The sequence below is a fragment of the Tubulanus polymorphus genome, chromosome 3, assembly GCF_964204645.1.
Source record: "Tubulanus polymorphus chromosome 3, tnTubPoly1.2, whole genome shotgun sequence".
NCBI lineage: Eukaryota > Metazoa > Nemertea > Palaeonemertea > Tubulaniformes > Tubulanidae > Tubulanus > Tubulanus polymorphus.
This window is the reverse complement of record NC_134027.1, coordinates 20,032,704-20,311,814: the sequence shown is the minus strand read 5'-3', so window position 1 is coordinate 20,311,814 and position 279,111 is coordinate 20,032,704. Positions and strand designations below refer to the sequence as shown.

The following is a 279,111-nucleotide window of genomic DNA, read 5'->3' as shown; positions in this document are numbered from 1 at the left end:
TCAAATTGACAAAATGGTTGCAAGGGGGATTTTAATTCACTAATTCAATGTACACATTGACAAAAGCAGAAATAAGGAGTATATCCAGGTTGCCTGATCAATCATGATAGTTCCAACAATAAGAACATATAATATACTTCTTGATTTATGCTTCGATTTATTTTGAGCTACATCTCTGTAGAGATATTTTGTTGTGAATTAGAATTTTCTTGAATTCGGATTCATTGCTCCACAATAGCTCCAATCGCTAAGAACACAAAAACCAGATTACAAAATATTTGATGGATGGAAATACATGTAAATGGATGGAATGAACATCTAATGTTGATTATGACTATAAAGATAATTTTTTCTTTTATCAAAATAAAAGATAAAAGAACTGATACCGTTACTTATATAGATTAGATGTGCTCTGAGAAATTGGTATAAAATAAATAGACAACCGAGGATTGATAGAGGCACTACTTGTCAGGGGCGGATCTAGGATTTTATTGTTAGAAAAGAAACATTTAGACAATTTTGAAAAATCTTCGGGAAAATGGTGCAATTTGACAGCATTTGTGCGATGGTTTCGGTGAAAATTATGACATCCTGCTGAGCCGTAGCCAGGATGAGGTGTTGATAATTTCAATGAGATAATTGGGGGAAGCAGATCATTTCTCAAGCATTTGTCATCATAATGGCGGAATGGCTGGAGATACACTAACTTACGAGCACGAAAAATCCCCTTATAAAGATTTTTTTGGAAGGCATTTGAGGATCCGCCCCTGCTATTGTCTGACTTCTGGCGCAATGGATGTAAAGAAAGCAGCTGACGTACATCATCAGGCGTGTATATGGGATTGGGGCAATTTTCTGGACAGTTTGAAGCTATGGACAGGGAGACAATGGGTGTGGCCCAGCAGCAGACTCCTGGGCAGTTTGAAGCGGTGACTAGCGAGGCAGATTCTGCAGCAGGCTCCTATGGGGAGCTAGGATTTCATATGTGAGCGTTATCTAAATCAAATGCAAAGGTTACATGTGTTTTGGACTTCACCCAGGACATTTCTTTGCACTCAGTTGTAGATTGATACAATGTACATAATCTAAAAATGTCGGCAAGTTCATACGAATTTACATATCTACATGCCTACGTACTTCACGCTCCATAATCTAAAGCTAATGTGCAAATTCTTGTATGATTCCTATCTAAACAATGAAATATTATTCGTACGCCGGTTTACTTGACTTACGATTGCTCGAATTTTTGTTTAAGCTCACATGAGCAATTTGGCATACACAGGCTGAAGCAGTTGTAAGGAAAATATCCAAGTTATATTCTGCCGAAGTACATGTATATTAATAGTGTAAACTAAGCCAGCCAGAGAGAGAGAGAGAGGCATCACGGTTCCCCAGACAACGAATTACTATGAATTATACTCGTGCGAGCTTAGACCACTGTTACAAAATCCTATGTATCCTGTTGTAAACATGAGAAATTCGAGATTTAAGATCATAAAAGCGCTTAAATCCATGAGGAAAACCAGCTTATATGCTAGGCGCGCATAGATTATATACGCCACACATAATGAAATGAAATAACCAACCGTTATAGAAAGGAGGGATAGCCCAGTACAGTTATACCAGCATATCCGAGAGCTGAATAAAGCAGCGAATGCCCCACCATGTTTGGTTTTTCTACACCAGACACAAGATAAACACATCCAGGGAACCTCCTATATATAATAAGAGATTCCCTGGAATTTACTTCAATTTCGTTAAAAACATAGTATAGAAAAAAAAACGTCATTCAGTGAATTATTGCCGCAGCTTTTTGAAAAGAGAATTATGGTAGCGCGGAAGGAGTTATGAGAATATCTTCCGTATGCGGTACGCCTATCTATTTTCATGTCATTGAAAATAAGAGGATTCTTTTAGGTGGCAACTAATAATATATAATATATATATATATATATATATATATATATATATATATATATATATATATATATATATATATATATATATATATATATATATATAACAAAATCAATGACCTATAACAAAATCAAATCGCTTACAAAAATTCGACCTTTTCACAGCTGCGATCACACGGGGGAGACTTGGCCCGTGATTATTAGAGAGCTATTTTCTTTTAGGATTGTAAAGATTGCATATACAGACAATTTACGATATGATAAGGGAACTCTGAGGCTGTTATCATTCCTTGAACTTGACAATTCTTGCCGTTTCGACATAATAGAACGAATGAATATTGTCAACGAAAATATTTTGTTGACGATGTCAACGTTACACCGAGTTCGTCCCTAATTAAAGGTGTGATTAGCACGGGCGGTCTGATGATGTTTATAAATAAGTCTATTACATAGAATAGACCAGAGCGCGTACGGCGATAGTATATAGATGAGTATTCTCCTCCAAGTTGATCCTTAAATAGCACCCAGCTTGTAAACCACCGGTATACTGCTACCTAACAGTTCTCTTTACTTATAAACCAAGCATACCACACGAACACAGAGCGGCAAGAAAAACATGCCAAGATTCAAAGCGTCATAATGGTACGTATACAGCTTCATTAAAAAGAATCCCGTTTTTCAGATTAGTTCAGCCATTCAGTTCAGGGTTGTCGACAGAAGTTAGGTAGACGTAGCTGGCGCTACAGCTCTGGTAAATTGTCGGTGGTGGTATCGAACGCGTTGATGGGATAATAAAAATGATGGGTCAAGGTAAACTAAGTAAATCGGTGCAGACTGATTTGAATGTATACTTCATCAGTCGAACCAATAACTTCGCAGTATCTTTTTAAGTTGAAACCAGTAGGCATTATTCATGATTCGAGCTTGACTAGGCATACCTGCACATGTATAGCTCTTGCTTCTCACGGTAGAATTTGGAATATAAAAGCAAATCACTCTTCAATATCAAATGTTTCGAAAGATCGTTCGTTGTTGGTTGTTGACATTCCATTTTCATCGCCATGATGACAATTTTCGTGCCAATTTTCGAAATTAGAAAATTGATTCAAATTATACGGAACATCAAATCGTGGGAATCTTTATCAAATGCGTTCATTCTTGTCACAACATGGTCATAAGTCGTGTCGTTCTTGAACAGGATTATCAAATGAAATAAAAATCGTCGATATCGTAGTTGATCTACGTACGATGATCGGTTTTTCTATTTGGAATTAGCAACATGAGATATGAAGAAAGCGTTGATGGGTGTAATTTAAACAAACCTTATATGGACTAACACGAAACGAAAACCCACAACTTATACGTTGCATTGAAAATAAAAAATATAGAATTTGATCGATGCCACATACCTAATGGACCTCCTGAGGTGGTAAGGTGCTACAACCAAAACTTTGTGGGATAAAAAAATTTCATAATGTTCAAATTTCAATCGCGCTATCATGTGCTATTCACGGATTATTACGTGCAAATAACTCGCACTCATATTGGTAAATGTTTTTCCTACGTCAATTGATGGAACGATTATTTTCCTTTCCAGTCGGGTTCGTTCGGGAACGATATGGACGATTTCGAAGTGGATTTGTTCTCAGGAGGTGAAAGTTTATTCGACGAAATTCAAAAATTATGTGATACGACAATTCTTGCAATCGATAATTTACGCGACAACCAAACACCACCATGCGATAGTTTCGAATCATCATTCGTCGAAAAACCATGCGGCGAATTCAGAGAAATTAAGGTCAAGGTCGGCGATTCTTCGGCAGATGATGTCACCACTTCGAGGTCAAATGTTAACGTCGTTTCGGATTCGGATTATTCTACTGGGCATAGAAAGGTTCCCGTTACTGTTCTTACGGATCATCCAACGTCGTCTATGGCAACAGCGGTACCCGTTGTTGTTGTAAAACCGGAAGTTATTACACCTTCTTCCGAATTTTTAACGAATGTCAGGGTCACAAAAACGCCTGTAGTTAATTTTACGGGTGTTACCAACTTACAACGAGTGAGACCTGATTCTAATTACGTCTCAAGTGAGGAGGTTGCAATCGTGAGTAACCCCGAATCTAACGTAAACGATAATTCAGCGCGTATATCGCCTTTAAAAACAAAGGATTATAGTTCAGAGACTGATAATAACACAGGTTCGTCGGCACGATTTATCGATTCTAACTCGGAACTGAAAGCTGACAACAAAATGTCTCACGATAAACCACAGAAATTCCAGGCACCGAAAATCAGGTTTTCGGCAATCAAATACCGGCCGGTCGAGTCGGCGATAACGACGGATAAAAGCGATGAGAACGTGTCGGTTTCGTCGGCCGCCAAACCACGCGCTTATGAAAAGAAAAAGCCAATTTGTATCGGTAGCGCTCAGCCTTCGGATTCGACGTCGAAACCGCAAGCTCAACTTGTGCTCAGCGATCAAGTTATCAAAACGGAGAAGACGTCGCATAAAAAGGGTTTCTTAGATATATTCAGGAAGGATAAAACGAAGTCGAAATCAGAGGCAAGCGGTGGCGACGATAGCAAATCTTCAAAACAAACCGAAAATAAACTGGAAGCCAACCCTAAGAAAATATCAGCCTGTGCAGTACTTGAAAGTTCACCAAAACCCTCGATAATTGGGGTCAATTCTGAGGTGCAAAATAATTCAGCCCAGGTTTTTGAAGCCAAGCGACCGGTTGAGATCGTCAAAACGGATAGTGCAGATCAACTTCCAACGAGGCTTGTTTGTAACCACAATCCAGTCACTGTGTTAAATTCCACTGCTGTTATTGACAGTGATATAAATGAAAGCGAAAATAGGTCACCAAAACCGCGCCCAAAACAACGAGCTTACGGCAAGAAAAAACCGGTACAGTTCGAAACTGGCAAATCCGAGAATTATAGTCCACAAACGAAGTCTGAATGTGTAATGGATACACCAGAGTCGCTTTCATCAACACGGGAAAAGGGTCCTGTCCATGAAGTGGAGAGTCCTAACGAACAATTTCAATTAGACCCGGGCACATCATCTTCAAGTGCTAAAACGTCGATCAAGGATACAACTCACGTGTCAAAGGAAAGGCCTTCCATTTTTGTGGATGAATCCAAAAAAATAAATGACGCAAAACAGGAAGATTGTGGAAAGACAAAGTCAATTCCAATCGACACTGACAAGTCACCTTCGACAGGGAGAAAATCCCCTCCTACAGAAACGAAAGAGCTACAAGCTAAAGAAGAAGCGTATGTTTCGGTAGACGAGACCCTTAGAACAAATAGTACAACACCGAAAGATAATGAAAAGAAAACGCCAATTCAGTTAGACCCAAAAAAGTCACCCTCATTATCTAGTAAACCGATGAAAGACATATCAAGTGACCCTGTGAGGGAAAAGGCCCTCGTTTTAGTAGACGAGACTGGTGTAAACCCTATAGCTTATGAAAAGAAAACACCAATTCAACTTGACACGGACAAGTCACCTTCAGCGGTGAGGATATCATCTCCTAAAAAGTTGACAGAGTCGATTGAAGTTAGCGAAAATACTCAAGAGGTTTTCAACTCTGCTGGATATACTGAGGCTAAGCCTAAGGATTACAGAAATGAAAAACCAATTGAGTTGGACACAAATGAAATCTCTCTCAAAATAGCCGAGAAAACAGCACTCGTAGAAAACAGTGCTGAAAAGTCGGAATTAAGTGACGGAAATCAGTCAAAAGACTTAATGATTGGGAAGGTTATAAATCCATACGTTTCGAATGATAATGCGGTCACAAACGAATGTGCTATCAAAGAAAGCACAAAAAAAGACAAAAGTAACGACGATGACCACTCAACGAGTGATACCGTTCAACCTAACGTCGAAGCTAAAAATGTTGGTGACAAATGTTCGTATCATACCGAAAATTTGCAATTATGCCAGATGAAGGAGATACATCAACTTGAAGGCACTACGGAAGATGCACACATCAGTTTATCCGGCAGTAAGACAACGGACTCGTCTAATAGTACAAGTAATGATTTAGCCAAGAATGTAAGTAAAATTCCAGAAGTGATTAACGCTAAGGAACCCTTAGCAGCAGCGGCCGCTACTGGTGGCGGGGTCATTTCGAGTACAACATGGGATAACGACGACCAGGTTGAAAGCACAACTTGTGCCGGTGCATCTGTTGAAAATAAATCCTACATTTATCATCAAGGCTTCCTGGCCGATCGGAAAAACGTGAAATGGGCAGAAGATCAACTAGGCTTCAATAGCGTCGAAATAAAAGGTAAATATAATAATACTAGATAACTTTTTACATTTTAGAAGTGGAAACGTTTTCACTTTCAAGACCCAAGCTTTCATCTTGCACGTAAGGGTAAAAGAAGAACGATAAGCATTTCGATGCTTACTTCTTCGTGAGCAAGTTTATCACAAGATAAGAGAGCGTTTATCTTTTACCACGTATTTCATTCTATTCTCACAAGACACTATGCGTTGTTAAACTATAACTGTTCCCAGACGGAAGTTTTCTGATAAACGCATCAGGAGCTGAATAAGTTGAAGAAAAACGCACCATTACGAAGAAAAACTAAGTGTGTAGTTGATGTTTCGACTTAATCCTATGGGCAGCCACCTGTCTATGGAAATCAGATGGGGTAGTTCCGAATGCAAAACCTACGGAACAGCAGGTCTCAAGTGAACTCACAGCCTAACCTGATTCCACAAGAGTGGGGACGGGTCCCTTTTTGAAAACAATTTAAAATTGAGTTGAACACTCAAATCATTTATATCTTTTACACCACTATAGTCTCAATTGGGCCAGTTGTTGAATAGAGATTTAGCCGCGTGATGCTGTTACAGATTTATTGAGCAGCCCCATCGTACTGCCTGGCCATGCAAGGTTTACGTACAGTAAAGACAATGATTCTAGAATATCGTAATGTTTCACGAATGGATTTGGATTTTTCAGTCTATTGTAAATGAAAACCCAGTTCCACGATTGTTAGATTAGTATATACAGTAATTCAATTTAGTTCAACTCCTCAAATATTCAAATCTCGAAGAATAAGAACCCGAAACTGGCTTAAGCTTTATTAACTACGCTTGATCGAAGGTCAGGGTGAGCCATCGTCATCTCTCTGTTTTACTTTTACTTCAATTGTTACTAATCTTCGGACCATTACTGAAATCGGTGCGTATTAATATGCTATGGGGTAGGAACTACAACAAACTACAACAATAAAGGACAACTTTTGGATGCATTTCTTATCGGATCGATATTAAACTTGAGACCAATGACCTGTCGGCCAAAACCTAAAACAATATAGAGCTGTTTTGGTATTACAATAGGGCCCATATTTCTATAAATGGCTACAAGTCCTACGGTTTCTATCGGATCACTATAAAACTTGGGACCAATGATCTGTTGGATAGATATCTTCGGAAATTCGCTCTTGATGTTCTATCTGGGTGAATGGCTACAACGACAGTTTTAGGATTCGACCCCCCAAACTCTTTCTATGAATTGTTACTAATTCGGTGTACCATGCAGAACTGAGATAGATAAAGAATGATGAAGTACGTAAAAAACACAGCGGGGCTATATCAACCAAAAGGCTGCTTGTTAGATAATGGCTCAGGAGTTTAATAATGGGATTATTCTTTAGTTCGAAGAAGATTCGAGATTCCGGATATGTAGGACACTGATGAACACGTTGCCCATGTTGAGCAATGATAAATTGTATGAAATCTTACACTATGAAAAGAAAGAGGTCCCAGAATGTTTCCTCGAGCTATTTCTAATCATTATCCTATAAGTCATCTTGAGGAATACTGTTGAAATCGTTCTTCTATTTTCAAAACACTCCGAAAGTTTTCTAGCCACCCAGGTACGCTACTGTATTTTCAGTAGATGTTTGGTTTTATGCGAACAAGTGTTATACATAAATTGTATTGTAAGGTTGTATTACAGAATTCCTGGATGCGTTCAGCGTGTTTGATAAAAACAGCGATGGGGTAATAACTCTGGAAGAGCTGGGAGCAGTGATGACGTCACTAGGGCAGTCGCCAACTCGGTCTGAATTGCAGGGTTATATCGAAGATATAGATACAGATAGTAAGTTCATTTTAATCACTTGGCACTGCAAGCCTCTGTCTATATGGTATATATTGCCCTAATGGGATGTTTCGTGTCTTATGTTTTTCTCACGGATACGCTTTTTCGTCTGATCGGTTACAAATTATACGGGTGGTGAAGTTGCCAATGTTTGCATTTTTCCAACCATTCTTCCCCACACCCTAGATGTATCAGATAGATTTTGTAGAAAATTCTTTCGAGGAGGGTTGATTTCTCTCTTAGTACAGACGGTAAAAAACGGAGGATAGCAAGCTAGCATAATAAACAAATGTGCAGCTGATCCAGGGTCTCGATGTATATCTTGTACGGTTCGTTGCAACTAGTTCTCCGTCTAATCCTTTACACAGGGAAGGGAAGCGGGTTAATTGATTCAATTATGTTGCTCCAAGAAATCAGAATATGTCGCACGCTCTCAGGAGTCATAGGATCGCATAGATACACCAGAAATTTCAGATTTCCAGGTGAAAAACCACATAGCAACATCGGGTGCTGTATTGAGCCACTGTTAGCTCTTTATTTTATGGAGAACGAATCCACCGTCCTTGAGTCTCGGCAAATTATTATCCTCCTCTATTTCATCATGTCTTCATCATAATTTTTCAATAAAAGAAGTAAACGCATTTTTTGTTCATATTTCTGACTTAATTTGCGATCTCATCATTTGATTTTCAAAGGTTGGTGATGGGGCTACTTTGTACTTGAACTCAAATCAAATCCATTTTACTTTTTTTCCTACCTATTTCAGATCCTTTCGAAATTAGTCATTAAGAGCAAATTCTTTCCACTCGTTACGTAATCTAAATCTAATGCAGGATTTCCTTGGACTTCTGCTTTTCAAATTATTTTTGCAGTCCTCCCAAGATTTTATGTAAAGAATACTCGAACATTGAAAGAAGTTCATTTTCATTTTTTTCCTGTTCCCTTCTATGACGCTTTCAATAACTGTTATTGGTTTGATATCGCTGCCAGATTCTGTTTCTAGGTTCCATGAGGTTTTAAATTCGACTCTAGACCAGTGTACCAGGTGTGAGTTTTTGCCAAATAATTCTTGACCCACAAAAATGCCAACTATTCTTTTTTACAGTTCCCCGGTCATTCAGTTAACTGGTATTCGTGTGAACCGGTATGCCATTCACTGGAAAAAATTGCTACGGAAAACAATTACATACCTAATATCGAATAACTATTATGACAGATGTTTAGAAAATAGTAAACACTGCTATATAGTAATAATTATTAGGATCCATACAGCTGTTTCCGGTAACCGCCACCTGGTTTTCTATGCAGACGATAATCTCGTTACAATCGTTACAACAATATTTACTATCGCAGCGCTCGGTAAACCCACCTTATATTTCACCCTTACCCACAAATATATTTCCTATGAAATCATTTTCTATAATTGTAAATGTTCTTGAAAAGCAACTAATTGTGTAAATCGAAAGTCTACTCAACCTTGTAAACGGCGACACTTAAAACAAAACGGGCCTGTTGCATTTAATTGATGACGCCTCGTTTAGCAACGAGTCGGAATTCATCTAAGCAAAATAATAAACGACGAAGTTTAAACACAAATCGTCGGTGGTCTGAGCAATGGTTAATTTTCGGAAAACATAAGTGATTCTTGGCCGTTTAAACCAGGATCAAGTGTTAGAATCCTGATAGTATATCCTAGGCTGCCATTACCTACGTTTTCGATGAACATCAACGATTCGCAAATGAAGTGTATGGTGGTTAAATCAAGCGACATTCGTAAATTTAGTCAGTCACATTTATAAACGACTGGCAGCGCTCTAATTCAACTTCTTTCCACTTAATTATTGGATTATGATTAGACTGGTATATAATATTTGTATATAAGATTTAAATCAATGAACACGGAGGTACAACCACCCTGGATATTGTGCTTTTTCACATAGTCGAATATGTCTCCCATCTGTATAGAATGGAATTTTCATGAAAAGCAAGAGAAACGCGAACCCCATCGAAGTAACCCCCTGGATCCCCATTGATGCAAGCGATTGATCGAAGTAATTTCTGTTGCGGTACCGGAAACACGAATGTGTAAAATCTCCTCTTTCGTTGGCTCAATCAAGAAAGGGGGAATAATCGTTTCCACAGAACCTCTAACTTAATCAAAGACCACGCCGAGATTTACCTAACGTCTTCTTTCTTTTATTTCCACGCCAAAAGAGAAAAAAAGAATTCCCACACAATACGGGGTCACTAGAATACGGATTTGGACTCGGTAAAAGCCGGATACCGGACTTTACCGGTCCATCACACCACCCCCCCCCCCTTAATTTTGTCGGTTGTATACGACAACACAGCTGTTTAACCGCGGGTTGTATCTGCAAAAATATCCGAACCAGTAGGATGGACCGCAAAACCATTCACACGCGAGTATGACAGCCAGTGGGACGTCTATGTGGTAATCGACAGCCAGTGTGGTATCCAGGTCCAGTTTCGTTGCTAGTGTGGCATCTAGGTTGCATACATATGACCTGAAAAACAAGAAGAGACAGAAACGGAGAGTACTCTGATTTGAGTAAACAACAACTTTTAGTTGTTATGTCGCTTTGCAGTGGGTGGGGGGTAGTGAACCATTGATAGGTACTAGTCCCGAACCATGATTCAGGATCAACCGCGGGTTAGCACAGGATGTGCCTCATGATCAACTCCGGAACCTGACCCTTATAATGGATACCATTAAAATTGGTAGGTTTCAGCTCCGGGTGTTGTATCTCAATGAAGCCAACCTCTTTCGCTTTGCGGTTTATTCGGGCGATGCGCCGCACAGCACCTGCATTCCCTTCGAGGCAGGGAGGGACAGGGACTTCCAGGTGATACAGCGGAGCTTTGGGGTACCTCTTCCGCAACAGACTACGGAGCTCCTGGAGATCCATAGTAGTGTGTCTCCCAAACTCACGCGCGTGGTTCATACCGTGGTTGAATACGACGGCTGAACAGTTCACCTGGACTCCCTTGAGATAGTCCAGTAGACCACTGACTCGCTCCCCTGGATGGCTGATCGGAGTCACTAGGGAGTCGGCTCTCAGATTCTTAAACATGGAGTCCGACAACAGTAGCACGGGCGGACGTGTTCGGATTGCTCGAGACTCAATCTTTTGTAGTTTCCCGTTTAAGTCCTCCGGATCACCACCGACTTTGTGTACCAAGGATTTCAACTTTGTGGCCACCATGTCGAATCTGGGCCGCGAAGCCTTGGCAGGGACCTAGGTAGGGCAGTCTTTATACCCATCACCACGGCTCCTGTTACCAATGAAGCGGGATTCAAAAGTTCATCTTCTGCGGCTTCCACAAACTCATGACCGTCTGGTGGTGGTGCGGTGTCAGGGCGTCGCAGAAAATCACATACGGCTCGACTGAATGCTCGCTTCTTCCCGATTACAGCAGAACTACATTTTACTCGGTCTAATTCGACAGCTTCCATTTTGCTTTCTCAAGGGTTCACTATTATGAAGAAACAACAAATAATTCGTTTAATAAAATGTGTGGGTTATCGACTAAAAACATCTTGAGTATATACATATGGCTATATACAGATTTGATCCACCAGTCTTCAAGTATGTGATCAGTTTCCCTAGTGGGCAAGTGCCAACTATCACAGTTGAACTATGTGGCACCTCGACAACCATTTGAGGGTACTCGAGAAACCAGTTGAGCAACTTTCCGCACAGGGGAAATCCCAAACCCAAGCCAACATTACTAAACCACTTAGGGTTAGCATTGTTTGCCTATTTGACTGGCGACCGATTCATTTTCAGGGCCCTCGAGATCTCTATACCCTTCTTCAGCCAGAATGGCTTTTGTTTCCGGATCCGGTCCCAAGTTTCCATCCAGACATCTTGGTTACTGGGAGCCACTGAGCACACAAAGTCCATCTGCCATGTAGGAGCCTTTATTGCAGCTCGCGGTCGGAGCCGTCCCCTGGCAGGTTGTCCCTCATCTACCGATTCTCCGTCGGATTCACCTTGTTCTGAGCCAGCGGAAGTCGGTGGCTCAGCTCCAGCAGGTGTTTCGGCTCGAATCCTTCCATTCTGAGGGTGCGGGTCCACCGGAATCAGCTGGTCCTCTTCCTCCTCCTCCGAGCTTGAAGGACTATGTCCTCGTGCGACCGGGTCATGCTTCATGGTGCCGTGCCTAGTGGAGGGAGGTTTGTTCTGGGGAACCTGGGGGTTTTCATCACCATCAAAACTATGGCTGGTTTCATGTCGTTGAAGTGGACAACTTTGGTCTTGGTCTTTCCTGACAGAGTCTCCACGCGATAATTTACCTCAGTCAGGCGCTGCGTGACTACAAACGGGCCATACCACTTCTTATGGAATTTCGGGGCTTCCCCGGGCTTGACATAGTGACTGTATAGCCAGACTCTGTCACCCACTTGATAGCCACCACGTGATGTGAATCTGTCATAATACTGTCGCTGGCGCCGTTGGGCAACGGTTAATCTCTCCCTGACTCCATCGTAGGCAGATTCAAGTCGGGCCCCGACACACCGGGCGTATTCTGTTGTGGACTGATCCAGCTCCGGGCTAGCCACCATCAGATCAATCGGGAGGCTAATTTCACGTCCAAATGTCAAAAAGGATGGGGTCTTCTGTGTTGATGACTGAACACTCGATCGGAATGCCATTAAGCATCCCGGGAGATGGTCATCCCAGTCTTTCCCATTCTCGTCAACTGTCACCGTCAGCATCGCTTTGATCGATTTGTTGAAATTTTCAACTTGTCCGTTCCCTTGAGGGTGGAAAGCGGTGGTTAAAGTTCGATGGATGCCGAGTAGCTGATTGATCTCCTTGAACACCCTCGACGTAAAATTGGAGCCCTTATCTGAATGGAGGCTCTCCGGGCAACCATATCTGCAGATCCACTCATTGATGAGTAACCGTGCCACTGTTTTCACTTTCTGGTTCCGCATCGGCCAGGCTTCCGGCCACTTAGTGAAAGCGTCCTGCACAACTAGTATATACTGGTTGCCTCTTCGTGTCCTAGGGTTTATCGGCCCTATCACGTCGATATGCAGACGCTGGTTTGCACGGCCATTAGGTGTCGAGATGAGTGGGGCCCTGGCCTTTCTAGGTGGGTTTTTGCTGGTTTGGCAGGCCTTACAGCTCTGGACATATCTCCGCACCATACCTTTCAGGCCGGGGCACCAAAAACGTTCTTTGACTTTCCGGTCAGTTTTCTTTTCACCTAGGTGTTTCCCTGCAAAACCATCGTGTAACTCCCTCAGGACGGTCTCATTTAACTTACTCGGAAGTACAATCCGGTTCCTGGTGTACCGAGTCCCTGTTATGGGTGTAACACACAGCACATTGTCCACAACTAACAACCGCTCATAAATAGCCAACAGACTCCTACTTATACGACCGAACTGTCGCATCTCATTTGTAGTAGGTTTTGGCTGATTACTCAGCACCATTGTACGGACGAGGTCTATTTGTGGGTCTGCTTTCTGTGCACTCTCAATTTCTCGCATGTTCAAATCGTGCTTAACAGTTCCTGTCAGTTCCTGTATTCGTCGTATCGGTTTCGGTTCAGTCGGTCCACAACTGGGGCAATTGCCATGACGTCTGACCTTTTTTGGGAAACGAGACATGGCATCTGCATTCCCATGTTGCCTTCCGGGCCGATGCTGAATATCGAACTGGTACTCTTCAAGGCGCTCGTTCCAGCGCGCAATCTGACCCTCCTGCTCCTTAAAATTTCTTAACCACTTGAGGGCCGCGTGGTCCGTCCTTACCAGGAACCTTTTGCCGAGCAGATAATGTCTGAAATGATGGATCATGTCTACTAAAGCAAGCATCTCTCGACGTGTCGTGCAGTAATTTTCTTCACCTCCTTTCAATGTTCGTCCACTGTAGGCAATAACTCTCTCAACCCCCTGGCTATCCTCTTGTGAAAGGACACCGCCGATAGCCAAGTTGCTGGCATCAGTGTCGAGAATGAAGGCTTTTGACGACGTACTGAAATCAGGGAATCCGAGAATTGGTGGTTTTGCAAGGGCCATTTTCAATCGCTGAAATGCAGACTCCTGTGCCTCTCCCCAATGAAACGGCGTTCCTTTCTTGGTAAGAATGTAGAGCGGGTGAGCAATCGATGCATAATCTTCAATGAAGCGAGAGTAATATGCGACGAGGCCAATGAAACTCCTAAGTTCAGTTAAGTTGGAGGGGGCCGGCCAATCAACCACTCGCTGTACTTTCTCCGGATCGGTCTGGATTCCAGCCCCACTAACTATATGACCTAGGAATTTCAGCATCCTCCGAAACAAGTGGCACTTCTTGGGTTTCAGCTTCAAGTTAGCTGCTCGGAAACAGGCAAAAACTTCGACAAGTCGATTAAGATTACTTCCCAAGTCAGGGCTGAAAACAATAACATCGTCCAGATACACTAAACATGTTTTCCATGCTACGGGATCCAAAACCAGAGCCATCAGCCGTGAAAACGACGCAGGTACATTGGTTAGCCCGAATGGCATGACGTTCCATTCGAATAAGCCCCTTTCTGTAGCGAAGGCTGTTTTCGCTTTATCTGCCTCACTCACGGGCATCTGCCAGTATCCACTTGCAAGATCGAGTGACGAAAACCACGTTGATCCCGCGAGAGTCTCAAGCGTCGAGTCAACCCTCGGTAATGGATGGGCGTCTTTGACCGTGGCCTCATTAAGTTTACGGTAGTCCACACAGAATCTAAGTGAGCCATCTGCTTTCTTTGCGAGAACTATCGGGCTTGACCAAGCTCCATGTGACTCACGTATCAAACCCTGTTCTAGAAGTTGATCAGTCGTGTCCGACACAAATTTCTGTCGATGAGGTGGTATTCGACGAGGGTTTTGCTTAATCGGACGAGTATCCTGAGTGTCAATTTCGTGTTTTAATAGGCTGGTGCGCCCCAGATCGAAATCACCTGTTGAGAACACATCAATGTTGCTCCGGATTACTCTGGTCAATTCCTTTTTGGTCTCCTCAGGAATCCCCATATCCGCAATCTGCAAGTCATCTAGCACGGACTGGACCTTTTCTTCAGGGATCGGTCCCTGTGAGACTAAACGGTCATGGTGACTCTTTTCGCCCTCATTAATCCGGGACAAGGTCAGGGACTCAATTTGACTAAACCAGGCGATGGGTTGGCCCCTTTTTATCCACTGTGGTGAATCGGTGAAATTTGCTAGTCGCACCGGTGTGCGACTCTTCGATGGGGTTGCTACTACTTTGGCAGCCATCAGACCTGATGACTTTAAGTTTTCAATGGTACCTGAAGTCGAGTTATTACCCACGAATTTACGTCGCATTATACCACTAGTGACTATCTCTGTTCCCGCCGGGATACACAAGGTCTTACTGGCGAAAATCCTGCAGCATCTGGCCTTACTCTCTTGATTTTGAAGTGGAATGCTAGCCGTGCCAAAAATAAGCTCCTTTAATTCAAAATCAATCTTGCAGTTGAAGGACTCAAAGAAATCACTACCAAGTAGACAATCTTGAGTAATATCATCTACAATAACCATGGAGATATCAAAGTCACGACCCCCTAATGTAAGCCGCGCCATCTCTATCCCTCTGAGGTGAAGATCCTGTCCATTAGCTGTACTTAGGCATCCCTCGGCTTTTTGCAGCTCGCTTACCGACTTTGTTGGGTTACTTGCTGCCCAGACTGAGGTCTTTAGGACAGTGACTGCAGCGCCCGTATCGAGAAGGATACAGACCTCATCTTGGCTATTTATTTGGCCAGTACAATAAAGTCCTGAGTCATGAACGATTACATCGCCCACGGTGTAAACACCTGAGCGCCCCCCGCTGGTTGTAGAAAGAGGTAACCCTCCCCGGCCATTGTTGGTGGTGTGGCTATCTCGGTTTCAATTTCTGATTCGTAGGTATGGGGGAGTGGTTCCAGTTCAGGTGATACCATTATACCAGCCATCTGGGTTAGGTTCCAGTCACCTGCAGGCACATCACCCAAAATCTGTTGCCTCATACGTCTTTGCGGTATTTGATATTTTCTTGACGCATCATGGGGCTGCCCAGGGTAGAGTAGTCTTACTGGGTCGGGGTTCTCCTGCCCCTCTGAGAGCCCCTCCTGTCGTTTCCCGATGATGATGGTTCTGTGACTTGGCATTGACTGGAATAATGTCCTCGTTGACCGCAGTTGTAACACTGGACCTGGGGGCACTGACTGCCAGGATGATCAGGCTCGCGACAGCGCCAGCATATGTCGTCGCTCCGTTGTGACGGTTGGTTCATCCTCAGCTCCATCTTATCCATTCGTGTGGCTAAGGACTCAACCATTTGAAGGAGTTTAGTCATGTCATTTTGGGGGACACTGACTGCTGCAATCTGGCCCTCGGTACCACAGAAACTTTCTTTTTGCGGCTTTCTGCCGAACTGGAGAGGGTTTCCGTCAGTTTTTTCGCAGTGAGCCTACTCCTGGCATGTCGTACAGCGTCCGAAATTGAGGGCGGGTCCTCTATCATCAGCGACTCCCTGGCGGTATCCGGTAGGTTCACCCCCGCCAGGAACTGGTCCCTAGCCAGTTCGTCCTGCACTTCCCTTGAAGTGGTAGGATATGCGCTCTGGGCCAGTTCTTGTAATTCATCTGCGTAATGTTCAAGGGACTCCCCTCCACGCTGAACCCGTGCTTTCAGCAACATTTTATAGTCTCTCACAGTACGAGACTGTTTAAAACGGTCATGCAGCCGGTCGCAGAAATCCATATATGACATATCAACTGGGAGCTGTAAATTCGACACTGCTTGATAAGCCTCATGATCGAGCCGCATTTAAGGTTTTTCTTCCGGGACGAACCCCCATCCCTGATGGCGCTTATCCCGACCTCATCTGCATAGTCATTAAACCGTTCCAACCAAATTCTAAAATTTTGCCCAATATTATAGGGTTTTGGTGGCGGAATGCTTGACCGGCTATCACTTGATAGACGACTCTCCTGATCTTTTAACGACTTTTGGATGAGTTTATTGAGGTTGTCTAAAAACAAATTCTCGCCCGATGTGCTTGGTTCATCGTCACTGAGGTAAGCCTCAGCTCCATGATCTACGTTATGCGGTACCGACATTATTATTGGATACGAAAAGTGAAAAATAAAAATCTACAATATCCAAATTTAGGCCTACACTGATAATTGCTGGCTGTAAGGTGGGTAAGGGTCAGCAATCTGAGGTAAAAACACTGGAGGTTAACTCAACAGACTGTGGCAAACTAATAACCGACACCAGATTAATCTCAGTGGCCGTGAATAAACCGATAGCTTTCCGTCTCTCCGTGAGAGAATTAACACAGACTATATGTTCGCTTCGATTCAACTCAATATTTCCACAGTTTTAAGGTTCTAAAAATCCCAGTACGCTGGCACCATTTGTAAAATCTCCTCTTTCGTTGGCTCAATCAAGAAAGGGGGAATAATCGTTTCCACAGAAACTCTAAATTAATCAAAGACCACGCCGAGATTTACCTAACGTCTTCTTTCTTTTATTTCCACGCCAAAAGAGAACAAAAGAATTCCCACACAATTCGGGGTCACTAGAATACAGATTTGGACTCGGTAAAAGCCGGATACCGGACTTTACCGGTCCATCACAAATGGATAAAAGCAGAAACCCTTAGAATAGAAATAAGAAAAAAAAATCACCACCTTTCGAGTCCGGGAAAAGTATCATAACAAGTCTTTCTAATCTAACTAAAACGACACACAGGTTTCGAATTTGTTGAAGCATGGACCTCAAACAACCTGTATAAACACATATATCACAGCTGTAAAACCAGTTATCCACATAGAATAGAACTTTACCTAGTGAGCGCGTAGAGATTACACGGTATTCGAAAAACGCCTAATGAAAAACACCGAATCGGAAAACGCATAACATATATGATAATAAAAGACATCATATTTTTATATGGAACATATAGTTTATTATCTTTTGTTCAAGGAAGTTCAGGGGCTGGACATTATTTAGTCTCTCATTGGTTCGGTAGGTTCACATTAGCGTGGTTGTGAACAGTTTTGGAGGATAATTTTGAGAAAGGCTATTTTATCAGTCTTTGTGTGCGTTGTACCTACGAGCGTAGGTTGTACCATATTTATGCATTCCGGTTTCAAAATTCAAGAAAGCCGGTTTATAACCGCGGCGTTTGTTTTCGTGTTATCATAGAAGTGTTTAGCAACGGACTTTTTGCGCGTTGCCAATTTTACAAAAACTGAAAATTCAAACGATTGAATTTATGTGTTAATACCAGTTTATTTTACGTCTTAATCAGTTGGATAGCAGGCACAGAGTGTTATGATAATTAGTTACAGTATACACAGAATAGAATCGAATATTATACTACTTGATTACTCATACTTCATCAGATCGTAACTGAGATTGTCCTACAATGACTTTTCTTTAACTACATACTTAATACAAAGGCCTATTTCTACAAACAAATAATCATTAGCCGTCATTTTAGATTAAATACCTAATCTATAAAAATTGACTCTCAGTACCAAATGTACGTGTTACATAAAGGTCTGATTTCTCAGCCAAGCCTAGGTACACATTTATGCCAAAACATATATAAGATTTAACTATGAAAAATGGATGTAACTCACCTGAAAATTCAAACGATTGAATTTATGTGTTAATACCAGTTTATTTTACGTCTTAATCAGTTGGATAGCAGGCACAGAGTGATCAAATCTGTGCTGCCAAAAACCAAGTTGATTCAGACACTCCCATCAAGAAATTAGTGACCAAAACTTCTAGCGATTGGTTCATCCAAATCTTAATGACATATTAAGACACTAATTACCTGATGAGAGCTAAACTAGTTGCGAGGGCAGGTGAGTTGAGAGTTGTTTATATTGCTATTACATCACTTATTCGAAAATAGTGCCAGTTCGCTAGGTAGACAAAATACTCAATAAACAAGACGGTAACCGGGTAAAAGTGACAAAGACTAAGGGTTAGATCCATTAATGGACATAGGAAAAATCTACAAATATGTTTTCTTAGCTACAAATGACCTGGCAAAATATTGATTACAATATTTAAGCATAAAAACACAATCCGCAGTTCCAGATAAAAATACTCCTTGCTAAACTCTCCCACACTATATTCAAGCTTTTGTCCACAAAAGCAGAAAATTAACACACAAGCCTAGGGAGGTAAAAATATAAAGTCATCTCATTCAACATAAGTCCTGCAATATATCTCTAAAAACTTACATTCCTATTCCATTGCATAATTCTTATAATACTAAAAGGGTAAATACATGGCAAAACATCAGCAACAATCAACATAATCACCTAACAATAGACAGTGACTCATCGATATTGTTATATTAGAAAAATTAACCCGAATCCAGGTGTAGTAACATTAATAATCCTTATCATATAAAAATATGAAATACTCATCAAATCATAGATATAGTAAAAAAAAAAATTCACAGATACAGAAAAATCACCGCCACCATTTAGCTGCAACATCGGCGCATTAAAAAATACTATAAAACATAGGATATACATTTTTTCTTTCTTTCATAATATAACTATGTACCATGATCTGTACCATGAAAGTAATACAAGTTCCATGACATGGGTAAATAGTACGCCAGATCCATATTATACTCGAAAACTTGACATGTAGTATTTTAACTGAAGGTAACCCTTGACGGAATATAATTAATCAATAACCCAACAAAATTTAGACAACCACAGATTCATTCTCTTTGAAGACGCATTGCACAAAATTCAAGATAACCTGTCACGACGATTCAAGTTGACCGGTGTGGGGTGGCAACTAACGGACCGCGTAAGTTGCACCCGATCCAGGCGGACACGAGAGAAACATCCCGCACGAGATAAGTCAGAGCTCGCCGAGGGAAGAGACTAATCACGAAAAATCCTTCAACAAATTCCAGTATTCGAAAATTTGTTCCACCTAATAAAAAGAAATTCAACCTAGGAGTATGACACCTGCTATTTCAAGCAAGAGACGCGAAAGGAGAGTTGTGCGCACAACTCATAGCACATATTAGTTGTCTCTTTCGTGCCAAACTCCTAAAAAAAAAAAATACTCCAATCACAGGTGAAACAGCAAAATCGAGTTATGATCTCTTGAAACAGGACCTTCGTTTTCGCGTTTTACCCTGTCTCGTGTGGGTACGGAAGAACTCGTCCTTGGCCGCCTGGGTAAGATTATCAGAGGGTTGCCAAGAATTTGGAGATTTACTGGACCATTTTACGTAGAATTCTATAATGCCAGATCTAGTACGCATCTTTAAAATCTTATCAATTGGAAAGAAAGTCTTATCAGTGGTCGGCTCTTGCAGGGACTGTCTTGTAGCATCAAATGCTGTGTCTGTTTCATTGTCCTGAATGTCAGGTGTAACTGATCTTTGAGGGTGCATGACTTGAGAATCCGTTACCGAGTCGTCATGTGTACTCTCATTCTCGAGCTGAGGTAGTAGATGCGGGTAATCAGCCCGGTCTACAAAAGTACTGAGGCGGGAAGCATTCACCGCTGAAGGCAGGTCTTTGTTTGTTCGACAACATCTGAGAAAGTAGGTAAAATTTTTACCTAACGCTATAATTTTATATGGGCCTGTAAATTTGGGCATGAATTTCTTAGACTTTCCTTTCTTAGTGTGCTTACGCAACAACCAAACTTTTTGACCGACTTGGTAATCTGGTGTCGAGGCATGCTTATCATGGAGTTCTTTGTTGCGTAACTGGTGCTTTTCAGTTTGCTGAGTAGCGATTTCTTTGACTACTTTCAAATGCCTTTGCTTGCGTGCAATGTGTTCCTGCACAGTTTTAGCCAAATTCTCTTTCGGAATTAGAGTAGTGTCAATAGGTAGTGACATATCCGTTCCGAATAAGACATGAAATGGAGAAAAGCCAGTCGTGTGAGACGATGGGGAAGCACGTAGAGCCATGAGAACACTAGATAGTATATCGGGCCATTCAGTCTGGTCCTCGCTTATATAGGAACGAAAAATCTGAGCAATTGACCTATTAGTGCGCTCACAGGATGCATTTGTTTGGGGTGGTAAGCAGATGTGTGATATCTTTTAACTTGAAACATTTCGCAGATAGATAAAACTAGTTTAGCGAGAAAACATTTTCCACGATCTGAAACAAGTGACCTCGGAGCACCGTATCGGGCAAAAATTTCATTATATAAAACCTTTGCCACTTCTGATGCCTCTTGTGATTTTAATGCAAATGCTTCGGGCCAGCGCGAAAAGCTATCAGCTACGAGCAAAATATGTTTCTCGCCATTTTTTCCCTCAGGAAGTGGCCCCAGGAAGTCGATATGCCAACGCCCGAATGTGTCCTCAATGGGCAGATTTGTCAGATGAGGGGGTTTTGCGTGTGGATTAACCTTTGATTGCTGACAAGACACGCAAGACTGCACATATTGGACCACATCCCGATACATATTTCGCCAAAAATATTTGGTTTTGATAGCGTCATATGTTTTTTGGATACCTGCGTGGCCACCCCCAGCACAACAATCATGATAAGCTACCAAGATATGCAACTGAAGGTCTTCCGGGACGACGATTTGAGCGACGACACTGGCCAACTTTTCCTTTTTGCTTCGAAAATCACGATACAAAATACCGTCATACATATGAAATAGGTGTTCTGCAGCTGTTATCCATTTAGCCAGTTTTGGATCTGAGGGTAAGGTACCATTCTCAAGGAAAGCAATCATGGGTCCATAAGTTGGAGAGCTGCATTGTTTTGACCGGAAATCTACATCTTGAAGGGACGAAACTGCAGGGGGTAAATCCTGTTCATACATTAGTTCCGTCTCCAACCAGGTTCTTATCGAATCATCATTTGGAGTAACATTCGGAGTAACATTAGGGTGGCTGGATAGGCCTTCACCTATGCGACTAGCAGAGACTGAAACGTCTGACCGAGTTGACGGTAGAATGGCCCCAAGTGGGGCGGGAAAATCGTCATGATCGCTGTCATCTTCAATGGGAGGGTAATCTCGTCGGGACACCCCATCGGCATTGGAATTCTGCTTACCCGGTCGATGGACAATGGTGAATTGATAAGCTTGTAACTTTGTCGCCCACCTGGTAACACGTTGTGATGTATCCTTAGCCTTAAGAAGTTGGGTCAAGGACATATGATCGGTGAAAATGGTAAACTCCCTGTCCGATAGATATTCACGATACGAATCTATACCGAGAACAATGGCTAGACCCTCTTTGTCTCGGGTAGGCCAATTTCTTTGGGGAGTAGACAGAGAGCGACCCCCATAGGCGATGACCCTCTCTCGGCCTTCTTCATCGAACTGACCCAATATATAACCTACAGCAGTGTCTGACGCATCGGTTGACAAGAAATAATGACGGTTATTATCAGGATAGACCAGGATAGGGGGTGATATCAGATTGGATTTTAATTGGTTAAAGGCTTGTCGATGTTCGTCAGTCCAGATAAATTTGGCATCCTTTTTCAAAAGAGGAGTCAATTTTGTAGATACATGAGAGAAATCCTTAACAAAACGCCGATAGAAATTGCATAAACCTAAGAAAGCCCGGAGGTCCTTTCGACACTTAGGTTCAGGGAAAGAATTTATGGCCTCACATTTGCTTGGATCAGCCTTCACTCCCTCTTTGGTGAAGATGAAACCTAGATAAGTGGCTGAGCTGACTGCAAACTTACACTTCTCAGGTTGCAGGGTTAGCTTGACTTCTCTCAATCTATCAAAAATAAGTTGTAAATGTTCCAAGTGTTCTTCAAATGAGCTGCTATAAATGAGAATGTCGTCAATGTATACAAGAGCAAATTTCCAATGAAAGCCCCTAAGAACTTCGTTCATAGTCATCTGAAATGTCATGGGTGAGTTTTTCAAACCAAACGGGAGGCGTTTGAACATATACGCCCCATTCTGTGTTACAAAAGTTGTCTTATGGGCTGTAGTAGGATCTAGTTTGATCTGCCAGAAGCCACTTTTTAAGTCAAGCGTGGTAAAAAGCTTTGCCTGAGATTCTCCCACAGAGTCAATCACATCTGCGATTCTGGGCAATGGGTAAGCCATGGGCTTCGTTATTTCATTTAACTAGCGATAGTCGACAGCAAATCGGTATTCCCCATTTTTCTTCTTGACCATGACTACCGGGGATTGGAATGGAGAGTTAGATGGAGTGATAATGTCAGTTTTAAGCATTTCGCCGATTTGTCTATTCTGTTCATTTCGCACGGTGGCGTTTTGGCGGTACGGGCGAGAATTCACAGGCGGGTGATCACCTGTATCAATTCGATGTTGTTGAATATTCGAGAATCCTAGTTCATGTAAGTTAGTGGAGAACCTGTCCCTGTTCTGATGTAAGAAATTTTGTAAGACCTGCTTTTGCTCTTCAGAAATGTCTGACTGAGATAAATCAAACTCAATCTTCTCCTGCGGAGGGGGCGGCGCTTTTGTATGAAATTTCAACGTATCTGCCGTGTCGTGTGTATATTCAGAGGGTAAGCTCATGTTGTTGACCGAGTTATAATTGACCGGAGATGGGTCGGAGTCTTTTTCATCAAGTGACGAAATCGGTACTGAATTATCCAGTTCAGAGACAGAGGCGAGAGGTTGGTTATTCCTGATGGAGATGGATTTATTGGTTGGGTTTATGAGCCGCATTGTAGCGTTACCATTTCGAATGTGAACCAGGCATTTTGCGCCGGAAAAATTCTTGAAAGCAAGCTCATCTAGAGGTGATAGTAGAACGAGCTCGTTACCTACGCGTTTAGGAATCCTAACGGGAATATTTAATTCTGACCTGGGGGGTAATTTCGTTTTAACAGATGACCTAGCTATAACCGAGTGAACTTCCAGAAGTAATGGTTTTTGAGGAGCACATTCCTTCATAGTAAAACATTGATCAGAATAGAAAATATCGACCTTTTTCTGATCCATAAAGTCGATGCCCAGAATTAGCTGTTGATGGAGTTTCTCAAAGACATGAAAAGTATGTATGACCGGAGTAGCGACATCGGGAAAAGTCAAGGGCAGTTCTATGGTCCCTAAGACAGGAATCAGATGCCCACCCACACCGACAACTTCTTTGATATCGGACTTATGTAACCTACTATGTGCAAACTTAGTCCTATTTAGGCATTGTTTGGATATACACGAAATGTGTGCTCCGGTATCTAGCAAACCTTTGACACGATGACCACCTATAAAAATGGTAGTCAAATTGCGTTCCAAGGTAGCCTTAAGTTGAACCTGTGGGTGCCCGTCCTGAGTACTTTGAACCGGGACAGGCGCGCACCCCTATCTTCTATCGGGGCATGCACGCACGACATGACCTATTCTATGGCAGTTACGACATTCTAATGATTTGGCATAACAAGAATCTTCTGATTCACAATCTGGCTTAAAACACCTTATACACTTACTTGAACCGAAATTTCGGTTCTGGGTCTGTGACGAATTTCTGTAACTGCCTCTTGGTTGGCCTCTCCCGCGACTAAATCTTGGTTGGCGACGGTGGTCAGGAGCCCAATGTCGTGGGCGGTATTGTTCGCGGTCGAACGACGGACGGTCTTGGTGACGTATGTGTCGAGTATCAATGGCGCATACCTCCGATCTGAGGGTTTCCATCGCATCATCAAATCGGTTCGATAACATAGCAGAGGTGTCTTTCAAATTCTGTTGAAACTGCTCGGCGATGACGGTTGTAAGAGCCTGCAATTTCTCCACAGCAGCATCCGTTGAAGTTGAAGCAGCGGCTACAACAGGTGTAGATAACGGCACGAAATTGCTTGAGTTTTCGACGGTCAGGGCGATTTTTCGCAGTTTCGGCATGCTATCGGGCAAATGGCCAGCTACAGTCGCCGCAATTCGTGGCTGTAACCCTTGTATTGCCCGCGAAACGATTTGTTGCGGGGTCAGTGACGATTGTGACGCGAGAATATCGATACGGTTAAGATAATCGTTCACCGACTCGTTTTGCGCTTGCATAATATTGGTCGTAAGCAACTGGTCCTCCAACGGCTGAAAGCGCTCTTTCAGTGCCGTCTTTAACTTATTGATATCAAGTTGGTCGGCCACCGGAAGGCTGTTCTTGATATTGGCCGCATGGTGCCCTAAATGATACAAAAACACATCGACGTGTTTCTCCGCTGGTACGTTGTTCAGCCTGAGATATTGGTCGAAACGATCCAACCAGGCTGGTACATTGGTACCATACCCGACGCCAAAATAATCCAAACTAACTTTCGGCATATTGCTTTGTTCGCCCCGTACTAACGCGTGCGCTTCCTGATTGTCCGTGCTGTGCACACGTATATCGACGGGCTGCAGACGTACCGGAGAGCTCGGTACAGCCAAATTCCAGAGAGGATCGTTCCTCGAAGTCGTCGATCTTGTTATCCTGCCGTTGTTTTGTGCTACCGAGCGAGGATTCATTTGCGAGAGGTTTCGGAAATCGTTAAAGGGTTCTCACCATTTTAGCAACGGGTTCTCCACCATTTTAGCAACGGACTTTTTGCGCGTTGCCAATTTTACAAAAACTGAAAATTCAAACGATTGAATTTATGTGTTAATACCAGTTTATTTTACGTCTTAATCAGTTGGATAGCAGGCACAGAGTGTTATGATAATTAGTTACAGTATACACAGAATAGAATCGAATATTATACTACTTGATTACTCATACTTCATCAGATCGTAACTGAGATTGTCCTACAATGACTTTTCTTTAACTACATACTTAATACAAAGGCCTATTTCTACAAACAAATAATCATTAGCCGTCATTTTAGATTAAATACCTAATCTATAAAAATTGACTCTCAGTACCAAATGTACGTGTTACATAAAGGTCTGATTTCTCAGCCAAGCCTAGGTACACATTTATGCCAAAACATATATAAGATTTAACTATGAAAAATGGATGTAACTCACCTGAAAATTCAAACGATTGAATTTATGTGTTAATACCAGTTTATTTTACGTCTTAATCAGTTGGATAGCAGGCACAGAGTGATCAAATCTGTGCTGCCAAAAACCAAGTTGATTCAGACACTCCCATCAAGAAATTAGTGACCAAAACTTCTAGCGATTGGTTCATCCAAATCTTAATGACATATTAAGACACTAATTACCTGATGAGAGCTAAACTAGTTGCGAGGGCAGGTGAGTTGAGAGTTGTTTATATTGCTATTACATCACTTATTCGAAAATAGTGCCAGTTCGCTAGGTAGACAAAATACTCAATAAACAAGACGGTAACCGGGTAAAAGTGACAAAGACTAAGGGTTAGATCCATTAATGGACATAGGAAAAATCTACAAATATGTTTTCTTAGCTACAAATGACCTGGCAAAATATTGATTACAATATTTAAGCATAAAAACACAATCCGCAGTTCCAGATAAAAATACTCCTTGCTAAACTCTCCCACACTATATTCAAGCTTTTGTCCACAAAAGCAGAAAATTAACACACAAGCCTAGGGAGGTAAAAATATAAAGTCATCTCATTCAACATAAGTCCTGCAATATATCTCTAAAAACTTACATTCCTATTCCATTGCATAATTCTTATAATACTAAAAGGGTAAATACATGGCAAAACATCAGCAACAATCAACATAATCACCTAACAATAGACAGTGACTCATCGATATTGTTATATTAGAAAAATTAACCCGAATCCAGGTGTAGTAACATTAATAATCCTTATCATATAAAAATATGAAATACTCATCAAATCATAGATATAGTAAAAAAAAAAATTCACAGATACAGAAAAATCACCGCCACCATTTAGCTGCAACATCGGCGCATTAAAAAATACTATAAAACATAGGATATACATTTTTTCTTTCTTTCATAATATAACTATGTACCATGATCTGTACCATGAAAGTAATACAAGTTCCATGACATGGGTAAATAGTACGCCAGATCCATATTATACTCGAAAACTTGACATGTAGTATTTTAACTGAAGGTAACCCTTGACGGAATATAATTAATCAATAACCCAACAAAATTTAGACAACCACAGATTCATTCTCTTTGAAGACGCATTGCACAAAATTCAAGATAACCTGTCACGACGATTCAAGTTGACCGGTGTGGGGTGGCAACTAACGGACCGCGTAAGTTGCACCCGATCCAGGCGGACACGAGAGAAACATCCCGCACGAGATAAGTCAGAGCTCGCCGAGGGAAGAGACTAATCACGAAAAATCCTTCAACAAATTCCAGTATTCGAAAATTTGTTCCACCTAATAAAAAGAAATTCAACCTAGGAGTATGACACCTGCTATTTCAAGCAAGAGACGCGAAAGGAGAGTTGTGCGCACAACTCATAGCACATATTAGTTGTCTCTTTCGTGCCAAACTCCTAAAAAAAAAAAATACTCCAATCACAGGTGAAACAGCAAAATCGAGTTATGATCTCTTGAAACAGGACCTTCGTTTTCGCGTTTTACCCTGTCTCGTGTGGGTACGGAAGAACTCGTCCTTGGCCGCCTGGGTAAGATTATCAGAGGGTTGCCAAGAATTTGGAGATTTACTGGACCATTTTACGTAGAATTCTATAATGCCAGATCTAGTACGCATCTTTAAAATCTTATCAATTGGAAAGAAAGTCTTATCAGTGGTCGGCTCTTGCAGGGACTGTCTTGTAGCATCAAATGCTGTGTCTGTTTCATTGTCCTGAATGTCAGGTGTAACTGATCTTTGAGGGTGCATGACTTGAGAATCCGTTACCGAGTCGTCATGTGTACTCTCATTCTCGAGCTGAGGTAGTAGATGCGGGTAATCAGCCCGGTCTACAAAAGTACTGAGGCGGGAAGCATTCACCGCTGAAGGCAGGTCTTTGTTTGTTCGACAACATCTGAGAAAGTAGGTAAAATTTTTACCTAACGCTATAATTTTATATGGGCCTGTAAATTTGGGCATGAATTTCTTAGACTTTCCTTTCTTAGTGTGCTTACGCAACAACCAAACTTTTTGACCGACTTGGTAATCTGGTGTCGAGGCATGCTTATCATGGAGTTCTTTGTTGCGTAACTGGTGCTTTTCAGTTTGCTGAGTAGCGATTTCTTTGACTACTTTCAAATGCCTTTGCTTGCGTGCAATGTGTTCCTGCACAGTTTTAGCCAAATTCTCTTTCGGAATTAGAGTAGTGTCAATAGGTAGTGACATATCCGTTCCGAATAAGACATGAAATGGAGAAAAGCCAGTCGTGTGAGACGATGGGGAAGCACGTAGAGCCATGAGAACACTAGATAGTATATCGGGCCATTCAGTCTGGTCCTCGCTTATATAGGAACGAAAAATCTGAGCAATTGACCTATTAGTGCGCTCACAGGATGCATTTGTTTGGGGTGGTAAGCAGATGTGTGATATCTTTTAACTTGAAACATTTCGCAGATAGATAAAACTAGTTTAGCGAGAAAACATTTTCCACGATCTGAAACAAGTGACCTCGGAGCACCGTATCGGGCAAAAATTTCATTATATAAAACCTTTGCCACTTCTGATGCCTCTTGTGATTTTAATGCAAATGCTTCGGGCCAGCGCGAAAAGCTATCAGCTACGAGCAAAATATGTTTCTCGCCATTTTTTCCCTCAGGAAGTGGCCCCAGGAAGTCGATATGCCAACGCCCGAATGTGTCCTCAATGGGCAGATTTGTCAGATGAGGGGGTTTTGCGTGTGGATTAACCTTTGATTGCTGACAAGACACGCAAGACTGCACATATTGGACCACATCCCGATACATATTTCGCCAAAAATATTTGGTTTTGATAGCGTCATATGTTTTTTGGATACCTGCGTGGCCACCCCCAGCACAACAATCATGATAAGCTACCAAGATATGCAACTGAAGGTCTTCCGGGACGACGATTTGAGCGACGACACTGGCCAACTTTTCCTTTTTGCTTCGAAAATCACGATACAAAATACCGTCATACATATGAAATAGGTGTTCTGCAGCTGTTATCCATTTAGCCAGTTTTGGATCTGAGGGTAAGGTACCATTCTCAAGGAAAGCAATCATGGGTCCATAAGTTGGAGAGCTGCATTGTTTTGACCGGAAATCTACATCTTGAAGGGACGAAACTGCAGGGGGTAAATCCTGTTCATACATTAGTTCCGTCTCCAACCAGGTTCTTATCGAATCATCATTTGGAGTAACATTCGGAGTAACATTAGGGTGGCTGGATAGGCCTTCACCTATGCGACTAGCAGAGACTGAAACGTCTGACCGAGTTGACGGTAGAATGGCCCCAAGTGGGGCGGGAAAATCGTCATGATCGCTGTCATCTTCAATGGGAGGGTAATCTCGTCGGGACACCCCATCGGCATTGGAATTCTGCTTACCCGGTCGATGGACAATGGTGAATTGATAAGCTTGTAACTTTGTCGCCCACCTGGTAACACGTTGTGATGTATCCTTAGCCTTAAGAAGTTGGGTCAAGGACATATGATCGGTGAAAATGGTAAACTCCCTGTCCGATAGATATTCACGATACGAATCTATACCGAGAACAATGGCTAGACCCTCTTTGTCTCGGGTAGGCCAATTTCTTTGGGGAGTAGACAGAGAGCGACCCCCATAGGCGATGACCCTCTCTCGGCCTTCTTCATCGAACTGACCCAATATATAACCTACAGCAGTGTCTGACGCATCGGTTGACAAGAAATAATGACGGTTATTATCAGGATAGACCAGGATAGGGGGTGATATCAGATTGGATTTTAATTGGTTAAAGGCTTGTCGATGTTCGTCAGTCCAGATAAATTTGGCATCCTTTTTCAAAAGAGGAGTCAATTTTGTAGATACATGAGAGAAATCCTTAACAAAACGCCGATAGAAATTGCATAAACCTAAGAAAGCCCGGAGGTCCTTTCGACACTTAGGTTCAGGGAAAGAATTTATGGCCTCACATTTGCTTGGATCAGCCTTCACTCCCTCTTTGGTGAAGATGAAACCTAGATAAGTGGCTGAGCTGACTGCAAACTTACACTTCTCAGGTTGCAGGGTTAGCTTGACTTCTCTCAATCTATCAAAAATAAGTTGTAAATGTTCCAAGTGTTCTTCAAATGAGCTGCTATAAATGAGAATGTCGTCAATGTATACAAGAGCAAATTTCCAATGAAAGCCCCTAAGAACTTCGTTCATAGTCATCTGAAATGTCATGGGTGAGTTTTTCAAACCAAACGGGAGGCGTTTGAACATATACGCCCCATTCTGTGTTACAAAAGTTGTCTTATGGGCTGTAGTAGGATCTAGTTTGATCTGCCAGAAGCCACTTTTTAAGTCAAGCGTGGTAAAAAGCTTTGCCTGAGATTCTCCCACAGAGTCAATCACATCTGCGATTCTGGGCAATGGGTAAGCCATGGGCTTCGTTATTTCATTTAACTAGCGATAGTCGACAGCAAATCGGTATTCCCCATTTTTCTTCTTGACCATGACTACCGGGGATTGGAATGGAGAGTTAGATGGAGTGATAATGTCAGTTTTAAGCATTTCGCCGATTTGTCTATTCTGTTCATTTCGCACGGTGGCGTTTTGGCGGTACGGGCGAGAATTCACAGGCGGGTGATCACCTGTATCAATTCGATGTTGTTGAATATTCGAGAATCCTAGTTCATGTAAGTTAGTGGAGAACCTGTCCCTGTTCTGATGTAAGAAATTTTGTAAGACCTGCTTTTGCTCTTCAGAAATGTCTGACTGAGATAAATCAAACTCAATCTTCTCCTGCGGAGGGGGCGGCGCTTTTGTATGAAATTTCAACGTATCTGCCGTGTCGTGTGTATATTCAGAGGGTAAGCTCATGTTGTTGACCGAGTTATAATTGACCGGAGATGGGTCGGAGTCTTTTTCATCAAGTGACGAAATCGGTACTGAATTATCCAGTTCAGAGACAGAGGCGAGAGGTTGGTTATTCCTGATGGAGATGGATTTATTGGTTGGGTTTATGAGCCGCATTGTAGCGTTACCATTTCGAATGTGAACCAGGCATTTTGCGCCGGAAAAATTCTTGAAAGCAAGCTCATCTAGAGGTGATAGTAGAACGAGCTCGTTACCTACGCGTTTAGGAATCCTAACGGGAATATTTAATTCTGACCTGGGGGGTAATTTCGTTTTAACAGATGACCTAGCTATAACCGAGTGAACTTCCAGAAGTAATGGTTTTTGAGGAGCACATTCCTTCATAGTAAAACATTGATCAGAATAGAAAATATCGACCTTTTTCTGATCCATAAAGTCGATGCCCAGAATTAGCTGTTGATGGAGTTTCTCAAAGACATGAAAAGTATGTATGACCGGAGTAGCGACATCGGGAAAAGTCAAGGGCAGTTCTATGGTCCCTAAGACAGGAATCAGATGCCCACCCACACCGACAACTTCTTTGATATCGGACTTATGTAACCTACTATGTGCAAACTTAGTCCTATTTAGGCATTGTTTGGATATACACGAAATGTGTGCTCCGGTATCTAGCAAACCTTTGACACGATGACCACCTATAAAAATGGTAGTCAAATTGCGTTCCAAGGTAGCCTTAAGTTGAACCTGTGGGTGCCCGTCCTGAGTACTTTGAACCGGGACAGGCGCGCACCCCTATCTTCTATCGGGGCATGCACGCACGACATGACCTATTCTATGGCAGTTACGACATTCTAATGATTTGGCATAACAAGAATCTTCTGATTCACAATCTGGCTTAAAACACCTTATACACTTACTTGAACCGAAATTTCGGTTCTGGGTCTGTGACGAATTTCTGTAACTGCCTCTTGGTTGGCCTCTCCCGCGACTAAATCTTGGTTGGCGACGGTGGTCAGGAGCCCAATGTCGTGGGCGGTATTGTTCGCGGTCGAACGACGGACGGTCTTGGTGACGTATGTGTCGAGTATCAATGGCGCATACCTCCGATCTGAGGGTTTCCATCGCATCATCAAATCGGTTCGATAACATAGCAGAGGTGTCTTTCAAATTCTGTTGAAACTGCTCGGCGATGACGGTTGTAAGAGCCTGCAATTTCTCCACAGCAGCATCCGTTGAAGTTGAAGCAGCGGCTACAACAGGTGTAGATAACGGCACGAAATTGCTTGAGTTTTCGACGGTCAGGGCGATTTTTCGCAGTTTCGGCATGCTATCGGGCAAATGGCCAGCTACAGTCGCCGCAATTCGTGGCTGTAACCCTTGTATTGCCCGCGAAACGATTTGTTGCGGGGTCAGTGACGATTGTGACGCGAGAATATCGATACGGTTAAGATAATCGTTCACCGACTCGTTTTGCGCTTGCATAATATTGGTCGTAAGCAACTGGTCCTCCAACGGCTGAAAGCGCTCTTTCAGTGCCGTCTTTAACTTATTGATATCAAGTTGGTCGGCCACCGGAAGGCTGTTCTTGATATTGGCCGCATGGTGCCCTAAATGATACAAAAACACATCGACGTGTTTCTCCGCTGGTACGTTGTTCAGCCTGAGATATTGGTCGAAACGATCCAACCAGGCTGGTACATTGGTACCATACCCGACGCCAAAATAATCCAAACTAACTTTCGGCATATTGCTTTGTTCGCCCCGTACTAACGCGTGCGCTTCCTGATTGTCCGTGCTGTGCACACGTATATCGACGGGCTGCAGACGTACCGGAGAGCTCGGTACAGCCAAATTCCAGAGAGGATCGTTCCTCGAAGTCGTCGATCTTGTTATCCTGCCGTTGTTTTGTGCTACCGAGCGAGGATTCATTTGCGAGAGGTTTCGGAAATCGTTAAAGGGTTCTCACCATTTTAGCAACGGGTTCTCCACCATTTTAGCAACGGACTTTTTGCGCGTTGCCAATTTTACAAAAACTGAAAATTCAAACGATTGAATTTATGTGTTAATACCAGTTTATTTTACGTCTTAATCAGTTGGATAGCAGGCACAGAGTGTTATGATAATTAGTTACAGTATACACAGAATAGAATCGAATATTATACTACTTGATTACTCATACTTCATCAGATCGTAACTGAGATTGTCCTACAATGACTTTTCTTTAACTACATACTTAATACAAAGGCCTATTTCTACAAACAAATAATCATTAGCCGTCATTTTAGATTAAATACCTAATCTATAAAAATTGACTCTCAGTACCAAATGTACGTGTTACATAAAGGTCTGATTTCTCAGCCAAGCCTAGGTACACATTTATGCCAAAACATATATAAGATTTAACTATGAAAAATGGATGTAACTCACCTGAAAATTCAAACGATTGAATTTATGTGTTAATACCAGTTTATTTTACGTCTTAATCAGTTGGATAGCAGGCACAGAGTGATCAAATCTGTGCTGCCAAAAACCAAGTTGATTCAGACACTCCCATCAAGAAATTAGTGACCAAAACTTCTAGCGATTGGTTCATCCAAATCTTAATGACATATTAAGACACTAATTACCTGATGAGAGCTAAACTAGTTGCGAGGGCAGGTGAGTTGAGAGTTGTTTATATTGCTATTACATCACTTATTCGAAAATAGTGCCAGTTCGCTAGGTAGACAAAATACTCAATAAACAAGACGGTAACCGGGTAAAAGTGACAAAGACTAAGGGTTAGATCCATTAATGGACATAGGAAAAATCTACAAATATGTTTTCTTAGCTACAAATGACCTGGCAAAATATTGATTACAATATTTAAGCATAAAAACACAATCCGCAGTTCCAGATAAAAATACTCCTTGCTAAAAGTGTAAACTGCTTCAGTTTACACTTCTATGGCGTTATGTAATTAATCGCTTGCACTGCGGACATTCTATCATCATCCTATAATGAAGTTTATAAGAGTACTAGTCTTGTTTCGTGAAGCGTAAAACACATGTATTTTCAAACTGTTCCGTTGATGAGTTGGATTGTGAGTCTCAGTAGATGGTGCAATTACGAAATTAGGTCATTTTCTAGGAATTAGGCGTTATGCGTTTTCCGATTCGGTGTATTTCATTAGGCGTTTTTCGAGTACCGGAGATTACATAATGAAAACACTACCGTAAGATATCAAAAATAGATGAAACTTTGATCAAATAATAGACTTCGTTTTTCATCTCCTCTTCATCTTGTGCAGCTTCTTCAACATGACAATTGTCAAAATTGCTAATGCCATATCGTGAGTCCATAACTGAAAAAATACATACGAACACTAAACTTCAATTTGTTTATGAAAGCTAATATCATACCATGACCTCTATGTATAACATGTTAATACCCCTCTAAGATACACACAGATCCAGTTTCACAGTTGTTTATATTTGCCTTTACTAAGAGTAAGCCACTATATTAGAGGCTGAGAACGATTTATGTGATGTAAACGAATGCACTAAGTTGATAGGGCTGCTGATGATAACGTCTGACACAGCAATCCTGGTTCAGTCGCTTGATCTTGGAATAACCAGTCAGGAGAGTGCTCAAGATCCTAGCAAACCGCTCCTCGTTTGACAAAACGTGTAGGCCTACCGGTTTGAGCGAATCCGACTGAACCTAATCGGTTGACTCTAAACAAATATGCCCCTGATTGTGAGCTAAGTTCAAGTTGTGATAGAAAATGTAAGGGAGAATAAACGATAAACACCGTAACAAACAATTCGCGTTATTGGTTTTTGACATTATGAGAAACCAGATTAGAACACAGTCAACGGCTCTAAAGTTTCGGACAAGCCTTTCATTTTTTTCAATTTCATAAGAAAGCATGCCATAAGAATATTTACAAACAGAACAAAAAATAAAATTGCCTTTGTATTAAATTGAAAATTGCCTGATAACCTTTGAAATCAAATCTATCAGCCTTCTCGTTGCATTTTCTCTAATAAAGCTACCATCAATAGTTTATACAATATTGAATATAACGCAACACTCGCTGCACCCGCTTAAATATATCCAGGTATATCAATGAAGTTGGTTAGCGCGTGTATGTATCATCACAGTAATAATTTCTATCATTTCAGACAGCGGTACTATAGACTTCAACGAATTCTTGGTAATGATGAATAAGAAGATGCATACGGACCAGGAAGCCGAGATGTACAACGTGTTCAGAGTGTTTGATAAGAATAAAGATGGAAAAATATCGGTTGATGAACTTTACGGTGTTCTCGTTAAACTTGGAGAGAATATAACATATGTACGTCTGCCTGGAGATTGTTGTTTCTGTTTGTCTTGGGTGGTGGGTACCGGGTAGTTCAGCATACGATTATCCGATTTATGATAACTAAACCATTCTAGATATTATAGAACATTATGCGGTTGGTCAGTTTTTAACACCTGAAACAAACGTTGCTGGGTGGGTCATGCATCAGTTTGGGATGTATATATATGGGAAATGTGTGCGTCATCTTTGTCTAAATTTGCATATCATCCATTTGTGGAAAGCTTTTTGTTCATGGAACCTGGAAGTTTTTTGCCTACCACCCATCCAATTAATTCGTTTGTGCAGAGCAAATTATCAAAAATATCACAACTAACACAGACATTGAACCATCTTTTTTGCTGGAAGATAAGTCAAAAAGTTCCTTTTTGAGATTTTCTGTATATATGGGTGAAAAAGTGCGCGTTCCCTTATTTCTAGGGTTGTATGTGAGTACCCTATGTGAGTATAATAGTATACTAGAAGTATAGTAATATGTGGCCAAAATCAATAGGGAAAAGGTTTGGCTGAAACGTATTTCAATATTTTGCAATAATGATTATGAAGTATCTTTTCGATGTTTCTTTTAGGACGAGGCGAAAGAAATGATCGACGAAGCCGACACCGATCGGGACGGATTCGTAAACTACACCGGTCAGTGCACGCCCATTCCCTACAGTCCCAGTCCCCATGGGAATCTCCATAAGCCGTGTTCATATCTGAAAGGAATCGGGGTTAGTCGGCTATAAAACATATCTAAATGTATCATTTTGTTTGACACATGTTTTTCTAATTTCAGAATTCAAAGCTATTCTGTGTGCTCAATGAAAAGAGAGAGAGGAACTTACGATGGATGAAAATCGATCGATTCATTTATCACACCGAAAATGGAACTCAAGCTCTGTCGATATTTAATTTTCTGGTACTGACCTGGGCCCAGTTGCACAGTCGTGAATCTAACAAGACCATAATTTTTTTTAGATTTTTGAGACAACTGTTTGGACTTTAAGGGTACACGTCATCTAAATAGTACTTTCCATGATTACCTGTAGCACACTATCAGCTGGATTAAAAGTTCTCTACTCTTTTCTTAGCTGATAGCTGCAGTGTGATAGGCTTTATAGATAAGGGAAATTGAATACCGTTGTCTTCATCGTTCAATATTATCGATCATTGCAATTAATCTGTACATAGAATGTATCATAAAAGTGTATATGAAAAGAGTCTTCTAATACTGACAGCTGCTGAATCCCTGTGAATTGCAATATCTCGATGATGCAGTGCTAAAACGTTTAAGTCCCACTACTAAAAGGTTTATTGGACATATAGAAACATTTAAGACGAAGAGGTAGTATCACTATACCATTATTTTTATCAACTTTTTAGACAATATGATTGTGGGACCTTTACATTTTATCAACGGCTCCCATTTGATTCCAACCAACGCCTGGTGTTACCCCAATGTATAACTAAAAATGTATGTATATTCTTGAAAGTGCAATCGATTTAATTTGCCTATCGATAGTTTTCGACCGTTTTCTCTCTATATTTATATACGCTAAATATCATATGTCTACAAAATTCGAGTTGTTTATGATTCATAGAAGTTTATTATACAAAGTATCTTATTCATTAATGTTTACGTCATGCACGCTTAAACACTAGTCCTCAATACTACCATAATGACCCCTGCACTTTGCCTCTTTAAACCTTCCCTGTTACGGATGAGACTTGTAAAATATATATTTGAATTTTTTTAAACGTCATCCTTCGTTTGTCTTGCTTTTCTTTTGAACTCGCGAAATGTCTAAAAATGTTCCTTATTTCAGTTCGAAATTTCCTAAAGCTGAAGAAATAGACAATGCAGTTAATTGCATTGTTTCAAGTGTCGACGATGTCAAGGTTATGAGTTGACGCATGTGGGGTTGACGTGGCCATGTCAAAATTGACGGATCCGTATTCAGTGCATTGACCAAATTGTTAGGCATCGAGAGAATTACGCTATCGTCATCAGATTTCTTAAGCAAGTTTTATCTTGTTTTGAAATGGTATTCTGTGAATTTGTCGAAGAAGCTGTCCAGGTCTTATACCAGTCTTATAGCTATAAAAACAATACACGAGAAGTTCATAAGATATGGAACGGTGTAGAGCGTCGCTGTTATGTACATCATAATAAATATCGCAAAATGGCATCCTCTTCAGTTTTTACAAAAAGAAGTATGTAGTTCTTCTGCTGTCCATTCGTGACACGAATGCCAAATAAATTGGACATGGCACCCTCTACCGCTATGACGATGATCCATTGAGATACAATCAAAGTGCGACGCCGTGGTTTGGTAAGAGATATAGCTGCCCTTAAGGGCATCCAAACGGCAAACGTTCTCTCTAGACTTCAAATACACGAAATATTTGCCGTAACGAGTAGAAACTTACAAATTAATTCAGAAGTGTAAAAGACGTAGATACCAAAGCCCGTTCCCGAAGCCAAGCTAATCCTTTTCAGTGACGTTGTATTCAAATATATGAGATCGGACGCAGCCAATGACAACGAGGTCTAATTCATGGTGCAATAGACTGAGTAAAACTAACGTAAATATATTGCCCATTCTACCGAAAATCCATAAGGGATAAACTATGAAATTGAACATATACTCGACAGTCGATTGCCAACACTCCCGATGGCAATTGCAGTGATGTTAGATTCATAATTCTACCACCAAAAAATATTCCAATTCGAAAGATTTCGATCTAAGTTAAAACGCACGTATGCCAGAAACATAATGACGCAGTAATTGATATACGAACTCCGGTTCAATTTAAGGAAAATGCAGAGGTTCTCTCGAGTAATGAAAAATAACTTTATCAAACGATGCAGTTATGAATCTAATGCTAGATTTTGGAATCCTCGACTATTTACTTGATTTGAATGAAATCGTCCTCGAAATATCCATTTTCATTTTGATCATTCTATTATAAACAACACTTGCGAATGATATAAATAAAATCCGCAATTATCAAATGAATATCTATTTCGTCAGGAGTTTCTATCAATCTCAATTTCGGGGGAATGAAATATACAGACTCGTAAAGCTGATGTACGCTGATGCCGATCAACTATACAAAGTGATCAGTCATGATCCTGTTCTTAATAAAGAATGGTTGCAGGTTTTGAAACTGAGTTTATGCTTCTTGCGTCAGTAAGGAAAAATTAATTTGAGAATTAACTTCAAATCTCAATGATTAGGTTTTTCACCATATTAAGCAAGCAAAAAAATCTTGGCGTTGTCTTGGTGATTCATTGAGCTTAAAACCTTGGCCTGGTCACGTGGGAGTGACGATGAAAACCTAGAAATGTGGGCAATGTCACCTCAGGCGTGACTGAGTTACTGACTTAATTGTCCGCTAGATAACGGGCTAGTCCAAGGTGGCTGCTCTAACTGCACTACTGGCATGCAGTAGAGCTGTCTTACAATCGTTGAGATGCCCGAACACTGAAAAGTGGCAGGACTTTTGAAAAAATTCCCCGAAATCTCGAGAAATTTATCATTTTATTCGCCACCGGTCAAATGAGCAGGTTAATGGTGTGGGTTTTTATACCAAAGGTATCAAAATATTCAAATGGTTAAATAATTCATAATTTCTGCTATTGATTCATCTATAGAAAAATATGATTTTTTTCTCGATAAACAAATGATAACATAGCTATATATTTCACTATTTTGATGTTTTTATTTTTCCCGACTTCAACCTCTGATATGAAAGCCCACCTTTACTAATACGTATAATTGTAATTTGTGTATGTAGAATAATTTTGAATTTAACAAAGATTTAGTAATTAAATGGTAGGAAATAAAGACAACAAACAATCGCATAACCAAAATAGCTTTCTTCAGAGAATAAACGATACAACTGCTGCTAGAATTACAGAAAATAAGTATAAGAAATCAAATGAACTAACATATATATTTATCAAAAATATGTTTGATGGTTTAAAGAAGAAAATTAAACTTATTTACTAAATAGAAATTTAAACTTATTTACTAAATAGCTTCAATAAATTATTAAAAGATGTTGAAGATTTATGTTCAGGTGAGTTTTATTCAACATACTTAGGTAAAGATAAAAACGGATATCATATTATAGATTTGAATAAAAATAAGATTTGATAAATTCAATTTTAGTGCATTAGATTATAGGACCTAAAATAAGATTTAAATAATTAATTTTGAATGTAGTAAGGAGTAAGACTGAAAATAAGATTCGATGATTATATTTTGTTGAATCAACTAGCAGGACTGAAAATAAGATTTAATGAATTCATTCCTAATGAACTAAATATGAATAAAAACAAAAAATAAACACAAATTTAATAAGATATTTGTATAATAAATAGAAATAATTGTATCATCTAATTACAAAATAAAAGACTACATTACATAATACATTCAGAATATCAACAGTCTGAAATTATATTCGTTTCAAATAAATTAATTGATAAAACATTTAACACGATTAATTGTGTTAGAAAACTAATAATATAATATTTAATTGCGCGTCAGATATGATATAAATATGCATTTTATAATTTAAACCTCCTTTTTTCTTTTTCATAAATAATTGTATTTCATCTTTTGTATTTTGCAATTTTTTTCCCAGAACCATGTATAATTTATCCTCTTTCGTCCTAAAATCTAACCATACTGTATATTTATTGCCGGTATTGTAATCAATTTGATTAATATTACAATCTTCAGATGATTTTATTTTTCCATTCATAAAATATTTTTTAATTTAACCCATTGATCAATCATTCTCATTCCCTGACAAAATATTTTATTTGCTATTCCTTCGATAGTTATTTATTTCTACTTTTGATATTTCAGGATTATAATAATTATCAACTTTAATTGCACCATTAGAATATGTTGCAATGGTAAAAAGTATTAATATACCTTTAATAGATCTTCTTGGGAAGTTAATATTCTCATCAATTATTTCATCATTTGCATTAATCGTTACAGTTTTAAATTTATCAATATAATCATAGAATAATGAAAATCCTTGATTGTATTTAGTTTGAATTGTGTTAGCAATATTTTCATTAGTTACTGTGTCATATTCTAAACATTTATTTGATAATTTATAATCCATATCTTTATCAACGCTATATAATACAATTTCATTAACAGGAGCAATTGTTATTTCGAATATAATATCTTCTTGAATAGCATATTTATATAAAGGCGCATTACTATTTATCAATTCGAAGTCTAATGGAATTTTATATTTGCTTCCATAAATCGTTTTAATCAATTATTAGCTTCTGGTCTTAATTTATTTTGTTTTTCTGATTGGATGCCTTGAAATATCATATTATTTCTATTTTCTTTTGTTAACCATAAATCATTACAATGCGTAAATAAATTATAATCATCTAATGAAAAAAACTGTTTCTGGTCCAATCTTTATAATTAATTTTCTAATTAAATATCTTCCAACATTATCTACGACATAATTATGATTATTACCAGTTACTTTTATATCAGCTGATAAATAAATACTATTTAAAACATAAAAAGTATTTTATGTTAATCGAGGAATTCTAACATATAAAGTTTCATCGGGATTAATATTAGAAGGATTATGAGTAATCATATGATGAGATCTCTCTGCTTAAATTGCATTAGATATTCTACAATTCTTAGAAGGATTTATATAACTCCCACCCATTTATTTAAGAAAAATAATTATTACTTGTTTATCTTTTATCATGTTTACTAGTCCAAAATAGTAGCACTAACAGCTGTTATTAGAAATAAAATTATATGTTCTGCGGCAAAACTAATAATATTTCCAGCAGATTTTAAAACAAAACCAACAATTGATGCTATAAATCCAGGTCAAGCTGCGGCAGATTCTTTAGATAGTTCCCATAGATATTTTGCTAATTCTTTTAAACCATCCTTAACTTTATCTTGTATAGATTATTATCATTTGGTGGTTTATCTGGTTTATTAGGATTTGGTGTAGCTTTTAATGAATTTGATATAGCTAAACCTATTGTTGTAAATATCATTAGTTACAGCTGTTAGAATTGAAAGAATTGTGATACATTCTAATTTAGATAATAATTTTATTCATTCTTTCAATGATACTTTAGAATTTGGTTTTATCATTAAATCTTTAATAATAACTTTTAATCTATTAATACAATAATCATATATGATTTTAATAATAGTTTTTTTTTCTTCTTTCTGTAATTCTAAATTATATTTTAAATCATCAATTTCTTTTTCTAAACATAATTCTTTTTGTCTATATTCAATTTAATCAATTAATTGATGATCTAAATGAGATTTTAAATGTTTAATTCTTCATTTGATTCAGATAATTCTTTTTTTTAAAGTTTTAATCTTAAAATCTCTTATACTTTTATCGTGCGCAATTTAATCAGCTGATTTTTGCACACCTTTAATTTCTCATCGTGTTTGTTCAGGAAATATTTTTAATTCTTCTTCAGTTAAATCAAGAAATCCTTCCAATTCAAGTTGCATTTGATTTGTTCCGGTTACAGTATCAGATGTATCTAAAGTACCATTTATCTGTTCTTCTGAATTATTTGGTCTTTCAATTTGTTTTTTCTAATACTACTTCTAATTGACTTGAATCATTACTAATTGGTTGAGTGTCTCTTCTCGATGTTTCTGGTGTTGAAGTTCATAATTTATCTAATCGATCTCCATACTCTTTCATTTCTGGATCAACATTAAAAGGATTTGAATTTGGATTTTTAAATGGTGAATATTTGTTAATATAAATATTCTCAATTGGTTCTTCTTCATTTACTCTTTCGAGTGCATTCCATATAATTCTGATAAATTTTGAACCACCTTTTGATTTTTCAATTGAAGATCTTGCTAACATTCCAGGATGGAACAGATCTTCTTGCCCCATTTTAGATAATTTTATTCATACAAGTTTATCATTTAATTCAAGGTTATAAACTATGAATCATTTTTAAACTATAAATTAGACATGAAAAATTGATCACCTTTTCTAATTTGTTCTGAAATATCGTCTGGTTCAATGTTATATGTTACATCTTTTGGTAATATTTCATCAATAACTGTATTTGTTACACTATGTTTTATGATTAATAAATATTTTTTCAATATAGGATTATCTGTTTTTTTAAATCTATTAATTAAATGTTTTCTTTCTTTTTTAGTTTTAATTACTTTCCTATCGGGAGCTTTAAAATTATCTATTAATTTTTCATTTGTTTCAATATCATCTTTATATTCTTCATAATCACTATATCCACTAAAATCATCATCATATCCATCATCATTATTTAGATTAGAATTATATGCTGTTTCATTATCATTATCAGTATTAGTTTAATTAAAATCAGGTTGTTGTTCATCGGTAATAGCGGGTTCATCAAAAGTATCCATTGGAATATCTTATCCACCTTCTACATCCATTTATATCTTATAAAAATCAAAATTTGAAATATAATATTCCTCCTTTATCATACCTATACAAGTTATAGCTAATTTAGTATTTTCAGTTTTTATATTTTCTGATGTATTGTAATATTTATTCTAAAATCATTTTTCGATTTAATATTCTTTGTTTTAGTTTCAGTTGATTGAATATTTTTTTAAATGTTTTCACCTTCCATTAGTTTTGGAGCAGTCATAATTTTTATATATATATATATCATTTAATCCAAATGAATTATTTATTGTTGCAGTTTTAATCAAATTATTATAACCAATTATATTTCCCATTTTTAATATTAAATCATCAGAAATAATTAATAAATTAGGACCTATACAATAATTTAATCTTACATGAGATTTATCTAAATAATTTTGATATCTTACAATGATTTCTGGAATCGATCTGTTTTTATCATTATGAATATAATCTTCAAATAATACTGTGAATTGTTTTTGTGTATCAAATGATGTATTTAAATTTCCAATTATTGGGGATCTTGTTTCAACCTATGATCCTAATATACAAATCAACTATATTCTTATAGATTGATTTATTCTTTGTATACCTGATTTTGTAAAACCTTCACTATTTTCTAAAATGAAATAAACCCAACCATTATTGTTTTCTTGTTTTAAATTGTCATAAAATTTCGGTAATTTATTGGAATTTAATGTTTTTAAATCCATATTTTCTATTTTACCATAACCTAATTTATTATTATAGATATAATAAAAACTATTAGATGGTATGAAAAGTGTGCAATATTGTAAAATATTTTCAGGACAAGGAAGTGATCTTATTGTTCCAATTTTTGTTCGAAAATCAGAATTATTCATATTTATATTATATTCATTACAAACTTTATAAAACCTTGACAAATTAATATTGTTATCTAATTCTTTAAAATATCTAGACACTCTAATTTATTTAATATTAATCTTATTTGAAAGTATGTATGAAATCTAAATAAACTTTGGATTTATAATATTTTGATTTATTTAAATGATCATTCCAACTAATTCCACATCCTGTTGTTGCACAATAAACTGCATAATGTAATTGGTTCTGCCAATACTTCATTACTTCATATTAGATTTTAATAACCATCGTTTTTCATCTTTCAATTTTTTAAAAATAATTAAGTATACATGAAAAATATTTTCCATCTTTACATTGAAATTATTAGTTTCAGAAACATAAATATCTAAATTAATTAATGAATTTAAAACTTTATTTTTGTATGTAAATATTTTTATTAAAATCTATTGCTGGAATGTTATATTTAATTAATCTATTATATTGGAAAGCTTTTGGAAAACTATCTACCATTTATATAATAAAAAAATTAATAATTTATTCATTCTTTTAATAATTTATCTTGTTCTTCAGTTGTAATATTTCCATTCAAACTAATTATATAATCTAATCTATTTTTTAATTTATTAATTTCTTTTATATTAGATTTTATTTTTCTTTATTACTTTTTATATTCAATTTTGAGCTTATACCAGTTAAAACACTTGAAATTAAACCTAGCACGCCAATTGATATAGCTAAAGGTGTTTATGGACTGAATATTGCTAAAAATGTTATTACAGAACTAATTGTAACTGAACCACTTATAATAAATAATATATAGTTCTAGATTTTCAATATATTTTCTTTTTTATCTTTAAGTCATTTTCAAATTCTAATATTTGTTTTTCTAGATATAATTTTAATTTAGTTTTATTTATATCCTGAGGAATAATATCAATATTATCAACTTTATCATCCATTTATTTAACAAAAAAATAATATATAATTAATTTGTAAATTTATATGCTACAAATATAACAATAACAGTTAAATCCAAATTATTTCATATTTTTGTTGTTCATTACTTGGGGAATAATTATCTGATATTGTAGGTTTATATAGATGTAATTTTTCTTTATTTGTTACTGCGTTATATAAACTCATAGCATCATCGACTGATTGAAAATCTCTATGTGAAATTTTCTGATTGTATAATTCTTTGTTTATATAATCCATATAATTTTGTCTGATAATGAACCATTTTATCAATATGCTTAAATAAATAACCACCACCTGTAAATGCTAAATCGTTAACAATTGCCGATCCTATAATAGTTATGCAGAAGCCATTTATTTAACAAAAATTATGCGTTCATAGGAGGAATATTTTTGTTTTTCCAAATAATCAATTGTTAAATAAGATAAAGTTACTGCTAATGTTAATTTTAGAATATCATTGATATCAAATCTATCAACATTAATATTTCCCATTTTGAATACTTTCTTCAATAACATTGTATAACCAACCGTTCCCACTGATAGTAATGCTCCATTATATAAACCAGTTATTATCTACTTATTATCACTCATTTATTTATTAAAAAAATTTGGTGGAATTCCTAACAGTTTAGCTATAGGTTTTTTTAAGATAAATTTATATGTTTTTCACTATGGGATAACCTTATCTTTATTTTATCAGAACTATCACTTTTAATAATCTAATGGTTAAACCCGGAATGACTACCTAATTTGTGCCAGGCTTTTCTATTAATTTCTTGTGATAATGTTTCTAAATTATATAACCTTAGTTTTAAATTTGTATAGAACCATTCATTTTCATTTTTATTAAAAATTAAAAAGGCTCCATGTTCAATAGTTTTATTCGATATATTGTAAAATGAGTTACATAAGCTAATATCTACTAATTTTAAATCAACACAACTTCTAAATTCTCTATCTAGTTGTATCAATAAATTATGAGATATATAATATGTAAGTCTTCTTGAATCAACAAATATACTATATTCTTTTAATTTATCTTGCATTTATTTTATGTATTTTTTTATTCGAAATCTATATCATGACATCCTTTTTCATTCTTACCTTTACATATGAAATAGAAATCACCAGAACACACTTTTTCTTTATCGTCACTAGATAATCTATGAAATCTATCTGGTAAATATGTTCTAAATTTATATTCATTTCCTTTTAATCCTTCATATTCTAAGTGAATAACTGATTTATTACCATATCTATTAGTAATTGTTTCAATATTTGTAATTAAATATTTCTTATGTAATGTTAATTCTGTTAACTTTTTGAATCTATAATCTACAGATTTGACATTTGTAGTATCTTTGATTCTATCTAAGAATTCACCGTGTGTTTGTTTACTTTCCATTTATTATACATATTTTTTTAATTAAAATTGATTTCATTAATATGATATTCATTTATATAATGTTCATATATATGAATATTATTAGAGTAATAGGGTAAGTGTTGTTTCATATCAGAGGTTGAAAGGTTGAGTGAGTGAAAAATAAAAATAAATTCGAGCGTGTGAGAATTTATTTTTAATTTTTTAAGCCAAGAAAACTTTGGTGTCAGACCACTGAAATAAACTTTGCATGATTTACTTCATATAGATGTATTTTAGTTCTAGAAAAGCTCTTGTTTGAAGAGTAAGATAATAGGATTATCAACGAACATCACTGTATGGTCAGGGCGTTAAGTAACACCAGATGGTTTAAGGTTATCGTCTTATCGAGTATGCAGTTGCATATGGCTATCGAGGAACGTTTCGAGATCGTTTGAAAATAAAGAACAATGTATGTGAAAGAAGGGAAAAAATCCAGACTTGTACACATTTTGACATTGTCATACACATATTTCATGGTATATTCTACTGTTTTAAGTAAAAACTCCAAAGAACAGATGAAATTGTTGTTGCACTCGATGAACATATTTGATGATTACTCGTTTTTCGTGCGTCCAAGGTCATCGGCGAAATGATTAATCTAATATATTAGATTCATTTCGGCGATGACCTCGGATTTTGTAAAATACGAAGAAAATATTTCGTATTCCAGGTGACTTCGATCAAATAATGTTATATGAACTTGTGAATTTGCCTCACTGGAAGCACTGCTGTCTAATGTATGTTATTCAACGATACAGTGTTTCAACTATGTAATTTTCTTGCTACGCAAAAATATTCCAGAATCGAAGGTGTGGTCTTCTGATGCGATTCGACTTGTGCGCAGCGTCAACCGATACTTCTTTACCATCACACACTTTGTATGCAGTATGTTAAACGCCACGGTTGTGAAGAAATGCCTCCCTCACGATCGCGTAGTTTGGAATTTTGTTGCAGCGACTGTGATAGGACCGATCGGATGGTTTGGCCTCATAACAAACTCAGTTACTATGATTGTACTTTATCGACTACATAAAATGAATAATTCCGCGACTTCACATTTCATCTTATTGTTATTAGCTGTTTTTGATATTGTCTGTTGCATCGCTATAATCATTTATAACCATTTAGTTTGGATTTTGAAACTTATTCGCTATGGAAAAACAGGATTTTATTTAGACGGAGATTTGGGAGCTCCTGGGCTTTATATTGCGGGAAATATCATCTCAAAATGGGGTTCATACATTCGCAACAGTCTTACATTATTAGTAGCGTTCGATCGAGCATTTCACATTTGTTTTCCGCTTAAAGCTAAAAGACACTGGAATCTGAAACATTGTTATGCATTTTCAGCCGTTTGTATTCTGATATGGTGTGGAGTATCTTCATATCGCGCGCAAGACAGGATTGTTGCGCATGTGAAAAAGACATGTTCATACGGCCTCTCTGTCCTCGGTGCCAAAACAGTTCAAAATCCTCACAAATACTCGTATTTGTTAGAAAGTATTTTCTCGACATATTTGCCATTTGCTCTTGTGCCACTTTTGAATTTGATCATGATAATCAAATTACACATTCACGCTAAAAATAGGAACCAACTGACGAGTACAGACACTAAACAAAATAAACAAGATGGAACGGCGCATAGAATGGTATTTATCGCATCCTCTTTATTCATGGTGTCAGTTTCCCCTGATATGTTATACAATATTCTGAGACTTTATTATCCTTGGTCTGTGACTTGGACGATATTGCTCTTGAATGATATCTCTCAAGCCCTGAATTCAGCTGTAAACGGTATATTTTATTATGTATACAGTAAGAACTTCAAAGAACAAATGAAATTGTTGTTACGCTCTGGAAGAACATAATGATCGGTTGTTGATTTAAATCAGACGCATTGTTTTAAACCAATTTTTACGGATCCACGTTAAGCTACCCATACGAAAACTCAAAGAGTCAAGAGTTTGGGAATGATTTGATTTCTAGGACTATAATTGAATTCCAACTGTATTTTTGGCACTGAACCGTTCGATCCGTTTTTCCTCGACATAACCTGTGCAGATTGTGTACGCGTGGGGGTTCTTCGATTAACTTGTATGGGTGGATTCTATTATGGAATCAAACAAAGTGTAGCTAACTACAATCTATTATCCTCGCGAGAAAAATGTTCGATAACTTAGATTACATTATAAGCAAAACTTGATGATGCATGATTGTTCGTCAGTAATTCGAGTGTAAAGTTATATTGCAGCTATATCATTTTCAATGATAGTTGCGTTTCTATATGAATAAATAAAAATTTATGACACAAATCATCATCATAATCGATATTTATGGAAATACGTTATTGCGCAATTCATAATACCAACAACATAAAAAGTACACAATCGTGTCTTCCTAATTTCATCTTCACTTGTTAATTTACTGACTTTACCCATGAATTTTCATACAAGATGCAGTATTTCTGAAGATGGCTATTAGAAACATCAAATAAAACAGCTCAATGAAACTTTTTCGGACTTCATATTATTTTTTCGTTATGATTGTGGGATTCTCTACACATTTCACATACGTGAATCCTACGATTTACAATGACAAGATGATACGTAAGAAACTGCAGATTTTGAGTTGAGGAAAATATCTCACTGGCCTGGTGGCTTTCGGCCTATTATTTGTCGTTTGAGTGACACTCGATGTCTCTCGCAGTGAGATACTATACGCATAGCTTCTCTGGTACTCTGCGACAAAATAAAACTGATGAAAGAACACTGACACGCACTGTGAATAAGTCTGAAAGTGGTTGTCTTGGAATAAATCCAACAATATTCCGAACGATATGGTTCGTCGCCACGCTCGCAGCACGTGCACGCTTGAAAGCAACTCACATATTTCTATAAATGACTGCGCGCTTGGCATGTTTTATGGCTGATTCGGGTCATAGTAAAAAAAAATTCTTTACGGCTAGAGCAACGATAAAAAGATTTTCACATTGGCCCGTTTTTTTGGTTTCCTCGCGCGAGAATTCAAAACATTTTCAACTATGGCCTGGAACTATATGGGGGTCATTCTTCACGAGTAGCAGCTATTCATGTCCCGGACAGAGATTTATCACGAATTCAGAATTTTTCACGACCTTTGACCAAAATTTATTAGTTCAATAAACTAATTGTTTGAATAGAATTTCAAGAAATTTTCCGCATTTAATGGTGAATTTTAATCCATTGAAAATTATTGAGTACGCCACATCGTCATGTCGTCCCCGATACACAGTCCATGTTTCTTTCTCATGATATGACACCCAAGTTTTAAGATGCCAAATTTGTGCCTATCTGATAATATATATTGCATATAAATTCTGAGTTAGTAGAAATATCTTCTATTCTTAGGATATTAATAAATCCATTTCAATTCATTTGGGCAGGCGCGGATCCACACTGTCGCACATGAAGGACGTGCGGTAGTCGCAGTTTTCAAATGCCCTTGAAAAATTTATGTTTCGGGAAAAAAGTAAATAAAGGGGCACACAATTTACGTGCGTCATAAAAAAATAATTGCCTTTCTGTACAAGGCCTAAAGCGAAATGTGAATGAAATAAATTGCCCAAAATCATAAAAGGTAATCTAAGGCATTTTTTACTCAAAAGGGCACTATTCTAAAAAAGAAATTATTGTCGCTTTATAAATTTAATCGAGAAAAGGCAAATTTTGACCAAATATCTAAACAAAGGCTAAAAGCGAACTGAATGTGAAGACAAATTTAGTGGCATGATACCAATGATTGCACTCAAACTCAAACTCGCTCGCTGGGCATTAATACTGGCCCTTTTCAAAGTTGGTGCCCTTTTTCACTGTGCTGTAGTCACTGTATGGCCCTGGATCCGCGCCTGTTGGGGGAGGGCGTCCCCAAATATTTTTCCTCTCCGTCACGGCCGACGTAAAACCATCTCAACCAGTTTACATTTGAACTATCTATGACGAATTATCGCGCCCCTGTCATTTGGCGCAATCTTTAAACGCTTGAATGCATAACGCTCATCTCTGCACATTTGAAGGGAAAAAACAACTGCATCTAAACAAGTGATGAGTGAGTGCATATGTTTATTCTCATTCATCTCCGAACGGTCTGTAGAGTTGGAATACTATACATTGTATCAATAAAAAATACATTTATTGATTGAGGACATTTTACCGCGCTTAACATCAACCTTCAAACAATTTGCTCAAAAAATCAATAAAAGATGTAACCCCTCATGCTCATCTAGTCATTCATCTCCGTCACGTTAATCTCTGTCACATTTTGGCATTCCGGTTTCGTGACGGAGATGAATTAAATCAAAATATATTTGTATTAAATATTCACAAATCTAATCATGTGATAGGCTCTGTTAACGCAATTTATTTTAAGTAATCTCCTAATAGTAAAATATTATAAAAACATTCATTATCTTTTAACCCTCGTGGTATTTGAAAAAAAAATCATCTCCGTCACGATTCCATTGGTGCACATTCATCTCCATCACAAAAATTCATCTCCATCACGGAAAATAGAGCTCAAAACTAAAAATTTGATCCTTTATGATAATAAGTAGTTTAATCTAATAATGCATTCCCTTTAAATGTAGTTAACCTGTGTTCTCTCGACAAATATTTTCTAAACTTGATATTTGTATATTTCTCATAAAAATCCTTCACATTATCTTATGATTTTGCATACAATTTTTTTACACAAACTTGAAAGTAATTAAATGAAAAAATATACATGTATTTTACAACTACTTATACAACTATATTGGCCATTTTGAAAAATTTGTTTCTCTTTAAAACTCTATGCGTTACGGGGATTTTTCAGCAAATTCTTGACGTGACGGAGATGATTTTTTCCTGTGACGTCACAGTTTCATGACGTCATAGTGGCCATCTTGATATGTCTTCGTCACTGCTGAACATAGATTAATAAGGTCCTGACCATAAACGTTCATGCATTAATTTTTTTGAAGGAAATTATTGAAAAATTATTTATCAGTATGTATCTGCTTAGAAAAGCAGCTACTCGCGAAGAATCCCATGGCCCGAATCAGCCACCATATAAAGTCGTCCTAATTTCATTTCGAAATTTCCTAAAGCTGAGACGATGAAGTTCATTGCATTGTTTGATGTTTCAATAATCAACGTTGTCAAGCTTATGAGTTGTCGCATGGGTTGACGGGTCATTTCAAACTTGATCGATCATTAATCAGTAATGCAGGCATCGAAAGGATTATATATAAAGACGTTATCACAACCAAATTTTTTATAGGTCTTGTCTTGTGTTGGAAGAGTATTCCGTGAATTCGTCGAAAAGAGGCTTTGGTCGGTCTGGCTGCTACTAGTTCTATAGCTATCACAACTACATACGATAAGTTTATGAAGTACGGAGCGATGTAGAGCGTGGCTATATACGTACTGGATAGATATCACAAAAATGGCATTTTCCCCTAGTCATTACAGTAAATTGTATGCAATTGATAAAATCAAAGTGCGTAGTTTGGTAAAAATTGTTACAGTTTTTAAGAGCATCCAAACGGCAAACGTTCTCCCGAGACTGAAAATACACGTGTCCATGTAGAGAGTTTTAACGATATTTGCCGTAACGAGTAGAGACTTACACATGAATTCAGAAGTCGTGTAACAGACGTACGTAGATACCAAAGCCCGTTCCCGAAGCCAAGCTGATCCTTCCCAGCAATTTCATTGACATTATATTCAAATATATAAGATCGGACGCAGTTAATGAGGGCAGGTATTGCGTGTTAGTGAGGGCAAACTAAATAATACGTAAATATGTTGCAAATACTACCGAAAATCCACACAAGATGAAATATGAAATTGGTCGAACGCTGTGTACCAGTCGATTGCAAACGGTCTGATCGCAAATCAAGTAATGTTACATTCATAATTCCACCACGAAAAACAAATATTCAATCGCGGGTGAGATTTCGGTTAAAGTTAGAACGCACGTGTGGCAGAAATATATCAATTATATCAATTGAAACACGATCTCCGCTCTAAGTAACCACAAGCCTACAGTACGCAGACGCCGTCTCTAGAGTAATAGAAAATGACTTTACGATGCAGTTACGAATGCGCTCATGCTGGGAATACCCGACTATTAACTTGAAATCTCCATGTTCTCGTTATGCACACTTTCAATTTGCATCATAAACAAGTCCTTCGGAATAAAAGAAATAAAACCCACAATTATCGATTAAATATCTATTTGATCAGGGGTTTCTAAAAGACTTTCAGGGAGATGAAATACACAGACACATGGCGTATGAATCTTCTGCCGATACTGGATTCGTCCAAAAACACCCACAATACTTCATCTCGTAAAAGACAGATTTCCTAACGAACGAAAATAGCAGACGAAACTTCCTGTTTTGTTCAGGGTTCATTGTCCACAAATTGTGGAAAACAGGCAGAACATATTGATTAAAGAGATTATAGAGCCTTGTACCGGTGCACAACTATCAGTCAGTCGATTCGACATTGCAGAATGGAAATAAAACTTCTTATTTTCGCACTGGGCTATGGTGTAATATCGGATTCCGTTTGTTACTTCACGTACGTACTATCATGATTCGTTTCGTCTAGACTCGGCGCTATGGCGCTAATATCCTAGCGGTAATTATTTGTAGTCTTGAAAAGGCTCCCTGGGTAACGACTTATTCTTAATCACCAGTGACCAAAATCGACCATTATAATCGAATCCCGAATATTCGTGAAACACTAATGACTTGAAACCGACTTTGAATGTGAATAAGTTTGTTATCTTATGAATTAAGTTGTACTAAAAGATTCGTGAAACATTTCGTAAAATCATTACGCTCTAATAATCGCTATGAATCTGATGGACTCCGGTGTCCCTAGACTCTAGTGCGAACCAGCTGCCACTTCTCGAGAACATTTCGCGCCAAAGTTTGTGACAGCTGGGAGAGTGGCGTGTTGGTAAAATGTAAACAAAAGACGGCTTTAAAGAAAGAAAGAAGTCGAATAGATTAATCGAGGTTCAAGACGTCGAAGAATCTTCGATCTGAGTTTTAATTTGAAGGTAAGAAGACCGTGTCTCATCAGTCAATTGAATCGAAATCAATAATCAAAGGCTTGCCTCGGAAAATTAAACTCACTCAATCGACAATCCACAGATGCCCATGCCCATGCCATGATTGAATAACTACTACTAGGTGAATTAAGAAGGCTAGCTAATGTCTAGGCCCCTACCGTACTACACTACACAAAACACAACACTCCTACACTGGCGATGGGCTAAATTAAAGTAGGCCTAAAAGCTGCATGCATCCTGACTGATCCAAGCCAGTGGTTCATGCCATGATGACAATCTGGCGATGTTCGATCCCTGCTTAAAAATGTCCATGTCACCACATTGTCTGCCAGTGCCATCCTGTCTGTGACTGTGGTTTTAGGTCGCGATCGGATATTTTTCATTATCACCACAAGTTGATATAAGCCCAGCGGCATGCCATTATAAAAGCTTATCACCAATAGACCATAACTAATCCACTCATTTTTTCGCTGGATCGCCTCTGTCCCGGCGCTATGGATCGTTAAATTTTCGTTTCCCGGCCCCCGTAGGGTGGAAACTTTCATTGACTAAAAGTGCATAACTATGAAGATCATAAAAACTTACAGATCTTTAGGCTGTGATGTAATCTGATTATATCACTGCATCGTTAACTTATACATGCGATCACGGACCGGATACAGTAACAGATCTGTAGCTGTAGATGTCGAGTCTCATTTCGACAATCCCGATTTTTACTCCGTACAATTAATGATAATTATCATAACCTTAAATTTCAGAGTCGATAGAATAAGTATGGATCTTTTCGACCCTGACGTTTTTCCGACGTCAACTGACGAATGGGACTCGACATTCAACTTCAGCATGGAGGATAGTTTCCTGTCGATCGGCGATGAGTCCGGTGACCACGCGACGATGTCGTCGTCGAGTTTCAACTTGAGCGATTCTTTCGATGAAAACTGGCCGCTGACATCTCCTACTGCGGCGTCTTCTTTGGAAGCGCGAGGTTTCGAATTTAATCGACAGTCGAGCGAGGCATCGTCGTTCGACAGCGGGTACATGTCGCCGCACGATTTGTCGTCGTTAAATTTTTCGTTCGATGAAATCAATCCGTTTCTCACGTTGAACGACAATGTGAAACGAGAACCGACGATCGATGAAGTCGACGGAGACTTCGCCTACGCGATATCGTCACCGAAAAAGCGTCCGCGAACGTCGCCGATGAATTGCACGATTTCCGTGTTCAAGAAAGATATTTCGGGATTCGGAAATTTTTCGACCTCGCGCGAGTTATCGCGGATCGATCGACTTGATGCCGAATTATCGAAATCAGTTTTGACTCCTCGGATAAATACGACACGACTCCTATACAGTCGGACTCTCGGAGTCTCATCATCGTCAGAGTCGTTCCCCGCATTGAATCAGTCGTTGAACGCTTGTGCCAAATCGTCGTTATTAGATACGCCTCGAAAGCGTTCAGCTAGTCCGCAGTTGCTGCAAGCCCGGGGAAAACTGACTGCTGCCCTCGAGAAGGCCAACATCAACAACGGTCGCGGAATGTTACCGCTTGGCGAGAAAAAATTGTGTGTTTCGACGAAAAACAAATTTCGTCGAGATGCTGAAAACGTCCCCCGTAAAAAGTTAGCATCGAATCCGGTAAAAACGATTCCTGTTAAAGTGACGCCGCTTTCGTTAACCACGGCGAGTCAGTTCGAAGCGGCAAACCAGTTTCGAGCTGAGCAACAGCGACGAGACCTCTTCGCGGATTCAAAGAAAAGTGTCGTCACCCTTGTGAAAGGAAAGAGGGTCACTTTACAGAACAAACGTCTCTTGAAAAGATCATAAGCGATAAATATTAGTAAGGAAAAAATATTCAGAATATCAGTCAGTGAATTAGATATTGAAGAGCTGCTTTTGTTCTACAGTAGTGGATGAAAACCTGACACACATGTTTAGCCCGATTATGAACTCTAATGCGCCTAATGGGTTATCACATGGCTTAGGACTAAAACCTTTAAATTTTCCCACTGAAATTCATGTGATAACCACCATGCTCTCGGGAGTCTAGTGTTATTTTAACTGGATGGCGAACTGAGAAACTGAGTTCCTCCTAGAATCTGGACCGGTTATCACATTTTTTAGCAAATTACTTATGAGAAAGCCTCTAGATGATATTTTTGAAACTTCAAAAAGCAGTGTGGGTAGAGGTTGGATGGACTATATTTGTCTCATATATTTATAAAAGATTTGAGGTACCAATTGTTTCGTCAACTCTTTAAATGCCTTTTTATGATATTTGTATTGGGGAAGAAAGGTGTGTTTTATAACAGGTTTGTCACTTCTGAATCTACCATCTTCAGATTGCTATTTGCTGCAGGAAGTCTGTCGATGATCACCTTTTTGAAAGTGTACTCAGAGTCGTCGGAAGGAATTTTTCAGTGGCGAGGCTTATTTCTGAAGGGGGGTCTTGGCCCCCTAGAAAAATTTTTTGAAATTCAATCGCCGGAGATGCGTTTTGGGGCCAGTTCACGGTCTCATTCACAGAAGCATGAGAAGTCGTGAGCCAACCACCTAGTACAGAGAACGACGAGCTGCTACGCGATACAGCGTGCTTTTGAAAAATTTTTGTTAAGCAAAAAAGTGGGGCGGCTTTGTCCGCCCCTGTTCCGATGGCCCTGGTACTGTAGATCTGGAATGCAGTCACTTTGTTACAAGTTGCAAGATTGTGTAGGTTTTGCAAATTTGAAGTCTGAATGATATTTAAAATATGTCTACATTTGCTCGTTGAACCTGAGTTTGATGTAAGCGGTTTCGACGTCAACCCTGGTTCGTAGTGAAAAGCGTTGTGGGTAGTATTAATCCATATCCTCAATTCAAGGTCAAGTTCATGGTCAATTTTGAACACTGGTGTCCTGTCAACACTTGCTAGAAAAAAATGTAGAATCAGATACGAATGTAGGTTTAAGGTTTAATGCGGGGTAAACTTCTTTGAACAGCATTGAACCATTCTTTCTAGCGTTATGTAGATGCATAACCCGGGTATGAGGAAGCAAGTGTAGACATAGCTTTAGTGAAGTAAGCCACTAGTTCATAGCTACCAACTACTCGCTGCTTTTCAGGATACTATTCTATGATGAGAAATACTGATTTGATTTGTTTGACGCATACAGAAATATTAAAGGTGTTACTGAGACTGTTGATTACTGATTAATTTGAACATTTTCTTTCATGTTTCAAATGAAAATGTCACTAGAAAAAATTTGATTTGTAACTGATAGTACTTTTCAGAGGTTAGCAGCATTGCTGACTACTCATTGTGTTGTTAAAGCTAAGTTTATGTACACTGAACTTGTTTTAAGCCCAGGGCATTGAGGGAAACGCGGAAACAAGGAACTTTTTGGGTTTTCATGTTTCTGCGATGACAAACACAAATGATGCATCCCAGATGATGCATAGGACGGACACATTTTCTGTCTTGGTTAACAATGAATTATCATTTATATCATACATATACATAACTATATGTTTCTGTTTCTCTTGTTACCCTGCACGTTGAACTTTGGTCATAAATGCGCATGACCAAGTGAAATGTTTGGAAACAATTTCTCGTATTTCCCTGGTGTGCCATATGCATTGGACTGACCCAATACAGGAGTTAGCCAGGTGGTGAACTGATAGCAAAATAACAGGGAATTTCCTGATAATACCAAAACTTCCCGAAAACAAAGAGCAAATTCGGTGGTAAATATACGATTGTAAAAACCATGTATTTTGTTGTCGTTTTCATTGTAACGCTTCATAAATGATATATCGTACATTTCAAATACCAGAATATTTAATATATTATACGTATATATCCCAAAAACAAAGAGCAAATTCGGTAGTAACTATACGATTGTAAAAACCATGTATTTTGTTGCTGTTTTGTTTGTAATGCTTCAAAAATGATATATCGTACATTTCAAATACCAGAATATTTAATATATATATATATATATGTGAATTATTTGTGTATTTCAATCAAATGAATTTTTAGGGACTGATATTAATCTCAGGACCTGAACCACATCTGAAGTTCAGATCAGACAAGAAGAATGTATTTTTTCTGGCTGAAGTTGAAAAGTTCTTTTAGCTCACTTCCCCAGAGAGTTCACTATTCGTAAGTTCATTTCCTAGAGTTTGATTTTGAGTTATGAATTTTCAATAGGCTTGACTTATTCTCTTCATATTTAGTTTATACAATATGTATCTCTTCCCTAGACTTACAACCCGAAAATTGAAGGGTCACGAGGGAGATCATAATACATGGAAAGTTCAACTTATCAAACAGGTTTTTTGATCAGCCAATTTTCATTTTAATGCAGCCAGTGGCCATCTTTCAACAGTTCTCCCTCCATATCTTGAAATGGTTTTTTGAGGAAAATATCAATATGTTTCAATGTATAGTCTTGGAAGGCCTATTCGATAATTGTGAGCACTGTGGTAGGGCCAATCTTTCCAGTGTATTGTTCTCACCTTGGGGGAGTTGAATATTAAAATTTATCAGGTATTTCAATTTAGGACCATGTAATTAGTACGTAATGCACATTAGAGGGAGGGGTCTCTGAAAATGCATACAGGGGATCTGTGTACGGTACGGCGTCTAATAATCATTTTTGCACGCAATTGAGCGTTCATTCCGCATTCAAATTAAAAATGAAGTGATATTTAAGGATTTTATGTTCTCTATAGCATTTTTCTAACTTCGTAATAATGACTGCGACATCGACGATGATTTTATTTGCACAAATTAGAATTAATTCCTGGTACCATAGATGCCGCCTTTCCACAGAAAACAAAACTAAAACGTTTTATAATGATAAAAACTTCAAATTCTTGTTACAAACATCGCTCTTGCATATGTATTGGGGGGGGGGGTAGGTGGCAAAGTGAAATGGGTAGCGATTTCTTACATGGCATCCCGAAATTTGGTAGCTATTACTGTCGCTTGGAAAGGCAGCACTAAAACAAGGCGCAATGTACTATCAGTACAGTTTTTTATTTAATTTATCCGATTTTCCATTACTGTTTATCAGAGACTATATGATAAATGTTAATTGAGCTTGTTCGAATATTGTTTTAGGGTCTTAGGATTCGGCATAGCGAATGCTTGCTGATATTCTTGTCTTGTAGTTTCTTTATTCTTTCTGAATAATTTATATTGGTCCACAAGACAGAACCCTAATTGTTCCAGGTTTTTGAATTTTTGCTGGATCTCATCAGTAGTGAGTTTCCGTATTGACCTTGGCCCACTAGATTTTACCCTAACCCTTAACTCTAATCATAATCCTGACCCTTTGCCCTTATGTGGTTGGAGTCACCTCCAATAACCGATCCGCGATTCTCCACTGTGCATGCACAATTTCGCTGTACTTCTAAATTTCTAAGTAATTTTTGCGAAATTCGGAAATTGAACACGTGAGTGCTAGCCCATACCGATCTAGCCGAAACAAAGGTGTCGATTTTTATTTAGTACTTATATCTTTATCTATTATTATGCGATACCTTACCCTAACCCTGCCCTCTAAACCCTAAAATTAAACCTTTGGACCTATAGACCCCTTACTTTTTAGACTGGTAGATATGAGATCTATTTTCTATGGTTGAAGAAGCTGCCATATATATATATATATATATATATATATATATATATATATATATATATATATATATATATATATATATATATATATATATATATTATATGTTGTTGAAACCACAGTAATAGCTACCAAATTTTGGGACGTCACGTATGAAATCGCATACCGTGAAATGTGCAGCTGCGTACAAGGGGGTGGGGTCATAAATCGCCAAATTGTTGCGTCGGTACTAAATGGAAATACCAATGGTATTTCTATTTATATAATGTGTAACCATATTAAATTGCAAGGTTGTAGCTTATGATTGTAGTTATTTTGTAGGTCATTGGTTTAATTGTAACTTCACCAGGGGTCATTGAACTTTTAAATTTTTTGATTGTCAAGCATTTCAGACCACTTTCCAAGTGGGCGTGTTGTTCCTGGACCCGTAGTTTCATAAACCTGTCTATGCTGTACTATATCAGTTTGTTAAAATGTATTATAAACATTACGTGTATATTCTTTTCGTCTAGTCAGACTATAATGTAGTTCTAATTCTTTACACAAAAACATTGTATCAGTTGTTTTATTTTATGCCCAGGAATTTCTGCGATAATTATTCTCAAAGCTTATGTCTATCAATCGACCTGCTGCCTGGAAATCTTCCTCGTCCTCGATTTTTTGCTATTTTGTTCTACATATAGTTCTTTATCAATTAAAAATGTCCAACATGAAATACTGTGCGATGATTAGACGATTGCAGGATGATTACTTTTTGAAATTGTAGTGATACAGATCTAATGCCTGATGTTAATAATTATTTCCATTTAGAAATGTTTCAGGTCTAGTGTCTTAAACTGGTCTGGATGATTGCTTTTATAAAAAATTGGAAGATCGGTGATCAAATATTGTGGAGGGTTGTTCCGGTCAGCATTATTAAAAATTGAAATGATGTTAAATCAGTGATTGTTTTATGCAGTTGAACTCGCTTAACTCTTCATCAGAAAAGTTGTCAAATTTCTGGGTCAGTGGCGGATTTAGGGTACCTCGCATGCCTTGAGTGAGGCACCCACTTCGGAAAGACAGAAAAATTGGAAATCAATTTGAATACTTTTCAAATGTCTCATCAAGCAAAATTCAGTAAGGGTTTGCCTCAACAGTGGCGTTGGAAGTGCGGCGATCCCGAATGACGTTTTTTTTTCTTTGAATACCACGTTTTTGAAGAAATTAAGTCAATTCGTCGTGACATAATTAAGAATCTGTCCAAAATCGGCATTTGGCAGCAGCAATACAACATTGTTTCCAACAGCTGTTTCCTTGGGATCCTGAATGCTGTTTTGGATATCCAATTGTATGCATTGAGCATTTTCTGGAAAGTTTTCTGAAAAAATTGCCCTTTTTTCTTTGGTGAGGCAGTAAAAATTGGACCCTGGATCCGCCACTGTGGGTACTGGTACTTAAGTCGTCACTCATTTTTAGTCCCAATTTGTATTCAAAAACAAAGTATTAGTCATCATTTAGATAGTCAACATCATGATAACTTGGCCAAGTTCGACTGCATCTTTTGAGATTGATGCACATAAGTACAAGTTATTTGAATATTTCGAGAAAAGGTTAATAAGAGGAAAATATCTTATACTTTTAGACTCGGCTGGGTGTAGACCCAATCATATTTCCTGTTACCGGATATACATATAGTCAACTCACTAGAACAGAGTTTAACAATATTACATCTTCTGAAATGGCTAATGCAGGCATCAAAATAATATGCTAAAACCACTATAGGTTGAGATACATATATCCATTATATAAAATAAGTTGGTGCACATGTATCGGGGTATTACTAAATTGAGGTGCGTTTCTTGTTTGTCAAGAGCTTGAAAATCCAAAACTTTTTGAAAGTTGCGAAGAATCGTCCAGTCACAAAGTATCTAACTGATACCTTTACAAGATTGAGAATGGCGGATAACCAAGGTTTATCTGTATCATGATCTGATGCAATTGAAAGAGCTGTACACTTGGTCAACTTGATTTGTAGGGTACCATGTCAGTCATGTGAAGCCATAGGGTTGAAATCCCTGTCTAGTTAAGTAGAAGAATGAGTTTATTTGATTGTAGTAAAATATTGTTTTTGTTGTAATTATATATTTCCGGTAGAATTTATACCAGTAATTAATATTGATAATTAAATAATATAATTTAACGAGATTGGATTGTATTCATTATGTATATTATTTCATGTAAACCATAGTCAGATACATGTGTGAATAAATAGATGAATTTTATCTCTAGCTGAAAATCTGAATTTAGTCTTCATAGTTGTAGTATTCTGAAATTCCACAATTGTTTGTCAGTTGCATTCAAGTCTAGATGAAAGGGATCACTCATTCGTTACTTACTCTTCTCTTCAAGGAACCCCTTCCCAAGATGCAATCATACTTTTTACAGTTCTACCCTCGGTAAATACTGGATTTCAGACCCAAATTGACCACCACCCCCATCAAATGACCGGGTTGGACTGTCTACATTTTGTTTAGGAACTAGTGAAATGAACCCTAAATCCTAAATCACTGATGTTGATGCTATATCGGAGTTGCCTTACAACTAGGGGTCCAGGGACACAAGCCCACTTGGTAGGTGGTTTGAAATGCTCAACAAACAGAGAATTTCAAAATTCAACGCCCAAGCAATGACCTTAAACTCACCAGCCAATCACACCTGGGTAACCCCAATTCCACGTGAGGAGATGAAAACTATGACAGTGATATTACTTATCAAATATCAAGACTGAAATTGAAAACCTATTTATATTTTACTCAAAACACCTTTTTCTATCTACAAATTAGGACTAATGACATCAAGTTGGCTGCTGATTGCGTCACGCTTAACCGATCAAAGAATCTGGTTGATATATATGAGCCCTCAAAGCATAAGCATCATGAATTTCAATGAAAAATGGCAAACATTCGGAAGCTTTAGGTCTCAGAATTCAGGGCAAAAATGGCCTTTTTGGGCACAAAATAGGTCACACGATGACCATCTTGTGTCCGATCAACCCAATTTCACTTATGCTGGTGTACCATAGGGAGATACAAACATAATATGTGAAAAATCAAAATAATTGATCAAAGCGTTTTCAATATTTCCCATGAAAACTATAAAAATGTATAATAAAAAGTGCTGATTTTGGCGAACAACAATGGCTGCCAGTCGGCCATCTTGATTCTGATCAGACCAGTTTTTTGGCAGAAGATTTATCTAGGGTAGATACATGTATAAACCAAAGATCAAGACTTCCCAAAATAACTACCAGTATATTCCGTCTACGGACGAACAGACGAAAAGTGAACGCAATAGCCCGCTGGGATTGAAGTCCCAAATCGGATAAAAACATACCAAGCAACATATATATTGCTGCTGTTTGACATTTCATCCAGCGCCTCTTTCTGGCTACTAATCGTGTGAAAACCTTTCAAAACTGAGTTACAGTGTAACTGTTTGCGGAAGGAGATTGGAACAATGAGAACCGTATTCACGAAGTTAATCACAATCTAATCACATTGTCTCTTAGTTACTGCTCCTGCCCTTCAATGGTATCTACCAAGTATATGTTTGAAATATATAATTATTTTCGAATAACATTGAAGTCAGTAAATGGGTTGCCATAAGCTACTAATAATTTTGCTATGAGAAACTGGCTTCGTTATTAAATATGGTACATGGGAACATACAATAACCTTTTTAACCTCCCTTCCCATACAGGTATGTACGCATCCCCATTTGTTTGAATACGTAACAAATAATTGACCCCAAGTTGAACTATCTGAAGGAATACTGCATCAAAAGAACCGTTAGGACCCTTTCATGAATCATTAGGAGGCAGCCATTATCATTGATAATGGCTGTCTCCTAATTACCATATGACATCAAATTGACCTACAATGTAGCAAGTGATTGGATATACTGTCAAACTTGAAATCAGTTCAAATACTATTTGGGCCCGATTCATAGCTGATGTCAGGAGGTGTTTTGATCACTTGCATCATAATGTCTGTCACATGGCTGTCAATAAAAAATTGTGAATTTTTCAAACTTCAGTTCCACAGTTCAGTTTGACAGACATTATAACACACTGTGACATAACGTGAATAATGTCTATATGGTCAAACTCAATGAAATTTCAATTTCAGTTGGAACCATTACCATGTCGACAACTTCCTCTTACACTGGGTATCATAATCCATCAGGAATCTGTCATATGGGAGGAGGCAGTTTAAGCCCGAAAAATTATCAAACAGCTTTGAACAGCCTCCCATATTGCATATCATAGGTACGAGCCAGGAATCTATGCATATGTACTTCATCGATGAAAACATGTTCAAAATGGCAGATAATCTAATCATTGTTTTTCCTAAAAAGCTGAGTAACCCCAAATCCATGTAAGAGGATGTGTCCTATGACAATGCTGACACTGACCAGACATCAAAGCATCTTCAAAATTTCTCTCGTAAACATCCAGAATGTATAGAAGTACTGATTTCTGCAAACAATAATGGCCACCAATTATCGAGCTTAAATCTGGGCTAAAAATCAGTATGACAATAGAACAAATAGATGAAAGTATGATCGACAAAAGCGTAGGTTTATTAACAATACTAGGGGCTAACAAAGTTCTAGATTATTAGAACCATTTTTCAAAACTTAATACAGGAATCATTCAATCTGCTGCCAGAACCAGCCCCCAGGGATTCGATACCAGTACTTTATCATTGGCATTATTCCAATTCAAGATCATCTGACCTTTAAATGTGTTCAGGACGTCACCCGAGGCATTCCGAATCGAAAATGAACTATACGAAGACTACTTCAAAAACTACGCCATGTTTGACTGGAACAGTATTATATTGGGCATGAAAATGAACAGCCAATTAATGAACTACAAACGCTTGATCATTTTATCAACACACTTAAAAAAACGTCATCAAGACTTTACCCTACAATGTTGAATGTCTGAAAGGGTGGTTCCAAGCTTCAGATTGATGAATGCATAAATAAAGAAACTACCCTGATAAGAAATACCAAGTAATGAATCACTCTTTATCATCTTTTTTATCATTTCTATCATTTTGTGAGTTTTTAAACATTTCCTCGTGCATCCTCTGTCCTTTTCCAGTGTGACTTGCGATTCGTGATTTCGTTTTCGCAAGACTGCCTTTCAACGACTTGTAGCCCAACTCAGCCGTTTCCTCGAAGTTAGCGTAACCAGGAATGTCAGAGAAATTCTGCAATCGTTTCGGCAACACGGTGAAATCGCTGATATTGTCGAGCAGCTGGCGATCTAGTGCCGATTGCAAGTCGACGCTGTCGTCATGATAACGGTCGACGTACGACGGCGGTATCAAAGCTGCCGCAACGAATCGTCCTTCAGAATTCAAAAAGTTAAACGTCGAACACGCTTGATCCTGAAAAAAAAAAAAATGAAACGGTTCTTCAGCATAAAGCCGTTTTATGCCTATAATTCAACGAGTAGTCGACATCCAGGGGTATCGATGAATGTATTTTCCAAAGCTAGAATCAACAGACAATGGGCCGTTCTGCTGGACTGAATCTGATTTTAGGAAGAACTTGAACAAGACTAAAACTTGCTTCGTTATCTACTGTAGATCATTAATCTTGGTAGCAACTACAGCCACACATTCCTTCATAATATTAAAGTATTTATTTTAACTTGTAGAACAGTGCCTTGTTGGTTACATCCTTCTAGTAAGAACTTTAACACAGAACTGCCTTTAATGATGCATTGATGGATGAAAAGTTCAATCAATAGCCTGCTGGGACTTAATACCTCAGTGGGCTAGTGAGCTTACAAATTAATCATGAAACCAGGCGATTGAAATTGCATCAGCACACTTTCAAGAGATTTTGCATTTACACAGGGGTAGTTCTAGCCTAGGTTTTTGAGTACTGCTCAGCTGTGGAAGGGCACCTATGTCATAGAATATCTTGAATTTTTAGGGTTCAGACATGTATATCTGAGTCAATTTAGGGCATCAAGTCCTTCTCTGTATGCACAAAATATGACATTTTCACATGTCAAAGAAATATCATTCATTGAAAATAAGAAGTTGACCCATTGTCGATTATTCAAATTGGCTGTTTTAAATCACTTCTACCAGAACTTGGAAAATAGAAGGGTGTTTCTACAATCGTGAGTACCGCTGAAGCGGTAGTAGCGGTAGGCTGGATCCCCCACTGTTTACACAAGTTCTGTTAGCCATGACATCAAAATTGAACACAAATATGTAGTCCTTAGACTTTATCAATGACCAGACTGTCAAAATGGAAAGGTTAACCAGATTTCACGTACTAACATTTCTTGAAGGGGGTCTGAACGCACGAATTTGAACCTGATAACATTGATGAGATTCCGGCATAATCCTCCATCAAAAGGCAAACGTCCAGACTTCACACAATAAAACATGATGTGTGAATGTCACGAAGAGGGTAGATTTAGGCTGCAGATTTGATACCTGCACCAACAAAAACTTGATAATTTCCCCCTTCTTACCGTTGATAAGATTTCCACGTTAATCTTATGTGACAATAACGTACGCAGGATAGTATTATCAATGGCTGCTTCTCTTTCCCCTTTACCAATAATCAAAATATCTGTAATTCAAAAAAATAAGACTAAAATTTCTATGATTTACATGTTATGACAATATGAACACTTGTTCGGCGAGACACCTAGAATTACGTACCGAGTTTAGGCTCAATCACAGTAAATAAACTCAAAGAATCTTTATTGATATCGTGTGACCCTGATACCTAGAAAACAAACAACATTTTAGGAGAAAATAAGGCAAACCTAAAGATTTCAACTAAGAATCAAGACCAGCTTCCATAGGTCTGAGTTGACGTAAACTAAGACTCGTGGAATACAGCATTTGAAAGTGAACTTTCGATTCTGAGTTACAACTTATTGATAACTCGTTATTCCCATAGTTATATATGAATTCAAAATACACAAGTTTTTTCCAAGTATTTCAAGGGTGATTTAAAAATTTTCCCAAATGGAGCCTTCGTAGAGGTCGTCACAGTAGACTATGTTCAAGTCGGGTCCAATCAACTCAGAGGTTTGTTGAAATATTTTTTGTAACATAATTCATAAAATCCAACTCGGATCTTAATTGAACACATTTCTACGGCCCCAAAATGTCTGTCTACTGTATTTTCAAACAGTCATTTTTCATTTTTGATTGAGTGACAAGCTCGCATTTCCATTCCTATAAGGAACTTGCTCTATCGTTTTTCAGTTAAATTGGACCAGAGGCACCCCCAAAAATCACTTCACTAAATGCCCTCCTTCTTCAAGCCAGATTTGAATTGGCCCAGGGATCACTTTTTTACATCCTTACAAGAGTGGCTTCTTCATATCTTTTCAGAACAAAATACCAGGACTTTTCACATTGACGAGGTACACATAAGTGGTTACCGATCACAATCTAGACTGATATGTTTTGACAGACTGACACTTTTCTTGAATTGCTCCCACATTTTCCCCAATTCATTCAGCAGACATCCGTCTTTCACATCAATTTGAGCCCACCTCCTATACGCGACGAGCCCCTTGTATCTTAAACATGTAATCATGGTACATAATCAACTTACGTTCCATTGAAGAATTGAGTTTGGGAATATTACACAAGGCCCGATAACTCTCATTCCATTGTTCAATCTGAATCCCATCTGACTGTAAGAGTTAATCAATATTGATTCCTGATCTTGATTCAGTATCGAGATCGTCGATGTTTTCAATGAACCGCCGACTGCCTCATTTTCCGAACATCCCGTATACTCGCCGATTGAATAATTTCTAAAGCAACTGAAAAAAAACCACAAATTTACATAAGACGTTAACAATTTATGAAATGAACGTGATCGTCATTACTTTGGGATGCCACCTCAGGTTTGCAGTTCCTTACGGAACTCAGCAGTTCAGTCATGACCAGGTGACCTGGCTCTATGGCACGGTCTTATCTATTCAAACAATGGAGAACCTGCAACCCTACTCTGGCAATTGAGGATCTAAATTACAGCAAGAAAGGATATACAGCCAACCCTCATTACGAGATCGTCTACAAAGAAATATTAGTTTCAACGAATGAATTTCTGTGTCCAAGCCAAAAAAGTCGTTATTTCCTTTAATTCCGCGACATATGAAATATAGACAGATCTAAAGGTGAGTGTAGGTCAGCCTCACTGCCAGCGACAATCGCGTCGCAAAAACTCACGACCTACGCTACCTTGCGAATCCCAGTGATGGGTTGCGACTACCAGGGTTCTTTGTCGCAACCGACCTACGAGCTCTTGTGACTGGGAGTGACGCGATTCGAACCCAGTCCACAATATGGGATTCGAACCCACAATCGTTGTGACTTGCGACGCAACAAGAGGAGATTAAATTCTCGATAAGACATTTCTCGAATCCTTAAAAAAAATTATTTCAAAACGCATCTCATTACCATGACCCAGTTCCACAGTTTTGAGTTAGGCCTAACTCTGAGTAAAGATTAGTTCATTTTCGATGAGTTAACTTTGAGTCGAATCTTAACACAATACTGTGGAATTGGGTCCATAATGGTAATGAGATAATTTTTTTGAAGATATTCGAAAAATGTCTTTTATCGAGAATTTAATCTCTGTATTCATGCTGTTAAGCCCATAAATTCCAGTATTTTAGCTTTAAGTCAAGACTATTATGAAAGCCTACCGATTATGAAATGGAACCGGTCGATGGTGATAGAAAATGCAACAAGTAAGTTGTTATGTTCGATCTGAGGGTTAGAAAGCTACCTTTCCCTTGTAATAACCAGGAATTTAAACTCTCTATCTTTGTGTTGTTTGGTGCCATTCTTAGTAACTAAGTGTCAACCAGAATTGCGGATTGCGTTGCTTCGACCAACGCGCTCTTGTGACTGGCACTAACTAGTCGCACGGTCACAGACAATCGCACCGCAACCGACTCACTTGCAACGCAACAATCGCATTGGGTATACACAACGGGAGAGAGTGATAGATAAACTAAAATGTTAAGCCCCCACACAGTAGCGGCTGCGACGCTGGCGTCAAAATCACCTAGTGTGCGCGTGAAATTGTTAGGCGTTTTTACCACTTGTGGCTTTGATGCCAACATCTAAAAAATTTTATATCAGGCAAGTACGCCTGAGTGTGCGCCTAAGTTTGCAGCAGTGCTCCAGGATTTAGTTTCAATGCACACGCGTTGAGATCACATTATTGGCCACTTGACCTACAAAAGTGGCAGAGGCAGCACCCGAAGCTGCGTCATTGTTGCTAGTGTGCAGGAAAAGTTTTCGATGTTGCTGATAAATTGCCGCGGCATACTTGTTGCAACGGCTTTGACGCTAGTGTGCGGCCCGCTTAAGGCAATGGTCTGCTGTGTAGCGCAGAGGGCGACTATGAATCCCTCTTCTATGGAGTCGGTTGTTGAAGTTGTGATTTGTAATTAAATGTGGCTTTAGGGCTTGCTGGATCGGATGATCGAATCAATGCTGTTCACTCGGTTCATCGCGGTATGACGGTGCATGCATCTCGGTAAAAAGAAGGATCCTAATAAATTTCAAGCGAAAACCGAAGAGTACACGAACTCTTTCTTCTCAAAGACAGTTAACAATTGGAACAGATGTAGGCTACACAGGCCGATATCTACCACATCCGTTCCAGCGTGAACCCGCAGAGCGTCAACTATAAAGAACGCACACCTCCCTGCGCCAATGATACATGCTATCGTGGCCGACGCAGTACAAATTAAAGAAATTAAGAAAGGACAACCGGTGAACACAACGAAGAGGAACACTTTCCAAAAACGGCTTATTCTGCCAATTTCGGCGTTTTCCGCCAATAACGGCAGAATCAGCCGTTTATGGATCACTCAGTTTTAAACTGCTTCTGCCAATTTAGCCGAAATCAGCGTTTTCTGCCATTTAGGCTTGTTCTTAAAAAACGCCATTTCCGCCGTTTTCAGCTATTACAGTTTATAAAACTACATCGCTAGTTACGGCGTTTTTAGCGTAGATAGTTTTACAGGTGCTATTTATAGTGCTTAGATCCATGGGAGTCCCTATTATGACATCATCGCTTTTCTGCTGGCATACATTTGTATATTTTCGCTGAAAAATTTATCTCATTGATCCATTCCAGACTTCAAGAAAGAATTAAACATAAATGTACAGAATTTCTGATAGCAACAGTAGTTTAATTCTGTTCTTCCTGTATGCCTGTATTCTATGTAATAAATATATACGTACATGTTTCCCAAATTGTTTCAAAAATGTTTGTTGTATTTTGGAATGAGTCCAAATACGGCTGTATTGATTTTGAGTGTTGTACCGTCATGGGCCACCAATTCATTCAATCACTATCCATCACAAGTCCAATTAGCTGGGAGGCATTGAAGATCTTAATTACCTTCAATTAACCAACATCATTTGCAGTCCAATATATCCCTCAACCATTCTATGCTTTATAAGGCAAGATAAGACCATGGGCAACACTTATAAACTAGATTTTTGATACACTAGTTTCTACGTCCACGATTGATTTGTCTTATGAGAATGATAATGATAATAATTTTATTTTTATTTTTATTTTTAACATATAATATTTACACACACGTTCACCTCAGCAAATTAATTATTTTAAAAATTCCTAAAAAAAGTACCGCGTAGACACTAGGGAAAACGTCTAAGTGGAATCCTCATGTATAACAAGTGGAATGCCAATAATGCAGGCTTAATAGTTTATGGTTATAAAACTAACTACGCCAAAAACGGCTGAATACGCCAGAAATGGCGAATGTTTTTATGTGTACCCATGGCAACGTTTACTTGAAAACTTTATAATAGTTTTTAAAACTTGTTCCCACATTTATTTGTAACAAAAATCATGATTAATAAACTTGTTTCATGCTGTAGTAGTTTTGAGAGTTTTCCAGGAGTTTTTGGGCTTCATATGACGTAATCATTTAGAAAAACGTAAATTTAACCATTTTACCTAGCTCAAAAATTTCCATCCTAGCGTCATATGAAAGCTTATCGTCTGCTTGAGATTATGACTTAATCGGCAACGTGCGCTAATTGGACCGGAAGTGCGCAAAAAACTTTAAAGCAAAACTCGAAACTTAGTGAGCTGAAACTGGCTGATTAAGCCATAAACGACTGTGAAAGTTTCAAAACTGAGTGATCCATAAACGGCTGATTCTGCCGTAATTGGCGGAAAACGCCGAAATTGGCAGAATAAGGCAATAATATTAAGCCGTTTTTGGAAAGTGTTCCTGACTGCTTACTAAAAAATCCAACAAGTTACTTACGCCGGTTTGTTTCGAGGTCCAACTGCAAGCATTACTCGTATTGCACATCCCTGAACTCTGCTCAATAATCTAGAAACCAGCATTTTTCTTAGTAATAATCAACTGAGTCTACAAAATTAAAAAATCTCAATATTTCGTTTTTTCCCAAAATATTCGCTCGACGACCTTGAGCTTGGTCGGCGTCGGTTACGAAAGACTGATCGTACAGTGGCGCCAGCTGTCAATCGGGAATGTAAACACCAATCCCGATGCTGGCGCCAACACCATGGCCGATGATGGCCTAGTAGATCGGACGCTTTCGGAACTTAGTATATGCGATCTCAGTAGGAAAATGAAGGTGTTAGCCAGTCATCTGAAAGCCGCTAAAGACGAACAATCGACTCGTCACCATTGCGTCAAATTTCAACAGGTGCAAGTCGAAATTAAACTGCCGAAAACGATGTTTAAATCTGCAAAAATTCCCAAATCGGAAGCTGTTGCGACGATTATTTAGCCGATTATTTGTGGTGGCCTACGTGACACAAAACACTGTTTTTGAATACGATTTATTCGGATCGTTAGAATTTCAGATATGACCCAAATTTCATGGATCAGTAAAGAAAATTATAATACACTTTTGCCCAATAGATATGATTTATTTGCAAAAAAAGTTTGCGCTCGTCGAAAATAGAAAAAACATGCTGTTGTTAATTTACCCGTACCGTCGTCGAGACTGTTGTACGCCTAAGGCGATTACCACACACACACTACAGCCTAGCCGTATGTGAGCATGTCCTGTCCTGTGGCATTGTGGATAAGGCAGGTGTTTGACTCACAACCTCGACTCACAACCGAGAGGTTATCTGTTTGAATCCTAGTGAAACCTTTGCCTTGGGTAAAAGTGCAGATCCGCACCTCTCGTGACTGACGCAATCTACTGAATTACAAATCACTGTTCTAACTTCAGAATGTCTCACAGAATCCAATGCAGGCAGTGATTTATCTTATGATATCTCTACTAGAAAGCAGATTTTTGGCCCGGTCTTTATCTCAGAATTGTGACGATCTTTCGATAGGACGCCATGTTGGATTGGGAAATCTAAAGTGAAGATTTGTCTGAAGTAATTACTGAAACGATGTGAGGGTAATCAGTGCATAAACTAATCAAATTTTTGTCAACTGTCACTAAGGTTATTAATGCTAACCAAATTGTCAGATATCATTGTTGAAATTGACAAGAAATTTATATTTTTCATCCTCAAATTGAGTTGGTCATGAAACATCGTTTCAGCAAATATTCTAAGCAAATCTTCACTTTAGATTTTCCCATCCAATATGGCGTCTGGTTCAAAAATCGTGACGATCTCAAGACAAAATCCAGGCTAAAAATCTACTTTCTAGTGAAGATACTATAAAATAAACCAGTGTAATGAATTGCTGATGACATTTTGAGTCTCAATCAGTGATATTTAATGTAATTGATTGAACCATTTACGAGAGGTGCTGATCTGCACTTTTACCTTGTTATAGGTAGTAAGACCCATATCAGTGCCGGTCGACTCACTGATTTCAGGCGCGGATGCAGGGCCATACAGTAACTACAGCACAGTGAAAAAAGGGTACCAACTTTGAAAAGGGCCAGTATTAATGCCCAACGAGCGAGTTTGAGTTTGAGTGCCATTCATTTGTATCATGCCACTAAATTTGCCTTCACATTCAATTTGCTTGTGGCTTTTTTTAGATTTTTGGCGAAATTTGCCCTTTTTCGATTAAATTTATAGAGCAAAAATTATGTTTCTTTTAGAATAGTGCCCTCTGGAGTAAAAAAAATGCCTTAGATTGCGTTTAATGGTTTTGGGCAATTTATTTCATTCACATTTTGCTTTTGGCCTAGTACTGAAAGACGATTATTTTTTATGGCGCACAAATTATGTGCCCTTTAATTTACTTTAATCCCGAAACAAATTTTTCGAGGGCTAAACTGCGACTACCGCACATGCTGCATGGTTTACGAAAGTTAATTTACATATAGCCTCACCTAACCTCTTTCACGCATGTGCGTGGGTAGATAATTGATGCATGCGCAGAGAGAACTCACGTGCGGCTAATCTGTGGAGGTTGTCGTATGGTCACGTACGCGTAATAACTTTGAAAAAAAAATAAAAACGCTGTAACTCAGTACCAAGTGATCCTGGTGAATTATCATTGACTCTCCCTCTGTAACCTAGCTGGTATCCCATTGCCTGATCAATGCAGGCAGGATCATTCATGGCCCTTTGTCTATTCAAGTATTCAATTCTAAAAACGGCATCATGAGACTCGGCCATATCCCGTCCTTACAGGAATTCTAATCTAAAGACAGCAAGACTGCCACATTCTTCCGTTGCAAAGATTTGAACATGATGGCCTTGCGATATACGTCACAGTCCTGCCTCACATAGGCTGCTGGAATGTGAACCTGGTGACATCGTTAAAGTGCCACATTTCTGCCTCGCAGGGATTTGAACCTCATAACATGCAATGAGTGCAGTGTAAAACCACCCCTGCTCTCTAGCTGCTAGCGTTTTATATACGTAGCCTACATATAAAATTGTAACATCTCAAGATTTGCAATGTAGGTTAATAGATTTATTGTCAGCAAAACCGATTGTTAGGTTGGACATTTTTGTTTCTAGATTATGGGTCAGTTTCTCGATGGTACAAGACATGATTTCAGCGATCAAGTGTCCGGGTTGCATCTCGCTTTGGAACAATTTCGCCAAAACAAACGATTTCTGAAAGCAATTCCCGAAGTTAATGACCTGCAGCATTGGCTGTTCTTGTAAGTATCGGATATGTGTATAATTTATTTCTTGACACAAAACTCTAGAAGCTCTGTAGCTCCAGAATGATACAGTTGTAAAATCTTCTACTGTCTGTCACACGTGGCCTTCGTGCAACATTTTGATCCAGGTTTGCATTCAATCAGTTGTTGATCATACATCCTGTCTGCAACTATGAATTCTCATTAACGTAGGTCAAGGATAAGGGAAATTCAGGGAATTTTGGATTTCCTGATCTGTAAGAACCCTGTCCTTCATATGACTCCACTACGTAGATCATGGTGTCATCCAATATGGCTGACTGATTGCCATCTTGGTTTCTGAAAATGCATGTTTTGGCTATCAACTGATATATGATATTCCATGTAGAGCTTTCATTTTTCATATGAGATAGTGAAATGAAATGGTCAATGGAATATGACAAAACTAGGTAAAGATATCCAATATGGCCGACTGGTGGCCATCTTTAATTCTAAAATTATACATACTGTACCTTAATTTAGCAGCTGACTGAATGTGCTTAGATGCATTCGAGTTGAGCTCTCTACATCACAGTCACTATAGGTTCGCCATAAGGTTCGGGTTAAATTGAGCCGATCAAATTTCATGTAATATGCATTATGACTGTTCTGCAAATACCTTGATTTGGTCAATTGTTCAAGTACCTGAAATCAATTATCAAAAACATTCCATGAGAATTGAGATATGCATAGTTTAGTTTATGTTACCGATACATTATTTTAGTAATTTTTGTCCTCTATGTCCTCTACTGCAAATCATGTCCTCTAAGAACCTAAGAACTATCCTCTAGGTTTTTAAAGGGCACTGTGAGGCCTGTGTATTGAAAAACCGCTTCCACGGACCTAATGTGGTCTGCCTAAGTGTAATGCAAATGAATAAAGTGATCACATACCAGGTAGCTATGTTTCTGCGGGGTGATCAAGTTTTAGCACAGTAGTGTAGCCTAACACAGCAGGGTGACCTGCCCTGCTAGTAGAACCTGTTGAGAGCATCACAAGTGGGATGCACATTTTCACTCAATTTCTGTTCATTGGGGACTAAAAGAAATTGATCATGTACTTTTTGTGGTTCTGTCCGTTCGACAATTTTTTCATCGTTGCTACTTCGATATTGAGTGGATGTCAAGTTCATCGAATAACAATTGAGTCTATGAGCTGGGGGGTTAGTCCAATTGATTGATGGGTGCATAGATTAATCGCTGATAGAAAAAACAAATTCACGACAAATAATTGTTTATTTCGAATGCAATTAATCTGAACAAACTGATGCATAGTAATAGACCATAAAGTGAGACCATGTTTCATAGACAGTATGGTTCATTCTAAGTTTATTTTGATATAGGCCTAGACTTGATTTATTTAATTCTGTTTATTTTAACTGATTTAGATGCATACAAACCTTAACCATCAATAAAAAACTTTTGTTGATTATTTTTTCAAATTTTTAGATGTCAAGGTCCTAAAGAAAATCAATTTTGAATGTATCCAGTCTAAAGATTTCAAGTTTTGAAGCCTTGTCTGGCAAGGAATATCCCCTAATCACCAGGGCCTACACAACAATTCGTGCCCATCTTAGTTCCGTAGCAAATCGAACAACTTAGGACCGGGCTTAAACCCCAGGTTTAAGTTAAAATATCTGTCCATAAAACCAACATTAGGTGGGTAACTGAAGTGACAATGGGAGGGGAACCTTGAATACTCCTGTGGCAATCAAGGATTCTGTTTATGGCGAGGATCCTTCAGGTTCGCTAGGAGTCCGTGTTTCTTCTACTTTTCTCCTAAATTCGAATGAATATTTCTCTAGAAAAATATATGAATTAATTGAAAAGTAAAATGAATTTGACATATATTTGGTGGATCCGGTGATAGCTTAATGTATAGATTCAGAAGCCTAGAAATTCAGTTCAATGTTGATTAATGATTAATTCGTATTTTGATAACTTAAAGGGCAAATGCCATCAAAATTGTACTTTCCGTGATTTCTTAGCCAGAAGAAACTTTAGTATACATATAGCGACCTGAGATGTGACTTATTGAAAAAAGGAGCACGAATTAGCCGTAATAGTTAGCGGAATAGTTATCTATTTATCCTTCACTCCGTGCGTATAGTTCATATTCAACCAGGGGGTGGCGCTATTTATGATGTTAACTATGACAATCAACACAAGCACATGTGCGCGTTAGTACATGAAGCCTGTGTATAATCGCTAAAATAAACAGCATTTGTTCACCATATATACTGACCTACAGTGCTACTCACTTTATACGGTTATCATGGCGTATACAACGGTAGCAACACTTACAATGGCAAGAGTTTATTTATTCAAATCACTCCTAAAACGATAAAATACCGCATGAAATGTCTAGTGAAATGACTGGAAGCGGCGAGTGTTTGTCAGAGATGACGTCAGAAATATGCACCTGCTAACATAAACAATAACAGCGAGCACGTGCTGAAATTGCTGATTTAAAAGTGATATTTCTCAGTAATGGCTGAACTGAAATTCAAACCAGTTCCATATTTGATATTTGTGAATACATCACATTTGAAAATGAATTTTACACAATATTCTATTTTGATGGCATTTGCTCTTAAAGACTGAATGAACGCTCGTCCCTTAGGCGGGATAGCTGGTGTTACATTCCCGATTGGCTTAGAACCAGATTAAGATTAAAACCAGTCTATATAAAACTGGCTCCTGATGTCGAAGTTGGCTCGGTGAGGTTTGTGTTGAATTCATTGTCAATTCTGTAAATTATTTCCGTTATTTTGATTTTCGCAGACAATCGGCTAAGCTGGTTCTTAGCAACGAATGGCAGAAAATCAACGACGATGATGAAAATAAGAAACTATTGAATGACGAATTGAATGAATCGTTCGTTAAGCCATCCGACGGCGAACACGCGATCATGAAAGACATTCTAGACCAGCCGTGGTCAAATCCGGTTCTAGTTCGAATATTATCGGCGGATGAGTCTCTAGCCGACGAAGAAGGTGAGAAAGATGGGAGAAATCGGGTGAAAGTAAGACTAGAGAAGGTATGGGAATAAATTTCCCAAAAAAGTGGTAGGCAGCAGATTTTTAGGATCAACTGTATTGATCCCTTTAGAATGGTTCTGAGAGTAACTTCCTGTTAGCTCTTCCTTGGTGGCACAAATGGCACCTACCATGTTTATTGATATTATTACCTTCATGACGTAGTCATGAAGGTTATAAGATGGTAGTGAGTCGATGACGTCATTTTCGTGTCGCCGCCTATAACTTGTTGGTGGGAGTTCAGAGGAAGATTTGTCAAACGAATAAATACTTTAATCTTATTAGTATAGAATGTGGAATTTCGCTTTTCTTAAATATTTCCCTAAATTATAAGAAAATGCCAATAGTAAGACCATGTGAAAGTTTTCATTGTTGAATGGGCGAATCACGGCGGCAGAGTGCACCTGTTATAAGGCGGAAATAGTTCCATGTGAAGGCAAAGCTTTTAAACAGTTAGACAGTCGGAGGTGGTTTATCAACATTTTTCAACTGTAGTGCTGCTATTTTCCCAATCAAATTGCTAGATTTCGATCGTTTCTCGTAAGTCAACACTTGTAACTTAAGTGTGATTTTGATGTGTGTAGAGGTACATCGTGACTAGCATATTGAATGGCTGCACCATGTTTTAGCTGCGAGTCGATCATTTGAATAGTGTAATTATAGGGCGGAATTGTCTTGATTATATCCATACGAAGTTAATTAAAGGTTTGTATCAACAAATGGTCCATTACAGTCCCTCTAATTTATGTGGAGAGACGCTCTTAACCGGCAAAATTGTGGTCTATTTCGTGTTATTGTTGGCCTACCTGACTGACCTTGCTTGAGCGTTTGCTGCCGGCGCGCCGCTTCAAAGTTATGAATAAAGTATTATATAACTGATTGTTAATGACATTAAACAAATGAACCTTTGAAGAAAGGTACCTAGTGTCTGACATTTTACTGAAAAATTCTGGATTGATCCACCGCATAGTTTTTCATAGTGATAATTTTAGTATATGAATCAATTAAGATGATTGACAGACGCGGGTGCGGTTGTATCAGCTGTTGAAGACGTTCGATGTAAACAATAATTTTAACCACGTGCCCGATGAAAACAGGGACATCAAAATAAGAAGCACTGAATTTTTTAATTACATGTGATTTGAATAGGCATCTGTGCTTGTTTTTCAAAAAGTCGAATCTTAATTGACTCCTATTGCATAGGCCTAAGCCAGGACCTCTGGAATTGAATTGAATTCGACTCAGTAATTTGCCTGTAATTTGCGTTGAATCTTTTTGAAAATTAGCTTGAAATTGGGTCTGGCGAGATGTCCACCCCTATTGTAAAAAGATGTCATTGGTGATCAAATATGGCTGCCATTGGGGTGGCCATCTTGAATTTCTTGTCTGCACGATGCAGCCCGCAATTCTTGATGGATTTCCGCAAAATTTGGTGTTAGGATCAAGGTAGGTAAGCTGTCCATGCCTTTTGTATATGGAGGTCATCGGCTCTCAAATATGGCCGCCAGGTCAGCCATCTTGAATTTTTAGCACGAAACGGCCTGCAATCCTTGATGCATTTTCATGATACTATTGTAAGAATTTTGGTAGGTGAAATGTCTACCCCTTATTGAAAATCGAGTTCAAGTATGGCTACCAGGGTTGCCATCCATCTTGGATTTCTTTTCAGCACGATGCCTACACCAATTGTTGATGCATTTTTAGCCCACTTGGGACTTTAGTCCCAGCGGACTATTGCGTTCACTTTTCGTCCGTCCGTTCGTCCATCCCGCCGTCCGTAGACGGAATCCAGTTATTTTGGGAAGTTTTGAAGACGCTTCAAGGTAATGTCTTGGTATTTGGGTTACACATGTATCTACCCTAGACACATCTTCAGCCCAAAAACTGGCCCTGTCAGATTCAAGATGGCCGACTGGCAGCCATTGTTGTTCGCCAAAATCAGCACTTTTTACACATTTTTGAACTTTTTGAGGGAAATTTTGAAGACGCTTTGATCAATTACCTTGATCTTTCTGATATATGTGAATTCCCCCAGGGCCCATCAGCATAACAAAAATTGGGTCGAGTTGTAGCTCATAACGTGTTTTATGATTGTGGTGAGTTTCAAGGTCATTGGTTTTTGTATATGGCCACCAGGGGGTGTTGAATAATGCAATATCTTAGTATTTCTATATTATATTCGTATCAATGCATATTTTGTAACCACAATCAATTGCAAAGTTGTAGCTCATGACATCATCCATGATTGTGGCAAGTTTTAAGGCCATCAGTTATTCTATATGGCCACCAGGGGGCGTTGAATAGTAGAATAACTTAGTATTTCCTTATCATATTGGTACCTAGGCATATTTTGTTACCATGATCAATTACAAAGTTATAGTTCGTGACATGTTCAATGATGGTGGTGAGTTTCAAGGTCATTGGGTTTTGAATATGGTAACCAGGGGGCGTTGAATAGTAGAATAACTTAGTATTTCCATATTAAAGTGATAACGAGGCATATTTTGTTATCACAATCAATTACAAAATCGTAGCTGCTGACATGTTCTATGATTGTAGTGAGTTTCAAGGTCATTGGATTCTGTATATGGTCACCAGGGGGCGTTGAATATTGAAATTGTTAGATTGTTGAGCATTTGGAACCACTTCCCAAGTGGGCATGGTGTCCCTGGACCCCTAGTTTCATGTAGTGTGATCTTTGGGGTAGCTAAAATGGGCTTGTCTTTTCATGTAAGGATATATTAACAGAAAATGAACATTATCGCCACACAGCCTATACCATCTTAACTATTTTAAAACTTGTTACATCGTTAAAAATCTGTCAAACTTAGAATATCGAATCATTCTTCTACTTCGTCATGAAGGTATAAGTCCCGTGGGCCTCTTGTTAGTTGAACATTACTACAGTGGAGCTGTGCACCAAGATTTCATCTTAACCATGTTATATTGCAAGATAATCCAGACATTCTGTGGGTGTAGACCACAGCTTAAACCAGATTCTCAAACAAATAACTACGAACACGTCTTTTCGGTATAGAGATATAAACTGAACTGACTATTCTCATGAAATGGACGATGTACATGTAAACTATGTACTCTAAACCAATCGGTAGTTGCCAAAACTCCCGGGGGCGGGACAAATGCTGTTACACAGAAAATATCAAAATTGAATTCATGTTTATGAGAAATACAGATTACTAGATAAGATAAACAGTTTCATTCGAAGTCTCAAATATTGAGTAAAATCGTGAATCGACTAACAGTTAGCATTGTGTTGTGTTTAACTTGATTTATGGGTATGTGATATGTGATAACTACTACTACTAAACGATTATTATGACAAGAATTACGTGAATAAAATGATTACTTATGAAACAGGTTTTTGCCATATTCAGGGGTATGAACTATATCAAGTGATACACTGTAAATGACAACTAATTAACAATTTCATATCAATGATTATTATCCCTGCTATCGTCATTGAGTATAGCGGCCCAGTTTTGAATCACTTCATCGTCCGTCCTTCTGTCCATCTGCAGTGGTTTCCGTGCCCTAGCAGCTAAACCCTTCGACAGATTTTCATCAAATTCAACAGTTGTGTTGTACTATATAAGGTTAGTAACTGAGTAGATTTTTGGTCCTGTACATCCAAGGTCAAGGTCGCAGGAAGCCATTTTGTGAATTTCATTTCTGGGCTCTCACTCATAAACGGTTTAAGACTTACTGAAATTCTATGGATGAGTTATCCTAGGTACTGTGGGTAACTGATTAGATTTCAGTTCGTGTTGGTCAAAGGTCAAGGTTACTAGAAGCTGTTATGTATTTTTCATTTCCGGGCTCTATCTCTTAGATGGTTTAAGACAATTTTTGGATGGGTTTTCCTAAAGACCGTGAGTAACTGTTTACATTTCGGGTCCTGTAGGTCAAAGGTCAAGGTCACCAGGAGCTGTTTTGTATTTTTCATTTCTGGGCTCTTAATTCATAAACGGTATAAGATAACTTTGTGAAATTTAATGGATGGGTTACCCGAGAGACCGTGAGTGACTGATTAGATTTCGAGTCCTGGAGGTCAAAGGTCAAGGTCACCGGAAGCTGTTTTGTATTTTTCATTTCCATCCTTCAGAAATAGGTTGACATACGTTCGCGGTGTATTTTACACTCAGGCGTTTCACCTGACATGGGGCATCAGTCGTCTTCAGCGACATTCTAGTTTTGATAATTGTCAAGTACGTTTATAGGGTTGAACTTGTGATTCCGGCAGTTGCAGGTTTGATGGACCTGCAACCTCGGAACGCTGCTCTCCCTAGGTTCTAATCTTATGGCATTGCGAGAGACTTGCTATTTGTGCAGTGAACCATGATCTGCAAAATTCAGAAATTGGCATTATGTATAAAAGATATCGTGTTATAACATACTGTAACATTGATTGTAACAGGGTTTTTTTTTCTTCAAACAGTTATATTTTTCTTTCAGTTTTCGAGTATTTTAAGTCACAGGATAGCGCGTTGTTGAAGTTACGGGTTGACATGTTACTGGATGGCGGTTGCGAGAATTTTGCAATGAATCTGACCACGTGGTTGGTGCGGTTGCCTCGTTACAGTGTGGACGCTAACATGCTCTCGATTCATTTGATGCTATTGTACAGATTGGACATGTTAAATGACTTCCATCAAAAGGTAGGCCTAAAGTAATTCTTTAAAGCTAGGGGCACACGAGCGTATTTTTTCGCCAGATCGCGATGATTGAATTCAACAAATTTATATGCCGGATACGAGCTGGTACATGTAGCGATCAAACCATAATTCAGTCAACGACCACCACTTAGTGTAGGAGTCAGAGTTAACAAATCACATGGAAGCAACAATTGCCGTTAGCGGCCACACGGCCAATTTTTTCAGGCGATTTATAAATTCGCCGCGATCGGGCGAAAAAACATGCTCGTGTGCCCCTAGCTTAATGCACAAAATGCTTCATAGGCGCAATAAGTCATCGTTTTATCTCACTCATCAGGCTAGATATCTCGGTTTGCTTTGTTCTTGCAAGAGCAGGTCGTACTGGCTCTCTAAAAAGAAAAATAGGCCGTTAGGTATAATTGCAAAAGACATAGCTTCTGTCACACTAACAGTTGGTAGGTTGGAATATGTTGTCACACCGTGTAGTCAGATGTATAAGGATTCAGCCATGCTTTGAGTCAAACCGAACGGCATGAATTTGGTTTGTAGAATGTGAATACTCTGACTGTGTTTGTAGATGATTAAAACCAGTTGTATTTTAACCGTGAAAACAGATGTATACAGTATCATCAGGTTTGATTGTCTTCGAAATGAATCGTAGCGTGAAGCCCTGTTTTGGTCTTCATCGAATACAATGTACGTCGAATAAGGTTGGCTCCGAGAATATGCACAACACCTTATTCTGAGATATCCCGGGTGGCATCCCGTGAAGTTTGTTGCATTACTGGTGTTGGCCAAGAGAGACAACGTCTATTATGGATACTTTGTCTTTTCGATGTACCATGGCTATATTATCAGTATGAATGATCAAATAAACATTGAATTTTGTTTCGTTTACAGTGTTCTGACACGTCGTGTCATATCGGAGTTCACATTCTACACCGGATCTGCAGCGACGACTCATTAGACAATGTCTCTTTGCGATTGAGTTCAACCTTTTTAGCTCAAGATCTTATCCGCCCGTCTTCGTATTGTTGCACCCGAGTAAGTATTATTTTAAAGTATAGATTATTAGTCGTCGTGATTTGGTTACTAGACCACTGAAATAATAGTTTACCAAGATTTATGGGTCTGCCACAGAAATGGAATATGAAAGTGATGCAGACACTCAAAATTTGAAATATCTTCGTTAAAAACTCCTTGAAATGATATCCAGTAGTGACGGATATGTAGGGCCTGCCTCTAGTCTACCATGGTTACCAGAGGTCATAATTTCACTGCTTTGTCTGAGTTCATCTATAGCCAACAGTTATATGATATTGATGGATGGCATGTCTCCTTTGTTTTTAGGAACTGTTGAGAATTTGGGTGACGTTGCAACGCAAGAGTCAACCGGAGACCGATAATTTTATTCAGAGCATCCGTAAAATGTCAGATCTCGTCAAGAATTCATTGCAAATGTCATACTTTGTCTCATCTTTAGTCGAACTTGTAAGTATAGAAAATGGATGTGTATCAAATGGTTTCGTGGTTCTAGGAAAAGAAAAATTCACAAAGCAGGGTTCAGAGTCTGTCGCACTTGGTTCAGAGTCAAATTTACCCTCAGCTGTAGAATTATGTAAATAACTCAAATTAAATCCACGCATTTAGAACTGGCTCAAGAGTCGAATTTGACCCACAACTGTGGAAATGGGTTTGTGAATCCTATTTAACCCACAACTGAGTGATCTCAGTTCGGAGTGAAATTTGATCCATGCTCGAACTGGCCTCCGGGGCAAATGAAATGAACTGAACCCAGAGTCAAACCCATAAATGTAGAATTTGGTCCCTAAGCAGGGTTCGTAGCAGGCCTTGAAATCCTTGAATAGCCTTGATTAGTCAAAAGGAAATTCAAGGCCTTGAAAAGCCTTGAATTCAGCACTTTGGTCTTGAAAATTGATTTTAGGGCCTCAAATTTCGATTATGTTGCAAATCTGTAGATTTATGATTGTTTTTGTAATGATGGAAATTTTGATATCAGCATGACGATGTCTAATGCATGGTATATAAATTGTATTGATTTCTTTTTTTTATCCTTGGAGACTTGTGTTGCACAGTAGGTGTCTATTTGAGTCATTGGGGAAAACCCACTACTATGTATATTCATGATGAATCATCATTCAGTTGTGTGTGATTACTGCATGTAGGCCTATAGCGCTTTTCATGGAGATGATATCAATTGACTTGGACCATGGATCCCGTCTGAAATCCCGCCAAAAACATCTGGTTGAAAAAAGTTGTGTTTGCATCAGATTTAATTAAGAAGAAAGAAAGATTTTTTTCTTGATATTTCCATCTTAATTATTTGCAAAAAGTTAGTTTTCTCCCCTCATTTGAATTCAACCCAATACTGTTTTCACACTTATTTTTTTCAATATATTTCCATGGAAATTCTGTACTTCAACTAATTAAAAAGTAATTAGTGTAGGTATTTTGTCACTGGCTCAAAATTGAAATTATCAAATTTCTTATCAAAGTTGCTGTAGTTGGCTGTGTCGGTAAATATCAGTGAATTCGGGTCAGCAGTGGCACAATGAACCCCGTTAAAGCTGTTTTGATTGTTTTTGAATGGATGAAGCAAGAAAATATTGCCATAAAAATGTTTTTCATAGGGGTAAAAAGCCTTGAATGGCCTTGAATTTTGGTTGGTCTTGAGGCTATGAACCCTGCTAAGTCCAATAAAACCCATACCTGAATCAATTTTAAAAGCCTGATTAGTTCATCCGCTGAAACTTGCATTTACAGGGCTGCCAACTGTTCCTGATTTTCGGTATTTGTTATCAATTTATAATGTGAAATACTGATATGATATGTTTCATGCATTACAGAAATATGAAAGATGTTACTGAGGGACTTACTGATGATAACTGATTAATTGAACATCTTTCATACTTCGATTTGTTACTGATAGCGCTTTTCAGAGGTTGACAGCCCTGCATTTAGTAGAAATTTTTGCTGATATGTACGGTACAGCTTAGAATAAACTAAACATCGTTGAGGTTTATTTTCCGTTTAGTTCACTTTTTAAACGAAAAATGATCAGTGTTTTGGAAAGAAATTAAACGCGTAACGTACATCGTTGTATCGGTTTTAAAATTCGTTCCAATCAGGTGCAACGATGCGTCTCAATTGAACGCGTAACCGATGCACAATTTCGTTTAGTTAATTCTAAGCTGTACCGTAATATTTGATATGGTTGTATTTTTCATTGAAATCTAATACTTGTTATCGTTGTATATATTCGACAGTTTGGCGAGCAGTTTTTACCGCTGTGCGTTGAATTCTTCACGAAAGCGTTTCACGTCGACGTCGTACGCTACGTGACGTACACCGGCGGCGGCAACGAACCGAATCCGATCGACACGATCACATCACCGGTTCACATGTGCCACGTACTAAACAGCGCGCTGAACGTCGGCGGCGTCGCGAAATACATCGAACTGCGTCGTTTGGCGATGGTGACGGCTTTTTCGTTGAATCCGCTCGAAGACACGCTGTTCATACTCGAAGGATTATTTCGTGACGACGAGAAAATGGCAACGAGAAATGATTACAACACGGACGAATCGACCGATGTTCAAAGCGGTGTGGACGACGGCATTTCGACTTCAGCGGTCGAGGATTCGAAGCTGGCTACGGACGATTCAACCGTCGCAGTAAACGGAGACGTTCATTCTTCGGAGAATACGTGCGATAGCTTTGCGTCGTCCCTCGATGTCGATAGTCCATTACCCATAACCGAAAACAGCGATGAACAGATCAATTCAGATCAGGTCATAAATCGTAAGCCACTTCCAGGCGGTGAAAACGACGTAAGCGAGAACGGTCCGGACAAAGATGCCGGCGAGAATGAGGAGTCGGCAGCGGTCAATGGGCCCCTATCGAGTAAACCGTTCACGTCATGTTGTAAGGAATTTTTGCCAGACAACTCCGCGCGAAACGGACTGGAAACATTCGTCTCGGATCGAAAGAAGATTTACAACACGGATACCGTCATCAAACGGAAACCGGGCCGACCAAGAAAACGCCCGTTGACGCCGCCGTCGTGCGCCGATGCGAAAAAGAAAAAGCTCGAGGAGGAAAAGAACGACCCGTTCGATTTGAAGCGGTACAAAATTGACGGCGTCAAAAATGAAATAATCGCGAAATTGGTGCAGAGTTTGATGCGACTGAAAAGTGCAGAGTTGGACCCAAAGCAAAAGTGGTCGGAGCTGCGCGCGAATTGCGTTCGATTCATGGCGTCATTTTCGTGGCACATTACAGAGAAGGCGAGTAAGGATGCGTTGGCAATTGCCGCCGGTCTGGAGCGCGATCGAGTTGCGAGAAACGACCGAGAGAAGGTGCGACGGCACAAACGCTTCGAGGCGGAGAAGCGTAAGCTGATGCTCGAAGACGCAGCAGCCGCCGCTGCGGCTGCTGTGAAGCGGGACACGGCGGGTGACGAATGCGTCGATGCACAATCGGTCGAAACTGAGAATAAGGTTTCGAAACAAACGGTTGTCGCGAAGAGCGTGTGGGTGAAACAATCACAGCTGAACAAGCCTGCTGAGCTCGCCGATAAAACTTCAGGTCATGTCGGCCGCGATGAAAGTGTTCCGATGGGCACAAAGGATGCATCGTGGTCGAAAAAACAATCGCAGTCGTATCGTCAAGTTGCGAATCCGATCAAAATCGTTAAACCACGCGTGTCGCCGATCGCGGCGTTTCACAACAAGCATTATTCGTCGTCTGCGAAAACCGTGACGTCGATGAAAACTGGCAATAAAACGGTACGCGCGATGGAAACGCTCGCGCAGGCGCAGAAAAATCGCGCCGACACGTTGAAGGCGCTGTCGAAATTAAAAACGGGCACGTCCGCATTAAAGTTGTTGCAACAGCAGCCGGATGGACGTTATAATTTGGAGCCGATTTCGAATTCTAGTCACACCGATTATCTGCAGAACTACGCCGCGAAACAGTTGAACCGGTCACCAGTGGTGTCATCTGCCGGCACGTTGAATAATGACCGATCGATGCGCGACAATCTTGGATTGATATCCGACGTGGCCGCATCGCAACCGGGTTTTAGCATTGCAAGAAAGTTGACGTCCGCTCAGAATGCTGCAGTCAAGCGACGAATCCAGAATAATATTTTGTTGAAGGTCGGCGGCACTGAGAATTTCCTCGACTACACGAAAACAGATTCGCTGGCTTCTACGAGCGCGAGTAATACGAACGTGTCGAAAAGTCTGATCACCGAGGGTTTAGCGCGTGTCCGTGCTCGCGTTTCTGCGACCAAAGCCGTCGCTTCGGTTACCTCTACCGCTAACAGGGATGTAGCTGGCACCGAAATATTGCGTTCCGATTGGTCGGCTGATTCACCAACGTTCGCTCGTCAGTCGTCGCAAGAAACGATGAATAGTCTTGATGCGGATATCGAAGTGATCAACATCGAGGACGATTCGAATTCTCCATCGCCGAAATCGTTCACGACGAAGAATCAGTGGTCGTCGAATCGGCGTGGGGAAGTAGTCCAACTCGATGCGGCTGTGCAGGCTCAACGCCAACAAATCTTTGCTCGGTTCGTAGCTGCACAGCAGCCGCAGCAGCAGCAGAATCAGCAACATCGTCCTTTGTATAAGCCGACGATATCGCCCTCAACTGCTGCCCGTCCTAGTCCGCCGACCAATACGATGTCTCCACGTGTTCCGGTTTCGTCGACCGGGTCTCCTCGCTTGCCGCAGCGAGTTTCGCCATCGTCGTCGAACGTCAGTTTTGCCAATCGCACGAAAGGTGTCCGTATGGTTAAAATGTTAAGCGATGGACGCCCGAAATTAGTAACAATCGACGACTCCTACCGGTCGCGATATTCGCATTTGTCGCGCCGCGGAAGTGCTGGAACCGCCGTGACGATCCCTGCATCCGCTTCACAACGAGTAGCAGCCGTTCAACCGTATAATCACAGCACAACGTCGGCGACCACGGTATCGTCATCCGCTAGCGGCTCGTCGATATCGCAGGTCCTGTCTCGTGCGCCGATTTCCGCGACTTCGTCGTTTCAAGCACAAGTCAAACCGAATATAACGACGGTGAATCGAGCAACGGCGACGAATCATCGATCAGTGCTGTCCGGACTTTATTCGCCAACTTCGTCGGCCGGTTATGGGCAGCCGCAACAGTCGACCGGTCGACCGGACAGGAGCATTAACAGTTATCAGGCGATATCGACTGCTCTCTCAACCTCCCAGTCGATCGGTCGACCGGTCGGTGGTGTTAACAGTTATCAGTCGAAGTCGACTGCTCAGTTATCCTTGATCGGTCAACACGCCAGTGGCATTAGTAATAATTATCAATTAATGTCGACTGCTCAGAAGTCAATGCAGCCAATCGGTCAACCGGTCAATAGTTACCAGTCGACTGGTCAGATGTCGTACGGCGGTCAACCGCTGGCAATGAGGTATAAAGTGAGTGATAATTCATACACTGTCGCGCAGGGCGGCGATGACGAATCGAAACCTCGGCAACAGCAGCAGCAGCAACAGACGTTCGTGAATATTCAACAACGAACGAATTCAAATAACCAATTCGCGGCGACCCCGCAAAACAACGTCGTTAATCGACAATCGGTCGCGACGTCTTCGACGCCAATGATGACGGCAACGAAAATGAGCTCGAACGCGCAAAATAACGGCAGCGGTAGTAAGCAGCACGCCACGATTTTATCGCAATCGACGTCGATCGCGAATATAATCATGCCAATTCAATCGATTGTCACGACGAAGCCAACAATGATCGTTAGCGCTGCCGTGGCGGCACCCGTAGTCGATATGAATCAGCCGTCGAGTAGACAATTCACAACGAGTTTGTCACCGGGTGACATTCAGCAGCAGCAGCAGCAGCAGCAGTCATACATAACGCTACCGGTGAATCAGGCGACTCCGGCTACGATTCCTCCGAATGCACGGTTGATCGGTTCCGTGCCGATTCAACCGCTGGCGTTCGCCGTTCAGCAACAACAACAGCAAACTCAACAACAACAGACGCAACAATTGACGCTGACTATTCCAACTAATTTGTTGATGGAGGAAAATCAACAGAGTTTGTTACAATATCTCGCCAATCTGCAGGCGTCCGCTCAGTGATCGGACAATTGGTTATGCGGGTATCAATGTCATGCCCTCAAACAAACACCATAATAAAGGGCGAAGTCTGGATGATCACTTTCTGAAAGTGCACTTATAAAGTATCTAGTAGGCATTTCTAGTTCATATTTTCAAATTGAAATATCTCGGATGACGTTCTATACTCGTTTGCAACCTTGATGTTGAAGAATTTGAAGAATGGAGGGTCTGGTATCATTGTTTCATTTTGAAATACCGAAAGCTTTTCAGTGCAATTGACTTAGCTAACTCAGTTTGTATGAGTCAAAATAGAGCATTGCATTGTTCAGACAAATTTAAAAAGATTTTCAATTCTGCGAATTTCCCATACTATGTACATTACTGAGGAAAATTTGATTATATTTTTGAACGACACTGCAATGCGATAATTTACATGGAAACTCCCTAGAATTGCATAGTACTGATTAGGTAGCTGTTATTATAAGGAAAGGTGATGAGTCCTCTTACTATAGAATTTTTTAACCCCAACGCATTCAGCATTTTAAAACATCATAAAACATACAATGTAGCTAGATCTGAATTTGGGTCAACTCGAGCCAACCGTTAGGCTTCCTTAGTGCCTGAAAGATTACTTTTGAGAACTTTTGAGCATTGTAGGAATGGCAAGTTTTGACGTCCAATGCCTCGATGCATTCACGCATTCCTCAGGCCATCCCAAGATAATTTTCTGTTTGCCGTAACTTGACTTCAAAGACGTCAAAACTTTTTTCTGGAATTAATTGAAAGAAATTTTATATTTGACAAAGACGTATGCGCTTTGTATGTTTGTAGTCAAGTGTGCATCTTACGAAAATGTGCCTCAACGTGTGGCCTAGTTTAAGTTTTATGGGAAATTGACAGTGTTCCAATAAGCTGCCATTCTCTAGTGACACAGGGTTCCCACAGGTTTTGAAAAGTCTTGGAAAGTTTTGGAAAATGGGGATTTTTTTTCCAGGTCCTGGAAAAGCTATGAAAATTTCGTGTTTTAATTTAAAGCTGGTAATGTCATAGCTTGAATATATTCAATGTATTGTCTCATTTTGAACTCAGTGATGATGCTCCGGATGAAGTTGAAATTTTGAAATTATTCCTGAAATCTAGGCTATTGGACAAATATCCTGTGCACAATGCCGATATGTGATATTGTTTTCCATGCAAAAAAGATGATAAAATCAACCCTAACCCTAACCCCTTGGCCTAAAATTTTGCAAAAAAAATTCTTCCAACTCGCCCTGAAAACTTGGGTCAGTGTTACTGCAAACAGATGATTAATTTGGGATGGCCTCACCAGTAGCCTTTTATTAATTTTTTTTTTAATTGACTCAAAAGCTGCTAAATTTAAAGAACCAGGGCCCAGGTCAACTATCCTTGGATCCCAGAACTCTGGAACTGGGTCCTGTATTGTAAACTTACATTGTCTTTGCATTTAGAGTGAAAACCGCACTTAATCTGGATCACTTTTCAATACAAATTTGATATGATCTCGTGCATTCGTGATCAATGCGTATGTGTCATTACTCCAAAACTGATTTAATTACGTATGTTCCACTTTTCCAGATGTATAGTAAGTTGTCACATTATTAATTGTATAGTCCTGTGAATTTGGATATCATGTTCCATATTTTCCGACGCAGCGCTAAGTATGCTCTATTGCATTGGTCATCATTGCGCATGTGTCATTTTTCAAAAACTGATCATAGCGGCTAGTATATCAATTTCAGATTAGGAAAACGTTGATTTATTACATGAATGTCACTTTCTATATGATATGGGATTATTTTCCCCTTGCACGCCCTCAATTTCATGTTGATGTAATGGGAACAGAAAAATTCCATTTATATTCCAATAGATTTGACGAGGACTATAAGTCGTTAGTAAATGGTGCAGATATGTAGGAAGTATGGCTTCATGATGCATACACGACGCTTACCACAGCTCCCTTTTCTGAGTGCATTTTTCAGCTAGTGTGCGTAGGCCTATATTCTGTGCTAAATGAGAACGAACTTTGCGCAGCGCAAAGTGTGCTCGTATGCGGGCGTCTTAGATACTATTAAGACAAATACATATATGTACTTTATTGATTTTTCATGTTAACAGTTGACCAGTTTACTGTTTTCGGTTGCAAAACATAGGAAATTAGCTAATTTTAACTTGGGATTTAAAAGTACCGGTAACTGAGAAGTGTCGAAATGGATTCGGGAGCCCTGTTCAACAGTTCCGAATAATAGTCAATGACACTATTAAATGTAACCATGATGGTTGCTTTGTTACAGGATCTCTACCACTCCTTGATTCCTTAAAAGACTCCTTCTAAACAGAAAAGGTTTGTAAAGGTGCTTGTAACTCCTTCAATTCTGAGAAATAGGCAATTAGGAATTTACAGTAGACTACGTCTAAATTGGAACAGTTGGGACCAGGATTTGTTTTAACCCAATTACTAGTAATAGTAACAAACTAATCATAGTTACGCACAAAAATCGAAACCATCATATATTTACGAACTCGATGATCATAACTTCTGTTTAAATGTGCCATACTTTTTCGAAATAGAACCAAAGTACGCAGGCAATAGATCCTGGGTAACAACGTTAAAACATACGATTGATACCATCACAGAATCTGTACCGAAAACACTTGAAACTCAGCATCTAGAGATCAATAAATCACTAAAACTGAAGAATACGAAATCTCAAGAGCTTCGTGTGATCACTGGAAATAGTGCAAACTACTCGAATCATCATTTGATACAGAAACCGATATTAATAGAAGAAAGATTTTAACTATCGACGCGTATAATAAACTTCGAAACATCTTCCAGTGCTGAAACGTAAACGTAGAACTCTTGAAAAACTGCAACAGAAAGTCGATACTTTCCAGCGTTCTCTATCGCGTCGTTTACTTGGATATCAATATCCAAAAATTATCACAAACGTTGAACTCTAAAGCCAAACAAAATCATGTCAAACACTGATACTAAATATTAAACTACACTATCCTAATATCATTCCACTCTAAATATCCTAAGATTTGAATGATTTTATATAATAGACACATCGTCGCTAGCAACTCTCTCAGGGTTGGATGCTCTAAAAACGTAAAAATTGACCGTACGTACTATTTGAATACTCCCTAAGCCAGTTGATCTACTGCTTTACCCAATTATTCAACTCTCAATCCAGACATTAACTCTGAATTGTCACTCCTGGACATAAGAAATTAGCTTCGTACATTATTGTTCAAATAATTTGGATCGGTTTTTATTTGGATTTTCACTTATTTCAAACTAGAATTTGGGTCCCCTTTAGGTTATTTCTATTCAAATGAGAGCATATTGTTCGGATTTTGTTAAAAATTCGGATAACGTTTTCCAGTCCCAGGTGATACGAATAGTGAGTTCTACTGAGTACTATTCGGTAACATTCATTTCATTTATGGTTGAAGTTTACAGAATGTACATAATTATTTGTACATAGCTGATGAATATTGCAACTTTCACCTTTTTTTTGCGAAGAATGTACATATTGTACATAATACAGCTGATGAATGTTGCGACTTTTTTTTTAGTTAATAGTCTTAGATTTGCAGACCACGTGAATATTTGTGTGTATGGCATTTATAGGAATGAATCTTTCATATGCATGCGTATCAATCTGCAACCTGGTACCACCTGTTGAGACGCTCACTAATTGTAGTCCGAAGCCTCGATGATCATTGTTTGATGATGCATTGATACCTACGAGGTCTTGACAATAAAAAGAATCATTTAGGGCTGAGTGTCTGAGAGGGTGAGAGTGCAGATAGCAGATCGATACCTGCATCAAGAGTCTCCCATTAGAGGGCCTTAGTTAAGTATATAATATATACACTGCTTTTCTTCTGCATTATAGATTCTATGGCAGCTAAAATTTCCTGGAAAAAACATATCATATGAAAATATCAAAGTGTCTATGTATTTAGTGTGTCTGATATAGCCTTTAGTTTATTGCTATGAATTTCTAGCTATACTTGGAACCAATGCTATGGAACCAAAATATACTGACACCAGGCAACATTACCACTGTTGTTAGAATGAGTGGCTATAGAACCAATGTTGGATACAGAACCAAAATATCTTCAGATGTATAATTGACCAAAATAGTCGGCCAATTCTGTTGTAAAACAGAACCCAACTTAGCTTAGACCATGGACGTATAAACTAGACTAGAATCTAGTTTATACGTCCATGCTTAGACCAATCTTAGGTTGATTGGCAATAAAACCAAAATGTTCTGAGACTGGTGATAAGTTATTACAGTAGACTTCGCCTTAGCCGTAGGGCGGGGGACCTGCAAAATGTTACCGGTATAGACAGATAATGGTGTAGTCAGATTTTCGGATTTTTTCACATTGACAAACAGTGGTGACAGAAAATCATAGTACGTGTATTTTTTAATCTACCAGTTTGAATGGATTACAGTATAGATCGGTACCACTATAGGCGGAGTCTTCTGTAGTCTAATGTTGTTACAATTGACATGGAAATAGTGCTTTGAGATTGGCTAGTACCAAAATTGCTTCATAGACTTACTAGAACCCAAATGGGCCTTGAACAGCCTTACCCAGTACGTTGTTATATTGAACCACAGAGGGGCTTATACTAGTCCTTATTAGGTCTTCCTTGTCCGATTTGAAACCATCATATGAATTATTGCCCAATGATTCATATTACTACCGGTACATGTATATATGGAAAATAGCCTACCTAACATGGTACCATTTGAACGATCATCATCGTACATGTTCATTATATTGTAACTTAATCGATGACGCTAGTAGAATTTGTACAGATTTAAAATCAAAATGAATAGATATTAATATTATTACTATAACTATTATAGACATACAATACTGGAATGATTAAATTTAAATTTTTTACTATGAAATCTTGTGTTCTGTTTTTCATTCAAGGATTTCACCATTTTTGTTATAACCAACTGCATATAGGAAATACATACCTTCCTCACTGATGGGGTTTAGACACGATGGCTTTGTGAGACTGCTACTTTTTTTTCACAGATTTCAGCAAATGGCATAAGACATCCATAGTAAAAGAACCCATCCTTCCACAGGTGTCCGATGATAAGTATGTTGGTCTCCTTAGTAACTTTTCACGGTCTGTCGATTCTGGTTCCACAATTCTAGGTTTTGTCCCACGAAATTGATCAATTATCTTGATGTTAGACATGTAATGTATTGCCCTATGACCCATCAGTACAAGATCAATTATGATTGCTCAATAGTACCACAATTTATTCCATGACTCATTTGTCCCACATCTACAGGGGTACTGGAACAAGTCCAGGCACCATACTCCTAGTTACAAAACCACACCACGGCCATACTGAAATAGGCGTATTGATGTTCACATGTTCTGCGGGCAAGGTTGATTGTAAGACCAACAGCATTCTTCCATGATTGGGTATGCACAATATGGCTGTCTAATCACCATTTTATTATGCCAAATAATCGTTTTTGTCCGATATCTAGGATCTGTAGCTTCTCAATGGTTTACCATTTTACATTCGTGACTAGAACCATTTGAGAGGCTTGACTAGTGGATTGTTACCCGATGGTATCCATTTGCTCACCAGTATTGAATATTGTCAAAATCTTTGAGCATTTACCAGGACGGTGAGCAGTCTCCCTGTAGCCTTAAGTGTGTCTAGGAGGTAAAAACAGTCAACTGTACGATAACCTCAGAGAAAAAGACAACAATAAAGACTAATCTGTTTTTATTTTCTTGACTGGACATTTATTTTCTGGAATGATTTCCTCCGATTTCTTCCAATTTCATAGTTCGAAAATACACTACATTCAGTTTACTAAGCAAGAACTTACACACGTACATAGTCGTATACAAATACTTTTCAAGAGTTAGTGAAAAGAAACGAAGTGAAAAGAAACGAATGTTGATACTTCCAAAAATTAAACAAAAAGTACGAACACAAATAATAAATAAATCATTCCATTTCCAGATTAAACCTACCAACTATGACATTAAAACATAATCGTACAATCAGAGTTTACATAGCTATACATGTACAAAATAATTAAGTATTTATTTATGGTTTGTAAAGTATTTTTTCTTCTGATGAATACAAAACCTACGCACCTAAGAACGAAAATAGATGCCTGGTGGCTGAATTTTTGTACTTAACCACTGACTGCGTGGAAAGGTTTCAAATTTAGCCAAATAATCGAGGATATACAAGGCACAAATAAGCCTTGTCGAATGTGAAAATATGGAAGTAAACCAAAGTACGTAGAGTTGACCAGTGGGAGAAACCGGAAAAAATTTCACTGGTCCCAAATATCAAACTGGTCTTAACTCACAACTGTGGAAATGGTGTAGGCCTACATCAAACCACCAGGCTGCCATTGACGCTACAATCCAACCAATTTTATCTGAAATGGATCTCTATCCGAGTTGTTTTTTCTCTATTTAAAGCGCCAATAGAATCGTCTCCATTTTCTGCAATACGTCGTCTTTCTTCGTTTCATTCGTCGCCTCGTATTCGATGTATTGCGACTTGTTCATTTTGCCGGCGACAAGTTTTTCGGCATACGTGATGCCGAGGTTGACCTGATCGCGAAACTGCTGATCCAACTTCTGCAGTTCATTAACCTGAAAGCAAAGATTCAAATAATCATAATCAAACTAGGCTCGGTTTTGACAGTCATGGAAACTAAGAATCTATCTTTAGCACACCCCAGGTTAAAACTAGAGGTAACAAATGGTACAGCTTCAAAAAAAGTTTAAACTCAAATCGATTTAATTTCTCAATTCAATTGATTTCAAATCGATTTAAGGAGTTCATAATTTTTGTGAAGGGACAACATGCCCAGATCCTTGGCAATCAGGCAATTTCAGTGCCCCCTGTTGGTGGACTTCCATAATTTTGAATATCTTGCACATCAAAGCACTGAGGTACACAGTACTGTACAGCCCCTAAGGCTCTCACTGCTTCCTTCATTTAACTGTTTCATTTTTCTCCACTATCAATATCGATAAAAATGTTAAGTTCAATGAAAAGTAGATTATCAACATCATAACATCGGAAACACACTTAATAAACAAAGTGTATCGTTTGCCTATTTACACATGTAATCCTGATCATTCGAGACCGATTAAAATTATTCTGGTTCACGAGAAATCCTGATCATTTAACATCATGTTCGGAACCATGACTAACATGCGGATTCGACTCGAATGATCCTGATCGACTGTATTTACCTTATCAGCCAATTCGGCACTGTCAACCTTCAGTTTTGACTGAAGTTGGGCGATCTGTTGGCTCAAATTCTTATGATCGCCATCAATCTTCTTACGATTCGAATGGAAACTCGAGCTGTCCTTGCTTGCCTTGTACTTATTGATGGCGTCGGCGTAACTCTGGTAGAGGGCGCTGCGTTTGTCCTGCGTGCTCTGCACTTGTTCAATCAAGCTGGCAACACGCATCCGGCTTTCGCTAGCTTCGTCCTGTTTTCAAAGAGAAAATGTACAAGAATTCAAATCCCAGTTCGGTGCGTAAATAGACATTTTTGCATTATCTCGATCAATAGACTTCGATAGAAATCAACATTGACAAAAATTAAACGAATATTCATCGTGAAAAAGTAAACTATTTCTGATAACTGAATCTATTGTGGCTGAAAAATAGCGTAAGCATTCATCTATGACTTATAACAGATCAATTATTCAAGATTATCTATTGACAGCTGCGAGTTTTTCTTTTCCAATTTCAGTTCTCCAAGGTGTGAAACCTAACATAGTTTAACTAGTCAAACTAAGGTATCTGAAAAGAATCATCACGTCTGAAAAGAACTCGCTGATAATTCATTCACTGTACATCATAAATCTATTTTATTTGGAATGCAGAAATTGAAAAGGGTAGAGTTAGCAAGTACTAGCAATCCGGCACTGCTTTGCTTGCCACAAAAATGTGGGAGGTTCCCCATAGAAAATATACACATGCATCTTCAATCCAATTGTATCAAGGGGTAGGATAGACCTTCAGAAACACAAACTTCCAAAGAACAAAATCAATATTTTCACACCAAAAATGGTAACAAATACATTAAAATATAGAAAAGTTAGCTAGATGATAAATATGTATGATTTGTAATCCATACCTTGGTGATGGAGAAATCTAAACGCACGTAGATGATTATACAAAAGAACAGTAGATAAAAAGCACCAACGACTAACAGCGGTTCTTGTAGTAACAAAAACTTCTGGTACGTATACTTCAACTGAAAATCAATCAAAAGTAAAAATCATAAAGAGATCATCTCAATTTTTCTGGGGGTAAAGTTGGATAAAAGTGATTAAGTAATTGTGTCCCAGGCCTGCAGCCTATCTTTGCTACTTCGATGGGTTTGATTTTCATGAAATCTATAAATGTTTTGCAGACAAAATTTCATAAGATTTCATACATTATTGTAATTTATGACATTTTTTCACAGAGGTTTTTCACGTATTTCTTTTACATCAATCTCCTCTGATATGCCCCCTGGTTAACAAATCAAAGAAGCCAATGAACTTCCCCACAATCATAGCACATGTCATGAGCTACTAAAGTGCAATCAATCGTGGTTATAAAATATGTATCAGTACCGGTAGTTACAAATATAAACGGAAATACCATGTAATTCTTACTAATCAACGCGCCGCATGATGAACACTAAGAAACCCCGAGACACACCAAAATACCACCCCAAGCAGACCAAAAAGCACCAAGGGATCCCATGATAGATACCGATGCTTAACGAAGGATCTTGCCTAAAACTTACGGTAAAATCTTGAATATGTTGCTCGACGAGGTTAGTTTTATGAACAGTGATGACCGGTCGACCGACTGTATCCAGATACGTGTAGTGCAGTTGATCTTCGCCTCTCGTAAAATCGAAATTAGCGCCGAAATCAACATTTCTACAAGAATAAAAAAACGATGCAAATTTTCATCCATTCCTCTAAATGTGAAATAATATCAATAACTATATACTTTCATAAAATCAGTTCTCCAAGGTGTGAAACCCAACATTGTTTACGTAAATAGTAAAACTAGGGCGTCCGAAAAGAATCATCATTTAAATAACTCAGCAGCGAAGTATTGTTGAATCATCAATTAACCCTTCAATGCCATTGGTAACAGAGATTTTATGGACTAGCAAGTTTTCACTTGTAGTTTTGTTTTTAGCCCAGGTGCTGGTTTTATAGCCTGACTAGTATTAAAACTAACTTGACCCCAGGGGCGAACTCTATTGAAAATGAATTGAGTTAGCCCCCAAGTTAAAGATAACACCAGTCTATCAAACTGGGCCCAGAACTTCAATGAAATATTTCCAATCAATGCCTGAACTTAGTAGGAGCATATTTACAAATGTATAAATGTGTATCTCTATTGTCCGTGGACACCATGTGGGATCTTGGGAACTTGTAGATAACCTGTGCCCAGGGAGAACTGGTCCTTATCTCTGCCTGCCAGGCCTATTTTCCAGGAAATGCTGCACTTTGCCAGAATTTCCTTGTTTTTCAGCGATTCATATAACAAAAACTAGAAGAGATATCTTCATCAAATCTGTTTTATTTTGTTCATCTGGTCTTGCTTTTTCATGTAAAATAAGCGGCATTTCTTCTTAGAGTGATAAAATCTGCAGCAACCACCAGTGCAGAGGGGGTATTTTGCTGAAAATATGCCCATTCATGCGCGTTCAGACCCCATTTCAATAGATGACGTCACTAACACACTGCATAGAACGACTGATGATAGTTTGTTTTAGTAGTAAAGAGCAATAAACTAGCTGGTGTTGTGCGATGAATTCGCCATCTATAGTTCAAGTTAAGAAACAAGTCAACCGTACCAGTAGGGTTTTGGCACGCAAGTGATGGGAGATATCGAACGTACCAGTACGTTTTTGGCAGGCAATGAGTTAAACGACTGAAGATTTCCTGTGATTTCCTGAGGCCCCAGGAAGAACTATAGGATACAAATGAAAATATTGTTTTAATTTGAAAATTCTGCACGGGCGAGTCGAACCCCTGATCTACTGTAGTGTTAGCAGGTAAACAATTGGTTTACTGTGATAGGTCGGTATCACTGCCAAGATGTTGAACCATGTTTTTATGGTTTATCGGGGACCCACGCTATCATTTTCAACTAACACGATAGCCAGGCATTGCATCAATTCATACATGGCCTATCAATGTACAAGCAGTCATCAAAATACACACAACATTAGTAACCACACAGGACCCGATCTCTACAACAGGGTTTTAGCTAGTATTTCAATAGGCCTACAGTGGAACCTCGTTTTAACGAACTCGGACACAACGATTCATCGGCTAAAACAAACACAGAATTTCGTCCCAAGACAACTTAATTATTTTCATACTGGATAAAACGAACTATAGGTTATAATGAACATATTTTCGGGTCCCATGAAGTTCGTTGTAACGAGGTACCACTGTAATGTATATGCGGTTGCCAACTCATATTTTATACACTTTAGTTGAGTCATTTGATTTGCGATTCTGCTGTGGCTCAATAATCATTTCATACATGAAAATCTTCCCAAAATACCAAGCCCTGCCCTAATCATTTTTCTACTTACTTAGCGCCTTCGGGCAAGATGATTTTCAGCGTGAACTTGTCAATGAGCATATCGTCGTAAATATGATCTACGAATCTCATCTTCAAAGCGTAACTGTCCCCTATAAACAAAATATACGAAAAATGAAACATAAATCAAAACGTACTCTGAAGAAAAAGGGTTAAGAGTTGAAGGCTGGATATTCACATCCTCCCTCGGCAGGGATTCAAACCTGACAGCATCGCTACACTCAGCTACGGCACGAACACCCGCCACACCAGACCGGATGCGCAAGTACATGCGCAGCTTTGCCGCAAGAAAACTTGCGGCACCGATCAGATTGCTCGTTGTTTAATCGCCGAGGCAAATTCCATGAAAGAACTATAAACGTGAAAAACCCGGGTTAAATTAAAACGGCATATCTGATTCGCTAATAATGACATCGTCAAAGCTGCGCACTCGGTCTAGTGTGGCAGGGTTTCGTACCGTGGCAACCTCGATGCCATCAGGTTCGAATCCCAGCCTGGGAGGATGGGATATTCAATTAACTCAAAATTCTTGAGCCCCTGAATTGTTGACTTCAATACTAGCAGCTACTGTGGGTAAAACATGTCGAAGATGTCTGGTCATAGAAATGAATCAGTTTCAAAAGTGAATATTTGTACAAACCCCTGGTGAACAGATACTCGTAGCTCGGCACGTTATATCCAATCAGATAATGAGTCTTCCATCCTCCGAACAACGGGAACCTTGGCTGAAGTTCCAACTCGACCTGATCGACCATCTCTTTCAGGTTGCTGGTTGAAATGTTGCCGATTTCATCGCGATAGTACACGTCGCGGGCGGACGCTGGCAAAATTGTCTGCAAATTAACGAAACACGGAGTGAGAACAAAATCCAGAAATAAACTGTGGCCGAGCACTATCGTAGAATGTATTCTACGTGAAAGAAATTGCTGACTGGGATATCGAACATGACACTACTGGAACAACTTGCCATCAGCTATATGATGACGAAGACAAGGTGGAAAACAAAAATATTTGTCACAGACCAGTTTTTTGTCTGTACCCTAACCAATGAAGCAGGTCAGGATGAATTTCAGGGGTCACAACTTTTCTTCACAAAATCTTTTGTATATCATATGAAAGCTTTCAGCCCTGTTTATGACAATATGCCAAACTTTTCATATACAAAGTTAACTGGAAATCAGCTCTTTCGTATCATAGGAAACACGGATTTCCCCTCGTTTTTTTCAGGGAGTTTATGAATACTAAACACTACATATCTACTAGTACTTACTTTGAACGATTTTATCGACGAGACGCCATCTTGATTACGCTGGTAATCGTACCGCGAGAACGAACCCTTCAATTTGGCGCCGGAATGATACATATCGTAAGTCTCTTCGACGGCGATATTCCCCCAATGAGATACCTCGAGAACGCGCGTCAACGTCGTGGTTGTCAGGAAAGGCGTGTTATTTTCGTAGTGAATTACTAAATCAGCCTGCGCAAAAACAGCAAAACATTCATGCCCTTTTCATTTCTTAATTATTCATCAAAATCTTTTAATACTTTGTCATTAACGAAAGTGTTAGCGGAGTATCGCAAATAACTAAGCTTTCACAAAGTTTGAGTGCTCCCACTACCATCTTTCAATACAGATTTTAACTAATTGACAATTTTGCAAGGACCACACACTATAGAATGGGTATCTATACCTCATACAGGGGCGTTATTATCAAGTATGCAAGCGAAAAATCCCTGATGAATCTGTCACCAAGGTTCACAGTTACATGAATTGAAAATTCCCAGCTTTTCCCAAGTATTTCATGGTTGATTTTTCATTTTACCCAAATAAAACTGAACTGATACCATCATGCTACAGTTAACATTTCAGCAAAGACTGGTTGATAAAGGTGATTGGCAAGGGGAATCACTGAAGAAAGTCGCCCTTGACAAAATGCGATACATGAAGTGTAAATGAATTTCCAAAATATATCCAAACTACTGGGTATCTATATTCATTTCAAAATTCCCATCTTTTTCCCTATTTCCCAGTTCGGTGGGAACCATGTGCCATCCATTTGAAACATACCTTGGTGTTCGCCGGCTTATTTTCGTACGGTCCGTACGTGATCGTGTTCTCGCTGAACGAGACTGGTTTCGTTTTCGTGTACGACTCGACGTTCGGCGACGACAGTTTGACGGTCGTTGACTGAGTGGTCGTCGCGTACGGCGAATAGAAGTACAACGCGCCGTCGAATCGCACCAGTTGCTTCTCCGACTGCCGGATCTCCGACGGATATGGTTTCAGCGTGTGCGAGAAAACGGTCTCCACGTCGACGACAACGGTTTTACTCGCGCCGACTTTTGATGCCAAATCCACGCGCCAAAATCGTCCGCTGAAAAGAAATCATTTGTGTTTATGATTAAATAGACAAAATGAATTACAGTAAGTAGAGTCTGGTTATCCCAGAGCCGATGATTATTGCATGACCAGATACTACATAAAATCTATTTCTTATTCCTGTAGTCTGAATAGTCTGAATACCAGTCGTTGTTACGGTTCCCTACAACGCCTGACGCCAAACTGTCATATAGAGGTTAACTCCTGTTTATTGCAATGTATCAACTGATTTTAGTATCAAATCAAACCTTTGTACTCAAATAAATTAATTAGTTACCTTGTTGAGTTTGAAAACATGTTTTATAGTAATATTTTCGATGATTTAAATTGCGAACTGGAGAATTTATTGATTTGATTTGAAATGGTTGTTTGTTTGAAATGATAGTTTCTTAAGGACTAAATAATAAAATGTCAAAATTCAATATGTCTCTCTAAATGTTATTTTTTGTTGATAAAGCGAATTGATTTTGGCGAATTTTACCTTAAGAATTAGAAACAAGAATAATATCTGTCTGCATTGACATCAATGTCAGTGCAAGTTAAAGTCTGAATGGAGTCGAGAAATGAGAAACAACGAGGAGGATAACCACAGACTCGAAGGAGCCTACAACAGATCCTTCACAATTGTCATTTCTTACGAAGATAAAAAAATGATTGCTTTATGCATAGCAACCTTTTGGATTTTTAAGAAAATTACCTTTGAGATTTCACTGTTGTTTCTACAACTGTTAACCTCTGATCTTCATCATCAACTTTGGTCTGAAATGTACAGTATTTAATACATGACTGTCGAGAAAGAGCATCGAATCAACCACAACTACTTGTAACTTTAACCAATCTGTGGAATAAATCTCGAGCGTTGTTGAGGCACCATTTCTAAACAGTCAGATGAGCACAAGAGCCATAGTAAGGCAGTTTAACAGTGACAGCTCGTCAGCTGCAATTGCCATTCTCCGGATTTTTCAGAACAGATATATCAAAGTCAGGTATAGTGTGGTAGGTAACAGATTAACTTATCATGCTTATGATAAGTTCCTAAAACAATAAAAAATGAGTTCGAAACGTTTCCTTGAGGTAATATTTCATTCAACATTTTAACTAGGCCCATAAATAATATATGAATGATAGTAATATGGCTATTCATAAGCCTTATAAAATAAATTACTTGATTCTCATCAGAAGTTTTAAAAAAAATCGAGGAGGGAGGTTTATATTCTATATTTCATATCAAATATTCCGCAAGCTCAATTATATATGAAGACTAACAAGACCACTATTATAGGTCTTGCTGTGTTTAATAGGTATAAGACATAAACTAAAAGAATATAGGATAAAAATCTATCATGTATTGTCTTGTACATGTCTGGAATACAAAATCTAAAATTCATAACTAAATTCCAAACATGAACGTAAATGGGTCTACGTGTGCTGGAGCTTTCAATTATCAATAAACTTCATACAATTATTTCAAGTGTTTACATGTTTGGCTGCTAATAGATGACTTTTGTATATAAAATGTTGTAAGTGTGATTTGTTATTGAGGCAGTAGTTTTATATTTCATATATGAAATATTAAAAAAACTCCAGGCGGTCGCTAAACACGGGGCGGCGCTGATGAGAATAAAGTAATTTATTTCATATGGCCGTAGGATAGAGTTTTATCAGATATACAGTTGACGTTGTTATCCGTGATTTTTGGGAATCTGTCAAGACCAAAAAGCAAACTATCCCAGAGAAACAGGTCTCATCCATTAATAAATGGACATACCGGGGTAAGCGTATTCCAATTGATAAGTGATACGAAGTGGATATTTAACCGTATAAGGCTTAGTAATTACTTCCGCTATTTTACCATACATTATTACTATATATATATATATATATATATAATATTAACTAATAAAAGTAAGTTAAATCATTATATTGGGTTTAGGGTTTCGATAGGGTTAGTGTCGAGAGGATGAGTAGAGGGTCCAGAGGGTTCCGTTTTAACCCTAGGGATAGGATTAGGGTAAGGCGAGGTACTTTAGATAGTTAACACATTCGATCGGTTTTTCAGCGAGCTCGGTGGTCTAGTGGTATGACGCTGTGGTAGTAAATTACTGGCCCGGGCTCGAGTCTCACTCTATTCGCTCTATTTTCTTTAACTCTGTTTCTCTACACCTCTATGCGCATGCGCGGCGTTAATCAGCGAAGATGTACGGTAAAATGGCGAAAATACTCAGCCGTATACGGTCAAATATCCACTGCATAAGTGGTAAGCAACGTCTTCACAAAAAAGAAAGAAACCGAGGCGAGAGGGTCTGAAAAAAGATATCTTCTGACGAGAAATCCTAAAGCCAGGCAATTGATGCATACTTACAACAGCTCCGATAAACGAGAGCCTATCGCTGAATGCCGGGTCGACCATAAATAAGAAAGAGCGAACGGCCGTTTTACCGTTATTCTGCAAAGTGATCGAATTGACGATTTTGACGAGATGGGTGCTCAAATCAATCGTCGTTTGCACCTTTGCGTTGACTAGATCGCCGTTGATGCTGTCTTTATTGGCGATGCAAGCCGTGCCCAAAATGGTCAACAACAATACGGCGTACATGGTAATCCTACCCATCCTGTAGTTATGGGGATGAAACGAGATTTTCAAGATGCAGATACCGGCTTCTGAGATAATCTACAGCCACAGCGACACGAAACCCGGAAGGGAATCCCGACAGCCTCGATTTCAAATGCCGAGCTGGCACCAATTCAATGCACTTTATTGTTAAAATATTTCGATTTACTCATTGCCACTGTGCAAAATATGACATGCTGTAGAATGAAAGTAAACAGATAGGTCACTGTTAAAAGAATATACGTATTTAGCAAAGACGACATGATAAAAAAAACCAAATTCACTTTATTGAGTATTTTTGTAAAATATTGTGACATGCAATTTACAGGCCCTGAGCGGTTAATAAGGTGGCGGAATTTTTTTGTGCATCTCGAGATTAATTCCTGAAGAGAATATTTTCCTATAGAGTATCGTCGCTGTAACAGCGATTCAGGTGAACCGGGTACACATTTAGCGCAATAATGGCGGCATTTAACACCGACGAGCGAAATCGTTCGCTGAAAGAAGCTCTTTTAGACAGTCTGACAGCTTCGATGTCGCCTCAAAAAGACATAAGAGCTGCGGGAGAGGAACAGATAAAAGCGCTCGAAGTAACTGAAGGTTCGTCATCGCTTAAACTATCGATCATTTTTCACTTTTTTGCTTAAGAATTAAGAAGGCTTATTATACGCCTCCTGGTGGTTTAAAATAAAACTAGGAACAAGTTAAGAAGACCAGCCTGTATTTGTGATTGGTGATCTGAAACAACACAGACAATGTCATTCCTGGTATCTTGCTGCTTCTCTTAGTTAAGATGCATTATGACCTGTATTTTGCCTGTGTTGAGTTAAATTGGTTTTTTTTTTGGTAAATCCAAATAAATTTACATCACATCACAGGGACACAGGGGTTTGGCGATGGGCTTGGATTTTATTTCCGGGTTGTTGATAATCTCGCGAGAATGGCGCTAAATATGAACTGCGAATAAATTCAAAATATCACGGAAATACCTTGTGTTTATATTGTTTATTTATCCGCTATAAAGTTCTGATAAACAATTGGTCGTTAAGAATCATTATCAGACGGTCGTCAGACGGCTATATAAAATAACAAGGGATGAAACGCCTTCAGAGTTGTGCCAGCCAGAAAGTTGGGACAGTCACGTGACTTAACGCTTCTTATTTGACTGAACGCGAACCTGAAGCATATAAGATGGAAACTATGATACGAAAAATATTTGAGAATAACTTACATTCAAATGCATTTTTTGACTATGAATTATATATTTCATCATAATTTATTCTTTATAAGTTATTTATTTCATATGAATCATAATCTGACAATTGATATCGGTCTGTGAATATGTTAACTTTTCGTGTTGAAGTTTTAAATGCGATGACGTCATCAGAATGTCACGTGACTGTCCCAACTTTCTGGCTGAAAATTTAAGTACAGCGGAGGCCTGGCGTTTCATCCCTTGTGATTTTATATAGAAGCGTGACGACCGTCTGATAATGATTCTTAACGACCAATTGTTTGTCAGAACTTTATAGCGGATAAATAAACAATATAAACACAAGGTATTTCCGTGATATTTTGAATTTATTCGCAGTTCATATTTAGCGCCATTCTCGCGAGATTATCAACAACCCGGAAATGAAATCCAAGCCCATCGCCAAACCCCTGTGCATCACATATGTCTCAGCTGTCATTCCAAACAGATTACCGTGATCGATCTGGATCAACTGGTTTGGGACTGTCCCTTGCTGACCAAGCCTCGGTCCCAACTGGTTTGGGACTGTCCCTTGCTGACCAAGCCTCGGTCCCAAGTCCTGCCAAGCGGATCGGCGACACTAGATCAACATTAGAAATGGGCGTCCTAGCCGCGATAATCACTGGGCACGAACCTACATTCCGTAAAACTACTGTTACACGATTCACCCCGTAACCGTTTAGAGATGACACCGACGGAACCACCGTAAGCGTTTTAGAGGGTCCTTCCAACTACATAAAATCAACAACGCGAGATCTTGATGAACACTTACAGTCAACTTTATTTAACGATTCTACCAGACCTTCTCATATAGCGCGAGCGCCATTTACAACTCAAAACTCCACTGCCACCGCTGGTGGCGCCACCTTACCATATACCATAAGACTGGTTCCCCTACATAACTCCCCTCCCTAATGTGAGTTCAAAAAAGCAATTCTTGAACTAACACTATAGTAGAATTATGCAAACTCAAGTTACAAAATCACATCATACTAATACACGTACATCAGCTCAACTATTCCAAAGTATACATACAGAAACACAATTCTCCAGATCAGTTTCAAGAATGGAACAGAATACTTAAATAGCGACAATAACTATTCACCATAATAAAGTTTCAGTTGGCAGACATTCTTGGTCTCCAAACCATTGGAGGTACGAATCCGAAAATTCAACCTGTTTACTCAATCAACAACACAGTATGGACCTTCCCAACGAGGAGCTAACTTGGCTGAAAAAGAATGATCAGCCTTAGACTGCGGATGAGTCTTTAACCAAACTCGGTCCCCAACTTTAATCTTTGACATGCGACGACTACGATCGTACTTCGCTTTCCGAATCCGGTTATTTTCAGCCATTTTACTAACAGTCCTAGCTACTTTTTCGCGATCTGACTCTTTCTTATTCCGGGCAAATTGAGCCACTGAATTGGAACCCCGAAAATTACTTGCAGCGTCGCCCTGCATATCATTAGCCAATGGGCTATCTAATTCCCGAGAAAGAGAAAGACTAGCTGGACTAAACCCAGTGGATACATTCTCCACCGAATTTATCGCATATCGAAATTCCGCCAAATGGATGTCCCATGTACGATGGCCTCCACCGGACTCCTCAACATAACTCGACAACATCGACTTTAAGTCACGATTTGCCCTCTAGACCCAGTTACACTGCGGATGATAGGGTGTGGAATGTAACAACTTCCCCCCCCCCCCACCAATGCTCACACGTAGCAACCATAAACCTGCACACGAATTGAGAACAGTTGTCCGTCAACAATTTCTTCGGTGCACCGAACCGCGTAAACACCTCCCTCACTAAACAAATAGCCACGGCCTTTCCAGTAGCCTTGCGTAAAGGGAAAAACTCTACCCATTTCGTGAAATGGTCCCTCACGACTAATATGTACTGATGGTGAGAGTACGATTCTGGCAACGAGCCAACTAAATCGGCAGCTAATAATTCCCAATGAGCGTGGGATACGATCGGCTGCATAAGAACTTGCGGCTTACGATATACGGGTTTAACTTTCTGACAAATTTTACACGATTTAACATAATTTTTCACATTTATCACGAGCGACACCAGGTCAGTAAAATTTCTGCTAAATACGATTCATTGTTTTCTGACGACCGAAATGGCCTGCTGTTGGTCGATCGTGCATCTCTTTAAGCACTTGCGATCGCTTTTCCAGCGGAACTTCAATACGACTTGTATTATCACTACTACTATTTACAGACTAAGATGTGAGGACACCAGGAGGAACAGTTTTACAATTAACACAAATGAATACAATATTTTCAGCTTCCTCCGGATCTACTCCCACACGAATATCATGAAACCAACGATCACAACAATCGCATTGAACCTAATCAATGATATCATCCTTAGGTTTGGTACAACTAGTGTGCTCACTCGAATCATCAACTGAATCAGCTTGCACAATACCGACGGATAGGACAGGGTTGAGTCGAGGGTCTCGACTCAGTGCATCAGGGACAACGTGCAATTTCCCCTTCCGATACCGAATCTCGATATCAAATTCTTGGGTAGGCAACACCCAACGATACAAACGCGGACTCAAATTGGACTTGGTCGTAAATATCCAAGTCAATGCCTGGTGATCAGTTATCACAACAACACGTTTCCCCTCAATTAAGTACCGCCATTTCTCCAGTGCCCAAACTACAGCTAAAATCTCACGCTCGGTAGTGCTGTAATTCCGTTCGGCGACACAGAGTTCTACTACTGAACCCGATCGCACATAAGACACCATTCTGAACTTGGCACAATGAAGCGCCCAACCCCACACCACTAGCATCGGTGTGAAGTTCAAAATCGCAATCAGGGTCAGGGTGTGCAAGACACGGGGCCTTACATAATTTTCAATTCGTCTGACAATTTGACAATCTTCGGTCCACTGCCAAGGTACACCTTACCTGCGCAATTGGTACAACGGTTCCGCCCCAGTGGCATAATCAGGAATGAATTTCGAAAACCACCCGACCATCCCCAAGAAACGATCTAAATCCCTACGATTGGCCGGAACTGCGTAGTCAATGATGGCGTCCACCTTGTCAGAATTCATCGAAATACCGTCAGAAGAGACCTCATGACCGATGTACAACGCGTCCTCGTTGAAAAAACGACTCTTTTCAACACTAGCCATCAATCTGGCTTCACGTAAACAATTAAGAATTTTACAGAGGTGTACAAAATGTTCTTCTACTGTTACAGAGTATACAATAATATCATCAAACTGAACTTGACAAAATTTACCAAGATATCCATGCTTACGTAAAACTTTCTCAACTAACCCCTGGAATGTGGCAGGACCGTACTTAACGCCAAAGGGCAACACTTTGAACTGATATAAATTATCGCCTAACCAAAAGTCAGTCAATTCTCGATCTTCTTTACGAAGCGGAACCTGCCAAAAACCAGATTTCAATCGACGCACAAACGATATTGGCCGTTGCTCTTAAGCACCATAAGCAACGGACTGCGCCACGACGACTTCGATTCCTCGATGATGCCATCGGCGAGCATGGCGAGTATCTGCTCGGCCAATTTCATGGGAGATAACGCATAGGGTTTCTGACGTGAAGGCAGCGTACCTTCCTCTAAAACGATCTCGTGTTCCAACACGTTGGTATGACCCGGTGTATCGGTTATAACGTCCGGGAACTCACGACAAACGCACTCACGATACGACGTGAACAGATCATCCTTACCCTCGGCGGCTGACGGCAGCTCTGGTATCGGACAACCAGGCTCGACAGCTGTCTCAATATGATCCTTCCGAAATCCCAGCAACGGCCATTTGATGATGGGGTTTACCTTCGAAACCCAATACGCCTTATGAGCGAAATCGATCGACAGACCCACGGCGCAAATAAAATCTCTGCCGAGCAATACGGTACAATCGAGTTCCTCAACGATGATGCACTCGATACAAATATCAACACAGCGGCACGATGAGTTGACGAAAACAGCTCCAGACGGTTTGAACGTAGTGTCATCGAACCATTTGAGTACGACATCGTTCATTTGCGCAACTAGTCCGAGCTGACTACAAAATTCTTGCGACATCAACGTCATCGACGCACCTGAGTCAACTAGCCCATGACACGGAATATCATTTATCGTCAGTTCGATCATGGGACCAGGGTGACTAGGCCCGGTATCCTTATCGGTGCATGTGTATCTGTAGTCAGCAGACGGTTCGAACGGTTTGGCATCTGCATCTAAACGAATGAATTTATGCTCTGCGACGATGACTTTCGGACAGTCGCGTTTCTTGTGTCCTAACTCGCCACACTGGAAACAGGCGTCCGAATATCGACTAGCACGAGCAGATTTCTGGTTTGCTACGCGACCAAACGACTGCTGACTACTACGATTGATCCTCAACGGATGGCTCGGAACGACAGACTTCTCTTCGCGGGTGAAATCATCAGCTATTCGCGCCAGTTCACGAGAACTGCACTTCTGGTGATCGACCAGCTTCAACCGCAACGTCTCCTCCTGAATCGTCGACAGAAACTGATCGGATATGATACGGTCGTGAATCTTAACATACTCAGGCATGCTCCACAACGAATCAGATGGAGTCAACCAATAGCGCGCGTAGTCATCCAGATGCGTAACAAAATCAACAAACGTTTCCTGATGATTCTTCGATTCTTTACGAAACTTAACACGATAAGCTGCCGGTGTCAGCTTATATCGACAAAAGATGGCCTCTTTCACAGAGCGATAACACTTCTGATCGGTATCAATTGCGAAATACGTCTGCTGCGCAGGTCCTGTTAGATAGGGTTCTAACACACGTGTATACTCACTGTCCGCAAGGTTATAACGCTGAGCCAAATTCTCAAAGGTCTTAAAATAGAAATGAATATCATGATTGTCGTTGAGCTTCTGCAGCTTGATTAACCTCCGCGACTGAGTTACGTTGAATTTCGATTCGATTTATTGATGAACAGTTTTTAACAAAGCCTCGTTATCCTCGCGACGCGTCTCAGAAAAATGGGCCAGCAATCCCTTGAACATAGTTTCAACACTATCGCCATCAGTCTTCGACGAGTTACCCGGTCCGGGAGATGGCTCGGTAATAACTTTTAAGTCCGCGAGCGCCCTGACTTAATCCTCTTTTGACGGGAGTAAGGCCATATCTAAATGATTGTGTTCGCACAAAAACTTGAGATACTCCAGTATAACGTCGCAAGACAGACTTGGATTCTTCACTGGACCTCATACGCGGATGGTCTGAAGATACTACTAAGTTAAACGAGACGGACGACAGGATCATACGCGGATGACTCCTCAGGTGGTCTGACGATACTACTAAACGACGAGACGGACGACTGGATCATACGCCGATGACTCCTCTGGTCGACAATACTACTAAACGACAAGACGGACGACTGGATCATACGCGGATGACTCCTCGGTGATCACAATACTACTACACGACGAGACGGACGCAACCGACGACGCTTTAATTTCTGTCTTGGGCTTTTCACCAATGCGGGACCCAACGCACCCAGAATGCTGATCCCTTACGAGTTTAATAGCGGTTGTCCTTTCCCACAATCCTGAAAGTAGTGATCACCAATGACATTACATTTATAACAAGTGTAAGTGGGCGGAGGTCGACGCAAACCCATGTTGTTCCTCCACTGAGGACACTCCCTGACAAAATGACCAGGCGAGTCACACTTGAAACAACGCTTTGACGAAATCGGTGGAACAGGATCAACTGAAACCTTCGTATCGGTCTGACTCCTTCCTTCCATCCCCAACCCGAACTGTTCAACCACTTGATCTATATGATCAACATGTTTTTTTAAGCGCTGTATTTCAAGTTGGAACCCATTCAATTTCCTAACCACATCATCCAATTTAGCAGCTACATCCTATAACGAGACTGAACTCTTAAGTTTTATCTTTTGAGGTTGAACTGCGTGCTGCTCCACAACTCCCGATCTTCTGTGTACCGGTGTTGTGGAAGTCTTACCTATCATGTCCTCCACACCTCTAGCTTCCAGGACCATGTCTAGGAAACTAGCAGCCGTGGAAAGAGTCGGTCGCAATGCCAGCTTAATCTGAGAGTCCCTCAGACCGTTACAAAATTGCGATCTTAACATCTCACATTCTCCCAGAACACGACTCTTCAGGGTCTTGAGGCGGCAGGCCCAAAGGGCAACGGATTCCTCGGGTCTTTGTTCCGCAGTAAAAAATACTGACAATGCTTGAGTCAGAGTCGTTACCGACCCAAACACGGAATCGAAGTTCCGCAACACATCCTCCGGAGTAACACTACTGCCGATGCTCAATACGATCTCGGCCGGCAATTCCCGGCCCGATAGTCTTATTAAAGCCAAAAGGGCGTGATCCAAAATCGCAGGATCAGTTGATAAACCTTCCACCTGCGACCTCCAGAGTTTATACGTAGTTTCACCCTTACGATGACTTCCAGAAAAATTTTCCAACCGTGGAGAGGAAAAAGATATCGGCTGAACCCCAACAGCCCGCTCTGGGACCACTTTAACAGGGTGGCCGAGTCTAATTTCGACTGTAAAAAGCTACGCTGAGCAGAATTCCTCCTAACGGAGCTAAGATGGAGTTGAGCCTCTTCCTCTCCCTCTCCTCAGATAAAATACCCCCCACCTGTTCAGCCTCAGCAGCATCAATACAGGTGAGTGAAGCGACAGCTTTACCTACTGGCCCCGAAAGTGGAATTAACCAATACAATATTCGATCAAACACTCATTTAAATTACTTAATTCAAAGTGAAAGCTATATAATACCTGTTTTAAGCCTTGAGTACTCATGTTTCAAAACATCTTAGTGCACCGGAGGTCATGACTAACTTTAAAGTAACGGAAGCTTAATACAAATGCTTGATGATAGTAAAAATAAACTTATTCGAGCGCCAAGACAAACATATGTAAACTCACAGTATTGCGCCTGTGGCTGTACCGACTTACTAAGCATCCTAAATAAACAACCAATCAATCATATTTCTTAAACATTGACCTACAAACTAATACAGAAAATCGGGGTGACTTGAGACACTTATTTGTGATTTTTTCAAATGCAGCTCGAGGACCTACCTACAATCTACCCAAATGATGATTATTTGAACAACAATTGGTTGATGAAAAAATGTGTCTAATGATTTTCTAAATTTTTCTATTCAAAGACAACTGTCTTATGTCACCCCAAGGTGAGGGGTGACTTGAGACATACACAAAATAATAGCACAGAATTTTAGTAAAATGAATATATAAGTAGTTCTTAACCCCCTCAGACAAAATAGGCCAACTCATGGTTGGGTCCTGAATATTCAGGAATCTTTTTGCATGCTGTCACTAGAGACGGGCCTGTATCAAGTTGGGGTGACTTGAGACAGTGTCTCAAGTAACCCCTAGTTGGTTGGAAGAACATCCAACCTTATTTTTATTTTCATGAAATAATAAGTGCACCAAAGCATTGTCACTGCATATGTGCATTTGGGGTACTAAGAAATGCTATTATCGTACATTATATGTGGTACAACCTGTTTGCTATGACCGTCAATTATATTGTACATGTACGTATGCCCACATGGTTGAGATGATCACCACTTAAGTCTCCTGGTACAGCTGTCCGTTGTAGCGTAAGGGTTTGAATATTAATGGCATAGAGAGTTATAACATAATTTACATTATTTGCTTTTCTATTCGCGATGATGATTTTCACTCACAAATTTCAGTAACTTGAATCATAACCGCAGCAGGTGGTTAAACATGAAGCGTTCTATATTTGATAGATTATATTTCTAGGGGTAATGTAAGTATCTGCCTTAAATGATACTATAATGTTTCAAGCGTGTTAGCATTCTATTCTATTTTTCGTCCGGAAATTTAAGAACCCCTTATCATATCCGCTGCAGGTGGCCAAATATGAAGCGTTCTAATCGTTAGATGATTATTGTTAAGGGTATTGTCAAATAGCAGTCTAATACATAATCGATTTTAACGCGACTGTGAGTGTGAGTATTCACGAGTTATTATCATAATCTGCTGATTAACAGTCCGATACACGTGAAGCGGTAAAACTACAGACAAAACTTTTAACTTGATTTGAAATGACATAATCAAAGCAGACAATTTGTTGAGTCATTCGCCAACTGTCCTGGCTCGGGAAAACAGTGAAACCATAATTCCGAAAGTTGGATACGCAGGAAGAAGCGACTGTAAGTTAAGCGCAGTGGTAAATGATTCAAATCATTCAATGCATTATTCAGAATCAAACAGTTTCACCATTAGTGGAATTCCGGAGGTCTAACTTGAGAGTCTTCATTGTGTCAATGTCCCTGTCTTTAGATGGGTTAGGAATGGGTCTGAACGAGAATTAGGGTGAAGTTGCATTTGTGTCCGCGTTTAGTCAATAAAATACATCAATTTAATTTCGTTGCTGATCTATAGTTCAAATAAAAGAAAATAATGATCACTTTAAAACAGCAATTAGTACTAATTACAGTTATCATTTTACTATATAATCCACACTTATTTCGGATGGGGAGTGGTTCAAGCCACATTACGGGAATCGCAAATGGAAGTTGGCAGCACTTTATGGGCTTATCACCTAGGTTATAAATCTATCAGTTAGTTTTTTAAGCAACATGTTATTCAACTTGGTGGGCCAACATTATCTGACAAAAGATTTTTTCAATGATACACTTGAATTGTGAGAATTTTAGTTTTCCCGAAATGCAAAATTACTAATACACATGGATTCTAGGCGATGAAAATGCTTGTTTTTGTAATGAATCGGATATGTGCTATTGTTGTGATTGTTGTCAGTGCTGCGTCATTTACAGAGTCATTGCGTAAGTAACAACTCGGAAAATATGACACAATTTCAAATGATCTCATTAATGATAAAATATTTGTAGCCATTTATCGATAAAACGAATCATTTTGACGAATTGCATTTTAGAGATTCCTTACTGAATTCTTTGTTTAATTTTGATGCAGATTAAACATACACTCATGTAATTTTATGAAAGTCCATATCAAGAATTACGTTTCTTGTTGTTTGAGTCGACGAAAGTTGACCTTTTTATTCATGAACTTAATTCGTGAAATTACCCTAGTACTGGGTAAGGCTAAGAATGTGGCGTACCGATATTCTAAACAGCAATTATGACAACGGAAATTAATTCATTGGAAATAGCGGAGAATCATTTGATATCTCCGAAGCATTGTCAGCGTTTGTGTCAGTGAAACGCGAAAATGTGGTGATAGAGCAAGAGTGGAAAATAAAGTAACAGTTATGATTTGATAGTTATCTTTTAGTAAATTTAAAGCAATTCATTTTCCTTTGCATTTTTCATGCCGGTGATTTGCGAAGTTGAAAATAATCATATAAAAATTGGTATCAAAACAATGTATTTATCTTTTGCGTTACTTTTATTTTCGATACAATTTTCATGGTACGACCAATCATCCTCGTACGCCAGGGTTTGATTGTCAACTCAGTACGATGGTACTATCCGACCAGAGAACGGTTTTACTGATCGATAGTCTATTCCCTAGCGATTCAATTACGAATTTGAGCAAACGAGCTCCTACTAATGCCGCAATTAGTTCTAGACGAGGTAGAGTTATAGGTTTCATGGGTGCGACTCTACTTTTCGCCATAGCTATGGCTGAATCTGTATCTTGTAGGATGTAAATAACGATGTAAACAACGCTCCCGTAAGCCTTTTGTGACTTGTCACAAAAACAATAAACCTCGCACGGTTCATCTGATTCAAAGTTACCGATGAATTGTCTATTGAAATTCGTGCTCACGGAGTTACGCGGATCATCTTCGATCTCTTTCCATTCAGTTGTTAGTTCCTCGTTGATTAATTCATCCCAGCTGCAGTTTGCTTTCCACAGCTTTGGGATGAACATTTTAGCACGCACGTTAACTGGTGACAAATATTCTAAGGGGTCATATAAACTCGACGTTAGTTTGACCACTTCTCTTTTCTTTGAGATACATGTAGGTTCGGGTAGGCCTTTAAAACCTATAGTGTCATCTGTTGTATTCCATTTCAGTCCTGTTAGATTGACAATTTCCTGTTTATCATTGATCTCATTGTTCTTAGCGTAATCATGCAACTGACTGTCGTTTGTTGACACCAATCTAAGCAAAACCTCCTCCTTTCATTATTGCGTCTGCAACTTTAAAGTATTCCAATGCGTTATGGTCGAACGAACTTAAGACATTGTCCGCATATATGTCATCTTTGATTGTTTGTGATATGTCACAGGTATTTTCTTCCAGCTGAGTTCTGACGGCTGCGTTCAATATGAACAATGAACTGATACAGCCGAATAGTACTGATTTGAACTGCAGCACTTTGAAAGTACTCTGACGGTCGGCAGGGTCCGATAACCATAAGAATTTCGTATATTTTCCATCGTTTTCATGTAATCCTACATGAAGGAACGCTTTTTCTAAATCGCTACTGACGGCGGTCTTGTTTAACCACAAGCGCAACAAGATGGCGGTCAGGTAGTTCAGCAGCGTAGGCCCACCTCCAGGCAATCATTTGTGCTAGGATTGTTGCGAGTTCTGAATGAGCAGTTGTGTGCAACACAGGGATGAGAATTCCCTGCGGATCCGCGGTTTCCCCCGGATTTCGGTATTGAAAAATATCAATTTTCCAAATAGTCCAAAAATGATGTAAAAGTATGGGGGGGGGGGGTGATGATCTCATTCAATTGGTCTGGAGCGATCGGTAATCAGGTGAACCGTAAAAGCGTTCAGTGCCTGTTTTACTTATCGTCGCGTAAAAGTATCGCATTTCAATGCATATTCATTGCAACACTGATTTTGTATCTACTACGATGAGTGTGTATGTATTTTATCGATCGGTTGCAGACACGCGCGCGCGGCAATAGTAGTAATGTATATAGGCCTACTTACTGTTGCCGCGCGTGTGTGGCGAACGCCTTCAGATATTATACACTACTGGGTGATGATTTTTAGTGAGCATTCAGCGTTTTAACTGCAATAATTCAGGACTCAACCCGTAATGCATGAGATGCTGAATGTCATCGAATGAGGATGTACCACATTGGAACTAGCCATTACCTTCCAAAATATAATAGTCATTCATGGGTTCAAGATCGCTCTAAGTGCTCGGAAAACGCATTTAATTTCAAAAATTTTCTTGGGGGAGGACCCCCAAACCCCCCGAAATCGCTTCACGTCTTCGGCTAAGCCATCAGCTGGTTCGCGTGTGCAACTCAACAAAAAAAAAATTCCGCGGATTTTATAGGTCGGCATTCTCATCTCTGACAACACGAATAGGCGTGGTTTCCGAATCTTTTTTCACAGCATGGTGCGGTAAGTAGTGGCCTGATCCATCATCGTCTGGTACTTCCTCTATCAACCCCCGAGATATCTGCTCGGCAATTATCTTGTTGTAAATAATCAGTGTGTTGGCGTTCAGCTTCTGTATCATATTTCTTGTTTGTTTATTGGTTTGCTCGTAATTCTTGGGAAGCTCCGCATGATCATCTTTCCACGGCAGTTTGGCAATAAACTGATTTTCTTTTCGGATGTATTTATCTCTATAAGATTCGAATGTCAATGGCTCCTTCGTTGATCGATCTGATCTATCTTTAAAAGGTGGCACTATCCCAGAAATTCTAATTTCATGAGTTTTAAAGCTAGAGACTTGTGTTATATATCATTAGAAAGGTTATTGGAAATGGAACAAAACAAAGATATTAATTTTGAAAGTTTTCATAAATTACGCAAATTATTCAACATGGCCGCCGTAAAATCTACTAAATATCACTCAAACTTTAAATCACGATAAAACTTTAATCAAAAAAGATAGTTACATTCTGTTTTTTGCTATAGAATAGTAATATACCTTACTACTGCATGAAGTAAAATGGTATATAAGTCTTGATCAACAAAGAAATTATGGGAGATTTTTTCCATTTTTCGAAGGAACTTCCAATTCATACTACATAAATTTATATTTAAGGGGTCATAATTTAAAATCTAATAAAGATATCTTCTTGATTTTACTTCATGCACTTAAGGGAACACCATAGAGAAAACATACAAAGTTTCACACTAGTATCTTGAAAAACAAAAAAGTTAGAGTGTTTCAAATGAGATGCCATTGGCTCAATTTCACAATTTGAGAAAATTAGCGATAAAATTTCACGATATCAAATTACCGAGTTAAAATCCACCAGAGGCATATGTAGGTGCAATTCTGTTGTTTCAGTATTGTCTATATGTCCCTTTCTAACACTTCGAAGAGTTTTTCTACGTTTTTTAACTTTTTCGCTCGATTTATACACCGAAAAACGAATTCTGTCTTTATCAGCAAAACGACATCCAGCTAACGTAAAACGTCCAGGCACTATATTGATATCTTCATACATCATTGCAATGTGTTTATCACCATCATTGAAATGGCATACCGCCATGCTAACTGCTAAGTCCAATGTCTCTTTTACGACAAACATCGATTTTGGGCATTGCTTCCAAATACAGCCGTTGAGGCGCTCGTTTGCATTTTGCGTCATTCCATGTAAACATTTTTGAAGTAGATCAGAATGAGTCAGATCATCATAGATTGGCTCCAGGAGCTCCAGGATAGCCTGTGGGATACCATGTTTATGGGAATAGCCTGAAGGATCTTTGTTATACCCACACCATGAATCCTCACCTTGCGGACATAACATATGTATTGGATTTGTATCAGTGGACGCGACATGGTATAGACTAGCCCAGATCGCACGCTGCATTTCATGAACACACGAGGTATTCTCCCTAACTGCCATCCCATAGTTTTTTTGCAATATGTCAAGTAGTCTATCTGTAAGGCGACCTCTTCCACCTAGAATTTTCCATCAGACATTTTCTTCCCACGCCATCGTGTTTTCAAAGCACGACATCTCGTACCAACTCGTTTTTGTACATGGCCGATACATTCTTTTTTGTTAATGGTAATAGCTGGGCCATAGGGTTGCAGTCTGTTTAGGTCACGGTGCGTAGAGCTATCGCCATCCCCTAGCATATCAACGTAGCGCAATCCTCGTTATTATTGGAACTAGCCACATCAATTACTTAAGTTTTTTGTCCATATCTTTTCACAAGTATATCCAGCGCGTTTTTGTAATTCTGATTGGTAATTGGTAATCCATCTATACATTTCGTGGCTTCTCCTTGAACTTGCGCTTTGAGATATTGGAATTTTTGGAAAGATGTTAAGTTCTTATCGTCACCTACAGCTGAGCGGAGCGCGTCTTAGAATTGCGTCCACTTTAAAATATCTCCCTGGAATGTCAGTAGCTGTAGTTTCGGTAGGTGTGTTGTTTTCGAATGATGATTTCTCTGCTGGCTCGAATCTGTTGTGTCTAATTTTTTAACGTGGTTCTCAACCGATTTCTTTAGTTTGAAGATTGTTCGTTGTCGATTCTGGTTGTATTCGTCAGTTCTGATGACTTCTGCCCCTAGATTTGCTGGTGGCGTTTCAATGGCTATTGGTTGGTCGATGGTCTTGATATATTGTATTTTCTCGGTGATGTATTCTAGGTTTGCTTGAATCTCTGTAATCTGGTCTGCTAAGATGATATCTGGCTTTGCGTCGATTTGTTGGCATTGCACTTCTGTTTCGAAAATTGTTCTTTCTAATTGATAGCAGTGAGCATCTCTTAAAACCTCTGATGGTGTTTGCTCTGGAACTGGAGTTGAGTTTCTGGATGAATTGCTCTCTCCGTTGTTGATGTCGGTCTCCCATCCTGGTCTCGGTACCATTAATGTTGTTGAGGGGGTAGAACCGTGGAATGAGACAAACAACTGTGTACCCTATGATGTATAACTCGCAACTAAAGTTTATTATGGACTTGCCATCTGCCTATAGTGTGGGTGGAGCATGCCATGTTAATGTATACAATGATTGGCTTATCCTATACACAGAAGATAATACTGACACATTGAAAAATATCAATTTTCCAAATAGTCCAAAAATGATACAAAAGTATAGGGGGGTGATGATCTCACTCAATTGGTCCGGTGCGATCGGTAATCGGGTGAACCTAAAAGCGTTCCGCGCCTGTTTAACTTATCGTCGCGTATTGTGTTTCAATACGTATTCATTGCAACACTGATTTTGTATCTACTACTAGGATGTGTATGTATTTTATTGATCGGTTGCGGACAGACACGTATATAGGCCTACTTACTGTTGCCGCGCATACGGGGCAAAGCCTTCAGATATTATACACTGTGATGATTTTCTTAATGAGGATACATGGGCCCATTTTAACTGCAATAATTCAGGGCTCGACTCGTAATGCGTGAGATGCTGAATGTCATCGAATGAGGATGTGCCACATTGGAAATAGCCATTACCTTACAAAATATAAAAGTCATTCATGGGTTCAAGATTGCTCCAAGCGCCGGGAAAACACTTTTAATTTCTAAAAAGCCACGGATTTTATAGGTCGGCGTTCTTATCTCTGAATATATGCAGTCCTCTTACACTGTGTAGGACAGTTCCGTAAGTTACGGCGCAGGAACCCTTGTGTACAGTTTGTTGTTGTAGTGATACTTGATATGTGGAGGTTCCACTTGAGGTCCTCTGAAATTTCAAATCCAAGGTAAGGGTGTGACTTTACCCAACGGAGGAAGTTGATGTTGAGGTTGTAGAAATTTGATAGGTTATGGCACATTGAAGCTCGCCCCATTTGGTTGGCCATACCGTATTTTCTGGCTAATAAGCCGATTTTCTAGCCTCAGATTTTTACTCAAAAATATCATGATCGGCTTATTGGAGGGATACGATCTGACCTAAATAATTACTTCCCTAACTATGTCAATCTAATTCTCCTGGTGATCATCAAAATGAATAAGAGTGTTCCATTTTTATTAGCATTGGTTGACGTCTATGACGTCATGCCAATGCTAGTAAAATGGATCGAAAATAGTAGTACGAAAAAAAAATGGGGCCGACTCTTCTCATTTTCATAGTAACTTCGAATTGTCACTCCGTTCACGTAAAACATTAGAAACAGCTGAAAATGACTAAAAAAAAATGTTTCAATTATTCCCCACAACATAGCGTCGCCAGATTTCTGATTTAATGGTCCAAAAAGTTATTCGATCGCATTTTTCTCGTTCATTTTCTGGTTTAATGAGAGCGGATTAAACAATCGCGTAGCGATATGTCCGCATTGACATTGGCAGTAAAGAATGGGGAACAGCCTCTTCTGAATAGAAAAACATGAAATTATATACCTCCGGTTTATAAATATCACAGTGCTTGGATATCACTGTTATTCCAACTATCAGTATCCATGGGATTATTTTGGATTCATTCTCAGCGTCAGAATACGTATTTCTAGAGCAGTGGAACGGCAGCCTACTTGTGACTGAAACCCGTATGTGATCGTGTGGGAACACCTTTACTAAAGTTAAAACCATTTCATGATGACACGAAACATCAAACGGTAAACGGTAGGCTACCACCATGATACGATATCACCAATAAAGATAGATCATTTTATTCAATTTTACCAGAGTTGTTTATTGGAGGAAAATATCATTGTTAAGTACGCCGAGAACAACCATGTTGTATCATCAATCAATTGACCGACATTGTAATATTCGATTCGGCTATATTCTAATATATGCTTTAACTTTAGGACGCCCTACCCGCCTGCTGCGTACTCATAAGGTGGTAGCACCCTCTTACGCACTCGGCAGAGATTCGCTTTGTAATGCGCGCCGGGAAAAAATACCTTTCATTATCTTTTCCATGCGTTAAACAACAGTGATTGAATTTACGCGTTGTTTGTCGTAAATTGCAATATTGCGATGGTTATTTGCCGCTGCTGTTGTTTTTTTGGAATTGAATTGAGCGGCCTCGGTAGCTCAGTGAGATAAGGCGTGATGCTGTTGAATCCACTATCAATGCTGAGTGACAAGTGGGTTCGAGTCCTGCTGGCTGCGAACAGTGTGCGGGCAACACTTAAAAGGCCGTACCGTCGTGAGGTTAAATGAACAATCCAATAGGAATAGTCGTGGGAAACCAAGACCAAACGACGTACGTAAAGCCAAACAAACAAAAAGACAAACAAACAATCATCAGCCGGCCTCAGTGACACCAACGCCGGCATCGCTCTCTGTGACGTTTTGCATGCGTACATGCATCAGAGCTTGGAGCTCTAAGATCAGAGGGTCTTGCAATTGCATTCAGAAAAATCGTTCTGTTTTTGTTTTCATTATTCAGTGGGGCCTAACAGTTCATGCGTAAAAATGGGTTTTTGTATCCAAATCTTGATTGATATAAATATCTTGGCTGGGACATGATGAAAACATCAGAATAAACTAGTTTCGTCTTTTTAACAGAATCGCATTAATGAGGTTTAACAGTACAAATAGCCTAGGCTAAATCGTTTGGCAGAAAATAAATTCATTTTCAGGAATAAAATCGTACTAGACAAATAGACCTTTAAGTCTGTGGTCCTCCCAATCAACATCGTCATAGAAGATTTGCCGGCAGATGTAAAACATTATAACCACTTAATACCACACTATAATCTACCAATGCTTCAAGGCCCATGGGCCTCTTGTTTGAGGTCATTGTTTACTACCAATAATGTATTAAGGACTCTTCTGTTACTTTGTTTCTTTCATCACCTCATAGCGGCAATCTAATATCGCAGCGCTAGTACATTTATATATACGCACTCCAGCAGTCAGCCGCGTGCGTGTTTGCGAATGTAGGTTACAATATATGGTTCTGTGTGTTAGAGATCACCTGAGCGAGTCTATATATAGCAGTGACTCGGCAATTAGAGTACACACAGCACTCTCACACATCGGCAGGCGCGTATTGTCAGCCTCATACATCGTCAATTAAGACAAACTAATTGACAAATCAGTGAATTAAAATCTCCTGATGAAGGGCCTCGGCTTATTGGGCGAAGCATTAAGAAATCCATGTATTTTAGGCTAAAAAATTGCCCTCGGCTTATTGGCCGAGTCGGCTTAATAGCCGGAAAATACGGTACTTGGAGCTTTTTCAGATCTTCCTGTAGGATGTGTTGGTCATGTATGCTCTCTATTGTGCGGTACAATAGGTAGTCGTTCGTGAATAAAGGGACCTGTGATTAGACACTGCAGTAGGTCGTTTATGTGACAAAGGAACAATAGTGGACTGAGGACCATTCCGTGAGGGACACCTGATTCGACTGGTACCCCGTCCGATTTGCTTCCATCTAGGGCGACTCTCATCGTCTGTTGGGTGAGGAGGTGAGGTTATCCAGTGTCCAGGTTAGCCAGAATCTTCCTGTTAATGCCTTCGAAAAATCGAGCAAGGCGATGTCCACTTGCGTGCCTTTGTCGTACGATTTAGTTAACTCATCGATTGTTGTCAGGAGTTGGGTTTCGCAGGAGAAACCAGCTCGGAAACCATGATTAAGTGCAGGCCAAATGTTGTTCGATTCAAGGTGATTTATGATGTGGCGGTAGATAATGTGTTGGAGTATCTTGCATGACACTGATGTGAGGGATGCCCGATGCTTGCCACCCTTCTTAAAGATATATGAAATGTTTGCCTTTCGCCAATATGAGGGCAGAGATCCAATGTCGATTGAGCGCTGGAAAATGAGTGTGAGTGCCAGTGCTATGGAGCCAGGGCAGTGCTTCAGTATCTGGTTTGGTATAGCGTCCGAGCCGCAAGCCTTCCGGGGGCTGATCCTAAGAAGCAGTTTCGTTACCCCAGCAGTGTCGATTTTCAATCTCGTAATCTGTGAGTGGTCTCCCCTAGAGAGATTGGGGATGTCATCATTTCCTTTGGTGAAGACAGTCTGGAAATGTGTCAGACAATGGTCCCTTTGCACGTGAGACTAGAATGTATCCATTTTGATTTAGTCTCGGAATAAACTGTGTACTGGTACATATATATTTACAATACATCAGTGTATGGATTCAGATGCAGATCTATTTTTCACTAATACACAAACAGATTCACCCACAATCTTATATTCATATTAAAAAATTAACTCATTGCATACTTAATTTGCAATTTTCTTCTAACAACAGTTTAAAATTTACAGATAATGGTCCCTTTCAGGTGACACTAGAATGAAGCAGATATGACTTTCCTCAATAAAATTAGATTGTATCACACCGATTTGTAGAAAATCAATATATTGAAAACAAACAAGATTTTTCAGGTTATTGTATTTACTACAACTATGTGCGATTCGAGTAGCTTATCTACAATCACCAATGTACTGCCTCTCCTCTTCAAGCACTTAACATACCGTACTTAACATGGTTTTATTTTCATTCTTTCAAATCTTTAATAGCCTCACACATCATCTGCGTGAACTGTTTATATACATATATAACCCCTCAGCCCCTGTTCAAGGGATACAGGTCAAACAATAAGGACACTTTCAACCTAAATGAGATTCCCTTATTTCATCTAGGCTACTATCTTCAAGTCAAGACTATGCCCTTTATAATACAAAACAAGAAAAAACAGTTAAATTCAGAATATGGATATGATATGTTTTACGTGGTTTAATGCTCTCAGTCAATTCAGATCATCAGCTCTGGAATCACTTGTTGTAGCTCGACCCATTCAATAATTTGTACTGTATGTAGTTTCCAAGTGTCTTGTACAATCCACCACAACATTTTAGCTACTATCTCGCCAACACACCTGAAAAATGTAATTATTAATCTTGAACAGAAGAGATCGAGTTGAATTTCAAAGTTAACGATCATCGAGGCCAATAAAACCAAAGAAATGGAGTTTATTCAAGCTAGAAAAACATCATATGGTACGTCACCCACATTCGCTAAATTAAATACTTGAACCTACCAGAGCTCAAGGCTGCTGCTATATCAAGCCTTCCTTCGTCGATACCTACGTCACTCTCACCTATCTTCTATTCAATGTCTTATGTGTGACATAAGCATTCAGGTAGGTTCCAAACATTTAAAGTAATTGGAATAGTGTTTTCATTCAGTACCTGTACAATAGGGGCAGTTCCAACTCGCAGGGGCTTGCTTAATTCATACGCAATGGAAGTGAAAGCACATTTCACAATTATCACACTGTATCATTTTGCCATATTCTTCCAGTGAACAGAGGCAGTGAGTCTCCTGGTTTGCAAATGAACTCTGCAAAAAACATTCGGGACAAAACCAACCAAATTCTGGCTCCCTGAACATGCCAGCACTGGTCAAGTGAAATCTGACAATAGCACAAGATTTCCCAGAACATACTACTGTGTCATCAATATCTTCCGGCATTTCACACCGACATATCAGGTCTGGGGGGTCAGAGCCCCGAGAAGTCTCTGCCTGATTTTCTACAGGCTGGTCTTCCTGTATATTTTCAACAGCATCATTTTGAGGCTGCGGCCTATTGACATCAATTAAACTCTTACGAAGTTGCAGAGCCTGATTATTACGGCGAGTTGTGACAGCCTTTCTTGCTCCTGCCTTTCTACGTTCAGAAACAGTAGACAGGTGCTCCAGCCACATGTCAACATCTTCTACCGACAGGAGCAATTCCTTGGCAAGTTTTACCTTTTCTTCCAATGTGTTTTCTTTTTTCTTATTCTTAAAGTCTTCATACTTGTTCTTTATAACTACCGATGGTAGTTGGTTAATAGCTTTGTTATTTGATATAAATATTTCTGCTGCAGGGAGATAATGTCCAGTGCATGGGCCTTCACAAGTTTTTCTTAGGCAAGCTTCACCCCACCTGTACCTAGGATCTACGACTGGCAACGGAAGAAATTGTATGGGCGGTGGATTCTCAAACCATTCTTTAACATAGTCATATGGTTCAGTGCATGGTGGGTTTATGCAGTCCCTGTTTTTGCAATTTTGAACATTCAAAACAAATGCATAATTGATAAGAGCATCAGCATTGATATGCCATCCCTCACAGCCCAAACATCTGTGAAGTACCGGTAAAGCAGAGGCTTTCTATTCTGTAGCTCCAATTTCTTTGTTTTCTTTCCATGCAGGAATGTCAAGAGATCATCGCGGCGATTTGTAAGGTCATCGTCTACCTTTCCTTCAAAGAAATTTATTTTCTTGTTGTTGTAAGTGGCCCCTCTTACACGATCTAAATACACGTCTCTGGCTGCCGTCAAATTCTCATTCAGCTTTGCATAGTCAATTCCCTCTTCATTGAAATTCGAACCACAAATGGTAGATGGAATAGATATCTTGCTATGTGCTTTTGTGATACCACCATTGAGCAACTCCACACGAATCAAATTTGATGATATGCTGTTTCTGGCTGTGACAGAAGTCAATACCTTTTTCATCGTAATGTGGAATTCTGTCCACAAAATTGGACCTCTACATGGCTTGGTCCTTCATCCGACGCCCCATTTACTTGTATGCAGGCAATCGGCTTATCCTTTAAATATACAGCACATTCTTCTTCATTCATCAGATTCATCAGGTCTGACATGTGTTGAGTAGGTGATTTCGGAATAAGATGATGAGGTTTCACCACTCCTAACGCCATTTCTGCTGTTGTTTTTGTTTCCATAAAAGGTAGGTTGTGGTCTGAATTATGGATGGATATTTGTTTACGTAATCAGTATGTGTAGTTATCTCTGGTTGATTGTACAGACTTATACTCTTCCCCTGTTTATGTGTGAACGTAGTGTCTAGCCTGAAGCCAACTTGGTTATCTCGGTTGATCAATACTTTGTTCCGCCCGTCTGCTTTTTGGACAAAGTCTAGGCCCTTGTAGAACGCAGCACTCCAATGGCTGTCGGTGTTGAACTTTATTGAGAACCCTTTCCGTGCTCGCCTACAGGTTACTTGGGCTACACCTTGGTACCGCTTTGTGGAAAGTCTGCGTTTATTCCTTACCACACATAATTGCACAACTGTGCCATACCCAATCTTTGTACCGTACAGACCTTGTAGATACTTCTGAATTCTCCGGAAAGTAACCTTTGGGCCCGTCTTCCTGTTGCCATCGAAAGTCAGTTCCTGTTCTACAACACTGATCAGCTCCTATTCTCCTCTCCTGCACAAATTGCTCAATATCTTGACCAATGCTGGGAAATCTTTTTATGATTGTCGATGTACGGCTTGTATATTGCCGGCGAAGTATACCCTGTTCAGCAAGTTAGGTGTGCAACTGCCGTTTCATTCTCCGCTTGATAGATGATATTTTGATTAGAGCTTTTACAGATGGAGAGGTAGAACGGTCATTATCGATCCAGGACTTTGGAGCTGCAAACCATTGTTCGGGATCTTCCGTTTCATCATCAGAATAAATGTCTGTATCATAATCGCTATTATTTTCACCGTTATCAATGGAAACTGGTTGTGTGTAGTCATCAGTGCTGTCTGTAATAAGAGTTTTGATGTAACTCCTGGCTTCAACCTCAGCCAGGTCACAAACCATACCACGGAATTCAGCTGCAGTATCCAATGCATCTTCGTTTCTGGTATCTATAGATTTCTTATTGAAAACACCTAAACGTTCGCGTGCTTGTTTGGCTGATAAGTGGCCTGTTGCAGCAGCCTGAATAAATGTGCGGTCACTCTCATTGCTAGCTAAAGAACACAAGGCTTTGAGGTAGTCTTTTCCAATAACACTGATTTTCATCTTTTCAGGCATGACATGTCTCAACCAGACCACCATATCGTTATAATTAACCCCATCTTTTTTTGCAACGCAATATAGTTTTTCAACACCAGGACTACCAACTTCGAAAATGACCAGTGGAATATGCATGAGCGTTCTTACTGCATGAGTAAATTTATAAGCTGATTTGAAGACATTAGTATACGTTTCTTTTACTGGAATAATACCCTCTTCTTTGTAGAGGGGCACCAAAGTACAAAAAAGTCCTCTAGAAATTAAGTTCCGTTCAACAGAGATACCATATGGACAAATTTGGTATCATTCGAAAGCTTTGCATCTACGCTTCGGTGCATCGATATCCGTTTAAAACTGGTGCAATTTCCATGGAAACGGATACCAAGTGGCAAACAAGGGTGAGCTGTTGCGTGGTTTTCTGACATCTGCAGTTTGAGAATTGTAAAAAAATCTGAAATTCGATTTCTCGAGATTTAATGATATCATCAGAAAAATATTACAAACCAATGTTTGAAAAAAGTAATCTAATTGAGCTCTTAAAAACGGTAAAAATATGAATTTATGGAAATAGAAAGTTTGTGGTTGAAGTAGACTGGTTACCGGTCTCTATTTTCATATAATGGGACAGGCAACCAGTCTATTGTTGAAGATGGTGCTAACTAGCGCTGTGGATCGCTATGGATTGACTTGGCGGGCGAGGACGTCGGCGCTATTTGACGCTGTGGATCGGGTCCGTACGCAAGGACTAGTCGCTAAAGCTGCGCTGTTACCGGTATGCGATCCACTTCTTTTTCGCTGTCCCGGCGCTAACTTGCACTAATTTTCAATTCCCGGCCCCCTTAGGGTGGGGACTTTCATTGACTGGTGCATTGCCCTGGATATAGCTCCAGAATGGTTCATTATTGCATTTTGCGAGACCTTCCTTTACTACTGTTTTTGTGGTCGTACTCTTGCTTTCCGCATTCAATCGCGACAGACCATTTGGAAGTGGTTGTAGTTTCGCCAGTTTTGTGATCTCCTGGCTTTGTTATACTGTCAACGTTTCTTCCTCAGTAGTGTCTTGATTTCAGCATTGATCAATGGTTGGTATGATCAGCTGTGTCTGATAAGTTTTGATGGTATGAAACGTTCTGTTGCTGTGGTGATTGTTGCATGGAAAGTATTCCACAGGGCTTCCACTGGTTTATTTTGGTCAATCATTTCATGTAGACGGTCCCCTGTACTTAGGCTATCCCCAGTGTTCTCCACGGGCTGTTTTAGCAGGGCGGGCCGCCCTGCTACAATTTAATGCTGCCCTGCTAAAAACTCAGCGCCCTCCCTAATGTTTTTACTGCCCTGCTTAAATTTTTTTCGGTTTCGTTGTGCTATGCGTAATTTACGGGAAGCTAAATCACGATGTGCCTACAAAGTTGTGAAATTGGATGCGTGAAATGTTCTAGTAGTTGGAACGTAGCCAACTTCTAAGATAACAGCGGTCTCTAGAATGATTGGCAGCTCAGTTTTTCGGAGCCTACTATCAATATCTACAAATGCGCGCGCTGCATATGGCACGTGTCTCTGTTCAATAAAGTTTGTTTAGCGTCTGTGGATCATCAATACATGTATGCGCAAATGAAGTTTTTTTTGTTGACTGCATCATTGATATTGTGTCATATATATCTAATAGGATTTTCTTTGAGCTGAGTAAAGGTAACACATCAGAAAAGTGATATGTAGCGGTGATAGTCAGCCTCAACGTGAGTGTGACAATGTATTAATATCCCTGGCCAAGTGCCAAGTACCTGGTTTCCTGGAAAACTACAACTAAGCCACGTGTTGAGGCATGTTCTCACTACACGCTACGCTGCCTCGGCGCTGTTGCTTGCAAAATATCTTATCTTATATGTCCCATTTGATTTCATCAAAATAGATTTTACGCTTCAAAATCGTCTCGCTTTATTTTCTAAAAAAAATTGCATGTAAGTGTTCATGCATTCATGAATTCCATGATTTTCTGTCTCAGACACTGTGAGTGGCGTTGAATTTTAAAATTTTCGTGGAGAACACTGTATCCCAGTCTGCTCTCTGGTATTGTAGTACTTTCCTGAGTGCTTTCTTGACTTTGGTTGGTTTGATGTCAAAGTCAGTCACAACAATACTATGGTCTGATATTCCAGGGATGGATGAGGAATTCTTGACTAGTGACAGGTTCGATGTGAATACGAGATCCAGGCTTTTATTCTCCCTGGTACATTCTGAATGGTTTTGTGTGAGCTGGATAGCCTCTGTGATGTTGATTACTTCTTGCTGGACATTCCTTTGAGGTGATGATGGGTTGACAGTAGATGTCTCCCAGTCCACGTCTGGGCAGTTAACCTCTGGGTGCTGTGCGAGTTTGACCTCGTCCTCGACCTCGAGTATGACCTTGTCCTCTGGCTGCTGATAAACAGTGGGTCAAAAAATGAGTTTGAGTTCATGGAGTCGATCAAAAGCTCTGCCAATTCCACATTAAATTTTGACAGCGGCATGATGGCAGCAAGTTTGTTCCCTTGAGTCCTCGAGTCGTAAGGTATCTTTTGAGAGCTCTTGGCCTAGCTCCTTGCAGGGATGATAATTTTCTGCCGTTTGGTGGATTTCCGCCTTTTCAATCAATTTTTATCATTTCTCAGATCGATGCAAATCCGTTGAAAAAAATAGGGGGGCTGGTGAGGATAACGGCATCTTTAAGGATAGATTGGTATGACCATAAAAGCGTTGACCATAAGTATGACCATAAAAGATGTTGTAATGGGTCCAAAAATCGAATTTTTGCTAACAAATGAGGTTATAACTTTGACACGAAATAATGCGATCTACTATGTTTATGTGCAAAATGTAGCTTCATCATGCGGCTAAAATCTGTTGGAAATGGAATTTTGAATATCGCGTTCATTTAAGAGAAATCGACAAATTTGTGGTGATGTTTAAAGAAATTTCAAGGAGCATTTTGTTTCATAAAACGGCTAGAAGGCCGATGAACAATGTTACATTGAAGTAAAATAACTGCTCCCTGCGGTTGGCTGAGCTCCCGCTGTCAATCAATGGTAAGGGCATATTCGATTGACGCAGACAAACCGGTCTTTTAATCTTCTCATCTATCAATCTGCTCGGTTCTAGTTTCTCATTTCCCAGTCATGGGAGAGTCTTATATGTTCATTTTTAATTTGATAGCCGTAGTATCGATTCCGTCTCCCCATATCTATTTCATTATGCAAATAACCGAAGATTCAATCGATACCCTACTTCACGGAAGATTATGCGCGCACAATCGAATAGGCCCAAACCTCGTGTATACGGGATATCGACAAATTCTAGTTCTTGAATTACTCGTTTGATGGCGCTAGTCAGAACCAGAAATTGGAACCTAAATCCGCCATGCTCTAGTTCATTTGCAATGAAAATCTCTCGCTTCAAGTTTTCAATGAGCGATATTCTACTTACTATATATCGTCACGCGTAATCCTTGAAATATGTTATCCTACCGCTACGTTGGATATGATAAACCCTCACTGCAAAGGCTAGAAATCAATATAAATGTCCTTAAATTATCAAAAAACATTTTGCAACGGCTGACTGGTTGCCTGGTGGCAGCACTTGACGGCCCAATTAAGATTGTTGGTCCGAGTCCTGGGATTTTTTAAATATTTTTATTATGAATCTACGAGTTTAGTCCTTCTAAAATCAATTTTATATCATAATATTATTTCATATATATCAGTGATGCCTGCAATAAATTTACCTTAGAGTCTTGAACTCAACAACAAAGTGATGACACCCGCCACCAGTCATTACTTCCATTATCTGCTTCGAGCGTCATCGCTGAATTAGTTATTTTTGGTAGTTTTTTTACATTTCTAGTAATCTTTAGCGTTCGAAGTGAGGTTTTATCGAATTCAACACATTGTCAGGATATCATACTCAAAGGATTATGCGTGCCGTTGTATAGTAAAAAAAATATCGCTTACTAAAAACTTGAAGTGAGAGATTTTTATTGCAAATGAACTAGAACATGGCGGATTTAGGTTCCGATTTCCGGTTCTGACTAGCGCCATCAAACGAGTAATTCAAGAACTTGAATTTGTCGATATCCCGTATTGCCGCGATGATTGCTGATTAGATTCGATGATGTTGTTCACCGAAATCAGCAGATTTTACACATCCATGAATTGTTCAAGGAAAACCTTACAGATGTATCAATCAGGTGGCGCCTATGCATTACAAAGATAACATTCTGCGCCCGAGATATTAAGATCCGTGGATCTCTTGTTAAATGCAATTGTTTTATCTATCGGTTGACCGACCGTGTGTCTGTGGATATATGTATTTACATTATTGACTTTTTACCGAGTGTTGCTCGTGTAGTGCTGAAAAACGACTTTTGCAGCCCGTAACGTGGCGCCGCCTACATTGTTTTCTTATGCAAATGAATAGATGATGAGCATCTTGACTTGTCTTGGAACTAGCAGTGTGTTAACGGTAAAACATCGGACGATGTTGTTTGATTTTCTGAGTGAAATATGAAAACTACTGAAAAACGATCTGAGACGATGTGAAAAATCAAAATTTTTTGGGGGAGGACCCCTAGACCCTCGGTCATTACTTCGTGCCTTCGGTGCTCGTGACTGGCATTCGTTATTTCTAAGTTTTATCGAGATTTGAAATTTTCGGCCTTTTTAATGATGGCCTGTATCATCCCTGTCCTTGTAGTTTCAAAGGTAAATTGTGCGGCGTGGGATTACTATCGGTTGTTAACTTGGTTATCAGTTGGAAAGCAACGAGAAGGGAAAGCAACCCAAAAAACATTCTTACTGTATATCCGTGTTGTCTTGTGTTGCCTCCGTGTTAACATACGGGTAATTGATCAATGGTAGACTCCAGCTGGCGGATCCAAAATGGCCGCTTTGTTGAGAATACAAAGTGGCTTGGTTTACCGACTATGGCCAATTGTTTACCCAACATTTGATGGAAATTGGATTTAATAAATATAAATTACTTCTATCAACATGCAAAACCGGGTTTTTGACTTCCTAGAACGGCAAAAATCTTCGTTCTCCGCGACTTGGTTTCCGATATTCACTTCTGCGCATGCGCTCTCTCCTCTATATCGTGATGGTTGCAAACTTCCAGGATCAATGCTGTAGCATGGGAAAAGGGTTAAAGACCTGAAGCTTCCGAATGGTTTGCGATTTTGATGGTCTGAGACCATATAGGCATCGTACAGGCACGGTGGAAGCAATTGTTTTTGACATTCTAATGCTTGCCGATGCAAATTTACTTCAATTTTGTCAAAAATATAGTATAGAAAGAAAAAAACATCATTCAGTAAATTATTGCAGTGTCTTTCAAAGTCCTGAAAGAAGTCCTTAATGTGACGACTGACCGATAAAAAATTTGAAGTGTGTAATTTAGAGTTCAGTGTCAGGGTGAGGGAAAGATATCCAGACTGCTGAACGGTACTTCTATATCAAAAACTACTAATTGAGAACTGATTCCATTTCAGCTTATTTCTTAATGATTCTTATCTCTTGTAGAATTTGGGGTACACCTTGCTGAACTAACAGTTGATGCTCATGCACCGTTAGCTTTGAGACAACTGGCCTGTCTCTTGCTAAAACAATATGTCGAATGTCATTGGTCTCAAATGTCAGAAAAATACCGCATTCCGGAAACATCTCCGGCCGTAAGTAAACCTTTAAGAAGTGTACCTGGCTCAAATAAAATTGGAGATTTTTAGACTGTCTATTGAGGGTTAGGATATATCAACAGTGATCTAAAAGGGTAAATGCCATCAAAGTTGTACTTTCCGTGATGACTTAACGGGAAGAAACTTTAGTATATATAATGACCTGGGATCTGATTGATTGGAAAAAAGTATCTACAATGATTTGATATTAAAAATTCTGTAATTAGCCGTAAAATAATCATTTATTTATCCTTCACTTCGTGTCGAAGTTCACATACAACTCGCGGTGGCGCTATTTATGATGTTATCTATGACAATCCAAGCACATTGTGCACGCTAGCATGCGTTAACCTATGTATAAAAACATCAATTTGTTCACTGTATTCACAGACCAACAGCGCTACTCGTTAATATACGTTTATCATGTCATATATAACAGTAGCAATAGTATACAATAGTTTATCAATTCAAAAACACTTCCAAATGGATAAAATGCCGTGAAATGTCTAGTGAAATGACTGGAAGCCTTTAGCGTCAGAGATGACCTTAGAAACACGCACCTGTGTACATAAACAATTAAGTCAGCACATGCTAAAATTGCCGATTTAAAAGTCGTATTTCTCATTAATGGCTGAATTAGAATTCAAACCATAGCATATTTGATGTTGGTGAATATATCATATTTGAAAATGACTTACGCAATATTCTATTTTGATGGCATTTGCCCTTTAACTCCGAAATCAAATGTCAAACTATGAACTGAATACATAAGATTAAGAAATTGAACGCGTTTTAAGAGTTAAACTTTTTTTGTAAAACAGACCAGGGCCAAATTTAATAAAATTGGCCACTTCTTCCTACATATGTAGCGCTGTAGGCGATGTGATAGTCTGCTAGAATTTGCATATACTTTGTACATACCTGATTAGCAAAGAAATTAAGGGAAATACATTTTTTATACCAAGTCAACAATTTTGGCCGTCATGACTCCAAAAATGGTCTTGAAAGTTGTAAGGCTGTATAACTAAGATGGTTTTAGGCTGGTTTAAAATCTAAGCCATAACTGCAACTGGGGCATGGGGCATATTTCACTGTCTGGCAAACCAGGCTCTGAAAATTCCATTTGAAATTCTTCTTAAATATTTTCTCTCGCAGGCCAAGGCAGCGATCAGGAACGTCATACCGATCGGATTAGGGGAATCTATCAGTAAAGTAAGATCAAGCGTAGCGTATGCTATCTCAGCTATAGCGCACTGGGATTGGCCCGAGGAATGGCCAGAGTTATTTACGATTTTGATGAATGCTCTCACACAGGGTAATCCGAATGCCGTACACGGAGCTATGAGGGTTTTAACAGGTAAAAGATACTCTCAATGTTATTCCAACCCTGGACCCGCTGAGCGGCTTGGAGCATTATTTGGACCGCATTATTTGGACCAATTCATTAATCAATTCGTACCTGAAATTTGTTACCTTGATCACTTACTTCACCAAAAGGCAGACTCTACTATATTTTCCAAACATTCCTATTGAATATTTGGTCCAACATTTACTGATTTCCAGGGATGAGAATTCCCCGCGGATCCGCGGTTTCCCGCGGATTTCAGTATTGAAAAATATCAATTTTCCAAATAGTCCAAAAATGATGTAAAAGTATGGGGGGGGGGGGTGATGATCTCACTCAATTGGTCCGGCGCGATCGGTAATCAGGTGAACCGTAAAAGCGTTCAGTGCCTGTTTTACTTATCGTCACGTAAAAGTATCGCATTTCAATGCATATTCATTGCAACACAGTGATTTTGTATGTACATTTGTACTACGATGAGTTTGTATGTATTTTATCGATCGGTTGCAGACACGCACGCACAGCAACAGTAGTAACGTATATAGGTTTACTTACTGTTGCTGCGTGTGTGTGGCGAACGCTTTCGGATATTATACACTACTTGGTGATGATTTTTAGTGAGCATTCATCGGCGCATTTTTACTGCAATAATTCAGGGCTCGACCCGTAATGCATGAGATGCTGAATGTCATCAAATGAGGATGTACCACATTGAAACTAGCCATTACCTTCCAAAATATAATAGTCGTTCATAGGTTCAAGATCGCTCTAAGTGCTCGGAAAACGTATTTAATTTCTAAAATTTTCTTGGGGGAGGGCCCCCAAACCCCCCCAAATAGCTTCGCGCCTTCGGCGCTGGCTAGTGCTGACGGCTACGCCCTCAGCTGGTTCGCGTATGTTACTCAAGAAAAATAACCCGCGGATTTTACAGGTCGGCGTTCTCATCCCTGGATTTCATCCAATAAACAAATTGTATGTGGGTCTTTTCTGTTTCAGAATTTAGCACCGAAATAACGGATACTCAGATGCCGCAGGTGGCTCCGGTCATTTTACCTGAAATGTACAAGATATTTGCCAACTCGGAGGTAGGTAGATGTGTCACAGGAGAATCCACTGTTCTGCTAGATAGCAATAGTTATCTAGTGGCACAGGGTTCTTTCTCATTGTCTAATATTTAATCAAGAAACTTTGTGTAACTGGACTCTGATCACGGGATGGATAATGGATACAAAATCGTTAGTGTTTATAGGATCAACTGAGTTGATCCTTATAGAATGGTCCTGAGAGTAACTTTCTGATAGCTCTCGGTGGCACAAAGTGTAACCGTTGGATCTACACAGCTGATATTTTGTCATTAGGAGGGAAATAGGTGTTGGAATTAATATGGAAAGTTTCATCCATCAACTCCAAGCTGTTTGGAAGTACTATACGAAAATGAGCTTAATTTCGATGAATTTTTCCCCATTCTATTAATCGATGCTCGACCTTGTTTCTTGATAATGACTCCATTGGGAAAGCCCTTCAGCATTCAAGTTCAATGTTGTATAATGGAATTAACGTTGTATTGATCGTTCTGCCTTGCGCTAGTGATACATTGGGAAACCAATTACCATGTATAACCTCATAAATGGATAAGCTTACTACACAACAGTGTTGTGCACCAAGGTATCATGTTTATACGTTATTGTTTATTTTGCTCAAAAGTAATATGTATTCAGTTGATCCTACTGGACCTATGGTCCTTTATTCTGTTTTCGTTTCATTATTCTAGGGTTATAGCATCCGAACTCGAGCGAGAGCTGTCGGTATTTTCAATACGTTTGCCGATCTGATTGCGCCCATGTCAGAGTTGAATCGAAACGTTGCTAAACAGCTTTTGTTTCCGATTTTGCCGCAGTTCACCGAAGCTTTCGTGAAAGCGTTAGAAATCCCGGATGGCGACACCTCGGACAACGGACTGAAAATGGAAATACTTAAGGTTGAAAGTCTTTCTAGAATTCGTTAAATCTCGAATTGAAATTTGACTTTCATGGAATTACGGTCAAATCTGATAGTCATCGCATTACTACAGTCACTATTTTCTAGTCCAATTTCTACTTGCAATTCAAATTACAAGGTGTAATTCGTCATTTTGATAAGTCATCAACAGAATGATTGGCCTAGCTATCATGGAAGACTTTATAAGGTGGCCAAGAGAGTAAAAATCAGCCACTTTTCCCTATGTATGTAATGTGTGATGTGGTCAAAAATTGGCATCATTAAGGATGGCCCTTCATCTACAACCTACGTTATTAGGTACGTAAAATGATGTTTCATTTTTGTGCTCCTTGTTTTCATCAGGCGCTGACGAATTTAGTGAAGAATTTCCCGAAACGAATGAGTCAGTGGATACCGCAGATTTTACCGTGGGTTTGGCACTGTCTTACGCAAAGCGCTGACGTGTATCCTTTAAATGATTGAAACTTTTTCGTGCACCTTGGACCTACAGCATGCTAGAGCGGAAATTCTCTTGTATCGTTAGTTAACCATGTGTGGATGTATTTTGGCGAAGCCCCGGCATATTTCTGTACCTCTGAAAATGTAGCACAAGGAGGGAATTATGATAAGAAATTAACTCCGAAAACTAAATGTGTAGATGTGGAAATTTCAAATAGTTCGTATCCTCCACATATTATGAAATTGAATTGCGAAAAATGTAGAAAGGGTCGATATAAAACTGGTAACGGATGATCAGAAATCTTGCAACTTTGTAATTTGGATTGACCTTATAATGGTGCCGCCTGGTTTCTACTGTTGAGTCAGTGCCATATTGGTATTTCATGTTCTTTAACATAGTTTATTAGTTATGTGAGAACGTGTGTTAATGATACCGACGCCAGAGATGATCCGGTAGATTCAGACGGTAAGTTCATGTTGCGTTCATATAGTCAGGTTGTAGAGAAGCAAACAATGGTTGCTTGGTGGTTTCATTCAGCAGGGGTCAGAAAAATGGAAATTTTGTGAAAAATGCATATCTGCTTTGAAAAGTCTATTATGAGAATTACAAAATTGTGTAAAGAATTCAAGAAAAGTTTCTGTCAAACTATATTGATACCCTTTTTTGCCATATGCCGACATGCTAAGAATATTTTGGACAAATCCTCAGCCGACAGATCCTGTGATAATAAATGAATACTGACGGAGAAATGATAATGATTCTATAATTATTATATTCTTTATTATTCACGTCCACTCTTTACAGATGTATTCAGCGAATGACCTGGATTTCCGGTCTCATTCCCTGAATGGTAGCATAACTGCATCACAAGCTGGTCATAATCCACGATCGAGGTCCACATTCGCGCATTATACTATGTACCAAGTACTCGCTGCCATATTGATTTTTAACGTGATAATCTTAGATGACATAAGCCGTAATAACATCCAAGATTACTGACCAGTAGCCATCTTTGATTTCAAAAATGCACATTTTGGTCTGTAACTGTGAGTGTATTTTATTTAGAGCATTTTGTATATCATATAAGAATGTCAGATTCCACAATGTATATGAATCTGTAGATGAATTTCAGTCATTATGCTATTCAAGATGGCTGACTGGTGGCCATCTTTGATTTCAAAAATGCACATTTTGGTCTGTAACTGTGAGTGTATTTTATTTAGAGCATTTTGTATATCATATAAGAATGTCAGATGACATTATGTATTAGCAGATTACCACATGAGAATGTTAGGTGACATCATGTATCGGTAATGCCATCCTATATGGCTGACTGGTGACCATCTTTGATTCCAGAAATGCCAGTAAAACATATACAGAATATACACACCCCATTCCCCGAAGGGGGTCACTTTACATTAGATTCTTTACATTAGATTATTATGTCGGGACTCGAACCCTATTGTATTTGAACGCTTCCTTGTGGTAGTAAACATCTACCAGGTGGTGCTCTGGTAGATTTTGTGAGTGAATTCAAAAGTTTTATGAACTTTCGACAAGTTTTGTGGTAAAACAAAAGGCAAAATGGCACCGAATGGGAGACTTACAGTCAGTGAAGCGTAAAGATGATATTCAATTGAATTCCAACTGCGAGAATTGCTCTGATATGGCCTGAGGAGAGGACTAATCTGTTCTGAAAACTACCCCAATGATCCACACAAAAAAAACATTCCACATATTCTAGTTTTCAAAGGTTTGAGTTTAATGAGGAAATAAAAGGGAAAGTGTTTACAATATACTATCGATTTTAAGTAAAATCCGCGGTAATCATTAGTGAATGAAATGATTGATTGTTTCACTGATTAGATCAAGACCCTTTAATCGAGGGTAAGTCTTTTAAGAAGTGTTTTAATTACTTTGTAAAATGATTGAATATACAAAAATTCGTTTTTGCTTTCAATTTTCTTAATTCATTTCAGTTTGAATTGTTAAATCTTATTTCATATTTTTCCTACATTCCAGTAAACCAGTAAAATATCCAACCTGATAATGATACATTGTACAAACCCTAGCCATAGTATTTGACAACACTGATAATATGTCATCCTCCCATGGCAAGGATTCGAACCTGATGGCATCGTTACACTCAGCCACGGCACGAACCCCTGCCACAGTAGACCTGGTGCGCAAGTACATGCGGAGCTTTGCCGCACGAAAACTTGCAGTACCAATCAGTGTAGCTGCGCACTCGGTCTAGTGTGGCAGGGTTTCGTACCGTGGCAATCTCGATTGCCATCAGGTTCAAATCCCTGCTGGGGAAGGATGATAATATGTGGGGACCAATCTGTTGTACTGGGAAAGACTTGTCAGCCTCTTGTTCAAATCCTTATGAGGCAGGAATGTTACTTAATCTCATGATGTTATCAGGCTTAAAACCCCCTATACATATATCATTTATTTAAAAAATGGCTGGCGCTTGGGGGTAGTTTTATGTACATTCGCCTGGTGCTTAAAGGGTTAAGTGTTCAATAAACATGGTCACTGTGGCTACCCAATATTCTATTGATTTGACGAATTTACTCTTTCTTTGAGATCTTTCAAAACGAGGATTTATATGCTTATAATTATTGATTATGATGTGTAATAAACAGAAAAATACACTTTTGATACTAAATCTTCTGGTATCGCTGCCTATAAGTGTCTACACTATAAACTAGCGGTGGAGTAAATGACAATAGCAATGATTGAAATGATTAAAAAACACGGGGGGAACAGGTCTAGCAGTGTGAAAGAGTTTTTGGTCTCCAACTTTTTTGTCGCTTTATTAATGAAAATGTTCTTACATCAATTCTTTCAGGAGAAGTTTTGGGATTCAATAATTTTGTGATCGCGATCTTTGATTTCGTACACGTTTTGATCGAAGTGAACAAATTCCGGCATTTAGTGAAGAAGAATATGGATGACATTGTTTATTACGCAATGCTTTATATGCAGTTGACTGAAGAACAGGTAAGGCTATTTCATCGAGAAGGTACCTTTTCCTGGTCTGTGATATGACTGCCACTGTCATAGAACGATGACCACACTCAAACGTGGTGAACGGATAATAAGATAAAATCCCACTATTTACAGATTTAAAAAAATAATTTAAAAACCAGAATTTATTTATTAAATCTAAAATATTTAAAAGACCCGACGTTTCGATCTCACCCTAGAGATCATCGTCAGGACACCTGACGATGATCTCTAGGGTGAGATCGAAACGTCGTGTCTTTTAAATATTTTAGATTTAATAAATAAATTCTGGTTTTTAAATTTTTTTTATCTGTAAATAGTGGGATTTTATCTTATTAATGCCACTGTCATATTTCATTCTTTCCTGAAAGAATTTTTCTAACCTGGGCTGAAATGTGGTATGTGATTGGCTAGTGATTACATCACGGCTTAACGCGTATGTCACTGCACACTGGGGCTAATTAGGCTGCGGAGGATGTGTTATGTCCTTTTTGCCTTTTTACATGATAAAAGACTATTAGTATAATGACTATTAGTATTAGTACTCAATCTTTATATAGGGGCATATTTGTATTTTTCAGATGAGAACGTGGGAACTAAATCCTGATCAGTTTGTTGAAGATGAAGATGACGACACTTTCTCGTATTCCGTTCGGATTTGCGCCCAAGATTTACTTCTGGTTCGTAACAACTGCTCGATTGTCAAATGAGAATTGAAGTACTGACATACGCAGTTCAGTAACTCAAAGTATTTTCCATAGTGTCATGACGTGTCCATTTATGGTAGAAAGTACTACAGCAGAGACTAGTTAAAGAACCCGAGTTGAACCAATTTCGAGTATGGTCCCTATGCCATGGTTTTTGAAAATATTCAGCTATGGTATAAGTCGGTACTGAGAAAATTTAAAAATCATTATTTGGTCAGAGTTTGTATAAATGTTCTTCCGACTAAATTTGTAAATGAATGCGATCAGTTGTGTTTTAACAAAATGTTACACAGTATCATCGGTTCAATCACTAGGTTCTAGGTTTTAGTTTTCATGCATGTATCCGATGGGAATGGCTCCAAGAATATCAAATTATACATTCAGAGCTATCCCTTTATCTATTGGGTAGCTTCATGTCGACTTTGTCATGTTGTAAGCTCAGAATGTTATATCGTTGAAAAGTTCTGTTTGTTTGTAAAATAAATCCATTTTCGTTCTGTATTGCAGACGTTGGCTAGTGATTTTCCAACGATTGCAGTTGTCGCGATTTGTAAAAGCGTTCAGAGATATTTACAAGAAGCAGATGGTTTAAAAAATGCCGGAAATCAACATTGGTAAGATTATAGCCATATTTAACAACAGGATTGATGACCAGATTGAACTTCATGCAGCTTTCAATCTGCTGTTTGAACCCATTCCCTCAGAAAATCAGCCATCAATTTAAACAATTTAAAACAATGCAACATTGTTTTGAATAAGGTGACAGAAATTAAAATGTTACGGAATAATGTTATTGTAGAAAAATACAAAGGTAACCAGCTATCTTTGTTTCGTTCATAACAAACACCTGTTGCCAACGAACACCTCCCACAATGAATGCTTTTTCAATGAAACCAAAATTTTCTTGTTCCAGGTAGAACGTCTCTACAATGAACAGTGAAACGTTAACACTTTTTCTCATACCAAACATTTTACCTCTCTACAATGAACAGTCCCTATGTGTGAGAATGCCTGGACTGTCAAACATTGTTTATCGATATGTTTGTACTGCTATAGTGTTCACTATGAACCAGTGCATCATCACCTACCGGATTCCCTACAGATTTTCATATTGCCATGCGTGCAAAATTAGATCATCCAGACTTCAAATGTGTGTTGTCTGTGGGAAGTAGGGTCCTGGCAGCAGATTGATTTGTGCATAAGTCATGTGTATCTGGCCTTCTAGCCATAAGCTTTCATTTTGTACACCATTTGCTGTGATTAGTTGCCTCTTATTAAATTCGCACTTCTCATTATTTCAGGTGGAAACTACACGAAATTTGTATGCTAACTTTAGGATGTTTGCGTCAATTGATTCTTGACACTGCAGCGACAGGCAAAATAGAGTTTAATATCGTGACTTTCCTGCAAAATTTCGTCATGCCTGATATGAATGCTGATGGTAGGCTTGACGAATTCCTAGTTGATAATATTTCAAATCCCTTTTTATGTCACTTGGAACTTAAGTCCATTACAATTACCTTCGTCTGTCTGTCTTTTGACAAAATCTAATTATTCTCGGAAGTTTTGGACACGCTTTGGTGTATCAGAACCTATGCATATTTTCACAATCAGTAGCAAACTTGTAGATCATGACTTTCTATTATGGAAGCTTATGACATGTTTAATGATTGTGACGACTTCGAGGTCCTTGGTTTCTGTATATGTTCACCAGGTGTTGCTGAGTTTTGAAATTTATGAATGTTAAGCTTATCAGACAACTTTCCTAGTGAGCATGCTGCAGCTAGTTCCAAAACCCAAGGAAAAATGTCCATATTCATTCCAATTCTAAACATTTGTTAACATTTGCACAGTTTTCAAATATCAATATAGAAAAAGCCGATATGTATTTTTTAGTGTCACCATTTTTATTGGGAAGAGCCTTGTGGATGACGAGTAGATTTGCTTCATCCCTCACTGCTGAACTTCTGCAACAGTAAGTTTCTTAATTCTCAAGTTCTTCCCTCCGAACTGCTAAAAATCCAGATTATTCGTCATATTTTGCATACATTCATGCATAGGTGGATCTTAATTGATATTCAGATTTTCTGCCGTATTTTTATTTCGAATTGATATGTTATCTTCAAAGGCAAATTTTTCGATTCAACTACCCTTCAAGTCAAACTATCAGTCTTTCAAAGTCGTCACTTGGTGGCAGTTTTTTTACCTATGTGAAAACTATGAAATATGAGTTCATAAATGCTTAAAATCATTTGTATCATCGGTTTATTGTATTCAACATCAATCAGCTTGAAGCTGTGTTTTAGTCTTACAGTTCCCCCCTTTTGGATCATTTCAGACCAATGAAATCCGTCCAGTTTATGGGAAATTGGCTGAAATATCATGTTTTACATACAATTATGTAAATGTTGATGGAAACTAATATCAACTGTGTTGATCCTTATAGAATGGTTCTGAGAGTAACTCTCTGTTAGCTCTTAGTGGCACAAATTGTCACCGATGGATAAACATTACTGATATTTTGTCATTAGGAGGGAAATAAGTATTGGAATTGATATGGCAAATTTCGGCCATCAGCTCTAAGCTGTTTGGAAGTGCTTGGAGAAAATGTGCGAAACTGAATTTTTCCCCATTCTACTAATCGATGTTTGACCTTGTTTCCTGACATCACATCTAGAAGGGCTTTCCCAGTGACATTATTATCAAGAACTGTTCTACCATGTACCTGTGACTCATAGGGAAAACCTATTACCATGTATATCATCAAAGTTGAACATGCTTACTACACAGATTACGATGATTTCATCTTTATCAGCTGTTTATCCAAGAACAAATCGATTTTTGTGCTCGAAACTAAATATGTACCGTATTTTCCGGCCAATAAGCTGAGGGCAGTTTTTTAGCCTAAAATACATGGATTTCATAAAGCTTCGCCCAATAAGCCGAGGTCCTTCATCAGAGATTTTAATTCACTGATTTGTCAATTAGTTCGTCTTAATTGACGATTTAAGAGGCTGACAGTAGCGCCCGCCGATGTGTGAGAGTGCTGTGTATACTATCATCGCCGAGTGACTGTGCTATATATAGACTCACTCAGCTGATTACTATACACACAGCCATACACGCAGTACGCGGCTCACTGCTGATTTGCATATATACTAATGTATGAACTGATACGTGGTAGTACGATGAACTCGCGCGTTATATAAATGTATACCATTGCCGCTGTGCGGTGATGGAACAATCAAAGTAAGAATAAAATAGTTCAAAATAGATTATAATTGGTAGTAAATAATGACCTCAAATAAATATCGACCACTTTTCTTGATTTTGACGATCATTGAGAGCATTAGAGTGGCATAGATCAGGAAGTGATTTTTTATGTCAGATCGTATCCGCCCAATAAGCCGATCACGATATTTTGGGTAAAAATCTGAGGCTAGAAAATCGGCTTATTGGCCGGAAAATACGGTACTCAGTTGATCCTACTGGACCCTAGGTCCTTTATTATTTTGTGATTCAGCCATGTTTTATGTCAAACTTAAGTAAGTGTTGAATTGTATGATTATAGGTTTTTACAAGTGAATGTCAATGGTCTGCATCCTGAGCGGCCAGCCTGTGTTCGTATATCAGCAATACGCGCTGCATTCGGATTCTTCGATCATCTGAAACAATCGAATAATACACAACTATTGGCTCCATTCCTCGGCAACATAACCGATGGACTGGTGTCGATCGCACAACAATTCTCTGCAGACGTCAATATTCTTGCTCTGTCACTCGAAACATTGAGCATCGTCATTTCGGTGAGTGTTTCATGTATTATGTATGCATGTGAAATTCAGTGTACACTGGGATGTACATATACGTGGCTAGCTGCCACATAACTTGACGCATTTATCAGTTCATTAATCTGGAAAAGTGTTCCTACTCAGATGTATCTTTTCCTACTCAGATGTATCTTTTATTCCAGATACATTCTATTTATCAATGAAAATTTCATGCGCTGATTGAACGGTCAATCTCTACGTATTTTACAGGTAGATAAAGCATTTACAGCTGCGAACGAAGTCAAGATCGCCCCATTAGCTATCGCTGTTTTACTTAAATACTCATCAGGTACGTTGCACTGATTAAACCCAGTTTTCTACCTCTCAGGCTGAAAATAAACACTTCTCATGGGTCAATGGGCTGAAATACCATCACATATTGACCAATCACTTGTGGGCTTTGAATACCAATTCTTACTTCATAATCGATATTCAAATTCTGATTCATGGATAATTCTCATAAAATGAGATTGTAAATTGATTTGATTCACAGATTCACAATTTTTCAACTATATTAGGCTTTTCTATCTTTTGTTGATGCCATATTCATAATGCTGGTTGTTGCTTAACTTCGGATGGTGAACTCTGGCATAGCGTTTCACAGATATGAAAATACAACTCCATCTGTCAGACATTGGGAAACTTGCCAGTCTTCAAGATGGCTTCTTTTTTGAAAGGGTTTATACAATCTATAAGCTTTATTATTCTTGCTTTAAGTCAAATCAGCTATAAGCAATTATCCTGAGTTAGTAACCTTTTACTCAAAGTCAAACTTTTATCCTTACAGGTCCAATTATCTGTATTAAAGAAAATTAGATTTCATAAAAGATTGTTTTTTCTAGATGCACTGATTGTCAGTCTGGTTGAGGATATATTTAAAGTTTTGTCATCGAATGAAGCTTGCGTTCAGACGTTGCATCAGCGATTGTTACCAACTCTAGTCAGTATACTAACAGCCAGTCCGGATAAAGCAGTCACCGGATTACAAGCTGTAAGTTTCTCATCAACACTATCTCACTAGCTAGATATACCGGATGTTCTCGGATATGGTTGTCTACCGGTTATTGTGTAAGAGGTGAAATAAGAATGAGTATTTTTCGGGCGGTTCTAGTAAGGAGGTGTATTTTTGTATAATTGTAGTTGTGAATGAAAATTTTTCCTCTAGAAACAAAGGTTTTTAGGTACCTAAACATCCGGTTTGTGAATTAACTTGTTGCCAATCTCTATCAAAAATGGGTGATGGACTTAAGAGTGGCTCCATGAATACCTGCCTTCAAACCTGATTGTATCATTAAACTACAATGCTACAGCACCAAAATTTGCGTGAATAGACCCAGTGCAGATATGGTCAAGACAAACTAAGAACCAGGGATTGAAGATGTTGAGAAAAATGTTAATGATTTTGAAAATCTGAAAAACCATGAAAATCTGAGAAATTCAAGAAAAGTGCATGTCAAAATATTTTGATCCCCATTCTGCGGAGCTCAAAATGGTCTTAGATTTGATGGAATGTGCTCTGAGTTGTGAAAATATCAATTCTTTTAATCCCTTAGAGAAGTTGGTTACCTAGCTCAAGAAAAGACATACTCAAGAATCCAGAAGCAGGCTAATTTTGGTGGAAATCTTCTTTAATTTTAGGTAGCGTTGGACGTTCTGGAGACGTTAGTAAGAAGCAGCCCTCATCCATTGACGCCTGTGATGATAGAACAGGTTTTCCCAGCTGCGTGTCATTGCGTATTAACCACCGATGATAATTCAGCCATGCAGAATGGAGGTGAATGTTTAAGAGCTTACGTGTCAGTCAGTTTAGATCAGGTTATACAATGGCAGGATGATGCTGGTAAGTAGTAACTGTCTGCTGAAAGCTTGCATGTAAATTGATTGGTGTTATTACTGGGTGATATTTTCCCAATGATCTTGAAAAGGGTTCATCTGAATTCCCTGACAGGTCGAGGTCATGTACCAGTGGTTCAATCCTTAGACAGGATATTTTGTTACCACAATCAATTGGAAAGATGTAGAGCATGATATGGTCTATGATCGTGGTGAGTTTCAAGGTCATGGTTTTTTATGGGCTTGCATGCTTGCAAGCCCATATTGCTATCACACGGATTGATAACTTGCTTGGGGAGTCGATAACTTTCGTTAGAAACTTTCTTGGGCTCTGATATTTACACACATTTAATGCAGTGATAAAATCTAGGTTCCTTTTGTATATTGGCTATATCGGTGGTCGTTTTCATTGTTTTATGATTTTGTTTAATCGTTTTTGTAATTTCAGCAGCGCCTACCAAACCTTGGTTGAGCGTGCGTGATCAGTCTTGAAATTGGTATTCATGCACGGCATAGTGCTGCCGACAATTCAATTCATTCTTTATTGACAATCAAATTTCACAATAAGACATTTACTTTCACGTTTTGAAAAAATTCTCTCAATTTTTTTTTTAAATTTGCGTTAGTGGTCATTTGAAAAATCTCTGTATGAACATTTATATTTTTCAGTTTAAATATCTATTTTTAGATCTTAAATTGTATTTCAAGATCGATTTCTGTGAAAGCTTTAGTTGATTTGGTTTTTGGGAGGAATATTTGTATTAGCACTACAGAAAATATCATTGATCGTTGTGCAAAGTCAAGAAAAAATAGCTTTTTCTTAAATCGGATAGATTACCTTGATATGCTAATTAGCCATGTGCTCAAACTACAAATTCAATCAAATTTTATTCTGCATAAAATATCAAATCCAATTCAATTTTGTTTTATTGAGCAAATTTTAGAATATTCTATTCTATTCCGCATTAAATTCAATAAGACCAAGGGAAAAGTTTTATCTGAGGTATTTGTTCCTGCCAGATCAAGTCGCTGTCTGTGCTACTTTTGTATTCTACGATTGTATTGTGTAAATTATTAGGTATTGACTCTCAGCTGGGAGTGTATTTTGACAAATTTAACCCACAGAATGCATCATCATTTGCCATTTTATGAAAAGCTGACAGGCTGGCCATAGTGCCCCTTGGTAAATGATTGGATTTTGGGTCTGGTGCATCCAAGGTCAAGGTCGCAGGAAGCCATTTCATGAATTTCATTTCCGGGCTCGAACTCATAAACGGTTTAAGATAACTTACTGAAATTCTATGGATGGGTTATCCTTGGGACTGTGGGTAACTGATTAGATTTCAGGTCGTGTTGGTCAAAGGTCAAGGTTACTAGAAGCTGTTATGTATTTTTTATTTCCGAGCTCTTTCTCATAGATGGTTTAAGATAATTTGGTGACAATTTTTGGATGGGTTATCCTAAATGTGACGGGTCATAAATTCCTGCTTGAGACCGTGAGTGACTGATTACATTTCGGATCCTGTAGGTCAAAGGTCAAGGTCACGAGGAGCTGTTTTATATTTTTCATTTCCAGGCTCTTAATTCATAAACTGTATAAGATAACTTTGTGAAATGTAATGGATGGGTTACCCTAGAGACCGTGAGTGACTGATTTGATTTCGAGTCCTGTAGGTCAAAGGTCAAGGTAACCGGAAGCCGTTTTGTATTTTTCATTTACTGCCTTCAGAAATAGGTCGACATACACTCGGGGTGTATTTTACACTCGGGCGTTTCACCTGATGTGGGGGCATCAGTCGTTTTCAGCGACATTCTAGTAACTTAATTTTTTCAGAGTCCCGTTTTTTTTGCTCAAATCCTTAATAAATAATTCAGTTAATCTGTATGAAATAATCCGTATTTTTGCTTTATCCGTACTAACATTGGTCCATTCACGCATAATCAATGATTTTCTTGTCACTATTGCAAAAAAGGTGAATGAATCATACTTAACTATGAGGCCTAGGTCAGACTTCGTTGATAACTTTTCATTCCTTTGGGAATTCCCCATTTCTCTCAACCAATCACTATACACTACATTGCGCCCGTCTAGATACCAGCACAAGCGGTTGAATTAAATGGAAAGATGATTTTGTAAACAGTATACAAGTTGCATTATATTCTCTGAACTTACACAAATCAACAAAATGTGACAAAATTAATGATTATGGTATAAAACACCCCTTGAGGGCTATTTCCTGCCTATATTAGGCCAGGCATTAATATTCTGAGAATTTTCAAATAGTCCTTATTTTCAGTTAATCTGTATGATTTTGCCAGGTCTGACTTAAACGGATTCAGAGGAGTCGACTGTACTGCAAATAAGGTCTGGATCTGACGTTTAGTCTATAATATCTGCCAGCACATTTTATTGCATTTTGTGGCTCTCAAATACAAAACACGAAAGTCGGGAGATCTCACCTGACCAATCTCAAACTGAAACTGTTGCCCCCCAAAAGTTCCCTGTGTCTCTATGTCCCCCGGTAAGAACAAGAGTTATAACACACGTACGAATGTATATTTCACTGTTTTTTTTTAGGTCATAATGGTCTGTATTATGTAATACAAGTTGTCAATCGATTGTTAGACCCTAAAACCAGCGACGACACGGCTGCTTTCGTAGGTCGTCTCGTCTCGATTTTAATCTCGAAAGTCGGAACGAATTTAGGCGAAGATCTAGATTTGATGTTAAGAGCAGTTTTAAGTAAACTGCAACAAGCTGAAACTCCAACAGTTATACAGGTAAGTTCATTTTTTGACCATGCAATGTTAAGTGTGGCAATGATGACTTAGCCATTCTGCCTGGGCAGAGATTTGAACCTGCCACACTATGAACCCCTGTCAAAAGGTGCCCCAGGTCTAGAAAAATCGAGAACAGGGTTTGAAAAAGCATGCAAATTCTACTTTTCCTACTAATTTTTGGTTTACCTTTGTTAGCGATATTGAAGTTGGCATTCAGGCGATTATGTAAAATCGCGGTACGTTTTTTAATGTGAGCATTTGTTTCATTGGTTCTTGGCTTAAACGAGGTATATTCGATGCGATCGAAGACATAGCCAACCTCCATCGATGACATGGTCAACTTTGTTAAAATTCTACGAAAAACTATTTTGGCGGCAAAATTTTTAGCTCTTGCGTATAAAATTGCAATGACCTCAATAGGTCTCTACGATCAATGATAGTAGTAAAGCTTACCGTAAAATCCGGCATATGAATCGAGTGTTTAATCCTTGATTAACAGTGTTCATCTTCTCACTGCTATAACAGCTTGAATGATTATTCATGATAAATAAAGTTATTTAATGAAAAAACTTCTTTCGTTTTGACACAGCTTCAATTAAAACGATGTGTTCATATATGCGCGCTCATAGCAGCCCTTAATACATTAGGCTATATATAGTGTGTGACTCAAGACTACTATATCACTGTATGGTAGTGTATTATACCTGAGTGTGCGTGAAGGCGCACATCGTTATCAAAACAAACTATTCAATATAATGATACAAGTAATTATTCTTCTAAGAGAAGGGACTCGACTTATAAGCCGGATATATTTTAAAATCATGAAATGTAGGTCTAAAAATCGACCTCGACTTCGACTACGGTCTGAATATTTTAGTGGTATTAAAACGATCTACTGACATACGCCGATTTTAATTACGGTACCAGTATGTTTCGAAGAAAATTTTAAAATTTAACGCCCCTCAGAGTGTCTGAGACAGAAAATCATACTGGAATTCGTGAAAAGTCACAGATGGTTTTAATGCTGGACGCCAAATATCACAATAAATCTATCAACGAAAACTGGGTGAGTGGCTCAGTTACTATGATGGTTGTCTATTATTAGAGAAACTGACAATGACCTACGCACTGGAGAGAATGAATGCATGAACACTTACATGCGATTTTTTTGAAAATAAAGCGAGACGATTTTGAAGCGTTAAAATCTATTTTGATGAAATCAAATGGGACATATAAGATAAGATATTTTACAAGCAACAGCGCCGAGGCAGCGCGGCGTGTAGTGAGAAGAACATGCCTCAACACGTGGCTTAGTTGTAGTTTTCCAGGAAACCAGGTACTTGGCACTTGGCCAGGGATATTAATACATTGTCACACTCACGTTGAGGCTGACTATCACCGCTACATATCACTTTTTTGATGTGTTACCTTTACTCAGCTCAAAGAAAATCCTACTAGATATATATGAAACAATATCAATGATGCAGTCAACAAAAATGTATATAAACTTCATTTGCCCATACATGTATTGATGATGCACAGACGCTAAACAAACTTTATTGATCAGAGACACGTGCTATATGCAGCGTGCGTTCTCGTTGATACTTATAGTAGGCTCCAAACGCTGAGCTGCAAATCATTCTAGAGACCGCCGTTATCTTAGAAGTTGGCTACGTTCCAACTACTCGAACATTTCACGCATCCGATTTCACAACTTGGTAGGGTCATCGTGATTCAGCTTCCCGTAAATTACCAGGGTTCGTCGCGGTGCTTGAAAAGCTTGAAATGGCTTGAATTTGAGAAATACTACTCAAGCGCTTGAAAACAGCTTGAAAATAGATCGAAAGCTTGAAATAATTATTTTTGACTTGAAATAAAAAGATATGGCTTGAAATGCTTGATTATCACAAATTTTCTTCTTCGCGAATTTTTTTCGATGAAATTGCAGACAGAATATGTTCTTGAGTCGTTTCTACGCGTGCATCATGTTTTAGGCATCAATAAAGATATTAATTGAATTGTATTGAATCGCGAGACTCGCTTGCACTGCGACTTGTGGTGAAACCCTCCGGTGTCTGGAGGAGACTTGAACATATGGGGAAATTTCAGTCATGCATGTTATCGAGCATTGATGTAAAATGGCATTGAAATCCCACACCAGGTGTGAGAGCCATGTTGAAGGCACCGCGACCTAGTCAAAGTCATTGAACATTACAAATTTCGTATTAGGCCATCCAAAAATAAAGGTCTGTTTGCCGTCATCCGACCGACCCGACTTCAAAGGTACCGAGTGGAAACTTTTTTCTTGGATTCATTGAAATGAATTTTATTTTTGATACAAATGGCCGACCCACTGCCGATGTATGAGCTACGTATGTTTGAAGTTAAGTGTGAAAACATGCCTCCACTATAGTTGAAGTTTTCCAGGAAACTGGCAGTGTTCCAATAAGCTGCCATTCATTCTTAGTGACTATATTAAAGCTGGTAATGTTATAGCGTGCATGTATTCAATCTGCTGTTTCATTTTGAACGCAGATTTGGGATATTGTTTCCACTAAAAGAGGTGATGATAATTTGTTGTTTTTTTTTCCCCCAAAATTTTGCAAAAAAAAAATGATTCTACCTTCCTACTGACTTATCCCAAAAATTTTAGTAGGTGTAACGGCAAAACAGACAATTAATTTGGGATGGCCTAATATCCAAATCTTGATTGATATGAATATTTAAGCTAGGAAATGCTGAAAATCATTGTGATAAACGGGTTTCATCTCTAACAGTATCGTATCAACTCGGAGGGTCCACTGGAATCAAAATTTTACCTCTTTTTTAACATTTTTATTCGAACCTGTTAAAAATAGGCAAATCGGCAGCGAATATCGAAAATTGCTTCCAACGTGCCTTAAAAAATAGCTTGAAAATGGTATAAATCTAGCTTGAAATAGCTTGAATTTCACCTGAGCTTGAGACAATGAACCCTGATTACGCATACCACAACGAAACCGAAAATAATTTAAGCAGGGCAGTAAAAACATTAGGCAGGTCGCTGAGTTTTTAGCAGGGCGGCATCAAATTTTAGGAGGCGGCCCGTGTGGTAATCATTAAAGCATTAAACTGGATGCATGGCCAGTTGGTCAACGCAGGCGCCGCTTCGACTGTTGCCCACTTCTTGGTTTCTACACACGGTGCAGACACGTGTTTGCATTTCTCATGTTCAAGCTTGTTAAACTTATTATTGAGCAATCTCTTCAGGGGGACTAAATGAGGGTCAACCCTTTTTCTTGCGCTTTCGTCAGTAATCTTCACTTGGCAGGCTTCTTCAGGTTGTCAATTTTTTCAAAAATTTACAGGTACTAAACTTGAAATTTATTTTACACATGTACGACGTAATCAGTGTATAGAAGGGTGAAATATAAGTCAATTGAATCAGTGTCTTTTCTGATCTCTTTGAACTGGATGCTAGTCGGGTTGGTCAATGCTGGTGCTGCAGTAAAACTGTCTTGTTGCCAGTTGCTCAGTTGACACTCCTGGCAGTCACGTGATTGCTTTCCTCGATGTTCGAGCTTGAAAAACTTATTATCAAGCAATTGCTCTTCAGGGGGACCAAATGAGGTATGGCCCCTTTTCGTTGCCAGGTTCTGATCGCCCTGTATTTTTAGGTCCGGAAGGAGAGCTCATCGAAATTTGCCTAATTTGTCCAAGGATGTTTATATTGTAATCATAGTCCATTTCCCAGGACTCTCCCCTGTCGCATCAGATTCTGACTGGTTTGTATCACTCTCTCCAAGATGAATAATGAATGGCTCGTCTCCTAAGTATCTAAGATTCCTAACCAATTTGATTGTTTTATCTTCAACTTTAAAGACATGGGGCCGGTTTCACAAAGCATAATTAACTTTAATTATAATTAAGACCTAAATCATGATTAAATTTCCTTAATCATGATTAGTTAATTACGATTAAAATTCGGTTTCACGAAAGGGTTTAATTACAAAATTAACTAATTACATAATTAGGCAACTTAATTACAATTTAACTGTATCAAAATGGCGGAACTTTAGACAGCCATTTGCTGTCCAAGCATCAACAACAGGAACAACCTTCCTTGTTTTAGGGATTTCAGGTCACGTGATCAAAATGTGTCATAATTAGCGTTTTCCACGCTTCAAATTTTCAATCGCTCATAAAAAACGTTTTCTATATCCGATTGAAGCCAAACTTGCTCAGTATACTCAATTTACCGGTTATTTAGTGTGGTGTAAATTTCATGAGTGTATCTTGCCTAGTTACGGAGCAATAAGTCGTAGTTCGGCGCGCGTCGGCTCATTTCTAGGAAACAAGATGGCGGCCATGTTTGTTCATGCATTTTTCAAACACGTGAATAACGCATGCAATTTTTTGGGTCAAATCCGCGAGCCGGCTGCTGATTGGCTGGATATTTGACCTCAGAATATTTTAAGAACATGTTTCAAGTAGAGCATGTCGGTGCGTGCAAGTTTTGGTAGGCCCTGTATCACTCGGAAAACGTCGTAAACACACTTCAAAGTGCTCATACGCTAAAATTAATAATTTTAACAACTTGCACTCTACTACATGATAAAATAAGATACTTTATATATTGTTTTCAATTATTACTTTTAAGATTGATTGAGTAGTCTTTCGCGGATTTTGACCTAAAGTCGGCAAGGCGCTTCAAATTGTTTACATCCGGGTCACTGCCGGCTCACACCGGCTGCCAGCTGATTAATCAAAACACTTCCTGGTTCATTTTTACCACTCTAAATGTCAATTTAGCAAGTAAAACGTCACTTTCACTCATTAAACTCATACTTTATTACGAAATCGGCAATATATAAGACGAATAATGGTTAGGCCTACCCAATTTAAAAACTTTGAGTATTTTGCACAAGAATCCAAGTTTTGTCTAAATTTTAGCTCATTTTTTGCTAAAAAGAAATTTTATTTTTCCTATCTGCTTCACCTTTAGGTAATCATCTCATCTTGAATACTAGGATATCCCCCTGAAAAGCAGTTGTTATTCATTTGTTCATGGTTTTTCAATTCCAATTGTCGACCCTTTCGCTAAATAACTGCCGCTGCTAGGCCTAAAATACCCACCAACCAATGGTTAATCGAATATATTCTAGAGGATTATATTATCAATTTTCTTTTTCATTCGAATGACTTGCCTAGAAGGAGACCTTTAATTAGATACCAAACATGACATACTTTTTTAAAATTGACTTTCCGATGAAATATCGACGCAAAACAAGATGGCCGCCATTCCTCGAGCCTCAATTTGAGATATCATGATATAGATATTTCATGGGTAAATCTGTTAGGGCCTAGGGATCTCTAAAGAAAAACAAAGGCTTTTCCATTCATTTCAATTTGATTTAATTTCGGAAAACCATGTAGTACATAGATCTCTTCAACGCTTTATCCTATTCTTCTGCGGCAAGTGAGTATCTGAAATATAATGATATTATTAGTATCTTTTATTTCAGAAGGCTTTAAAACATTGAACTTATCCACTAAGATTAGTTATTTCAAATAATAAAGGTCTATAAGGCCATATCGAATCAACTAAATACATTAAAGATGTAGTTAATTAGATTCAAGATGGCCGCCTTGATACTTACCTTATGGTTACCGTGGTAATCGGTATCACCCTGATGCACGATATCTCCGGTACATTATCTCAAAATTGATATTCCATGTCTTAAGTATCATTTATCTTGAGAAATAAACTATAGTATTGCGTGTTAATGGTTATAGAAGTGGGTATTAATTAGATAATTAGTATGCAAATTAGCCTAATTTACATATTTGTGCAATTACTTACATGAATCTAAACAAACTTTGTATAGACAACATACTGACCAAGTTTGGTTTTAAACAGATAAAAATTCTCGGAGTTATATTGGTTTTAATGTTGAATTTAATTCCTTTATGTGGCTAAAAAGCAGCAAAACCTAGACACTTCCTGTCTGATACTTTCATCGGAAATGAACTAGAGTGTATTGCGCAATCGAATGACAAAAATACCCCAAATTTCCACCCTTAGATTGCTTATAACTTTTGAACCGCTTGACCAATTTTGATTCTGTAAAGTGCTGTATGCTTATGCTATCCCCTTCTTCATTTTAAGCTATTAGAAAGACACATAGGACACATAGAAATTTTCAACCTGAAATCCCTACTTGTTTAGAGGAAAAGAGAAATTCACTCCTTTGGGAGTTAAAGATTGCTCTGAAAGGTCTCAGGAACCAGTGGAAAAACTTAGCAAGATGTCTCAAAAGTTTTTAAATAGAAACTCACCTCCAGTCAGCAAAATAAAATCCTCGTAAATGGGGTTTATTTCCGAGCAGTGATTAGCACTTTTTAACACTTACTCCATGGATATGTACTCTACTGACAGAAATCTATCATATGTATGGACAAAATCAATTAATTCAATACTTCTAAGTATGTGGTGGTCGTGCTGACAAAAACATAGGACGTTTGAAAATAAATCAATAGAATTTAGAGTATTGACATTTTACAAAAGGCAAAAAATCCAAATTATTTGAGCCAAACAATCTGAAAAACTGAATAAGTGTAGGAATTGCCGTCATCAATTAATAAACACCAAATTCCATGAATAATATCTGCAGCTTTTTGTTTTTAATGATAAACTAATGATGATTAAATGGTTTAATTACACTCTAGAGGAGAATTAAATTTTGTAATTAACTTAATTATAATTAAAGTTAATTACGTTTTGTGAAACACCTAACTTGATTAAATAATGATAATTTAATCATGATTAGTGATTTAATCATAATTAAGGGTTAATTACGCTTTGTGAAACCGGCCCCTGATTAATATATTTTAGCTACTCTGCTGCAGTGACATCATTAATCATTTCCATCAACAGAACTTCAAAACCCTGGAAGGCCCAAGAGTGAAAATTATGGTATTAGGTATTTTTACTTCTGAAGCATCAAAATAACGAATGCTAGTCTCATTTTCAATTTTTGAAACATTTTTTTGGGAAATTTTGGGAAAAATGTGTCACGTTGGGCCTTAATGATAACGGACGAATATTTTGGGGTGAAATAAAAAACCAAAATTAACCAACTAATTAAATGTATTCTTTTCAAATACAATTCATTAATTTCCATAAGGTATTACAATGTTACAACTTTGTAATCCAGTCCTATAACTACATATGCCATGCCCGAGTCCTGAAAAAGAACAGCATTCAATATGATAACGACTTTATGAAAATCTTTTGAAATTTGTATACTGCAGACAAAAACAAGATGGCCATGCTAATGCTCATAATAAGCAGTTTCAGGAGAAATGTTGACTACCCCAATAGCTATTCATGTGGCATACTGGATCCGTCACTGCAGGTTATTTTATTTATGGACATCCATATCCAATGATGGGTAATGTTTGCCTACCAAGTCATCAGTATCTGATTCAGAGTCGTTATCACCATCTGCATGTTTCTGGCTGTTCTCTCTGAAATTTTTAAAGGCGAATTGACTTTAATAAGGATAATTTTACCTTTAAGCAAAAGCCAGCTCAGTGATAACCGACAGGCAAGGTAAAATACCTTTACTGTTAAAGTTGAAAAAATAACCTTAACTTAAAGTTAAATTTTCAACTTAAGATTAGGGGCGTTTTACTTCAATTCTGGTCATTGGTACCTTTCTTCGGGTGAAATGCCTTAAACTTAAGGGGAAAATCCTACGTTAATTTTCGCTTCCAGTTAACTCCAATTTAAAGTCATATGAACCGTTGTATTGGTTAATCGACTTGAACATAAAGCTAAATGCATTTCGCCTCCAGTTGGAGTGATTGAACTATGACCTCAAATCCACTGAATAATCATAATAAAAACACAAAGCAATTCGTTTTCAAGAAGATATTTACAACATTTTATTTAATTTGTTCATACCAATATACATGACACACACAAAAGTCTACATGTGTATAACCAAGACCAGTATCAAGCTTTAAACAAAATAATATCTTTGACACTTTATAGACTAACTTTTAGTTTTATTCATACATGTACTAAGTTACGTCACTACAGTGTCTTCATCGGATATGTACAGGAACATAGGTTTACAGACCTTAATTTTATTAGGCAAAGGGGACTCATAAAATCATTTATCAGTACTAATAATACAACAGCTTATATTTCCGTCGAGTACTGTACCCTTTCCTATGGTTTTTGCCAATATTTTCTAAATTTGGATTTATCGCCAATGGTTTTTCTATACGACCCAGCCCTGCGGTATTGCATTTAGCCACCGGCGAAATCCGTCATCTTTTTTCTTGGCGTTCTCGCAGTAGAACGCGTTGGATTTTTTCGCCGTAAAAATCTGGGAATTAGGATATTAGGGAGTATTCACTCTCATAAAGGTGAGTCCGTTCGGTTTGGGGGTTATCCCTGGTTTCTTTTTTTCCGTAAGAATTTTATTTACAAATATAATTTGATTGAATTGAATTGTTTTGATTTGTAACAGGATAATTATGCTACCCCCTCCTAAGGGTCAGCATCGTGGCGGGGAGGGATGCGGGCATTTGTTTGGCGCCTGGGACAACTAGATGATTCCATAAAACGGGCAGCGCAAGCAAAAGCTCGATTACCATAAAAAATTGTATTGCATGACACATGAGACAGTTTAAACATATTAGCTGACCTTAATGAACGACTCGGTTTGTACAGAGACACTAAATTGCTAAGGTAAGGAGGTGCTAGACCATGAATACATTTAAAAACCAAAAGTAAAACTTTGAATTGTATACGTTTACAAACTGGTAACCAATGTAACCTAGCTGCTGAATTTCGGATGGTTTGAAGTTTTGACATTTGATAATCTGTAATTCCAAGTAATAAACTGTTACAATAATCTAGTCTTGACGTGATAAAACAATGAACCAGCTTTTCAGTAGTGGCTGTATCGAGTAATGATCGAATTTTACTAATTCTGTATAATGCAAATGATGCCACTTTACAGATATGTTTAATATGATTATCCATTGTCATGAAGCTATCAAAATAAAATCCAAGGTTGCGTACTGTTAAAGAGAGAAATATTGTGGAATCACCTACGCATAATCCATTAAAAACATTATTCACTTTTCTGAATTTGGATGAGAATAAAATAACTTTAGTTTTTGAATCATTTAGAAATAAGAGATGATCTCTCATCCAAACACGTATATCCACGACACATTTTTCAATTATTGGTACAGCAGTATTTGGTTCCCTGCAGACCATGTATAACTGTGAGTCATCTGCAAACAACAACCTTATCAACATATCAAGATAAAGTCCAACATCAGCCACTGGAAGACTATATTCCAAATTAAACACATAATGTACTTTAAACCAGAGATCGATAGCGTTTACACCACAATCACTAGCCTCGATGGCAAGTGATTCAATAACCAGATACTATTGGTTATGGTCCTGTTGATCAGTAATATGCAGTAAGAATGGTTGTTTAAAATGATTATTCTTTGTCGTCACAAATCCTTCCAGACTAGTACCAACCTGTGAATAAAAAGTTAAAAAGTAAACAACAATGTTTACAGGTAATAAAACACAAACAGGGTGTCCAACAAATTTCTTGCCAATACCTGGCAATACAAATTATTACCAGTATTAGATAATTGTAATACTTGAGGCTGACCCATTTGTAAAAGGACTGAAAAGTCCATCACTTACAATATACAGGTTATATTATTGCAACTCAATGTTACTTAATAAGGCAAATAGAAATATACTATTTGAATGCAATCATGCCTCTATGTATCACCTCTACTTTTACAAGTACAACGGCATGATTTCACATCTTCTCTCTGGGCAGTGAATTAGGAAGATTAGTTACAATTTTGAAAATGACAAGTACCAATGAACCTGCTATTGCCAAAACAAAAATTTAACTCACTGGCTTATGCTGAATAAGATGTTGAATGGCTTCAATTCTACTTGTTCCACCATCAGATCGAATTCCCTTCCTTTTGGTTGGTCGGTGTAGCATACCCACCAATGCAGATAATGCTTGGACGTCATCTAAGAAAAAATTTCATAAATTAAAGAAGACTTAAAATTGCAAGCTTAAGCCACAGGCACATATATTTATTGACGTATAGATATAACATTTTATAGAACTGAAACGACTAACGTTGTCAGTGTATATAGGCCTATTCTACTATTTTCTTCGGTCACGCCAGCCGTACCATATCGACAATAAGCACGAAGCAGTTTTCATTCACAAATTGTATGGCCTTCTTTATATTTTGGATAATAGACGAGCCATCGTTTTTCACCGCTCCGGGTTTCTGCTTGAACTCTTCCTGCATTCTCATTGTAGTGCATGATAGCTATATACAACCTAGATTTAGAATTTCTCAATTAATTTCAAATTATTTTTAATTAAATAACAACTTCAACTATCAATTTTCTTGGGTAGAATTCTATCTGCCATCATTACTTACCTACTTAACATCCCTGGGTTATATTTTAGGGCGGGTTATTGATGAATTAGATATATATATATATATATATATATTATATTCATCAATAACCCGCCCTAAAATATAACCCGCCACTATAAATAGTACCTCAGAAAGCAAAATATGACACAACTTGCGACGACTCAGAACTGAATTGTATCCTGTTTTTGAAAATGCCATGGTGCAATAAGAGTTGACACTGAAGTTGATTAAGTGAGTCAAAATCGCCTCAGAAAGCATATAGACCTATAGCCTATTAGCCTCAGTAAGCAATATAAAACACCAGCTCTTCACGTCAACTTTTACTGCAATGTGTTACGCATTAATTGTTTTTTCATAGTTTAAAATTAAAAATTAAAATGGAAATTCTCTTATTAAACAGCAAGAAATATTTTCATATCATTTAGTGTGCGTATCAGTGTTTCATATCATTAAGCCTGGCTTGGCCTTAGAAAGCAAGTGCTATCTAATGATATGAAAATGTTCAGCTGATCATTCGGAGTAGGCCTGTTAATTCTTTCTTTAGTACGAATATTGTTAAATCCTATTACGCTCAAAGAAGGCGATTAATAAATGATAGTTACCTTTGAATTGATCCACGATTTCTGAAGAAAAGCTGTTCTCTTTCAACCACACTTCACTTTCTTTGCACGGCATTTTCTGTGCAAGACTACTATCATTATCGATGACGTCACTGTTATTATAGTCTTATATCTAGCTCTTGTAGAACCTCGCTCAAGGGAATAACTTGGCGTCGATTAGGATTACTAGGATTACTCATCCTTTGTCTGTAAAAACTATGTTTAACGTAACTATATTGTAACTTGCATGACATGATGATGAAAAATAAATCATATTATTCTATTCTGGTAGCCATGATCACCTAAATAACACAAAATAACATTTTTCAGGTTAAAATATGATTTGCCAGTAAGACCCAATGTAACACGGGTGTTACATACGTTGGGAAAAAATATTCACTTTTTGTTCAGCCACTCACTGATGTTCCCCGTATTCTACGTTAACTTATTCACTCAAATGATATCAAATTACGAGCTATACATACCTGTAACATGCAGTATTATGCGTCCAAAGTTGCTAATTTTTGACTGTGAAAAATTCCATGGAGGCAACCATGTTGACTCACTTGCCATAAAAAATTATTTCAAGATTTTATCAACAGATGTCGCTATTGTTGTAACACGTATGTCACATTGGGCCCAAAAGGTAGTGAAAATTATGTTTGAACATGGTCTTCACAGCCTCTCAAAATTTATGCAACGCCAGTGTCACTGTGGGCCTTCCAGGGTTTTAAATGACATCCAAATTGTGGTATTGATGGCTGAGGCGTACAGTTTGATTTTAGCCCAGATCATCTCAATGGGGTTCAGTTCACAATATTACAGAGGCAGTCTTCAAATATGGTGTAAATTTTCTTCAGCCAAAACATCTATTCTATGGGATATATATCGCAGTTTGTGTTGATGAATATTTTTGTATAGAACTGGCTTCGGCAAATCAGGGACCCAGAAATTAATTTTGAACTGAGCCAGACTTGCATGTCTTCTATGCTGGAATTAGAAACTGGTCTACCTTCAGTTCAAACAGAATGATAGCTGGTGTTGTCCTTAATGATGACACTTTTTGGAGGCAGCTTCGGTAATGATTTTTCTGTGAACCACAGCTCAAAATTGTCTCCATTCATGTCGTCATGGTGGTCAGCATTTTTTCCACCAGATTTGAATACTGAATCAGTGAATCTCTCCTAGTGCTGCCAACATTCTTTCTAACTGCACGGCAGTCCACTAAGAATAGCATCTTTTTGCTTTTTATTTTTGTATCAAACGATATCTTATCTGGAACTGATCCTGCATTTTACCAAGTCTCATCCAGATGAGATATAGATGAGATAATGAATTATAGATGAGAATAATAATAAAATATGCTTTTTTTTTAGCGCTACTTTTCTAAAAAAAGATTCATTGCGCTTTACATAAAACACCAACCCCAACATTAAACACTGTAGTACCTATTTTAAGAATTAAAAGCATTAGGAACCAACTTTCTTTTTCGAAAATTGTCTTGAAAAACAAACCATTTTTTGTGGAGCAGAGTTGACGAACAGGCACATACTCTACTAAAAGCTCATTGAGATAAGATGGTCAAAGACCTTTAAGGCTTTTATAAGTAGTGAGGAACAAGTCCGAACGGTATGAGACAGGAAGCCAATGCAAATCTTTTAAAACATGGGTGATAATGTTCTCTACGGCTAGGTGCAAGCCTAGCAGCATCATTTTGAACCAATTGGAGTTGTTTTGTATGGTCTTGATTCTCTCTGCAGGTGCATTTGGCCTGTTTCTCTGTCTGAATGCAGACCTTGTGCACCAACTTTCTGCCATCACTGCAGTCTGATTGTTTATTAGTTCAATGAACTGGGACAAAAGTTTATTATAGGGAGAGATACCAAGGATACCATTGACACAGATTGAAGTGTGAATTTATTAAAACTCAACTATGTGGCTCAGGCAACATTGTTGGACACTCCCAGAAAATCTATATGTAACTATTAAAATCAAGTCTGTGATCATTATTATCCTAAACATGGGTAGCCACAGCCACGGCACATTGAGGTTTTTGATTGATGATATCATTCTTTTGTTCTTTGATACGAACACTGTAAGAGGGACCAGTTCCACCTGAATAAAACTTGTCACAATCCAAACAAGGTATTTTATAAACGCAAGCATCTACGTAAGCAATTATTGTACTGTCATGTATTTTTAAGCTCAAGCTATTTGTCAATATCCTGATAGTTATTTCAATTTATGACATCATTGTATGAACTACAGTAGACTCCGCTTACCTCGGAATTCTTGGGACTGCAAAATCTTTTCTGAGGTATGCGATTTCAGAGGTTCGCAAATTTTGTCATAAAAAAATTATTGCTGACACGTGGGCTCAAATTATCCTTCTTATACTGATCTATGTTGAATAAACATTGTATATGTACCATATCTGACAGGCTTTTATTGTTATTTCAATCAAAACCTCATATCCCCCCTCCCCCCAGGAGATTTGACTTGTTACTTTTCAATCAAATCATCATACTGTAGTACACCAAGTAAAGCCCCTCCTTCCCAGTTGAGAGAATTTAAAAACACGGGTTTGATGTGCAGTGACAAGTCTATAGCTCCGCCTACATCCATTCAATTGGCTATTCGTATTAAAGACAGCCGAGAACTAGCGCGACTGGCACGCTTCCAATTCTTACGATCATCAGCTGATTATATGCATTCTTGCAACAGCCCCTTTAACGAAAAATATCTAAAACTTGAGAAACTTGATTTGAAGTAAAACCCAATGTTTATTATATCTCAGAACTTACACCACTGGTATCCATGATTTTTAAGCAGTCACTTCTTTGAAAAAAAGTCCAGAATGGATGATTGTTTTGTTGATATCTTGGTAAGAATGAAATTCTCCAGATCGTCGGAAGATTTCAGAAGCTGTTCAGTTGAGTCCGATGATTCTTTAATGTATCGTCTGACCGTACTCACAGCAGACATGGCAGCAGCCCTAGTAACAGGAGGTATCAGTTCAGGATTTTCAGAGTGCAAGTCGTCTATTTCCACCTGGATGTCTAAGTTTTCCTGAATAACTGATGAAACAATTTCTGCATCAGTGAGCACTGGACATGTGTCATCACTGGCATCAACTGAGACATAATCGTCGGCTGTTAAACCCTGAAGGTCGACATGGGAAGACAGAGATTCAAACGCATTGCGAAATTCACTACTGATTTCGTTGTCAGTAATTGGTGCCGACTGAAACTCTATTGCGAATGTCTCCCACAAACTTCGAAATTGACGAGTAGCTTCTGGCTGCTCAACAGGTGGTTTATTCTCTGGACCTTGTATAGGCGCATAACCAGTAGCCTTGAAACAGTTTTGGATCGTTGATGCGGTGACTTTTTCCCATGCAGCTTTTATTCCATAAACCGCATCTAAAAGGTCCACTGGAATTCAACCTTCTCTTCATAAGCTGCCAACCGTTTCCGGCAGAGAATGTGATGGTAATGGACTTTCAAATTTTTTATAATTCCACCGTCCATCGCCTGGAGTACTGATGTTGTGTTTTTCGGTAGGAATCGCACTTCAACATTTGAAAAATCATCGAGTTCATAAGGAGTGTGGGCAGTACAGTTATCAACCAGGATGCACCCCTTACGATTTTCTCTCCTAAACCTACTGTTCAATTTCTCAAAGTAGTCAACAAAAAGATCTCCAGTCATCCATGCTTTTTTATTATTGTGATATTCGACTCGAAGTCGCTTGATGTTTTCGAATACGCATGGATTTTTGAATTTCCCAATGGTATGGAGAGGCAACTTATCGGATCCGACCATGTTAGCTCCTACAAGAACAGTTATGCGGGATTTTGGTTTTTTGGCGCCGTGATATTTTATTCCAGAAATCCCTAAAGATTGTTCTGGCAGCATCTGCCAAAACAGTCCGGTTTCATCCAAATTATAGATGTCACTTGAAGCATACGACCGTAAAATATCTAGAATTCCACCCTGCAACCATTGTTCAACTATATCCTGTATTACACAACCTGCATCTCCACACTTTTTGATCTTCGATATTCCATAGCGTTTTTTAAAGCGTTCGATCCAGGATGCTCTGATTACCTGATCATTGCTTTTTCACGGAGTATGTCCCCATTGATGGTTATTTCTGGTTCTTGGATAACCTGTCTGAACCATAGAATTAAAGCGGCATCCAGGTCATTGAATTTAACTTCGCGTGCACGTTTTTTTGGTCTTCTGAAAACCACCCCCACACTCTTGCCCTTTTATTTTCTCTTTGTTCTTGATCCAGTCACTAACCGTCTTCTCATTCACTTTAAATTTCTCAGCAATCAGTCTCTGTTTTACTTCCCGGTTTTGTTCATGAAAAGTTATTACTTCTAATTTTTGACTTAGAGAATAACTAGACAATTTTCTTTTAGACATGTTTATGAAATAGCTGTGTATGCAGTAATACGCTGCTCAATACTGACTCACACGAATATATCTATCGCAATACACGTGGTAACATAGTACAGATGATGATTTACGTCGCGTCCAAGAACAGGTATTGATTAATCTGTTTCAAGTTGTTATGCAGTAGGCTAGGGATGCGTTTTTGAAAAAATATTGTCGCGACGATGTTCAGAATTTCCGAGGTACACGATTTTAGGACTCAATTTATAAAAAAATTCATTCTGAGGTATGCAATATTCCGACGTATGCAACTCAGAGCTACTCGGAGATTTTCATTTGAGAAATAATTCTGAGCTAAGCAATATTCCGAGGTGTATGACTCCAAGGTATGCGGAGTCTACTGTATATACTTTCAAACCAAAAGAAAATTTTAACTATTACACCCTTACAAGAAGTTGACATTCTGGGTGGAAAGTCACCAGAGAAGAAAATTCCGGAAAATTTAAAGTTATACTCCTGCACCGCCTTGCGAACGCGAAGGTGCGAAGCAACCCCAGGGGGTTCAAAAAATTTTTAAAATTAAAAGCATTTTCTGAGCACAGCGATCTTGGGCCCATCATGAACGATCACCACATTTTTGGCACATCCACATTTAACAATCAGCATCTCAAGCAGTAGAGGTCGAACCCCTAAATAAGTGAACATTGTGCAACTTATAATGCAGTAATACCAGAAACGCTACTAGAACACGGCTACTATAAACTAACTAACTGACTAATGCAAAAGTATATATTTCTATTTTATGTAGGAGACTGGCGACGACGACAGCTTTCATTAGCCCTAGACATAATCCTACGCTTTGTATCCTGGGCTAATTGATGGACTGTTGTTCATTTCTGGCTCACATGACTAAATCTATTGGATGGACCTGTTTTTGCAACGTTTTTGGGTTGCATGAGCTCAGTATCCTGTGAGAAATCAACACCAAGTTTTCTTTTTTCAGCGATTTTGTTATCCCTGATTTGTGCATTTTTTGTTGAAAATCTCGAGTAAGCAGTGTGCATGTGGTAGGCCACTTTCCTGTCTACTGATGATGATTTATGTCCTGTCCGTGATAAACTTCTAGCGAGCTTTTGCCTTTGGCCTTGTAACGATCCTGTCTTCTAAATCTCTAATACCACCTTTAAGGATGATTTACGCTCCGACGATAGGCTATAAAGGGGCAATTTTTCCCGAACAAAAGAATAACGAACTTACTCGGACAATGGTTCCACTTCTAAGAGACAGCACCTAGCGGTGATTTATTCCACTGAATATACACTAATTACCGATGGTAAACTATATACATTATAACGGGTACGAGACCCGTTACAGCCTTCAAGTCAGCGAGTGTTGAAGCGTGCATACTATTTGATGTTTTATCCAGAATGGCATTCATGATGGAAAATGAATGTTCTACTCGGGCCCAGTAAAGATTGTATACAGTATTGTTCTGTATTTATTCCAAGAGGGGGCAGCACCCTCCAGTTACAAATAAGACGACTGATGGACATATTCCATCACACCACCCCCCCCCCCCCTTCAACTTGTTCAAACTCCAATTTGTACAGGAATGTATATTTTTTAGTCAAAATATTTACACATATTTAAACAATAATATATTCCATATTATACAATATTGAGCTCCAAACTTCTCAGCTCTGGATACAGTAGACATCTAACATGACATCTAACGCTAGTCATTATGTTTCGCATTCGGGTTGCATCTCAGTGATTAGGATATATGCAGCTGTCGATCTTCACTGGTGGTTTGTGGTTCCTGTGGTTTGTGTTTTCGGGACATACCTAAGTGTAGTGTCTAACCAAAAATATCCATACCATCAAAAGGTAGATACGGCCAATGGACGCTGCACTTGGTTTGCCCCTCTGCCACTGTTCCTCATCCTGGGGAGCTGAAAAATATAATCGAAAGGAAACGGAAAAAATCTGTTCACAATTGGGTGTGCTACATCTGGGGGGTCACGTGTGGTAGTATGTGGACTGAATGGCTTTTTCTCACTAACATTACAAAGAATAAGCAACCCAAGGTTTACCATCGTTAGGTACCGAAGGAAATACATTCAGACGCGATCTATTACACGGATTATTTCCCGAAAGACATCTTGCATTGCTGACTTTTTGTAGTGGATCCCCACAAAATCAGAATCCGGAATTTCTGGATGATCGACCTGTTGGAACCCAACACTGAGGGTGAAGACATTAACCCGGTTGATATTGTTTACCCGATTGTGGTCACCACGCCAGCAGGGAGGGACAGGGGTCTGTATATGGAAAAGGGGGACAGAAGGGTGCTTGCTCTTGAGCAACGCCATAACATCTGCAAACTCCTCCGTTGTCTTGCCATAGTCGCTGGCATGGTTCATTCCATGCGTGATAACAATCGCTCTTGTCCTAAAGGATACATGTGGGAGGTACTCCAACAAATCACTGAGTTGTTCCCCAGGGTGGCACATGGGAATCAGACTGCTGCTGGCCTTCAGCCCCGTAAACATTGAATCTCCCAGCAACACGATTGGTAGGTCCTCGACTGCCTTTTGCTTCAAGTCTCGAAGTTTCAGCCAGAGGTGTGACGAGTTGCCACCACATCCGGTCAGGGCGTCCACTAGTGCCTGGCTGATGCACTCAAATGCTGCTGTACTCATCTTCGGCCGTAAACGCCTGGTCTTGGTCGTCTTGAGGTCGGTTACTACCGCACCGGTTACTATGCGACCAGGATCCTCCACAAACGACTGTTCTACGGCAGAGTTATAAAATCTGCCCATTTTTGCTCTTAATTCACTGAGGGTCGCATCCTGTCTATGAAGGGTGGAACAAACTTCTTTCGAGACCTGCAGTTTAAGGGTCTGTGTCTCCTCGTGGAGGCTAGATAACTGGCCAAACTCGATACAGTCCATACTAGAAATGATAAATAGTTCAAATCATGAGTTGGCTGCAATGACTAGACTAAATGGCGGGGATTTTATTAGTAGCACTAGTAGTAGTACTACTCTGTGTCTCGTTGAGGTAGCCCCAGAAGTGGTTTAAGCGCAAGAATGCCATCTAAAAGCTCTAAACGCTCAACCAGACTATAGAGGCTCCTAGCTGTTTTACCACACCGTTGTAGCTGTTTCCTGTCCTTGACCCCATCTCCGGCCAAGAACTCCCTAATTTCTAATATTTTGGGGTCATTTACTTGTGCCTCGATTATCTTGTCCCTGGACATACCAGTGGTGTACGCTGTCGAATCGCCTTGATGTTTCGCAGTCACCTGGTGTATAGATGGACCAGTGTCGCCACAAGTTGGGCAGTCCCCATGTTTCTTCTGTCTCTTAGGGATGCCAGACTGCACTCAAATACTTGCTTCCAGTGGGGACATTGAGAAAAAACACTATTTGCTTACAATGAGAAAAAAACACTACTTATATGCCTGGTTTCCCAAACCACCTGCTGATCCTGTCGTTGCCATATTTCTATTTAAAGGACAGCCCAGTCTCCATTGTCCCTCCTGGCCCCACTGAAAACACTGGTCCCTTGCTTTCGGGCCAAAACTACCCCCACTCCAGTATTTGCTGTTATAAAATTGATCTCCGGTCATAGTGACAGCAGCACTCCCTGCCGCTGCTGTCGCGATACTTGATGAATTACTGTAACCGGAACGACTAAAATTTCGCCTCGCTGCTGCCAACTTCTCCCTGAATTTTCCACTGGCTCTATTCTCTGCCTTTTTAATTCTCGACTCGTCATCTGAATTGTCCGCTAAGTCATTGGTAATATATTCCCTTACTGTTTGCCAACCATGCTCGCTCGAGTCAGCTAACAGGATTAACTTTTGTCTTTCTTTTAACACCTCCATACCTTTAGACAAATTCATCCCAACTTTTTCTGTCACTAAGGCATCCAATCGGTTGAATAACTGATGGGCCGACAAAACTTTACTCGTGCCCGCGTTATTAGTTCCGCTGGCCCCGATTATTGTCGTCGCGGACTTGCCACCTTCAGCCATATTAAACTGATTGTAACACTGAGAAAAACACCACGTGGCAAAGTAACGAAAACTATGTCGAAAATTTGATGTGCTCTCCTCGCGCTGCCGACCTAGAATGATTACACATCCATGTTTGGCGCACCCATGCTTCCTAAATTTACATGCATACACCGAAACCCTGTGATAGGTTTTATACCAACCACGTCACTACCTGACTGAAAAACTCACTTGCCACCGTTCCGATAGGTGGTGCGTGGATATAGGACAACACTTTCATTTTCCACTCCGTGCCGAATGAAAGTAATAATTTTCTCACTATACGTACAACTGCTGGTAGCAATAAATAGACGTAGCCTATTAACAATGGATTGCTCACACCATGAGTTCACGAAGGTGCACTATTCTCGCAATATAAATAATTGCAAAAGAAGGAATTTGTTTACATTTCAAACAAATAGTTTAGAATAATCGCTGTGCCGAAATGAATGTCGTCCAGTCTGCGGCACTTTTATGGCCTACCAGTACGACAGACTTTGACTAATCTTCCCCCTGATTTTCTCAGAGCTTTTAGGCTTTTCAGTTCTAGCTCCATTGCATTGGAACTACCCGTGTAGTTTTGAAGTCAAACTGGTTGGTGCTGAAACGAATAGACGTAAACTAATTTCGGAAGGTTATCAAGATAGTTAGATAATAATAAAAACGCAGCCATCACAATCTTCATGATGATAATAGGGTTATTTACATGTTATCCGTTTTGATCGATTTCGACTCATCTCTTCGAGTCCTTTTCAAGAAATGACATGAAAATACAAACTATACTTAGTATACTATTACTAATTACAGAGAATATCATGCAGGCTAAAGTGGCCAAGTTTACAAAGTACAAATGGATAATAAACATATCAAAATACGCTCAGTAAAAATGAGACGCCATGTGTTGAAAGTTGTTTGTTAATACTTGGTTTTTTAGATTTTATGCCTCTTTGATGGTGATTTCAAAGTCAATTTGCCAGAATCAATGATTGAAAAGTTGTTTTTTAAAGAAAAGTTTGATGCACAATTTTTACATGATGTTAAATGTTCCTTAATCGCTGAAAGCGAAGTTCCATGTTCTTTACCCTTGTGGCCAAATGTCGCATTGTTTTACCAATTAATGCATTATTTGCATCACGCAAACATTTGAATTTATAGATTACATTGGCCAACAAGGGTGAAGGAGTATGGGACTTGAGCGAAAAGTAGTTCCTAATTTTGAAAGAAATAAAGACAATACGAATATCCAAGTTGTAATATTGTTTGAATAGACTCTTGAGTTTTCTGCTAAATATAATCGAAGGGAGACCTATGTAAGGAACGAAAAAAAGTGTTTTGACCTTATCTTCCCTGACCATACTAGCGGGAGTATCATCACTACATTTGTTATTCAAAAATCTTCTTAAACACGAATTAAACAAATCTTGTGGGTAGCAATTTTTGTGGAAAACGTTTTTGAGGAAATCAATTTCTTGTGAGAAAACGAGCCAACTACTGCTAATGGTATATGCTCTATGGAGCAGACATAGGATTAACCCTTCGTGAGCGCACCATTTTTGACAAGTTTTGCCACCAGAGCGAAGCCATTTTTGGGGTAATTTCAGGCCTTTTGACCTTAAGTTTTTAACTGCCTGCCACAGTAAAACTACTAAATGGATTCACATATAACTTTCAGATATAATGTATATTGACCACAGGATTATTTTACACTGGGCATCATGGCGATTGTTGTCGTTGCCATGGCAACGGTGAAATTCAAAATGGCCGCCGCGTGTATAGTTTCTCATTATTTTCTCAGAAAAAATCCAATTCTGCCAAACTGGGAAAGGTTATGGTTTCAAAACAGCACTAAAACAACTGCCAAACATGTTTTCTATCAGGCAATAGTCATAAATTGTAATTCTTTCATGTACTTTGGGAAATTTTGAACTTATGTGGTAGCTAGATCAAGTACCGAAAAATTTGAATATTTGACTGAAGTGCAATGAATGAAAGTTTATTAGTTTTCATAACTACAGGAATCCATATAGGGTATATGCATATGGAAATAAAATACCTGTATGTGTTTATATATATATAAATATTTATAAATATATATATATTCATATATATATATATATATATATATATATATATATATATATATATATATATATATATATATATATATATATATATATATATATATATATATATATATATATATATTTATAAATATATATGTATACGTATATACACGTTCCGAAAATGATACTTATCAGTATGTACAATATGTATTTTTCATGTTTTTTCAAATAAAAACACCATGAATGTTCCAAGTTTACTGTTTGTTACATTTTTACAGTTTTCCACCACTGAAATTTTTGGTTTTTGTTGCTGCTTTCTCTTTTGGGGCCTTATAGTTCACAACTGAATGATATCGCAACATACACTCTGGGTGGAGGGGTGGGCGGTCCCCACATTTGCCGCACATGTATACTGTCTCATTACGAAATGTTTTGCCCAGTTTTCGATCAGAGCACACTTTGCATTCTTTGGGGTTGTCTCCTTTCAATTGGAAATGTTGGGCTCCATCAAGTCTTTCAGGTCTTTGTCCACCATCAACAGGTGGTGGTACTCGGGCATTAGCCCGGTGTGGTGACATTTCATCGACCAACGCCAAGCGAAATTTCTTCGTTGACAGAATATCCTTCTTGTCAATGCCACGGAGTTCACAATCCTGCCGGTAGAGGATGTGAGCATTCACAATCGTAACTTCGAGGAGATGAAAGAAAACTTTCCTCCACCATTTTACAGATATTCGCTCAAAGTTATAGTAGCAAGCAAGCTGGTCGTTGACATCGACGCCACCCATGAGTCGATAGTAATCGGTGACACATGTAGGCTTGTGGCGTGGGGGGTCACCGACTTTCTTTGCAGGAACATCAGTCCACTCATCAGGACCATGGATACTTGATATCATGGTAATGACACGCTTGTCTCTCCATTGGAGTACCATAATATCGTCTTTCCTTGCCGCCCTCGAATCGCCACGCTTCATGCCCTTGGTGTTTTTCATGGGCGGAGGCAGGCCTTTACGGTTAGGCATCATTGTACCCAGAATGGAAAAGCCATTGTCAATGAGCTTTTCTGCTAGAGCCATGGTCCTGAAAAATCTGTCCATGACTAATATATGACCAGGAGTGTCGATGACATCAACAAGATTCATCACAGTCTGGGCAACTTTGGTCAGTTCCGCATCATTTGGAGCATCACCGGCACCAGGGTCCTTCCCCAGATACATGTTCATTTTGTACTTGTATCCAGTACTGGAATCAGCTAGGGCATACATTTTCATTCCCCACTTGATGGGTTTTTTTGGGTTGTACTGTAAAAACCCAATGGGCCCTTGAATAGAATCATGGTCTCATCAATTGAGATCCCCTCGCCGAGAGTAAAGAATTCTTGACTTTTGCTGTTGACATGCTCAACAAGCCATGCTACTTTGTATCCTTTGGATGGCAAAGGCTGTCCTGCAGCTATGGGCTCTGCCACATGAAGATTCCAAAACAAGAGTAGCAACTTATCACGTGGCATGCTGTTATGGAAGAATGGGATATTTATGGTACGCCGTGCTGAGAAGTAGTCCCAAATCGATGGCAATCTGATGACACCCATGTTGATCACCATCCCAAAAACACAAAGTAAATCTTCACGAGTAGGTGTTTTCCACTTTCTCAGCCTTGAAGATGGTTTTAGGTCTCCAGCCACGTCAGTTGCAGCAATTTTCGCTCTGGTTATGGTGTCGGTGTTTTGACAAATTCGATCGAGCACGTGATTTGGCCAAAATAGCCGAAAGTAGTCAATCGGCTCATGTCCTACCATTCTTGGAAGCTGAAATATATAAACATATATGTGTACTAAATAACTGTTCTATAACCAAACTAATTATTCTGAAACAGAAATGAAAATTCTGGGTTTGTTCCCTAGAACTGGAAAAAAAACGGTCAAAAGCGGCTCCCGACTATGGTCGGGATAAAAAATTTTTTACAATAGGTCACCCCTGACAACAATTTTCATCATAAAAAGATAAGAAAACTCACCGTTGGACCTGGGTTTCCTGTAGATTCTTCACTAACAGGATAATACGGTCTATCACCTTCAGTGATATCCTCCCAGTCCTCGTGGTCAAGGATTCGATGCTGCAAATTTTGGGGTGGGGCAACGTTATCCCCTACCCCCCCATCACCATCGTCCTGGCTATCTTCCGATTCATCGCTGCTCACTTCGACTGACCCTCTACTTTCATCGTTACTAACAACTAAACCGTTTGAAGCAACGCTGCTGGTTGAAATATCCGATAAGTCATCACTATCTGAGTCTCCTTTAAAATAGCTGAGTGCAGCATCAAGTGTTATTCGTTTCGGCCTGGAGGCAGCCATTACTACATGTATTAGTACGTCACAGACACTTGTTCAGTTAGTGTACACCGTGCGCTATCGATTTACAACGCAGATTAGTTTTCCGGTAAGCCACGGGTGGCAGCACCTCCTAGAGCAATCGGAAACAAAATTTCCGACTAAAGTCGGGAGACGCTTAGTTTCCGTGGTTCGAGATTTCCCGACTATAGTCGGGAGCCGCTCACGAAGGGTTAAGCCAAATTTCCATTTTTGAGGACACATAGCTGAAAAGTACTGCTGGTTGACCCGTTGATACCGTGTGAATGTAATAAAGACTATAAAGAGAGCTGAACTTTCTATCAGAAGCGATCCCGTGTCGAACGTCTCTAATAATCCAGATGAGGAGAAGAACGTACCTTCTATACTTTTGATTTGATGTGATGTGAATATTTATTCTCTGTATCCCTGTCTTTAGCTCTCGACTCCGCTGGCCGGCCTATAAGTTATAATATCTATCTGGAGTAACGCAATTGGGAACACAAAAGCAATTCATCGAGTGACCATCTTTCAAATAAAATCTAAGGTTATAATCAACAAGAGTGTTACTTATTCATGTCTACGATAGTATCATTTTAACCCGTTATCCCTGCACTAAAACCTAAGGAAAAATCTTTTGTTACAAAAACCCCAGGAAAGTGTAAGACGATTTCTAACCTCGCCTGTCGAGAAGGAAGACACGCACGGGTCCATGCCCAGCAATTTGAAATACGTGAGAGCACTCGACGTACATTCCACCGGATGTGTAAGAATCGTTCTCAGAGCAGTTCTAGGTTGTAGGGTATGGCATTTGGCACAGGCCAGTATGAAAAATAGATGGCGGTTATGACGATAATAGAAATAAGTACACAGAACTCTTAACCCATGTTGGTCAGGATTTATACATGCGTCACTTTTGGGAGGTCCATAGTACTCGGCACATAGACTGTGAAAATATGTATGATAGAATGGTTTCTCGTAACCCCTTGGGAAGCCCAAACCATCTTATAGGTGTCAGAAAAATATTTGCAGCTAGTGAATAATACATTAGCATGCCAGCTATCAGAATCAAGTGATTTTTCCAGCATCCTCTGACTGGGTCATATATGACCCAGTGGGCTACAAAGACATAAAATGTTTAAAAATATAAATCAAGCCAAAGTCTTAAATTAGATAAATCATCACTTTATTACAGCTAACTCATATTCGAACATGATACTCTTTGTAACAATTTCTGCGCTCATTGAAGCATAGGGGAATGTTACATATTTCACATATGGTATCGGTATTCACACTGCAGATAGCGCAGCGACGCCGTTTTTCTGCTTTCTGTGGCCAATGGGCTAATTGATCGTATCTTCCATCTAAGCTAGGTTCGATGCGTACCATCTTCGTAGGTACAGGGGAAGCAGTAGATAGCCGACCATGCTTCCTTCGCATTCCAACTTCAACTAGGCCATGTGCGATTTCTGCTTGAAACTGCCTAAGCCTGAGAATATACTTTTCCGGTGTGTTATGCAATCTGGAGTCACGTTTATAAAGTAACCAGGCATTAATGACCGCAACACTGACAAAATGCCAGAATAAAATAGTATACCACCTACGGGTTCGAAACCTAAATTTACTGTGTGCTAAATAGGCATCTAAAATATCAACCCCTCCCATAAAAGAATTATATTCCTTCACAAGAAACGGCCTATTGACATCACGAAAATCATTCCTGGCTTTGTCCCACCTACGAGCTGCCTCAATAGGCTCAATACTGGAACAGGTTGTAATAAATGTTACAGACTTTGTGTCTTGCCAGCCTAGACACATCACTTTCTCGGTATTCTCCACACGAAAACTATGACTTCCACGCCCCTTCGCTTTCAATTCTTTCTCGGAAGGCAAAGGGCAATTGCCAAGTCTATTTGCCCTTGCTGTACCGGTGTGACCCAGAAGTCAGGAGTTTTGTAGCCAGTTGTACGGAGGAGAACAAATTATCTGCAAAAATTTTACATCCACAATTTTTTGACAAGGTTTGACACAGTTTCATCACAATGTTACCAGCTATACCGAGTTTCTGATCATAATCATCACCTTTCTCAGTGCCTTTCCCTTGATATACCTCAAAATCATAGCAGAAACCAGGAAGAAAGACACTCTAAATATTTGGATGAAAGCTGTCGGTACTGGAGTGTGTAATGGGTAGTGTAGTGCGATCTGTGTGCATTTGTGGCCAGCACACAGATCACATTGTTCAATGGGGTTTGGTCCAGGACTCGCGAGATTTTCAACAACACGGAAGTAACGTGTAATAAATGATGACTTGAATTGCATGACTACCTACCACCCCTCATTATTGTTGGAAAACTAAACGTTCGGCACTGACTAAAAATTAGTAATAACATTTTAGAAATAGCCAGAATTTTAACTTAGGTTCTATCTCATTTTTATTTTACAATTGCGATTGGTATAATTTTTTTTTAATCGGCCGTTAAGGCTTCATGTTTCGTCTGCAATTCACTGCAAATAGTTACGCAACTACGCACATTTCAGTGTTTTTGGTAGCTGTACACTCAATCGGCACCGTTCGTGACTAGCTTCACTGCGGAATTATCATTAATTAACATCGCCATATCACATCATCAACTTATATTGTGCCTTAAAGCCCTTACAGCCGAAATAATTGAAATGCACACACGATTTCTAACATTGAAAATTGAGAGAGTGGCCATGTTTGTGTTTGCTGCTTCGCGTAAATCCCGCGCGGTGGCGCAACCGCGCGGAGTGGGGCCGATACGTCCAGTGTTGTCACACCTACACCAGATTTTAAACCCCCAAGGGTGTGGTTTATTTTTGATATATTGCCTCATACCACTGAACTTGCCCTTATAGGGCACCATTTGCTCATCAATCGATAGCTGCTGGGGAGGAGTAACCAGACGGCGGCAACAATCCCTAAACATATTTATCAATGGACGAAGCTTCCACAGCTTGTCCTTCTTATCATCATCGCACACGGCATGGTTATCTACAAAGTGAATATATGCAATTGAATTTAAAAACCGATTCTTGGGCATAACATGGATACTTGGGGATAACGGATGTAGGTGTGCCAGTATATATGGATACTGTTCATTTGTACTAAGCCCATACGCATATAAATCCCAAGTAAAAGTTTGATTTCCTTCTCATTAGTGTTGATACATCTATCAGCTCCTATTTTCTGAGAGCTATACAAGTTTATATCGTCTACAATCAATTTTATCATGTCTGAAGTGAAAAAGCAACGAAAATACTCTAACAGAGTTTCAGTTACTCCTGTTGGATCTGTCGGTTCAATATTTGTCCCAGTAAAGTTCACAACAGGTACAACAAAATTAGACTTTGACCAAATATACCGCCGATTTATACCCTGACCAACTCCAGCCATCTGAGCCAATGGAATTTTCATCATCAAAATCAAAGCCTTCACTTTCATTTTCATCACTTTCATTTTCATCACCTGGAAATTCATCGTCATCGCTTTGTTGTGAAGCAGCAGGTTGCATGTCTTCATAGTAGTAATCATCGGGGTCTGGGAATTCATCATCATCACTCTGTTCATCATCCCCAATATCACTGTCATCCGCTGTAACCGCATCAATTATTTGGTTCAGACTCATACATTTACCCCGACCTTCCATTGTATTTGATGTCGATGACAATGGATGTCAGAATCTGAAAAATAAGATCAGTAATTTAATCATAAATGTTTTCTGATAATGCTGAAATTCATTTAAGTTAGATGATTTATTGATACAATCCCTTGGAAGAAAATCTTGAATAAATTTATGAAGATTTTTATTTTCATATCACCATGACTAAGGTTGACATTTCATCCCAGTGGGTCACATATGACCCCACCAAAAAGCACCGGTTTGTTTGAACACACGGATGTGTAAATCAGAACTGTCACTGTTGCTAGACATTCTTTATAATTTAGTTTTTCGAATTATCACTTGTAAATAAGCTTTACATACCTTATTTGAGTAAAAATTGTCGAACACAAACTGGTCTGACCATCCAATTTTCAATTCATGGGCGCTGCCATATTGGTAATGAACAAAGTTGTTACAAGATGTCGCCACAATCTTGCTACCATTGGGTCATATGTGGAACATCGGGTTGTAGGTTCAGTAAAAATAGTAAAATTAATGGAAAATAAACATCTCAAGTTCCCAGGGGTATCCAAATGAGGTGGGTCACATGTGACCCACAGGGCTACCCAGGGTTAATAGATCTGTTTGATAGCTGATTTCCCAATAAATGAAGAGATATATCAGGTTGAAAGAAATGTTGTAAAAGTGAAAGATTAATGGGATATAGAATGATCAAAGCATCCTTATTATTCCTACAGTTATGTAATTGAGGGCCAACGTAGAGATATCCCACTGCCATACTACACCCACAATGCCTGCCAACAACACAGGACCCAAGATCAAATGGATTCCGAATTCCCTTCACAATGAACGATGAATTGATGGATTTTAGAAAGTAACAGTTTATCTCTTCCAATGTTCATGATAGTCCGTAGCTCATATGTCAGAACATCGTACTTGCACAATTTATTAGCAACCTTGGCATAATCTAAATATTTATCCATAGAACAGAAAAGATGATTCGCCGAGACTAGGGACAGCTTTTGAATACATTGGCGATCAGGTATATGAAAACACGTATCAAAATCTACAGAATCCAACTCTGAGTAAAATTGCCTACCTGTCGTAACTACCAGGTATCAAGGTATATTTATTAGCGAGAAACATGAGAGCTTTTTATGTAACTTTAATGGAAATGCAGATACCCGATACAGAGTAGCAAGAACCGACAGCGGCGGTAATTTTCAGGTTAATTAGAATAGAATTTACCAATCCAGGAATAACTGAATGTAGAAGCCAGGTAATAATAGCGAAGATCCTTTCCCACGAAAAACATACGGGAACCTGAAACCCTAAGAAATGACTCGGTCTCCTGTAAAACAGAATGAAGAGCAGCAGGTTCAATAAGGTCACTAGAAAGTGTCCCATGAATAAGTGAATCAATACCCCGGTACAGTGTCAACAAATGATTTGAAGTTTGGATGGCAGTGTCCCGTTTTTGCCGCCGCCCTCCGTCTTCTGAATCAGAATATAACCCAAGGCAAAACCACTGGCGTCTATGGCCAAGAGAAATGGTTTGTTCATGTCTGGTCACAACGTATTGTTTGATCTTTTAAGAATTTTTTGCTGGTTGTTGTTGGGTGGGTTGTTGATTTTGAGGGGCCAACATTTTGTGACTGTGGGGATATATTACAGTGGTTATAATTAGTTGTGTTATCACATCGCTTATCGCTTTTCTCCACCGGAGCAGGCCTCACTGTTGCCGTCATGCAATTCCATGACATTCCTAGTGGCTTTCGTATTTTTCTTCACAATTGGTATGTTGATCAAATAATATATCGCTTTACAACTGAAGACTGTTACGACCAATTGACTGTCGCTAGGTTCTGCTACTCCTAATTTCAGCATTTCGATCACTTCTTCCTTCATGATTTCTGCTCTTTCAGGATTTAGACGGTAATGATGTTGTTTAACAGGACGAGAATTACCAACATCAACATCATGTTTAAGGAGATCAGTTAAACCAGGTTTTTCTGTGAACAAATGTTTATACCCAATTAGTAAATGAGTTAATTGAGCCTTTTCGTCAGATTCTAAATGCTCCAAATGACAACTAATCTTTTCAAGAAAATTATCACTAGTTACAGTTTCCTTAACATTGTTACTACCCGAACTAGAACGGTCCAAATAGTTATCAAATTCACAACAATCATCATCAATTTCATCTAAACTATTTACAGTTTGAACACTAGAATACGATTCTGAGACTAACGGTCGGTTTAAAGACATGCAAGATTCCACTTTCTCATCATACGGTTTAAGCATATTTATATGACACAATTGCAATTCTTTTCGGCAGGAGTTTGTATTAGATAGTCAACATCATTTAATCGCTTTTGAACTATGTACGGACCGTGGAATTTACCAGTCAATGAATCGGTCCGAATAGGGAAGAGTACTAAAACTTTATCACCACAGTTGAATTTTCGATTTCTAGATTTCTTATACCAATGTTTCATCTGAATTTGTGCTTCTGCAAGATTTTCACGAGCACATTTCCACGCGTTATGTAGTCTAGATTTGAAATCAGATACATACTTTAATAAAGGAATATCCTTTACATCCGACAACCAATGATCTTTAAGAAGTTTTAGCACTCCTCTCACTTGATGTCCAAATACTAATTCGAAGGGCGAAAAACCCAGAGACTCCTGTACCGACTCTCTCGTCGCAAAAAGTAATAAATGCACCCCTTCATCCCAATCCTTTCCGTTCTCATTACAATATACTCTTAACATAGACTTTAAAATCTGGTGAAATCTCTCAAGAGCTCCTTGTGATTCGGGGTGATAAGGACTAGACTTGCTTTGCGATATACCTAGCTGAAACATAACCTGTTGGAAAATGCCAGACATAAAATTGGATTGATTAAAAGTATTGATTACCCGATTTCGTTTTCGGTAAAGGCCCTACACAATCACAAATTATCTCTGAAAATGGTTCACCAATGGCCGGAATTGGTATTAAAGGAGCAGATGGAATTCCTGACTTCCCCTTTCCACTCACTTGACAATCATGACAAGTTTGACAGAATTTCACTACTGAGCTTTTCAACCCAGGCCAAAAGAAATGTCTCAAAATCTTACTATACGTCTTATTGACGCCCAGATGACCTCCTAATGGAGTTTCATGCGCAAAATGTAATATATCAGAACGATATTCAACAGGTATTACAATTTGATAAACTGTTTGCCAATCGTTATTAGCAGGCGCCGTAGGCGGTCGCCACTTACGCATCAATATACCGGACTGATAGAAATAACCAGTAGAACTATCTAGAAGTTGTTCTTTTGAATCAACAGCACTATTCATGATATTTGTCAAACTCTGATCAGACGACTGTAAAACAACCAAATTATCTTTAGACAACAAATTACAGTCAGGTATATCACAAGCAGAATTTTCAAATATTTTCTGAAGAAACGTTTTATCTAAATCAACTGCTAAATTTTCAGCACTATCACCAGACAATTCAGAGATTTCTGTTTCCAAAGATTTAGACCTACTACGAGTCATTACACAAGCAGGAAATAATCCTGGCGTTATTTCATTCAAATTCTCTGTCGCCTCGTCACAGTTTGGGATCAAGCTAACAACTGGATTTAAGTTAACCTCTCCTCCAGCAATATCATTACCAAGTAAGAATTTTATATCTTTTACCGGTATAGAAGTACAGACCCCAACAACGAAAGATCCATTAATTATTGCCGAATTTAAATGAACTTTATGTAATGGTATACTCAGAACTTCATTGCCTACACCCTTAATTAAGACATCTCTACCTGTATATGTTTTATCAGACAATGGCAACGTATTTTCTAGAATAAGACTTTGCGATGAACCAGTATCTCTAAGCATTTTAACACTCACTGACGGAGATGAATCAATAGATACCGTACAGTCAGAAACAAAAGGATCATACAACTTAACCGAAGTAGAATGCATTTCAGGTTTACTTTGAAATTGTAGTGTTGTAGTGAGAACGGAACCAGACTGAGGTGAAGATGTACTATAAGTTTTCTCATTTTCACGTTTGTTTTGTAGCTTAAAGCACTTAGACATAATATGACCTTGCTTTTTACAGTAGTGACACACAATGGATTTATTTACATCCTTTCTAACTGTAGAATTATCAACCGTTTGAACTTTAGGTTTGAATTGTTGATTTTTATTAACTTTATGAATCAATGAATATTCATCAGATGATTTAGCTGCTTCTGATAGATTATCAATTTTCCGTTCATCTAAATACGTATGTAAACTAGGAAAAATGCAACGTTTGAATTCTTCTAATAAGATAACTTGACGTAAACTTTCATGATCACGATTAACCGATTTTGAATCACACCAACGGTCGAAAAGCACCTCTTTTTCACGTGCAAACCCAACGTTAGTTTCGTTTTCATCTTTCTTTCGGTTTCGAAATTTTTGCTGATATGCTTCAGGAACTAATTCATACGCACGCAAAATTGACTGTTTAACGGTTTCATAGTTAGCACTATCTTCCGGTGACAAAGAAGAATAAGCATTTTTAGCTTTACCGACTAAAACGCTTTGCAATAAGAGTGGCCAAAATTGCTTTTGCCAATTAAGGCTTACCGCGACTTTTTCGAATAATAAAAAGTACTTATCTATTTCATTGAATGCAGGTACCAGACGGATGTGTTTCGTAACGTCGAAGTCCGTGTCTCGATGACGGTTGCTATTAAATTCAAGTTCTTTCAGACGCAGGTCGTACTCCAGTTCCATTTCTTTCAAACGAAGTTTCAGGCGTGTCTCGTATTGCAGTTCCAATTCACGAATCTCTGTATTTTCTGAAATAGGCTTGCATTCCGAATCTTTGAATATACCCTTCGCAACCAAATAACTGGCAATAATATGTTTAATTTCATCTTTCTTCATTGACATTTTACACGAAACATCATAATGTTCGGCAACAGACATGAGATCAGTTTTTCTGAGTCTATCCAAATATTCACTCGACGGTGACTTCAGAAATTCTTCCACTGACGACATGATGAATAACGGATGAAGTCAAATAAGGCACAAAACAATAAATTTCACACGGTACCTTAATAGAAAGACGAAGACTTCATCCGGAGTCGAGAACCAGTACTACGTATGCTGAATGATATTTGCCGACGTTCAGTAAGGACGAGCCCCCATTTTGTTACGACCAATTGAGAATCCTCTGGAAATCTTGTTGCGAATTCCTCGAAGTCAAGTATTAAAGACCAACGACTTCCACATTTCAGATAACAGCAATTTATTTTACGTAGTACTGGTCTGGCCGTAACTCTCGAACTGCCTGCATGTTCACAAAACCAGATATTTATATTGAAGACCGTGACTGTGAACAGACAGTACAGTTCAGTGGTTCTTAGCACACATTATATATAGAAGTTATACAGACAGTTTAACAGAGAAATATGGATATACAAGATAGAATACCATGGAGATTATATACATTCCACATACATGGACATAACAAAGACTTGTAGCTTTTGTAATGCAAATATATCTTTATCGCGATGATTATAAACCTGGAAGTAAAAACCGGATATTGGGAAAAGAGCCAATCAGTGGCGACTCACGAATATCTACAAAGATGCTCAGGGTGTCGGTACTTTCCGATGAGCCAATCAGCGGCCGACTTCACTTATTCATTATTTATGGCTCCATAAAAGGAAATTTCCAGAGCAATATTGACAGGATTTATCCACGAATTTCATGGAAATGATGTATAGCAACATGCGCAAATGCACATTAGCGGAACTTCCTCTCAATTCAAGGATTATAAGAATACTTTTTTACATTTAATGCATTTCCAATTCTTGTTATTGAAACCCTTCTTCGTGAATAAACACATCCACAACTCCTTTTTCAATGTTCCATACATATCACACATAATTTGATGTAGCAAATATGTGATCAACACTTGATACACATCGGGAAATCAGTCGTTTCTTAGAGAAAATCTTTACAGTCCGCACAAAAAGTTTCGACAGTACTAGACTGATGCACATTTCGCGACTTCCAATCTTTACAACTATGGCACATTGTTGTTCATATCCCATTCATCAGCTTATGAGTAGTTGAGCAATCGTCCATTGGACAGTTGAAAATATTCAAGTTAGGTCCATCACTTTTATCGTAACATGTTGAACAGACACCTTTCTTGCAGCATTTCATCAGTTTCACTTCCGAAATATGTAGTCATTTTAGAATTACCGCAAACTATATAACCTGGTTTGCAGTCGATACTTATCATCATTATCTCACATAATTCTATTTTGTCACTGAAAAAAATGATTTTTCTGCCGTGATCATGGAATCCATTTTTTTTCGTAGATATCAAGATGATATTATGAAGCATTCGAACACATTTACAACATGAGTGATGGTCTTCCAAAATCACTTAGCCATAGGTGTCATCTTGCAGCCAAAATCCATTCCACATACTCTGGGTTGGTCCTCTTCCTTGATTGGAACTTGTCAATAACCACTTGTCATATGAAGGTTTGAGAACCATCTACTACCAGCCAATGATTTGAGGGTACTGTCATTTCTTTTTAGTGGATGGGTATCACGGTTTGTATATACATTAAGGAGGCAGTAATCGCAGCATTAACAGAGTGACCTATCTGCTTTCTTAGCCAACACTATCAGGCTTGCCAAGGGACTTTATGAGGTCTCGATCAGGTAGTTCCAGCAGTTTCTTGGTTGTTTGCTCAACTCCCTATTTGCTGGTGCATTAACAGAAATAACAACGGGTTCGCTGTCATCGAACATAATACCAGAGCTCCATTTGTTCTTGCAACAGATCCCAATGCCACATCACAGTTTATCGTCGCAGTGGTTCATTTATTTCTGACTTATTTGGCATAAACTTGCCTAGATATTGTACCATCCCCAGGAAACCAGGCAAGCTCAAACCAGGCAAGCTCAAATTCAATGAAATACAATAAACTTTGCATGGGATCATTCAATTTTTTTCTGAGGTAAGCGAATTCAAGGGCAGTCCGAGAGGACTAGCGAACCACCAGTTCATTGAGTTGAGCTTGGTGCCAGATGCATTGGCTCATATGAAAGAAGCATGTAGTCGCTGTACAGTTCGGAAAATATGGATTTCTTTTGTTCTATTGAGCAATTTTCTTCAATGGGTTAGCGACTTCTCCAAATGTTGCACAACGGCCTGCTGTTGGAATGATTCTAAGGGGCTCTGAAAATAGTTCATCATTTGAAGGACCTGGGATAAGTCAGTACCTAATTTACACTATACTTACATCAGCAATTACATAGAACTTTTTTTTGTCATCATCACTCAGTCCTTTTGACTGTGACATGTACTCCAATGCACTACTACCAATCATTATGTCTTTGTCGGATAGAATATTATAACTAAGAGCATACTTGACATCGAGTTCAGAGCACGATGACATGGCACTTGGTTTCATAAACCGGATAAGTAACTTCCGCAATAGACCCATGAGGGTTGGCTTATCGGCTTTTCGGAGTGCAGCAAGACATTAGCCTGATTAAAAACTGGAAGCACACTTTGAAGGAAATAGCAGACCAATCGGGTTAATGATGAATTCAGTTTTTTTTAGCCCGTACTTTCCGATCACTGAAAATAGAAGTATCAAATTTCCGTCAGAAACGTTAGGTCAATCAGGGAAGGATGTTTCTAAAGTAAGTTTGAAAAAAACTGAATGCAAACCATGCAAGAGTCTTCAATTATTATTACAAGACACAAGAAAAGACTCTTGCCTAGTTTGCATTAAGTTTTTTTTAAAACCTATTTCATTCATCACATCCATCTTTTTATGTAAAATGTGGATTTCTACCTAGAGTCTAACATGATCGAATTACCTTGATGATGCATCTGGGTGGTCCTTGCATTCTTCTACAAAAAATTTACGCAATGGTATCCATTGCTCAAGCAGACGTGTGAGAGCTTTCTCCAAAGAAAGCCACCGTGTTGCCCCATGTTTTATTATCTTCATTTCTTCTTTGCCACAAATCTTTTGGAATTCATTTAGGCTATTTTTTCTTTTGGTGCTCTTATCAAGATAATAGAAAATGTCAACAAGCAGTTCCTCGATACTGAGAAGACTAAATGCCTTTGCTCCCTTTTCAGCAGCCAGATGTATCAGGTGACAAGGACACCCTGATAAATAAACGTTTTCATTTTGCTTTCGTATATAAGCAATTACGCCTTTCTTGCTTCCAGTCATTACATTACAATTGTCTGAACAAAAAGCTAAACAGTTCTTCCATTCGAGATCAAATTTCTGTAGTTCTTTGTCCAACATTTTGTAGATATTTTCTCCAGAACTCAGGTCGTTTATACACGGAATAGATATCAAAACACTACGTACCAAGGCGTTCGGATTCACAAACCGTAAAATAACTGGATATAATTTATCATCCCCCTCATCACTACCATCCCAGACGAGGGTAAATGTTTGCGCCACTTTCAAAGCATCGATTGCCTTTGTCACAGAGTCCTTAGCCATAGCTTCGATAACATTATGTCCTTTCGTGTGCCCACAGCTAAATTTTTTAGCTATCTTTGAGTCTGGAAACATTTTTTTCATTAAATGGTTTACGTGGTCCATGATCGAAAATGGCAGATTATGTTCAATCAAAAAAGATAAAAACAGAAGTTCCGCATTTACAATGCGAGTTAGATCACTATCATTCGTATCCACAGCGCTGAATCCTGTCGCGAATAAATTATGGTTAGAAGATAATATTCGTTTGTAGTCCTTATACTTTTCTGACTGACAATGACAGCGACAGTCATCTCTTCCTCCATGCTTGATAGAAAAATCGGTTTTGCACACTTTGCAATATGCAAAGTGTTTATCTTTCGTCTTCGAATGCGTCACATCAGGGAAGAGAACACTATATTCCACCAAATATTTTTGATAAGCCCTTGATGTTGTCTTTGCTTTTTTCTTCGGGATTTCCACATCAGAATCACTGCTCTCCCCGTTATCCATTTCCTGAAAATATATGAGTAACAATAGCTTGTAAATTGTAGGATCCCTATGAAAGGAACATTGTATCGAAGGCTTTGGCAAGCTATAAATATTCTTTTTTCAAACTATTACGTGACATCTCAAATTTAATTCAGTAGGGAATGATTAGTGAAAATCACATGATTGAACATATTGTTCTACCCATACACGTTGAATGAAGTACTTAATCATGATAAATTGACGATATAATAAAATTTTATTTAATTGGATTGGTTTAAATCTAGTGACAGGAGAACGTTCAAAATTTCTTCGATAAAATCGGCGGAAGATATCGTAATGTAGCATGATCAACTTACTCTCTGATTAATTAATAAACAAGGCACATTGCTTACTTACGATTAAAAATGCAGATCCTTGACCAAGAAGTTAGAGCCGCTACGATAAGAGTGAAACGCAAATGAAATGGCGCGGTAGGTCCGGCGCCGTACACAACACATAAAGTGGACGCACTGAGGATCGCGTGAAACCGATATCGAGTAAGCCCATTGCAAATCGATTGATTTTCAAAATTTTTCAAGTATCGTCACTAATAGTTAAATGCGATAATTTAACGCTATTTTCATTTAAATACGCAATCTCCGCGAAGTAGTCGCAAAGGACGAGAGAATTAAAAAACGCTGTAGCGAGCATGTTTGATTCAGGTAAATATAGACTACTTGGTACTGGGGTTTTTCCCATCAGACTCGCGCCGTTAGATAGGAAAAATCAATACGATGCTAGTGCTGTATGTATATAATATGCATTTCACAAACTTTGACGCTGATTTCAGATAGACAATCAATTTTCTTTATGTACGGCAGGGATACTATAAATGAGCGCTTTTACGGCTCAGGACGCTTTTTACGGTCCAGTATCGCCTGTCGATCTTCACTCACGAAATTTCCGGAATTTTTCCACCGGCAAACGGAGTGCGGATATTGGTTCAAAAATACGTAACGATTCCGGATAAATCGGAAGGGTTGGAGGGTCTGTCATTAGATTATATTATTATAATAGCTAGCTGAAAAACAAAGAACACATGAACTGACCGAATCTACATTTCTTTTCGTGGCGGTCTGCCCGCACAAACATTACACAGCAATAACGGCAGGTGCAGGATTTAGGCTTTTGTGCCCCATTGTCATCTATTCGTTTCGACAGGTACGTTGGCTAAATTCACCTTAAAAGAAAATTCAATTACATCGAGTTTGGGTTGGTTTGTCTAGGATACAACTTCCATATTGTATGAATACTAACAGTCAATTTGCGGCCTGGTATGACGACCACTTATGTACGGTTTTCATGTGCCTGCTTATTTGCTTCACTCGAGAAGAGCAGTCCCTGACCGGACAGTCATGGGATTCGCGCGATGGAATTTCAAAGTGTGGCAGTGGTGGGGTACGTTTCTTCACAACTTTTTTTTTCTTTCTCACAGACAAACTTATCTCCTCTCTCGGCTCGGGACTGGAGTTGGATGACGTATCTGATGAATGAGTGTTTGCTTTTGGAATCAAATTATCATCTGAATAGTCTTTTTCGTCAGAGAATAATTCATCTGTACTAAAATGTACTAATTCATCTGTTATCAAAACTAAACATAAGACAATAGGCTGCAGAAACTTCAGTCCTGCATTACGTACTAATAATCGTGTGCGTGGTCCTCTTTCTGTTACTACGTACGATGTCACTCAGTCCATCATCATGTGATTCTGCATGAAGCAAAACATCAAACACTTTTTGTTTTGATTCATCCGCTAGGTTTGCCTTGGTATCAACAAGGTGTGATGTATCCGATATTTATTGTGAGTCATCCACTTTTTATTGTGATTCATCCGATATTTATTGTGATTCATCCACTTTTTGTTGTGATTCATCCGATATTTGTTGTGATTCATCCACTTTCTGTTTTGATTCATCCACTTTTTGTTCTGATTTATCCACTAGGGTTGCCTTGATATCGACAACGTCTTCGTCTAAGTCCGTAGAGTTGTCCTTATAGTGTTTTATGGTCACTAAGGAATAAGATATTTAAGGGTACTTAGCGGGACCCTGAAATTACTAGGGTACATGTAGATTTAGGTGTTCTTTGATAAGAACATTCAACACTGGGTCTAAATATCTTCAAAAATTGTAGGGTATGTTAGAGGTCCTAAATCGAGCCATATTCAAATTCAGGGGTCAATAGTGTGTTCTTTGATATAGAAAAATTTGACACCGGGTCTTAATATCTTCAAAAATGCTGCGGGTAGGTAAGAACTCCAAAATCGAACCATTTTCAAACTCTTTTCAAATTCAGGGGTCTTGAAAAAATATTTCTAGGGTACCTACAGTTTTGAAATTAATAGGGTTCGTGTAGAATAGTGTGTTCTTTGATAAAAAAATTCGACACCGGGTCTAAATATCTTCAGAAATGCTGCGGGCTGTTGTGGGTGGTTCTGATACATTTATGTTTGAATAAGATAAATCTACATTGACTTGTATCTATCAATAGCACGTGCACAAACTAAACGTCTCTGCTCTCAGTTCAGCAGACGCTAAAAATCGATAACACACTATTTACTGCAACAAGTCATATTAAAACAAGTTTCTTCACAAGTTCGAGTCCCAATATTCGAAGATTGGTACGGGCCTGAAAATTTCTCAGACAGTGGAGGGTCTCACAAATAAAGCATCAAATCCAATTCAATTTTGTTTTATTGAGCAAATTTCAGAGATTTTAATTCTATTCCGCATTCAAATCAATGAGACCAAGGGAAAAGATTTATCTGAGGTATTTGTTCCTGCCAGCTCCAGACGCTGTCTGTGCTACTTATGAAAACACAATTGTATTACGTAAATTATTGGTATTGACAATGTTGTAAGTGTGATTTTTTATCCGAGGTGGTAGTTTTATATTTTGTATATAAAATGTTAATGAAAACTCCAGGCGGCCGCTAAATTCGGGGCGGGTGCTGATGAGAATCAAGTAATTTATTTTATATGGCCTTAGGGTTAAGTGTTGAGATAGAGGTAAGGGGACCAAACTGAAGGTTTGGAGACCCCACTAATGCACGGCAGCAGGTTATCCCTGTAAATAAAAGTATGAATTGATTGTTGTAGTGAGGCGGCCTACGAGATGTTGATGTCTCGGGCGTGTTCGTGGTGAGTCGTTGTATCCAATCTTGTTGGGCTGCTTCGCGCATTGGTCTTGTCAAGCCTGGTAGGTGTTTGAGACTGTACACCCGAAAGTGTTGGCAGGTGTGGTTGATCTGGTTGAAGTGTTCCGAGACTGGAGTCGAATTCTGACGTGATAGCGGCATTGGCTGATAATACTCAAGATCAGATAGCTGGCTTCGTGGATGTTGTCGTCGCGGTCCATTGTTACCGTAGCGGAACCCTTATCGGCAGCTTTTATGAATAATATTAGTGTTGTCACGCGGCTGCTGGAGGGCTTCGCGTTCCTATTCAGTGAGGTTATCATTTTCGCGACGCATATTCCTGGTTTGTTGAGCCAATTTGTGCGCGTCTTTGCAGAACTAGGCGATTACTGATTCTATGGTGTCCGGAGCCCAACTGCTGGACAGACGGAAACACGGTTTCTCTCAGAAGTGATGGTCGAGTTTCAATAGCCAGTTGAATCGGCACACTCCCTTGGTGCACTCGGTCACGGCAGCATCAGAACGGATTCTCTGAGTTGGGCAATAGGTGAGGCCCTTTCGGAGTAACTGATGTTGCGCAAGACTTAGACGGAGTGAACGTGTGAGGTTTTCCACCGGGCTACCGAGAGGGGTGACCGGGACGCTTTGCGCTTGGTTTGGTGCCTGTTCATCGGATCTGAAAATGGCAGAAATTAGAGAAACGTTAGTTAATTTCGGTTGATACCGATCCTCACCAATAGTGGACCCGTTGGTTTTACTAACACTTTAAACCACTGAGCCAGTGGTCCAGCAGGGTGTAAGCTGTACCACGGTCCCAGTGGATCCCATCGCCTACAACTCTTGAGATGTCGATCATCGATTGGTCATATCACGGTGACATTGTCCTGATTCTCGAGGAAATTCGTTGATTTTTGGCAAACTGCTGGTGTCCGCTGGTTGTGTTGAGTAGAACGAAGTAGACGAACGAATGCTGGCATTTTCGGACTGCAGAATTGACGAGGCGATGTGTAGTCTTCTTGGAGGTTCCTTGGAAGTTGTTGTCACGGATGTTGATTAAAGCTGATGATTATGGTATCTGGGCGATCTCAGCGCTCCGGTACAGCGTTGATCAGGTCGGTGAGATGGGTCGTCTTGCAGTCTGGGAAGCTCTCGATCTGGACGTCATCCGGACTGCGGTTTGATGTGATGTTACTCGGGTTTGAGTCACCAATCACGAGAATGGATCACCGGGTTGGAGGCGGACTCCACTCAATTGTCTTCCGCTTAGAAATGAGATGATGGTTAACTTCCTGGGGCGCCATAGGGCTCAATGCTGGTGTCGGATTTCTCACTGGTGCAGGCAGTAGGTGCCCTGGTGACCTGTATAGAGACAGAGACCTGGAATGAGAAGAGAGAGACGCCGACGAACTGCTGAGTGGTGCGATCGGCCTCGCGGGCTGTCCAATCTTGGTCTCGGCGGCGGACGAATCTTTGGCAATCTCGGTTACCTCCTGACATAGCCTCACCGCGAAATTTCAAGCGGAAATTGATTGAAACTTAAAAAAACCAGATCATTCCGGGGCTCAAACGGGAGCCGAAATTCTTATGGGCCCATGTCAGGTCGATATCCTCTGCAGACAGACAGGCTGGCTGAGGATCATTCCTGTAATGCGCCCATAATGTGTTCTCAACTCAGTCGAGACCATTTCCATCCAGACGTCTGCGGCAGCGTGCAAGTGGTGTTGCCTTTGTCAGTGTCAGTGCAGGAATCATAGGGTTAGGTTTTAGGATTAGAGGTTAGGAATAAGCACCCCTGGTGCTCAGGCTACAAAAAAATATTAGCCTATTTTCCACGGTTTTATTAGAGAATGATTTATATGTTGATAGACCCGCCGTTTGTCCAACTGGTTTCGGGCGCATATCTGTGTGTTTAAGTGGTGGTGCAGTTGCGCTCGAGCCAGGTGATACGTTGTTTGGGCGGGTGTTAGCTTTATAGCGAGTGAGTTGTGTGTGTTTGTTTGTTACAGTGATATAGATGGCATTTGAGTGAGTGGTTGTCACCTGTCACAAAGCTGTTCGGTGTCAAAGTGTTAAAGTAATTAATCCAATAATTTTCAGCAGTTTCTCTCAGTTTTTGGTCCGAATCAGGGATTAACTGGAGTCCAAATATATTAATGTTTTGAAGGGCGTGAATTTGTTGCATATGCAGAGCTGTCAACTGTCCCGCATTTTGCCAGACGGTCACGGAATTCTATCCTTTGTCCTGCTGTCCTAAGAAGCATTAAAATGTCACGGATTATTAAACAATAAGCTTTTGTCACAGAAGTTGTGATATGATTATAGGAGTTACCCGATTAACAGCTGAGTCTCTTTGATAGAGCTTTCCTGCCAGTTCCATCAGTGCATGTGAGTGTGCTTGGAGTGACTCGCCTTCCTTATGTTGTCTCCCATAAAAATTTCTTTTCAGCGTCGTCAAACTATGGCGTTCGCCAAACACATCTCTCAGTGCCTCCAACAATGACAAGGCTGTTACTACATCAGTTTTAAAACGCAACTCCTCACATGCGGGTCCGTCTAGATATGTTCTTCAAAAGTCGACTTCCTCATCTTGTTCAATCTTTCGAGTTTTTATGACACTTGCAGCTTCTTCTATTCAAGTCTCAGTCTCTTTTGCCACCCCAGTGTAGCATCGTATTTTCTCATGTGGTGGAACTACGACTTTGGTACTTACGTATTTCAAGATCCTTCATTGTTCGGGCATGATGCAACTCTAAATCTTGCAGTTGTTTTGTAAATCATCCATTTTGCTGAAGTCAATCTATGTATTATGGTATGAATAGATGGTATGAACAAATAAATGAAATAATGCAAGAAAATTTTAATAGGTAAATCAATCATTGATTTTCACTAGGGATTTTCACATTTGTCCTGTTAAGTTTTTAATCAAGTTTAGTTGGGTGCCTGCTGGATCAGGAACTGCAAAGCTAAATTGTGCCATCCTTACATGGTGTTAGGTTTGAAGATAAAGTGCATTATTATAATCAGTTTCTGGTTGTTTGGTGTTATAGTACAATTCATGCTCTATTAATATCTCACATGTTTCTTTCGACAAATTGAATATTTCCTCCTTTCCTTTCTTCTCCATGGCTTCTAGTTCATTGGATATTATAGCCCTATAGTCTCTTGCATCTTTTGTAATTTTTTCCCTTTGATGAATCCATTAATTGATCCAGTTACTAGTACTCCAGATTCAACCAATACATACACTCCACCAGATTCTGCAATAATCTTTCCAATGGCACAGAAGAATGCTTGTTCAATATTGAAAGACCCCAAGGCAACAAAAATCCTATCAACTCTCGGTGTTTCCATAGCCTGGATCTGCATAGCAACTTTTTCTGAAGCCAGGTCTTATGTGACTGAGATGGATTCTTTGCCACATACATTTGCTAGTGCTAGTGAACGTTCCATCGTTTCTATCACAACTGAATTTGAGGTTGGCGACAGGTTAATTTGGGGCATGTACCAAATTTTAATTTTTTACTCTGTTATCTACGAGCAGTTTTGCATTCCATCCAACCCACATAGGGGTTTCATAATGGAAGTGGATGTCCATCATCCAAAGGATGTCTTTTTTCCATGCATCATTGTTGTTATTCTTAAATAGTGACCTCTTCCGGTCATTCAATTCTAAGAAATAGACTTTCTATTTTGGCTTGGTCCGGTAAGGGGCAATTTCCGTTTGGTTCATGGAGTCGACGTCTTTTCTTGCTGCTTTTCACTTATTCTGTTGTATTTCTTCTGTTTGTCTCCTGCAGATAATCTGTTTCAGTGAGAATTTGGTAAGTTATACCGACAGTGTCATGCAGGGTATCTCTTCCACCTTTCGTCTCAACAAACCTATCAAAATTATCGCAAGCAGCCCCTGTCCCACTGCATCAGTTGAGGGATATTCCATAGTGTGAAATATAAGTACCACAATCACAGCAAGGCCATATCCTGGAAACTCCTGATTCTTGTGATATTCTCCAGGAATGACAAGGAAGAGACCACCCCCGCCTTAGGCATTTGAATGTTAAGGACGGGGACGACCGGGGATGCGGACAAAATTGACCTAACATCCGCTTCGACCGAGCCATGCAATCGTTCGGTCGACTCGGGCGTACTATAATAGGATGCGCTAAAACCGGGAATCGGCTCATTGAGAAAAACTTTCCCTGCTTGAGCCCGGACTCCAGCGGAGAATAGGCAAACCCAGTCGGCCGATCCTGACCCCACAAGTGTCTATCGATCCTAGTCCACTCGGCCTTCACTGCAGAGGACCGCGAAGAGCATGAGAGTCCTGTGCGGGGGCAGCTTACGAGGCCATACACTCTGCCGGACCCACGGACTTAAGAGGTTTAGGCATGGTGGCGCCATGCTTGCGGAAAACCTCCTGTATGAGTGTGCGAAAAGGCATATCCACCGGCGCCGAACTGTCAAAAGTAGTGGCGACTGAGCCCGAAGATCTGGGCGGTCGGTCGAACATTACTGACGAACGGGGATCGGTCACACCGGATGGGATCGGAGGTGATGCCTCCCTAGACCCCGAACGCGTGCCAGGACCTACCTCCAAGGAATACTCGTCAAAATCCTTGGGATCAGGGATTGTGAGGGGAACATCCTCAGGACAGGAGTTTTCCGACTCGGACAAAGTTGGCCGCGAAGCTCGAGTTCCTGACGGGCCGAGATGGCCCTTTACCGATTCCAATAGACTTCGTATTTCCGCCTGAAAAGCCTTAAAATCCTCCTCGGCGCTTAGGAACTGGGTATTCCAAAAAAGCGGAGTATTTAGCGGTATAGTTCCCAAGCTAAGGTAACTTCTAATATGTGCCCCACGTAATGTATCCTGAAGGAAATACTAGGTGATATTGACTAGAGAGGAAATGAATAGGGACAAAAGTTTATTATGGGGGGAGAAACCAAGGTTACCATTGACACAGGAATTTGAATGGGAATTTATCAAAGCTGACTGAACTATGTGACGTCGGGTAATAATGTGAGACAGAAAAATTATACGAGAATTATTAAAATCAAATTGATGACCATTAGTATCCCAAACATGGGTAGCCACAGCACTCTGGGGTTTTTGATTGATTATATCTTTCTTATGTGCTTTAATACGAATACTGAGGGAGCGACCAGTTTCAGCTATATAAAATTTATCACGATCTAGGCAAGGGATTTTATAAACACTGGCATGAGTATTAGACAAAGTATTATTTTTGGATAAATGACTAGAGATTTTATTATCATACTTGAATAGTGTTAAGCGCTTTGAGAGTGGGTTTCAATTTGTCTAAACACAGGACATAAGGGACAACAATGCGAGACTTAGTTGAACAGAGTAAGAGTCAACACGGATAAAATTAGGTTTAAGGGACCTTTTAGCTTTACGAAGCGCAAGTTCTAAGACGTAATCTGGATAAGCTAATTTGTAAAGACAATTGCGTACATATAAAATTTCAGATTCAGTGAATTCAGGGTCACAAATTCTAGTGAGCCCAAAGAAACAACCCTTGGGTTACAGACAACTTGATATTAAAACTGGTGAAGGAAAAAGAAATGCAAACATGAATTTGAGTGGGTAGGTTTCCGATAAACTGAAAAACGGAGACGATCAAAACAATTGTGTATAAGAACATCCAGGAAAGGAATCACATTATTGGATTCCCATTCAAATGTGAACTTAAGGCTAGGTTAACGTGAATTTAAGAACTCTGAAAATAAGGGAAGGTTAAAATTATCGGATACCAAGCAAAGAACATCATCAACATAACGAAACCACGCTTTGGGAGGGATATCTGTATACAAAGGCTAAATTTCAGTTTCAACATGTTCCAAAAATAAGTTGGCTAAGATAGGAGAGCCATAGCAAATCCAAAAATCTGTTGAAAGAAATTTCCTTTAAAATGAAAAAACATATTTTTTGGCAAAGCAGTTCTTGAGAAAAATAATCCTTTCTTTACTGGTGTGTGCTGCGATAGATGCTCGTTCTTACTTGCGGTATAATCCAATGAGATGTGGAAATTTGATGATAAAGAACTTTAAAACTATATTTAGATCCGTGGGTTACATGATAACGTGATAAAACTACACAATAAATCGCTAGAGACGAATGAAATATAAGTCCTACAATCACAAGTTCGAAAGAGATTTTAAAATATAAAAACTTTTAAAAATTTCTAAAACCTCAAATTTTCGGTTTTATTCTAAAAACCATTTTCAAGAGTGACTAAAATTATGGCATTACGCAGTATATATACAAGCAAGAACGACAGTATATATTCAAGCGAGAATGACTATTCATTTCCTCTCTGGTCAATATCACCTAGTTTTTATGTGCAATAGTGTGTGTCATGGATATAGTCCCATAAAGCTGTATCATAATAGAACTGTTAATCCGAAAAGAATTGTAACGCATCATTTGCCTGTATCCATGATCCTAGCTATGACTATCATAGCGCGTTGTATTTAGGTTCCCAAAATCGTGATGAATTATGGGAAGTTTTGAGGCGCATGAAGGGCCTACCTCTCAGTGAATTGTCTATATCGGTTTTATCCCCATCAATATCCTCACAGGTACTCTTGCACTGATACATCTGAGTCTGCAGGGCAGGTTTGTCACTAGACCGGATTTTATTTCCTGAAAGCACTGTGAGTGAGGGATTCTCTTCTGGGGACTGTTTTTTAAGGGGGCTGACAAGGGATGTCCAGCGGAGAATTTTGTCAGTTTTACTAAGATAGCATTGATTACACACACATATATATATGTATATATACATATACCAGTATATGGTGTTTTAAACAATGTAGGACCATGGTATGAAGATAAGTTCAAAAGAGGTTTTTTGAGAGGGGGTCTCTGGGCACTAGACGTAGCTGCTTTGACACAGCTGACAACAACATCTTCAATACTGAGGAATAAAGTGATTGATTTATGCTGTCAAACCTTCTGTAGCTTATGAGGTGAAATGACCCATAGCTAGCTCTCTGACTAGTTTATCTACGTTTCAAAATTGGAACCAATTTTTAGTAACCAAAACATTTCTTCAATGAAAGAAAATAAAATAAAGCATTGGTTAGGTTGGAATTACTGGACGTATCGGCGCCACGGCGCGGGATTTACGCGAAGCAGCAGAACACAAACACGGCCACTCTCTCAATTTTCAATGATAGAAATCGTGTGTGCATTTCAATTATTTCGGCTGTTAGGGTTTTAAGGCACAATATAAGTTGATGATGTGATATGGCGATGTTAATTAATGATAATCCCACAGTGAAGCTAGTCACGAACGGTGCCGATTGAGTGTACAGCTGCAAAAAACACTGAAATGTGCGTAGTTGCGTAACTATTTGCAGTGAATTGCAGACGAAACATGAAGCCTTAACGGCCGTTTAAAAAAAATTATACCAATCGCAATTGTAAAATAAAAATGAGATAGAACCTAAGTTAAAATTCTGGCGATTTCTAGAATGTTATTAATTATTATTACTAATCTTTAGTCAGTGCGGAACGTTTACTTTTCCAACAATAATGAGGGGTGGTAGGTAGTCATGCAATTCAAGTCATCATTTATTAGGCCAGGCGTAGGCTGAGCCTATTACTATACAAATGGAGCGAATTTAAATGACATGGTTTCCACACAAAAGGCTCTTTTGCTTGCCAAGTGAGGGCATATTCGAACAAATCACGTATTTAAGCGTAATCCATTCTCGGAATCGTAGCGAGCATAATTTTGAAATAGGGTCTCATAAAAATGTTTTCTGCATTTTTCACGAAAGTTAAATCGGGAAAATTTCAATTTTATCAGCCAATCAGGAAGTTGTGTCTTCCCTGTAATTGGTTTATCTGAAAATATCAGCAGCTGTTCACGTGAATTATCGCGATTTCATTACTGGCGCTTTTGCGCATGACTATGGACTTCATGTATCAACACGCGACAATACTTCCGCGTTCGCTACGTGTTCGCTGATTGGCCCATTTACTGGGAAATTCCACAGAAGCCTAATGTGGTTTGTTACAAGCGCTGTGATTGGCCCGACCCGATTCTGGCATGGCTGTAGCTTAGTGGGTTCGAATCCCTTGACGGGTGAAGATGATGGATCCTATCAATATCTATTGAAACTAATAAGTTTCCCGGTTGGGCAACCGCGGATATCTACCGGAAGTGTTCCGGTTCGATATTTCGAGGTTTCTTTGAATTTGGAGTGATATTGAATTGCTGGTAAATACCAGCGGTAGATTGTGAAAACCCCATTGCATGATATTTGTATTACTTAATCAACGAAAAGCGTCGGGAGTTTTCGTGATTCAAGTAGCGCAATAGCCTACTTCATCGTGTTCGTCCACCTCAATTTTCACTCCACCGATCTCTGACACGGCTCTGTCCCCGTCGGCACTGTGATTGCACTTTCGTACCACCAAAATTTTTTATTTCTATCAGGGAGGTCTGGAGAATAAAAAAGTCAAAATTTGGATATCACATAGGCCTGATTTCATCGAATAAGTCAACCATGGTCGTTACGTTTCCGTACTTATTACCACCTAAAACCGTCTGAACAATTTTGTCACAACCAACATTTCGTTTACAGAAATCAGGTGTTCACGTGAATCCGCGGTATCGTCTACTGTTTTACTTCCGGATTTTATTTTAAGATTTAAAATTGTATTTCAAGATCGATTTCTATGAAATCTTTAGTTGATTTGGTGTTTGGGAGGAATTTTTATTTGCTCTACAGAAAATTCATCCTTGACAATTGCGCAAGGTTCGCGAAAAAAAAGGTTTTACCAAATCGGGTGTATGACCTTGATATGCTAATTAGCCATGTGCCCGAATTGCAAATTCAATCAAATTTTATTCTGCCAAAAAAATGTTAAATACAATTCGCTTTCCGAGAGTTAATGGTATGCTGCATGGAACAAAGTTGTTTTGGGATGGGTCTTGAAGCTATTGAGGTCGAGAGATAACCATCTAGATAGTTCGTGAGAGTTCCAAAGTTTTGAAGACGCTTCAAGGTAATGTCTTGATATTTGGTTTATACGTGTATCTACCCTAGACACATCTCCAGGCCCAAAACTGGCCCTGTCAGATTCAAGATGGCCGACTGGCAGCCATTGTTGTTCGCCAAAATCAGCACTTTTTACGAAATTTTGAAGACACTTTTATCAATAACCTTGATCATTCGTATATATTTGTATCCCCCGAGGGCCCATCGGCATGAGAAAAATTGGGTAGATCGGACTCAAGATGGCCGTACTGTAACCTTTTTTGTTCCCAAAAATGTCAATTTTGGCCTGAATTCTGAGTACTGTACTTTCTAATGGTGTGCCATGTTTCAATGCAATTTGTAATGGGTATTCTTTGGAAAGGGATCTTTTATATCCGAGAGGGTATTTTTGACCAGGCAATTATGACGCACTTGGCGGCCATCTTGGGGTCATCAGTACTCATTCGTAGGTGGAAAAAAAGTTTTTCCACATCATAATTGATACTTAAGCATATTTTGCTACTATAATCAATTGGAAAGTTGTAGCTCATGACATGTTCTATGATCGAGGTGAGTTTCAAGCTCATTGATTTTTGTTTATGGCCACCAGGGGGCGTTGAACAATACACTAACTTAGTATTTCTATATTACAATCGTACCTATGCATATTTTGCTACCACAATCAATTGGAAAGTTGTAGCTCATGACATGGTCTATGATCTTGGTGAGTTTCAAGCTCATTGGTTTTTGTATATGGCCACCAGGGGCGTTGAACAATACAATAACTTAGTATTTCTATATTACATTCGTTCCTGCTGTCTGTGTTAACACACGATTTTACTATGTAAATGATATTGAGCAGGGAGTGTATATTGATAAATATAACCCACAGATTACATCATTTATAAAAAGCAAATCTGACAGGCTGGCCATTGTGCCCCTTGGGGCTCTTGTTACACGTTACTTCCGTGTTGTTGAAAATCTCGCGAGTCCTGGACTAAACCCCAATGAACAATGTGATCTGTGTGCTGGCCACAAATGCACACAGATCACACTACACTACCCATTACACACTCCAGTACCCACAGCTTTCATATATCCATCCAAATATTTAGTGGCTTTCTTCCTGGATTCAGTACTCGTTATTCCCCAAGGGTCAGCAGAAGGCATAAATGCCACTAGCGGTTTCGACTGATGATGGCCCTCATTTACATCAGATTCAGCTCCACATCTGCATTAGCGGAGGTGTAGCTCATTAAGGCATAAAAAGAAGTTTCCTTTTGATACTCAAATACGCTTTTTCAGTATTGGAAGAACAGGGTCAATGTAGAATGGTCTAGAAATATACGGATTTCTTTTAAAGAAAGATACACATCCCGAAGATGATACATCATTTAAAAGGGTCATTCTCCGCTAAATATGAAAACTTGTAGTTAGTACTTCACAATATTTTTGTTTCAGAGTTTCATGAACAAATACTATTTTTTGTAATTTAAGATAAAACTCTTTCACATTGCTCAGCAGTGCTGAATGACCATTAACTGACCTCTATGACGTCACTATAACATATGGCGTCACGACCCCATTCATCTCCGTCACGGTTATCCATAATTGAATAAATATTGCCTATAATCCATTCCTCGAGAACTATCCATATAATAAGATTACTTCATTAGAGTACTTTAAGAAAACAATATTTCAGGTGTAATCCAAATATTATATCGATTTTCATAAGTGCAGTATTTTGGGGCCAAAGTTAAGGAATATGGTAATTTGTAGTAAGCAACCGTTTTAAGCATATTGAGTTATTTTCACATGTCTGTTTACAAAAAATTTAATCATGCCATTGTCACTGAAATGCGTTTATTTCATTTTATTTTGTCATGCAATTTCTGTTTACGTAAGTATTTCCATTACTTGAGAAAATCTATTTTTGTTCATCGTAACGGAGATGAATTTATGTGACGGAGATGAACATTCCATGACCTCTTTTAATTTCCGCCAGTGCCGGCGCGTACGACGGATTTCTCGATTTGAGCGTTCCGCGATGGGCACATACGCCTCACGTTTTCTCTTCGATTCCTTTTCGACATATGCAGGATCACTGTTCTTTTTCTTTTCTCTGTAGCGTTTTGCCCTTTCAGCATTGGTAAGAACCATGTTTTTGAGACGATAAACAGTTGATCTATATCAGTAGTAGTTTGACATTATTTTTACTTGTTATCTCTTATCAAAATAAATTAAATCATCCATGAAAACAAGCCGTTTCGTTTTTTTTTCTTCCCCGTCACAAAACCTTTCATCTCCGTCACAAATATTGACTACTGAAATGTGACGGAGATGAATGTGACGGAGATGAAAGGGTTAATGATTATTCAATATTGACACAATTATTTATCGTGTGCCGGTGACTTTTTCCACTGTCGATCACGTCTCTTCATATTACTACGTTCGGAGATGATGATGATGAATTAACATACACGCCGTCTCCAATGAAATATCATGATATAATGCTGTTATTCTTACCTTCAACGTCTAACCGTGGTCAGTATTTTTGAAAATGGCGCCGTATGGTACGTTCCACATGACTTTGACGATTTTTTTGTTTTTCTCGCTTGCTTAGAGTTGCCTAAGATCCAGCGTGACGGAGATGAACGAAAATGAGGGAAAGGTTTTTTAAGGAATTTTTTTTCTAAAAAACGGCTCAAATCCTTTGGTAATGGGTATTGACTTTTCTCATTGTTTTTCTAAATCATTTATCTTAGGATATAACCATAAAATATGAACTTCAAATATGTTGGTGTTTTTTAAATATAGTTAATAAACTGGATTGGGTTCGTTGGGGGCACGCTAAAATGGATGCCCATGGGTTTTTTAAATTGAAAAATATATTTTTATTCATAAATGAATGTCATAAAAAGTACATGAATTAAAAGCATATATCTAAATGATCATACACAGGTGAAAAAAAAATCAAAAATTATTCACAATTTTTATTCTAACGTTAAATGTCCAGGGACACGCGTTTTCACATTTAGCGGAGAATGACCCAAAAGTGAACTAAACCCTTTCGCACCCAGCTGTACATTGACACTGGTTACCACGGATCCCGGCTGTACATTGCAACAATAGACCAAAATTAGTACCTAACTTCAAATTCCTCTAGTGCAAAAACTATTGCTCCTAGCCTTTAGCTGTAAAAGAAAACTTACTAGAGCACATTCTGCAGATTCTTATGGTATATGATGTTTTTAGATTTGACAAAAGAAAATTTGATAAAATTCGACGTTTTTTGTATAAAATGTATGAAATTTGCCGAATTTTGTGGGAAAAATTTATAATGTCTGTAAAATCAGAAATAAATGCTAACTGCACTGCAAAATGTGATCTAAATTACATATGTGACAATAAAAATAGAGAAATATTAATATCATTACCTTTCTTATTGGAGGAAATGGCGTTCATAGTACCGTACATAGTGCTTCTGTGATGAAAAATTTCAAAACACAGCACAGCGCATAGTCCAACTTTAGGAACACCTGTATACTGTAAATCGTAGCCGTATACTGTTTCCGTCTAAGGTATTTTTTTGGGTTCACTGGATCTCTCTTTGTACATACAGCGCAGTTAGGTTTCTGGTCAACTTTTTCGAGGAAATGTCTTTCAGTCAGACGCATCTCATTATCACCTGCTGGGACAACTGTCGGACGGGTCCTCAAGTATCCCTCCAAAAGTTCTTTTGCTAAATCTAACAAAAAGTCATGATGTTCACTGGGGTTAGCTGTCGCTGACTTATACAGCAGATAAGCATTTGTAATCGCAGTGACAATGAGGTGAAATAATACCTTTTTCCACCACTTGACCGTACGTTGAGTAACACTGAAGTACGAATTCATTTGATCTGATCGATCAACTCCTCCCATAAAAAGTTGTAATCATTTACCGCGGTGGGTTTATCAACTTCTCTATATCCATTTTGTTGGCGTCTGTCACGAACACGCTTTTTTACAGTATCTGATGAATGAATAGTTGAAAGCAGACAAACTGGGCGTTTGTCCATCCATCCGATGGCTAAAACGTTTCCATTATATTTATAGATAGGGGAAATTTCACGAAGAATTCGCTCACTAGTCTTTTCGTTAAATCTTTGAATTTCGGGAGGGTTTCTCTTTCTGTTGGACTTCACCGTTCCACATGCACCTATCCCCATTGTTTTTAGATCCTCAAATAATGCTACATTTGAATAAAAGTTGTCCGTGTACAGTACATGACCATGTGGAAGTCCGGCCACAAGATTTTTGACTACTTTCGAACTCAAGTCTTTCTCTACAAGGTCACCATCTTTCCCAGAATATAGCTTCCAGTCATATTCATATCCAGTTCCACTGCCTGCAAGCACCCAAGCTTTCATTCCCCATTTCTTGGGTTTTTTGGGCATATATTGCATAAAATGAATACGTCCCTTGAAGGCCACCATACATTCATTTATTGATATGTTTTTCTCAAGATTATACGCTTTCTGCCAAGCGGTTGCTAAATCTTGACTGAAAGATTTGATTTTAAAACACCTATGATATCCAGGCTGACCTTGTGGTACAGCCTGTGTATTGTCCACAGTGTGTAGAAACCTCAATATATCCTGGAACCTATTTCTTGACATAACCGACCTTATACCAGGCATTTCAATCATCCAGTTGGTACTCCACATATGTTTGAAAGGATCTTTTCTGCACGTTGCTGCAACTATAATAATTGCTAAAAAAGCATTCATTTCCTGATGAGTAACGGGCTGCCATGAATTCACCACAGATTCTTTTGCATTTTGTCCAGCGGCATACTGGTCGAAGTAACGATTTGTTTCCATTACTAATTTGTCAACTATATGTGGCGATAATGTTAGGTTCAAAAAATCCTTTTTAGTGTACCCTGTAGTATCAACTACAGGCTTTCCTTGATTTGGTGTATTCTGCAACCAATCTGGCATAGTCCCGTCGTGGTCCTGCCAGTTATCTAGCAATGGCGCATTTGGAACTGCACGGCCGCGACCCCTGCCTCTTCCTCTTCCTCTTCCTCTAGCTGGAGCAGCCCTTCCCCTGCCTCTAGGCCTAGCGGGAACCCTAACAGGAGATCTGGATCTGCTTCTCTATCTATTAGGGGGAATAATTCTACCTCTAGGCCTGCCACGATCATCTTGATTATCAGATTGATTGCCACTGTCATGATCACTACCAGAATCAGGGGCTAGGGCAGGTGGGGGAGACGGGGGAGGCAGTGGATTGTCCTCATCTGATGCATAATTGTCGTCATTATCAGAAACATTTGACTGGGATTCATCATGTTCCTCGCTATATCCAGAATCAGACGGCAAATCGTCATCTCCAGAGTCATCATCTGCGAAAATTTCATCTAATACCTGGCTAACATTCATGATTTTTTCACGTAGAAATACTCCAAAACTTTGAATTGCAACTTCGTAAAATTTTTACGGCGGCTAATCGACCGGGACGCCGTCTATACTAGGCACTGTCTAAAACGCGGATCCAGCGCCGCATGCCGGAGAATCTCGAGGCAATGTAGCGGGTGTTCATGATTCGACTATAGTCGAACATGGAAATTAAACTGACAACAATTGGATTCGACTATAGTCGAACATGGGACGATAAGGGTTAATGCTGTTAAGCCTCTTTTTGGATACTAACTTGTTATCGCTGCAGTGCTTTATTGTGACTTGTTATTTCTGAATACAAGAAAATGTTCTTATTTCTTTTCTTTTTTCATTTCTCATCCAGAGTTTGGTGCTCGTGTTCGCACATTTGATGCACACACAAATGGAGGCGGTTTTAAATTTTTTGACGAACGTACCTGACCCAACAGGTCGACCAGCATTGGAATTTGTGCTGAACGAATGGTGCAGCAAACAGCATTTATTTTATGGGTCGTACGAGCAAAAAGTCAGCACAGTCGCCCTCGGTAAACTGCTTGAGCACACGATCAACACAAACGATTCAAGAATGCAGGGAATAGATGTGAATGGTGATCCGATTGTTTGTGGCGTCGAAGGAATCCGAACCCGGTCGAAATCGGCTACGTGTAAGTTTTTAATGTCCTAAATTTCCAATTTTCCAGAATTCAACCCTGTGAACCCTGTGGTGCTGGACAATGTGTGTCCTCAGAACTTGGGCTCTCAGCTAAAATATCAGCATATTTGCAACCCTGAAAAATGTTGTCTTGAATTGATGCCTCTGACCTTTTTCTATCATCCTACCAATCACTATGGCTATTTTTCAGATTCATCGGAATTGTTATCCTGATTGACTATTAGTTCTGATGAAGTTATTTAAATTGTATATAGATTTTTGGCCATTATTTTGCGTCTAAATACCTTCAAAAATAAACAGCTTTTTGAACAAAGTAAAAACTGCGATGTATACTTGAGTATTTTCTGAAGCGATTGCCGATTGACCACTTGTTGCTAGGTTTCAACATTTCTCATCAAGATTGCATATAGCTTGATTTTCTGGCCCTGTGGTATGAAAGAGTTGATATGTAAATATCAAAAATATAATCTTGTCTGTAGTGCGGGTACGTAGTTGACGATAGTGTATATTCCATTAATGACTTTGTTCACATTAGCTTCATGGGATTTTGGTTATTCCATGATGTACTAAGAAGATTTATTGGCGGTAGCGGTATGTGGAGGGCGATAAATGGGGATTTTTGTAATACGTAAGAGACACAAGTATTCTGTATTTTGAAAATTGTTGGCGATAAGCAAGGCTGGTGGTGTATCGAGACATGACTGTAATTTGATCGAATATTATGACGGAAATAGCAAATTTTGATGAAAAAATCAATTTGAAAAACATTTCATCAGTATGAGTAATTACGGGCAGTGGATGCATAAAGCAAGTAAATGTACGTACATCTAATTTGAGAATGACATTATTAATAAGTATTCATATATTTGCAGCTCCGCAGGAATGGACAAAAATACCACTGCTTGTGAAAATGTACAAACTTTTAATTCACGAACTATCGAATCAATTAGAGAATACATTTACCAATCAGCCAGCTGGCGATGATGATGAGGTGGATGAAGATGATGCTGATGATGTAAGTCCTCTAGTTTCAAATCATCTTGAGTAGTTTCTATTCATTTAGGGCCTTAGAAATACTCTCAAACTTTGACTATGACTATAAGTTAGTTCATTTTGAATTGCATTTCTATTTCTTTTGTTTGTGTGGTAACTACCAGTATTGCTAATGAAAATTTGAAGTCAATCAATGTATTTTTTGTGAAGGATTGGGAAGATGAAGATGGTGCTGAAGATGGAGAATGTAGTTTAGAAAGTTTACTGCGACAATACGCTGAGGCTGCGGGTTATGGTAAGTTCCTTAGATCAATGGATGGTATGAAAGTCATGATTGTACAGACTACCTTTAAACGCATTAATCATTTCTCCCAGAGTCGATTGTCTCAAATAATTTTTGCATCCTGCACGATAAATTACTAATTTTCTTAAACCAATTCATCATGATAACGATCTCTGCTCTGTGCTGCCCAATACAGTCTGTATCCAGTGCTGACATGTACCTTAGAATGATCACTCATTGGATCCTATTGCATTATTAGTGGTCATGATTGTTGCAGGCCTCTGTTTAACTGGAACGGTTTCGCTAGCAACATATCTATTTATTTCTGTAGAATACGATGACGATGATAATGGCGAAGATGACCCCGATGCTCTACAAGATCCGATCTCTGAAGTTGACCTTCAGGTAGGGCATGACTCAATTCTCTATTTAGCATTTAGCCCTTGTACCCTAAGGGACCATTAATTTATTACATAAGCATAAAATTCCTATTTTTAGACCAGCCGTAAGCTGAGCCTATTACTATACAAATGGAGCGAATTTAAATGACATGGTTTCCAGAGTAAAGGCTCCTTTGACTGTGCAACTGAGCATATATTCATACAAATCATTCATTAGAGCATTATCCATTCTCCAACCCCTATGAAGCTGAATTTTGAAAAAGGGCCTCGTTAAAATTTATATGAGCTTTTTCGCGAAAATCTGATGGCAAAAATATCTGTTTTAAAAGTCAATCAGAAGGTAAAGACTCCTCTACGATTGGCTTAGCCGCAGAGATCAGCAGGTGTTCACGAGAACCCGCGGGATCATCTACCGTTTCACTTCCGAGTTTTATTCCAAGGTCTAAAATTGTATTTCAATATTGATTTCTGTGAAATCTTTATTGGATTTGGTTTTTGGGAGGAATATTTTTATTTTCACTACAGATAATATCATTGACAATTGTGCAAAGTCCGGGAAAAATAACTTTTTCTTAAATCTGATGGATGACCTTGATATCCTAATTAGCCATGTGCGCGAACTGCAAATTCAATCAAATTTTATTTTGCAAAAAAATATCAAATCCAATTCAATTTTACTTTATTGAACTTTAGCTCTTTCCATGTCAATTCCGGCAGTGTGCTGGGTCAACTTTTTTTCAATTTATGTCGGGGCCCTGCAGAGTGCCGGCTCAAATTTTATCGCTGCCTTATTCAAATAGATGGCAGATGGATGCAACTAGGCAGTGTTTAGTATGTACTATGAATGTTTTTTGAACATGATATACACTTTTCAACGCACAGCTGCGGTCGAATTATTGATTTGACCTCATTTACAATTAGTGACAGAGATAGCACAAAGCACTGTGAGAGGCGACCTACTTTTGCGAGACGTGCAGAAATAACCCACACCTGCATCCTATAACCTCTTTCAACCAATTCCACACAATTAGATAGTACAAACCATGATTTCAAACATCTGTGACTGTAAATTTTAGTTTATTTGGATAAACTATATGAATTTTTACATATTATTTTGTTGGGCGAGCTATATTTCTGGGGGCTTTCTCGACCCCTGGGGGTCTAAAATGGTACAGGCCCATTGGATTTCAACATCTGCAGCATCATTTCCCTGTTGTCAACATAAAAAGATTGATTCAGAGTTTATTCCTATCATATTTTGGGTTACAGAATAGCACAAGTATACATGTTCTTCACCCAACGATTGCATGACCTTTTGATGACCTTTGACCTTGGACCCTTGTGGACCCCAAGTCAGCCAAAATTTTTCTGGCTGATGGGTATCTATGTCCCTTATCATCTTCTATTGAGGAAATCTTCATTTGGGATGTTTTTATATTTTCGGGGGGTCACTGAACATCACAGAATGTGTATTTTTTTATAAAAATGACATTGCGCAATACCATATTTGGGGGTCCAGATAACCCCCAAGATATAAATTATTTCAAAAATATTTTTTTCTAGGCAGCTAAACCACTTTGTTATATAACTAAGTCAATTTTTTGGCTGTTGCATCATGCATTTTAGAAAGATAGAAATGAGCCATGTTTAGGCTGACCTAAATTGGCCCTAAAAAAAATTCCATGAAAGAAGAGTAGATTTTTTGGAAATTAATAATTCTTCATGGAAAGCAAATCCAATTCAATTTTGTTTGATTGAGCAAATTTCAAAAAATTTAATTCTATTCCGCATTCAAATCAATAAGACCAAGGGAAATGATTTATCTGCGGTATTTGTTCCTACCAGCTCCAGTCGCTACTTATGAAAGCACGATTGAATTGTGTAAATTATTAGCCTGGGATTGACTATAGTCTATCGAGCTGGGAGTGTATTTGTACAAATCTAACCCACAGAATGCATCATTTGCCATCTTATGAAAAGCTGGACAGACTGGCCATATTGCCCCTTGGGGCTCTTGTTTACATCCCCTCCTCCTGTTCGCAAGCATAATGTTTAAAGCTACTCCTGCGCACGGACATATGTGTAGTCTCATATCAATTGCGTTCAACATATGTATTATGTATGAAGGCCTACCTTCAGGTGCAGATGAAAAGTAGACAACAATGCAAAGAAGAATATGATTTCAGACAAATTCACAGTGAATTTTATATTGATATTAGATCAGTAGTACTGAGTATCGTAATATAGTTATTAGTTTTCAGCTTATGGCTTTTGAGCCTTTCGTCACATCACTGTATCAGTAGTTTTTTGTCTCAGGAATTACTCGTACAATAGATGTATCAGTATATGTACAACATATCATTTTACCCCCTCCCCGTGCATGTGCATATGTAATAAAATTAATGGTCCCTTGTCGTCAATGGCGTGCCATAACTTGAATATCGTTTGGTATTTAGACTACGGTAACCATTTATGAAGGTAGCAATAGTCAGCACCTTACAAAAAAACCTTATAAAAATCAAAATCTTCAAATCATCAAAATCTTGTAGATTGCGCATGCGTGTCAGTGGGAAAAACAAAATAATAACTAAAATTTGAATTTTTTTATTCTGTCGTTCGTTCCATAATATCACTCCCATTACCATACAGTGCAGCCATCTCTCCAAAATCATTTTATTGGTTTTCATTTTCGATTTCTAGTGATTTTTTTCGGAAAATGATGTGAAAAATAGATCAATTGCAGTTATTTTTTCAAAAAGTCAAATTTTGACAAAAGGGCTCAGCACATGGCAAAAACAGGCCTCAGCAGTGATAGGGTTAAGACAAAATCATGAAGAATTATGTACATTTTGGTTTAAATTATCTACCTGGTCTTGTAAAAAATGTGCCCTTTTCTACTTTGGGCATGAAAAAAAGGGCACGAGATTTTCGCGACGGTAGCACGTGCCTAGGGCGCTACCGTCTGAATCCGCGCCTGTGTATCATGCAATCAAACCCCTCATAAATGTGAAACCAACCATTTTCCACAAAGGCCTAATTGAGGTTTTGGGATGCTTCTAATGGGTTACATGATCAGTAATAAAGTATGACCGGAGGCCACCAGGTTCTCCGGTCGCATAGGAGTACATCTCAGAATGGACGTTTCCAAGTCTCCAAAATGATCATGAAACCCATTATATTGCAAAATCAGACATTTTCGAATCAATGATAGAAATGAAGGTGATATAATGATCAAAATTGTCCTATTTTGGACAGAATTTGTAACAATCGATAAATCGTTAGATCTGAAGTTATTATAGGATATCTGAGGTCATTATAGGATCCACAGTTGTCACTTGTCATCAGTAATTCGGAGAAAAGTCGGTTTGATTCTAATTAAAATGTAGAATTAAAATCAAAGTGCCGATAAACCAGCTACTAGCCAACCTGGCAGGATCTCACTCACCACGGTAACTTTCTAGTCAAATAATTTCACTGTGTATATTTTTTTGCAGGCATATTTGACCAAGTTTTTGAAAGCTTTATCAAGTCAACCGTGTTACGAAATATTTGCCGCTTATCACAATGACTCCGAGAAAAAAGTTCTTCAAACTATCGGCATTCAAGTCGTATGACCTTAAAACAACCGTTAACTTCAGATGAATTTGTGGAGAATATTTTTATCACCAACTTCTTGGCATTAAATAATAAGCCACATGCAATAGTTAAATAATTGTGTTCGAATACTTTATAATGTAAATAAAAAATTTTTTATCATCTGAATTTCTTCCTTATTTTTCACTCTGCTGAAAGGTTACTACAGTCAACCTCACTTGATTCATCGTTGGTTAATTCGTATAACTAGCTAACTCGTATAAAATGAAAGGTCCCGATTATTTTCCTACGTTATGCCCTTTAATTGCCATTGATAATTCGCACTTTGTAAATCGTAGCCGTATCCACGGTCCCTTTTCTAAAAAAAAGATTGAAAATACGATTGGTGAGCTTAGCAATTACTCATCAGTCATTGCCTCTGAGCGTGCCATGGCCACATTTTCCCGCCGATGAAGTCTAAATAATTAATGGCTATGGCACACAGCATTTTTTCCAATGCCAGTGAAAACAATTTTTAGCAGGTTTGTATTCGTATTTCATACAAATTAATAGATAAATCGTTCTACGATTTTTACAATTCATCGAAAAAAAAATACGAATTACGTAGAAAAAACCATGGTCCCAAGAGATACGAATTGAGCGAGGTTGACTGTATACGTAGTCCTACTTCCTAAGAGGATAGAACACTTGCGCATCTCATTCCTGATTCGCTATGACGAGGCAAGAAAACGAAGTTCAGAAAACTAATACAGAAGGTCAATGGCAATAAAAGTGAAAGTGTTCAGTGTTTTATAAATCCATTGTATTAGGTGGATGGGAGCTTCTCAAAATATACATACAGATGGAAGGTCATTAAATAAGATTGTATGAAGAGGAGGGTGGTGGGGTGGTTTAAAAACCACATCACTCATTACATCTAATCCCTATCAAAATGATACTGCGGAAAACGAGTTGAGTCACTTCCAGTTGGGATTCAAGCAGAATGATTCTAACTGCTTAAGTTTTATGTTACATTGGAAACTGGAATTCTCAAGATTTTGCTCCAAGGAGCCCAGATTCCAGATCTGTACAATGATTTTCATGGCTGCAGAAAATCTGTCCATTATAAACTAAGTAGTCACATCCGGCATTGAAATTAATAACCATGTCTACACCAGCTCGTTGAACCCGGGTTCGACTAAAACCTGCATTCGCAGCAAGTAGTGTCTGCACATAACACAGTTTCAGCTATCTGTAGTTTAAGGTCAATTGTGGCGGCCAAACGCTGCATTTAACACTGGTTTACCATCTACACTACATAAAATGCAGTTGTCCGCGAACGCAGGTTCAATGCAGTGTATCCTTCTTTTACAAGAAGGGTTTTGCGGAAAAGTCTGCATTGAACCAGTGTTTCGAGTGTAGTGTCGACGCATAACCCGGGTACAAGAAGCAAGTGTAGACATAGCTTATTCTCATACAAGTCAATATCTATCGGTTTGAGCAGGGCATGGAGAGTTTCAATCTGGACATATGGATAAAATTCGATGCCCTAAATGATCCAGATTCAGCGACTTGATATTGTAAAATCGAACATAACAATGAAATTGTCAATATATTTCGTTATATTTACATCTAACTTTTTGACATTTATGTACAACAATTACATTGTACAATATGTACAAGACATTAAGATATTCTTTTTAAATGCAACTGAAAATATACATCTCCAACTATGTATACAGAGTTAATCTCAATTCTCAAACAAAATCGATTTAATATTCAATTAATGACACATCCTTTCAGGGTAGCTTTGCCAAATTCACTACAACTTACAATTCTGTTCAACCAGTTGAAATGAATATTGCAAGCGAGATGAACATGTTCTAAAATCTGTATTGCAACTGCATCAACTTAAAATCCCAGCCTCAAAGAATTAAGGCAGAGTATCATGACAACGTCGCAGATATTCAAATCCCTGCATCGGAATAACGTGGGAGTCTCGGAATACAGTCCGTCCTATTCAAATCCCCGTGAAGGAGGATTTAAAAATGATTTTAGAAAATATAACATTCCAGAAAGATCAATCGGCATACTACGAGTCCATATGTATGACAGGTAAATTCATTAAAGCATGTTTTTTGAGGTAAACAGCAATGTAAATTCAAGCATTCGAAAGCACTTCTTTGTGCAGGTATAATTCTGGAACCAACCCCTTTAGGTTTCAACTAATGAAAATAGTTTTTTGAAAAGTATCCTGATAAAATTTGGGTAATAGTAGTTCATTTTCAATCATAAATCTCCCAAGTAAAGTCCTGCCCACAAGTGGAGCCAGAATGATCAATAATCGAAAAAAATGCGACTATCAAACATGCGGGCATGCAGGTTCATCAGGCAGCAGATTGATACCTGCATCAATATGAAACAAGAAAAAAGCATCTATCAATTGGCAGAGCACCACAAGAAAAAAGAATTGATTGCACAGTCATTTCTAAGATCGATTTAAGTTCCTTTTTTTCGTCCACGTTTTGATTTGCCGCGCGGTTTGCCAGGACCTTTCTTCTTTTTGTTCGTAACACTTTTACCGAGACATCGGGGACAGTACCATTGTTCTTCTTCAGCTGGTTCGACCTTAATACCAACGCAAGGCCTGAAAAAAAATCAAATAACATGCGTAAATGTGATTAAAATCTCTTATGAGATTTCAGTTTCTACAGTTTTAGAAATACAGCCAACCTCGGTTAATCCGTCTCCGGTTAAACCGTATTGGTGCTTATTCCGTATAAATAAAATGGTCCCATTTTCAGTAAAGTTATTCCCTTTAAAATAGAATAAAACCTAAATAGCCTATGACTTAAAAACTCAGTTGTTGGTAATAAATCACATTGTATGTACTGTATTGAATATTGACAAGAAAAACCCCAAAATCTTTTAAAGCATGAAACAGAGAATGGCTACTTTTGTTGATTGTCTTGGTTCAGGGACATTCATGAAATTGAAATGGTGATTCCGCCGCAAAGAAGCTGAAGAAAACACACTAACTAGGGGTCCTGGGACACCATGCCCACTCGGGAAGTGGTTTCAAATGCTCAACAATCTTAACAATTTCAATATTCAATACCCCCTGATTGATGGTCATGAGCTACAACTTAGCAATTGATTGTGGTAACAAAATATGCATAGCTACAAATATAATATAGAAATACTAAGTTATTGTATCATTCAACGCACCCTGGTGGCCATTTTCAAAAACCAATGTCCTTAAAACTCGCCAAAATCATAGAACATGTTATGAGCTACAACTCTCTAATTCATTGTGGTAACAAAATATGCTTAGGTATCAATATAATGTTGAAAAACTTTTTTCCGCATGACACAAGATGGCCACTTATTGCTTCATAATTGGCTGATCAAAAATACCTGTCTCAGGTATAAAACATCTCTTTCCAAAGAATACCCATCATAAATTGCAATGAGAAGTGGCAAACCAGTAGGAAGCTATGAGACTCAGAATTAGGACCAAAATTGACTTTTGGGCACTAAAAAGGTCATAGGACGGCCATCTTGAGTCCGATCAACCCAATTTTTGTTATGCTGATGGGCTCTTGGGGGTTCAAATATATACGAAAAATCAAGGTAATTGATCAAACCGTTTTCAAAATTTCCCTCAAAAAGTTCAGAAATGTGTAAAAAGTGCAGATTTTGGCGAACAACAATGGCTGCCAGTCGGCCATCATGAATCTGACAGGGCAAATTTTTGGGCTGAAGATGTGTCTAGGGTAGATACATGTGTAACCCAAATATCAAGACATTACATTAAAGCGTCTTCAAAACTTTCCAAAACAACTGGATTCTGTCTACGGACGGACGAACAGACGACGAACGAAAAGTAAACGCAATAGCCTGCTGGGACTTAAGTCCCAAGTGGGCTAAAATGGCTCCCACTAGACAAACTAAGAGACAGCTTTGAATAAAGCGGAGTGGACAGTACTTCTGAACCTGCTGCCATTGCCACTATAAGATATCTCAACATTTCTGGGTCTGACATCATTGCCACTACAGTAGAGTACGCATAAGTTGGATAAAGGAGTGTGTGCACTAATTGTATATTTTGTTCTATCTTTGTAGATTCCCTAATCGACTGGGACTGAAGAAATTCACTGACGTACGTACATCCGAGTTATGCGTATCTGACCTATGCCTACTCTACTGTACATGGAGATATCTTATACTTCTAGGTCATCCATCAGAATAAAATACAAGTGACTGCACAGTATCAAATATAAGTCACTCCAACTGATTTAGAACCTCTCCCCATGCTGCCTCAAAAAGTGTTAGCCTACTCACCAATGGTACCAATCGTCACAAATGTCACAACCAATCATTGGACTTCCGTCATCCGGTACTTTGCATGTTGGACAAATCCATATAGTTTGACCGCTTTCATCCTACAAAACATATGTTATAATCAGGGTACAAATTCAGATTCAGAATGTGGACCCAGTTCTACAGTTGTCTTGCAAAGTTAGGTTTAACTTACGATGATAGTCCCAACTGTTTCCGTGATTACGGTTCTCTGTACCCCTTTCCCAGCTGGTACCGCTGCACCAGTGCCCACCGCATTTTTACTATACTTCGATGGCGGCATCGGCGGTATTGCGGATGCTGCTTTCTTCTTTGGCGACCCTCGTTTCGGCGTCGGTGGCGGCGGAGGCGAGGAAGACATCGAATCGTCGTCCGCCGATAAATCTGCTTCGTCAATAGACGCCGACTCGGATGGCGACGGATCGCGGCGCGTCGCTGCTCGTGGCGGAGGTAATGCTTTCATTGCTGCTTTCGTTTTTGGCGGGGGTCGTTTTACCGGGGGTGGTGGCGGGGGAGTTGGCGTTCGCGCTTTCACCGGCGCCGGAGCGGGGCTCTCGTCGTCGTCATCCTCATCATCAGAGCCATCATCGGAAGAGGACGATGAAGGTGAAGGAGAATTGACTGGATTCGGAGAAGGTGTTGGTGATTTGTACGGAGATTTTTGCAGTTCGGGCGATGAATTCGGGGATAGGTTAATACTAGACGAGTCCGACGGGGACGGACTTCGTTTGGACGATTGTTCAATTCGCCGTCTCTCAGCGGCTCTTTTCTTCTCCTCCTCACGTCTCCTTTGCTCCTCTCTTTCCTCCTCCTTGCGTTGTTCTTCCACTAGCCTTTTCTCCTCTTCTTTCCGTTTTCGTTCCTCTTCCTTTCGCCGTTCCGCCTCCTTTCTCCTCTCCTCGGCTTCGCGTCTTTCCTCTTCTTCTCTCCTCTTTCTTTCTTCCTCTTCTCTTTTCTGCTGCTCCTTTTTCTTACGTTCCTCCTCACGACGTCGTTCTTCCTCTTTCTGCTTGGTCTCCTCATCCGACGGAGGCATCGTTTTGATGACCCTGTGCAAGAACAAAAATAAACGATCAACAGAAGAAGGAACTTTTCTTTAAAAATATGAAGGAAAATTCCTGTTTAACACATTTGTTGCTCTACTGATTTATCTTGTACCTCCAGGATTGGTTTCATTAACTAATTTTCCCTTTAACTTTAGGGTTAAAGGAGCAAATCCAGGGGTGAGAACTGAGGGTCTCAAATTTTCACAGTGCCCTTTTGACTGGAAAAACCCTTTTCCAGAATTTTTGACAAGACATTGCCTTGGAGCCCTCCACAAATTCTCAACAACAGTTATTGGGTTAATTTCTAAGCAAATAGATTTTAAAGCAAATACATATATGGATCTAACACCTTGGTTTTCAAAGGCTAGGTTTACTTGAACCCTTGAGATAGTATCAGAGTTAACTCCTGGGGTAATTCTGAGTTAGATTTACGACTCTTGAGCTAAATTAGTATATTTTGAATACTGGTGGCATGTGTTAAGTGTGGAACAAGGCTTATAGCCAGTTTTATTGACCAGTTTTGAATTGAAAGCAAGGGCTTGCCTCCATTGACTATGAACTAATTATATAACCCCATGCTGATAGATAAATCGTGAAGATAAATCGTGTCAATAAAACTAACTGCAGGGGATTTGAGGTGTACCCCATCATTCAAATTATTAGATATTTCGTTAATCAGTAAAATGAGAAATTTCCAATGCCATTAGTTATCAATTCTTAATTATAAGTTAATTATTTATTCGCTGTATTGCGAACAAGAAGATAACTCAATTAGTAAAAACAATAGTAGAACATCATAAGAATGACTTACAATTTCGGAAATGATGGTTTTGATGTTTTCGAGTCAGTGACTACAGTCACAGGACTCGAGCCACCTAAACTTCCGAATTTCAGAGTTATCCTCGGTACAGACTTTCCACCATCGGTATCTCCCTTCTGAAAATATACATTCACAAAAATTGTAATCAGAGCAAAAACCGAGCTCCATCATGGAAACCCGAGGCTCCTCTATCTTTCACTCCAAATGTGTGATTTTGATATCTTCTCTGAATCATCACTTTTATATAAATGCATCAACCCCAAAACATGGCTACCAAATCAATGCTATGATTACTTTGAAGACAATTGAACCAATGATACTGTGATATATCCTTGTGAAAACTTAAAGGACATTATTCTATGTCCTCAATTTGAAGGTGCATACCTCTGACGATTCAGGGATCCCAACAGTAGTTACCAAAAAAAATCGGAAATCAATTTGACCTTGTTCTGTCCTCGTGAGCGCCATAGGCGCAAAGCCATTTATACGGGGGATTTGGGAGTCCTGCCCCCAAGAAAATTTTTTAAATTTGAGGCAATTTCGGGGCATCTGAGAAGTTCTCGGGACCGGAATCTAGCGTGACTCGTGAAACCAAGTGGCATAACCGCTCATAACCCCCTACCCCCTTTGTTTTAACATCAAATCTTGATCGATCTCAGAGACCATAAAATTTTTTAAAAGTCGGAATTTCGATTAAAGTCGGAAAATTGGGATCCCTGCGATTACATTGATGGACTGCCTCCTCAAAACAAACATCCATCAACAATGAATTTTTTGAGAGTCCATCATATAAAAGAAATTCTAACCTTGTCCTTGTGTTTTTTCTTTTTCTTCTCTCTGATCTTTTCTTTATCTTTGTCCTTATTCTTCTTTTTCTTTTCTTTATCCCTCTTTTTCTTTTTATCCTGAAGCATTTCACAGTGGTGCATCTTAATCATTCATATTACTTTTTTCAACCCATATTGATTGAGAAGAAAAATTTCTTGGAATGAAAAGAAGACCGGAAAGATTCAAAGCTTAAGAACCCTTTTCAAAAAGTATTGTTAGGACCCAGATCAACAGATATTCAACTCTGGGCCCAGTTTCACAAAAAGTTTCGATTGAATGTATCCTGGCTTAAGTGAGTGATAAAATGAGTGATGAGATAACCTGTCATGGAAGGTGCATTTTTCCGGAATGAGTTATCTAACCGTAGATACAACGTTGATTACTACGTAGCTTCCAGAGTTCTGACACTGCAGACAGTGGCTAAACCCTTATTAAAAATTGCCCAGCAGAACAGAGTAGTACCTCAAGTAACAATTGAAATGAAAGCCGAAGATGATTATTCCAGAATCAGCCACACCCAATTGAAACCTAGTGTAGTCCTTTCTTGATACTGATTAATAAGGAAATCAAATTTAGTTAAACGTTTAAAATTAACCAAATTTGACTCCAGCAATGTAACTCTAATTACCCACTGTATTTATCTATAACTGTGGAATTTGGATTAAAGATTTCATGAAACAGTCAACACCTTGGGAACAAAGATTTTATGTTCATGCTTAAGATTCTGATAAACTTTTTCATGAAACCGGGATAAGGGTGATTTTAAGGTTAAAATAATCAAATTTTGGAGTGAAGTAACAAATTTTTGGTTTAGTTGTTCAGTTACTATTGAAAAAGAAAAAAATTTCAACGCTCAGAGGTCCAGACCTCAAAAAAGATATTTCAATCATCATAACTGACACTCACTTTGCCTTTAATCACTGTCGATCCATCATCCATAATTCTCATTTTCAATGGTGCTACGATTCTTTGTTCGGGCGATTCATCGATGATCTGCTTCGCCGGTGATCCAGTCACTGTTTGTCGGTTGTCAGTCTGCCGGTCGCTGACCAATTCTTTACGTTCGTCATCGGTCGCAACAATACTCGTTGTAGTTGCCTCCATTTCCAAGGTAACTTTTGACGATACGGGGACAGTAGGGACGAGCGTAGCCTTCGAAGCTTTTGCACCTTTTTTACCAGCGCGATGTTTTTTACGCGGACTACCACCCGCTTTTGGCGGCGGCGCCAATTTCGGACTCGACGCAGCTACAACTTCGGCGGCGACCAACCGATCTGGCGTGGGTGATTTTAATTTTGCCGACATTGAGCTTTCTTCCTTTTTGTTTTTACCGCGTTTTGAATCGGATACTTCCATACTCAAGACCGAATTGAAAGTGTCATCAATGGCGGCTAAACGCGCCTTTTTACTGGCGTCATTTGAAGGCTTCCCGTCGTCAGTTATGACTAAACTCGCATTTTCGTCGTCGTCCTCGTCAGAAGATGAGATTGTTCGAATGTTCGTTTTGTCCGGCGATTTCGACGGTCGCTCCGGCGACGATTGTTCGGGAGACTTAGTTCTTGATTCTACAACGACGGCTGGCTTGGCGTGAATTTTACCACCACCTTTCGGACTACGACCGCGACCGGGTGATCGATTGACCGGCGATCGGCCAGGCGACCTTCCGGGAGATTTACGACCACGACCCGGCGATCGTCCGCGCGGTGAACGACCTCTAGACGGCGCTGGAGGTCGATAGTCCTCGTCTTCTTTTCCGAATTTCGACCGATCCTTCTTCTGATGATGATATTCAGACTCCTTTTTCTTCAGTTTCTCGCGCTCCACGTTCACCAGTCGTTCCTTCTCGACGAGCGCTTTCTCGATTCGCGCCTGTTCGGCCTTGACCTGTTCCTTATTACCGACAGCGAGCACACGGATTCCGGACGATGCAAATTTTTTCGGTCGTACTTTGGTCGCCGGTTTCATGACACGTATGACACGGCCGGTTTTCTCGACGCGTTCGCGTTCGAGCACGCCGATTTGCGGCAATTTAGAGTCTGTTTTTTCGCGGCCTTTGAACGTACTTGGTTTGTCGGGCATACGTATGCCTAACTGACGACTGGTTTGAGGTGGTGTGCGCGCGTCAGGCAATTTTCCAGTCTCTTTGTTCGGCGTTAACAATCCGTTCGACGATAGAACCACGCTCATCATCTCGTATTGCGAATGGCCGGCTTCTTCCGGAAGAATCCTTAAATATAAAATTTTGACGTTATATTTCGATTCCACTTTGGCCAAGAATTCATGAATCATCATACTACCAGGGTAATGGTACTAAGTTGAGGCAGGCGCAGGAAAACCTCTTAAGCCTAACCTTGGTTAGTGGCTTATCTGTAGTTAAGCTAACCAGCTTAAAATAAAAAGGCCACATGAAGACAATGGTTAGCTAACATCGTTTTACTGCGCCCAATACGCCTAACCAGTTTACTAACCATGGTTTGTACTAACAGGGTTTTCCTGCACCCGCCCTCGAATGGTACTACCATGCTTTGACTAATTGTGAATTAACGGATATACATGTATTGTATTAAAAACAGCCGCAAACAATCTTAGTTTAACCAGGTCGATTAAAATACTGGACCCAGCTCCACAGTTGTGAGTTAGATTTAACTCAGAGTTAAAGTTAGTTCATTTTCAATGAGTTAACTCAGAGTTAAATCTTAACTCGGAACTGTGTAACTGGACCGCGTACGTAAATTTACATATTTAGCTATTAAGAAAGTTTGCAAGTTTTCACCGTTATACACGCTCTTTGATTTTGTTGTTTTATCTCAACTCCATTGCATTTAAAGTTATTCCTGAGTGATAATAACTAAGGAAAAAATAGAAGAACATTCAGGGACTATACATTCCGGCTGCAACTGGCATTAAAGATCGTTAGATTGGCATGAAAAATGGTGAAATTATAAGGGTGGCAACACCAGCTGGCTTTGTGTTTTTGCGGGGAAAACTAGGTTTCAATATCATTTTCGACAACAGGGTGAAGAATATCTTCATTTAACAGTCGTATTGATAAAAAATTCCACTCAATTTTGAAATTTTTTGCTTCTTAAGAGTTTTCACAGGTTTCCAATTGACAAAAACGAGTGAAATATGGCAAGTCAATAAATTTGAAGATGCAATGATAAATTTTGTTTTATACTGGAGTTTTGTTTTTTATTTGTATTTTAAATATTCACTTTAAAGTCTGAAGCTTTTTCGTGAATAAGTACTTCTGACTACGCATCAAATTAGTGACCATAGTTCTCCAATGTCGTGTTAAAAAATTTATGCTGACAAAACGCCACGGTAGATCATCAAATGCCACAGTAGAAATCAGCAGAACTTAGCCCTCCACCCCTTTAAACACTAACTGTGTTCCCTGACCACAAGATCACTTTCGCAGCAGCCTCCAAATATGGCAGTGATGGGTAAAATACAACCACTGGCTTACTTCAACCTGTCACCCCTATTAACACAATTAAGATAGAAATGCCAAACTTTTTCTAAAAGAACTTGGTTATATTATGGAGTGAAAGCCAATCAGATGTGCCGTTTTAAACAGGGTGTACCACCGGCCTAAAGAAGGGGGTATAGGTTATGCTTTGACCTACGTAAAATTACGTAAAATACGTAAATTTAAATAGATACATAAATCTACGTATTTTAATCGACCTGTTAACTCAACATGTGGCTGAAGCCTCTGTAGTCTGGTGATAAACATATGTAGAAGAAAGGTTCATTGATAAAATATTAAGGAAATGCTCTTATACCTCTGTCTTTTTGCTGGCGGAGGGGTATCAGGACTGCCGATTGTATGTTTATCAACTGGAGTCTCATCTAATGGTACTTCTGGAGCCCGAGTGTCCGGAGTAGCCCGAGACGTTGAATCCACTGGCAAATCTACAACGGAAAAATTAATGAACAAAATTTCATAGTTAAGAATTCAAATAGGCACAACTCATGAACACCTTTAACCACTAAGTTGTTGGTACAGGGATTTTCGGAGCCAGTTTCACAAAAGTCGAATCACCAGGATAGGCCCTACGTGCATGAAGAAATCAAACCAATTTAAATGAGTTAACCCCTTTGTGAAACTTAGTACAACTCCCAGCCAGATAAGCCTTTAAGATATTAGGCCACATATGGTCTTAGAGTCAAGCATTTGTATCTTATCCACACGACACATTACTACGGTTCCAGTATATAACAGCTCATAAATCATATTAAATAAACTAGGAGTACAAGTCCCAGACCGTAGGTACCAATATGGATGGAAGGATATGTAGATATCTGTATTATTCCATTATTCAACACCCCGGAGAATATTACAGATACCAATAACCTTGAGACTCGCCACAATCAGAGAGCATGTTATCAGAACTGCAATTGGGGATCACTCATTTATTACAAACACGCATAAAATTTGAATTTTTCAATGAATGACCCCTTAATTGTGGATTGGCCTGTAAGATATATGCACAGTACCAATATATGTCCTATGGCAGTACTCAATACCAAGACTAAGTCAGTCATATACGGTACGTTAAAAACCTGTTGATATTTCCCTCAAAAAAAAACCTTCGGTCTATGAACATCAAAAAAAAACCTTCGGTCTATGAACAAGGACTGATGGGAAGAAATACTAGCCTTATGGGAAGAAAACACTAGCCTTATGCCCAAAGTTGGCTAAAAAAGGTCTTTAATTCAGATTTCTCACGAACTGGATTAGTTTCATTAGTTCTGAATGACCTGGATTAAGCAGGGTCTACTCAGGTAGCATGACCGACCTAATGAATCAAAACAAGTTAAAATATCGAAGCCCATTTTCTAAAACAATGAGGAAATAATAGTTTTGTACAATATGAATGAAACAAACCCTTCACCAACAGCAGGAATTTTAGATATGAAATTACAGTTCATCTTGCTTACGTACAAACCCATGTTTGAAATATTCGTACAGTTGAACTCAGTTAAGTCATTCGTTTACGAGTCCTAATTCATATTTCAATTTACGAAGTGTACGTCAGTCGTCATTTGGATAGGTCAACAAATTGCCACAGAAGTTGATGCACACTAGTAGCACACCTGGTGGATTATCACTTGAGACAATTGGAATACTCCATTGCCACATAGTGGATCATCGCATTGCCGTAGCATTGCCATTCACTTACTAAATGCAAGATTTCTTGCATTTCAAATAATTCGGTAATGCGTTCGAGTAACATAAGCAAGATCTACTGTAGCAGATTTTGATGATAACCCATCACCAACAACACAGCTTGAAAAATTACAAAACATGTAAATAAATTTTCATAAAACATTTGTTTTGGTTTGATCACGAGTTTTATTGAACAGTGAGGGATGAGATATTTTTGTGCCTAATCTTCGAGTAGGTGTAACTGGAATGAGTGATTGCTACGTATGATGAATCCATGCAAAACACACGCATAAAACTTGATTGAAATTACCTGGTTCTGTTTCATATTTCATATTTAATATATATGCAAAAATTTCAACAAAAAAGAGAAAAAAATAGTATTTCGTTAAAACCGTTAAGTCTCATCAAAGTGTGAAAGCGCAAGAGATTCAAATAAAGTGAGGAAAGTGTTTGAAAGTCTAAATGCAATTCGAACTATCAAATGAACATGTTAAACTCACAACTTTTGGACTGATCATAACAGAAAAACTAATCGAATCCTACCTCCCCATTCTCGGTGCATAACGGGCAGATGATCGTGGACATTTTCATCGCGGGACTCGAGTTCTTTCGATCCCGCTTTCGGGAAATGCATCTGATTGCGTTTGCGTTTCGGGAACTTAACGACGTCTTTCGGGTAAGGCACGTTTTCGGCGAAGTTCTTTGCATATTCTTCCAGTTCGGACAGCGGTATACCGATATACTGAAACGCTAAAGCGACGTCGTCTAAATTCGGCTCGGTACGTCCAACTGCAACAAAAAGGTAGAAGTTAGCTATAATGTCATCGTTGGGACCATGGTCGTGAGGGATTGAAACCTCAAGACCAAGGGGTTATCGAAATTTTGCGTGAAAACTTCAATAATGTGAAGAGTGCTGATTTTTGTCGATAACAATGGCTGCTAGTAAACCATCTTGAATCTGACGGGCCCAGTTTTTGGGCTGCAGTTTTGTGTCTAGGGCTTATATAAACTACATAAATAAACCAAATATCGAGACAATCCATCCGAAGTGTCTTCTAAACTTCCAAAAGTAAATGGATTCCACCTTGGTTTACACCCGCAGTGGAGACAGACGAGCACTGCTGACGATTGCTGAAGTTAGTTCCAAAGTAAGAAACAATTAAAAGAATAATAAAAGAAAGATGGAGAAAGGAGTGAACGCAGATTCGGCGCTGAGCTAGCCGCGTATTTATATCCTCAAAGTACAAAACACTAAACACTTATTACACTCCCCTCTATTGGCACACTGGGTGACTACTATTCTGGGCTTACTAAGCGCCAAATTGGCGACTCTACGTGTGAACGTAAATGGGTGTAAGCGCCGTATTTTGATGAATTCGGCACCAGCGATGTATGGTACTCCTGTACACCTGTACACGCTGAATCTAGTGTGAATGCGGCTAATGTCTAATTTATATTCTAATTGATGTAATTTTCTATAGGGAAAACAATAAGCATGATCCATAAGAGTGGCCTGCTTTTGTTCTCTTGACTCTTCTGATGTTTTCAATTTATTATTCATTTGAAATAAGCAGTGGTGACAAACTACTATTAGGCTGACTGTATCTAGTGTTAATCAATTACAGTTAATTCTGATGTGTTCTATGTTCTACTATGATTACATACCAATTATTGCTGCAAGACAAATTTTCAAATGGCTTTTACTAGATCAGTCATTAGTTATCATCTGCAGGTCAAAGTTACAAGTTCGCTGTTATAGCTCTTAAAATCTACTTATTATGAGAAAGCCTTGATAATGTAGATTTCAGGATTCTTGGCTTAAGCGTGACGATTATAGCCAATGGATCGATAAATGTAAAGATGTAAGGGAAGCCCCAAAACCTCTATCTGCGATCCTAACACTAGCCTGCCGTCCTCCTTATTACCGAGATGACGTAATTTACTGAGATGAACCGAGATAACATGAAATATAACATATTTATTTATTCCTTATCGATTTTAACACTTGAAATCATATTATATCAGTAATAAATGCCTGCTGGAGTCACATTTTACATATTTCTGCGAATATTCTTGTAGAAAAATAACTGTTAGCTGTAACGAGATGAGATCGTTGATCTATCAAATTCAATGAAATTTTATTGCTAACCGAGATGATGTATTTGAAGTCAAAATTCTTTTACTAAATATCCGGAAAAACATGTAAAATATGACTCTAGAAGGTATTTATTACTGATATAACATGATTTCAAATGTTAAAATCGATAAGGAATAAATAAATGTGCTATATTTCATGTCATCTCGGTAATAAGGAGGATCTCCAAGTCACCCCCGATAGCTCAAGTGGTAGAGTAATCGCCCGGCAAGCAAAATATCACCTGCCTAAAATAAATCACAGCATTGGATAGACATTCCTGGATCTAAGCCATTGATTTGTAATTCGATTGCGTCAATCGAGGTACAGGTCTGTACTTTTATCAGGCACCAATTTGGTCCAATAACAATACACTCGGCCTCAGGGCATCCTGTGCAATCAACAATTAAACTAATTCTTACACTGTTCGCAATATCGATGAGTAGATTTTCCTATTTCGGTCAGGTACCGTTCGATGATATCTGTCATCAGCTCGAGAGCTGATGATTGTATTGAATTCCAGCCGAGCTGCTGACAAATCTGAGCGATTCCAACTTGCAGCACTTTACGGCTGTACGCCAGGTGACCCGTATTCATTATCCGTTCGTTTTCCTCCTAAGCGGGTTCTAGAACATCGCTGCTAACGAGTGGCGATTATTTACGGAACTGGAACATGTTCGACGATGAATTATTTATGAAAATAATGGATTGATGTCTGTCTGCAGAGTTTCCAGAACCTGTCATGTCAGGTCTTAAGACCTGACATGACAGGTCTGACCTGTCATGTCAGGTCCCGAAAAAACCCAAACTCATGACAATATTTGACGGAACGGCGAAATATCTAGGCATGTGTTAGACGAATGGAAGAACATTTTGAGTTGAATGAATATTCTGACCCGTCGTTAATATCGAAAATGATTCAACAATAACGATAAGGAAAATGTTCTGACAAATAATTCATTTGAAAGGTTGATTTATAAGAAGAAAATATTTATGTGTAAACTATGACTTATTTCTGTATTAAAGGTAAAAAATAAGTTTCAGGCAAAGATGAATTAATTAATGTAGAAATAAGAGCACATTATAAGAGAATATTTTCGCTAGATGAATCGAGGTCTTGATATTTCGTTTCCGCAATAAGACACTGAAAATTATCTGCTCACTATCACAGTTCGGCAACACTCCTCACTGTCCTGAAGTCCTGAAGTCTCACTATATATATTCATTGTCTTTATGATGTACATGTAAAAGAGCCGAATGCAATATAGAGACTGATTTTATTGAGACTGATTTTAAATCAACTCATCAATTTAAAGCATGAAGTTTTTTCCATTTCATCAGTTTTCAAGCAGACCTGTCACCACAGGTCTCGAGAAGCTCTGCAAAATGGCGCGAGCTGCCGTGTCAGGTCTCGCTTCAAAATTATTGTTTTATAGTAACTTAAGATTAACTCTATCTATGGTTAGCAATTTATATTATACTCTTTACTATATAAAGGTTATAAAAAGTAAAGTTTTTTCAATTTCATCAGTTTTAGTGCAGACCTGTCACCACAGGTCCCGAAGCTCTGCAAAATGGCGCGCGTTGCCGTGTCAGGTCTCGCTTCAAAATTATTGTTTTATAGTAACTTAAGATTAACTATATCCATGGTTAGCAATTTATATTATACTCTTTACTATATAAAGGTTATAAAAAGTAAAGTTTTTTCAATTTCATCAGTTTTAGTGCAGACCTGTCACCACAGGTCCCGAGAAGCTCTGCAAAATGGCGCGAGCTGCCGTGTCAGGTCTCGCTTCAAAATTATTGTTTTATAGTAACTTAAGATTAATTCTATCTATGGTTAGCAATTTATATTATACTCTTTACTATAAAGAGACCATAAAAATCAATGTTTTCCTTCATTTTATCAGTTTTAATGCAGACCTGTCACCACAGGTCTCGAGAAGCTCGGCAAAATGGCGCGAGCTGCCGTGTGAGGTCTCGCTTCATAATTAATGTTTTTTAGTAACTTAAGATTAACTATATCCATGGTTAGCAATCTATTTTATATTCATTACTATAAAGATACCATAAAAAGTAAAGTTTTTTCCATTTCATCAGTTTTCAAGCAGACCTGTCACCACAGGTCTCGAGAAGCTCTGCAAAATGGCGCGCGTTGCCGTGTGAGGTCTCGCTTCATAATTATTGTTTTATAGTAACTTAAGATTAATTCTATCCATGGTTAGCAATTTATATTATACTCTTTACTATAAAGAGACCATAAAAATTAATGTTTTCCTTCATTTCATCAGTTTTAATGCAGACCTGTCACCACAGGTCTCGAGAAGCTCTGCAAAATGGCGCGAGCTGCCGTGTCAGGTCTCGCTTCAAAATTATTGTTTTATAGTAACTTAAGATTAACTCTATCTATGGTTAGCAATTTATATTATACTTATAACTGTATAAAGGTTATAAAAAGTAAAGTTTTTTCCATTTCATCAGTTTTCAAGCAGACCTGTCACCACAGGTCTCGAGAAGCTCTGCAAAATGGCGCGAGCTGCCGTGTGAGGTCTCGCTTCAAAATTATTGTTTTGTAGTAACTTAAGATTAACTATATCCATGGTTAGCAATCTATATTATATTCATTACTATAAAGATACCATAAAAAGTAAGTTTTCAAGCAGACCTGTCACCACAGGTCTCGAGAAGCTCTGCAAAATGGCGCGAGCTGCCGTGTGAGGTCTCGCTTCATAATTAATGTTTTATAGTAACTTAAGATTAACTATATCCATGGTTAGCAATCTATTTTATATTCATTACTATAAAGATACCATAAAAAGTAAAGTTTTTTCCATTTCATCAGTTTTCAAGCAGACCTGTCACCACAGGTCCCGAGAAGCTCTGCAAAATGGCGCGAGCTGCCGTGTCAGGTCTCGCTTCATAATTATTGTTTTATAGTAACTTAAGATTAATTCTATCCATGGTTAGCAATTTATATTATACTCTTTACTATAAAGAGACCATAAAAATTAATGTTTTCCTTCATTTCATCAGTTTTAATGCAGACCTGTCACCACAGGTCTCGAGAAGCTCTGCAAAATGGCGCGAGCTGCCGTGTCAGGTCTCGCTTCAAAATTATTGTTTTATAGTAACTTAAGATTAACTCTATCTATGGTTAGCAATTTATATTATACTTATAACTATATAAAGGTTATAGAAAGTAAAGTTTTTTCCATTTCATCAGTTTTCAAGCAGACCTGTCACCACAGGTCTCGAGAAGCTCTGCAAAATGGCGCGAGCTGCCGTGTGAGGTCTCGCTTCAAAATTATTGTTTTGTAGTAACTTAAGATTAACTATATCCATGGTTAGCAATCTATATTATATTCATTACTATAAAGATACCATAAAAAGTAAGTTTTCAAGCAGACCTGTCACCACAGGTCTCGAGAAGCTCTGCAAAATGGCGCGAGCTGCCGTGTGAGGTCTCGCTTCATAATTAATGTTTTATAGTAACTTAAGATTAACTATATCCATGGTTAGCAATCTATTTTATACTTATAACTGTATAAAGGTTATAAAAAGTAAAGTTTTTTCCATTTCATCAGTTTTCAAGCAGACCTGTCACCACAGGTCTCGAGAAGCTCTGCAAAATGGCGCGAGCTGCCGTGTGAGGTCTCGCTTCAAAATTATTGTTTTGTAGTAACTTAAGATTAACTATATCCATGGTTAGCAATCTATATTATATTCATTACTATAAAGATACCATAAAAAGTAAGTTTTCAAGCAGACCTGTCACCACAGGTCTCGAGAAGCTCTGCAAAATGGCGCGAGCTGCCGTGTGAGGTCTCGCTTCATAATTAATGTTTTATAGTAACTTAAGATTAACTATATCCATGGTTAGCAATCTATTTTATATTCATTACTATAAAGATACCATAAAAAGTAAAGTTTTTTCCATTTCATCAGTTTTCAAGCAGACCTGTCACCACAGGTCCCGAGAAGCTCTGCAAAATGGCGCGAGCTGCCGTGTCAGGTCTCGCTTCATAATTATTGTTTTATAGTAACTTAAGATTAATTCTATCCATGGTTAGCAATTTATATTATACTCTTTACTATAAAGAGACCATAAAAATTAATGTTTTCCTTCATTTCATCAGTTTTAATGCAGACCTGTCACCACAGGTCTCGAGAAGCTCTGCAAAATGGCGCGAGCTGCCGTGTCAGGTCTCGCTTCAAAATTATTGTTTTATAGTAACTTAAGATTAACTCTATCTATGGTTAGCAATTTATATTATACTTATAACTATATAAAGGTTATAGAAAGTAAAGTTTTTTCCATTTCATCAGTTTTCAAGCAGACCTGTCACCACAGGTCTCGAGAAGCTCTGCAAAATGGCGCGAGCTGCCGTGTGAGGTCTCGCTTCAAAATTATTGTTTTGTAGTAACTTAAGATTAACTATATCCATGGTTAGCAATCTATATTATATTCATTACTATAAAGATACCATAAAAAGTAAGTTTTCAAGCAGACCTGTCACCACAGGTCTCGAGAAGCTCTGCAAAATGGCGCGAGCTGCCGTGTGAGGTCTCGCTTCATAATTAATGTTTTATAGTAACTTAAGATTAACTATATCCATGGTTAGCAATCTATTTTATATTCATTACTATAAAGATACCATAAAAAGTAAAGTTTTTTCCATTTCATCAGTTTTCAAGCAGACCTGTCACCACAGGTCCCGAGAAGCTCTGCAAAATGGCGCGAGCTGCCGTGTCAGGTCTCGCTTCATAATTATTGTTTTATAGTAACTTAAGATTAATTCTATCCATGGTTAGCAATTTATATTATACTCTTTACTATAAAGAGACCATAAAAATTAATGTTTTCCTTCATTTCATCAGTTTTAATGCAGACCTGTCACCACAGGTCTCGAGAAGCTCTGCAAAATGGCGCGAGCTGCCGTGTCAGGTCTCGCTTCAAAATTATTGTTTTATAGTAACTTAAGATTAACTCTATCTATGGTTAGCAATTTATATTATACTTATAACTATATAAAGGTTATAGAAAGTAAAGTTTTTTCCATTTCATCAGTTTTCAAGCAGACCTGTCACCACAGGTCTCGAGAAGCTCTGCAAAATGGCGCGAGCTGCCGTGTGAGGTCTCGCTTCAAAATTATTGTTTTGTAGTAACTTAAGATTAACTATATCCATGGTTAGCAATCTATATTATATTCATTACTATAAAGATACCATAAAAAGTAAGTTTTCAAGCAGACCTGTCACCACAGGTCTCGAGAAGCTCTGCAAAATGGCGCGAGCTGCCGTGTGAGGTCTCGCTTCATAATTAATGTTTTATAGTAACTTAAGATTAACTATATCCATGGTTAGCAATCTATTTTATACTTATAACTGTATAAAGGTTATAAAAAGTAAAGTTTTTTCCATTTCATCAGTTTTCAAGCAGACCTGTCACCACAGGTCTCGAGAAGCTCTGCAAAATGGCGCGAGCTGCCGTGTGAGGTCTCGCTTCAAAATTATTGTTTTGTAGTAACTTAAGATTAACTATATCCATGGTTAGCAATCTATATTATATTCATTACTATAAAGATACCATAAAAAGTAAGTTTTCAAGCAGACCTGTCACCACAGGTCTCGAGAAGCTCTGCAAAATGGCGCGAGCTGCCGTGTGAGGTCTCGCTTCATAATTAATGTTTTATAGTAACTTAAGATTAACTATATCCATGGTTAGCAATCTATTTTATATTCATTACTATAAAGATACCATAAAAAGTAAAGTTTTTTCCATTTCATCAGTTTTCAAGCAGACCTGTCACCACAGGTCCCGAGAAGCTCTGCAAAATGGCGCGAGCTGCCGTGTCAGGTCTCGCTTCATAATTATTGTTTTATAGTAACTTAAGATTAATTCTATCCATGGTTAGCAATTTATATTATACTCTTTACTATAAAGAGACCATAAAAATTAATGTTTTCCTTCATTTCATCAGTTTTAATGCAGACCTGTCACCACAGGTCTCGAGAAGCTCTGCAAAATGGCGCGAGCTGCCGTGTCAGGTCTCGCTTCAAAATTATTGTTTTATAGTAACTTAAGATTAACTCTATCTATGGTTAGCAATTTATATTATACTTATAACTATATAAAGGTTATAGAAAGTAAAGTTTTTTCCATTTCATCAGTTTTCAAGCAGACCTGTCACCACAGGTCTCGAGAAGCTCTGCAAAATGGCGCGAGCTGCCGTGTGAGGTCTCGCTTCAAAATTATTGTTTTGTAGTAACTTAAGATTAACTATATCCATGGTTAGCAATCTATATTATATTCATTACTATAAAGATACCATAAAAAGTAAGTTTTCAAGCAGACCTGTCACCACAGGTCTCGAGAAGCTCTGCAAAATGGCGCGAGCTGCCGTGTGAGGTCTCGCTTCATAATTAATGTTTTATAGTAACTTAAGATTAACTATATCCATGGTTAGCAATCTATTTTATATTCATTACTATAAAGATACCATAAAAAGTAAAGTTTTTTCCATTTCATCAGTTTTCAAGCAGACCTGTCACCACAGGTCCCGAGAAGCTCTGCAAAATGGCGCGAGCTGCCGTGTCAGGTCTCGCTTCATAATTATTGTTTTATAGTAACTTAAGATTAATTCTATCCATGGTTAGCAATTTATATTATACTCTTTACTATAAAGAGACCATAAAAATTAATGTTTTCCTTCATTTCATCAGTTTTAATGCAGACCTGTCACCACAGGTCTCGAGAAGCTCTGCAAAATGGCGCGAGCTGCCGTGTCAGGTCTCGCTTCAAAATTATTGTTTTATAGTAACTTAAGATTAACTCTATCTATGGTTAGCAATTTATATTATACTCTTTACTATATAAAGGTTATAAAAAGTAAAGTTTTTTCAATTTCATCAGTTTTAGTGCAGACCTGTCACCACAGGTCCCGAGAAGCTCTGCAAAATGGCGCGAGCTGCCGTGTGAGGTCTCGCTTCAAAATTATTGAAATCAAATAATTCACAATCATTGCATCTTTACAAGGCAAACATAAATTCTTAAATGAATTCATAACACATCATAGTTTGTTTTTTGTTTTTGAATAATATATTCAGAAAGCACTAAGATATGTTCTTTTTGTTTCTTATCGGCTATCATTTGTTTTAAATCCGCGCCTATCATATCTTCTAATCGTCTATCATCGGTTCAGTCATTACGATTTTCATTTTAGCAAATCGACCTGTCACCTGAGGTCCCACCTGTCATGTCAGGTCTTGGGCCCTGACATGACAGGTTCTGGAAACTCTGCAGACAGACCTAAATGAAATAATGCGCGGATTTTGCGAAGATCGAAAAGAATGAACCGCGACTCCATTTTGAAGCCATGTTGCGTCAATTTTCAGATTTTCTAAGCAGTTTGCGAAAGTGATGAATATTTGTGAAATTTTCTTAAAATGTTCTTCTTTCTTTAATCTCAATATGTGGCCCTGAATTCGTGTCTCTGAGGCTTCGCTTGCGTACCCTTGGCTCTTCCCATGATAATTTTGTTTCGTTCATGGAAGCAATAAATGTTTTATTGAATTGAATTGAAATGATGAACTTTCAATCAAATCAAATTCAATGTCCTAGTGGAAAGACGTCTTAAGTGCCTTCTAAGATTTTCTAATCAAATCTTATTCCATGGGCATATCTAATTAATCTGTCAGCCTACTCCAATTGAAAAATAAAGTTAAATTTGAATTTCAAATTTGGTCACTCAGTGGAAATGGAATGACGTCATGATGTGCTGGACCAATGAATTTGCTTGTCGTGGCTTTTCGGGGAAGCCCTTGCCCTCTAATAGTCATTTGACAGATTATAAGCGCTATTCTTCTGTGGCGAGGAGTTATTGGACTGTTTCTCATTTTCATCAGTTATCAGTTAGGTAGTGGATCAAGGTTCTAATACAAAAGTCAAAGAAGAGAAGAGAAATAATTAGCAGCCGTAGTTTATGAAACTAAAACCGTGTGCAGCTTGCCTTTTTTAAGCACTAAATAAAAGAGAGAAGAAGGAAGACTTCAAGTTAAACTGGAATTGTGGAAGTGGTGTGTGACTGTTGTGTAGTAGGCCTATAATAAGTGGAAGTGTGACATTAAAACAAGTAAGTTTGATTGTGGTTTTCTTGACCTTTTGTTTTACGAAGTGGATATTTAACCGTAATACAGCAAGGTATTTAGTATTTACTTCCGCTATTTTACCGTACATTATTACTATATATATAGTATTTAGTATTAACTAATAAAAGTAAGAATAAAATCATTATATTGGGTTAAGGGTTGGGGTTTCGATAGGGTTAGTGTCGAGAGGGTGAGAAGAGGGTTCCGTTTTACCCTAGGGATAGGATTAGGGTAAGGTGAGGTACTATAGATAGTTAAAACATTCGAGTGCTTTTCAGCGAGCTCGGTGGTCTAGTGGTATAACGCTGGGCTAGTAATTAACTATCCCGGGTTCGAGTCTCACTCTATCCGCTCTATTTTCTCTAACTCTGTTCTCCACACTTTCCTTGAATTTTCTCAGTCGCGCATGTGCGGTGTAAATCAGCTAAAATCAGGTAAAATAGTGGAAATAAATACTCAGCCGTAGGCTATACGGTAAAATATCCATATGATATTTTGCCAAATTGGCATTATCATATGGCCATGGCTCTGCGAAAAAATTATTATCCTTCGGTTGGTTTACAATAATTCATTCTGGTGATCAGCTTATTTGCTTGGGGATAACTATTTTTCGGCCAACAAAAGGTTGCCAGCGGCAAAGTTGTCGCATGAAAATAGCCAACAAATTGTGAAGAAATCGTGTAGGGTGCGGTGGCAATAAAACCAGAATGGCATCAAATATGTGGTGTTGTTTTTATATTTTTCAGAATGTTGTCGAGTCGTTTGATTCTCTTATCTGCCGTGTGTAATGCTTGTTTTCTCGGCGCCGCATTCACCTCGGCCGCTAAATCGAAGGATTACTACGAAATCCTCGGAGTCAAACGCAATGCCAGCGAACGTGAGATTAAAAAAGCTTTCCGCAAACTCGCCGTCAAATATCACCCGGACAAGAATAAAGACGACCCGGCCGCTGAGAAGAAATTTATCGAAATAGCTAAAGGTGTGTGGAACGGTTACTGAGGCAGGTTGATTGAGAGGTTTTGAAGTGGATATGCGGCATAAAGGCTTCTTTTATTCTTGTAAAGGCTTTTATGCCTGCCATGGGCCCATATTTTGTATATTTTGAAAAAAAAATTCAAGCAAGCACCTAGGTTACTCAGTTAGAAATAGTAAGGATCCGTGAAGATGATAAGTAGATGCCGTGAATTATTGGTGTTCTATTGATAATGGATGTATTGCATAAGTTTCTGGCGTCTGCTAATTGTGTAACGTAAAATTTACTAGAGTGCATTCGAAAATGACCAAATGGATGAATCAATGGAATTCATATTTAGAGATTTAAATACTTTTCTTTTAAATTTCAGCTCATGAAGTTTTGACCGATGAAGAAAAGCGCAAACGCTACGATATGTTCGGCGAGGAAGGACTCGATGGGAATACTGGAAATGCCGGACACGGATTTCATTTCAATTTTGATGACATATTTGAAGGGTTCGACTCATTCCACCATCACGGATCACGGCAAAAAGATAACGCCCGGCAACAACAGCAACAATTCTTTCAGTTCGATGACTTTTTTAATGACGCCGATTTCGGTTTTCACGGCGACCACCACCATCATAATCAACCACATGATCATTTCGGTAGTTTCGATTCGTTTTTTGGAGGAGGCGGGGCATTTGAAGATGATATGGACTTCTTTGGCGGTGGCGGTGGCGGTGGCGGTGGAGCCTTCTCAGCTGGTTCAGGAAGTAAGTCAGTTTTTCTACGTTAACCATGAAAACGCAGGCTCCAGTTTAAAGAGAAATGTCCAAATGATGACTCAAATTTCATTATCTCTTGGTGCTAAATGATATTAAAATGACGACTTCAGTGATTCAGTAAAATTATTATTAGATGCCATTTTATTACCCACTCATGCTCAATAACCCCATTATTCAGTAAAATTATGATACACATGATGTTCATTGAATTGTTCAATAATGATGAGTTACTGATGAAATCCTTAATCTCAATGACTTCAACAAAAATTCAATAAGATTATGATCACAGTAGTTAGTAATGATAGCCGTTTTATGGATACAATGTATATTTATTTTCAATGACACCAGCTCTTAGGAGTTTAACACAGGTTGAATGAAACACAGCTGTATGTAACAATAGTTTAACTATTGCAGGCTTATCCTAGTTGGAATTTCGTTGTTACAGCTGTTTATTGAAATAGATATATCAGCAGTTGTTCTCGATAATCATCAAGAATTCACAGCCAATACAACACAAAAATGGCTATACAACCAAAACCATGCATTGTTTACTTAGGTTCCATAACCAATATCTAACCACTTGTCAAAATACATTCTGCCGGTTCTGGTTCTATAGCAATATAACAACTTAAGACATGTCTTCCATAACCAATCTTAACTGGTCAAAACACATTCTGCCGGTTCTGGTTCTATAGCAATCTAACGACTTAAGACTAGTCTTGATGATTTGAAAAAAAAAACATTTTAAGAAAGTTTTGCATTAGGCATTATTCCAAAAGTTAACCAGGCTTACATGTTTATTGTAACAGGGTTTGAAATACTCAGAAATAAGCTGCATACTGGTATATCATTATCTTCTTCCTATGTTTTGCAGGGAACTGTCGAACAATCACGCAAAGAATCGGTAACCGCGTGGTCACAACGACCCAGTGTACTTGATAGAAGAATCTTTCTCACACACTAGTCACTGCTCGCTGAAAAACATTCTTCTGCAAGTCAAATTTTCAGAACACTCTGCTCAACTGCGCGATCCTGTGTACGTACTCTGATCTTGATATTAGCTGCAACCAAAAGTTATTGCTAATGACAACTTTAACCTGTGGATGCTAACGTGCTACTGTTGAAATTTATTGTGATTGGATTTTGGTATCAAACTGGTGATGAATTTCATACCAGCGTATCTGGAGATCGCTGAATATGCCGCACTTCTAAATAACAAATCAAAAACCTTTGACTGGCCCCAGTTTCCTAAAGGAAATTTATGATGGTTTGTTCCGGATGGATAATTCTGAATATGGACGTCACACCTTACTACGTACAACTAGTGAAATTAATTGGATTCACGATTAAAACCAGGGCCCAGTTGAACAGTCCAAAAGTGGTCTGAAGTTGTTAAAACTGGTCTTATGTTGTTCGATTATCTTAGATATAAAGTCTATCTAACAACTTAAGACCAGGTTTATGATTTTAGATCACTTTTGGATAAGTCATTTTGGCTGCGCAACTGGCCCAGAGTTCGTGTTTGTACCAATCTGCAAAATATGTCTCTTTACAAGCAAGTTCAACGCAATTTGGTAGGCAAAAATAACTTTGCTGTTTTATGTCAGAGTATATCAAATCGATGGGAAATATGAGTCTGGTTTGGTAAAGCTATAAGAGATTGGTCTGGTATTATAAAACCACACATACCGGTAATAATTTTTCAGGGTTTGCTGAAAATCCAATACCATAGCTTGAAACGAGGGCCAGATTTTGTGTATCTGGGGTTCAGATGCCTGCCTTTTTTGATGTTGGGCTTATTTGTCTCATGTTGTACCCTCATTGAAGCGGGTCTATATTGCAAAATATGGCAGTGCGAATATTTTTGAATACAACCCAATGTTTTTCCTCACACTTCGTACTAAAATCTGATCATTAAGATTTCGGTCCAAAGGCTTAGGTATGTATTATTTTTCAATATGTTGTTTGAATGTAATATCTTCAAGCTTACCCTTTAATGTCACCAAGGTGCTAATTTCAAAGTTGTGTTGTTACATAACTTATAAAACCTACCGTAAACTGGGGATGTGTAAATCTTTCTGCGTGAAACACCGTTGAACTTGGCAGTGAATTCATCTTAATTGTACAAAGGTCTGCTTTTTTATGGATCCACGGTTCATAGCATTGAATTCCCAATTGGTGAAATGATTATTTGATAAGCCAAATGGTTGAAGCCATCTGTCTTCGAGGTACTGGTTATGTTAATCCAGGGCTGAAATTACTAGTTGGTTCCTCCTCAATTGTCGGTTAAATTTATGTCTATAATCTATAAGCTTCTGTAAAGTAAGAATAAGTTCATTTTCAATATTTCAACCCTAGAGTCAAATTTAAGTAAGGACTGTGAAAGCGGACCCAGAGTTATTTTGATCTTAAGTTATTCTCTGGCATGGCTGCGGTATTATCTGGAAAAAGAAATTCAAAACCTGTTATTGCCGTGATCAGAAAATATTTAGTTCGTCATCGATTGAAGTGATGTTCAGTTATCCACCTAGAAGTCATTTGTTGCAATAGCTGTGGTTAATCGAGGGTGACATTTATTATATTATGGGTGAGAGAAGTCAGTCGAAAGTATTCTCGAAACTCGTTGTTGATTTATTTTTATTTTTTTCATTTGATGAAATCTGTGATAAAATATTACACGACATTGTAATTGTAAAATTATACCCCCCTGTATCTTTGTGTTACTGTTGTTAGTTGTCGCTGTTGATAGAATACTTACGAGTGCCAAGATTAGTTTAGTTGTAGTGTGATTAACTGGCGTTCACTGCTGGCTACATGAGTGTACTCGTACCTGATTCTTCCTATTCACCGTTTCATATTTCACGCTGGCGGGAATGATGACACAATTCGTGATAGGCTGGCAATGTGAACTAACTCGGCCGCCCTTCTTAATGCTCATTGGTCAATTTTGAGAGAGGGCTGATTGTGTTATGGCTCCAGTGCCAACTTAGCCTACAAGCATACTCGAATTAGCAATTTGGGATGGCACTGTATTATGACTGGCAGCGAATCGAATGTAAACAAAATTGATTTGGTTTAGTGTCAATTGATTATTGATGAAGTAATTGAATTGATTTTAACAAGTCAAAATCAATCTACTGAGCAGGATTCACACAGGAGGTGAACTCCTAAATCAATTTAATTTCTTTGTTCAGACATACCTATCGGGCCCATGAACTCATCCGTTTGGTTCTTAAAATAAGCTGTGTCAATATCCCAACAACGGTCATCACTATTTGGAATTTATTATGTTACTGTTCACTGCAAAAGGAGTGTAAGTTCATTGTTGTACCCTTTGGGACCAGTAATTTTAGTTCAATAATGTAGGTGATATGCGATGGTTCTATGATTTGTGTTGAGGATTTGAGTAAAGGGGAGTCTACCCTAGTGGGAGCATCCTGTAGTTACCAGTCAATGTTCTGGGGTGAAAGTTTCTAATTTGAACTTGAAAGACTACCAGTATTAGTTAAAATTGGGATGAATCTGAACCAAACTCAGTGTATTTCAGCGCTTCTCAAATATGCGAGGTGGTACATTAAAAATGCATACCGGTACTCTACTGGAACATAGGAAAGGAATCATTCATTACATAAGCATGAAGTTGAGAGGGAATCAGTTCAAATGCATGCATATCTTTATGTTGAGGGTGGGGGTTAAAAGGTAATTCTACTACAGGTGAGCATTAGTTTAATGTACTAACATTTATATCTCAGACACCATATATGAAGTAAATACTGGTACCAACCAACTTCAATATCGTTTCAAATCAGAAAAATGCCATGGTTCAAAAAGATCCATAAGAAATTGACTGAATGTTTTATTATCTATTGCTGGTATTAAATTTGTAACCTGGAAGCACCCATTCAGACATTCTCTCATTACAATCAAACCTCTTACTAATGTACCTCTATGGGATTCATGAAGAAAGTACATTAAGATGGATGTAATGTGTGCGACTATTAGTCGCTGGCAGTCGCGAAGGGTGTGTAAGGTCGACAGGTTATTACGATGCAATCGTTTCAGAGAATCAAGTTGGACATGATTATAAAGCCGACCTTTGTTCGACTTATTAATTTGCATTGTATGTAGTTAGAATGGATTGCGGAAAATCAGGGCTTCAGAATTTGAATGTAATGATAATACAGTCAAACCAAATTTGTGTATCTTATGTAATAATACCGAATTGTCATACCGTCTGCTTCGTCGATACTGCGCGTATCGTCGTGGAGATTTTCCCGGTGGTAGATCTGGGCGTGTTTTATCGCTTGGGCGTGGTTTCCGATGGAAATGTATTCTGGAATTTATGTGGTGGGCCATTTACCAAATTTTTTGTATTAGTCTCTCCTACTATTCACAGATGGCGCATAGGTCTGCTGGCATAGCCACTGAGCCACTGTTGATACAGTACGAGTTACTGCTGCCTTTGTGACCCGGCTGCCAAAGCAATAAACTCACTTACTAAAATCAGCAGAGTGATTGTATTGGGCTGAGAAGTGAGCGTGTGTGACTGAACATTTTTGTTGTTTACCTGTTACCTGCTGCACCCACAGGTGATCATATCTTTTTGCTATCTATAGTTCTATTGTGGGCCTCCATGGGTTCCAAGACATTTTTAGTATGTGGTAAGGGACCGAGTATCCTCGGGCACAGGTCAAGTCGGTCCCAAGAACCCATATGGTCTCAACGGGCACAGGCATTCACACAACATAATAAGCCGCTTTAAAATACTCCTACTCAAAAAGTCGGAAGTTCTACGTTTAAAAATCACCCGTGGTTTCCAAGGGCTTTCCACTAGAAAGTCATTAAACATTTTGGCCCATTTTCTATACTTGCAGTGTTGAATGACTGACAAAAATTCCCTGTTCCAAAAAATATCTAACAGTAAATAGGCTTTACTGTATGAACGTTATGAACTAGTACATTGACCATGATTTGATTGTACTCGGCGCTAAGTCAGGATGGATGAGCGTTGAAAATTTGAAAATGATCTGATGTCAGGCATTTGTACCTGTAGCATTTGTAGTTCAATTTCGATTAAAAATGTCACAGGTGAAGTTCTGACCGCACGTGAAGCCTAGACAATCGAAGACTTTGATTATTCGTGTTGAAAAGGGGTTGGGCTCCAGGCAGTAGATGGATACCGAGATACCTGTATTAGAGTTTTTTGATTGAGTCCTATGTGAGATATTGTTAACTCTGTATATAGAACATGTATTTTAATGTGTTCTCAAGTAATTTTTTCTGGCTGTAAATAAGAAATATCCATAAATTATATTTGTAAACTCATTCAATAAAAGTTTTTTGTATAAAAATGATATATGTTACTTAAATTGAAGTTGTTGGATGGACGGTAACACCATATGTGGCTGACTAAAATGCACCAGCTGTGAAGGTGGCAATGGAATACACGTATGCAATATAATAATGCTCTTGGTTAATTGCCAGACTGTTGTTCCAAGTACAAACGTCAGGGGTGATTGAGTTGCACAGTTATGAATTGAACCTAAAAGCTATCTTGAATTGTTTTTAAGTTAATTTGTAGGCTATAGAACCAAAATAGATCAGCAGTGTTTTTTTCCCGGATTCGATTGCCTCGAATTATCCGTAATAAAGTGAGATTTGAGGTGGGCAGAGTCTCCTGTAGTCGTCAATCTCAAGCTAAAAATAATGGTACCTTATTTCGCCAAAACTGACTGGTCATTTATGGTTAAAATATGTAATAAATACATATTTCAACCAAAAATAAACCAGTTCATTTCTATAGCTGCCAGGTCTCTTTTGGTTAGCTCCACCTGATTTTTAAAAAAGTAATGTACAGGGTAGAAAGGTGGCCGGCTGAGTCGGCTTTTAAGCTCAGCAGAAAGGAGACACAGGCTATCAATTTTTTTAGCCTTAAGTCTTCGGTGCGCAAGTGTCTCCTTGGCAGCTAATCAATAATCTGTCTGTGGTTCAGTTCCATGATTGGATTTCTCACAAAGCCCACTTACAAATCAATGAATACATTAAATCTATTTGAATGTTAAATTTTTTCATGCCCCAGGGGCCAAGTTTATATTTGAATAAGCTAAACCCTGGATGATGGTTAAGTTATTTAGTCGGACAAAGCCCCAGAGATAAGCCGCGATCACACTGAGACAATTTGGCCCTAGCCAAATTGGCATGGATCAGGCTCAAGTCAAATTACACACACGTGTGCCTAATTAGAGAATGTGTTCACATACAAACTAGTCACTCAATGCTTAACAATGATCAAACAAAGCGAAGTGGGTCATTTGCGGTACCAGTTGCAATTCAAACGCAATCATTTGTCTCGTGCTAAAATTTGGCTCAGGCCTGGTACAACGTTTTCAGTCGGGCCCATTATTTGGCATGCATGTGAACAGTTGTTCCTGGCCATATTTGGCCCGGGCCAAAAATGCTTGTGATCGTGGCTATAACTGATCAAATCAGACATATATTGAGTATGACTACAGCAGCGCAGTTTACGGAGTGAACCAAGGAAGAGTGACCTACTGAACTGTACCATCAAGCTCTGACATTGCTCGTGACAATCAACTTCACATATGATAGGAACCAATGACTATCAATAATCATCTCAGACGAAGGAACCAATTTAGGCAGTGTACCTACCAATACATGGTATAGTATCAGGGCAGATCCTGGAGCATGTGCTTACAATTGTCCAGCGCTCTTCAGAAAAAATATTACACATTTTTCTTTAGATACCTTTTAAATCTCACTGAAAGGTACTGGAAATTGCTTTAAATTTCAAAATTTTCCAGACCCCTTTGGCTTCATGCTCACTCGTGTGTAAATACGTGCCCTTTTAAACAGTGAACGGTAACCTTTTCAGTGTGATCCTGTCGAAGTCCTGCCCCTGGATCCACCCCTGAGTATTACAATGGTACCAATATAGATAGAAATGGCCAAACAAAAACTTCCAGGAATCGGGTTCAGAATCATCCAACCTGAGAAATCCAAATTACCAGAATAAAATACCAGTACGTGTATAGTAAAATTTATTTACAAAATAATTGAATCATCACAAACTGAATGAAAAACAAAACATGTCTGCTTAAAATTAACATTAAAAATGGGCAGACGTTTATCACAGAGTGTAACTCATTAATAACATGAATAGATGAAAAACATGTTTAGGACGGAATTAATCAGCAATTTACTCAAGTATAAAATGATGGACTATTTATTGTTTGATTGAAAAATTTCATCAAATTCATATTTTCTTCACAAGTTATTGAACTATCGCAGCAATGAGGAAGTTTAGAAAAAAAATAAACATTTTGCATAAATTGTAGTAATTGCTTATTTCTTCTTCTTTCCTTTCTTTCCTTTTTTGCCCTTCTTTCCCTTTTTACCCTTGCCCCCACCACCACCGTCTTCATCATCCCCTTGAGCTGCCTTTGCACGCTTCTTACCAAGAGGTGTCTTGGCGTACCAACCCTAAAAAAAACCAAACCATAATATTACATAAGTTGGTTTTTATAACTGGTATCAACGTGATTTGATTTCAGTTCTACAGTTATGGATTTTCTTGTGGCTGGATTGTGTGGAGTCTCGTGGATTTCAAAAAGCGGGTTTGACTCTGGATCCACAGTTGCGGGTCTGATATGACTCTAGATCCTGCCGTTCCACAGTTGTGTTTTAATTAGACTCGGAACCCAATTCCACCAGTGTAGGTTTAGTGGAACTGGAGGTAACTCTGAACCCATTTCCATTGTTATCGGTTCAATTTTTCTTAGGAATATGAAAAAGTTATACCTTGAACGCTTCTTCTTCTTCTTTATAAATAGGATCTATTCTGGCTAACGGGGCAATGAACTCAACGGATTGTAACGCTTTCTTCGCTTGTTGCGAAATCCTACGGTCTGTTAACACTTGTGAACACGCCTGATCCATATGGCCCATTGTGTATCCGTCTGTTATTTTTGCTAGAGAACTGATATCCATCGAGTTCGCTACGATTCCCCCGTGTTTTGTTATCAATTTACGCCAAATTACTGTAAAATATAAATTATCAATGAATAACCTGTGAATAGTAATGAATGACTTGCCCCTCCATTTTTCACTGCCTTTACTTTCAATGCCCTTTATGAAAATTCACTGGTAAAAGATTTTTTCAATTCATTGCTTTTCATGCCCAAATCGAAAAAGCGGCTGCAAAGAAACCTTCTTGGGAGGTCATATCTTATATCAGAAATTCTATGAAAATGCACTGGAGAACTCAAATTTTCCTTGAATAATCAAAGTTGTTTTGCCCCCCAAGAGATTCCTGAGTTACCCCTGTAGGATGGCACATGTGACAGCTGCTCTGCATGCAGAGGTGGGATTTCGACTGAATAGAAATCCTGGGGAAAAACATGTCATGCAGTGTGAAAAGTCTCAGCTGAATAGGTTTCCAGTGAGCTGGAAAGGATGTACTAGGTGTACATGCACGCTGATAATGCCTCGTAAATTGTGAGTGAACAATCGTTTGTAATTGGCCGGGCATTGAGCAGCATTTGTACCAGCCATTGATGGGCAAATGTACTGGACCAAACTATTTCCATGAATGACCATCCTTTAAAATCATACCTACATAAACCATAGCAATGAATGAAAATTATGGGTAAGTCAAATTTTCAATGTTTTGGCAGTAGGGGCCGGTTGCACTAAGTTAAGTTTTAAGACTGATCTAGGCTCATCTCTGAGTTATTGATCCAATAGGATAGACTTCTTTTATGATTAAAACTTAAACCACAGTCCAGCTAATGACTAATCCCATCTTTGTTCTATAGCCAATCTAAACTAACTTACATAAGACCAGCTTATGATTTAAGACCAGACTGAAGTGTTACTGCTACGCAACTGGGCCCAGAAGCTAATCTCAAATAGTATACCTTGGCAGTTTCTTATCATTACAACTGATTAAAGTCCACTTCTATGAATATCAAAGAATATTTTTCAGTTGTGTCCCACTTCAAAAAAAAATTCTTGGTTCCACCCCCTTGTAGACATATTTTTTAGCCACAATCACACAGAGATAATTTAGCCGGGTTGAACTGGCCCAGATCAGGCCAGTCAAATTTGGCTAGTGCCTCATATGAGTGTGTTTATATGTAAATCATTCACTTATTACTAAAATGCTAACAAAACGATGTGGTATTAAGCAAGATCATTCACTCTCAATCCAGTTAACATTCACACGGAATAATTTGTCCTGTGCCTTGTTCCACATTTTTAGTTGGGCCGAATTTTGGCCATATCAACCACCATGGACTCATTTGGCACCAGTGGGAATGAACAGCCTAATCGGGCACCTGCCAAATTTGGTCCGGATCAAAAATGCCTGTATGATCGCGACTATTGCCCCATCATCATTTTAACACTCACGATGTCTGGAGGCATAATCAGGGCGAGGAATGAGGATCACTTTCTGATAGAGAGAAGTCAAGGGTTTCATTTCTCCGTCAAACGGACATCGAGTTGATCCGACCAATAACAATCGATCATCTGCTTTCACTCCTTTCATCGATTTGGGTAATTCTTTTTTCAATCTCTTCGGGTCCGACTAAAGATTAGAAGCAAATATAAATCGTCAATTTTTTAATGAATTTTACATCTCTAAGTAAACCCAGTTCCGTAGTTGTGAGTTATCAGTGGACTCAAGGGTTGACAAATTGAAAATAACTGATCTAAACTCTAGAGTTAGTCAAATTTAACTCACAACTGTAAAACAAGGTGCAGGACATAGTTGTTGGTTCAGTTTGACTCTTTAGAGTTGAAACCAGTTCATTGCAAAAATATTTTCAGCCTGAAGTCATATTTTACCGAGAACTGTGTAACTGGCTACGATGAAGATACTTTTTTTCCTGATACATTTTGTACACTCATACTTTTAAGTTACATAACTTTGTACTCACCAAATCAGTTTTGGGAATTTTCTTTTTAAACATTTTTTCGCAATCGGAAATGAAAAATATTGATGGCTGCAAAGCACGACCAACCTAGAAAATATAAAATGACATTTCAATTAGACAGCAGAAGAAAACTCATCGGAACGATGGATATTCCCCTGGTTGGAACAACAACAATAATTGGATAATTCGAATTCCATGTTGAGATGTGTCCTATAACAGTGCTAACATTGATTGGATATCAAGGCCACTTGAAACCTGAACGAGGAAAAATGAGACTAAAATGGCCCAAATTTGACTTACAACCAGACCAAAAGTTATTTACCCATACCTTAAAAATAAGATGCATCAGCATTTTCAATCCATCTTTGCCGGGGTATTTCCCTGCAAGATTAGTTGGCGATAAATCGAAGAAGTTGGCACCCGTTTCGTTAGCCATTGCATACGCAAGTAGACGTTTACCAGTTCCACGAGGTCCGGTCAACATGATCGATTTAATCAATGGAGCTTTCTCATGAACTGACGCTGACCCTGCAAAGTAAAGAAGTTATATCAAGCATTAATGAAATAACACATTGAACAAAGTCCCGTGCTGAAATGATGATGATAGCGTCTATAGAATGGCATCAACCAGTGAGGTGAATTATCTACTACAGTAGAATAGACCCCACCCAAGTTGGACAAGCGTTCAACTCGATGTTTTATGAAATATTTTTATGACACTATAACGAAATACATAACATTCAACTCGGATATCACTCAAGTCGGAAACATTTTACAGTCCGAAAGATTCGACTTGAACGAAGTCTACTGTACCGGTATGACTCAACTTATGGTTTGAAGTGTGTTGGTTGACTATGGATACAGTGCTTCCACAGTTGAAGATTTATTTCAACTATACAATAGATCCAGTCACATGCTTGTAAACTTAATTTGACTCTAATCAAAATCTTCCTGAACCCACAGTTACAGGTTAGAAGTGGTTGAATGACAACATACCCAATGGTAGAATTCCAAATTCAGCTACGAGTCTGCGAACATCGCTAAGAGAAGGCATTGGCTCGATATTCGCTTGGCGTAAAGTCGTTCCCAGATAACTGTATTCCCCGATATAGTCTGACAGTTGAAGTCTTGGAGGTCGAATTATTATTCCTTCCATCACCAATTCTTCATACAACTCCTCTATTGTCCTTTAGATAATATTTAAAAAATCCAAACATAAATCAATTGAAATCAGTAGAATTCAACTCCCTTTTGAATACTGTTGGCATTATCCATTCTTCAGGAAAGTTTAATACTTTTGAGCCAAAATTTTCTTGTGATCATAATACAAGCATGGCCGGTAAGCTTACTTATCAGGGGTCAAATCTTTCTCCTTCTTTCCTTTCTTTCCCTTCTTTCCACTTTTCTTTCCCTTTTTCTTCTTTTTTCCAGATTTCTTCCCCTTCTTTCCTCCCTTCTTGCCCTTGTCTCGGTCGACGGCCTGTGGTGATATATAAACAATTCTAGATATATTTTCAGCAAGGGACCATTCATTAAATTAAGTACATACACATTCACGAGGAGCAAACAGGTCAAAATTCATGACATTCAAGCTATGAATGTAAAGCCTTTTCATAGCTTTTCACACAAACAAAGTGAACTTACAGCTTTTAGATTTTTCAACTCTTGTCTCATCAATTCGTCAACTTGAATTCGAACGTCTTCTTCGACTTCTTTTCTTTTTTCTTCTTTGATTAGTTCAGCATCGTGTTTCTGGCTGAAATTTTCACTTTCGTCTCGCGTTTGCCAAACCGATTTGTAAGTATCCGTTCCTTCTTGAATCGGCAGCACGAATTGCGATGGGGCCAATTTCCATCCTTCTTCTTCTTCCTACATAATACATAGAATACATGTCATACAGAAACTGTCAGAACACACTGCAAAAACTATCATCCATCATCTAAATAAATGCATGGTAAATACAAGTATATACACTTGGAAACAGCCATACTTGTGGCTTCATTAAGTTGACCTATCCGAATGGTGACTTACACCGAGTAAACTGAGTAAATTGAGAATACAGAAATTGGTACTCAAAAATAGTGATAATGTGACAACTCTTCCGATGATGACCAAACCCAGACTGCAGGTACACATAAAATTCTCAAAACATTTTGATGTAAGTCTTTTCTACGCATTTTGTAAAACTGTTATACACACAATCAGGTTTCTAACCTGGATTTAAGACAGCTTGGGCTTTCACATTCATACTTTGGTAGACAATTTTTCCACAGGACAGGAGCAAAAAAGGCTTTCTTTCCTATTACACAATTTGGATTTTAAGATTTAACGTGTCATCATTACCTGTACCCCAGGTATATACTGCCTCAAGCAAAGGGATCAAGCCATTAAACACTTAGTAACCAATAAAATGTACTTTGCACACGTAAAGCAAGATGGTTTACATGTTCTACTCGTGAAGTGTGGTGCATGTACATCTGATATGTAAATATGTGAAATTACTTTACACACGGTATGGCACATGTACATGTGAAACTTCTATGAAAGTACAATCAATAATACATTACCTCATCATCTCCACCTTTTCCTTTCTTTCCTTTCTTGCCCTTTTTATCTTTCTTCTTATCCTTCTTTCCTTTCTTATCTTTTTTGCCTTTTTTATCTTTTTTCTTGTCTTTTCCATCTTCCTGTGAAATTATGCAGCCAGTAGAATCAGATGCTCTATTCAGTTGTGTGTACAAGCATGATATTGATTTCACAATATATATCGGTGTTAGCATGCAACAGTAGTTATATTGAAATATGGACTCTGCAGTGTGAAAACTCATAAAACAATGTTGAAAGCCCTCATGCAATTCCAGTTCGTAGACTCAACTTTGAAATTAAATAATTACATAAAAAGAACAAATCTTTCACTTCACAGTCTATTGAACCAGGAACTGTAGCTATTGTGTATGAACACCCGATGTATGACAAGATTCTCAATTCTACATCTCCATGAGAATTTTTCCCTGTTGACCCTGCATTTTTCTTCTCGAGAAATCTAAGCTCCAAGTAATAAAAAAGGCCTCACTTGTAAAAATGGTGAAAAAGTTGACATAAACATGCTATCATTGTGAAAGGATTAAGAGCCCACTCCATGCAATGATTTATACAGTTTAGTTTGCCTCTTAACTAGAATCCTTCAAACTCAAATTAATTACCTTAAACGTTAGAATGATATCAACTGAATTATCTTTCTCCAATTATCACCTGAGACCAAAAAACACTGGGCCTAATTGATTCTAATTAGGAGCAGTTCACTGTATATTAAACCTACATCATCCGACGATGAGTAATAACTACTTGACGTTTTCCTATTGTTATTCTGTTGCTATTTTTTGTTAGCCGCAAGAAAACGACACGATAATGCATGGAAGAAATGGATAAATGAATGAGCAATGACTACAATGATGGATAGAGCAAATACAATGTATTATACATTACATTGATGCTTCATATAATTTTGCTAAATAATGGTCAAATCCGATAAATTCCGGTGAAGTCAAAAGTTTGACAGATACCTTATCTCTGAGTTCCGCTTCCACTTCAGCTGGATCTTTCTCAAGGAATATGGACTTAGATCCTCCTTCATCTTCCGCCGGGTATTCTGGAAATTTCCCCAAAGCATCTCTACAAGAAGAATTTTGAATACAATATTCATTTCAAGTTCATATGAGTAATATATCTTTATTCATTACCAAGAATTTTACATACACGAGAGGTTATGAATTACCAGATAAACAAGGAGCCTATCGGCTTTTATAGCTCCGCTGTGTGATTTGAAGAAATAGAAGCTGCATACCTGGCCAAATCCAAAAAAGTCTCTGTACTTTGTAGGTATTGGTCCATAGAACATTCATACCAAATTTGGACTTGATCTGATTAAAACTGTAGGATGAGTAGCGATTTTAGAAAACAGAAACTCCACCGCAAGTGGCACCCCCTGGGGGACGAATCCAAAAAATGGCTCTGTAACTTTATAGGCCTAGGTCCATAGAACATTCATACCAAATTTGGAATTGATCTGATTAAAACTGTAGGACTAGTATTTGAAGAAATAGAAACTCCATCCCAAGGGGGCCCCCCAAGGGAAGAATCCAAAAAAATGGCTCTGTTACTTTTTAGGCCATGGTCCATAGAACATTCATACCAAATTTTGAATTGATCTGATTAAAACTGTAGGACGAGTAGCGATTTTAAGAAATAGAAACCCCACCCCCGGGGGACAAATCCAAAAAATGGCTCTAACTTTATAGGCCTTGGTCCATAGAACATTCATACCAAATTTGGAATTAATCTGATTAAAACTATAGGACTAGGAGCGATTTGAAGAAACAGTTGACAGACGAACGTGCTAAAAAGTGAAACAATTCAAAAACAAGGACTGACCTACATTGTATGTATGGTAATCTATTATTTCTTGGATATCAGATAAGGAATTTGTCTTCAACTAATGAGGGTAATGCATAAAATCAGCAATAGACAACACTCCAGGGATGAGAACTTGGGATTATGAAAAAGCGGGACTTTAGAAGAAAATTTCTGTTAATTACTGAAATTGCAGCTAAACTGCATCATTGGCACTAAGCTCAAAGTGGGGGTTCCCAGCATGATTTCCTCAACAGCCTTGTTTCAATTCTAGAAGGCAGCACGAACTGGTTATTTTTTCACAGTAGTTTATATTGGCAATACCAGATGGCAGCACATAACGAAAAACTTTGGGCGATGTACTGTCGCATGCTAAAATACTCTAGTGAGCCCAAACATAATGCCAGACTAGACGAGAAGATACACAATATCCGTGTATGATGATAACGAGAGAAATCCCACAATAACGAAGCCAAGATTGAAAAATTCTATATCCGAATGATTATATTTGAGGAGTAACGTTTCCGCTAACAACTGTTAGCCATCATCAGGCGTACTGAGCTGAAATGTCGCTCCTCAAATATACCGGTAATCAAATAATAATTCTGATATAGAATTTTTCAATCTTGTGGGATTTCTCTCGGCATAATGCCAGACACAGCAAACCTTAACCCCCCCCATCAATTTCTCAATGGATCTGGACAATTTGGAAAGCTTGTTTTTCTAAATTTCTCATCACAAAAAAGCGGGAAATTCTCATCCCTGACACTCATTTCAAATTATCCACTCTCTCTTTCAATTGCTGAGTTTGGAAGTTTCTGCCAACTTATGTTATATTCTAACGAGAATATTCCATCTTCCTGCACAACCAAAAGGGCTAAGATTTAAGTCTAATCTTTCTAGGCGTTTTGAAAAGAGTCAAATTAACTCACACCTCCCGAGTGACTGGATCTAGATTGAAAATAAAACTGCAACTGTGGAACTGGGTCTAAAGTAAAATCAACTGTGATCCTGTTAAGAAATAAATCCAGGAAGAAAGACACTCTAAATATTTGGATGGATATATGAAAGTTGTGGGTACTGGAGTGTGTAATGGGTAGTGTAGTGTGATCTGTGTGCATTTGTGGCCAGCACACAGATCACATTGTTCAATGGGGTTTGGTCCAGGACTCGCGAGATTTTCAAAAACACGGAAGTAACGTGTAATAAATGATGACTTGAATTGCATGACTACCTACCACCCCTCATTATTGTTGGAAAACTAAACGTTCGGCACTGACTAAAAATTAGTAATAACATTTTAGAAATGGCCAAAATTTTAACTTAGGTTCTATCTCATTTTTATTTTACAATTACGATTGGTATTAATTTTTTTTTAAACGGCCGTTAAGGCTTCATGTTTCGTCTGCAATTCACTGCAAATAGTTACGCAACTACGCACATTTCAGTGTTTTTGGCAGCTGTACACTCAATCGGCACCGTTCGTGACTAGCTTCACTGCGGAATTATCATTAATTAACATCGCCATATCACATCATCAACTTATATTGTGCCTTAAAACCCTAACAGCCAAAATAATTGAAATGCACACACGATTTCTATCATTGAAAATTGAGAGAGTGGCCATGTTTGTGTTTGCTGCTTCGCGTAAATCCCGCGCGGTGGCGCAACCGCGCGGAGTGGGGCCGATACGTCCAGTCAGCGTGTTATTGAGAACTGACCTGCATTCAATAAACCACTGTCGGATCTGATCTTGCATTGTTTCTTTCATGTCAGGACCCTCTGTTTCACGGATTTTCTCACGGATGTTCACCAGTGCTTGTTGATATTCTTGTTCATGCATCTCTTGTGTTACACGTCGAGCTTGTTCTACGCGTAAAGCTTGACTTTGCGGTAAATTTTTTACATTAGCCACAGCTGGTGGCGGAATCTACAGCAAGATAAATACCAGTATACAAAATTAAACTTTTCTTCTATTATCGCATATTTACAAATCACAGAAATCAGTTTATTTTGTAAGAAAACTTTAGAATGCGGACACACTTCATAAACTTGGTAAAATCCATAGACTGGAAGGACTACTCGGAAATCCCTTGTTTTGGTTGAATTGAGCCCACCCCTTTTACAACTGAGTGCCCTTTCGAAAAGCATTTATGAAAACCAATCAAGTTGATTGAAATATTTCCCAAGAGATTTTGGCTAAAAATTCCCTCAGATTACATAAAAATGCATCTCAAAGGGTAAGTGACACTTTTTTAAGATTTTCTACTTTTTATACTAAACGATAGATAATAGTATAAAATAAGCCTAGGTGATTACAAAATTGGAAAAATCTTTTCAATCTAGTCAGAATTTATGATTTTGATGTTCGCGCACCTGTTCAGTGTATACATTGCTTCTGCTGAACGCGTGGTACTGTGTCTATTATTAGAACTACGTCACTGAAGGGACTGCTCGGAAATGATGTCTATAGAAATGAATAGGAAATAAGCTACAAGAGCAATTCAACTTTATCTTTATACCTATTTGACATTCGTATTCCGACAAAATGCCTCTTGATTTTGAAAGGCTACACATCAATGATTATAATTAGCTGTTGAACGGACCACATCTGTTCAAACTAAAAGCAAAAAATAGGATTTGAAAAGCAATCCATGGCATTTTCTAGTAGACAGCACGGAACACGGATGTATAAATCATCGTTTTGGATTATCATTTAGTGATAGTAAGTAAAATCATGGTAAGATCTAATACCGAGGATATTTTGACTTATGAACTTCTATCTCCCTGGCCAGTTTCAAAGCTGTAAAACAATCTGGCATTGAGATGTAACAGAAAATACATGTAGTTTCACCAAAATTCAACGCATTTCTATAGACGCTATTTCTCAGCTTTCTCTTTATGAAGTTGCAGCGCGCACCTGCTGGTTTAGCCGACGCTGAACAATAAGAGATATAAACAACGAAATGAGGTAAAAATCATGTTACAAAATCACAAATTGCGCGTAAACTAAACATTTTTGAAGAGAACAGTTGAAGATGAGTGTAAAGATCAATAGAATACATCATATTTTGAAATAAAAAAAATTGTCAGTTACCCTTTAATTTTCATACCCCTCATTTTCGCTTTGCCCCAATATCACTTTCTTGGAGCATTTGCCTTTCTTATTCATGAACCCACCCCCTTTTGAAATACTGGACTCACCCCCATAGATATTTCTTAAAATTTTGATTTTGTGAACCAGGTACAATAATTCTACCTCAGGTGGAGTCTAGCCTTTTCTATGGGCCTCCAACGTGAGTTTAAATTCTAATAGTGGCAGAGGTTACTCTCTTTGAGTACTCAGGAAAAAGTGCCTTGAACCCACTAATAGTGGCACTCAGTGGGTTGAGAGATGGGAAAAAGGTCTTTGAAATGTACATTTTGATGCCAACATTGCATTTACCATTTTCAGCATTAATGCAAGTTGACATTTTTTCAAAACATTTATCCAGTACCAGGTATTTTGTACATATTTCCAGTAACATCTTTTCCAGAAATTTACAAATTTCAACACATGTATGTTGATAAGAATTTTCTTATTTTTTACCTTGCATAATCAGTTTTTAGTTCATTGAATAAAGAAAGGTTTATCATTAATATGCATGTGATTTCATTTGGATAGACACTCTCTATCCAAATCTTTTCATTGATATTTGAAATGATTCATTTGAATTTCAAACAAATCCTTGAAAGTCAATGTGGGCTCGATCTCTCTTCCAATAAAAATCCAATTAAGCTTGAGCTTAAAAGCATATGAAATAGGGGTAGGGGCTTGGTTAGTAAGGTTTTGCTATATTTTTACCATTCCGAGCCAACGAAATTCCTCTTCGCGTTGCTTAGTTACGCGTCTGCGACTTGAGAAACCTTTCCATATCTGAAAACATGATCCACACAAAAAACATGGGTCTCTTTATAGAAAAAGAACTGTGCAGCAGTTAATAGTTTAGGTCTATTATTCTACTGTCTACCATCTACCCATGCACTGTGCACTACATATAGAACAATCTATAACTTTTAAACAGAATTACTGATATTCCACACTTCATTTCGAAAGAACTTTTTCAACGGGGCTTATATGGTATAGATAGAGGCATAAGAAAATACAACGCTATTATAGGCTAATTCAATTCAAAAATGAAGAGTAGAATTGTATGATCAAAACACCGGTCAATTTCGAAACAGTAAAGGCTAAAAGACCAGTCTAAGATGATATTGTTTCTGTACACAGCTATTCTATAACTTGCAGGAGTGTAACTTTCCTTAGGGCAGGTTATAGCCTACTTTCAGTTTCAAACCGGCATTAGTCAAATTTGGTTACAAACGGTTTTCAGTAATACCAGTCTTTCAAAAACCTATCATCAGTAATCCATTCAAAAATCAAACATTGTTCACATATAAGATGTTAGAATGTGTACCCACCATTCCGATAAAACGCATTTCTTCTTCGCGTTCGAGTCTCGCTAGTTTACGTGTCGAAAAACCTTTCCACATCTGTAATTAGTGATCGATTAAGCCATGCAAGCAATGCATTCTGTGCTTGTTATACGAATAAGCGTTAAAAGCGGACAATGGAAAAAATGCAATGAAACTCACTTAATCCAGATTATTTGGGACTGATGAAATTCAACCAATGATGTCTACCAGTATGTAACAAAAATATTGTGGATGGCCACTACGTATGAATACCCAATAGTAGAACTTGCATGACCAGGACCAAAATCCAGTGTTAATTAAAACTTTTTAATTCGAAATGCGCCCTAGAGACAAACTTCACCAACAACTTCAAGAACTGAAGTGGCCAGATCTGGATTAAGAAGTTTCAATGTACAGCAAACCGAGTTTAATCCGTTCACTTAGGGCCAATGAAAATAATCACACCAGGTGAAATCCAGATTGAACACCATATTTTACGCTGTACATTATATAGGCCTACCTAGGTGGCCAGTACAATATCCAGATGTGATAAAATTCAGGATTAAAGTGTACCGATTAAGCAGGTATTGACTTAATACATACATTCATAGTTAGTGAACCATTCTATCTGCGTTAACATCTAAGTTAATAGTTTAAGATAGTGTAAGTAGTGAGCATTCTCATTAGTTGTGTCAATTATTTTGTAAATGGACAATATACCAGGTAAGCATAATATGGTTATTCAATTAGATTTCATCAATGATGAAAAATAGTCTATCCTTTTCAAGACTAAAAATTCTTCAAAAATAATAGTTCAATTCAATCAAAACTTTTCTTAATTAACTTCACTTGATTTAATTGATTTTCTGGCAACAAACATGAAATGAATACCTATATAGCTATCACAGATAACGTATCATTCAATCTGATTCCATAGCAAAATTCAACACCGTCCTACTGAACACTACTGTGTCATCAGCCAACACAGGGACCTTTGCCTTGGTCAATTCTTATACAGGGCCCAGCCTCACATAATTATTTCAAATAATTTCTATTATTAAGTTCATTCATTGAAATTGAAAATGACTGAGAGGAATGTCACAAATAGGCTTAATCAATTTAGCCAGCGCAGGCAACCTTCGCCTTGGTCAATTCTTTTATACAGGGCCCAGCATCACATAATCAATTGCAAATAATTTTTATTACTCATTGAAATTGAAAATGACTGAGAGGGATACCACAAATAATCTAGTTTTTAAAACTGGACCCAGGTATGAATCTACAGCCTGGAATCACTGATTCTCTCTCTGCAGGGATTCGATTACAACCTGACGGCATCGAGACTGCTACAGTACGAACCCCTGTTGGAATAGCCTTGGTATATAGTTGTGCAGCTTAGCCGCGGATTGTCAGTGGCAATCAGATTGGCCATTGTATAAGGCAATTTCATATAAGATGAAAATGAATAACCGTATGATTTCCCTGATTGGCTGTTAATGACATTAGGCCAATGCTGCTCAACTTACAGGTACATTGGGTTTGTTTGGGCATTTGTCCATTACGTGGTGGGCATGATGCTACCAGGTTCAAGTCACCGCTGTTGGATTGTGGGAATCACTCTTGCTCAGACATTTACACTTTGTTGTGTGAAGTCTGGACTTTTTTGGAAGTGTGCTAAAATGTCTAATTTCTGGTGTTTGCGGTACATTTGTTAAAAACATCTGAGGTAGCACCGTGACAAAATGGTGACTTTGTGTCGTGACTGCAAAATGACATTTTGATTTACAACAGCTAGCGTGATGCTCTGCTGCCATCTATCCAATCACCTCAGAATTATCAATCTAAAATGGCCCCTGTAAGCGATTGACTATAGCGATCTGTAGGAAAAGGTTGAATGATTTCCTCAATGACAAACTAAGGCCTATGTTACAAACTCATACCTTCTGAATCCGAATTGCGGCGACATCCGGATCAAGCGTTGGGGCTCCACGATTGGCAGCTTCCATTTCGCGTTTTTCTTGCTCGTGAATTTCTTTCATAAATTTAGCCCGTAGCCTACCCTGTCTCGCACGTTCATGAATTTGAATCAGACGAATTGCATCCTCCAGCGTCATCTTAATTTCTTCTTTATCCTACAAATGTTGAAATGTGTAAGTTGGCTAAGTTCACGTCAGACCTAACCAGAGCCCAATTGAAATCTCTTAAGAGTACATCTTATAAACTGCCAGGTTTGTTTCGTGAAAGTAAAACAAGATTCAACTTGAAGTTGAATATTGAGTTCATGTGGACTATGATGACATTTCCATCATATGTCTCACTGCTCTAGAATATTTTGGAATTTTCCAAATTTACTCCGATATCTGAAAGTGTTGATATCTCACGGCTCAATACCCCTTACCGTGTCTTTGTCTTGTGGACCCATTTTTGCCAGGATCTGTCCGAGTAACTTTTCTCTTTCTTTCAAGGCTTTAGTACGTTCGTTCAAGAAATATTTCGGGATTGGCATTTCAACATCATTCTACAAAATAACAAACCAGTTCAGATCGAAAATAGGCCTCATTTTCAAGGGGTCAAATTGCGGTATGCATGTGTTTGGCTATCCAGACATGAGGTGGTGCGTCAATAAGTCAAATCACTCTAAAGCTAATTATATTATCAAACTGAGTTACACAGATCAGGCCTATTCAAATCATGAAATTACACTGTATAACCTGAGGTGATAGTGTCTAGATGCAGACACTAGGGGCGCTCTATCAAATCTCTTTTAAAAGCAAAGTGAACAACCCAGTATAGCCTTACATGATTGATATGGACACCAGAATGCAGTCCCGCAGGTGTGAGTTAAGATATGACTCATGAAACTCTGAAAATGAACTGATTTCAACTTAGAGCTAACCCCCACCCTGTGGAACTAAATCCTGGAAGCTCTAAAGCATCAAACCCAATTTAGCAAATTTAACTTGACATGAATAGTGGTAGAGTAGACGTGGCTTTGTTAACTTATTTGTATACTTACTGGCGTTAATTTCAAATCAGACAAAACATCATCAAAATAATGAAATTCTGAAAACTCGAGTTGAACCATTTCATTTTTTACTTCTAAAACGCGTCCCATACAGCCGTCTAAGACATGTCGCAGAACACGGCGTTTTTGTGGGTGAACGATTTGATCGTAGCTTTGTTCCAAACGACGAAATATCTGTATATACTTGATATACATCGTAGCTAACAGCTGAAACGCAGCCAAACGATCCTAAAAACAAAAGAATAGAAGACAATGTTCTCAGTGAAAAAAAAGGTCAGGTGATCTTAGATTGTGTCTTTCTTAAACATTTCTTACTATGACGTGTTTAATGATGTAACCCATACTGTTTCCTGCTCATCATCCCCGGCAGGGATTCAAACCTGATGGCATCAAGATTGCCATGATTCAAACCGTGCTACACGAAGAGATGATGTCATCATTAGCCAATTATATAGTTTAGATCTATTTCGGCGCGGCTTTCCCATTTATAGTTCTCGTGAAATTTACTTCAGTGATTATAGGCCTACTACAAGCAATATCTGATTGGTGCAAAGTACATGGTATTATGTACAAGTTTTCGTGCGGCAAACCCATGCATGTACTTGCGCACCCAATCTTATGTGCCGGGTTCGTGTTGTAGTTGAGTGTAGTGACGCCATCCGGTTCTAATCCATGCCGAGGGAGGATGCTTCTTAATTGACATTGATTATGAATGTTCAATTTTACAAAATTCAAGCGCTTTTAATCAATATCCATGACCTTGATAGTTTATTCACACTTGTGCGGGAAGGTTACTGAAGGAGTGAAGGCCTAGCTACTGGAAAGGTTCGAGACAGGTAATCAGTCAAGAGGCCTTACCGACTTGGAGCAAAATTGCAATATATTTTTCAAGTCAATAACCAGAAGAGGAGGGTAGGGATGGTGAGGCCGAGTGTTTGACTCACAATCGGTAGCACGAAAGAACTCTAATCGGCTTTTATCACAATCAACCAAAAGGACGCTCTCCTTCAAGTGTCTTGTTCTCACCTTTTCCGGTTTAGCAGGTTCTTCTGGAGCTTCTATTTGGAGCAAGTCTCCGATCGCTGCTTGGGCTTCCGACCATTGCTTGTTATACGTACTGAAAATATTTTTTAAAACAGGTACAACTAAAATAAAATTCACAATTTTTAGGATTTGGCATTATCCAAGTTAACATCATTATGCTGATAACACTATTATTATTGGCTTTAATTCAAATCGCGCATGCATACTGAGGTGCTCGACTAAGAAAAATCGAGGAAAGAGTAAGAGTAAATAGAGCAGAAAATTCTGCATTCAAACCCAGGCAAAAACATTGCCATACACGATAATAAAAGCTAAAGCTTACTGTAACTACCTAGTAACTATCCCTATTGCAACCGCAATGGCGTTGGAACCGCAGCAACCTGCACACCCAAAACTAAGCGAAATATCCCAAAAAGATCGTGGACAATCAAAAATAAATAGACTTTTTTTTAGTGAAGAGTTTTGAGTCACTTCAATCGTCAAAAGCTAGGCCTATTTAGGATTAAAAATTTATGCCCAAACAATAGTTAACTTTCATCTGATTACAGAACAGTCAGTTTGAGATAAGTTGATGGTGTTTTAAGGGGTGAAATAGACGCTAAAAAACCTCTTTCATCAAAATGAGGGACGAAAATCAACATTATGTGAGTACTTTTGCCCTAGACGTTGTTTGTGGAACGACGGCTAGGTACTAGACTACATTCAAACCTGGGTTAATAACACGTTCACCAAGAACCTTGGTGTCTGATGTACCACAGATTGGTTACACTAGGATCGTAGAGCGACGGAGATCTCTGTGGAGACAACCGCTGCCAGTGCTGGGTGAAATAACACAGTGTCTCCTCACTTGACCACTGAGGCTGGTCGCAAAACGCTGAATAGGCCTATTCTAACTTAGCAGCAGGAGTAAACCTGACAGCCCTCTGTCTTATTGCAACTAACCTGATCATGCTCTACCCATCCTAACTTGCTCTACCCATCCTAACGTTAACTAAGCCGATTCTCATCTTCTTGTAAAACCCCCTTCTCACTCAAAGCAAACCCTGGCTTAATTATTCAATGCCAATAATGGCCATGAATCATCCAACTAAAATATCTTTAAGTGAAATAAAACCGTTGAAATATCAACTTCGTTTTTCCATCCAGTGGCTACCACCCTATCCACGTTCTGACAGTGACAAATGATATTCCTGCCACTTTTGGTGCAGCCCACCATTAATGAATTACGGTCAAAACGTCCTCATGTCAAAACGTCCTCCAGTCAAAACGTCCTCGGTCCTTGTCTGTATTAGGGGCCTATGTCCTCGACACACTCAACAGCTCAATCAATAGTCACCTTTAGGAACCTTGATGTTTTAGGCCTAAAAAATCTGAACTTTTTTTTAGATGTATTTAGACCCCTCCTCCGATAGTATGTAATTAGTATGCTGTAAATAACGTTTGTCTTAGGCCTATGTTTTAAATACTTTTATTTTCTGTTTTGTAAATATTGATTGACTGCCTCATATGCCATCTATGTTAAAGGTCATATATACTAAGCTTATAACTCAGATTTAACAGTAGTAATAACTATATGCATTGACTGAATTTATTATATGATAAAGTTATTCTGGCATGAGTGAGGACGTTTTGACTGACGAAAATGAGGACGTTTTGACCGACAAAAGCGAGGACGCTTTGACCGGGTATGCGAGGACGTTTTGACATGAGGACGTTATGACCCGACACCCCATTGGCATTTATAACACATCAATACCACAGGGGTTTGGCGATGGGCTTGGATTTTATTTTCAAGTTGTTGATAATCTCGCGAGAATGGCGCTAAATATGAACTGCGAATAAATTCAAAATATCACGGAAATACCTTGTGTTTATATTGTTTATTTATCCGTGCCAGCCAGAAAGTTGGGACAGTCACGTGACTTAACGCTTCTTATTTGACTGAACGCGAACCTGAAGCATCTAAGATGGAAACTATGATACGAAAAATATTTGAGAATAACTTACATTCAAATGCATTTTTTGACTATGAATTATATATTTCATCATAATTTATTCTTTATTAGTTATTTATTTCATATGAATCATAATCTGACAATTGATATCGGTCTGTGAACATGTTAACTTTTAATGTTGAAGTTTTAAATGCGATGACGTCATCAGAATGTCACGTGACTGTCCCAACTTTCTGGCTGAAAATTTAAGTACAGCGGAGGCCTGGCGTTTTTTCGTCCCTTGTGGTTTTATATAGTAAAGCGTGACGACCGTCTGATAATGATTCTTAATCTTAACGACCAATTGTTTATCGAAACTTTATAGCGGATAAATAAACAATATAAACACAAGGTATTTCCGTCATATTTTGAATTTATTCGCAGTTCATATTTAGCGCCATTCTCGCGAGATTATCAACAACCCGGAAATAAAATCCAAGCCCATCGCCAAACCCTTCTCCCCTGTGCCGTGGACGTGGTGGTGGTGATCAATACATACATACAACCCGGCAACTTTAGTTCGCAGGGCTCTGAGTCTGGAATATATGTACGACCCTTAACACCTCCTTTTGATTAAAATAGTTTAAATCATACCTGTGCGACATGTTTTATGCCAAGATAATTCGCCCTGTTTATAGCAAATCCAATTTTTATCGCCCCAAGAATTATCCCGTTCAATAAGTCAGTATGCCGCCATATTGTTTACGCGTTGCCATGAGAGTGCAAACAAAAATTGACGCAACATTATGATAAACATATCATGGAATAACGTATTATGGACGATTTATATTCAAATAAGGCAGGAGTTTGGTGCGGTATCGAACATTCGCTACAATCGCCACTTTTCTATCCTCCGTTCAATTGTAGCGATTCTTAATACATAATTAAAATCGTCAATATTAGCGAATGTTCAAAGATGAACTGGCGATTCTATCACAATTCTAATATCTATTTATTTAGTTTTTAATAACCGAAATTTTATGATAGAATTGTAGAACATATAATTTGAAATTTGTAAAAGAGTTAGACTGGTTGCCTGTCCCATTCAGAAGATATAGACCGGTAACCAGTCTATAAAAGAGTCGACAGGCCGCAATCAAATTCCAATAAACTTATATATTGTGCAAAATTACAGCTTCACGGTGCGATAACCACACACTGAAACGTGGTGAACAGATGATAAGATAAAAACCCACTATTTACAAATTAAATCTAAAATCGAGAATTTATTATTTACAATCTAAAATATAAGAACACGACGTTTCGATCTCACACTAGAGATCCTCGTCAGAGAGATATTGACTAAAAACAGGAGTATGCATTCATATGATGCATTCATATGATTTGAATTATGAATATGATAATGCTTTATTCTCACAGTTGTCTTATAAATGCCATATGCTGTGAAAATTCCGTGGCTGCAAATTAGCCACAAAATGCCGAAGAGACTTCTACTCTATAGCGGCCGAAACCGACTTCACCAAAAACTAAATCTCGCAGGTCAAGACAAAAAATCTCCTCTATTTTGGCACACCAAAACAAATTCGGACTGATAAGATCAACTCGAAAAATTCAAGCAAGATCTGGAACAAATAGATAAGCGAGGAACGCATATAATAATTCATAAAATTGCAGAACCAAAAAATAGCTGATTAAAAGGCGTGAAAATTCTGAATTGACGATAATTGAAAATCTAATGACATGTTTGGGGTTCGGAGGAAAAATTACCAAACCTCGACGGCTTGGAAATGCATGGGATCACTCCAAACTGGGCACAGGAACGGGTTCTAAACCTGGCATGGCATATGGCATAATTGGCATATATATTGCATGGTATGCCAAGACCATTCAAATAGAATCTATTATCTTTTATTTTTCCTAAATTCTGCAATTCAAAATATTCTATTTTAATTGCGCGATCAGATTGTTTGCAGCTGTTTTCTTTAATTGCGCCTTTTAACAAATCGCTCCTCGGGCCTAGTGCTTTATTTTGTCCTCCCCACAGTCAAAACCTTCCAGTCGTCCTTAAATAAAAAATTGCGGAATTGCAATGCTTGATTGATTTACATGTTCTATCCTGTACTAGGCTCCTGGAAAAACACGATAGTACGTTAGGGTCAGTTTTTTTCGAAAAAAGAATAGGAAAAGATTTCGACTTCTTTCTTTGGAAACAATGACTTAATTGAATTTTTACTTAGTACTTCAGTACTAGAGAGTACTACGTATTTTCAGGTTTTTTGGTAGTTTACAACGTCGGTAGTTTACAACGTCAACATCTAACTTTATGATACCGATTATCTATAAATCAGTGAAATAAGTTTTGATTCGAAAATGCCATGCCATATGCCCAAATGCCATGCCATGTATAGAACCACACATGAACAGCGGTTTCAACACAAACTGCGAAAACTTCTAAAACTTCTAACAGACGATCGAAACAAACAAGCAAGACTGAAGCATGCTCTACAGAAACTGAGCCTGGAAACAGTGCAAAGGATCGACCAGACTACACAAATCTTCTAAGAAATATTGTGAGATGTCAAATGGACTCATCAGATGACCAAGCGTCCAGGAATGGGTTGATATCGGCGAAAAATCGAGCGGCTCCTCATTAGGGGGGGGGGGGTGAATCAACCCTGGGAATCAGCCATGTAAATAAACAACAGAGAAATCAGGGCTAAACTAAGCGGAAGAAAAAGAATAGCTATCAGGACTTCTAAGAATGAAATTTGACGACGAAATTTAAAAAAAAACTACGAAGATTTACTATTGTAAATAAATCAATTGGTCGCTCCACTTCGCTACCGCTCCGCTCCGCGACCAATTGATTTATTTACAATACACAAATTCATATAATCAAATATATTTTAATAATAATTATTATTCTATTATTCAACTGAAATACACACGGTTATGAAAATATATTATAGTTTTAAATTACTTTTAATATTTGTTTTTAATGAACTCGACCATTCAACCTTTAACCTGAAAGCCTATTATCCCTATTACTCTTAAAATAATCATATAAATGAATAACATTTAAATTGACAGATTATTCAATATAAAAGTATATATTTACAACATTATTTCAATATTCATATTTGTATGAGTTAGATTTTTAAACATTAAAAGTGTTAGTAAAGTGTGATTGAAATAATACATATATTAATCATTGAACTTCTAAAATCAATTTTAGAAAAAAATTTAGTATTAAAATGGAAGCAAATAAGTACTACTGTCCAACATGTAATATCAATATAGATAAATCCCAAAAAGCAAGACACAATAAAACTAAAACACATTAAGAGAATAAATTGAAATTAGAATATGAAGACGATATATTAGAAACTAAATTAGATGAATTAAAGAATGAAAAAGAAACATACAAATGTGATACATGTAATCAATCATTCAGTGATAAAAGATATTATAAAGAACATTTAAAATCTAAAAGTCATATTAGAAATATGAATAATGATATTTTAGGTGAAGATTATTTTGATAAAGATAATGATAAGAAACAGAAGACAATTAAAAGCATATAAAATAAATTAAACAATAAAAGACCATACATGGAAGATGTAAGAAAATATATTAATTTATTGGATAATAAAAAAGATATTGAGATAACCGAAGCATTTAAAAGTGATATTGGTCCAGCAGCTATCGAGTTTAAATTTCATAAAGGAAAAACATTAGAAGAAAATAAAAAACATTTAGAAAATATGAAAGAAATAATAAAAATAATAACTGATGTTGAATATCCTAAAATTAGTATATTAGTTAAAGTAAAGTTTATAAAATCTGAAGATAAACCAATATATAATATAAATTCTCATTCACAACATATTATATATAAACAACATATAGATGATAAATTAGATTAATGTTATAATGAAGTAAAAACTAAAATAGAAGAGGAATATTTTGAAGGATCAGGTTTAATATTCGATGAAATAATATTTATGACTTTACATGTTTATAACACAAAATATGATAAGTTAACTAAATCAAAACCAATAGATGAAAATAATGTATCATATTATAAAGAACCAGATATTGAAGCATCGAGTTATATTAAACTACCATTTAAAACTAATGCTGTAATAAATGTACAAAATGAAGATGATAAATGTCTTCTATGGGCTATAATAAGTTGTTTACACCCAGTTGAAGATTATAAACAACATAGTTTTAGATTAACTCATTATAAACCATTTGAAAATAATAATAAGATAGATAAGTATCCTGTTATAATTAAAAACATCCCAAAAATAGAAAGAGATAATAATATAAAGATAAATGTATTTGATTTAATCAAATTACCAAATACAACAGGTAACAATATAAAACATTATACATTAGAACCTTTATATCTATCAAAAGATTATGATTCAAACGATGTTATAGATATACTATATTATGAGAATCATTATATGTGGATTAAACAAATAGATTTATTTTTTAGAACAGAAAGTGATCACCATAATAAAATATATCTATGTAGAAAATATTTAAATAAATTCAGTAATGAAAGTACATTATTAAATCATAAACAATTATGTGAAAATCATGATTATTGTAAATTAGTTTTACCAAATGAAAAGGATAAAATATTAGAATTCAAAAAATATGATTACAAAAATAAAGTACCATTTGTAATATATGGAGATTTTGAATCATTAAATAAAGAACTAACTGATCAAGATAGAAAAGAAATATATTATAAGAGAAAGAAATTAAATTCTAATGAAAATGATTATTCTGAAGAACCACCAAAAACAAATACTATTAAAAAGATTCATCAATCAGCTGCTGCTTTCGGGTTATATATAAAATCTGATTATCCAGAACTAATTGAAAGTGAATATTATGATTATAGAAATGAAAATCAATCATTTTTGTGACTTATTAATTGAATATGAAATAAGATTTAGTAAATTATTGAATACAAATATAGAAATTATAATGACAGAAGAAGATAAAGAAGAATTTGGCGTTTGCAGATAAATGTTATTATTGTGAAACGATATTTAATTATAAAGATAAAAAAGTAAGAGACCATGATCATTTGAATGGAAAGTTTAGAGGCGCCGCGCATGAGAATTGTAACTCACAAGCTAAGAAAATTAACTTTGTACCAGTTATATTTCATAATCAGGATATGATGCACATTTATTCATCAAACAGTTATGCCATAAAATAGAAGAAATCAATAATGAAATAGAAAGATTAAATTCAAATAGATCAAAAGATAAAATACCAACTTATAAATTTAGAATGTTAGCTAAAACATCTGAGAATTATATATCATTCCAATTTGGTTGCCTAAGATTTATAGATTCATATAGATTTTTAAATAGTTCATTAGATAACTTATCAAAATCATTAGTCGATGATGAATTAAAAATATTAAAGCAACACTACCCAAATAATGATGATTTCCAATTAATGAGATATAAAGGCGCAATTCCATATTCTTTCTATAAAAATCATAATGATATTAACATAACTGAATTATTGAAAGAACAATTCTATAATGAATTAAAAAATGAATATGTTAAAGATGAAGTATATAATAGAACATTGAATATTTGGAATCATTTTAGAATGAAAAATCATGGACAATTAGTAGATTTATATCTAAAATCAGATGTATTATTATTAACCGATATATTCGAAAGGTTTAGAGATGTAAACCTAAAATATTTTAATATTGATCCTTGTCATTGTTATTCTAGCCCAGGTTTAACATGGGATTGTGGATTAAAATTTACAGATATAAAAATGGATTTGTTAACAAATATAGATCAATTACTATTATTTGAAAAATCTATAAGAGGAGGAGTTTCAGGTGTATTAGGGGATAGATATTTCAATGTAAATGATAACCCTGGATATAAGTTATTATATATAGATGCAAATAATTTGTATGGTCGGGCAATGATGGAACCACAACCTTATGGAGTATTTGAATTAACTGAAGTTTTACAGAATGAAAATAATGATAAATTTGATTGGAAGAAAATAATTCTAGATATTGCAGATGATTCAGATACTGGTTACTTCTTTGTTGTAGATTTAGAATATCCTGAACATATTAAATTTAAATCTAGAAATCTAGCATACTGTCCAGAACATAAAACTGTAACTCATGAAGAATTATCAAATTACCAAAAAAGAATTAAACCCGAAAATCATATTCATACAGAAAAGTTAATGGTAACTCAAGAAGATAAATATAATTATGTAGTACATTATAGAATGTTAAAGTTTTATCTAAAACAAGGAATGGTTCTAAAAAAAGTACATAGATATATTTCATTTAGTCAATCTAAGTGGTTAGAAAAATATATAGATTTTAACACCAAACAGAGAACTGAAGCTAAAACTGATTTCGAAAAAGATTTCTTCAAGTTAATGAATAATGCATTCTATGGTAAGACTTGTGAAAATATTAGAAATAGAAATGATATTGAGTTAGTTAGTAATGGTAAAAGAATTAGACATTTACAATCATATCCTAAGTTCATTGGTAACAGAATATTTGATGAAAATTTAGCTGCAGTTAAGATGAGAAGAACTTCTATGAAATTTAATAAACCAATCTATGTTGGTGCTTCAGTTTTAGAATTATCAAAATTACTAATGTATGAATTCTATTATAATGTATTACGACCACTTTTTGGAGAAAAACATATAGAAATACTATATTTTGATACCGACAGTTACATATTAAAGATAAAAACTAATAACATAACTGATGATTTAAAAACATTAAAACATTATTTTGATTTCAGTAATTATCCTAAAAATCATGAATTGTTTAGCAATGATAATAAAAAAGTTATCGGTAAATTCAAAGATGAATTAGGTGGCGAAGAAATGATTGAATTCATTGGTATTAGATCTAAAATGTATTCATATAAAACTAAAGAACATGAAGCTAAAAAGTTAAAAGGAATAACCAAAAGTGTAGTAGAAAAGAATATTCATTTCAAAGATTACATCAATTGTATATTCAATGAAGAAGTTAGAAAACATAAGATGAGATGTTTAAGATCTGAAGATCATGAAATGTTTATTGAAGAAATTGAAAAGATAAGTCTAAACCCATTTGATGATGAAAGATATATTTTAGATGATGGAATTCATACAGTTGCTTATGGTTGTAATTTAGATGAATACTTAAAATCTAAAAGAGAAGAAACAAAAGAGAATGAGATTATGAAAAGAATTCTAACGTGTTAATCAAATTTTAATAAAAATATGTATTATAAATGGAGAGTAAACAAGCACACAGTGAGAACAACAAATTATATCTAGATAGAATAAAAGATACTTCAAATGTCAAATCAGTAGATTATGAATTTAATAATCCATAAGAAATATCTAATTACAAATATTGATAGAGTTACTAACAAATATGGAGATCAATTAGTTATACACTTAGAATATGAAGGATTAAAAGGAAATACATATAAATTCAGAACATATTTACCGGATAGATTTCATAGATTATCAAGTGAAGATCTAGAAGAATTATGTTCTGGAGATTTCTATTTCGTATACAAAGGTAAGAATGAAAAAGGGCACCATGAAATAGATTTCGAATAAGAAAATATGTAAAATAAATGGTAGAATTAAAAGAATACAGAATATTTGTTGATTCTAGAAGACTTACAAATTATAAATCTCATAATTTACTAGTACAATTAGATAGAGAATTCAAGAATTGTGTAGATTTGAAATTAGTAAATATAAGTTTATGTAATTCTTTTTATAATATAACGAATAAAACTATTGAACATAGAACCTTTTTAATTTTTGATAAAGGTAAAAATGAATGGTCCTATATATATTTAAAACCGGGGTTATATAATTTAGATACATTAGCACAAGAGATTAATAGAAAAGCCTGGCACAAATTAGGTAGTAGTTCTGGGTTTAGTATTAGATTTTTAAAAAGTGATAGTTCTGATAGAATAAAGATAAGGTTGTCTTATAGTGAAAAACATAAATTTATGGTAAAAAACCTATAGCTAAACTGTTAGGAATTCTTCCAGATAGATCTTTTAAAAATATTGATGCTGTTACACCAAACTTAATACCTTACACACATTTTTATATTTATTGCAATTTAATCGATCCTACAAAAACATTCGAAGCAACTAAAGATATAACTTGTAATTCTGGTTTATTAAACATTTTACCATTGAAGAATGTTAAAGAATTTGGAACGCAAATAAATTATAATTTAACAGAATGTGATTTCAAACCATGCATTCCTCGTTTTAATAATTTTAGATTAGAAATTAGAAATCATAATGAGCACTTAATTGATTTAAATAATTTCCCTGTAATTTATGAATTAGTTATAAGATGTAGAGAGTAATTTTTTTCACTATATAAATGAATATAACTGTTGGGCCGAGTATATGTTTTGGGTTTGATTTTAAACATGGTAAAGAAATGAGAATTAAACTAAATGATGTAATTACTGATATAAAAAGTAAATCATTTAACAATGCATCAATGATTAATAAAGAAAATTATAATATAGAAAAAGTAATTGATTTAATTAAATCACGTTTAGAATATTATGAATTAAATGAAGATGGAATTATTGATGATATTAAAAACATATTAACCAAAATATATGATAATCATAAAAGTAGTAATGAAATAAATGTTGAATTAATCATACATAAGTTAACTAAATATTTTGAAGATAGTAATTTTTTGGTAAATAAATGAGTGATAATAAGTGGATAATAACTGGATTATATAATGGAGCATTACTATCAGTTGGAACTGTTAATTATTCAATGGTATTTAAAAAAGTATTTAAAATGGGAAGTATTAATGTTGATAGATTTGATATAAATGATATTCTAAAATTAACATTAGCAGTTACTTTATCTAATTTAACTATTGATTATTTGGAAAAACAAAAATATATTCCTCCCATATAAATACATAATTATTTTGCTAAATAAATGGCTTCTGCAATTATAACTATTATAGGATCGGCAATTGTTAACGCTTTAGCATTTACTGGTGGTGGTTATTTATTTAAGCATATTGATAAAAATGGATCATTAACAGAACAAAAAAGACATAACTTAGCATTAGAGAAATACAATAAAGCAGCGGAAGAATATAGAGAAAAGAGACAAAACTATATGGATTATATTAACAAGGAATTATATGATCAGAAGATTTCACACAGAGATTTTCAATCAGTTGATGATGCAATGAGTTTATATAACGCGGTAACCAATAAAGAAAAGTTACATCTATACAAACCTAAATCATCAGATTATTATACCCCAAGTAATGAACAGAAGAAATATGAAATAATATGGATTTTAGGCGGAACTGTAATTGTTATATTTGTTGCTTATAAGTTTACTAATTAGTAATTTTTTTGCTAAATAAATGGAAGATAAAGTTGATAATATTGATATTATTCCTCATGATATCAGTAAAACTAAATTAAAAATATATTTAGAAAAACAAATATTAGAATTTGAAAATGACTTAAAGATAAAAAAGAAAAAATATTTAAAAAGTAAAATTATATATTATTTGATTATGAGTGGTTCGGTTACAATTAGTTCTGTAATAACATTTCTAGCAATATTCAGTCCATTAACACCTTTAGCTATATCAATTGGTGTATTAGGATTAAGTTCAAGTGTATTAACTGGTATAAGTTCAAAATTAAACAAAAAGTAATAAAGAAAAAATTAAAACTAATATAAAATAAATTAATAAATTAAAGAATACACTAGATTATATAATAAGTTTACATGGCCATATAACAGTTGAAGAACAAGATAAAATATAGCTGCAAAGCAGCGATAACGGGTTTTCTGCACAGTCTTAGAATCCTGTTCAACGGGGGATTTCAACAAAGCATTTGATAAGGCTCAACATCAGCCATTACTAAACAGGCTATTAGGAAACAGTATCAATGATAGGTCGCCCAAATGGCTCAGCAGTTATCTCTGAACGGAAACTTGTAACCGAAATCAACGGAACGCCTCTTCTTGGAATGAGACGGTCTAACTAGTGGAGTCACGCAGGTAGTATCCTAAGTCGTCTTCTGTTTAATGTCCTGACAAATGACATACACAGTAATCCAAAATATACCAGACCGAGTAAATTTCCAAAACAACCTTAACACACTGTTCGACCAAAAAACTTAATGTTCCGACAAAACCACGGGCGACAAAACCAAAATTATGAAAACCAAAATAATTAATTGTCGCGGGCGACAAAACCAAAAAGAAGAATTGTCGCAGGCGACAAAACCAAAATAATGAATTGTCGCTGGAGATAAAACCAAAGTAATGAATTGTCGTGGGCGATAAAACCAAAATATTGAATTGTGGCGGGCGACAAAACCAAAATATTGAATTGTCGTGGGCGACAAAACCAAAATAATGAATTGTCACAAGCGACAAAACCAAACTAATGAATTGTCGCGAGCGACAAAACCAAAAAAAGAATTGTGGGGGCGACAAAATCAAAATAATGAATTGTCGCGGGCGACAAAACCAATATGGTGAATTGTCCAGGCGACAAAACCAAAATGGTGAATTGTCGCGGGCGACAAAACCAAAATAATTAATTGTCGCGGGCGATAGAATCAAAATGATGAATTGTCTCGGGCGACAAAACCAAAATAATGAATTGTCGCGGGCGATAAAACCAAAATAATGAATTATCGCGGGCGATAAAACCAAAATATTGAATTGTCGCGGGCGATTAAACCAAAATAATGAATTGTCGCGGGCGACAAAACCAAAATATTGAATTGTCGCGGGCGACAAAACCAAAAAAAAATTGTCGCGGGCGACTAAAACAAAATATAAAACCAAAATCATGAATTGTCGCGGGCGACAAAACCAAAAAGAAGAATTGTCGCGGGCGACAAAACCAAAATAATGAATTGTCGCTGGAGTTAAAACCAAAGTAATGAATTGTCGTGGGCGATAAAACCAAAATATTGAATTGTCGCGGGCGACAAAACCAAAATATTGAATTGTCGCGGGCGACAAAACCAAAATATTGAATTGTCGCGGGCGACAAAACCAAACTAATGAATTGTGGCTGGCAACAAAACCAAAATAATGAATTGTCGCGGGCGATAAAACCAAAATAATGAATTTTCGCGGGTGACAAAACCAAAATGGTGAATTGTCGCGGGCGACAAAACCAAAATGGTGAATTGTCGCGGGCGACAAAACCAAAATAATGAATTGTCACCGGCGATAAAACCGTAATAATGAATTGTCGCCGGCGATAAAACCAAAATAATGAATTGTCTCGGGCGACAAAACCGTAATAATGAATTGTCGCCGGCGATAAAACCAAAATAATGAATTGTCTCGGGCGACAAAACCAAAATAATGAATTGTCGCTGGCGATAAAACCAAAGTAGTGAATTGTCGTGGGCGATAAAACCAAAATATTGAATTTTCGCGGGCGACAAAACCAAAATAATGAATTGTCGCAAGTAATAAAACCAAAATAATGAATTGTCGCGGGCGATAAAACCACAATATTGAATTGTCGCGTGTGACAAAACCAAAATAATGAATTGTCGCGGGCGACAAAATCAAAATCATTGTTTTCTCGCGTTATTTTAGTTTTGTCGTTTTGTCGTAATGTCGCCCTCATTTGCATATTCATGTTTTTTTTATCTTATCAGCCACCATACTAAAGCCTTAAGGTCGCGTAAAACTCGATAAACACTTCAAGCGACACAGCGAACGATCTCCTTTCCCCCAGAGCGAACGCTTACTCCGAATGTCAAGTGTGAGTCCAGCATACGGATAGGAGTGTGTTATATACTTGTATTTAGTAAATACCTTGTGCATTTGACAATGATCGGTATGTACTGTAGGAAATATAGAGTATTGATAAATGGTTGAAGCCCGCAGCCGAATAAAGTAATATATTCTTTTATTTTGATACCTCGTCGACATAACAGCTTTTCTCCGCTATATCTCTTCGGCGTGTTTCGTTTAGGCCTACGATTCCCCGGTACACTAAAGATTTATCTTAGTAAATACACGGTTAATTCGGTAAAGAAATAAAGGTATTGTTATACTAACTCCTTGAAACCCGCAGCCAAATCACTGGTAGTAATAAATTAATTTGTACTCGATTTGATTCTCATGATGAGGAGAAACTCGCAGCTCATCCCCGGAACGTCGATGTAGTAACACACGTCGATTCGTCGATGTTTATGGCTCGACAGTGCTTTTAAAATCTAAAGTAGTAAATTTCCAGTGTATCGGTAATATGATTTGATGAGGAAAATGGGCTATTGTTAAAATCACTGTTTGAAGACCGCGACTGAATGTGAAGTCTGCGGCAATAAATTAGTTCATTTATACTTGAATTGATAATCGAAGTGACAGTCGGCCTGCGGGTTGATTTCGGGATGACGACTCGAAAAACATGTCGCCCCATTGAATGGGGCTAAATTTTCGATGTTTACAGCCCGACAGCGCTTTGTAACGATGATTCGTGAAAAAACACGCGGGCTATTTGTAGATCTCAGTGAGCTTCACGATATTATATGGATTGTATATGAAACAGCGGTAAGGTAACAAAGCCTATGTTCTTTTGGTAAAAATAGTGTGGAAGAAAATAATAATAATAAATATAGCTGCAAAGCAGATATAACGGGTTTTCTGCACAGTCTTAGAATCCTGTTCAACGGTGGATTTCAACAAAGCATTTAATAAGGCTCAACATCAGCCATTACTAAACAGGTTATTAGGAAACAGTATCAATGATAGGTCGCCCAAATGGCTCAGCAGTTATCTCTGAACGGAAACTTGTAACCGAAATCAACGGAACGCCTCATCTTGGAATGAGACGGTCTAACTAGTGGAGTCACGCAAGGTAGTATCCTAAATCGTCTTCTGTTTAATGTCCTGACAAATGACAGACACAGTAATCCAAAATATACCAGACCGAGTAAATTTCCAAAACGACCTTAACACACTGTTCGACAAAAAAACTTAATGTTCCAACAAAACCACGGGTGACAAAACCAAAATTATGAATTGTCGCGGGTGACAAAACCAAAATATTGAATTGTCACGGGCGACAAAACAAAAAAATAATGAATTGTCGCGTGCGATAAAACCAAAATAATGAATTGTCAAGGGCGACAAAAACAAAATATTGAATTGTTGCGTGCGACAAAACCAAAATAATGAATTGTCGCGGGCGACAAAACCAAACTAGGGGTCCAGGGACACCATGCTCACTTGGGAAGTGGTTTCAAATGCTCAACAATCTAACAATTTCAATACATAACGCCCTGTAGTGACCATATACAAAAACCAATGACCTTGAAATAGCAATAGCCCGCTGGGACTAAAGTCCCAAGTGGACTGAAAAATAATTGTCGCGGGCGACAAAACCAAAATATTGAATTGTCGCAGGCGACAAAACCAAAATAATGAATTGTCACGGGCGATAAAACCAAACTAATGGATTGTCTCGGGCGACAAAAACTAAATATTGAATCGTCGCGGGCGACAAACTCAAATAATGAATTGTCGCGGGCAACAAAACCAAAATAATGAATTGTCGCGGGCGATAAAACCAAAATAATGAATGGTCTCGGGCGACAAAACCAAAATAATGAATTGTCGCGGGCGATAAAAACAAAATATTGAATTGTTGCGGGCGATAAAACCAAAATAATGAATTGTCGCGGGCGACAAAACCAACAATATTGAATTGTCGCGGGTGACAAAACCCAAAAAAAATTGGCGCGGGCGATAAAAACAAATTATAAAACCAAAATAATGAATTGTCGCGGGCGATAAAACCAAAATATTGAATTGTCGCAGGCGATAAAACCAAAATAATGAATTGTCGCGGGCGATAAAACCAAAATAATGAATTATCGCAGGCGATAAAACCAAAATATTGAATTGTCGCGGGCGATTAAACCAAAATAATGAATTGTCGCGGGCGATAAAACCAAAATAATGAATTATCGCGGCGATAAAACCAAAATATTGAATTGTCGCGGGCGATAAAACCAAAATAATGAATTGTCGCGGGCGATAAAACCAAAATAATGAATTGTCGCGGGCGATAAAACCAAAATAATGAATTATCGCGGGCGATAAAACCAAAATATTGAATTGTCGCGGGCGATAAAACAAAAATAATGAATTATCGCGGGCGACAAAACCAAAATATTGAATTGTCGCGGGCGACTAAACCAAAATATTGAATTGTTGCGGGCGACAAAACCAAAAAAAGAATTGTCGGGGCGACAAAACAAAAATAATGAATTGTCGCGGGCGATAAATCAAAATTAATGAATTGTCGCGGGCGACAAAACCAAAATAATGAATTGTCGCGGGCGACAAAACCAAAATGGTGAATTGTCGCGGGCGACAAAACCAAAATGGTTAATTGTCGCGGGCGACAAAACCAAAATGGTTAATTGTCGCGGGCGACAAAACCAAAATGGTTAATTGTCGCGGGCGACAAAACCAATATGGTGAATTGTCGCGGGCGACAAAACCAATATGGTGAATTGTCGCGGGCGACAAAACCAAAATAATGAATTGTCGCGGGCGATAAAACCGTAATAATGAATTGTCGCGGGCGATAAAACCAAAATAATGAATTGTCTCAGGCGACAAAACCAAAATAATGAATAATCGCGGGCGATAAAACAAAAATACTGAATTGTCGCGGGCGATAAAACCAAAAAAGAAAATTGTCACGGGCGACAAAAACAAAATATAAAACCAAAATAATGATTGTCGCGGGCGACAAAACCAAAATAATGAATTGTCGCGGGCGATAAAACCGTAATAATGAATTGTCGCGGGCGATAAAACCAAAATAATGAATTGTCTCAGGCGACAAAACCAAAATAATGAATAATCGCGGGCGATAAAACAAAAATACTGAATTGTCGCAGGCGATAAAACCAAAAAAGAAAATTGTCGCGGGCGACAAAAACAAAATATAAAACCAAAATAATGAATTGTCGCGGGCGACAAAACCAAAATAATGAATTGTCGGTGGCGATAAAACCAAAGTAATGAATTGTCGCGGGCGATGAAACCAAACTAATGAATTGTCGCGGGCGATAAAACCAAAATATTGAATTTTCGCGGGCGACAAAACCAAAATATTGAATTGTCGTGGGCGACAAAACCAAACTAATGAATTGTCGCGGGCGATAAAACCAAAATAATGAATCGTCTCGGGCGACAAAAACAAGATACTGAATCGTCGCCGGCGACAAAATCATAATAATGAATTGTCGCGGGCGATAAAACCAAAATAATGAATTGACGCGGGCGATAAAACCAAAATAATGAATGGTCTCGGGCGACAAAACCAAAATAATGAATTGTCGCGGGCGATAAAACCAAAATATTGAATTGTCGCGGGCGATAAAACCAAAATAATGAATTATCGCGGGCGATAAAACCAAAATATTGAATTGTCGCGGGCGATAAAACCAAAATAATGAATTGTCGCGGATGATAAAACGAAAATAATGAATTGTCACGGGCGACAAAACCAAAATATTGAATTGTCGCGGAATGATGCAATCGCGAGTTGAAATAATACCTGAACAAATCGATGCACAGACATTTACTTTATACATCTACTTGAACAATCGAGCCTACTCAGTTATATACTCAGTTTTTACGAAACCTGGCGTTTTTGTTTCAGAGAAATTTGAGTATCAGTATCCGATGCTATATACTAACGTTAACGTTAGTTATCATCGCTCCGTCATGCTAAGTTATACATTTCATGTCAACCAGTATCTACAGGCAGCTTTACAGTGTGTACACACTATATCTGAATACGAGGCTGGAATAACAGGCTCACTTCACGTAGGTTCATGATGAGGAGAAACTCGCAGCTGATCCCCGGAACGACGATGTAGTAACACACGTCGATTCGTCGATGTTTACGGCTCAACAGTGCTTTTAAAATCTAAAGTAGTAAATTTCCAGTGTATCGGTAATATGATTTGATGAGGAAAATGGGCTATTGTTAAAATCACTGTTTGATGACCGCGACTGAATGTGAAGTCTGCTGCAATAAATTAGTTCATTTATACTTGAATTGATAATCGAAGTGACAGTCGGCCTGCGGGTTGATTTCGGGATGACGACTCGAAAAACATGTCGCCCCATTGAATGGGGCTAAATTTTCGATGTTTACGGCCCGACAGCGCTTTTGTAACGATGATTCGTGAAAAAACACGCGGGCTATTTGTAGATCTCAGTGAGCTGAACGATATTAAATGGATTGTATATGAAACAGCGGTAAGGTAACAAAGCCTATGTTCTTTTGGTAAAAATAGTGTGGAAGAAAATAATAATAAATATAGCTGCAAAGCAGCGATAACGGGTTATCCCTGGTGACTATATGGAATAACTAATGTCCTCAAAAACTCACCACAATCATAGACGATGTCATGAACTACAACTTTGCAATGGATCATGGTAACAAACTATGCCTAGGTACCAACTAATAAGGAAAAACTAAGCTTTTCTACTATTCAACGCCCCCTGGTGACTATATGGAATAACTAATGTCCTTAAAAACTCACCACAATCATAGACGATGTCATGAACTACAACTTTGCCATTGATCATGGTAACAAAATATGCCTTGGTACAAATATAATATAGCGATACTAAGTTATTGTATTATTCAACGCCCCCTGATGGCCACATACAAAAACCAATGACCTTGAAACTCACCAAAATCATAGAACACGTTATGAGCTACAACTTTCCAATTGAATATAGTAACACAATATGCTTAGGTATCGATTAATTGTGGAAAAACTTTTTCCCACCTACGAATGAGTACTGATGACACCAAGATGGCCGCCAATTGCGTCATAATTGGCTGATCAAAAATACCTGTCCCAGGTATAAAACATCCCTCTCTAAAGAATATCCATCAGCAATTGCAATGAGAAATGGCAAACCAGTAGGAAGCTACAGGACCTAGAATTCTGGCCAAAATTGACATTCTTGGGCACTAAAAAGGTCATATGACGGCCATCTTGAGTCAGATCGACCCAATTTTCTTATGCTGATGGGCCTTTGGAAGATTCAAATATAAACGAAAGATCAAGGTAATTGATCAAAACGTCTTCAAAATTTTCTTTGGGCGGCAAAACCAAAATAATGAATTGTCGCAGGCGATAAAACCAAAATAATGAATTGTCTCGTGCAACAAAACCAAAATAATAAATTGTCACAGGGCAATAAAACCAAAATAATGAATTATCGCGGGCGATAAAACCAATATATTGAATTGTCGCAGGCGATAAAACCAAAATAATGAATTTTCGCGGGCGACAAAACCAAAAAAAATTGTCGCGGGCGACAAAAACAAAATGTAAAACCAAAATAATGAATTGTCGCGGGCGTCAAAACGAAAAGAAGAATTGTCGCGGGCGACAAAACCAAAATAATGAATTGTCGCTGGAGATAAAACCAAAGTAATGAATTGTCGTGGGCGATAAAACGAAAATATTGAATTGTCGCGAGCGACAAAACCAAACTAATGAATTGTCGCGGGCCACAAAACCAAAAAAAGAATTGTGGGGGCAACAAAACAAAAATAATGAATTGTCGCGGGCGACAAAACCAAAATGGTGAATTGTCCAGGCGACAAAACCAAAATGGTGAATTGTCGCGGGCGACAAAACCAAAATGTTGAATTGTCGCGGGCGACAAAACCAAAATAATGAATTGTCGCGGGTGACAAAACCAAAATAATGAATTGTCGCTGGTGATAAAACCAAAATGGTGAATTGTCCAGGCGACAAAACCAAAATTGTGAATTGTCGCGGGCGACAAAACCAAAATAATGAATTGTCGCGGGCGATAAAACCAAAATGATGAATTGTCTCGGGTGACAAAACCAAAATAATGAATTGTCGCGGGCGATAAAACCAAAATAATGAATTGTCGCGGGTGACAAAACCAAAATAATGAATTGTCGCGGGTGACAAAACCAAAATGGTGAATTGTCGCGGGCGACAAAACCAAAATGGTGAATTGTCGCAGGCGACAAAACCAAAATAATGAATTGTCGCGGGCGACAAAACCAAAAAGAAGAATTGTCGCGATCGACAAAACCAAAATAATGAATTGTCGCGGGCGACAAAACCAAAATGGTGAATTGTCCAGGCGACAAAACCAAAATGGTGAATTGTCGCGGGCGACAAAACCAAAATGTTGAATTGTCGCGGGCGACAAAACCAAAATAATGAATTGTCGCGGGTGACAAAACCAAAATAATGAATTGTCGCTGGTGATAAAACCAAAATGGTGAATTGTCCAGGCGACAAAACCAAAATTGTGAATTGTCACGGGCGACAAAACCAAAATAATGAATTGTCGCGGGCGATAAAACCAAAATGATGAATTGTCTCGGGTGACAAAACCAAAATAATGAATTGTCGCGGGCGATAAAACCAAAATAATGAATTGTCGCGGGTGACAAAACCAAAATAATGAATTGTCGCGGGTGACAAAACCAAAATGGTGAATTGTCGCGGGCGACAAAACCAAAATGGTGAATTGTCGCAGGCGACAAAACTAAAATAATGAATTGTCGCGGGCGACAAAACCAAAAAGAAGAATTGTCGCGGTCGACAAAACCAAAATAATGAATTGTCGCGGGCGACAAAACCAAAATGGTGAATTGTCCAGGCGACAAAACCAAAATGGTGAATTGTCGCGGGCGACAAAACCAAAATGTTGAATTGTCGCGGGCGACAAAACCAAAATAATGAATTGTCGCGGGTGACAAAACCAAAATAATGAATTGTCGCTGGTGATAAAACCAAAATGGTGAATTGTCCAGGCGACAAAACCAAAATTGTGAATTGTCACGGGCGACAAAACCAAAATAATGAATTGTCGCGGGCGATAAAACCAAAATGATGAATTGTCTCGGGTGACAAAACCAAAATAATGAATTGTCGCGGGCGATAAAACCAAAATAATGAATTGTCGCGGGTGACAAAACCAAAATAATGAATTGTCGCGGGTGACAAAACCAAAATGGTGAATTGTCGCGGGCGACAAAACCAAAATGGTGAATTGTCGCAGGCGACAAAACTAAAATAATGAATTGTCGCGGGCGACAAAACCAAAAAGAAGAATTGTCGCGGTCGACAAAACCAAAATAATGAATTGTCGTGGGCGATAAACCAAAATATTGAATTGTCGCGAGCGACAAAACCAAAAAAATGAATTGTTGCGGTCGATAAAACCAAAATAATGAATTGTCGCAGGCGATAAAACCAAAATATTGAAGTGTCGCAGGCGATAAAACCAAAATATTGAATTGTCGTGGGCGACAAATCCAAAAAATGAATTGTCGCGGGCGATAAAACCAATATCTTGAATTGTCGCTATTGTCGCGTGCGACAAAACCAAAATAATGAATTGTCGCGGGCGATAAAACCAAAATGGTGAATTGTCGTGGGCGACAAAACCAAAATATTGTTTTGTCGCGGGTGACAAAACCAAATTAATGAATTGTCGCGGGCGATAAAACCAATATAATGAATTGTCGCTGGCGATAAAACCAAAATATTGAATTGTCGCGGGCGACAAATCCAAAAAATGAATTGTCGCGGCAGAAAAACCAAAATCTTGAATTGTCGCGGGTGACAAAACCAAATTAATGAATTGTCGCGGGCGATAAAACCAAATAATGAATTGTCGCGGGCGATAAAACCAAAATAATGAATTGTCGCGGGCGACAAAACCAAAATTATTGTTTTGTCGCGTTATTTTAATTTTGTCGTTTTGTCATAATGTCGCCCTCATTTGCATATACATGTTATTTTACGCATGGCCCTTATCAGCCACCATACTAAAGCCTTAAGGTCGCGTAAAACTCGATAAACACTTCAAGCGACACAGCGAACGATCTCCTTTCCCCCACAGCGAACGCTTCACCTAGTAGAGGCTACTAGCCTATGTAGGCCTATGTATATGCGTAGGCCTAACATCCGGACTGATTGGTCGTAGGCCTATTAAATTTAACAACCCACCTAAATATCGTAAATTTTGTTTTGAAGTTCAATCCAATGAGTCCGTTAATAAACGCAACAATTGTACTGTGTTTGTTTGATACAGTAAAGCTCAGTACCGGTAGGCCTAAAGCCGCGTCAAACTCGATAAACACTTCAAGCGACACAGCGAACGATCCCTTTCCCCCACAGCGAACGCTCACTCCGAATGTCAAGTGTGAGTCCAGCATACGGATAGGAGTGTGTTATATACTTGTATTTAGTAAATACCTTGTGCATTTGACAATGATCGGTATGTACTGTAGGAAATATAGAGTATTGATGGTATTGATATAGAGGTTGAATCCCGCGGCCGAATAAAGTAATATATTCTTTTATTTTGATACCTCGTCGACATAACAGCTTTTCTCCGCTATATCTCTTCGGCGTGTTTCGTTTAGGCCTACGATTCCCCGGTACACTAAAGATTTATCTTAGTAAATACACGGTTAATTCGGTAAAGAAATAAAGGTATTGTTATACTAACTCCTTGAAACCCGCAGCCAAATCACTGGTAGTAATAAATTAATTTGTACTCGATTTGATTCTCATGATGAGGGGAAACTCGCAGCTGATCCCCGGAACGACGATGTAGTAACACACGTCGATTCGTCGATGTTTACGGCTCGACAGTGCTTTTAAAATCTAAAGTAGTAAATTTCCAGTGTATCGGTAATAGGATTTGATGAGGAAAATGGGCTATTGTTAAAATCACTGTTTGAAGACCGCGACTGAATTTGAAGTCTGCGGCAATAAATTAGTTCATTTATACTTGAATTGATAATCGAAGTGACAGTCGGCCTGCGGGTTGATTTCGGGATGACGACTCGAAAAACATGTCGCCCCATTGAATGGGGCTAAATTTTCGATGTTTACGGCCCGACAGCGCTTTTGTAACGATGATTCGTGAAAAAACACGCGGGCTATTTGTAGATCTCAGTGAGCTTCACGATATTATATGGATTGTATATGAAACAGCGGTAAGGTAACAAAGCCTATGTTCTTTTGGTAAAAATAGTGTGGAAGAAAATAATAATAATAATAATCACGCGGATATCAATAGGGTTTTCTGTGAAATAACAGAAAACCCTAATAATCACGCGGATATCAATAGGGTTTTCTGTGAAATAACAGAAAACCCTAATTATTAAAAGAATGAATAAATTATTAATTTTTTAGTTATATAAATGGCAGATATAATAAATCAATTAAATATAATATTCCTGCAATAGATTTTAATAAAGATATTACATATAGAAATGAAGTTTTAAATTCATTAATTGATTTATATATTTATGTTACTGAAAGTAATAATTTTCATGTAAAGATGGAAAATATATTTCATGTGTATACAATTAATTTCAAAAATTTAAATGAGGCAAAACAATGGTTATTAAAATCTAATATGAAGTATTGGCAGAACCAATTAAATTTTGCTGTTTATTGCGCAACAACAGGATGTGGAATTAGTTGGAATGATCATTTAAACAAACCAAGTTTACCATTGATGTTATCACTTTTTAGATTTCATACATATTTTCAAATAAAATTAATATTAGATGAATTAGAATGTCCTTTACCTGGTTCAAAATATTTTAAAGAATTGAATGATAATATTAATT

At 38.3% G+C, this 279,111-nt stretch overlaps 7 protein-coding genes across 11 annotated transcripts; 3 read left to right on the top strand and 4 right to left on the bottom strand.

Annotated features, from left to right (window-relative positions):
- Positions 1 to 2,628: 2,628 nt before the first annotated feature.
- On the top strand, positions 2,629 to 37,227 carry LOC141902522 (uncharacterized). 2 transcript variants are annotated; one of them, XR_012618899.1, is made up of 7 exons: positions 2,629 to 2,726; positions 3,514 to 6,226; positions 7,913 to 8,056; positions 35,082 to 35,257; positions 35,851 to 35,914; positions 36,060 to 36,608; positions 37,090 to 37,227. XR_012618899.1 is itself a non-coding variant. In XM_074790294.1 (6 exons), the coding sequence occupies exons 2-6, from the start codon at positions 3,535 to 3,537 to the stop codon at positions 36,086 to 36,088; spliced, it is 3,105 nt and encodes a 1,034-aa protein (XP_074646395.1). In that variant the 5' UTR covers positions 2,629 to 2,726; positions 3,514 to 3,534; the 3' UTR covers positions 36,089 to 36,983. The 2 variants fall into 2 exon arrangements, 1 of the variants encoding a protein (XP_074646395.1); XM_074790294.1 differs by lacking the exon at positions 37,090 to 37,227 and having other exon boundaries at positions 36,060 to 36,983.
- A 26,093-nt stretch (positions 37,228 to 63,320) lies between these two features.
- Positions 63,321 to 70,256, bottom strand: LOC141902332 (NADH dehydrogenase [ubiquinone] 1 alpha subcomplex assembly factor 3-like). The gene is made up of 5 exons (XM_074790002.1): positions 70,080 to 70,256; positions 66,362 to 66,575; positions 65,452 to 65,518; positions 65,259 to 65,359; positions 63,321 to 64,152 (listed from the first exon to the last, which is right to left on the bottom strand). The coding sequence occupies exons 1-5, from the start codon at positions 70,160 to 70,162 to the stop codon at positions 63,781 to 63,783; spliced, it is 837 nt and encodes a 278-aa protein (XP_074646103.1). The 5' UTR covers positions 70,163 to 70,256; the 3' UTR covers positions 63,321 to 63,780.
- Positions 70,257 to 93,554: 23,298 nt separating this feature from the next.
- LOC141901916 (dolichyl-diphosphooligosaccharide--protein glycosyltransferase subunit 1-like) lies at positions 93,555 to 103,539 on the bottom strand. Its single transcript, XM_074789489.1, has 10 exons — positions 103,192 to 103,539; positions 101,527 to 101,588; positions 100,518 to 100,824; positions 99,720 to 99,926; positions 99,090 to 99,282; positions 98,442 to 98,541; positions 96,621 to 96,759; positions 95,961 to 96,080; positions 95,062 to 95,307; positions 93,555 to 94,452 (listed from the first exon to the last, which is right to left on the bottom strand). Exons 1-10 carry the CDS (start codon positions 103,438 to 103,440, stop codon positions 94,270 to 94,272), a joined length of 1,806 nt encoding a protein of 601 aa, XP_074645590.1. The 5' UTR covers positions 103,441 to 103,539; the 3' UTR covers positions 93,555 to 94,269.
- Positions 103,540 to 103,894: 355 nt separating this feature from the next.
- Positions 103,895 to 208,354, top strand: LOC141901362 (importin-9-like). The gene is made up of 22 exons (XM_074788555.1): positions 103,895 to 104,040; positions 131,927 to 132,075; positions 133,234 to 133,435; positions 134,420 to 134,508; positions 135,195 to 135,401; positions 135,764 to 135,864; positions 136,267 to 136,325; positions 138,718 to 138,869; positions 139,457 to 139,555; positions 140,090 to 140,196; positions 140,884 to 141,023; positions 141,479 to 141,557; positions 143,154 to 143,388; positions 143,623 to 143,701; positions 144,255 to 144,403; positions 145,051 to 145,252; positions 147,824 to 148,026; positions 202,651 to 202,951; positions 203,832 to 203,974; positions 204,163 to 204,247; positions 204,567 to 204,640; positions 208,131 to 208,354. The coding sequence occupies exons 1-22, from the start codon at positions 103,902 to 103,904 to the stop codon at positions 208,248 to 208,250; spliced, it is 3,114 nt and encodes a 1,037-aa protein (XP_074644656.1). The 5' UTR covers positions 103,895 to 103,901; the 3' UTR covers positions 208,251 to 208,354.
- Positions 208,355 to 209,891: 1,537 nt separating this feature from the next.
- Positions 209,892 to 223,301, bottom strand: LOC141901360 (uncharacterized). 2 transcript variants are annotated; one of them, XM_074788553.1, is made up of 9 exons: positions 222,998 to 223,301; positions 220,985 to 221,230; positions 219,054 to 219,183; positions 216,172 to 217,492; positions 215,244 to 215,342; positions 214,429 to 214,553; positions 212,747 to 213,620; positions 212,554 to 212,654; positions 209,892 to 210,856 (listed from the first exon to the last, which is right to left on the bottom strand). In XM_074788553.1, exons 1-9 carry the CDS (start codon positions 223,170 to 223,172, stop codon positions 210,709 to 210,711), a joined length of 3,219 nt encoding a protein of 1,072 aa, XP_074644654.1. In that variant the 5' UTR covers positions 223,173 to 223,301; the 3' UTR covers positions 209,892 to 210,708. The 2 variants fall into 2 exon arrangements, with proteins under 2 accessions (XP_074644654.1, XP_074644655.1); XM_074788554.1 differs by lacking the exon at positions 215,244 to 215,342.
- A 7,100-nt stretch (positions 223,302 to 230,401) lies between these two features.
- LOC141901363 (dnaJ homolog subfamily B member 9-like) lies at positions 230,402 to 237,832 on the top strand. Its single transcript, XM_074788556.1, has 4 exons — positions 230,402 to 230,707; positions 231,470 to 231,702; positions 232,067 to 232,453; positions 233,340 to 237,832. The coding sequence occupies exons 2-4, from the start codon at positions 231,471 to 231,473 to the stop codon at positions 233,402 to 233,404; spliced, it is 684 nt and encodes a 227-aa protein (XP_074644657.1). The 5' UTR covers positions 230,402 to 230,707; position 231,470; the 3' UTR covers positions 233,405 to 237,832.
- Positions 237,833 to 239,604: 1,772 nt separating this feature from the next.
- LOC141901759 (dynein regulatory complex protein 11-like) lies at positions 239,605 to 258,048 on the bottom strand. Of its 3 annotated transcripts, XM_074789205.1 has the most exons (18): positions 257,944 to 258,048; positions 255,338 to 255,428; positions 254,303 to 254,539; positions 253,685 to 253,804; positions 253,227 to 253,418; positions 251,293 to 251,364; positions 250,676 to 250,747; positions 248,553 to 248,761; positions 245,985 to 246,093; positions 244,989 to 245,108; positions 244,066 to 244,290; positions 243,771 to 243,901; positions 243,418 to 243,608; positions 242,750 to 242,949; positions 242,425 to 242,508; positions 241,895 to 242,072; positions 240,284 to 240,522; positions 239,605 to 239,965 (listed from the first exon to the last, which is right to left on the bottom strand). In XM_074789205.1, the coding sequence occupies exons 1-18, from the start codon at positions 257,952 to 257,954 to the stop codon at positions 239,828 to 239,830; spliced, it is 2,619 nt and encodes an 872-aa protein (XP_074645306.1). In that variant the 5' UTR covers positions 257,955 to 258,048; the 3' UTR covers positions 239,605 to 239,827. The 3 variants fall into 3 exon arrangements, with proteins under 3 accessions (XP_074645306.1, XP_074645308.1, XP_074645307.1); XM_074789207.1 differs by lacking the exon at positions 250,676 to 250,747; XM_074789206.1 differs by lacking the exon at positions 251,293 to 251,364.
- Positions 258,049 to 279,111: the final 21,063 nt, after the last annotated feature.

Excerpts from the sequence above, each read along its gene's own strand:
- LOC141901362 (XM_074788555.1), top strand. The coding sequence starts at position 103,902 with ATGGCGGCATTTAACACCGACGAGCGAAATCGTTCGCTGAAAGAAGCT. Across the intron at positions 143,702-144,254 it reads TTTACTTAAATACTCATCAG|ATGCACTGATTGTCAGTCTG; the intron begins GTACGTTGCACT and ends TGTTTTTTCTAG. Across the intron at positions 144,404-145,050 it reads CAGTCACCGGATTACAAGCT|GTAGCGTTGGACGTTCTGGA; the intron begins GTAAGTTTCTCA and ends CTTTAATTTTAG.
- LOC141902332 (XM_074790002.1), bottom strand. The coding sequence starts at position 70,162 with ATGCTGGTTTCTAGATTATTGAGCAGAGTTCAGGGATGTGCAATACGA. Across the intron at positions 66,576-70,079 it reads GGACCTCGAAACAAACCGGC|TTGCTTTAGAAATTATTCAA; the intron begins GTAAGTAACTTG and ends GTTTTTTTTCAG. Across the intron at positions 65,519-66,361 it reads ACTCAATTCTTCAATGGAAC|GTATCAGGGTCACACGATAT; the intron begins GTAAGTTGATTA and ends TTTGTTTTCTAG.
- LOC141901916 (XM_074789489.1), bottom strand. The coding sequence starts at position 103,440 with ATGGGTAGGATTACCATGTACGCCGTATTGTTGTTGACCATTTTGGGC. Across the intron at positions 99,283-99,719 it reads CGTCGATAAAATCGTTCAAA|ACAATTTTGCCAGCGTCCGC; the intron begins GTAAGTACTAGT and ends GTTAATTTGCAG. Across the intron at positions 94,453-95,061 it reads GTGCCGAATTGGCTGATAAG|GTTAATGAACTGCAGAAGTT; the intron begins GTAAATACAGTC and ends CTTTGCTTTCAG.
- LOC141901360 (XM_074788553.1), bottom strand. The coding sequence starts at position 223,172 with ATGAATACGGGTCACCTGGCGTACAGCCGTAAAGTGCTGCAAGTTGGA. Across the intron at positions 217,493-219,053 it reads CCGCCAGCAAAAAGACAGAG|GATTCTTCCGGAAGAAGCCG; the intron begins GTATAAGAGCAT and ends TTTATATTTAAG. Across the intron at positions 214,554-215,243 it reads AGAAAAAACACAAGGACAAG|AAGGGAGATACCGATGGTGG; the intron begins GTTAGAATTTCT and ends GTATATTTTCAG.
- LOC141902522 (XM_074790294.1), top strand. The coding sequence starts at position 3,535 with ATGGACGATTTCGAAGTGGATTTGTTCTCAGGAGGTGAAAGTTTATTC. Across the intron at positions 6,227-7,912 it reads CAATAGCGTCGAAATAAAAG|AATTCCTGGATGCGTTCAGC; the intron begins GTAAATATAATA and ends GTTGTATTACAG. Across the intron at positions 35,915-36,059 it reads CGGATTCGTAAACTACACCG|AATTCAAAGCTATTCTGTGT; the intron begins GTCAGTGCACGC and ends TTCTAATTTCAG.
- LOC141901759 (XM_074789205.1), bottom strand. Across the intron at positions 244,291-244,988 it reads GAAAAGGTGGAGATGATGAG|GAAGAAGAAGAAGGATGGAA; the intron begins GTAATGTATTAT and ends TGTATTATGTAG. Across the intron at positions 242,950-243,417 it reads ATTTGGAATTCTACCATTGG|GGTCAGCGTCAGTTCATGAG; the intron begins GTATGTTGTCAT and ends TTTACTTTGCAG.
- LOC141901363 (XM_074788556.1), top strand. The coding sequence starts at position 231,471 with ATGTTGTCGAGTCGTTTGATTCTCTTATCTGCCGTGTGTAATGCTTGT. Across the intron at positions 231,703-232,066 it reads ATTTATCGAAATAGCTAAAG|CTCATGAAGTTTTGACCGAT; the intron begins GTGTGTGGAACG and ends TTTAAATTTCAG. Across the intron at positions 232,454-233,339 it reads CTTCTCAGCTGGTTCAGGAA|GGAACTGTCGAACAATCACG; the intron begins GTAAGTCAGTTT and ends TATGTTTTGCAG.